The 288358-nt window shown below is 41.4% G+C and overlaps 3 protein-coding genes across 5 annotated transcripts; all 3 read right to left on the reverse strand.

The window, feature by feature from the left end:
* Positions 1 to 29143: 29143 nt before the first annotated feature.
* On the reverse strand, positions 29144 to 102118 carry LOC126295108 (uncharacterized). The gene is made up of 6 exons (XM_049987365.1): positions 102045 to 102118; positions 79621 to 80042; positions 70371 to 70664; positions 63550 to 63896; positions 48498 to 48762; positions 29144 to 43905 (listed from the first exon to the last, which is right to left on the reverse strand). Exons 2-6 carry the CDS (start codon positions 79913 to 79915, stop codon positions 43688 to 43690), a joined length of 1419 nt encoding a protein of 472 aa, XP_049843322.1. The 5' UTR covers positions 79916 to 80042; positions 102045 to 102118; the 3' UTR covers positions 29144 to 43687.
* Positions 102119 to 113455: 11337 nt separating this feature from the next.
* LOC126295109 (60S ribosomal protein L18a) lies at positions 113456 to 119499 on the reverse strand. The gene is made up of 4 exons (XM_049987366.1): positions 119248 to 119499; positions 118702 to 118881; positions 117321 to 117497; positions 113456 to 113687 (listed from the first exon to the last, which is right to left on the reverse strand). The coding sequence occupies exons 1-4, from the start codon at positions 119263 to 119265 to the stop codon at positions 113529 to 113531; spliced, it is 534 nt and encodes a 177-aa protein (XP_049843323.1). The 5' UTR covers positions 119266 to 119499; the 3' UTR covers positions 113456 to 113528.
* An 8353-nt stretch (positions 119500 to 127852) lies between these two features.
* Positions 127853 to 204226, reverse strand: LOC126295110 (cation-dependent mannose-6-phosphate receptor-like). Of its 3 annotated transcripts, none has more exons than XM_049987369.1 (7): positions 203949 to 204226; positions 192570 to 192721; positions 176229 to 176386; positions 152071 to 152186; positions 144189 to 144316; positions 136744 to 136870; positions 127853 to 129107 (listed from the first exon to the last, which is right to left on the reverse strand). In XM_049987369.1, the coding sequence occupies exons 2-7, from the start codon at positions 192719 to 192721 to the stop codon at positions 128973 to 128975; spliced, it is 816 nt and encodes a 271-aa protein (XP_049843326.1). In that variant the 5' UTR covers positions 203949 to 204226; the 3' UTR covers positions 127853 to 128972. The 3 variants fall into 3 exon arrangements, with proteins under 3 accessions (XP_049843326.1, XP_049843324.1, XP_049843325.1); XM_049987367.1 differs by having other exon boundaries at positions 203686 to 204193; XM_049987368.1 differs by lacking the exon at positions 203949 to 204226 and adding an exon at positions 203550 to 203683.
* Between the last annotated feature and the right edge of the window lie 84132 nt (positions 204227 to 288358).

Genomic DNA, 288358 nt, shown 5'->3' on the forward strand with positions numbered 1-288358 from the left:
AGAAGTTCAGGCCCCAGGCAGGTCTGATAGGATCACTTATGTCCATATTACATATAGTGACTTTGCAGGGAGTATTAGATTTACACATTACAAAACTTTATTAATATCCAATTTAACTTGGAAAATAGTGAAGATTGTTTGAGTGGCACATATTGCAAATATACATCACAGGCCAAAAGCATTGCATAGCAACACAACTAAGTTTTTAATTCAAAATAAATTCAGTGACTGACTGTCTAGGTATGACTTGTTAGGCACGCATACTGTCTACTAGAGACATTAAAATTTGTCAGACTGGGCTGCAACATAGATGTCCCACTTACGCATGCAGTCACCTTATCACTTTAGCTATTTGTGCACACCACCTGAACTGTCCTAAACTTCACGCCACATTGTCTACATCCTGGTATCATAGTCCTCTGCATTCATCACATAATGCTCACAGATTTACTTTGTAATTCCACACTAATGAGAGAGGCTGAGGAATTGAGACCCATAAGTCTCGTGTCAGCCTAGGCACATGATTTTTTTCCCCTGGATGAACAGTAATCAATGACAATTGAGAGCTGTCAGAAATTAATTGAATATAGTCACCGATTGTGATTACCTAGGTATCGGATGCGTTAGGCACAGATGTAGTAGCCATTAAACAATGGAAAATTCAGGATGGCATAATGTCACGAACAGAAAAACACCCCTGCATGCATGCATGCATGCAATCGTAGTCTTGACTGCCAAGGTCAGTCTGCCCTTGGCACCAAGGTACTGTGGTTTGTGGTTTTTTGTGCATGTACATGCAGTATAATAGGGCTTTTAGTATATTCCTTGTTTTTATTTGAAGCTGGCTGTTGAAACTGGAAGTAGGCTTTTCGTGATGTCACATCTACCACCAAGAATCTGCCAGTTAAGTTTCTTCAGCATCTGAGATTCTCCTATGGGTCAAATGCATGATGATTCATGCTGCCTTTCTCTGTATGTTCAGTATCACGTGTTACTCCTATTTGGTATGGGCCCATACTCTTCAGGAATATTGTAGGACGTCACTTAAGGTCTCCTTTGTATGCAGTTAAGTAGATCAAGTTGAACTCTATTCTGTCAATATGTTCCTTTTGTTATGGAGTGTAGTAACTAGACAAATGTAAAGGGTTAGTGTTTTTATTCTTTCTAGTTCCACCATACTAAAACAAAACTTTCTGCTAACTTTGACATGAACTAGCATATGACATTGACTGGATTAACACTAACTGTATGCAATCACCCTGAGACAAACATAGTGGGCTGTGCCACTGATGTATTTATAGCGTACAATAGCAGAGTTGTTTTTCAAGCAGTGTTATTTCTTAAAGGCTTGGACATATATTTAAAATTTTTTACTTCAAAGTGCTGAGAAATGTTCTATGACAAATGGAAATTGTTTCAGAATATGTAAACTTGAGTTGAATTTTTTTTACAAATATCAGAGGCTACAATATAGGGCAAAAGGTATTCAGCTAATCTCAGTTGCAAAGTAGGTATTGACACTTAACATTTACACTGCATCTTGGTTTAGTAATGGAACAATACTCAGCTATCATTTCCAAGGTGAACCATCTGAAAATGTGGTTTCAGGGACAACGTCATGCCAGATCTTTCTTGAAATTTATATGAAATAATAATTGGAAAATTGAAAACAAGCCTACTTCTCCAGTAAAGTCATAAACAAATGGAAACAAGATTCATCATATTAGTAATTATTTACAAAATACATATCCTATTCGCGAGCAGTGTACCACGATGAACACCAGTCTGGGCATCAGTAACTTCGTAATACTTCTTTCTGGTCTGTCATGTTAGAAGTTGTCTTGGACTCTTCATAGCTAGTGCAGTTATCTTTGAGGGTATCATATCCAATTGGATCTTGTCAAAGTATGCTTTGTGGTGGTTGCTGCTGACAACTACATAACTGCACACCTAATGTTGTGCGCCCTTGCATGGCAGTGAAACGTCCATCATAAAGTGTGCGGCAGTTTACACGTTAACACTTACGCTTACAAGTGTCAAAAGAAGCCACGAGCCAGTGCAGCTGACGCTTACAAGCATCCGCACTCACTTTCAGATTACTCAGTCTATCTCTATCTAGTTGCAGTGTCTAAGCTAGCATCAACTAGTGTATTCTTTTGTTTTGTGTGGTCAGTTATCGAACGTATATTGTTCGTAATGGCGGCTAATGAACTGACACCTGGACCTTCCAATGTGAAAAGGAGCAGGAAAAGTGTTAAATTGACAGAGGAACAGTTACTTAGTGTACTAGAAGACAGTGATTTTTCTGTGTATTGAAGACAAGGCATACCATGGGATTGTCATTTAGAGGCTGCAGAAGAATTGCAGGAGTGACGATAGCTTGGAAACACAGCTTTCGAATCTGTTTCGTGACAGGTCCGAATCTGACAATACGGATCCCGACGATTGTGTGGAAATCTACGAAGCCCAACCTGTCACACGGAGATCATCCAGGTGATTCCTGGCATAAAGAACCACACAATATGCAGTATCACCCATTTACGAAGGAAGTAGTTTTGCAAATTCATCCTGCTGGCAATTCTCCGATGGATTTCTAAAGATTACTGGTAACAAGACAAATTGTTGCAACTTGTAGTTAACAAAACGAATGATAACGCAGTCAACATGTTGCTGAGTAAAAATACAAAAGAGGGATCTGTTGTGGTCTTCTGTCCAGAAACTGGTTTGATGCAGCTTTCCATGCTACTCTATCCTGTGCAAGCTTCATTATCTCCCAGTACGTACTTCAACCTACATCCTTCTGAATCTGCTAAGTGTATTCATCTCTTGGTCTCCCTCTACGATTTTTACCCTCCACACTGCCCTCCAATACTAAATAGGTGATACCTTGATGCCTCAGAACATGTCCTAGCAACCGATCCCTTCTTCTCGTCAAGTTGTGCCACAAACTACTCCCCAATTCTATTCAATACCTCCTCATTAGTTATGTGATCTACTCACCTATCTTCAGCATTCTTCTGTAGCACCACATTTCAAAAACTTCTATTCTCTTCTTGTCCAAACAGTTTATCGTCCATGTTTTACTTCCATACATACTTTCAGAAACGACTTCCTGATATTTAAATCTATACTCGATGTTAACAAATTTCTCTTCTTCATAATCGCCTTCCTTGCCATTGCCAGTCTACATTTTATATCCTCTCTACTTCGACCATCATCAGTTATTTTGCTCCCCAAATAGCAAAACTCCTTTACTACTTTAAGTGTCTCATTTCCTAATCCAATTCCCTCAGCATCACCCGACTTAATTCGACTACATTCAATTATTCTCATTTTGCTTTTGTTGATGTTCATCTTATATCTTCCTTTCAAGACACTGTCCATTCCGTTCAACTGCTCTTCCAAGTCCTCTGCTGTCTCTGACAGAATTACAATGTCATCGGCTAACTTCAAAGTTTTTATTTCTTCTCCATGAATTTTAATATATAATCTGTTGAGAGGCCAGACAAACGTGTGGTTCCTGAAAACGGACAGCAGACTTTTCAGTAGTTGCAGGAGCAACAGTCTGGATGATTGACTGATCTGGCCTTGTAACATTAACCAAAACGGCCTTGCTGTTGTGGTCCTACAAATGGCTGAAAGCAAGGGGAAACTACAGCCGTAATTTTTTCCGAGGGCATGCAGCTTTACTGTATGATTAAATGATGATGGCATCCTCTTGGGTAAATATTCCGGAGGTAAAATAGTCCCCCCACTTGGATCTCCGAGCGGGGTCTACTCAAGAGGACGTCGTTATCATGAGAAAGAAACCTGGGTTTCTACAGATCTGAGTGTGGAATGTCAGATCCCTTAATCGGGCAGGTAGGTTCGAAAATTTAAAAAGGGAAATGGATAGGTTAGAGTTCGATGTAGTGGGAATTAGTGATGTTTGGTGGCAGGAGGAACAAGACTTTTGGTAAGGTGAATACAGGGTTATAAATACAAAATCAAATAAAGGTGATGCAGGAGTAGGTTTAATAATGAATAAAAAAAATAGGAGAGCGGGTAAGCTACTACAAACAACATAGTGATCGCATTATTGTGGCCGAGATAGACACGAAGGCTGTGCCTGCTACATTAGTACAAGTTTTTATGCCAACTAGCTCTGCAGATAATGAAGAAATGTATGATGAGATAAAAGAAATTAGTCAGGTAGTGAAGGGAGACGAAAATTTAATAATCATGGGTGACTGGAATCCAACAGTAGGAAAAGGAAGAGAAGGAAACGTAGCTGGAGAAAACGGATTAGGGCTAAGAAATGAAAGAGGAAGCCGCCTGGTAGAATTTTGCACAGAGCATAACTTAATCATAGCTAACACTTCAACAATCACGAAAGAAGGTTGTATACATGGAAGAACCCTGGAGATACTAAAAGATTTCAGATAGATAATATAATGGTAAGGCAGAGATTTGGGAACCAGGTTTTAAATTGTAAGACATTTCCAGGTGCAGATGTGGACTCTGACCACAATCTATTTGTTATGAACTGTAGATTAAAACTGAAGAAACTGCAAAAAGGTGGGAATTTAAGGAGATGGGACCTGGATAAAATGACTAAACCAGGGGTGGTGGAGAGTTAAAGGGAGAGCATTAGGGAACAACTGACAAGAATGGGGGAAAGAAAAACTGTAGAAGAAGAATGGGAAGCTTTGATAGATGAAATAGTGAAGGCAGCAGAGGATCAAGTAGGTAAAAAGACAAGGGCTAGTAGAAATCATTGGGTAACAGAAGAGATACCGAATTTAATTGAGGAAAGGAGAAAATATAAGTATGCAGTAAATGAAGCAGGCAAAAATGAATACAAACGTCGCAAAAATGAGATCGACAGGAAGTGCAAAATGGCTAAGAAGGCATGGCTAGAGGACAAATGTAAGGATGTAGAGGCTTATCTCACTAGGGGTAAGATAAATAACTGCCCACAGGATAATTAAAGAGACCTTTGGAGAAAAGATAACCTCTTGTATGAATATCAAGAGCTCAGATGGAAACCCAGTTCTAAGCAAAGAAGGGAAAGCAGAAAGGAGTATATAGAGGGTCTATACAGGGGTCATGTTCTTGAGGACAATATTATGGAAATGGAAGAGGATGTAGATGAAGATGAAATGGGAGATACGATACTGCGAGAAGAGTTTAATAGAGCACTGGAAGACCTGAGTCAAATCAAGGCCCCGGGAGTAGACAACATTCCATCAGAACTACTGATAGCCATGGGAGAGCCAGTCCTGACAAAACTCTACCATCAGTTTGGATTCTGTGGAAATGTTGGAACATGTGAGGCAATACTGACCCTACGACTTATCTTAGAAGAAAGACTAAGGGAGAGCAAACCTACGTTTCTAGCATTTGTAGACTTAGAGAAAGCTTTTGACAATGTTGACCGGAATACCCTCTTTCACATTCTGAAGGTGGCAGGGGTTAAATACAGGGAGCGAAAGGCTATTTACAATTTGTACAGAAAGCAGATGGCAGTTGTAAGAGTCAAGGGACATGAAAGGGAAGCAATGGAGTGTGAGAGGGTTGTAGCCTCTCCCCAATGCTATTCAATCTGTATATTGAGCAAGCAGTAAGAAAAGTTCAGAGTAGGCATTAAAATCCATGGAGAAGAAGTAAAAACTTCGAGGTTTGCCGTTGACATTGTAATTCCATAAGAGACAGCAAAGGACTTAGAAGAGCAGTTGAACGGAATGGATAGTGTCTTGAAAGGAGGATATAAGATGAACATCAACAAAAGCAAAATGAGGATAATGGAATGTAGTCGAATTAAGTTGGGTGGTGCTGAGGGAATTGTATTAGGAAATGAAACACTTAAAGTAGTAAAGGAGTTTTGTTATTTGGGGAGCAAAATAACTGATGATGGTCAAAGTAGATAGGATATAAAATGTAGACTGGCAATGGCAAGGAAAGAGTTTCTGAAGAAGAGAAATTTGTTAACATCGAGTATTGATTTAAGTGTCAGGATGTCGCTTCTGAAAGTATTTGTATGGAGTGTAACCATGTATGGAAATGAAACATGGACGATAAATAGTTTAGACAAGAAGAGAATAGAAGCTTTCGAAATGTGGTGCTATAGAAGAATGCTGAAGATTAGATGGGTAGATTACATAACTTATGAGGAAGTATTGAACAGAATTGTGGAGAAGAGGAGTTTGTGGCATGACTTGATTAGAAGAAGGGATCGGTTGGTAGGACATGTTCTGAGGCATCAAGGGATCACAAATTTAGTACTGGATGGCAATGTGGAGGGTAAAAATCTTAGAAGGAGACCAAAAGATGAATACACAAAGCAGATTCAGAAGGATGTAGGCTGCAACAGGTACTGAGATATGATGAAGCTTGCACGGGATAGAGTAACATGGACCACCACCACCAAAAACAACTACTCCAAATTTTTATTTTGTTTCCTTTACTGCTTGCTCAATATACAGATTGAATAACATCGGGGAGAGGCCACAACCCTGTCTCACTCCCTTCCCAACCACTGCTTTCCTTTCATGTCCCTCAACTCTTATAACTGGCATCTGGTTTCTGTACTAATTGTAAATAGCCTTTCGCTCCTTCAGAATATGAAGGAGAGTATTCCACTCAACATTGTCAAAAGCTTTTGTCTAAGTCTACAAATGCTAGAAACGTACACTCGACAGCAAAAAAAAGTGGGTCACGCCTGATTTACAACGTGTAGGCTGCACCTGAATGCATGCAATCAACATGGCGTATCTGTGTTGCACATCATCGCAACCCTCCACAGTACAGTTGTCGTAAGATACACAATGGGTACCGCTAGAGACTATTAGAGAACTCCGGTCTTAATGACAGTCCATCCAGATGTAAAGTAACACCACGATAGTACAGAAGAGATCAGACAGTCCTTAACGTTTGTAAACTAAACATAATTACAATAAGTGACATTTCAAATGTTATGGGACAACTAATTTTGTCACATAAATCGTTCATTATCCGTTAGGCACAATTAAATATTTGAGACAGTTTGTGGATTTATAAAGTTGTACGGCAATTTGCTGTCTAAAAGGTTTACCCGACACATGCTGAACGTCGTTCAACGGGGAGTGGTTTCGCATCAACTTTATGTAATACTAAGCAGTTAGAAGAAAACGTGATTAACGGCGGTAAGCACTGTACGGAAATCCCAACATTAACAGCGAATCGCAAGTAATATCATTTTTCACATTACTCATCAACAGTTACTTGTACACAAAGTTGTACTTTAAATGACATGACCAACATCTTTGTTCTGGATCTGGATGCAAACCCAGAACTACAGCCATTGTTAACCAAGCAAAGCTTTGTGCATTATCGAGACTCGATCACTAGGCAGAAAGAGACGTCAAATATTGACGTTTGCACCAGTATCAATTATCAATTCTCAACTTGAACGTAAATGACGATAATGTTTGTACGAAATCAGGAAACCTAACATGACAATTACCTTTTTGGTAATTAACCTCGAAAGACGTTGTATAGTGTTGCATTGTTAAGGGACAAAGGATGCACATGTTTGAAATTGAAACGCCATAATGTAATGCTGGGGACAAGGATGCGAACCCAGCACCTAATCGGATTGTTGAATAAGTACGTGAAATCAGAATGTAGAAATCACAGTTTGTCACCAGTAGTGGGGTTGGAACCTTAAATGACGACTGAAGTTGTATTGCCTGACCGGGATTCGAACCCGGCGCCTACCGCCGTCGTTGTCTAACCAGGAACAGACGAGAAATGTCCAATGTTGGTCCACCATCAGCGAGATGTGCACACGTTTAACTAGAAATAAGGTGACGAAAACGTCTATGCTGTCGGAGAGTCGAACGCCGCATGCATGGTTATGAAGACACGTTAATAATCAACTTCATATTCAGTAGTAGCTAGGAGTAGCATGTTTAGTTGGAAACGTTAAAGCCTTCCTCATCCCTAGTAACGTGTTGCCTAATATCTGCGATATTATCATGTTCTCTAGTAGTCGTGTATCATTGAGATGTAAATGAAGTGCCTCAGCAGAAAGTAATTTCCGTCATACAGCACGTATTGTTTCAGAGACACTGAGTACATGTTATAAGTGCACAAAACGTGTATTATATACTAAGTATATACTATTATTTGGAGAAGCTGCCGCCAAACCTGTTTACTTTTACAGTCCGCTTAGTTGTAGTGGTTGAATACAGGTTTTTTTAAGGCTACAGCACTTACAAGAAAGTATAGTTTCCCGCGTCACATTGGAAGAGGTGAAATATTTTTTGGTAGCTGTGTTTAAAATGAATGTATTTTTGAAAGTATTGTTCGTCAAATATTTGAATCAATCGTCAACTGTAGGTGTGCCTGCACAATTTATAGCATAATAGTTGTAGCTGCGTTAGTTTATACTACAGACTTGGGTAGGTTAGGTGTAACTTTTGATCCTTCAAGGGGTGATGGTAGCCTTGCGGCCGGGGTCTGTACTAGCCGCGGCCCGCGAGATACGGGCCAGCCAGGCTGGCCGAGGCGAGTCGCAAATGTGCGAGCTGGCGGTGGCGTTGGTCGGCCACCAGCCCGGGACGAGCCAGCAGGACTGCGCCGCATGTCTCTGCCTTTGCCGCTTCGTTTGGCGTAAATATGTTTACCTCCTCTCTTGGAATCAGTATAAGAGCGGCAAGCAGAAATACACATCAGGCTTTCCGCCGTAATGGCACACTGGGAGAGGTCTATTCGAGGTAGAGTCAAAAAATGGTTCAAGTGGCTCTGAGCACTGTGGTCATCTCAACATCTGAGGTCATCAGTCACCTAGAACTTAGAACTACTTAAACCTAACTAACCTAAGGACGTCACACACATCCATGCCCGCGGCGGGATTCGAACCTGCGGCCGTAGCGGTCGCGCGGTTCCATACTGAAGCGCCTAGAACCGCTCCTCCACTCCGGCCGGCTGAGGTAGGGTCGTCGCTCTCATTGAGGAAGGAGGATGTTCCACCGGAGAAGCTGGCAGGCGGTATGGCGTACCACATGCCACTGCAACGATATGGTGGAGGATCTGTCTGGCTCAGGCAGGAAGAGAGTGATCTGACAGCAGGAAGACAGGGACCTAGTGTCTAGGAGCAGAGAAAATCCCTTTTTCAACTCGAAGCAGTTGCGGCGGGAGACCAACTACCCGGCTACAGTGACACGATTCGCCGAAGGCTGGGGGACGTTGGTCTGCATGCACGACGATCCGCCATGAAACAAGAGCCCTCGAAGACAACGTTTTATATCGGCTAGTATTTGCGGAGCTCCATCTGAGGGTGTCGTGGACAACATCAGTTTCACTCATGAGAATGTGTTTTCCACCAATAACGACGGTCCACGAATCGTTTATAGGCCGCAAGGGACTCGCCATCGACGCGAATATGTTCAAATGGTTCAAATGGCTCTGAGCACTATGGGACTTAACTTCTGATGTCATCAGTCCCCTAGAACTTAGAACTAGTTAAACCTAACTAACCTAAGAACATCACACACATCCATGCCCGAGGCAGGATTCGAACCTGCGACCGTAGCAGTCGCGCGGTTCCAGACTGCAGCGCCTAGAACCGCTCGGCCACTCCGACCGCCGCGAATATGTAACCACGACGGGAAGAAGTGGCCGGCTATCTGTTACCTGCTGGGGTTGGATTTCTGCGAGAGGGGCGGGAATTCTTCACAGGATAGAAGGAGCTCTGGACAGCGCGCAGTATGCCCGCATATTGGAAAATGTGATGCTTCCGTCAGTGCGAATGCTGTACGCAGAATGGGACGTCACATTGTAAGAGGGCCATTCTCCCATTCACAAGTCTGCATTTGTTCAGCAGCGGCTCTCCACGATTGTCGTCAACGTCATGGACTGGCCGCCACGGGCGACTGATATGAACCCCATGGAAAATATGTGGGCTGAGGTCGCCAGAACATTAACAGAGAACTGGCCACGAAACCAACCGACTACTGCGGACGCTCTTTGGGACTGCGTCCTGGAAGCCTGGGACGAAGCTGCTTCTTCAGGCTGTTACGTCCGACGGCTTATACATTCTATGCCCAAACGCGTGATAGAAGCACAAAATAATGAAGGATCCTGGATAAAATATTAGAGTCCTTAAAATGTTTTATTATGTTTCTTTTTCTTCATTGGGATCTAGTGGAAGATCGCGTGGCAACAGAAAAGATACAATATGTGTTAGCTTTCCTTTGAGTTGCCCTTTTTGTTTAATTGGGTTTCTTTTGAATATACAGTTTGTTAAGTATTCTATTTTAATTTCATTTATACCCTGTCTACATACTTACAAACTAATCAGTGTAGATGGACCCTGTCACAGTAGTTTTTGTTATTTCAGATACGTCTCTCTCTTCCCCTCCATCCATGAATACACCCTCCGTCCTTCACACAATACGCAAACGATTTCATGTTGTTTACTCTCCGCGAGGGATTGGCCGAGAGGTCAGAGGCGCTGCAGTCATGGACTGTGCGGCTGGTCCCGGCGGAGATTCGAGACATCCCTCGGGCATGGGTGTATGTGTTTGTCCTTAGGATAATTTAGGTTAAGTAGTGTGTAAGCTTAGGGACTGATGACCTTAGCAGTTAAGTCCTGCGGTAGCATCCTCGCTTCCCACGCCCGGGTTCCCGGGTTCGATTCCCTGCGGGGTCAGGGATTTTCTCTGCCTCGTGATGGCTGGGTGTTGTGTGATGTCCTTAGGCTAGTTACGTTTAAGTAGTTCTAAGTTCTAGGGGACTGATGACCTCAGATGTTGAGTCCCATAGTGCTCAGAGCCATTTAGTTAAGTCAAAATGGTTCGAATGGCTCTGAGCACTATGGGACTCAACTGCTGTGGTCATCAGTCCCCTAGAACTTAGAACTACTTAAACCTAACTAACCTAAGGACATCACACACATCCATGCCCGAGGCAGGATTCGAACCTGCGACCGTAGCAGTCGCACGGTTCCGGACTGCTTAGTTAAGTCCCATAAGATTTGACACACATTTGAACATTTATGTTTACTCGTTGGTAATATCTCCTCTCTCACTCACTCTCTCTCTCTGACACTATCGCCGCAAGTGCCCTTCTATTCCACTCTCCCAAAACTTTATAAACAAATCTAGCAGGTTCCAATGACGCTACATTTTCTCTTTTAATTACTGCTGTCTTTACTCTCTATCATTCCTCTCAACGCCTGTGAAACCGTATTCTTTGATCTCCCCTTCCCTATAACCCATTCCTCGTTCTGAGATTAGTTCTTCCTTTTCTCTCTGTCCTAAGATAAAACGAACTGTGGCACGCATCTAAGTAAGCAATACTTTGCAAGCATTTCACGCTTATGTTTTGCACTTCTGCACTTCAATCCATTCCCGGATCCCGCCCTCCTTCCTGTTACGCGTCCCTTGACGTCTGCTTCTACATCTAAATGAATACTCTGCAATTCATAATTATGTGCTTGGCAGGGGGTTCTGTGGCCTGGTGGATTAATCTTGTATTGATGTGTAAAACGTGTAGATTCGCATCTGACGTCAGGTGTAGATTTTTAACACACACAAGTAGCTCTCCTTCACCCCTAGTAAGGCCAAGTGCAGAACACCTGTAAGCTCCGTAGTTCAATATCCCTTCGCTGCTGACTGGGCATTCGTTTGAGCTGTGGCAGATGGAGAAAACCCATAAGGCAGAGAGACTCTGTCATCACCAAGCCGTCGTAAACTAGAAAACGTATTTCGTTTAATGAACCAATGGCCATGTAAGTTCACAAGGCTCTTACTTTATTTGAAACTGAGACGTTGAAAATTGTGGTGCTGGACTGGGAATAGATTTCGATTTCACTGTGGTCCCGAAGATTGCAAACTCTTCTAGGCGTCCTCGAAACGCATCTATCTGGTTTCGAATCCTGATCAGCACAAAGTATTCATAATTTCATTTCAAGTCCTATCAGATGCTAGTGAAAATTAACGTGCATTTTTAATGTCTGTTCATGTTGCCAACAATTTCTGGACAAATACACACACATCTTACTGTTGGTGAGTAAGCAACTGATACTTAAGCAATATGCGTTGACAATAAAGAAGAACGATAGGAGTGCGGTTCGATTGTCGCTCAGGCACAAAAATTTGTGTCCTTATTTTAGAGTCAAACACCTAGCAGCTGGCAAAACCGATACGTAACATTTGATTTTTACTTAGTTAACAATCCGATTAAGTGTTGGGTTCGTATCTCCGTCGCAGAACTTCATATCATGCGCTTCATCTTTAAATGCATACAAACTTTGTTACTTCTGAATGGAGATATATCAGACATCTTTCATGGTTAGTTAACAGGGATGAAAGGGTCTTGATAGGAGTTTCGGTTTATTACAAAAACTGTCGTCGTTTATTTCTCTCTCTAACATTCTCTTTTTATTTTTATTTGTTTGTTGTGCTCCACTATCGGCGAGGCACGAAAACGGCCGTGAATGAGTGTCTTAGTTTTGAGTACAGTTACGAAAGAACTATAAAAACAACTATGAGAGTTACTTCAAATGGTTGTGAGCACTATGTGACTTAACTGCTGAGATCATGAGCCCCCTAGAACTACTTAAACCTAACGACATCACACACATGCCCGAGGCTGGATTCGAACCTGCGACCGTAGCGGTCGCGCAGTTCTAAACTGTGGCGCCTAGAACCGCTCGGCCACTCTGGCCGGCTGAGAGTTATTGATTTACGATGCGTAGTAGCATCAGTTCTGAGTATTATTAGTAACTAAGCTCCAGTCCCTAAACCTAGTTACAGAAATGCGAATCAGACGCATTACGTATTCCAGGCCGTAGCAGCCGCGTCTTTGAGGCGCCACCTATGGACACTTCCCAGCCCGCTGTAGGATCACATCGGTTCGTCTTCTTCCTACTGCTAATGTAACTGAGATTTGGCAACAACGCAAGGTATGTTTGGCAATTCTGTGATCGACGAGTTACTTCCTGGTGTGCACGGAATTAAGCCTCAAAGTTCACTTGATTTCTCCTCTCATTTCCATTGAATAATCTGAGTTGTTATCGCTTGAGGTGTAACATAAGATTGTAAATTTACGGTTTTCAGCTCAGCAAAGTCATTGAACGTGGCAATCGCAACTAATCTCGTCCTGTGAATAGCGGTTTACGAGTTCCAGCCACTATTGGCCTCGTAAGAGGAAGGCGCAAACCATATCTATCCGCTAGCTCTGTGTAGACGTGCTGACCTGTGAAAAAGCGACTATTATGGTTCGCAGTTCAAGACTCGCTGAATGTAACGTTTTTATCCCTTCTGTGTAAGACCTGCAAGCAGTCAGATCAAACATCGATAAGCAAATCGTAAGAAAATACTTTGAGCTCATAGTGCAATGGTGAAAAACTTACAATGCTGCACAGCAGGTAACGCCTCTTTCCGCTGCTGACTAGCAAATTTGGGGTTTCTAGGAATACGTAACTTTATTTATGAAATGCCACATTTGCATACCTGTTGAGTATGACACAGCATACCATTTAAACACAGACCCAATCGAAATCTACGTGAGTAGTATTTTACTAATTAGTGCAGATAGAGGCACTCTTGTGTACAGATACTCAGTTTTGTTAAAACAGACTTTCGTCGTAAGGTTATCGTGGGTAATTTTTATTTCGTTTCTTGTAATACAGTGCACAGTTTTCGTAAGGTTTCTTATAGTCTTGTTAAAACAATACTAAACATGAGAAAGAAATTAATCATCAACGATATATGCGAATTCTCTGATATTATCTATAACAGTCTGACAATGCACATGCAGTTTATTGATTACATGCATGCAGACAACTTGTTCGAGTTAAAGCTGTCAAACAAGGTTTGAAGAAGAATAAAATGCCACTACCAGACGACAGCTAATGTAGAAAATTCTTTTCTGACTATTGTGGCACGATGCGCTCTCCTCATACATAATACAAAAGCTTCGAGACGCATCTGCTGCCTGGCCGTCTATTAAACCTGAAAAGAACAAAATGACGCAGAAGTTAGCCTTTTGTCCACATGCGACTATTTTGGGTTCAGAATTATGTTCAAAGTTCCATTAAATTGATAACTTCAGCAGACAGCAGAATTGCGTTTAAAAAAATGTAGCAGAGAATATAACAGAACACGCGACGTCTTATCAACAGCGCTCGACGCTTACCGTTACGGTAATAGCTCTGACGTAGCTACAGCAGCTCTGGAAGTGAAAAACAGTTCCTTCAGAACTTCCGCATTCCACGGTGCTGTGAGATAATGCCTATGGCCTTATCTAGACTTCTGAGAGACAGACAGTTACAGCATTTCTTTTGCACTGCACGACGGTATCAACAAACAGATAGCGCAATGGAGTAGCTCAAATGGAAAGGAACACTTCCTATTTACATTTCTGCATCCTACACTGTTGGCAGTTCTGTGTAGGCGGCAGATACGTTATTTTATTTCGGTGATTACAAAACAGAGTCGAATGTATGCACTGGGTAGCCAAGGCAGCTAGTTTCATGGCGATTCGGTCAACCAAGTAAATGAATGTACTGAACATCCTGCAAACAACTACAGGGAGCCTGTGTGTCAGAATTCTCATCTTGTGTGCCGCAACGGTGTTATGAATAGAGAAATGAGTCGTAGAGAAGAGGGTTTGGTGGTCTGTTGGACTGATGCTAGTTTCATATGAAGACGATCTGGGTCGCCGGCACGGTAGCTCGGCGTTCTCGGTCAGAGGGTTAGCTGCCCTTTGTAATAAAAAAAACTGAGAGAACAGATCAACAAAGAACATGAACGGCTATCATCGGACGTCCGCCCCGAACGTATTCAAGGAATAATAAAGAACAAAATGAGATCTACCCAAAAAAAGATGATCCAGTGCTTTCACCAACTTCAGGTCATATTAAAAAAAAACAAAAAAAATTCCAAATTCTGCCGATGTTTTTTGATAGGGAGAGGCAGATTCTATTCTCTTCTGACTACGCCATGTGAAGAAGGCATAATGGCATTGTGGTCTGAAAATCACAGTAATCATGATATTCCTTCTCTACCAAGTGGACGTTAGGTGGAACCACAATAAAGTAAGGAGTGGCGACATGTAGAATCTCTTACCACCAGTAACCTTTCTTATACTAGTTAATTATTTCTAGTGACGCAACAAACCCTGCGTATGGTCACAGGACACTTATTCCATCTTTTATTTGAGCTTCTGTATGTCAATAAAATTGGTTCTGAACTGGGAATGCAAATCAGACCGCCCTTAACGCGGAATTTGATCCCTTCGTGACAATACAGCTCGACTACAACTTGTTGTTTGTTCAAAACTGCAGATTCCTCAACATCTCCACATATTGCACATGAATGGGTTGGAATTCTGGCCCAGCACTAACGTTTTCACTATGTATTATCAAGCTCTAGCATGGGAACTCCTATAATTAATAATGGACAATAATTTTTATTTTTAATGCATTTTCATTCGTTGTCAACACTAACGATATCTGACGTTTTTGTCTCCCAGTGAGACAAGGAACTGTTTGCGAGAGCTCTGTAAGTTCAAGGATGTTATTCTGAGCTGCTGGTGGAGAAAAATTCGGTAACTGTCGTCTCTTTGTGTGTAGTCAACAACGATACGTTTGGGGTTCGATTCTCAGTCAGCACTGAACTCTTCGCCATATTATTTCTAGTTCAAACATGCCCACATGTCGCTGCTGGTGTAACAAACCCATACTTAACGTTCCTTTTCTCTAGAATATAGCAGCGATACGTGCCGGGTTGGAGTCCTGGGAAGGAAGAAATTAATGTTTCGTCTAGTCATTTCAGTTAATACATCTAGCTACTGCCGAGAAAATCCGATATGTTAAAGTTAATTGTCCTTCGATAACAATCCGATTAGGTTCTGGGTTCGAATCCCTGTCCTACACAAAGCTTTTACCTCAATGCATTCCAAGTAAGTTACTTGTGAAGAAGCAGTATTTAATATTTCTCGCAGTTCGTTAACAGGGACAATTGATGCTGGGTAGGAATTCGCGCCCGTGAAAAATGTTTATGTTATGTAATTTAAAGTTGATATTTGTTAACTGATACTGTCTAAAATCGAGGTATATCACTCTCTTTATGCCTAGTGAGCAATGACTTAATTTCCGTCAGTCACGAAATCTCAGTTTGCATGACCTGGGTCTGAATCCATATGCAGAACGAGGCGGTTCTTACATATTCTCAACTAGCTGCTTGTGAAAAACGTAAATTTTTAATGACATTTTGTGTTAAATAACAAGTATGGTATGTTACTTTGAAGAGGAAATCATGAATACGACGAACGTACTACGTGCATTACCTATCTGACGTAATAATGAGAGTGCTAACATTTCAGGTATGTCATTTATTGCAATAAATGTGAGCTTACAAGCCTTAAGGACAGTCTTATCTGTGATGAGGTGTTCCCTGATATTTGTAGTATCGTGGTATTACTTTACATCCTGAGTTATTGCGATGCAGAGCAGTGTTTTCTAGTGGTGACTTGTTGGAATTATTTTCAAAAGTCAAACGACTGTACCAAGGAGCGAAGAGAGGACCTGCTAGACAGCTGCGTTATGTGGGTTGCATGGGAATCAGGCGAAACGCAATTCAGGTCGTTCGGATACTTTTGAGCATGACTGTACTTCGTTGACAATCCGATTAGAAGCTGGGTTCGCATCCCCGTCACAAACTTTCTATGATGGCATTTCAATTTTAAACATGAGCATAATTCATTGTTCCTTGTGAATGACACCATATTAAACGTCGTTGGGGGTAGTTCCCAGGAAGGTAACTGTTATGACAGGATTCCCAGTTCAGTACAAACATTTTCGTAATTTATTTTCAGGATCTCAATTGATAACTGATACTGGTGCAAACGTCTACACTTCACGTCTCTCTATGCCTAGTGATCAGGTCTCAATAAGGCACAAACAAAGCTTAGCTTAGTTAGCAATGGCTATAGGTGTTGGGATTGAATCCAGGTCCAGAATGACGACGTCGGTCATGTCATTTAAAGTTCAAATTTGTGTACACGTAGCTGTTGATGTGTTACGAGAACAATGATATTACTGGTGATTTGCTGTTAATGTTGTGATTTCCTTTGAGTGCTTGTTGCCATTAATCGCGTTTTTCTGCTAGTTCGTCCAATATCCAGTTTCCACAGCCACTCGCTGTTGAGCGACCTTCAGCACGTGGGTGGAAAATCTTTTAGAGAGCGGAAAACTTTTTCCCATTGCCGTACAGCTTTGTAACTCCGTATTTTGTCTCAAGTATTTAATTTTGACTAAGGATTACTCTACGATATATGTAAAATAATCCGTTTTCTCAGAACTTTTGGAATGTCACTTGTTGTATTCAAATTCAAATTGCTCTGAGCACTATGGGACTGAACTGCTGTGGTCATCAGTCCCCTAGAACTTAGAACTACTTAAACCTAACTAACCTAAGGACATCACACACAACCATGCCCGAGGCAGGATTCGAACCTGCGACCGTAGCAGTCGCACGGTTCCGGACTGCGCGCCTAGAACCGCGAGACCACCGTGTCACTTGTTGTAATTAAGGTTAGTTTATGAGTGTTATGGGGTGTCTCATCGCTAAGAATGTGTTTTCTAATATGTTTTGTATGACGTTATTAATTGACACTTAGAATGACTGCCATAAAGACCTTTGGTGTCTAGTAGTCTCTTGCGGTACCCATTGTGTGTAGTCAAACGACTGTACCCCACTGGGTTTTGGTGTTTAGAGGACCTGCAACACAGCTACGTTATGTTGGTTGTATTCAGCAGTGACCCACTTTTTTTGCTGTCAAGTTTACATTTGCATTTCTTTAATCTATCTTCTAAGATAAGTCGTAAGGTCAGTATTGCCTCACGTGTTCCAAAAGTTCTACGGAATCCAAACAGATCTTCCCCGAGGGTGTCTTCTGCCAGTTTTTCCATTCGTCTGTAAAGAATTCGCGGTAGTATTTTGAAGCCATGACTTATTAAACTGGTAGTTCGGTAATTTTCACATCTGTTAACACCTGCTTTCTTTAGGAAACCTCTAAGTATAGGCGAATTACTAGTTTTCCTGGGTGTTTCGTTACATATGGGTAACGTTAAATATCCGCGATTACAAGACTGCTGGAAGAAAGAACCGCTGTTTGAGAATAGAGGAATAGCGATAAGTATAAGCAGAGACCCGTATTTGATCATATTACGCTCTCTGCATTTTGCAAAAAATCCACTTCCAGGAAACCTGAAACCAGACGATCGTTTATATAAGATACGACATATATTGGATTATTTTAATACAAGAATGTGCCAAGCTTATTACCCGGGAAGAGATTTGTCAATAGATGAATCAATGATTCTTTGGAGGGGAAGATCGTCATTTAGAAAATACACAAAAAGCAAACGTAGTAAATATGGCATTAAGATGTACATACTCAACAATCCAAACGGTTTCATAAATAAGTACGCTGTATACACGGGATAGCGCGGGGGGGGGGGGGGGGGGGTAGGGGAGGTCACAATGAAAAGGTCGTTTTACATTTGATGGCAGAAAAGCTGCATGTTGGTCATCACATTTACTTGGACAATTATTATAACAGTTTTTATTTAGCTACAACTCTGTTGAACCTAAAAACACTTTCCACAAGTACTCTGAAATTAAATAGGAAATATACCCCAGAAGACGCTGTATCGGCAAAACTTGGGAGAGGAGAGAATTGTGCGGTATTCTAATGCAGTTATGATTGGAAAACGGAAGGCTCGACGAGAGGTTTCCTGTATTTCCACAGAACATCTAAATGCTATGGAGCAAGTGACGAATACGCGCCAGCAAATAGTCACGAAACCTCTACCTGTTATTAGGTACAATGCGTGTATGTCTGAGACTAACAAACAAGATCAGATGTTATCGTATTATTTATGAGAACGAAAGACTGTCCGCCGACCGAAAAAACTATTCTTTCATGACATTGACATGCTAGTTTTCAATTCTCTATATCTGTACAACAAATACTCAGGAAATAAAATGACGTTGTACGATTACAGAATGAATATTATAAAGGGCTTCCTTCCACCAATGGACGTTCCACGAAATGCGAGCAAGAAGCATTACAAACAAACACACGTTGTGCAAAAGCGGGAAGCTACTGCAGGGAAGAAGCAAGTTATGAGGAAGCGCGCGGAAGAAGGCACGCGCATTGATACACCATACGAGTGTAAACCTGCCCAGACAAACCTGGATTACTGCTTGAACTGCTGTATAATTTCCCATAAGTAGCGAAAACGCGATAATATCGGGGAAATACCGATTATCAAAGCCACCGTCTTTTATTTCTTTTGACATTGCATGGTTTCTTCTTATGACGTGAAAGGTTAGAACTTTTTTTCATGAGTACTCAGAAAATGAGGTTTTCTTTTGTGTTAAGTCGACTTATTTTTAATTGCGTTGTAATGCGTACACTTCAGTTTTTTTTGCGAAAGAATTTGTTATGCTAAATTTATTTTAGTAGCACCTCAATTGAAGTGGTGGGGGATACGAAAGAAGCCTCCACATAGGGTGTGTTTCGCTTACTAATTTCTACACATCCGGGCGTTCCCTGGGCGTCTATGATACATGTAGACGGCCAGTTCTCTCATACCAGGAGCAAACATGCTACTAAATTGACGATCTCTATAAGAGTCAATCTTCAAAATGCGCATTTGAAGTAAATAAAATTTCAAATAAACCCAGTTTCCTTTTTTTTCCTTCTTAAGTATTTGCGTTTTGGAATACAAATTTTTCCTGAATGCAGTGGTTTGTTTCTTGTTTGAATTGTTTTTTTTTTTTTTTTGTTACATTATCAACAAATCACGAACATTTGAATGACGTCTGTGACCTCTACAGGTGTCAGACAGCAAACAGACTTTTAAAACATGACTACAATACAGTCGAAGCTTATTTGAAGTAATGCATCTAAGGTGACATCAATAAGTCAGTATAGAACATGATCCTACAGATCTTACAAGGCCTTTACGTCAGCCTGTAGCTCAGGTGTGCTTACAAGGGAACCTCCCCTCAGATTTAGTTCTAAGGTGGATAGGCGTTGGAAAACTGAACACAGATCAATCGAGGAAACAGGAAGAAGTTGTGTGGAACTATGAAAAAATAAACAAAATGTACAAACTGAGTAGTCCATGGGCAACATAAGCAATATCAAGGTTAATGAGAGCTTAGCAGTGAAGTGGTCCCGTGGTTAGCGTGAGCACCTACGGAATGAAAGGTCCTTAGTTCAAATCTTCCCTCAAGTGAAAGTTTTACTTTATTTATTTTCGCAAAGTTGTGATCTGTCCGCTCGTTCATTGACGTCTCCGTTCACTGCAATAAGTTTAGTGTCTGTGTTTTGCGACCGTACCGCAAAACCGTGCGATTAGTAGACGAAAGGACGTGCCTCTCCAATGGGAACAGAAAACATTTCATTGCAAGGTCATAGGTCAACCGATTCCTCCACAGGAAAACACGTCTGATATATACTATACGACACTGGTGACGGCATGTGCGTCACATGACAGGAATATGTTGTCGACCCACCTAACTTGTACACTTGGCGAGTGGGTAAAAAGAGTCTTCTACCTTGCCCGATTTAGGTTTTCTAGTGGATGTGATAATTATTCCCAAAACAAGTGATGAAATCGTAAGAGTTTGTCACATAAACTAAAAATTACAAAAAAAATTAAACTTTTCGTTCGAGGGAAGACTAGAACCAAGGACCTCACGTTCAGGAGTTAGTCACGCTAACCACGGAACCACGGCGCCCCTGAGCTGACATTATCCATGATATTCCAAATCTCGCGTATGCACTACTCAGTTTGTATATTTTGTTTATTTTTTCATAGTTCCACACAACTTCTTCCTGTTTTCTCGATTGATCTGTGTTCAGTTTTTCAAGGCCTGTCCACTGTGCCAACTTATAACTAAATCTGTGGGGGGTGCGATGTGGAGGTTCCCTTGTTAGGAGCGTCGGCTCCTAGCGGCACCTGCCGTTTCAGAGTGTCGCCGGGCCGCACCGGATAGTTGCACGCCTGCATCGATGCCGCACCGTAAGTGTTCAGATACATCACACAAATGTGCCAGTAAAATTTTTAATAACGACGTAAATGTTTGACCTTCTGGGATCGAAATTCTTCTAAATGGTCGTCCTCAAAGAGTTGATTTTTAAATAAGAGTCAAACGCTTTGTGATTTAAATAATTCATCGTATATTCTCGCAAATGCTGCTGTTACTTAACTTAAAATCTCCCACTCAATGCTACAGTGTGACGCACTGAGGAATGCGATCACTGAGATTGTCGTCTGTGATGTGGAGACGGTACGGAAATGCTGAATAAATGAATAAAATGAACGAATGAATGAATGAAATTTTATTGTCGTTTAGCTATTACAGCAATTGACAAAGTCAAGTTGCATATATACAAGTTATACAGCATACATACATGGGTTAAAGATCAATGTGTGAGATAGGATTTACATAAAATACAATATTTAAAATGAAATAATATGAAAACATTGCATCATAACTGATGCAGTTAAAGAAATTATGCTGCACTCTCCAAATCGGTACCACTGTGATATTTTATAGTCGTAAAATTCCGAAAGTGAGTAGTATGGATTTGCAGCTAACCACCGGAACAATTTGTCTTTAAATAAATCAAGTGGAGCTTCTACCCATTCTAGTGGCAAATTATTAAACATCTTCATACCCACCACTTCATAGCTGTTCAATGACTTGGATAATCTGTAGTAAGGTATGTTACTATTTCTGCTGTGGTGGTGCAGAGTTGTTGCTGCGTGGAGTCAGTGGCAGCTTGAAGACAGCAGTGAGAGATGTGATGAGGGATGGAGGTGGTGTGTTGCATCCCGGTACAGCCTCACTAGGCCAGAATGCTGTAAGTGCGAACTGCGTAGCGCAATCGGGACGTTAACGACAGTGGGTTAGTTACAAATTGCTATCAGCCATTATATCGGAGATGAGAGGGAGAGAATCTCCTTGGTTTGAAGCAAACAGGTTTCCTGAAAATAGGTTACAGAACTGCAATAGGCAGAAAGGATTGGTTGGTTTCGATCAGGTTAATTCTCACATATACTTATGTGAGAATGAACTTGATAGAGACTAGCCAGTCTTTTCTGCCTATTGAGGCAATACTGACCCCACGACTTATCTTAGAAGCTAGATTAAGGAAAAACAGACCTACATTTCTAGCATTTGTAGACTTAGAGAAAGCTTTTGACAATGTTGACTTGAATACTCTCTTTCAAATTCTGAAGGTGACAGGGGTAACATACAGGGAGCGATAGGCTATTTACAATTTGTACAGGAACCAGATGGCACTTACAAGAATCGAAGGGCATGAAAGGGAAGCAGTGGTTGGGAAGGGAGTGAGACAGGGTTGTAGCCTCTCCCCAATGTTATTCAATCTGTATGTTGAGCAAGCAGTGAAGGAAACAAAAGAAAAGTTCGGAGTAGGTATTAAAATCCATGGAGCAGAAATAAAAACTTTGAGGTTCGCCGATGACATTGTAATTCTGTCAGAGACAGCAAAGGGCTTAGAAGAGCAGTTGAACGGAATGGATAGTGTCTTGAAAAAAGGATATAAGATGAACATCAACAAAAACAAAATGAGGATAATGGAATGTAGTCGAATTAAGTCGGGTGATGCTGAGGGAATCAGATTAGGAAATGAGACACTTAAAGTAGTAAAGGAGTTTTGCTATTTGGGGAGCAAAATAACTAATGATGGTCGACGTAGAGAGGATATAAAATGTAGACTGGCAATGGCAAGGAAAGCATTTCTGAAGAAGAGAAATTTGTTAACATCGAGTATAGATGTAAGTGTCAGGAAGTCGTTTCTGAAAGTATTTGTATGGAGTGTAGCCATGTATGGAAGTGAAACGATAAATAGTTTGGACAAGAAGAGAATAGAAGCTTTCGAAATGTGGTGCTACAGAAGAATGCTGAAGATTACATGGGTAGATCACATAACTAATGAGCAGGTATTGAATAGAATTGGGGAGAAGAGAAGTTTGTGGCACTACTTGACAAGAAGAAGGGATCGGTTCGTAGGACATGTTTTAAGGCATCAAGGGCTCAATAATTTAGTATTGGAGGGCAGCGTGGTGGGTAAAATAGTAGAGGGAGACCAAGAGATGAATACACTAAGCAGATTCAGAAGGCTGTAGGCTGCAGTAGGTACTAGGAGATGAAGAACCTTGCACAGGATAGAGTAGCATGGGCAGCTGCATCAAACCAGTCTCAGGACTGAAGACCACAACAAAATTCTCACATATAGTTCATCTTCTGTACAAGGAAATTTGGTTTGAATGTATCGCTTTTCAAACCACCATTCGCAATATTTTCCTGCGACCTGTTGGAAATAGGTTCGTTTCAGCAGTTGGAAGAGTGTGTCATGTAGTAGGCGTCACCGCGCTTAACGCAACTACGATGACGCAGGAAGCCCATATTTTCGTACGTGTAAAACATTGAAAGATCTTACATTTTGTCTTAAAAGAAACAAGACATTAGAGGATACTTCAAGGGCATCGGAATTTTGTGATCCTTGCTAAAATGCATAACTCGGCTTAAAATGCACATTCATATGTCCACGTTAGTATGTAAATTTTCTTGGAGTACCAGCACTGTATTATCGCATACTTGGTTCTTTATTATGGTATAATGCCATACGTGCACTTGAAATGCAGCGAACAGTTGAAACTAGCCAATAGTGTGAAATTAAACATTAAGGCCGGTATTACACTATCAAATTTCCTTGTCCAATATCTTTGTCAAAGATATTTGATGGTGTAATAGGAACTTTGTCGTCCAATATTTGATCAAATCTAGGGCCTCGCTGTACATTTGTCCAAGAAATCGCTTGTCTTCTGTTCACTGCAATGAAACATGTTATCACATGGAGCGCTAGTATCGCTGCAGCGTTCTGTCGTCTGTAGTGTTTTTATAAACATTGCAGTAAATACAATTGGTGTGTGCCGACAACTACAAAATTAAGAGAGATGTATGAAGCTGATGAGACGCTTTACAAAAATAGATTAAGAAGATTGGTGACCTGATCTAACATAACCCTCTCCCGTAGCAAGGAATCTGAGTGTTACAGTGAGCCTGTCTTCTGAAGATGTAGCAGTTCTTAAGTGAATATTGTGCTATGAGGATACACTTCACTGAGCACATACAGAAATGCATGCTCATCCACTCTTAAGTAATTGATGTGCGACTTGACGCCTTCCACTGTAAACTCACGTAACAAGTTTTGTTGAATGCTTTTATCGTGTCGTCGTAAAACCCACGGCTTCACCCAGATTATATCAGTTTTTCGTTCCATTGACTTGAAGATTTACCCCCAAATATTATCTCATATGACATTATGGAACGAAAGTAGGCAAAGTATGCAAGTTTTGTCATTTTTATGTTGTCTGTCTGCTAACACTCGAATTGCAAATACAGACTTTGTTAGGGCGTTTCTGCAGTTCTGTGGTGTTCTCCTCCCAACTGAATTTATTATCAAGTTGTAATCCCAGGAATTTAGGACTGTCAACCTCGTATGTATGGTTCCTTTTTTCCCCCCACTTCTTTTCCGCACGTGCACACAATGCAATTGCGATACGTGCAACTGCTGCGGCTAATAACAAGTTGTTGTCAGCCATATTCAACTTCGACGAAAAATTCGATGACAGTGTAATATCACTTCTAGCGCTACGTCAAAGATCTTTGTCAAATATATTTGAGGGAATATTTGATCACATCTTTGATCAAATCTTTGACAAAGAAATTTGATAGTGTGATACCGGCCTAACGGACAAAAATAACGTCATTGTTCTGCAAGGCGATTAATGTTTGACTGTCAGGAAGGTGGAAATAAAATCTAAAAATAATAACATATTTTAGTCTTCCGTAGTTATGCGAAGGTATTTTAATTCATTTGATAGCTCCCGGCCACAAAAAATCCGTTTGTCGTCATTTAACGTGAGAGCAATAAACTAAGAGGAAACAACAAAATCACTGAACGTAAACACAGGTCACGTGGAGACGACCCATCTCCCTTCCACAACTCAGATTGCTCTGGGCATCAGCGCCAGATTTCCGAACCGGGGCAATATTAAGTAGTGGCGCCCAGCTTCTGTAACCAGAAGCGAAAGAAGGTACTGCTCATACGCGATTCAACTGCGCATGCGCAAGAGCCCACCCACAACTGTTCAAACGAATCTAATTTAAACAGTTGTCACGTCACGCTCATAGGAGGCAATTTGTTGTTATGAATCATTACATAGTCTTCTTAAAGCCTATGAAACACTTTGCTGTTGGCATACTCTTGTATGATCACTGTTTTGTTGTTCTATACGGCGCATTTCCTTTGCAACTTGAGTTCCCCCCCCGCCCCCCGTTCATGTTTTGTTGCTGCAGTATTATTCTGCAATAGCGGGATACAGTAATATACTTTGTTAAAGTTTTGGTTATTACCAGTCAAAATCATATGAAAACTAAAACAATGAAAAATTCGCGGAATTCTAAACAATTCCTGGGTTCTTCCCAGTTTTCTCCCGGATGAAAAGACTTCCGGGTTTTTCCCGGATCTCCCGGGAAAATACCCCATATTTCTAATGATGACGATAGAAAATGTTTGGAACAGTGGAAGCACCAATGGAACAAATGTATTAGTTGTAATGGAAAGCATTTTGAAGGGGAGAACATTGTTTTGTAAACAATTTGAAAATATGTAGCTTTTAAAAATAATTACTTTTTTTGGGAACCCCCTCATATAAGTTGTAAATCATTAATCTACATTTGGAAACACTTCTCCTATGTGTCAGACATTTTATTTCCATGGGTAGCTTTTCTTAGAGTTTTATAGCTGCATATAGGAGGATAATCCCAAAAAGTAAAGTCTCCTTTTTTTTGTAAATACGTAGACCTGTTTATTTGTACAATGGTCTACATCAGTTTACAGCTTGAAGATTTAGCTATTTTTCGACATAAACCCCAATTTTTGTCGATGCATTTTTGTAGACACTGTGGCAGTTTTTGTATGCCCATGTCATACCAGCTCACCGCTATGCTGTTCAGAAAGTTATAAACCTCTTCTTTCACCTCGTCGTCTGAGCTGAATTGTTTCTGGCCAATTGTTCTTTTAACCTAGGGAACAGGTGATAGTCACTGGACGCCAACTCAGGACTATAGGGTGGGTGGGTGATTATGTTCCACTGGAACTGTTGCAGGAGAGCAACGGTTTGCCGAGTGATGTGTGGGCGTGCGTTGTCACGGAGAATGTGTATGCCATTGTTCAACATTCCTCATCTCCGGTTCTGAATTGACTGCTTGAGTTTTTTCAGAGTCTCACAGTACCTGTCAGTGTTAATTATGTTCCCAGCGATTCAGCTCCGACGATGAGGAGAAAGAAGAGGTTCATAACTTTCTGAACAGCATGGTGGTGAGCTGATATGACATGGGCATACAAAAACTGCCACAGCATCTACAAAAATGTATCAACAGAAATGGTGATTATGTCGAAAAATAGCTAAATGTTCAAGCTGTAGAGTGATGTAAACCATTGTAGAAATAAACAGGTCTATGTACTTATAAAAAAAATTGGAGGTCTTACTTTTGGGATTACCCTTGTATCACCTCTTTCTGTGCAAAAGTTGGAGTCATTAAGAAGGATAATGTAGATAATTGTGCTTCTGAATGCCTCTGTTAATTTCAAACTGAGATGGACTGTCAATAACAAATTTCGTAAGTGGATAAATGAAGTTGTGAGGCTGTGGTTAATATTACCAGCTGCTTGAAGAGATGCCTGCAAGATATTTCTGCGTGAACCACATACTTGTTTCTAACTACTTTGTCTTTTGTAATGAATACTTTTTGCTTAAGTGTGGATCCATCCCAGAATACTGTCCCATAGTGAATGAAAATATTACTGATTGCTTTATCCCCAAAATTGTCAATTATTTTTATGACAAAAGTAGCTGAACTGACAAAAGGTCTTAGCTCGTTATTTAGTAAGTTCCTGCAACAGAGAAGTACACTTTCATTTATGGAAAATTATGGTAATTTTGGAATATCTAATAAGAAGTTAACACAGACTATTTTACATACACAGAATATATTTGTAAAGATATAGACAGATATGGACACAGTACAATCATCTGACAGAGGTTTAAAGATGTCTTTTCCACAAAATATACATATATATTTAATTCCAAAGCTTTTACACAAAACATACGTCTTTGCACTCTGCTTCATCATCATAATCTTTGTTTCCTCGTGAAAAACTAAAGTAAAATTGTCAGCGGTTTTGAGCAACAACAGAACTGTCAGCACAGCCCAGAATATATTCTGCAATGTGGCAAACAGCAGTTAAAATCTGGAAACTGGACAACAAGACTTCGGCACAATATACACACGTGTACACATATAAAACAGACAGCATGACATGTGGGCCTGATTCCAAAGAGAGGGAGAGAGATGGAAGGAAATTAACCTCCTCTCATCAACAGGCACACATGCTGCATTCTTTTGCAAAATAATGAGCATTTCATCAAAATATAATTTTAGTAACTGGTATAAAATCTGTACAAAACACTAAAGAGCATCACAGGAAGAGCCAAGATTTGTAATGAAACAGCCATGTCATTTGTCAAAGAGAGAAGTGATATTTATAATTATTAGTTAGGAGAGAGAAAGTCAGAATTCAACATAAACTCATCACACAGGTACATGCTAGTTAAGAACAGGTACGACGCAATACGTAATAGGGAGTGATGGCTCGGTGAGTTATTTTGCAGTATCTCTCTTTACTGCTACCTTAGCAATGACGCAGGCAGTGAGGAAATTCACAAGAAGCTGTGTGTGAAAGCTGGAATAAGTGTGCTCTGCCCAATAGCTAATGCGCCCTCTTATTTAGTAAATAATGGCACTGCATTTGCAACTATGTACTAGAGGAAGTTATCAGCAAGCAGGCTAAAGAAATAAGTACTGAAACACTGAAAGTGGGCCACAGGACCACATGCCTGAGGAGGGATATATTAGGATGAAAATAAGACTGTGGGAAATTGAAATTAAGAAGTAATAAAGCAGCTTATGAAAAAAAGAAACAAATATCAGATGCAAGAAGAAATGAAGAGTTGCCTTTGACGGACACCTAAAAGACAAATACTAGAGACAAGAAGAAACAGAGTTTATTCAATCGACAGCTGGAAAGATGAGAAAAATTTTAACTTTTTTTAGAGAAACCAAAAACATGATGTTGGAATCTAAGAATTTAAAACAAATGAAAAGCACCTCTTTGCTTTTTTTCTACTATATTACTGGTTTTCGGCTTACAAGGCCATCTTCAGACATTTACTGAGTATTACCACCAAAGAAGTTAAATGTTAGCAGACAACATTGGAAGAGAAGTAACACACCTAGACTGAAGTAGAAACATAAAGTAAGTAAAATCTTTGCAATGAAAAAGTAAAAACTGAACAGTACATAAATAACAATGGAGTAGACACGAAAACCTTTAGCACAAAACTCCATTGTTATTTATGTACTGTTTAGTTTTTACTTTTTCATTGCAAAGATTTTACTTACTTTATGTTTCTACTTCAGTCTAGGTGTGTTACTTCTCTTCCAATGTTGTCTGCTAACATTTAACTTCTTTGGTGGTAATACTCAGTAAATGTATGAAGATAGCCTTGTAAGCCGAAAACTGGTTAACAATAAAAGTAATATTGTAGAACAAAAGCAAACTGGTGCTTTTCATTTATTATAATGTTGTTCTACCAAGAACCGATGGAAGATTCTGTTAATATAAGAAATTAAAGCACACCTGAGCAACATGTAAATAATAGAAGAAAAATAGGAAACAGAAAAGTTCAAGGCAAAAGTAAAATCTTTCACAGGATTCCATGAGAAAATAAAGGAAAACATAGGGGCAACATGGACACAACAAAGAAGAGATGAACCCACAGGCAAAGAATTAAAAACTTTTTGAAATAAAAGAAAGAGGACATAAAATATTTGGTGTGGTCATCAGTAGGTCAAACAAACTTTCAACTAATTATATTATTGTTATTATTATTATTATTATTATTACTACTATCATCATCATCATCATCATCATCATCATCATGTCACATCAAAATTGGGGGTAATTGTTATGTGGGTTTGGGGAGTTGGGGAGGGGGAAGAGGGGGGGGGGAGAGAGAGAGAGAGAGAGAGAGAGAGAGAGAGAGAGAGAGAGAGAGAGAGAGAGAGAGAGAATGTGGCAAAACCCGCCAAAAAATTGGGGGGGGGGGGGAGGACATGACCTGTTCACCATGAAACTTGGGAGATACCAGCATTTCCAAGAAAAGCCAAAGTTGAAAATTGGAAACACACTGATTGAAGGAAAGAAAAAAAAAAAAAAGCAGGCTCACAGAATACATACTGCGTTTTAGTCAAAGCTCAAAGAAAGACATGGTTGAAACAGTGTGGCCCACAGCTAGTGAAAAATGGGGGTATGAACCAAAACTGAGATATTTACTGCCTGCTCAGTCTTTCTTTTGTCAATTCAGTTCCAATTTTGACTTCCATTACATTACAAGGAAAAACCAGACATCTTTCACAGCAACCAACACTCCCCTATTTGCACACAGGAACTGCAGTGCTGTGTCTACTCAATTTGTTCCTTCAGCAGTGAATCTTTTAGTTTCTCTCTCCTTTGAAACAACCATTAACAACCATTGATTAAAATAGCTAAGAATGCCAGTGCTGGCAAATACACAACCACAAGCAAGCATGAACATTGATATATAGATTTTGCAAACTTCTTCAACAACTGTGCCCCAAGGGCACCATTTAAAAAAAAAATGCCCTAGGGCTTAACAGAGAACATATCTGCAGAAAAAGAAATTGTCACAACCATCGCACCGGGCGGACACGCCGAGTGTATAGATATGCTTCACAGTATACTATACATACTACAATCTACATAATTAGCTAAACACCAATTTCTACACACAAATGTATGTGAGATATACATATGCTATAACACAGTTATGTCATTTGCTACAGAGGGCCTAGCTTATACAATAGGTGCCAGCAAATCCTTACAATTGACGAAGCGGTGAAAAAGTTAACATTTGAGATCCTCCGTTCAATATTGCACAACACAGTGACGTAAATCACCACATTGTCAAACTAGAGATAATTTGAAAAATATACACAATTAGACCCCAATGCACTCAGAATTTGTAGACTTAGTACAAAGTTGGAAGAAGCTTAAGAGATGTTATAAAAATATTTAACAACTCCAGCAAAAAGAACATCAAAAAGGTATAACTCCTCCAATAGGAAAGTCAATACAATGTTCTCCCAGATTGTCGAAAGGAAACCACGTACAAAAATGCTTGCAAAGTGATGCACACAAAATAATGAGGTAAAAATACAATACGAAATTTTAAGATGCTCGACATTAAATTTGTAAATCACAGAGCAATTTCTTCTCAAATTCTACTGCTCTAACAATCTATCAGCAAAGATCTAATTTTTGACACACAGAAAGCACCTGTGAATACATGCTACAGAATATGCATACATCAACTATTCTAACTACCTCAAAATTAAACAAATATTCAACACATGTTATTTTCAATACTTTATCATACTACTAGTCTACACGACATTTTCTAGAAAGGAGATATAACACACAAATGCTAGAATTCCTGTCTCTTAAAACCAAAACAAACAGATAAATAGAACTACTCAAAAAATAAGAATACATTATTCTGTAGATAATCATAATTTGCACATTTGCAATCTCCTTGATAACATTTTTTACTCTCTAATACTATTTTTATCATAAATGTTTCCAATGAATAGTTACAAACAAAAAAGCTGCTATAACTAGCTACACAATATAGCAGTCATTGCGAAGTACAATAATTAGCTACATCAATCTTTGACATAAAAGTTTCTTTGGCACTTTATGGACAAATATAAAAGAGAAACTGTTTAACAAGAAGCATATTATATGAAACTAGACATTGCTTCAAAATATTATGGACACATTTGGCACGGAATGTTTTGTTTGTGAACAATTCTCTTTTTTATACACAATTTGTCTGAAAATTGCTTTAATGAAAACATGAAATGTAGAAGCAACAGATTGTGGTGGCTAAGGAAACCAGTTCAGGAGTAATGGCAGGATGTAACGTGTGCAATGTGTGTGGGAGGTGGATTAAGCTCGACATCGGGGATTTTTCTCTCATTACTGAAATATTGAGGATGGCATGTGGCAGGTAAAAACAAGCCGACTGGATCAGAAGCTGCCAAAGAGTTTGAAGTGTCTGAAGTCAGACTGTGCACATAGGTACCAAACACACTGTCTAAGGTAAAGTGTGTCATGTAACTGGTATTCATGTCTCAAAAGTCTAATTAGTGTGCCAGCTTCAGTTTTCTTTACTTTCCTCACATCGTTTCAAATTAATTCCTGTGACAGGACAAGCTCAGCTGCATCTCTCATTCATGGACTATAGAGAAATGTATGTCAACAAATCAAAAGTGCAAACATGAAGTAATCATCAAGGAATGTCAGAGATGAAAGTGTCATCATTCAGAATCCAGTATGACTTGGATGCATTACTATTTGGCTAAAGTACACTTAATAGTGTTGACACCTTTTCCCCTGCATGCTGATATTGGCAATTCATTGACATTACCATATTGTATATGGTATCCAATGAGAATCACCAAATCTAATTATTTCTTTCAGCAAAAGATATGAATTGATTACATTTGTTTTTGAAATTCCAAGTGCCAGAATAACTTTCTCTGATCTGTTTATTTTGAATTTATAAGCTGCTTGTTGACTTCTGAATTTCTTTGGTGACTAGATATTCTGAGAGATTGACTTGTAGCATGGCCCAAGACCCAGGTTAGGTTGGAATGCGATAATCTGTTTGCAAGTTGGCGAAGCCAGTGAACCTCAACATTAAAATATGATTGCTACAATAGACTGATGTGCAGTGTTTCCTAAGATATACATTCGTCACTGAAAATCTACTTGTATGCCTTATTTCCACTCTTTTTGAAAATTCTAATGATGTGGTTAAATTCTAATCTAACACAACAAAATACCTACCTTTATTTATGAGCCATATTAAATTATGAAAGAGCATTCTGACTGGCTGTTGACAGCTGTCTCACAATTAGTCATACTCAGTTCCCTTCGTTTTTCGTGCAAGTTGTTACAAGCCTTGGCACAGAATCCAAAAGTTGCCGGCACTCTAAATGTGCTTTCACCATTTCAGTTTACAGCAAATGTAAGTTAACTGAATGAGTAGAAGAAACACTCTGCAATTTTTAAGTACAGTATTAAACTATGTCAGCTGGACCAGTCACATCAGCTAAATGTCTTGATATTATTGGAGAGTTGCGGGAAAACATAATGCAGCTGTAAAGGAGACTGCATGCAGAATAATCGTGTTATCCATTCTTGAGTACTATTCCAGAGTTGGGATTCTCACTGTGTAGGATCAAAGGAAGACATGGAAGCAACTCAGAAGTGTGCTGTTACATCTTCCACTGGTCGATGGTAGATACAAGAGTACACAGACTAGCCATGCTGCCTTACTGAAATACAGTGTCAAATCAAGTGATTAGTTTAGAAAGAAAGAAAATGGAAGCTATGAAAGAAGAGGGAAATTAAATTACTAATCTTACATCCTCCCTTTTTTTATCTGTTTAAAAAGATCATCTGATGGTGACTTGATAATAAGTAAAAAATGGTGATGATACCATTTGTGCGACCCGAGTATGAAATATCTAACAACAAAAACATCAACACCAAGTTCTGTTAAACTTCCTTGCTGAATTCAGGGTTGATCTTAAAACTTCTGGCATTAACTAGGGTCACCCTGACACACAAAAAGTCCACAATAAAGTTCCTAGGCTCCCTCACAGATCAAAACAGAAGTCATACTATGTTATGGGTTGTCTCTGGTGCTTTTCAACAGTGTTCCTGAAAAATCCTTAGTGACTGGTGAACAAGATCAACAGAACCGACTGTAGCCTGATGAGAATGGGAACTAAATGCAAGGGGATCATAGTAGACAGTCTAGATTTTGCCAATGATACAGGCATTATACCAGTGACATAGAACCTACTAGGTTTCAAATTGAACTGTTAAAGGAAACCACCAAACGAAATGATCTGCAGACATCCCCTTCAAACACTAGACGAAATATGGAGAAAGCACCAGAAAGGAAAATTTAAGTGCATAGGTAAGACCATATTGAAAAACAGACTGGACAAGGAAGCACTTAATGAAGGAATAAGTAAACTTGAAATATCCTATCAAACATTGCACACAATCTACAACAAAAAATGCCTTTCATAAAATGCTAAGATACATCTTGATGAAACAGTTCTGTAATCAGTATTTATCTATACAGCTGAAACCCTATCCCCAAATGCAAATAATGGCCTCCTTGAAGAACTGAAGAGAAAAAGAGTGTAGAATTGTTAGGACAATCATGGGATCCAATTACATGAATGGCATACACCAAAACAGATGCAACAAGAATGTCTATGGCAAAAATTGAAAAATTGCAGACACAATCTGCAAAAGATGTGTACAAATTTATTGCTGCTTCAAACAAATGAATGGGAACAGTTTGACCAAGAAGATCTCCGAATTTTATTATTCAAAACCCAGAAGCACAATCCCCTGGTTCAGAAGTACCAAAAAAGTCCTCCACACTCCTACAAAGCAAATCCAATGATACCTCTGACAGGGATATCTACCGCATGAAGATAGTGAAGAACGTGCTACACTGAGACAGAGAAACCAAAGAGAAGACACTGTGCTCCTTGGATGGAGAACATAAGTGAGCCCACTCATGAAAACTGAAGCAAATCTGGACTAGAGAGAAATCAAAGTCAACTGCCATATGTAACAAGACTTTATACGATTTTAGAGGACACCAGAGGAATAATAATAATAATAATAATAACAATAATATAAGAAATACAAGCATTAGATCGGAAAATACAGAAATCATTCAGCAGACATTAAAAAATACAACATCCAACGTGAAATTTATGGAAAAACTTTCAAAACCATTTTAGATAAAAACTGTGGTTAGACAAGGTGATGGGTTAATCGCCACTGTTGTTCAATGCAGTTCTAGATAGAGTCGTGGAAGAATGGGAAAAGAAACTTGAAGAAAATTACTGGAAACCAATTTCATTAGGGGGAAAAAATAAAATAACCTATGAATTCCCTACTTAGCCTTTGCAGAAGATCTCACAATAATGGCAGATTCTTGTGAGATGGCTATAAAACAGATAGAAACTCTAAAAGAATGTCCAGAGAAAGTCAGCCTGCAAATATCATTTGAAAAGACGGTGTTTACAACAACAAATTCAGAAATTTTCAAATTACAAACCAAATAGGGAGAAATTAACAGTATCACACTTCAAATATATAGGAGAAATTACCTCTGAAAATTATGCACAACAAGAGAGAATACAAAAAGCTAGTAAATGTTTAGGATTAGTTCAAAACCACTATAACAAAAAATGTTTATCTTTAAATGCCAAATTATACATTACAAAACAGTAATTAAACCATCAATGTTACATGCCAGTGAAACCTTGGCACTAAACAAGAAAACTGATATAGAAAACCTAAAGAAAGAAGAAAGAAAAATAACTAGGAAAATTTTGGGACAAGATGGACATAGAATGGATATTGACTACAGAAAACATCCAAGATTGAAGAATATTCTAATATAGAGACAGACACGAGGAAAAGACGTCTCAGATTCTATGGCCATATAATGAGGTTTCCCTTGCTAATGGTCAAGAAAGGATCCAAAAAGTTAAAAAACGACTTGGAAATAGCCAAAATCACTATAGAATAAATAGATGTAAGGAACAATTTTGGAATGAAAGTGGAAAAATGAGAGGTTAAACCAGACAAAAGCCTGAAGAACCAGAACAAAATAGAGTGAAGAAAGAAGAGCTAAACTCCTGCAAACAATGAAAAACTGGTGAACAAATAAAAAGAACCAGAAGAACGGAAAATGAACCATCTTTACTTAGCATATTCCACACTGGAAGTTTTGCGACTAATAATAATAATAATAATAATAATAATAATAATAATAATAATAATCCCGTGTGGAGTTGATAGTCTCCCATCGGGCACCTCCCCACGTCGCGGATAGGGGAATGCTCTCCAGATATGGAGGGTACCGGGGAAATAAAATAACCAGGGCGGACCAAAAGTATCAACCGAAATCCACTAACGTCTGCCTGGTATCCAGTGGTTAGGGGTCAGCATCTGTTCGCCTAGATGGTGCAGCTGCAGCAACCTTCTTGATCTCAACAATCAAGTTGTATTCCTCATGATCTTTCCTCGGAAGGACCACCACCAAGTTAGTTTTCAACTTGAAAACCAAACATGATGATAACACAAGGAATGAATCCACTACCCCGGACACCAGTCGCAAGGCTGGCTTTACCTGGTCATCGGATTCCAGGGGACCAGGAGCATCATGTTACGCCTAAGGCTGAGAACCAGACAACGTCCAAATTATTACACACAAAACAAAGACACTTCATCGGTCACTTAATACTAATACTCCCTTCAGACTGGGCAAGATCAAGAAACGTGCTGCAAAAGTTCCAGATCCAAATCCTTGCAATCCAGGAAGCATGATTTACGAACGAAAATCAATTTGACTCAGACGACTACATGATCTACAAAGGAAAACCAGCAGTTAAAACTAATGAGAAAGGACTCAGAAAGTTTGGTACAGCATTTGTAGTCCACAAATCTATCAGCGACTCTGTCATTGACTTCCAGTCTGCCTAAGAATGTCTCTCCATCAAATCGGCCAACAAAGCCGCCATCAATGCACAGGCAGGCACAAATTACTATAATGAGAAGAACCTCCAGAAAGTGGACGACTTCTGGAATGACCTTGAAGAGACGACAAACAAAACTGCCCAACACCATGCAATAATCTTGTTAGGCGACTTTAACATACAATTAGGCAAAGAGAAAAATTACAGGAAAATCATCGGAATCCATACAGCTCACAAGAGAACTAGCTAGAATGGGGAAAGATTGATAAGCTTTTGCAAAAATTTCGGCCTCGTAATTATGTCAACACAATTCAAAAAACCCAACAACAGACTGTATACTTGGAAGTCGCCCAACGCAATGTTGTATGAATTCCAGGTAGACCATGCGACCATCTCCAAGAGTAACACAGCAGAAATTCTGAATGTGAAAACGAGAAGAGAATTTTTTGAATCAGACCACCATCATCTACAAATAAAGACCAGATTACAACCCAATAGAAAAAAGCCAAAACTAAACAAAGTGCCGAGACCAGACCCTGAATACATAAAACTCAACAACGAAAACATCTTACAGGAAATTAGTTAGACAAACACCACAACTGGACAGAACTTGTGGACATCCTCAAATTCGTTATGAAATTGGATCAAACCCTGAGAAGGAGAAAACACAGGAGGTGGAACATAATATGTGACCAAGTAACAGAAGAAAGGACCATTGCCTGGAAAAACTTCAATACTCACAATACATCAGAAAAATTTGTAGGGAAAAAAGAAATTATGACAAATGGTGACTAGATGAGATAGAACAAAACTTTAAGAGCAACACCAGGAATTTTGATAAGACGTTTAAAGAACATACTGCAGGATACCAGCCCACCCAATCTTTGCTTCAAGAAACCAGATGGTTCACTAGAAACTAACACGAAGAATAATTGCCAAATCCTCGCAGATTTCAACAAACTCCTCAAGTGTGAAAGATCTACAGAGGATATTCACTACCAGATGTCTACACCAAATCCCGGCACTAAACCACCAACCATCAACGAAATACTAGAAATTATCAAGACACTGAAAAGCAATAGAGCCCCACGAGAAGATGGAATTATTGCAGAACTATGGAAACTAAATGATGAAAGATTAACAGGAAAAATTCACAAAATCATATTAAACATTTGGGAAACAGAGCAGATCCCTTCTGGATGGAAATGTGCACTCATCCATCCACTCCACAAAAAAGGGGACAAAACTGAACCAAATAATTACAGGGGTATGTCACTCATACCTGTCAAATATAAAATCTTATCCAGAGTTTTCATGAATAGATTAGAAGAACAAGCTGACCCACAAATAGGAGAATACCAGGCTGGTTTTCGCAAGGGACGATCATGCATAGAACAGATTTGGAATCTGAAACACAGTAGTTACTTTTGTAGATTTTAAAAAGACAGAGTAGCACACTGCAATACGCTGGAAGAATTCAGAATTGACAAAGACAAGAGCAATCATTAGGCAAACATTAACTGACACAGTATCCAAGGTTAAATTTATGGGGGATATCTCTGAACCATTTGAAATCCAAACTGGAGTGCAACAGGATGACAGACTTTCACCATTACTCTTTAATATCATTCTTGAAAAAATTATCAAGACATAGGAAAAATAAGTCACAGGAATCCAAATTGGCATTAAAAAATATAATAGATTCAGTGTGAAGTGTTTAGGTTTTGCAGATGACCTTGCAATCCTCACAAATAAAAGAAAAGAAGCCACTAACGCCATAGAGAAGTAACACGAAATTGGGCAAAGAACTGGCCTGCAAATTTCGTATGAGAAAACCCAGTAAAAAGAAGGAGTGCCACAAGACAAATTGCCTATTGTGACAAACTGTGGGAAAATCGTACAAGTACCACATTTTAAGTACCTGGGAGAAATTATCCAGCCATCAGGGATTCAATGAGTAAAGAATAAAATAAAAATTACAGAAAGCATATAAACTCACGTGGAACTATTATAACAAAAAGTCCATATCCATTAACACAAAATTGAGGCACTACAACACTGTTGTACTTCTGGAGGCACTGTATGCATATGAAACAACACAAATAGGTGGGCAAACTAAAATCAAAGAAGTGGAGAAACAAGAAGGGAAAATTCTCAGGAAAAATTTTTGGCCCAATACAAGAGCAAGGAATCTGGAAGAAGAGAAAAATCAGAATTATATAAATACACAGACAGGATTACAGATACAATAAGGAAAAGAAGAATGCAGTTCTACAGACATATCCACAGGTTGAATGAAAACAGAATTTCAAACCGAATTCTTAAAGTCATCAACTCAGGCAAGGTAAAAACAAAATGGATAAAAGAAGTTGAAGAGGACCTCAGACAAGCACACATAACAGTAAATGATGCAGAAAATAGAACTGAATTCAGGAACATCATCAAAAAACATAAATTTGACACCACAACACAGAAGAGACCAGGATGCAAATGGACAGCGGAGTGAAAGAAACAACACAGTGAACACATGAAGAAAATTTGGGCTCAGAGAAAACATAAACAATCTTCATAAAGGAATTCACGTTCAAACACTCTCTTTACATGGGAATAATAAAAAAAAAATTACAGTCTTTGACGGAAATCACTGCAGAATAGAAGACAATATTTTCATGAAATGCCACTAAAGAAGTTTAGAGAAGTAGCGAATGTGATAAAATGCAACATGTCTATTGCCTCCAACATCAACTCATTTAAGGACCACGTAAGCGAGATTAGGGCTCACATAGGAGCATACAGGCAATCAGTTTTGCCTCACTCCATTTGCAAGTAGACCAGGAAGGGTAATCACAAGCAATGATACCTTCCTTCCTGCACTGTGAATTGGGTAGCAGGATATGTGTGTAGATGAAGAACTAAGTTCAGTTCCTGGCTGCCACAGTTTTCTCATATAATCATTAAATGGAACCTGCTCACCCTCACAAGAAAAACTGAGGAGATATGCAAAGCAGGAATAGTGGTTATATGTCTGAAATCTGCCGCTTATGGCTAGGCGACTGGTCCGCTAATGACATAATATCCAATGGAGGAGTTCTCAGCTGGTATCCGATGTTCACTTGCACCCAATACGGCTACACCTCTTCATGTTTTTTTCTTATCTTTCTACTTCTACATCCATACTCTGCAACCCACCATACATCATACAACAGATTTTTTCATGCCCTATTAGTATTATTCGTTGTACCAAATGTGAACGAGATCAGAAACATTTAAGTTGAAGATGTTTGTCTTTTGTATTGTTCACATAGAATGACCCATTAATACGTCAATGATGATTACATTCCTCACAGAATCTGACAAGTCAGCCCGCTCCTTTTACACCCATTTGATGTAAACTAACCCTGTATGTCAATGCAGAACAACAAATTTACTCATTTCCTTGCAGCAGCAGACACTTCAAACGGATGGCTAGCGTCCTCACCACTTCGTCATCTCAAGAAGGTGCAACATTTGATGTACACATCCAAAAATATAGGTTTGCTTAGGTATGTGACACTGATAAAGAAGGCACAGGATTACAACATTTTGCGTTGCGTCGATACTGGTGCAGACCCATAATTCGACATTTATCTAGTGGTGGGCTGCACACTCAACATAAATTGCCTTGGGCAAATAAATAAAGCTTTCAACACCTTTATAATTATTATTACAGTTCTCAAACACCCCAAAAATTATCTCCAACTGTATGGGGTACAAGTCTGAGTAGTGTAGAACCTTTATACCTTTTTGTTTTTCTCCATCAAAGAATTACACCTCCCTATTCACACTTAATCCTAAACAAAATATTTTATAGAGAGTTGTACTGCTTAAAACTGTTTCTCAATAATACTCTAAAAATCTTGCTAGGCGCACACAACATGTAATAAAATCAGCAGAAGAAACAACAAAATGGCATGCTAATCCACCCATTGGCATTGTGGTGAAAGCTTAAAAGTGGCAGGGGCATTGGTACACATTTTAAAAGTAGCAGGACAGAGATGTTTTTATCAGTAATACATCACATTTCTGTTTAAGTCAAAAGTGTTTCATAGCTACAACTCAATTTTCAATGGTTGCATTGCCTTTTTGGCTATTACATGAGCTTCGGTTTATCAGCAAGCACGAAATTAATGACACAGTTACGAGTTTTACAAGAAAGGCATTTATGATAAAATTAAAAAATAAATAAAGGATTATCCAAATGATTTAACATATTTATGACACTACCACATGACTTAAATGTGGTCCAAGGCTGTATTAAAATACATCTGTTCTATTAACATAGTTAAATAATAAAAATCATTCACAGGAGATGAGAATGGAGTTGTAGGTCTGAAAAATGTTGACTTAAACAGGGGAATTAAATACAGTGTCTAAAGACAGTGAACTACGAGTAAAATTATCCATAACCTGAAAGTTACAGTCACAGACCGACAATCACAAAAGTCTATTAACACGACATTTTCACTACCAAGTGCAATTATATGAGTATACAGTTTTCACCCAAAACAAGGATAATTAATACAACATTACTGTTTCAGTGGTGTGATATCTAACAAGTTATAGCAATCTATGAATAAGGAATGATGGACAAACAGCTCCATTTGCTTCGGCATTTTAAGAGCTCAAAATATTGCAATGAGTGAGTCTCAAGCAAACGGAGAAGTTGGTACGTACCGACAGCTCTTACTTTCTAAGGTACATCTCAGAACTGAGTGCTTGAATTCTGGTCCACGGGGAAAATGCTTGGAAGACGTTTGGGACAGCTTGCTTCACAATTATCACAATGTACAATCTTCTGCTTTCAAGTCTGTACTCACCAATAAAGATGACTCATATTGCTACACTTCTAATTTCTTTGCTGTGTACAGATTTACATTATATACTAGGGTCGTACTGAAAGGCATGAGCAACCATTTGTTACAACTGTCATTCCAAAAATGTAGCAAAGACAACTGCAGTATTGTAATCTTCAGACTTAAGATTCTGTGTTGACATATTCTGACATCATTAATGCCTGTCATGTAACAGCAGGATAGATTTACAAACTGGCCAGCATTGACATTTTCTTTTGATAGCATGATGGCATTGAATTCCTTATTAAAGAGGAAAAAATCTGCTGCTGAAATTCATCCCAGACACCAGAGAGCATACGGAAATGTGTGCAGCGTTAGGACTTGGGTGAAATACTTCTAAGAAGAGGACATGAGCGGCTGAGGGAAACCTCGTAACATCCCCATCGAAGTGCCTGCATAGAGTTCAACGGGAGAAGAGTTGACAAGTTCAGGGTGAGGGGGGGGGGGGTGGGGCAATGTAATGAGTAAAACTTGTGACAGACACAGTACAATGCAGGAAATGTGTCAAAGCTCAGATTTTTGAAAAGTTTGTGTTCAATGTGTCCCACATTTATTGACAATATTCAGGAAAAAAACAAGGTCTGCATTAGTGGTTTCAAAACTGTAGTGCCAGAAACTTGTTTGTGACACCCATTTTTCATAACAGCTGACCTAATGTATGTTTCATGCATTTGTCTCAAGTTTTTATTATGTTTTGAAATGTCAGTCTGTACCTTATGTGACTACCGGAAGCGTGTTTTTCTCTTTTGATGTAACAGCTGCTTGTGGGGAGAATATGTGACCCCTTTGAGGACTTTTATTGGTTCTCACAACTTTACGTTAATGGTATTAACAGATTTCTGCTCATCACATAGAGGAAGAGTTGAGTCACAAACAGGCGCAGTGAAAAAGAATGCCAGAAATACTACCTGCCACTCAATATCTCCTTTAAGTAATGGGTAACAACCTATCATTTAGGTATTGTTGTTGTTCCATCCTTAACTTTCCACTGTTTGCTAATGTAAATGCCTCAAACTGCATTCAGTTTATCTAACAAGCTTGAACTTTTAGTGTATAAAGCTTATAACATCAATAAATGTTTGTTGGAGATTGAAGCCTAAATAGTTGCTCTGGATTTGAATACATTGAATTTTGTCAAGCAGATGGAAATTAACTTTATCAGAAGAGTATGTTCTATTTTTATTGTCATTTGGAATCCGTAGCGGAGTTTATGGGATGTGAAGTGAATGGTTGTGGAGTTATCTGGACACACTATGGCAACTTTACGAGGGCAGAATTTGATCTATTACTTTTGAACCACGTGTGGAAGTGGCGACTTAATGATTGTTATTAATGGCAGGTATATTAGAAATTTATTAAGTCATCACCCTCCTCTATGTATGCTATCATATTTCCCTTCTCATGTTGTATGAAGTCAAATCCATTGTCTAAAAATGAAAATTAATGTTATCAACCACTGATGAATTTTGGAACACATCTGTGAACACGGAACTTTGATTGGGGTCTTTGCTGTCTGGTGTGTTATGAGGTGTTCAACAAACTTGGAGATGATAAAACATAATAAACAAAAATTATGACATAATGCTGTAAGATGACAAAATGGAGGGTAAGGAGTTTTGATGACAACTGTGACAAGTGATGAAAGCTGTTTTCATAATTATGATTTTGAAATATGGAATGGTAGCATCTGATTGCTGCAGTCAAAAACTAAAGCACAAACAGATACTCTGCCTGGGAAATTATGAGTAGCAGCTTTTGGATGCAGAGGGTTACATTCTGGCCAATTTTCAGCAACTATAAATGTTACCAGCTACATCCAGACACTGTTGGATCTCCGTTGTGCATTCCATGAGGCAGAAAATTCATTAGATCAACATTATGTACACTGTTATATTTATTAATATTTGTAATAAGTTGCTTGTTAACTTCAGTAAGACCCTTGTACATTATCATGCTCCTGCCAAGAATACGATGGCCAATGTAACAGAGCTGTATATTTTCTGCAACTGCATTGATAAGATCTGTTTGATTTTCTAACTTTTTACCTATGGCATTTCACGAATCATTTAAGTGATTTTATACTTTATAATCCTTGTGAGCAAACAACATTTTTCCTTTCTCTCACCACACAGTGACACAGCCGTATAAGCAGCAACAGTCCCATTGTACAACTTCTTGTTACAAATCCTACAGTTATATATATTTTTCTGTGTTATAATGATGGAGCATGACTAACAAATTTCGGAGGAACGCATCTATTACTGGAGATAGCTATTAATGGATGACAATTTCAGACATTACTTGTACTGCAGAAACTCACATCTGAAATACTAGAAAGAAATTCAGTCTGCGTAACGGAGCCAAAAAAGCTCCGCACCTTTCACCAGGTTTTACTTTTTTCATTACTTTACCATGCAAAATGGCCACTTGCATTAAGATATATATATATATATATATATATATATCCCTGGTTGCAGATAATTTTTCAACCACCAAGCACTCAGTTCAAATTTTCAAAACATTATATTGAAGAAAACTGGTCAGATATGGATCAATGCAAAGTGCTATGATATGAAAACACACACCATTGATCAAGAAAGTTCTCAGTTTTAACTGTGCCATGATAGTTGGAAAAGTCTCATCCTAATTGTTTCTTATGACACTGAGGTGGCAGTAAATAAAGAGGATATGTGGAAAACAATGTCTGAAAAAAAAACCACACAATTTTCTATTTTATGGCGTATGTAGTCTCTTATCTCAACTTAAGTCTTTGAGAACTTTCTAGATCAAAACAAAAGTGTAGGTTTTTTGGAGCACACGGGGTGGGAATGTAACGTGGTAGGAAAGGGGGAGGGGGCAGGAGACTTAACACGGTGAGATCACGGTTTTACACTAGGAGAGGAATGCGTAGGGCCCCTACGACGAGGAGTCGGGACTGCAGAGGCGGGCAGTGCCCGTGGCGGCGGCTCGGGTGGTGGCTCCGCCCCCGCAGGCATCCGGCTCCCTGGCGGTGCCCTTCCTGGCCGAGAGGTGGGCGCGCAGGGCGAGCACCGTGGCGGCCGCCACGAGTGGCAGACCCAGCAGTGCCGAGATCGCCTCCCCCGTTGCCAGGTTCGGGTGCCACTCCACCAACCCTATGGCAACACCGAAATGTAACTCTCTCAGCTAGAGAATGATGTAATGTCTAAGTAATAAATTTACATCTACATACAGCATGATTTACAACTCATGTTAACATGTCTAGAGGCCGAAGAGGGAATTTAGTAGATCACGTTCTACAGTACTGGCCATTAAAATTGCTGCACCAAGAAGAAATGCAGATGATAAACGGGTATTCATTGGACAAATATATTATACTAGAACTGACATGCGATTACATTTTCACGCAATTTGGGTGCATAGATCCTAACAAATCAGTACCCATAAGAACCACCTCTGGCCGTAATAACGGCCTTGATACGCCTGGGCTTTGAGTCAAACAGAGCTTGGATGGCGTGTACAGGTACAGCTGCCCGTGCAGCTTCGACACGATACCACAGTTCATATAGAGTAGTGACTGGCGTATTGTGACGAGCCAGTTGCTCGGCCACCATTGACCAGACGTTTTCAGTTGGTGAGAGATCTGGAGAATGTGCTGGCCAGGGCAGCAGTCGAACATTTTCTGTATCCAGAAAGGCCCGTACAGGACCTGCAACATGCGGTCGTGCATTATCCTGCTGAAATGTAGGGTTTTGCAGGGATCGAATGGAGGGTAGATCCACGGGTCGTAACACATCTGAAATGTAACGTCCACTCTTCAAAGTGTCGTCAATGTGAACAAGAGGTGACCAAGACCTGTAATTGATGGCAGCCCATACCATCACACCAGGTGATACGCCAGTATGGCGATGACGAATATACGCTTCAATGTGCGTTCACTGCAGTGTCGCCAAACACGGACGTGACCATTGTAATGCTGTAGACAGAACCTGGATTCATCCGAAAAAATGACGATTTCCCATTCGTGCACCCAGGTTCGTCATCGAGTACACCATTGCAGGCACTCCTATCTGTGATGCAGTGTCAAGGGTAACTACAGTCATATTCTCTGAGCTGATAGTCCGTGCTGCTGCAAATGTCATCGAATTGTTCGTGCAGATGGTTGTTGTCTTGTAAAATTCCCCGTCTGTTGACTCAGGAATTGAGACATGGCTGCACGATCCGTTACAGCTGTGTGGATAAGATGCCTGTCATCTTGACTGCTAGTGATACGAGGCCATTGGGATCCAGCACGGCATTCCGTATTACCCTCCTGAACCCACCGATTCCATATTCTCTTAACAGCCATTGGATCTTGAACAATGTGAGCAGCAATGTCGCAATACGATAAACTGCAGTTGTGATGGGCTACAATTCGACCTTTATCAAAGTCGGAAATGTGATGGTACGCACTGCTCCTTACACAAGGCATCACAACAACGTTTCACCAGGCAACGCCAGTAAAGTATTGTTTGTGTATGAGAAATCAGTTGGAAGTTTTCCTCATATCAGCATGTTGTTGGTGTCACCACCGGTGCCAACGTTGTGTGAATGCTCTAAAAAGCTAATCATTTGCATATCACAGCATCTTCTTCCTGTCGGTTAAATTTTGCGTCTGTAGCACATCACCTTCGTGGTGTAGCAATTTTAATGGCCAGTAGTGTACTTAGGAACCAATGTCAGGAAACGCCATCCGACGACTACAAAGTGTCTAAGTTATAGGTGCCAGCACCTGTTAATTTACGTACACAGCTATGAGCACTTGTTCATCTTTGCTATTTTGAAACACAAGTCTTCTAGTGAACAAGTGCACATAACGTTTAAGGTATGTATTTTACAGCACATATTTACCGGACGTTTTCATCGTTTTTTGTCCATACTACTACTTCCCAAAATATGGAAAGCAAATAGCTTGCTGTAGAAGTTATTTCTTTCACAGAATCGAAGATCAGGAATTGCTCATAGCTCTTAATGTACGTGTTTTAGAGTGCATGTTTACTTGACTTTTTTGTTTCAAATGGTCATTACTGCCATAGCCCTGAATATTCACCATCACTTCTGAAGCACCCTGTATACACGGTGATACTTTGATGATGTTACAAACTTTCTAGGGTCATGGAGAAGCATAAATGTAGTAATTTGAGGTAAGGGTCCCTGTACCAGAAACAAATAAGTCGAAAGTTATGAGCAAAAACTGCTCCAATACCTCTGACAGTGTAATACATGTACCGATACTTTCAGAGGCGGCATTATGGACCAAATCAAGAAAAAATGTCTAGTAAACATGAATTTGTGTTTTATTCATCTCATGACATACATTTGGTTTGCGTACAGGAGATATTTTAAAATTTATAATACGGTTACAATTATTTTTAGATTGATAAAAATAGCACAATAAATAATAACACTATAAGGAGATTTCTTGGAATATGTAACACATTGTATCCATCTCAAATTTCCAGTTTATCCTGCACGAATTCATCCACTGAGTATTAACCCTTCAGTGTCAACTCGTATAGCTTTCTTTTAAGTGAACCTAAATTCATCAGCATCAACTTATTCCCTTTTAATTTATTACAAATTTTCATTCCCATGTGTTGAGGTCCCTGGGCATACAGTATGAGGTGGTGGGTGTGAAGCATAAAATTTTCTTTGTTTCTGGTATCATGTGAATTGACAAAATGGTTTCTCTCAAATAATTCACGTCTGGAGTACAAAAATATAAGGAACTCATGTATGTATAAGGATGGCAGAGTTAATATTTTCACCTTTTTAAATAATGGTTGACATGGTTCTTTGTGATTTGTAGTGCACATATTCTGAATGATTTTTTCTGTATTTTCAGTATCTGCACGATGTTTGTCGAATTACCCCAAAAAACAATACCGTACCTAATAATAGATTCGTAGTAGCTCGTATATGCTACGTTTCGTGTGTCCGTGTCAGTTGCAGTTTATAATATTTGGATTGCAAATGCAAAGCTGCTCAGTTTGTTTGCTAGGTATTCAATGAGTGCCTGCCAGCTCAAATTTTTGTCTACATTTAAACCTAAGAATTTGACTGAGTCAACTTCTTCTACATCTTGGTTGTTGTGTACAATCTTAATCTGCTCACATTTTGGCTGTTTGGCTTTGAAGGGCGCCAACAGACATACCTGAGGCGTCAAGAGCACTTGTTCAATAGAGGAGATGCGTTAATCACTGGCGAAGATGAAAAAGTGCTCATACCTCCTCAGGAACACATTTTAGAGCCCTTGTATACTAGACATTGTTTCTTGTTTTGGTCTACTCTATTTCTGAAAGTTGCCTATCCTACAGTCTCAGCAACAACAGTACCAGTACATGACATGTGGAATAATCGGGTCTATTGCCAGATGTTTGTGTCGCTCTGGCACAATATTTCGGCCACACAACTCATTGCCTTCTTCAGCTGTTACCTGAGACTGCCGTATTGGAGGATCTTGTCCAGTATTTATGCCCAGAGGGTGTCGGGTGCTCTCTTTGCCCGTCTGGCGCTGCTTGTAATGTGTCGTCTCTTCCCCGGTGCTCCCTCGGACGACTGCGCCCGACTCGGTCGGCATCTGTGGCAGCTCCCCGAGGCCCAGCCCGTGTCGGGCGTTCCGTTCGTGGTCCGTGCCCACTTGGTGCTGCTCCTGAGGTGTTGGCACCTCCCCTGGTGCTCCGGTGGTCATCCGTGCTCGGCTCGTCCGTCATCTGCCGTTGTTTCGGCTGTCAGAGGCCCGTCCTGCGTCAGGAGTTGCGTTTGCGGTCCGCGCCCTCCTGACGCTGCTCCTGCGGTGTTACTACTTTTTGAGGAGTTTCTCGGTTCCTTTCGTTGGATCCAGAGCCGGACTCCACGCCGAGCTGAGCTGGTAACCGCTGTCTCGGTTTATTAGGTTGTCTGTGACCTCGATCTCGATGGCCTCCTTTATGACACTGTCCCAAAATCTTGGCGTCTGTGTCACAATTTTGGTGTTATTGTAGTCCATTGAGTGACCAGTACATGTTTTCCACTGTCAGTATCAGAACAGTTTTTTCTCATAACTTTTGACCCATTTGTTTCCAGTACAGGGCCCGTTGTCTCAAACTGATAAGTTTACCCTTTTAATTTACCCTAGGAACTTTGTACCATCATCACAGAATCACCTTGTGTATACAGGTGCTAGCACCTATAACTTCTGACATTTTTTCGACACGGGACTCGTACACTGCCCGAAAGATGGGAGAAAGTAGTGGCCAGCGATGGAAAATACTTTGAATGATACACGTGTAACCAATTTGTTTCATTAAAGCCTAAAATGTTGGAGAAAAAACGGTGGAAGCAAAGTTGTACACCTTGTAAATCAAAATAAATAAATCGAGAAAACAATATGGTGATGGAGGGAACTGTGCACATGTGCTGGTGTGTGCATGTGCATGCACACGTGCTTTAGCACGCATGCTTTTGTGTGTGTGGGGGGGCGGGGGGACAGGGGAGGGGGGTTAAAAAATGTGTAGGAATACCAAGAGATGAATACAGTATGTAGATTGAAAAAGCCGTAGGCTGCAGTAGTTATGCAGAGATGAAGAGGCCCGCACAGGATGCAGTGGTGTGGAGAGTGGCCTCAGACCAGTCTTTGGACTGAAGACCACAATAACGAAAACACAGAACACGTATTACTCGTATAACGAATGCAAAAGTGCGTCAAATGACAGAAGTGTGGACTTACCAAAGCCGAGAGGGGGCTTCCCGTTGTAGCGGACGCGGAACAGCGACCACCACAGGGAGGCGAGCGGCACCCCGCCACAGGCGGCGCCGAGCACCAGCACCGAGCTGACACGCAGGCGGCGCAGCAGCAGTGCCGAGCAGGCGGCCGCCGAGCAGTAGGCGGCCAGCCACGGCCACGCCGTGCCCGCCACCCCGCCGTGCGAGAAGTGCGCCGCCATCCCCGCCCACTGCGCGCCCCACAGCGAGGGCGCGGCGCGCACAGCGGCCTGCGGCAGCAATGTGTTTACTCGAGCCGCGCTCCACTCTCGCTCATAAGTTCGGTATGTTAAAGTACGCGTCTCGCAGTTTCGACAAGTCTGTTTACACCAGTCAAATAGCTGTGACGATTCCCCGGGCATGCGCGTCAGAACATTTTGTCAATTTGTTTCACTATTTTAACGTAACAAATTGAGACCCTACGATGTATCAGGCAGTGTAACTTCTTGTGACAGTGTGAGAGAGAGAGAGAGAGAGAGAGAGAGAGAGAGAGAGAGAGAGAGAGCAAAGATATTGTTTATTACTCTGTGGCAGTCAGCACTCACATAATTATTCTTAGGATATAGAGCTTTTGTTCTTCTTAAGAGTAATTTTACAAGAAGGGAGCCATTCTTGTGAGGTAAAAATCGATGCCATTGTGAGTTTTTGATTCACATTGTAAAATATATGTGTATATGGAAGGAAATAAAATATTGTACATTTCAAGAAGGTACGTGACATTCTACACCCAGCGTATACTTCTATTGTGATTTAATAATAAATACCAGCTTGAGAAGAGTTCCAACAGGAGCATTCAGTTGTAGTGAAATAGTTCAATGTTTTCTTCAGAAAAGAAGTCACTTCATGGATCATTCAAATCCACAATAGTACCTAGACATTTCTCAGAACTGAAAGCAATTTGACTGCTATGCAACAGAGCCCCGAAGAATATTTCTCCGTACTTTGGTTACCACTTTCAGCTCGACACGCTATCTGCAGCAGATTTCTATGATAGCGGAAGTGTGTAATTGCTATCAGTTTCACACATCACCCTGTGTACGCTGTATGTATTTACCTACAACAGTGAACATACAGTTACTCACACACATAGAGGGCAATACAAGGTGATGTGGGAAACATTTCAGTATAAAGGTCCTGTAGGGCTAAACCGTAATTAGCCTAGTAGTAGTAGCAAAAAAAAAAAATTTTTTTTTTTTCAAAGGAGCCTTTATAACCCACAAATTGTAGAACTCGATATATCAGTCTACTACATGACTCTATACACTTCAGATTCTATTATGCACATAAATTTATTTGAACACAGTTTATTTTCTACTTACACTAATTAAAAGCACCTCTGCACATTTTTTGTAAAATCAGCTATATAACTGTTTGCACCATAAACACGTATCATAATTTTAATCTATAATATATAAACTGAAGCAGAACAATGTACACTATGTCATTAAAAGTATCCGGACAAGCCCAAAAACAAACAGGTACTGGTTTCCGTAATTATGCCTCCGCCTCATTTCTTTTTGAACGCCCCTTATATCATTCATCTTGCATCATTTAAAAAATAAAAACAAAAGTCTTTCATTCTACTGTTTAGTCAGGAGTGTAAGTTGGTCATAATGTGGGGGATTAGTAGGGAGGGGAGGGGCAAGAGATAGCAGAAATGGGGGCGGGAGGTACTAGCTAATGTCTGATGCACTCTGGGGCAATGGTCTAAGAAAGGTTGGGAACCACTGCTCTAGGACCTGTTAAAACCATTGCCGAACTGCTACAAAAGGTGTAAGATGCTCAGATAATCTCTCACAGGTTGCCATCTGGCACCTTTACTATCACTGCACGATACAGTACATGCCCGTGTTGCTACCAGGGTGGCGTGAGGAAAGGGGGGGGGGGGGGGTTCAGTGTGTATTGATGTGACTGTTTGGGCACCTTTTTCTGTGATTTGTGCTTTTTTTTTTGTCTGAATTTGTTATTGTACGCTCCTACAATTATGAACTACCTTTCACTTAACTTGTCAGTAAACTGGCCATGTCCTTTAAGTCCCGTAGTGCTCAGAACCATTTGAACCTTGAGGGCGCTGCATTTCTTTTCCAGCAGCATACAAAGGTAAGTACTGCTTATAATGTGCCATCTCCTGCTATAAGAAAATTTGAGTTGCAAGTAAGCTTCACATTCTTGCTGAAGCACGTGAAAATTAATCATCCGGTATGACTGAGCATTACTATAATGTATTGCCAGGGCAATATGTTTAGCAGGGACATTACACAATATTGACACAAACGAGTGATCTGTATATGTTAAAGTACACCAATAATATGAAAAAACACCTTTATTATGCACTGCCTGCTACACGGGTAGCCGATTAGTTAAACAAAATACAAGAGCCGAGTAATCCACTGACCATTCAATTCCTCTCCACAATGCTTTAGGTAGGAGGTTAGGATGATGGGCAGGTCTCATTGTTTTACTGAAAGTTTTATTCCTCACACTACGGCTGATTCAAGTATTCGTAGGTTGTCCCTCAACAGAGGGGGAAAAAAATGGTGCATCAGTGAACAAGCCCTTTTCTTAATCTTCCTTCAATGTGCCTTGGAGATGGCAGTTGGTGTGCCGTGGACACAGAAATTAAACAGTGTCTGCCAGTAGTGATCTTTGAGCAAGGTTTTCAAGGTTCAAAGAACAAATTGAAATCCTTCGATTACAGCACACAATATTAGAGAAACTTTCTAGTTTCTGACTAGAGATTACTTGAACAAACTTGAGAATCGTGTCTTCTTTCCATACTTTATCATAAGTTGCCGTTATCTGCACAGAAGCTCCTGCTGATTTGAGGCCTTTCTGAGATCCAGATTCTACCAACACTGTAAGAGTCTGTATCTGATTGCAGTAACTCCAATTTTTTTTTTTTTTTTTTTTTTTTTTTTTTTTTTTTTTTTTTTTTTAAGCCATCGTGCTCAACTGGAATTTATTTTATCAGTGGTCCCTGTGACATGATGATGAATTGGCCTCTCCAATAACTCACCAGTCATGTTCAGGAGAGAGAGAATTAGCCACAACAGTTCCTACTTTGCTTGGTTTCAGACTATGATTACATTAGCACTCTTAAATATCAATCTGGGATATCAATCTGGGATAAATGGTGTATGTATATACTACAGTAGGTTCCTTAACTCATACGGTAACAACAACAATAACAATGCAACCAAGAAGAGATCTGACAACTTCACTACAGCTAATATTACAATAGGAAATACAGAAAAAATTAGAGAAGAAATTGAGACAACAAAACAAGGTGATTTTCATGAATTTCAGATACAGACTCTTCGATAATTTGGGACACCTGTTTTATTTCTATGAAGAGCCTACAGGACCTAAAAAGTTTCCTTTGATCTGTTGGCAACTGCAGCAAGCAGCTGTACTGATCACCTTAAAGTAGGTTCATCAGCTTCTTGGGGAACATTGTTATGACAGGTATTCTTGAAACAACATCAATTTTTTTCATAAGAAGAAAAATATTGTAAATATCACTAAAACATCAATTTATCTATTTTTCTACATAATTTGCAGTTTTACTGAAACTTTTGTAATACCACTTATAAAGTATTGAGTTCTGACATTAAACAAATCCAATCCACTACTACAGCTCTCATTTCTTAAACATCGTTGGGATGACTGACCACCGAGGCACTCCTTTAAGTACCAAAACAAACGAAAATCAGAGTGCAATGTCTGTACTATAAGCTGGTTGACCCAGTTGTTCCCATTCATAAAGACATGATTACATATTTTGTTTCTGCAGAAACATGTGACACTGGACCATCTGGAGTAACATTGTGCCACAAGACAGTGATGTGTAACATTTCATTCACAGAATGAGACATTCCACATCCTCGATATCCACTAGCTGATGAAAGGTGTTTGTGGGTTAAGACAGTTGGCAAGTAGGATGCATGCCACTTTCGGGAGGTTTTTTGACAGCTCGTGTAGATCGGAACTGTACCGATCCTGTGCTATCGGCGACATGGGCTGCGGACTGGGGCTTTTACCTGCCGAGCACATTTGCACCGTCGGGCCGTGAGGGATAGGCACGAAGCAAACACGAGTTATGCCTAAGAAATCTTCATGCACTCATGTTGGGTTTTGTATTGTGCTATTCTTCTGACTCGCGTGTGAAACTGATGCATGATAACATCTAGCTGGAATGTAATGAAGTGTAGATGATTCATTAAGAGAAGTTAGAATTGCACACTTCTCCGAGTTCTCATCTTTTGGATCTGCAGCTCTTGTCTTTCTTCCCACGTTTGCAGTTAAATTACTGGATACAGATTCCACCTTTATGCAAAAATACTGTTTTTTTTTTTCCTTTTTACCCAAACATGTTTCGGCACCTCTGTGCGATCATCAGTGGGTTTTGTTTATTGAAAACTGTACAAAACGAACATATTTTAGGTTTTCACTGATCTAACAAAGTGAGGTCTAAAGAAAGTTTATGTTCATTTTGATTCTTACCGCAATTTTAAATTACAAACATCAAAAACAGATTTGCATTACCCCGGTTCCCAGAAATCCTGAAGACAGACGTTGACTGTGGATATTATGTAACAGACACAGCTCTTTTGACCGTTCAGAGATATCACTACACCTGCCCAATGACGTAGACAACCATGCATGAGCAGTGCCTCTTAGAGGGAGGGTGTCCGACAGCTGATCAGTTCCAGTCATTCCACCAAGAAAGAGGTACATGGCTCATGTTGTCTCTTGTTCAATCATGCCTAGACGGTCAATATAGCAGTTTGATCACATCCGCATTGTTACTCTGTGCCAGGATGGGCTCTCAACAAGGGAAGTGTCCAGGCGTCTCGGGGTGAACCAAAGCGATGTTGTTTGGACATGGAGAAGATACAGAGAGGCAGAAACTGTCAATGGCATGCTTCGCACAGACCGCACCAGGGCTACTACTGCAGTGGATGACCGCTACCAAAGGATTACGGCTCGGAGGAACCCTGACAGCCACGCCACCATGTTGAGTAACGCTTTTTGTGCAGCCACAGAACGTCGTGTTACGACTCAAACTGTGCACAATAGGGTGCAGGATGCGCAACTTCACTCCCGATGTCCATTTTTGCAACCACGACACCGTGCAGTGTGGTACAGATGGGCCCAACAACATGCCAAATGGACTGCTCAGGATCGGCATCACATTCTCTTCACTGATGAGTGTCGCATATGCCTTCTACCAGAAAATCATTTGAGATGTGTTTGGAGGCACCCCGGTCAGGCTGAACACCTTCGACACACAGTCCAGTGTGTGAAGCAAGGTGCAGGTTCGCTGCTGTTTTGGGGTGGCATTATGTGGGGCTGACGTACATCGCTGGTAGTCATGGAAGGTGCCGTAATGGCTGTATGATACGTGAATGCCACACACTGACGGATAGAGCAACCACATCAGTAGTATATTGGAGAGGCATTCGTCTTCACTGGTGAAAAATCGCACCCCCATCATGCACATCTTGTGAATGACTTCCTTCAGGATAACAACATCGCTCAACTAGAGTGGCCAGCATGTTCTCCAGATACGAAACCTATTGAACATGCCTAGTATAGATTGAAAAGAGCTGTTTATGGAGGACGTGACCCACCAACCACTGTGAGGGATCTATGCCAAATCACCATTGAGGAGTGGGACAATCTGGACAAACAGTGCCTTGATGAACTTGTGGATAGTATGCTATGATCAATACAGACATGCATCAATGCAAGACGACGTGCTACTGGGTATTAGAGGCACCAGTGTGTACCTCTGAAGTCTCTCAGTATGGTGGTACAACATGCGCTGTGTGGTTTTCATGAGTAATAAAAGGGGTGGAAAAGATGTTTATGTTGGTCTCTATTCCAATTTTCTGTACAGGTTCCAGAACTCTTGGAACTGAGGTGACGCAAAACTTTTTTTATGTGTGTATATGGTTTTGCAGGATGATCTATATGGTGTCCTGCACTGATAGCTTGTCACCTGCAAACCAAATGATGTAAATGTGAATTTCATAAGCGAGTAAACACAACCCTTGATAAAAAAAAAAACTCATTCTGGCGTGGCAAAATGTTTTGCATATATGTTTATATCACACACACCTGACCACAGTCCACCTCCAGTAGCTGAGTGGTCAGTGCGACAGAAGTCAATCCGAAGGAACCGAGTTCGATTCCCGGCTGAGTAGATTTTCTCCGCTCAGGGACTGGGTGTTGTGTTGTTGTAATCATAATCATTTCATCCCCATCGACACACAAGTAGCCGAAGTGGCGCCAAATCGAAAGACTTGCACCCGGCGACCAGTCTACCCGACGGGAGGCCCTAGTTACATGACATTTTATTTTTTTACCTAACCACAGTCTTTGCCTGCCAAGGAGTGAGTGACTGTGTGTGTGTGTGTGTGTGTGTGTGTGTGTGTGTGTGTGTGTTTTTGTCTGAAAGCTTTGTTTCAGAGCCACTTTATCTTGTGCCTATCTGCGACAGCATCTCTACTATATTGTGAGGAAACGAAACATCTACAGCCGTCCTTACGTAATCGTTTATTGCATAGCTACCAGTTTCAGCACTGCAATGCACCATCTTCCGGCCTTAGTTGATCCTGAAGGGGTTATCACAATCCATATATAGGATGCATCAATGGTTTTTCAATTGTGTCATCTGCTCCAATTCTCTCAGTGCCCTCAAAGTTTCTGTGCACTGTACACCGTCCACCCCTTAGTGCAACGGGTCCAGGAAAGCTGCCACTTGCTCACTCTTGATGGAGCCACGGGTTTCTGGTCACATCAGTCTGACAGGAAATGAGGCCGCTGACGCTCCTGCCGAGGCTGCAGTCCTCCTACCTCAGCCCGCTAGTTCTTACATTCCCTTCGATGATCTCTGTGTTACCGTCTGCCAGCAGGTGATGTCCCTTTGGCATAATCACTGGTTCTCCCTTTGCAGAAACAAGCTCTGGGTTATTAAGCCTCTGCCAGTGGCTCGGACAACCTCCTTTCGGCCCTCTTGCCGTGAGGAGATCGTTTTGGCTAGGTTGTGTATGGGGCACTGTCATTTTAGCCATCACGATTTGTTATGTGGTGCTCCAAGCACTTTGTACTCACTGCGCTGAACCTTTGACGGTCCTCCATTTCCTGGCGGAATGTCATTATTTTAAACCCTCACATTCTCGCTTGGGGAACCTTGAAGAGAAAGGGATTTGGAAAGCAAACACTTGAAGTCATCCATGCAATGTATGAAAAAAGCTCTAGTTGTGATAGCAGTTGGAAGAACTGAATGGTTCAAGAATGTTACGGGATTAAGACAAGGAACTGTGATATCAGCACTACTATTTATAATGGCGAGGGATGAAATAGTCACAGAGACGAAAAAAGCCCATAGAGGAAGGGAGATGAAGCTGATACTATTTGCTGAATATATTGTGGTGTGGGGAACAAGTAGTCAGTAGGTACAGAAACAAATAGACATCCTAAATGATAAGGACGAGAAATATGGAATGAAATTTAGTGTGGAGAAATGCGAGACCTTGATGGTAACAAGAGGGGTAGAGAGGGCAAGGGATAAGTTCATATTAAGGGACAGGATACTGAAATAGTGGACAACTTTAAATGTTTGGGAAATGTATTAATGGGGGATGTGCATTTGGAGACAGAAATTAGCAAAATAATACAACAGAGTAGTACATTTTACCAGGGGCTTGATGTGGGGAAGGGAAGTGCCAATGAGGTGCAAGCTGGTGCTATACAAGACTTACTTCACACCCATACTAATTTACGGCTCAGAGATTTGGACTATGACTAGAAGAGAAGAGAGTAGGATACAATCCAGTGAAATGAAGTTTCTGAGAAGTATGCTAGGGAAGACGAGGAGAGACAGAGTGAAAAATGAAGATGTTAGGAAGGAAATTGGTGGGAGAAGTTGACAGAAAATCGAAAAGAATAGATTAAAATGGTTTGGACATGTGAAGAGGATGGGAGAGGGAAGAATACCAAGAAGAATGATTGAGTTCAAGATTGAGGGCAAGAGGCCAAGAGGAAGACAGAGTGGATTGATACAATAAAGATAAGGTTAAGGGAGGAGAAACCTGCTATGGAACCAAATTGTGGACGAAGAACGACGGAGAGATCGAGTAAAGCGGCAAAGTACCATTGATACACCAACCCGACCAGATGTCGGGTAGAGGGTAAACGAAGATGATGATGATGATGACATTCTCGTTTGTGTTTGCCATCTGGGTTATCGGCTATTTTAGGGAACAATGCGTGTGCTGTTGACTGCATTTTACTTTTTATCCATCGTAGCAATATGGTGAGGGCCATTCAATTTTTAGTTCATGACCTGCATTTCTCTTTGGCATATTTTATAGGCCTTTCTCCACGTCCCAGTGTTTAGCTATCTTCTCTTTTGTCGACTGCGACTGATGTGTAGTCATTTCCAACTTCTTTTTTTTTGTTACTGTTCTATGGTTGTGACATATGACCCTAGTTGTTTTTGTGCCCTAAAAAAGCAAACAAACAAGGTGTGAAGATGATGCATTGAAGTGCCAAAAGTAGTAGCTATGCAATAACTGGCATCATAAGGACAGCTGCGGGTGTTTCATTTTTTTTACAATAATGAATGGCTGTAGTCCCCCAGACCTCCTGACACAAGGGTGGACATACAAAAACTCTATGCTGTATGGTGAGCAGCAACTTGTCGCATTGAGTTACACTTTTATTGCAAGATTACAGTTCTTAATGACTAGATTATGTCAGAATTTTAAATTCTTAAAAACAATCAATCATTATATGAAATACTGAAAATTAAATTTTTGTTGCCCCTGGAAGCCTTTAGGCAGGCAACCTGCAACTAGTACGAGGGTCTGGGACAGCAGTTTGGTAATTAAAAACAAATAAATAAATAAAATAAGAACGCACCTTTGAAGGTTAGAAGATTTGTAAGCATTGTTAAGGGCAAAGTTTTTGGCATATTTCAATGAAATTTTTGGTAATTCGAAAGTCACAGGTTTGGTTCTTACTAATAGCAACTTCCTTTTTCACCCACTATTCTTCTTCTTCTCCTTTTGAATGGGCAATCTAAGAACCACAATATTCAACTTTTCAGCCTGGAGAGGGACTTTATGTTTCCCCAGTAACCCCGCATTCTCTAGGTGTTTCTCCCTTCTCTCCTTTGTCCAAAGGGCACCAGTCTTTTTACGGGGCGGTCTGTCCTGAAACCTCTTTTCTTTTAATATCCATCTGAGAAATGCTCGGTTTCTAATGCCACTCTCAGTTATGTTCAGTTCCTGGATGTCTTTCTTGACTTCTGTCAGCCGCGGCATCACGGTCTTCCTGTTCTTCCAGTGGTTGAGAAGTCAGTTGGTCAGTCTTGTTTGGTTCATCCTTGTGATATTTCCATAGAAATTATTTTAATTCTATTTTTATATCTAATGGAAATGTTTGTTAGCAAATACTGTAACATATTTTTTCAACAGAAATAACGTCCTTTTATTTTTAACTGCTAACGACATGAAAATGCCAGTATTTACAGTAAATTAAAATCTGGTACAAAAATGCAAGACATCAAAGAGAAAATAAAATACTTTATCTCCAGAGCTTGTAAAGTATTATTGATGTACATTCCATTCAAAGACACGCTGCTAGACTTGTTACCGGTAGGTTCAAACAACACACAATTATTAGGGAGATGCTTTGTGAAATCAATAGGGTATTTCTTGGTATTCCTAGAAGGAAGATGACATGCTTTTCACAAAACACTATTGAGAAAATTTAAAGGATCAGCATTTGAATCTGGCTGCAGAACGATTCTACTGCCATCGACGTACATTTCATGTAAGGACCACAAAGGTAAAATGAGAGAAACCAGGGTACCTATAGAGACGTGTGGACAGTTATTTTCCGTTGCTCTAGTAGTGAGTGCAATCAGTAAGGAAATGACTAGTCGTGGTACAAGGCACCCTCTGTCATGCATCAAATAGTGGCTTTCAGAGTATGTATGTAGATGTAGATCATATTCAACAGTAAGTGATTTGATGTGACTTACCAAACAAAAGCACTGGCAGGTCGATAGACACACAAACAAACACAAACATACACACAAAATTCAAGCTTTCGCAACCAACGGTTGCTTCTTCACGAAAGAGGGAAGGAGAGGGAAAGATGAAAAGATGTGGGTTTTAAGGGAGAGGGTAAGGAGTCATTCCAATCCCGGGAGTGGAAAGACTTACCTTAAGGGGAAGAAAGGACAGGTATAAAATCGCGCGCGCGCACACACAGACACAGACACACACACACACACACACACACACACACACACAAACACAAACACACACACATATATCCATCCGCACATACACAGACACAAGCAGACATTTGTAAAGGCAAAGAGTTTGGACAGAGAAATGCCTGTATCTGTGTATGTGCGGATGGATAAGTGAGTGTGTGCGCGCGAGTGTATACCTGTCCTTTTTTCCCCTTCAGGTAAGTCTTTCCGCTCCCGGGATTGGAATGACTCCTTACCCTCTCCCTTAAAACCCACATCCTTTCGTCTTTCCCTCTCCTTTCCTCTTTCCTGAAGAAGCAACCGTTGGTTGCGAAAGATTGAATTTTCTGTGTTTGTTTGTGTATCTATCGACCTGCCAGTGCTTTTGTTTGGTAAGTCACATCAACTTTGTGTACGAATCACAACCTGTCGTCACAGCTTCAATTCTGCCAGTACCGCGTTTTCTACTTTCCAAACTTCGCACTGCTGGCTTGATTGCTGGTTTGTTTCAGGATCATATCCATAGCACAACGATTCATCAGCAGTAATGACATTGGAAAAAAAATTCAGGGTCCTGTCTGTGAGAAGGCAAAGGATAAATTTGGTCGCAACCCTTCTCATGTGCAAATTTTCAGATAAAATCCCCTGAATTGAACTCCACGATATTCCGATATCTCACAGAGTTGATCAATGGTTCGGCGATGGTCTTCACAAATCAGAGCATTGATTTTGTCTACGGTTTCTTCACCTCTCAACGTTGAGAAGTGTCCTGAATGGGGAAGGCCTCCAATTTACATTTCTCCATTTTTAAAATGTGAAAACCACTTGTAAGCACTGGTTTTACTTAAGGCAGAATCCCCATACACACTCTTAAGCATTCCAATAGTTTCTGCAGCCAATTTCCCCAAAGGGAAACAAAATTTTACAGCCGTGCGTCGCCCTCGACAATAAACCATCACGTTTTTGCCGAAATGGAAAAAAAAATAAATGTTTAACTAAAAAAACTCTCACAGGCGAACCCATGCACTCACAGTGAAAAAAATTCGCACATTGACTCAGGTGGTGTGAGCCTAACGGACACCTGGTCGAACAGTGGGTCCCCACTCTCCCTCCCAACTGCACCTCAGTTTTCATTACTTTTGGGTCCCCCTTCATACAGTTTGCTGCTATTCACAAAGTTACACTGAAGTAAGGACTTTCATCCCAATTGGTGCAGCAATGCTCTTCATCTGCCCTTGTCAGTTCTCATCCGATTCAGTGTGTGTCATTGTCATCCATACAGATGGAAAGCAGCTGGTGACTCCCAGGAAGTTTTAATCAGTTCGTGATGCATTGAGGAAGTTCGCTCCTGCCACTGTACCGGGCATCTTGCGCGTTGAAACCACTGTTCTGCATATTGATTAGTGTGCACCACAATGTTTTTCTGGATATCAATCACCGAGGTTCCGATGACAACAGTTCTGAATGAATTGGTAATTTTCGGTTGTTTCTTATTCTTGTCCACACCTTCAGCAATGACTGATCTTCTTCTGGACGGTGGTGGTGTTATATTACTAAGAACCAGTAACCAGTGTGTGTGTGTGTGGGGTAAATACACCCTATGATGAGCTACGTTGCTTAACTGAGCTGTGTATCGATTGTTTTAGTTCGAGCAATAATTTAACAGATTGACTGCCAACTTTGAATTACCTTGTACCTGACGACATGGCTGCTGGCACACTGTTTTCCAAGTAAGAATAGGAGCATCTGTGATTGAGTATGAAAGAGCTAAAGCTGATGGGCCGAGGAGTTTTGTAATGGCACCCTAAGCAGCCCCCGATGATTTGTAGAGAGGAAAGTGTTCCGAGTTTTGATTTTAGCCGCCACATTCCATATTTCGGCTTTGCATGTAAATGACCTGTGTAGGTCACACCTAGGTATTTTCAAATGTTGCAATATATCAGAGTCTGCTCTCTAAATGCGATGTAAAGTTTGTAATTTGCTAGGTTTCTTTTACAGGCTTTCAAAGATACGGTCAGAGAGAATTGTGTTTGAAGTATTCATCCAACACCAAATCCAATGTTACGCATTGCTTTAGCTTCCCTGAAGCTATTATCCTGAGCAATCAAAGCAATATCATTAGAGTAAATAAATTTTCTGGACTTATGTCTGGACGGTCATATGAGTACAGATGAAAAAGGAGTGGAGTCAAAACAGAACCTTGTGGGACACCAATAAATAAATCTACATCTACGTACATACTCCGCTATCCACCATACGGTGCATGGCGGAGGGAACCTCGTGCAACAACTAGCATCTTCTCTCCCTGTTCCACTCCCAAAACAGAACGAGGGAAAAGTGACTGCCTATATGCCTCTGTACGAGCCCTAATCGCTCTTATCTTATCTTTGTGGTCATTCCGCGAAATATAAGTTGGCAGCAGTAAAATTGTACTGCAGTCAGCCTCTGATGCTGGTTCTCTAAATTTCATCAGTAGCGATTCACGAAAAGAATCCCTCCTTTCCTCCAGAGACTCCCACCCTGAGTTCCTGAAGCATTTTTGTAACACTTGCATGATGATTAAACCTACCAGTAACAAACCTAGCAGCCCACCTCTGAATTGCTACTATGTCCTCCCTCAAATCGACCTGATAGGGATCCCTAATGCTCGAGCAGTACTCAAGAATAGGTCGTATTAGTGTTTTATGAGCAGTCTCCCTTACAGATGAACCACATCTTTCCAAAATTCTACCAATGAACTGAAGACGACTATCTGCCTTCCTCACAACTGCCATTACATGCTTGTCCCACTTCATATCGCTCTGAAATGTTACGCCCAAATATTTGATCGACGTGCCTGTGTCAAGCGCAACACTACTAATGGACTATTCAAACATTGCGGGATTCTTTTTCCTCTTCATCTGCATTAATTTACATTTATCTATATTTAGAGTTAGCTGCCATTCTTTATGCCAATCACAAATCCTGTCCAAGTCATCTTGTATCCTCCTACAGTCACTCAACAACACCTTCCCGTACACCACAGCATCGTCAGCAAACAGCCGCACATTGCTATCCACCCTATCCAAAAGATCATTTATGTAGATAGAAAACAACAGCGGACCAACCACACTTTCCTGGGGCACTCCAGATGATACCCTCACCTCCGACGAACACTCACCATCAAGGACAACGTACTGGGTTCTATTACTTAAGAAGTCTTCAAGCCACTCACATATTTGGGAACCAATCCCATATGCTCGTACCTTAGTTAGGAGTCTGCAGTGGGGCACCGAGTCAAACGCTTTCCGGAAGGCAAGGTATGGCATCCGTCTGATACCCTCCATCCATGGTTCGCAAGACATCGCGCGAAAAAAGGGCAAGTTGCGTTTTGTAAGAGCGATGCTTTCTATAGCTGTGCTGACGCACGGACAGCAACTTCTCTGTCTCAAGGAAATTCATTATACTCAAAATGGGAGTACGTTCGAGAATACTGCAACAAACCGATGTTAAGGATATTGGTCTGTAATTTTGAGGATCCGTCCTTCTGCCCTTCTTATATACAGGCGTCACCTGCGCTTTTTTCCAGTCGCTTGGGACTTTATGTCGGGCAAGAGATTTGCAATAAATGCAAGCTAAGAAAGGAGCCAATGCAGTAGAGTACTCTCAGTAAAACCGAATTGGAATCCCATCAGGACCTGGCAATTTATTTATTTCCAACCCATTCAGCTGCTTCACAGCCCCAGCGATGTCTATAACTATGTCCTCCATACTGGAGTCTGTACGAGACTCAAACGGTGGTATGTTTGTACAATCCTCCTGCGTGAAAGATTTCTCAAATGCTAAATTTAAAATTTCAGCTTTCGTTTTGCTGTCTTCCGTTGCCAGGCCAGACTGATCAGTGAGTGACTGGATGGAAGCCTTCGACCCGCTTAGCAATTTTACGTAAGACCAGAATTTCCTCGGGTTTTCAGCAAGATCTTTCACTAAGGTACGACGGTGGTAGTGGTTGTACGCTTCACGCATCACTCTTTTTACAGCAGCACGAATATCTACTAACTTTTGCCTGTCCACATTCTCCCGACATCAATAAAATAAATAAATAATAATTGGTTTTGACAGCATGAGGTGGTTGTGTCAGCCCCAGACACCACACTTGTTAGGTGGTAGCCTTTAAATCGGCCGCGGTCCGTTAGTATACGTCGAACCCGCGTGTCGCCACTATCAGTGATTGCAGACCGAGCGCCGCCACACGGCAGGTCTAGAGAGACTCCCTGGCACTCGCCCCAGTTGTACAGCCGACTTTGCTAGCGATGGTTCACTGACTACATACACTATCATTTGCAGAGACGATAGTTTAGCATAGCCTTCAGCTACGTCATTTGCTACGACCTAGCAAGGCGCCATTATCAGTTACTATTGATATTGTGAATCATGTACCGTCAAAGTCGACGTTAATCATTAATGGATTAAAGTAAAGTATTCCACCAGCTATGACCATTTTTCTAAATTCTAATTTCCTTGTCATGTTCCAGACCTCACGCCAGCCTGTGAGAGCTGAGACGCGTGCATTTCGGCCACCTCTAGTAACACGGTGTTGGCTCTATTGCCAACCACAACAGAGGTTCTCCACAGAATAGGCGAGGAAATAATAAGCGGAGAAAACTGACTAGAAGGAACTGGATGACAGAGAAAAAAGAAAAAAACAAAACAAAACCAAGGATCATAAGTTGGGGTGAGAGAGTCAGCTTTCCACACTCACCCCGGCGATGCCCGGCACGAGCTCCAGAACGAACAGGAAGAGTGCGAGGGGCAGTGCGGTGGCGTGCAGGCGGCCCGCATGCAGGAGTGCCGCGCCCGGCGCGGACGGCCGCTCGCCGCCCTCCGACAGGGCGCCCGCCACCAGCGTCCAGACGGCGAGCCCCGCGAGGTACGCCACGAGCCAGGCGGCGCGCAGCCCGCGCCCCAGCGGCGGGCCCTCGTCCTGCTCCCGCCCGCCGTCCCGCTCCCAGCCGCGGCACCGGTACCCGTCGCACAGTGCGTAGTCGCACGCCACAAACAGCCCCACCGCCGCCCCCGTGCTCAGGAACAGTTGCCGCAGGCACACCACTGCCGACAGACAGCACCTTTACGACGTCCGCCCGTATATTCGCAATGTGTGCAGAAGCACCTAACACAACTGCCAGTGTACGAGGTGCGTTCAAGTTCTAAGGCCTCCGATGTTTTTTCTCCGGACTGGAAAGAGATAGAAACATGCGCATTGTTTTAAAATGAGGCCGCGTTCATTGTCAATATATCCCAGAGATGGCAGCACCGTACGGCAGGTGGAATTTTACCACCAGCGGCGAGAATGAGAACTGTTTTAAATACTTAAAATGGCGACGTTTTCCTTACTGGAACAGCGTGCAATCATTCGTTTTCTGAACTTGCGTGGTGTGAAACCAATTGAAATTCATCGACAGTTGGAGACATGTGGTGATGGAGTTGTGGATGTGTTGAAAGTGCGTTTGTGGGTGCGACAGTTTAATGAAGGCAGAACATCGTGTGACAACAAACCTAAACAACCTCGGGCTCGCACAAGCCGGTCTGATGTCACGATCGAGAAAGTGGGGGATCGCCGAATGACTGTTGAACAGATCGCCTCCAGAGTAGGCATTTCTGTGGGTTCTGCGCACACAATCCTGCATGACGACCTGAAAATGCGAAAAGTGTTATCCAGGTGGGTGTCACGAATGCTGGCGGACGACCACACGGCTGCCCGTGTGGCATGTTGCCGAGCAATGTTGACGCGCAACGACAGCACGATTGGGACTTTCTTTTCGTCGGTTGTGACAATGGATGAGACATGGATGCCATTTTTCAATCCAGAAACAAAGCACCAGTCAGCTCAATTGACCACCACCAAAAAAATTTCGGGTAACCGCCAGTGCTGAAAAAATGATGGTGTCCATGTTCTGGGACAGCGAGGGCGTAATCCTTACCCATTGCGTTCCAAATGGCACTACGGTAACAGGTGCATCCTACAAAAATGCTTTGAAGAACAAATTCCTTCCTGCACTGCAACAAAAATGTCCGGGAAGGGCTGCGCGTGTGCTGTTTCACCGAGACAACGCACCCGCACATCGAGCTAACGTTACGCAACAGTTTCTTCGTGATAACAACTTTTGTAAGTGATTCCTCATGCTACCTACTCACCTGACCTGGCTCCTAGTGACTTTTGGCTTTTTCCAACAATGAAAGACACTCTACGTGGCCGCACATTCACCAGCCGTGCTGCTATTGCCTCAGTGATTTTCCAGTGGTCAAAACACTCTCCTAAAGAAGCCTTCGCTGCTGCCATGGAATCATGGCGTCAACGTTGTGAAAAATGTGTACATCTGCAGGGCGATTACGTCGAGAAGTAACGCCAGTTTCATCGATTTTGGGTGAGTAGTTAATTAGAAAAAAAATCGGAGGCCTTAGAACTTGAATGCACCTCGTAAAGTAGTACTGCACAATTCAATACGGAAAACTAATATATACATGTACATTTCATGTTAGTAATTTCTCTCTTCATTCATCACTTGTCTTTTAGTTGTGTGTAGATAATGGAAATTCTTCCAATCCATCTGTGGCATGAATCAGCAAATCAGTGTTTAATAGTATTAGTTCAAAACAGTGCTGGTTGCAATTTTAGTTTTTTTATTTATCAACTACACGTTTCACCTTATTTAGGCATCTTCAGGCTGATCTACATAGAAAACAGAGAACAAATACGCGTATTTAAGGATCGAGATCATGTTTTGCAGACTTGGATAACCTAAAAGCATGTATAAACAGATCAAATACTAAAAGAGCAAATACCTTAATTTCGTATTTCTTATGATGATCCTTTAGACGGTGTAGCTAAAGAGCATCGTCAAGTACATCAGGCCGACATCGCCTTTGTTAACCTCGGTAAATTTTAGAAATTTAAAATGGTAAAAATGTATAAGACAATTCACCAGTGATCAGACACCCAGAAATGCAACCATATTGCCAAAGCCTTATGATAAGGCCTTACTTTTCTAGATGGACGTGTGTGACTCCAAGACCTGCATAACATGTACACGTTCACAAGAGCAAATAATGGAGTAAGATGGGGCGTAAGTAGTTAGCATAATGCACCACTGTATTGTGTGCTAGTACTGATGCCTAATACAGAATCACCTCATTAGATGGCACTGCCACGCAGCTGGTGGTAAGAATGAGAGATTGTACACCGGATATACATTGCCACTAAAACTTTATAAATATAATGCACATAAAACATTAATAAGATAGAATTACTAGAGGCAACATCTGCTCATCAATTTATCCAGAAAGTATAATGGAGTAAAAATACAAAAGAAAGCGATAAATTTAAGATATAATACCAGGGTGTATAATACAATGGACAGATGCGGTGCCTAAACAGGTATTACATTTCCTATATCACTAGAACATGAACATTATTAAGACTGGACCTTAATTTCGGATGAAGAAGTCAACCTATAACTTGCAATACTGCGTCATAGAGAGCAAGAACTTCTAACTAACAAGAAAATTCTTTTTATTAAAATATTAAAGTAAAATTTTTATGCACGATAGGTACACAACAGTGTGGGAGGAAGACATAATGCGGGTGAGCTTTCTTCCCCATTTCCATTTTATACTTACATTAAAATGTGTAAGATATGTCAACATTTGAAGCAACAAACTTGCAATATCATTTTCTAGTCAAAAAACTCTAAGGGCTTGGCTGACAAGACGACATAAAGTCAGAGAGGAAAAGGGCTCATATTTAGGCAGGAATGGGAGAGCACCAATTTCATAACTTCAAAAAGGCCTCATTAGCGCCAAATATTTTGTCGCTAAGAAGGGACAAATCTTTGTCCTCCATATCCCTAAATATTTCAATTTCATCCAAAATGTTTACCTTCTTACCCTTTTGTGCAAAATCCAAAATCTTAAGATTTTGTGCTTGTGGAGGACTGTGGCCACGGGCTTGAAGGTGTTGAGCAAATGCAGAGTTCTGTTTTACCTGTCCCCACCTACCGATAAGATGTTCTTGTAATCTAATTTTGTCCAACATATGCTACACTACATTCACAACACTCCAGCAGATATACCCCCAATGCCAAATGGTTGCTCTTTTAGGTGATTCATTATGTATGTACATAAACTGGAGATTGGCAGCCATGGAAAATACTACATAAGAGCCCACTCTCTGAAAAAGTTTTGCCAGTTCGTAACTACAAGGCCCATAAATGGCCAATAAATGTAATTGTGCTCCTTGAGAGAAGCTGCATTGGGTGTACTCCAAAGAGGCTTTGTTATTTTGTCTTGGTATAACTTTTCAACAAGCGCGACACTGCAGCCATTACTAAGGGCGATACACTTTAGATTATCAAGTTCTCTCTTAACGGTGTCTTCAGATAATGGCAATTCGCATAGACGTGTGATCACAGCACTGTAAAAACAAATCTTACGCTGGCGAGGATGGCAGGAGGAAGCGTGAATAATAGCATCTGTGGTCGTGGGTTTCCTAAAAATATCTATGGATACTTCATCATCACCTAGCTGTAACCCAGTGATCTCTATACTACCTGGATGTTGAACTTCAGCTATCTGATCGTGCCAGCCATAGATGCTCAAATTTCGTTTCTTGGCAAACTACAACGTAGCTGCTAGGAAATATCACTACACCACGAAAAGAACATACCATTACTCATTCTCACAATTTTGATTGTCCTTCTCAAAGTAGGCTCCCATGAATGTGATGCACCTGTCCCAGCATTTCTGCCAATCTTCAGATACATACTGAAAACTATTTGTTGAGGGTTCATTCAAAATCGCCTTCGCAACTGCTTCTGATCATTGATAATGCCTCCAATGAAGGCATTTCTTCATGTTAGGGAATAGAAAAGAGTCATATGGGGCTAAATTTGGACTATACGTAGGGTGAGGGATGTACTTCACATTGATTTTTGCAAGATATTCAGCAACAACATTGGCAATGTGCAGCCGTGCATTATCACAGTGCAGCATCCTGCCTGCTTCACAGAAATGTGGTCTTTTGCACCTGATATGGACTGACAATGTTTTCAGAACATCCCTGTAGAATTGTCCCATTACTGATGTGTATGCAGGTACAACGAGCTGATATACTTTTTAAAATGCTTGGAGCTTGTAAATTTTTTGTTGGTATCTGTCACTACAGGTCCCTTTTTTATTTTATTAATATCTTTAAATGTCTTAGTTTCTGAGAAATGTGTATCAGAATACCTAAAACAGAGTTTTGAGGAAAACTGTGTTTTACATACAAAAAAAAAACTAATGTACACTGCCATACACACGTACGTTTCAAATATTTCAGGACTATACTATGGCTTAGCTTCTTCCTCTTTATTTTCTTTTCCTCTTTCCCTTCTCATTCAAGCTATCTAGCCGCCTTACTGTCATTCCCTGTAGAAATTTCAGCATAACAGATACTTTCCATGTCGATACTTTTCTGTCTCCTTTCAGTATTGATACCATCCTTTGCTCCCAAGAGTCTTTACACATCAGTCTGTTTTGACACATGGGCTCTGAGCCACATCACTGAATCATCGCTGAATCGTGAACACCAAGCTTCAGTATCCCCCTCCCCCAATCAATGACTGAATTCAAACTTTCATTCAGAGTCAACAGTTTTACAACGAACATCCTTATTTGAGAGCTCTTGATGGCTAAGGTATTTGAAAATAGGTTTGGCAGTAAGGAGGATAGTTTCTGGAAGCAGACACTCAGGCTGACTTTGTATTCGATTATTCCCCCCCCCCCCCCCCCCTCCTACACACACACACAGTTCATAATAACAAGCAGTTTTGTTGTTCATTTTTATATATTTATTCTCATGAAACCTGAGCTTCCTTATTCTACTCATTCCACTTATAACTGTTCACAAAAACACACTAAGTGTAGTGACAATATAAAGGGAGATGTGAATTAGAGTTTGTGTTGGGGAGGGTACTTGACTTAGGTCATTTGTGCAGCTATGTTGACCATAACGCTGTGGTGGTATAATGGTCAGCACATCTACCTAGTAAGCAAGAAGACCCAGGTTCGAGTCCCGGCTGCAGCACAAATTTTAATTCACTTCTGCTTCCAATGTTGTAGTAGATAAAAAACAAAGATGAAGGATTTGAGAAACAACAGTCAGCAGCGCAGACAGACTGACAAATATTGAAAAAAATAATTCTCTCTTGGAACCAAAATAAGGATATCTGTCAAACACAAATAATTGCTGTACTGCAGTTAACACTCAGCAAGACAGTGCACAAATGGGCAACATACTTAGTTACCAGTCACCATAGAGAAATTAATAACTCAGAACCTAGTCATCAAAGTTGAATGAAACAAATGACATGTTGTAGCAAAATAATAGAAGCATTAAACAAGACACAATAAATATTTTCAATTTTTCTTAAATCCTGTTATTGACTGTATCCTCTTAAGTGTGCAGAAGAAGTGGAGGTGTTGCTGTCAGTTATTGTTGAGTGTTCTTTAAACTGGGTGATAATCTTTCTTCCCGTCTGCCAAATATAGAATTTTGGTGGTCTTAACAGTTAATCTTGTATTCCAGGTTGTGAAGATTGTTCTGATTCTTGTGGTATATGTCTCAATAGCCGCTATATGCTGTGAATGATTCTGCAACTTGTTTTTGCATCTGTATTCTTGAAACAACAAGTTATTTTGTTGAAAATAACAATACACTGAAAAATGTTAGTAAAACTGGAAAAGAATTGATTATTCAATTAAGACTTGATGCTAAATATTGTTGCAGCTGCATATTTCAGGTGTAATCACTGAATACTTATTATTTTGAATGATCAATGAGTATTTACATTTTATCATGTATGCCATACTGCAACCTAATTAAACTGAAATTAACTTTTGTAACTGCAAATTTGTTAAAATTTGTAATCATGTATACTAATTTTGATTGTTATAATTCTAGAAATAACTGAGTGAGTGTGCCAACTCTACTGTTTTTAGATCATCATCTGTATGTTCTTGCATTCTCTCTCTCTCTCTCTCTCTCTCTCTCTCTCTCTCTCTCTCTCTCTCTCTCTCTCTGCACAGAATGCTTCCCTCAGCTTCCGACTTACCTGCCCCCCACTATAGTCAATTCCTTTCCTGTTGAACTTCAGACAGACTGGCAGAAAAACAAATGTCTATAGGCCTCCCTATGAGCCCTAATTTCTATTACCTTTGTGATCTTAATCCAGAAGCAGAATTTTTCTACAGTCAGCTTCAAACGCCGGCTCTCTAAATATTTGTACCAGGAATTCCCATCCGAGTTCCCAAATCTGGGATACATTAATTTATAGCAATGAGTAACTCCTTCATCCCCTAGATGAAATATAAATGTAATGGCTACTTATTGCACGTTACTGCTATCCAACTAAATTTACGTGTTCTATGCTCTGTATTGATAATTTAAAGGAAGAACAAAACACAGTTGTAATCTACACTTTTATAAAATAACTGTAACATTACCAGTAGTAACTAGTTAGAGTAAGTACCCTAGGCAGTACTGACCCCTGTGTGAGAAGAAGAAATAGTGTACGATAGCAACGACCATGATGAGCCCCTTGAGCGGATCCTGGGCGTGGCACGGCACCCGCTTCTCCTGCAGAGCACTCAGTGTCAGGAAACCCGACAGGGCCAGCAGTGACCCGTCCCTCAGGGGCACCAGCCAGCGCCGCCGCGGTTGCAGCCGCAGACGGAAGCGCACACTCGGTGGCGCGTAGCCGGCGATGCCGGCGCTGCCGTAGCCGCCCACACGTACGCCCCCTGCCACCCACGCCACTGGCAGCAGAACTGCTGATGAACCTGTATCGCGTCATCACGCAGTTAGCACATTGTAATTTATCGGAGCGAGATTCGATCTATTTACTATTCGACACACTCTTTCACAGTGGTGCTCTGGAGACCACGTCAGAAGGACGTGACATTTTACATACACAGTTTACATCTTTCTCTTAAACTATTTGATGTTATATGCGTGTGAAAAATATTACTTCATGATTAGCTCAGTATTATAGACAGATAACAATCATAAAAAAATATTGTTTCAAAAATGGCAAAATAATGTTTTTATTTGAAGCATAATACAATGCAATATGAAATCATCCAAATTAAAATACGAAACTTATATTCAAGAGGTAGTGTAAATGAAGGCAGAGGATACAACTCTGTGACTAGTGTGAAAATTAATGTTGTCTACAATTAATTACTTAAAAACACTATATTTACAAAAAAAATTAATTAAAAGGCTGGCTCTTATCAAAGTTATGGGAAAAAAAATCTGAAACTGGCACAAAAAATAAAATCCAACAAAACCACACAAAACACAGCATAGCATCACAGTATCCCAATCTCCAGTTCACCTATACAGCTCAACCCAGACCAAAAGTGCACTTATGGTGTCGCCATTAAGGTGTTGCAGTCACTAAGTGTATTTGTGGTGAATGATAGGAAGTGAACATGACAAATGATGAATCGGAGAGGACAAAATGGCAGAGCTCATGAGAAAATAGTTTTCAATAAGTGCCATAAGTGGATTAGTGTATTTCAATTAAATCATGGAAGACAGTAGGTGGGTCAATGGTTTTAATCAAATCATGCGAGAAGGTACACAGATCAATTTTTATTAATTAAATCATGGGAGAAGGTAGGTGGATCGATGTTTATTTACAATAGAATCACATGTTTAATATACTAATAAACATTGATCCACCTACTTCCTATCACAATTTGATGTAAAAAAATCCGCTTACTCAAAGGTTACATGGGCACCTAAGAGTAAATTTTCAATTTTATGTCATATTCTGTTTTATATGACAACATTCTCCATCATATATTCCATTGTGCCACTGTGTAATGTCACACATTTCATATCATGGTAACTGTAGCACACTAAATGTCACATTAACATACCTCACAAATACATTGCCACCACATAATTAAACCGATAGAGCACACGACCTCTTCATACATGTGCTCTCTACAATGTCGCACTTCTACTCCAAAACAAACACCGTAGCTTGATGACGTCACACAACACATTGCAGCATAGTGCATCTATGCCACGGGTTGATGTAGGCAGGTGGTATCCTGCAATCAAGTACACCAGACCTACCCTGCCTGGCTAACCACACGGTCTAATGTGCTGCTTCCCAAGCGGGAAGGTGTGCCGGTCCTCAGCACAAATCCGCCTGGCGGATTAGTGTTGAGGTCCAGTGTGCAGGCCAACCAGTGGATGGTTTTTAGGTGGTTTTCCATCTGCCTCGGCAAATGCTGTATGGTTCCCCTTATTCCGCCTCAGTTACACTATGTCAGTGATTGCTGCGCAAACACTGTCTCTACATACTCGTACACCATAATTACTCTACCATGCAAACAATTGGGATTACACTTGTCTGGTATGAGACATTCCCGGGAGGGAGGGGGGACCAACAAGTGTTGGTGTGGAAACTTTTGAAAATATGGTATCTCTTAAATGACTCATAGAATCCTGCAACAAACACCATTGACATTTTAATGGCATTACAGAAGTGTCCAATTCCACTTGTTTGCTCTGACCCATGACATCATCAATATTGTGGAAATGGCTAGTTCCAACGTATATAATAGGGTGACAATGGTGTCACTACATACACATGCAAACAAATGTGAACAAAAATAAAAATGACAAATAATGACCCACTGCAAAAGTAAAATGAAACTAATGGGACAACCACAGAAAATTGGAGATTTAGGGCAGGAAGAAGCTAAATACACAACAATAAAAGAACACTGCACCATCCTAAAACAAGTAATATACAAAAAAATTTAAATACTACATTCCACTACACCAACAGAACCATGGGAATCAGATATTTCTCTTGACCTATATAATTCAACCGCAACAATTGAGACCAAAAACCACACCTACAAACCCAAAAAGTGGAATCGCACACTTCCCTTGACCTATGTTGGTCAACTGTAGCTATTTGGTAAAAAGACACCTACAACTCTGAACAGTGGAAACAAAACCTCACCATTCAAAAACCAAAATACCCCATATTCACCACATGAATTAAAACCAATGAACCTACCATAAAAATACAACAGAAAAAAAAATCAGAATTGCTATAGAATAAAACCAAAACAAAAAATACTTGCCAACAAAAGCCTCCAGCAATACCCCCTAGGTTGGCCATGCGTGTGCACCCCCCCCCCCCCCCCTCCCTCTCTCACTCAGTAACTCGCTGAAAACACTTCCACTTCCACTATTGCACCAACTATCTAAATTCAAAATCATGTTAGCACAATGACAACCAAAACTCAAATGAACACATTAAACTTATCACATCCACATCCCCACCAGAGGGCACTGTCAAGTACAACAACATGACATCTACAAACACAACCAACTCACAAACACTGGCCAAAGTGACGTCGTGGAATCTGATGCTTCCGTTGACCCTACTTTTAGATGGTTAATGTCAATAGATATTGTTCCATTTAAAAGAGTGTGTTTATTTGCAGAAAAGTACACTTTATGAGTATAAATCTGTTTACTGACTAGCAATACGAGTCCCTGACTGCTAATCCATTCTGTGAAAACTGTATATCGATAGCACTTCCCATTTCTGCAATATTTGCGGTACAAGTTCTAGGTGATTCAAACTGTATAGCAATAACTTTCCAGATGTATAAGATATAAAGAAAAAGTTGTCTTTAATGATGATGGCAACATCATAGTTATCGATAAACTCCTACAGCAGAAAGTGAATGAAACCCTCATGGATGTTTACAATTGGGCACTGTGTGTGACACTAACATTGGATATAAAGAAAATAAACACTACGCACTACAGCATAAAGAAGGAAAATAACCGTTGCTTTAAGCATAGTAGATACAAATCTACAGAGTCTGTAACAAACATGAAGATTTTTTGGGATTAATATTGATTGTCAATTAACAAGGCTTGAACGCACAAAGATACTGACAAAAAGAACATCATCAACATGTTATGCTTTTAGGGTTACATCATCAGTTTGTAACAGTCAATGTTTGTGGTGATGTATTATTCCTACAACAACTCATTTGTTAGCTAAGGGTCTATTTTCTGGGGATCAAAGGCACAACACTTGGACACAATTTTAAGACTACAGGAAAGGACTATAAGAGTAACAACTAGAAGTAGTAGTTGGCTTCACTGTGAAGAACTCTTTGTTGTTATTGTTGTCTTCAGTCCTGAGACTGGTTTGATGCAGCTCTCCATGCTACTCTATCCTGTGGAAGCTTCTTCATCTCCCAGTACCTACTGCAGCCTACATCCTTCTGAATCTGCTTAGTGTATTCATCTCTTAGTCTCCCTCTACGATTTTTACCTTCCACGCTGCCCTCCAATACTAAACTGGTGATCCCTTGATGCCTCAGTACATGTCCTACCAACCAGTCCCTTCTTCTAGTCAAGTTGTGCCACAAACTCCTCTTCTCCCCAATCCCATTCAATACTTCCTCATTAGTTATGTGATCTACCCATCTAACATTCAGCATTCTCCTGTAGCACCACATTTCGAAAGCTTCTATTCTCTTCTTTTCCAAACTATTTATGTTTAATACATGGCTACACTCCATACAAATACTTTCAGAAATGACTTCCTGACACTTAAATCTATACTCGATGTTAACAAATTTCTCTTCTTCAGAAACGCTTTCCTTGCCATTGCCAGTCTACATTTTATATCATCTCTACTTCGACCATCATCAGTTATTTTGCTCCCCAAATAGCAAAACTCATTTACTACTTCAAGTGTCTCACTTCCTAATCTAATTCCCTCAGCATCACCCGACTTAATTCGATTACATTCCATTAACCTCGTTTTGCTTTTGTTGATGTTCATCTTATATCCTCCTTTCAAGACACAATCCATTCCATTTAACTGCTCTTCTAAGTCCTTTGCTGTCTCTGACAGAATTACGATGTCATTGGCGAACCTCAAAGTTTTTATTGCTTCTCCATGGATTTTAATACCTACTGCGAATTTTTCTTTTGTTTCCTTCACTGCTTGCTCAATATACAGATTGAATAACATCGGGGAGAGGCTACAACCCTGTCTCACTCCCTTCCCAACCACTGCTTCCCTTTCATGTCCCTCGACTCTTCTAACTGCCATCTGGTTTCTGTACAAATTGTAAATAGCCTTTCGCTCCTTATATTTTACCCCTACCACCTTCAGAATTTGAAAGAGAGTATTCCAGTCAACATTGTCAAAAGCTTTCTCTAAGTCTACAAATGCTAGAAATGTAGGTTTGCCTTTCCTTAATGTAGCTTCTAAGACAAGTCGTAGGCTCAGTATTGCCTCACGTGTTCCGATATTTCTACGGAATCCAAACTGATCTTCCCCGAGGTCGGCTTCTACTAGTTTTTCCATTCGGCTGTAAAGAATTCAAGTTAGCATTTTGCAGCCGTGATTTATTAAACTGATAGTTCAGTAATTTTCACATCGGTCAACACCTGCTTTCTTTGGGATTGGAATTATTATATTCTTCTTGAGGTCTGAGGGTATTTCGCCTGTCTCATACATCTTGCTCACCAGTTGGTAGAGTTTTGTCATGACTGGCTCTCCCAAGGACGTCAGTAGTTCCAATGGAATGTTGTCTACTCCGGGGGCCTTGTTTCGACTCAGGTCTTTCAGTGCTCTGTCAAACTCTTCACGCAGTATCGTATCTCCCATTTCATCTTCATCTACATCCTCTTCCATTTCCATAATATTGTCCTCAAGTACATCGCCTTTGTATAGACCCTCTATTTACTCCTTCCACCTTTCTGCTTTCCCTTTTTTTACTTAGAACTGGGTTTCCATCTGAGCTCTTGATATTTATGCAAGTGATTCTCTTTTCTCCAAAGGTGTCTTTAATTTTCCCGTAGGCAGTATCTATCTTACCCCTAGTGAGATAAGCCTCTACATCCTTATATTTGTCCTATAGCCATGCCTGCTTAGCCATTTTGCACTTCCTGTCGATCTCATTTTTGAGACGTTTGTATTCCTTTTTGCCTGCTTCATTTACTGCATTTTTATATTTTCTCCTTTCATTAATTAAATTCAATATTTCTTCTGTTACCCAAGGACTTCTACTAGCCCTCATCTTTTTACCTACTTGATCCTCTGCTGCCTTCACTACTTCATCCCTCAAAGCTACCCATTCTTCTTCTACTGCATTTCTTTCCCCCATTCCTGTCAATTGTTCCCTTATGCTCTCCCTGAAACTCTGTACGAGCTCTGGTTCTTTCAGTTTATCCAGGTCCCATCTCCTTAAATTCCCACCTTTTTGCAGTTTCTTCAGTTTTAATCTATAGTTCATAACCAATAGATTGTGGTCAGAGTCCACATCTACCCCTGGAAATGTCTTACAATTTAAAACCTGGTTCCTAAATCTCTGTGTTACCATTATATAAATTATCTGAAACCTGTCAGTATCTCCAGGCTTCTTCCATGTATACAACCTTCTTTTATGATTCTTGAACCAAGTGTTAGCTATGGTTAAGTTGTGCTCTGTGCAAAATTCTACCAGGCGGCTTCCTCTTTCGTTTTTTACCTTACCCCCAATCCATATTCACCTACTACGTTTCCTTCTCTCCCTTTTCCTACTGACGAATTCCAGTCACCCATGACTATTAAATTTTCATCTTCCTTCACTATCAGAATAATTTCTTTTATTTCATCATACATTTCTTCAATTTCCTCGTCATCTGCAGAGCTAGTCGGCATATAAACTTGTACTACTGTAGTAGGTATGGGCTTCGTATCTATCTTGGCCACAATAATGCATTCACTATGCTGTTTGTAGTAGCTTACCCACATTCCTATTTTCCTATTCATTATTAAACCTACTCCTGCATTACCCCTATTTGATTTTGTATTTATAACCCTGTGGTCACCTGACCAGAAGTCTTGTTCCTCCTGCCACTGAACTTCACTAATTCCCACTATATCTAACTTTAACCTATCCATTTCCCTTTTTAAATTTTCTAACCTACCTGCCCGATTAAGGGATCTGACATTCCACTCTCCAATCCGTAGAATGCCAGTTTTCTTTCTCCTGATAACCACATCCTCTTGAGTAGTCCCCGCCCGGAGATCCGAATGGGGGACTATTTTACCTCCGGAATATTTTACCCAAGAGGACACCATCATCATTTAATCATACAGTAAAGCTGCATGCCCTGGGGAAAAATTACGGCTGTAGTTTCCTCTTGCTTTCAGCCGTTCGCAGTACCAGGACAGCAACGCCGTTTTGGTTAGTGTTACAAGGCCAGATCAGTCAATCATCCAGACTGTTGCCCCTGCAACTACTGAAAAGGCTGCACCCCTCTTCAGGAACCACACGTTTGTCTGGCCTCTCAACAGATACCTCTCCATTGTGGTTGCACCTATGGTACGACTATCTGTATCGCAGAGGCACGCAAGCCTCCCCACCAATGGCAAGGTCCATGGTTCATGGGGAAGGGGGGGGGGGGGTAGGAAACTGGATATTTTTACTGCATTAAGTGAGTATGCCTACCAACCTGCTGTCTAAATAAGGGAAAATATTATTATATATTTTGGTGATAGTTTTCTACATCACTGTGAAACTACATCCAGTTTGGATGTATATTTACCAAGGAAGAACAAACAGAAAACTCAAAACACCTGCCAGAGAATAAAATTGTATTAATAAATTGCCCAAGGGGATGAAAAAGATTACTAAAAGCTGTTTAAAAAGGCATCTGAGCCATTCTTCATAAATAATGTATACTACACAGTTAAAGATTACTCGGAGGACTCAGTAGTGGTTAATAATGATGGGGGAACATTGCAACACAGTGTCACATTACAGCACATGACCACAATGCAATACTTTTACAAAAAAAAGTCAAGAGGTATAATATATGACTGTTATATCTTATTCTCCTGAGATAAACATCTCTCTCAATATTGGGTGACGATGACTGGTTTCCAGGTGGTCTGAAAGAAGGGCATGGAGACAAGCTTGAGGCTCAATTGGATGTTTACAGGCCTGGAATCAGTTTTGCAAACAGACTGGAGTTAGTGCAAGAGGCATAACAGGGTGATTGTTGTCAGGACTGACCTGCAAGTGTGTTTAGTGTGTGCAGTGATGAAGTGCAGAACTATGTTTTGTACGTTAGTCTATCTGGAGCCAACTGTGTGTAACATCATACAATAGGGACCATTCGAATGAGACAGTGTAGCATGTTTATCTCAGGGGAATAAGATATAACAGTCATATACTATACCTATTGACATTTGTTTTACAAAAGTATTGCATTGTGGTCACGTGCTGTAATATGACACTGTATTGTAATGTTCCCCCATCATTATTAACCACTACTCAGTCCTCCAAGTAATCTTTCACTGTGTAGTAATCTTTAACGGCATAGTATACATTGTTTATGAAGAATGGCTCAGCTGCCTTTTTAAACAGTTGTATTTAAGTAATCTTTTTCATCCCCTTGGGCAATTTATTAAAACACATTTATTCTCTGACAGGAAATGCTGTTTTGAGTTTTCTATTTGTTCTTGCTTGGTAAATATAAGTCCAAACTGGATCTAGTTTCACAATGGTTTAGAAAACTACCAGCAAAATATATAATAATATTTTCCCTGATTTAGGCAGCAGATTTGTAGGCGTACTCACTTATTGCAGTAAAAATATCCAGTTTCCTAAACAGTTCTTCACAGTGAAGCCAACTAGTACTTCCAGTTGTTATTCTTATAGCCCTTTTCTGTAGTCTTAAAATTGTGTCCAAGTGTTGTGCCTTTGATCCCCAGAAAACAATCCCTTAGCTAACAAATGAGTGCTTGTAGAAATAGTACATCACCCAAACATTGACTGTTACAAACTGATGATGGAACCCCACAAGCATAACATGTTGATGACATTCTTTTTGTCAGTATCTTCGTGCATTCACGCCTTGTTAATTGACAATCAGTTTTCATCCCAAAAAGCTTCATGTTCGTCACAGAATCGTTTGCTCCGCCTGGTGATCCTAGTTTACGTTTTGGATAGTTTTGCTACATTATTTCAGAGAAAGTCTGGCTGGTTCCTTCATCGAGGCCACGGCTGACTATCTGTCCTATTCTCATAAAAGCATACTTCTATATTTTGTGTGTATATGTGTTTTTCAGATATCTGTTTTCATTGTATTCTGATTACAGGTGCTATATCATTGTGCGGCGATCCCTAGACGGTAGGATGAATAAATAAATACATCATACCAGTCTTCAGATTGTAGATAACAACAACAATGTTTGGATACTTGAGGTGGCTGAATATTTGAATGACAGTGGTGGTGATGATATTGATAATAAGACATGACGCTGCACCTGTTCTAGATGGTCCCTTCAGACCTTATTTTCATAAGCATGAAACAGATTACAGAGACATGGCAAACAAGAGGATGGTGTAGAGCCATTTCCACCTGAGCTAGACCTCGGCTAAACTACAGATAAATCTGTCACGACAATCAAGATGTCAGGAGCTGGGGGACTGTCTGATATCACGCTCTACCCCATATTCATGTAGGTTACAGATGTTAATGAAGAGATGAAGAAACTTGCATAGTCTTGTGTGGGGAGCTACATCAAATCAAACTTCAGACCACAACAATAACAACAGTTTGGGCACCTGAGGTGGTCAAATATGTGAATGATGGCAGAGATGATGATTAAAAGATGTGACATACTCAGTGGGTTCATTCACACTTCGTTTCAGTATGCACGAAATTTCTTACCTATTGTGGTGAACAGCAGTGCGGTGTAGGCGTCGCCCACCGAGGCGACGGTGTCCAAGTACAGCGGCAGCAAGACGACGGCAACCGCCGACGAAAGGGCGAGCATCAAGGCGAGGGCCGCAACCTCCGCCGCCTCCCTCGCCGGCGACAGCGTCACACCGCCCCCGTCCGCATCGTACTCGTCGTCGTCGCTGCAGTAGCCGCCGGGCCCGACCGCCCCCGCGCCGGAGGTGGCGTCGTACTCGTGCGAACCGTCTCGCACGAGCAGGTCCTGACGCTCCTCGCGGTCTCCCATCTCGACCCGATGTTGTGGGCAACGCCCCGCCTCGGCTTCAATACGTCACAACCAACGCCGGGGGACGCCCACTCACATCCCCGCACGGATTAGCAGCTGCCCACTTGACTCGAAGGCGGAAGTATTTCTGTTTAACAGCCGCAGTAACATTGTTACGACAGCTATGCTAACTTACACCTAACCCATTTCTTAATATCTTATTTTTCCTTCTTCTTTATATCTAATCAGTCTCTGTCAAAGGAGAAAGTTTAGTGACATTTAGTTTGGAGGGGTAACATATCATCTGACATCATATCGTAAAGACATGACACATCTACAAGTTATAGTTTCTACAAGATTGATTAAAACACTGCAATGTACATGAAGGCAGCGGATATTTTTCTTCGGTACGCCTTTACGCTTTTGAATGTAGCAGCACCGTCATTAAACTATCGATATCTTTTTTTTCCGAACTGTGCATCAATATTCTTGCGGTGAGGCTACTTAATCAATTTTTCGGTAGAGTAAAAAGCTTCAGAATCAAAGATTTAATATCACTAAATCAATGAAAAGTTTCAAAATTCTGTAAAAGGCACTCCCTAAAATTTAATATCTTCTCGAAATTCACCCGCCCAATATACAAGTATAAACTCAGTACTGCAGTTGGGTTTATCTGTGGAATTATCTCTTTGCGTTTGTTGTGTGAAACATCTGATGCTATATGAATTACGACGTAATGTTTGCATACGTCAATACAATGCATTATTGCAAGTGGGAGGGAAAGTGATAGATGTTTTGGGAAGTTTTCTAAAGAAAACTATAACTTTTCTTTTCCAAAGCGGTTAATTTTCATAGAAAAGGAATTATTGTAGTGTAAAATAAACAAAGTAAGAAAATTATTCACCAACTAAAGGGACAAATTCGTTTTCATGCAGCACAGGAAGAAACCAAATTTTAAGGCAGGATAGGACTGAGAAAAACCTTCAGTTTCAGAAAGAAACCAAAAACATAATTCTAGGTTATTACATCAGCATAAACAATTATTGACTAAGAATTTTCAACAGTAAGCAGATATTTCAGCGGCACCAAATTTTAACTCAGTCAATGTGAAATGTCAGATAACATTATTGGATCAAAATATTCTAGGACTGAGAAATAAATTTAACGAATTAATTATCTGCATAGATGAATTCGAGTCCTCAAACCCAGCTGTAATAATCTGCCTCTCTGAACATTATGTGACCACTGGTATAGAATTTCCAAGTGTTACAGGGTTTAGGTTAGCATCTCACTTTTGTAGAGCAGGAATGGAGAAAGGAGGAGCTGCCGCATTCATCAGGAATTGTCATAAATTTAAGAACATAGACATTCATAAATTTTGCCTAGAACAGCATATGGAAGCATGTGCAACAGAAGTAGCATTTCACAAAAAATCCTCCGTAATATTAAGTGTATATCGAGCACCTGCAGGTAACTTTAATGTGTTCATAAACCACCTTGAAGCTGTATTGGCCCATTTAACAACCAAAAACAAAGGAATAGTGGTTGCTGGTGATTTCAATGTAGATTTCCGTAAATACTCTCAATAAGAACTTATTTGAGTTAGTAACACTATCATTCAGCTTAATTCCCACTCAAGTTCCCCACTAGGGTAGCCAATTGCTCACAAACAGCCATTCATAATATCTATAAAGTCCAATGAACAAAATTATATTACAAGACCAATAGTCAACAGCCTCTCTGACCATGACATGCAGTTCCTTCAGTTAAATGTTAATACTGGATATAAAATCTGTTAAATCTGAGCTCAATGGGGTAATCAATAAGCCAAAAATTGATTATTTTAGGATACTCCTCAGAGACATTCGCTGGACTGATGTTTACAGTGCTCATGACATGAATGAAAAATATAACTCTTTTGCTAATAAAGTGCTTACCTTATTTGAACACTGTTTTCCCACAAAACTAAGAAAGGTTAGAGCAAAGTGTACAAAGAAGCCATGGATTACTCAAGGACTAGGAGTATCTTGTAAAACAAAAAGAAAACTGTATCTGTCAATCTGAAACAGTTCTGACCTTGATGCTATAGCACATTACAAGAAATACTACAAAATATTAAAGTCTGTAATACAGATATCAAAGCAAATATATTACAAGGAAAATGTAGTCATATCAGGTAACAAAATAAAGACTATATGGGATATAGTGGAGGAGGGGACCGGTAGAACCAGACATGAAGAGGGTCAAATAGCATTAAGAGTAAATGATACATTGGTGACAGATGTGTGTAGTGTTGCAGAACTTTTAACAAACATTTTATAACTGTTACTGAAAAGATGGGGTTTTCAGGTTCGGTAGATGCTGCTATGGAATACCTCAGACCAGAAATTTCAAATAATTTCCATAATATGAATATCTTCAAATTTTTAGACACACACCTTTTGTTGTAGACTTTCCTAGTTATTTTATAAGCTCTGTTCATTTTATGTACTCTTTCTAAGACATTTTTGTGGATTACGTCTCCCAAATATTTATTTTTATTTACCCTCTTTATCTTACCAATATCTGTTGCTAGGGAATCGAAAGCATTCTTACACCTTATTCTTGTTTCTTGTCAGATTCTTTGTCGTGGTTGTTCATTACAGGTTTCTGTATTGTAGTTGCTCAAATTCAATACTGATTTGTTTACTGAAAAGGCTTCTAAGAAATCTGAGACCATCCAGTGAGTTCTGGGTGTTCATGAGGAATTTGCCAGTTGACACAGCTGCAGTGTGTTTTGTGAAAAGGATTGTTTGAAATGTCTTCTGACTGGGGCCGCAGGAGCATTAAGTGTGCTGACTACTTGCATATCCATAAAAGAGTGATATATAAGACAAAAAAAAAACAGACTTTGTTCACTTTGGGAATAAGTGTTCTCATTTGAAGACTCTGTTTCAAGGTGAAGATTTTTCCAGTGACGACTTTTTGTGTTCTAAATGTATTGGCAGAATAACAACAATGATAGTATCTGAATAAAGTGAAGCCTCCCATGGTGCATATGATGCAGATTTTGCATCAATAGAGGAAGAATTAAATACCCTGAATAAGTCAACTATAGAGGTAGGTGTTAGTCCTGTTAAGAAACCATGGTCAGTGAAGTCGAGTCATAAGATCTATACATGAAGAAAGCACAGGGGAATTACTAAAGCTATGGATGAATACACTACAGCAAAATGGACCACACTCTTCAAAGTAGAAATTCCATCTTCGGAAGAAAACGGATCAAAGCACTCTTCCACCTATTGCCAGGAATTTTTCACAAATATCAATTAAGCTGTTGAATATTGTGCATCTTACAATGAAAAGATGGAAGTTTTAACTATTATACCACAGACATTATCAAAGAAAACAATTAATAACCATGTTCCATCAGTATCAAAGGACTTGATTGGGACTGTTCTTGCCAGCAAACAAAAAAGACACTATATCTGTAACAGTTGAAGGTCAGAAAGTTGTGGAAGTAAAGAAATACATGACTAGTAGTATTAAAGAAACTTTTGCAGTTTATAAGAGCAACTACAGAACTTCACATATCGAAAGATAAACATTTTGTACACTATGACCTAAGTGGGCAATTCCACATCCACCTAAAGATGTCTGCTTATGTGTCTAGTGCGTGCATTTTGAACTTAGTGTGGTACTTCGAACAACTTACTGGAGCACGTTACATATGACACCTCGGTTTGGCGCTTGAAGTCTGTGATGTAAAGTGAGAGACTTGTTTGTTTCAAGAATGTGGTGACTGCCCTGCAAAGGGACTGTCTTTACAGACACCTGGGCTGGAAGAGATAGCAGATAACACTGCAGAAATTACATAAGAAACATGAGAGGAAAATAAACTAATTAAGAAAACTGTTACCTTTGACAGTGTCATTGATGAACTTGGTAAATGGTCAGTGAAAGCTGTAACACACCAGCATCTGAAGAAATTGCAACAACAACACATTGCAGAAATGAAAGGATGTGTATAGGCTGAAGAACTATGTTTAGTGATTCAATGTGATTTTGCTGAGAACTGGTCTGTGATTCTGCCACAAGAAGTACAAGGGTGTCATTGGAGTAATGACCAGGTTTCAATTTTTACAGGTGTAACATATTTTCAAAACAAGATCACAAGTGTTGCAGCTATAAGTGATGACAAAGGACATGACTCAGTACATGCTTTGTTAGCAAAGCACAAAATTCTTCAACTGCAAACAGGGGCAGAGAACAGAGAAGATCATTATTATTTCTGATGGTGCTTCTAGCCATTTTAAAAATCGTTACCAGCTGTTTGAATTGAGTAAGTTGCTTGTGCCAACTGACTGGCCATACAGTGCTACTGGTCACGGGAAGCAGCCTTGTGATGGTGCAGAAGGCCTACTAAAGCACCATGCTACAAAAACAATCTTTCCAGACCAAATACAGCTCTGATTCGGAATGCTTAGGATTTTACGAGAGTCGTGAAATCTTACACATCCTCAGTCATTCTTTTGTCCGCAGAGGAAATTGAAGAATTCCATGAGCAGAAAACAGAAGAATGTTCCAAACAAACTACTCCAGTGAAAGGAATTCAGAAGACACATTTTTGGACTCAAAGTGATGAGTGAACTCGTATTGTGCACACTTTAAACAGAAAGAAAGAAGAAATTTCGTTCATTTGTCCAACACCTCAGAAACAGCAGGATAATATTCAGATTCTTAACCTGAGAAGGGGGGTGTTTATGGCGTATGTGTATGATTTGTGACTGGTGGATTGCAGAGATTGTAGTCATCAGTTATGAGTTATGAGTTAAACGGATCTGTAGTGAACTTTATGCTACCACATAGACAAGATGGTGGGTATAGGTTACCAGCTGAAGGACAGCAACAATGGCATCAGTGCTCACTTCCTGTTCACGATGTTTTGAAGATTGTAAGTGCTCAAGTCCCTGTAGGTTCAACAGGTAGGCATCACTCTATATCAAAGGAAGATACTGAAGCAGTGGAACACATTTTTAGTTTATTGACTGGCTAATTTCAGTACAAAATGCAGTGCAGAGATGTTGTATAAATTGGAACAATCTAAAACGCTTGAAAAATGAGTCTTTTACTCATCTTTCAGAACTAAAATTATGTTAAATAAGGCTAGGTTTTGATTTTTATGAGCCTGTTATGTGCTAATAAAACAGGTTTTATGTATAGCAGAAATTTCAATTGTTTATAACACCTGTTCAACCTAAAAGTGGGAGCTCTACTTTACAGGCAATGTAGAACTATATAGTACTAATCAATAACAAAAAAATCATAATTGTACGGATTTGCGTTTTTGAAAACAAAATTTTTTATTCCCGTAAATTATAAAAAAGGTTCAGAAGCTATAGTAAAAGAACTTTGACAGATACGTCCAAATGGAGGATTTCTTTGTAATCATAAGACAATTACATTTCAAATGAGAAAAAAAAACAATATCTAGAACTGTTCCAGAGATACAGCAATCTAAATTTTTTTCAAAATTTCGCAGCTTCAAAATGGTGTGTGAAGTGTCATCTTTGCAGGGCTGTATCTCGGAGCAGAAATTTCTTTGTAAACAAAAAAATATATATTCCTTACTTAGTCCTTCATTTTAACATATGCTAAATTCAATAACATCCGAGACTTTTCCTAGCCTGCCTGAATTGATATGGACTGTGCCTAACATGTTGATGATTGAAAGTAGCCAAAATAGGCAGATTTTTAGACAGTGATGTCTCCAATTTTGGAGATAATCTGGATGGCAAATGTTGCTGAGCTAAACCTTTCCAAGGTTTGGAAGATGCGGCTTTCCCAGTTAAGCCCATTATCTATACGAATGCCTCAAAAATTCAAACCATGTACCCTCAGATTTGCTGGCTCTCATGTGCAATAGTAATCTCCCGTGGGCTTTTGTTGCCAGAACAGAACTGAACGTAATTGGTTTGTGTGAGGTTTATTGCTAAACAGATTACTATGAACCAATTCATAACATCTGCAAGTAACTGGTTGGCGTTAAACTGTATGTTTGTGGATGTTTTGGAGTCGGTAACAATGCTTGTGTGATCTGCAGACTTTGTGAAATTGTTTGCTTTGTTAGCAGTAGGTCTATATGTGGGGTGATTTTTTTCCACCTTGTAGAGACTCTAGGGATTGAGCAATGAGAGAATACAGAACAAAAGGCCTAATCAACTTGTGATCGGAAATGCATGGTCTCCACATTCGAGACCATTTATTCAATCATACATTGTTAACTAGACAGTGGTCTAATATGCGCTGTACTGTACAGTCACAGTTACAGTATGTATTGAAAATGGTTTCCATGCACCCTCAATGCATGCATGTACATGCCGTAGCGCGTTCTGTTTCACACATTCACTTTGGCCAGGGCACATCTGAACAATGTCAAATGCAGCATGAATATGTTACTCCAGTGTCTCCACATCTAGAATTGGCTCTGCGTACACGATACTTTTGAGATGGCCATCACAGGAGAGTCTCTAGAGGAACGGAAGGTTCCAAATGAATGGAAAAGAGCACGGGTAGTTCCAGTTTTCAAGAATGGTCGTCGAGCGGATGCGCAAAACTATTGACCTATATCTCTGACATCGAGTTGTTGTAGAGTTTTAGAACATGTTTTTTGCTCGTGTATCGTGTCATTTTTGGAAACCCAGTATCTACTCTGTAGGAATCAACACAGATTCTGGAAACAGCGATCATGTGAGACCCAACTCACATTATTTGTTTGTGGGACCCAGAAAATATTAGAAACAGACTCCCAGGTAGATGCCATTTTCCTTGACTTCCGGAAGGCATTCAATACAGTTCTGCACTGTCGCCTGATAAACACAGTAAGATCCTACAGAATATCAGACCATCTGTGAGGCTGGATTGAAGAGTTTTTAGCAAACAGAACACAGCATGTTGTTTTCAATGGGGAGACGTTTATATGACCTAGTAGACAGTATCAGAAGTTCCATGTGGCTTTTTACAGATGATGCTGTAGTATGCAGAGAAGTTGCAGCATTAGAAAATAGCAACGAAATGCAGGAAGATCTGCAGCGGATAGACACTTGGTGCAGGGAGTGGCAACTGACCCTTAACATAGACAAATGTAATGTATTGCGAATGCATAGAAAGAAGGATCCTTTATTGTATGATTATATGATAGCGGAACAAACACTGGTAGCAGTTACTTCTGTAAAATATCTGGGAGTATGCATATGGAACGATTTGAAGTGGAATGGTCATATAAAATTAATTGTCTGTAAGGTGGGTGCCGGGTTGAGATTCATTGGGAGAGTCCTTCGAAAATGTAGTCCATGAACGAAAGAGGTGGCATACAAAACACTCGTTCGACCTATACTCGAGTATTGCTCATCAGTGCGGGATCCATACCAGGTCGGGTTGACAGAGAAGATCCAAAGAAGAGCGGTGTGTTTCGTCACAGGGTTATTTGGTAAGTGTGATAGCGTTACGGAGATGTTTAGCAAACTCGAGTGGCAGACTCTGCAAGAGAGGCGCTCTGCATCGCAGTGTAGCTCGCTGTCCAGGTTTCGAGAGGGTGCGTTTCTGGATGAGGCATCGAATATATTGCTTCCCCCTACTTATACTTCCCGAGGAGATCACAAATGTAAAATTAGAGAGATTCGAGCGCGCACGGAGGCTTTCCGGCAGTCGTTCTTCCACGTAAAGTGCCCTCTGCCACACACCGTTGGGTGGCTTGCGGAGTGTAGATGTAGATGTAAATGCTTGCTGATTGTTATAAGATATGATGCGCAGTATTCTTAGACAAGTTGTTGTTACATTTCCACTGGATTATTTCAATATTGTTCAACTTCAAAGGAATATGGGACACATTTAACTAATCTTTTGTACCCTACATCCTGGATGATGGCTAATCAGTAGATGACAAATGGAACAAAAAACAGCTGATGCTTAAAATGCATTTTATAAAATACTTTATGGCTGTTGAACCTCACCTTGTGGAAATGTTATGAATATTACACTGCCTGATCAAAAGTATCCAGGCATCTATATGTAATGTGGGACTGACCACCAGATGTCATGAAGGGCAGACCTGCCATTACAAAATGTGTGTGTGTGTGTGTGTGTGTGTGTGTGTGTGTGTGTGTGTGTGTGAGAGAGAGAGAGAGAGAGAGAGAGAGAGAGAGAGAGAGGTAGGGAGGGGGGGGGAGGGGGGAGGTCTTATGAACACTCAACAGTGAGGCATCAGCACCTTTACACTTATTAAAATAAACAAATGAGGAGATAGTCTCTAAAATTGTTCAGACTCATGCACTTCAAATGACGAAGCACTCACCCTATCTCACATGCAGTAAAGCAACTTAGAAAGAGGGAGAGTAGCTATACGTGAAATTAAAACACAGAAAAAGTAAAACACAAAAGAGTTAAAAGAAGAGCACAGGGAAATGTGACTGGCTGACCACTTAGAATAAACGTGAGTGAGCCAGTCACCTTGTTAACACATTAAAACAATCTCTCTAATATCTTGGGAAATGTGTTGAATAATTGACAAAACTTTAAAACTCAAACCACATTCATTTGGATGTTATTTAAAATAGAAGGCAGATCCGGTGGCAAATCCACCATGGCCCACTGGTCAGAAAATAAAACACAGTCCAATAAAATATGGATCACAGCGAGCTGTAAGCCACAAGCTCCACACAATGGAGGGTTCTCTCACTGGAGCAAGAAGACGAGTGTCATAGAGATGTGGCCCATGCAAAGACAAGTAACGAGAACCTCATCCTGTCGACGTGGCCGGAAGGAGGTACGCCAAGGCCACATTGTGGGCTTTGCTAGACGGAGTTTATTGTTTGTCAATTCCAGCCACCTGTCTTCCCGTCAATGCATGTGTTGTATCTCAGGAGAAAGGTTTTAGCATACAGGGAGCTGGCACACTGAAATAACTGAGGATACAATGTACCTCTTTGGTTGCTAGATCTGCCCTTTCGTTCCCCGCAACACTCAAGTGCCCTGGTTCCCAGCAGAAAGACACCTCCTTCCCCAGTTGTAGCTGGAGGAAGGCATGCTGGATATTCTGGACTACTTTATCTGCTTGGTACAAATGTTGGAGAAAGTGAAGGGCACTTAGAGAATCGGAACAGACAAGAAATTTAGCACCGGAAGAATCTCATCTGCTCCAGGACCTGCAAGATTGCATATAATTCTGCATAGAAGACAGTAATTCTTGAGGCAGTCGGTCCTGGAGGACGCAATCTGGGAAAATGACAGAGAAACCAACTGAGGCCCCATCTGCTAAGGCAGCTACATACTTGTGGTGGCCATACGAAATGTCAGAAAATATCAGCAGAAGCAGGAGTGCAATCTCTCCTGTACTGCACCAAATCTAAAACTATTCTGGGCCTCAGCAGTAACCAGTGTGGCAGAAAGAGTTGCAACTGTACCTAATCCATACCGAGTGAATCCAGCACACTTTGCGCACGGGTCCCAAATGGCAGTGTGGCTCGTAGAGGGTTGGAAAAAAGGCATTCCGGAGCAGCCGAGCAGCAGTATGGTATGCAGGTGAAGTTGGAGCTGGGAGGAACTTACATACCTGATGCATCGCGATGAGTTGCAATTGGATGATGTGTGGCAGTTCCCCAGCCTCAGCACAGAGACTGGGTATAGGACTGGTTCTATAAGCACCCGTTGCCAGCCTAATTCCCTCATGGCAGACAGCATCAATGATCTCCAAATAAGAAGGCCACACTGATCTGTAAACCGTGCAACCCGTAGCCCAGCGGGGAGTGCACGAAAGCCCTATAAAACTGGAGCAGACACACCCTTGTCTGTTGCTCAAGATCTGTGGCTAAGGCACTTTATGAGTCAGTGCCTTGAGGGTTCTGGCTTTCAGGCCCCTCAGGTGTGGCAACCACGACAATTTGGCGCCAAAAATGAGGCCCAGAAACATCACTAAGTCTCTAAAATGTATGGTGATATCTATCATATGCAAGCCAGGTAAATTAAAAATATGATGAGAACCAGTGCTGTTTTTCTGGGGGAACGCTGGGGATGCATACCCCTAAACTTTTTCATTGACAAAGTCATTTTTTTACAATGTTGGTTGGTCCTCCACTGATGTTGTTCCAGCCCATGGACTATGTATGCTATTGGTTAATGACAGGCAGACACCTTGCTACTGATAGCAAGAGTAAAGTAAGAAGGCGTGAAGACTACAGCAGCCATGAACTAAAGTCAGTTTGGAAATTGGAAACTGTTGTAATGCTGTTAATGCAAGTCACACTGTAGTTTTATAGTTAAATAAATTGTCAACTGTATTAAAAACTGGTTCAGTTGAAGCACGGGATACCACCCATCTTCTATGACATTTTGGGAGCCAAACAAGGTTACAAAAGATTTTTGTAGTGTAGTTTCCATTGTTGTTGATGATATGTGTGGATGGTTTTTGTTGTATTGTGTCTTTTAGCGATGTTTTAAAGGTTAAAATATGTGTTCGGTAATATTTCCTTGTATTGTTTTGTATGTCAAAGGGTTGATTTGAACTCACCTGTTTCATTTGAGGTGTATTAGAGGTCAATTCAAGTGTACAGAACCATTTTATTTTATTGTCCAGGGGTTGATGGGAATCACATGCTTCATTTGAGGTGATATAAACTGAAGTGTTTGATACTACATTCTCTTGCATGTTTGGGTGTTTCTCATTATCACCTGCTTCATCTGAGCTGTAAAGTCAACTGAAGAGTCCGATACCATTTCTTTTGTAGTTCAACATGTTAATGATGTCATGGCTAAATGCAGACAGGTGGTATCCCGTGTTTCAGTTATAAGTAATTTTCGCTGCATTATATCCAATGTCGGAGTACCCTCAAACTCTTTTTTTTTTTTTTTTTTAGAAAAAAGGCACTGATGAGAACAATTAAAATGAACACACACAAACACACACTTATCTGGAGAAAACTGGAACCCTGTGTTTGCGGCCCGCTCCTCTAACCTCTGCAAAGTAAGTTGCAACTGGCGGCTTGCTGTTGCAATGCTGGAGCAGGAACAGAATACAGCAAAATCGTCCACTAACAAGGATCACTGTACAGGACTACTTACTGCAGACGTGATACAGTTTATGGCTGTGGCAAAAAGGGTAGCTCTTAAAATGTTGCCCTCAGGGACACCGTTTTTCTTCTCAAATCGATCTGGCAACGTGTCACAAACTCAAGCCCTAAAAAACTGCTGGGACAGGAAAAACTGTAGCAATATGAGGTGGTGGCCACGAAAGCCCCATTGATGCAACTGTGTGAGAATATTGAGTTTCCACGTAGTATCGTACACCTTACTGATATTGAAGAATATGCCGATACGGTGATGTTTATGTAGGAAAGCCTGCTGCACTGTCGAGCAGTGTTTTGCTGTCAACAGTGGACCAAAATCCACACTGAGAGTGGCTAAGGAGTTACCGATCAACCAGATCAGACAACTGTTAACCATTCGCTGCAGGGTTTTTCCCACAAATCTCATTAAGGCAATACTCCTGTAACTACTGGGACACGTGCAGTCATTCCCTGGTTTGAGGAGAGGTACTAAAATTGCTTCCATCCACTTGAGATGTTGGCTGTCTGCCGTGCAAGAGTAAAACATTCGAGGATGATTATCTGTGATGCCGCTGGCAAGTGTCGAAGTGTACAGTGCCGGATTTGGTTGACTGGGTGCAGTGTAACGAGTCTCAGACAGTGCTGACTCCATCTCCCACATGGAGAAAAGGGAGTTGCAGGACTCAGAGCTGTTGGATCTGAAGTCTAACTTGCTCCTCTCCACAGTTGCACGGTAGTGACAAAACACCGGATCTTGGCTTGCATTGGTAGTAGTGCTTGCAAAATGCTCGGCTAGTGTCTGAGCGATGTCTCTGAGTGTCATTTGGAGACACCTGTGTTTAAGCATCGCTGCTATTGGTAAACAACTGGGTTTATTGGAAATCCACTGGATGTCTTCCCAAGTGGAATGGATGGTATAGTCCAGGAACACTTGCCCACCTTTTCTTGCTCTCCTCAATGATGCATTGAGCCTTGGCCCTTGTGACTCAAAAGGCCCTGAAATGTCCTCTGTTGGCCGGCATTTAAACAGTCGATGAGCCGCACACCTGTTACGGATTTCCGAATGGCACTCAACTGTCCACCGAGGTACAGACCACTCCTAAGGTGACCTGAGGGCTTTGGGATGACTAGTTCCAGAGGCATGATGGATCATTCGTGTGACGTGGCCCACCCATTCCTGGATGCTGTTGTAGCATTCACATACAACCAGATGGATGAAAAGTGCCCAGATAGCCTTGATGGTCATCCATTGCAGTGACTGTCTCGGTTCAGAAGGTGGCTCCACAGTGGGAACTGGTCACTTGAATGAAGATTGCCAGTTGCTTCACACTGTGCTGAGTCTGCAAGGGTGGGAGAGCAGAAAGAGGCTTCGATGGCTGAGGACGACCCAGTAGCAGCTGAGAAATGAGTGGGATTGTCTGTGTTGAGGATGCACAGCTCCTGATATGTCATGAAGCTCTCCAAGACTAGACCCCTGGGGTAAGTATAGTTTGAGCCCCATAATACAGAGTGGGCATAAAGTCCGGGAACACTTTCAATTATTTTCTGCATAAGAACCAAACATTGTACAGATATTCATATGCCATTTTCAAGAGAAACCCTGAAAGTTTTTTTCATGTATACTGCCACAGTGTAGTATGGTAATGTGCTAATAGTCTGTGCTAGTCACATATGTGATGAGTTCAGGAGCGGAGCGAGCTTTCTGTGTGTTAGAGTTTGACAAAAACAAGGGTGCTACAGTTGTTCAACAGATGTTTAGAACCAAGTATGGTAAGAAGCCACCAACAAGCAAGACCATTTACCACTGGCACAACAAATTCGTTACAACGGGTTGCTTGTGCCCGGCAAAGAGAAGCAGACATCCCAGTGTGAGTGAAGTGAATGTGGTTGCATACGAGAGATATTCATAAGGAGTCCAAAGAAATCAGTGCATTGTACATCCCGTGAACTCGAAATGGCTCTGATGACAGTGTGGAAAGTATTGTGACAGAAGCTGTCTATGAAACCATTCAAATTGGAGCCAGTGCAGAAGCTCAATAACAACAACAAAGACAAGCATTTTGTGTTTTGTTCCCAGTTGCAACAATTGAATGAGGTTGGGGATAGCATTGCTGATCACTTATTTTTTAGCGACAAAGCCAGTTTTCATGCTAATGGGAAAGTGAACATTCATAACAGTCGAATCTGGGGTACAAAGCATCCACACAAATGCATTGAATTTGTACGTGATTCCCCAAAGGTAAATGTTCTTTGTGCCTTGTCATGTTGAAAACTGTACGAGCCATTCTTCGTCGCCGAGAGCACTGTCACTGGATATTCCTACTCGGACATGTTGCACCAATGGCTGATGCTTCATATGCAATCGGACCCTCGGTTCATCTTTCAGCAGGCTGGGGCTCCACCCCATGTTCATTGTGGAGTTCGTGGGTAACACGGAGCTGCCACATCGATGGATCAGCCGTGCTACAGAAGGGGACAGCTGTTTCACGAAATGGCCTCCCCAATCTTCTGTGGGGACACATTAAAAATCTGGTGTATGTACTGTATCTACCACGTAAGGTAGCAGAGCTCCGGGAGAGAATATGGGAAGCGACTGCCACCATCAACGATGCCATGCTGGGATGGGTGTAGCAAGAATTCTATTACCATATTTATGTCTGCCAGGTCACTCATGGTTCGCATATAATTTGTTTGAAAAAAAAAATAATAAAAATAAAAACTTTTGAGTTTCTCTTTAAAATGCAATATGTATGACATCTGTACAATGTTTAGTTCTTATGCAATAAATAATTGAAAGTGTTCCCGGACATTATGTACACCCTGTACATTACAGACACTGAAATCAAATGGATGGAGGAGGTGTTTAAGAAGGCCTGTGAGAGCCTCAGAGTCTATTTCATCCTGTGGAGGTAAATACAAGGAGAAAAAAGTGATCTGACCCATATGATCAGCAGCAGCTACTGCTTTTATGTCAGTATCCAAGGAGAGACAGCAGAGTAGTGCTGTGTGTTATTGACAAACACGGCAACACCTCCCTCGGCTCTATCCCCAGTCGTGTCATCCTTTCAGTGGAAGGCAAAGCCCGATAGCACAAGGGCCACAGGGACTTGCCACATGAGGGTTCACTCTTACGTTCTACGCTGACGAGCCCAAAATGTCGGCATTTAAAACGGCATATTGAGTTAGGGACATACAGCTATACACTTAGATGAAGGAAACCTGTCTTGATAAGCTACAGGAATTTTGTGCTACTGAAGGTAAAGATGAAACAGTCAGAATTTATGAGATAACCATCCAACTTTTTCAACATATTTTGCACGTCAACTATCCCTTCCTGAGCCTACTCATCCTTCAACTCCTCCTCGGGAATGTCAACAATCTCTCTACAGGTCACAACACCTTTGCTATAGTGGAGCTCCGTTTCTGTGGCGCATCCCCCAAGGCACTTACTCTACTGGCCATTAAAATTGCTATGCCAGGAAGAAAAGCAGATGATAAACGGGTATTCATTGCACAAATATATTATACTAGAACAGACATGTGATTACGTTTTCACGCAATTTGGGTACATAGATCCTGAGAAATCAGTACCGAGAACCACCACCTCTGGCCGTAATAACGGCCTTGATACACCTGGGCATTGAGTTAAACAGAACTTGGATGGAGTGTACAGATACAGCTGCCCATGCAGCTTCAACACGATACCCCAGTGCATCAAGGGTAGTGACTGGCGTATTGTGACGAGCCAGTTGCTCGGTCACCATTGACCAGACGTTTTCAATTGGTGAGAGATCTGGAGAATGTGCTGGCCAGGGCAGCAGTCGAGCATTTTGTGTATCCAGAAAGGCCTGTACAGGACCTGCAACATGCGGTCGTGCATTATCCTGCTGAAATGTATGGTTTAGCAGGGATCGAATGAAGGGTAGAGCCACGGGTCATAACACATCTGATATGTAACATCCACTGTTCAAAGTGCCATCAATGTGAACAAGAGGTGACCGAGATGTGTAACCGATGGCACCCCATACCATCACGCCTGGTGATACGCTAGTATAGCAATGATGAATACATACTTCCAATGTGCATTCACCGCGATGTTGGCAAACATGGATGCGACCATCATGTTGCTGCAAACAGAATCTAGAGTCATCCGAAAAAATGACGTTTTGCCATTTGTGCACCCAGGTTCGTTGTCGAGTACACCATCGCAGGCGCTGCTGTCTGTGATGGAGCGTCAAGGGTAACCGCAGTCATGGTCTCCGAGCTGATAGTCCGTGGTGCTGCAAACAGCGTCAAACTGTTTGTGCAGAAGGTTGTTGTCTTGCAAACATCCTCATCTGTTGACTCAGGGATCGAGACACAGCTGCACAATCCGTTACAGCTGTGCAGATAAGATGCCTGTCATCTCGACTGCTAGTGATATGAGGGCGTTGGGATCCAGCACGGCACTCCATATTACCCTCCTGAACCCACCGATTCCATGTTCTGCTAACAGTCATTGGATCTCGACTGACGCGAGCAGCAATGTCGTGATACGATAAACCGCAGTCATAATAGGCTACAATCCGACCTTTATCAAAGTCGGAAACATGATGGTACGCATTTCTCCTCCTTAGACGAGGCATCACAACGAGGTTTCACCAGGTAATGCCAGTCAACTGCTGTTTGTGTATGAGAAATCGGTTTGAAACTTTCCTCGTGTTAACACACTGGAGGTGTCGCCACCAGCGCCAACCTTATGTGAATGCTCTGAAAAGCTAATCATTTGCATATCACAGCATCTTCGTCCTGTCAGTTAAATTTCGCATCTGTAGCATGTTATCTGCATGGAGTAGCAATTTTAATGGGCAGTAGTGTAGCTGTCCAGAGGTTGGTAACTTATTGGGAAGTAGCAGTTTCAACCAACATCGTTCCATTACACACTCACTCGACAGATTTCAGAGTAACTGTGATGCCCTCTAAACCTTTCTGAATATACGAGGGCTATTCAGAAAGTAGGGAACAGTTTGGCATTTAAAAAAACTAAGTACAAGAAATACATTGTATTATATACATCTGAAAGAGCGACTGACATACTACTTTTCCACATAGTCACCAAACACATTGAGGCACTTATCATAGTGGTGGACCAACTCTGAGAGACCTTCGTCGTAAAATTTTGCCGCCTTAGACTTCAGCCAGTGAGTCATGCCCACCTGGAGTTCCACGTCATCATCAAAGTGCTGCGTTGCAAGTCAGTTCTACATCTTGGGAAACAAGTGGAAGTCGCTTGGTGCAAGATCGGGGCTGTAGGGAGGATGAAGGAAAATTTCCGATTTGAATGAATTAAGTAGTTCTTTAGAGCGGTTTGCCATGTGAGATCGAGCAATCTATTGCGAAATCAAAATTTTGGACGTCAGCTTTCCTCGGCACTTGTTTTGAACTGCTCTTCTAAGGCTGTACAAAGTTTGACAGTACCAGGCGGAATTTATGGTTGCTCCACATCTGAGTCCATAGATGTATCACAGCACTGCGCTGAACAGGGGCATTTGAATTTAGTGAAACTTATCTTCTAATTTTTGTTGCTTATAGGTCCCATGACTCTGACTTCAGAGCATTTATGCTCAAGCTAGAGATGGTTCTTGATACACTTTATAGGAAGCACCAGAAATTAGTTATATGTGGTGACTTCAGTATTAATTTTGTGTATGATGGTGCAAGAAAAAGTATGTTGGTAGATCCCCTAAATTCATGTGATCAGATGCAGTTTTTTTTTTTTTTTTTTTTTTTTTTTTTTTTTTTTTTTTTTTTTTTTTTTTCAACTAGGATGCAGAGGAACAGTAGCACACCCATAGACAATACTTTTATTCATTCCTCATTACTAGATGGGAATTCTGTTTGTAAAAGGATGAATGGCCTTTCAGACCATGATGCATAAATTTTAACACTGAAAGGCTTTTGTACTCAAACAAATGTCACATATAATTACAAACTAAGTAGGAAAGTTAATCCAACAGCATTTGAGAGTTTTTTAAACCTCGTCAAGGAACATGAGTGGTAGGATGTTTATAGTGCCAATAACATAGATGCCAAATATAATGCTTTCCTTAACACATTTCTCATGCTCTTTGATCGTTGCTTTCCATTATAACATTCTAATTGGGGTACTAGCAGTAAGAGGTAGCCTGGGTGGCTGACTTGGGGGATAAGGATATCAGTTTTTAGAAGCAGTCACAATCAAGCTATAGTAGCCCATTACAGACAGTACTGTAAGGTGCTTAATAATGTTATTAGGAAAGCAAAGAGAATGTGATACACAAATAGAATAGCTAATTCACAGGATAAAACTAAAACTATATGGTCAGTTGTGACGGAAGTGCCTGGTCATAAGCACAAGGTCGTTGATACAGTGTCAGTTCATAGTAAAAATATTTCTGTTACTGATAAATCAGATGTATGTACAGTATTTTCTGGGCATTGTTGGTGAGTTAAATGAAAATTTAGCTTCTACAGGAAATCATATAACTCTCTTGGCAAATGGCTTTCTGAGATTGATGTCAGAAATACTCCTCTGTGATACAGACAAGGGGGGGGGGGGGGGGGGGGGTTGGTTGGTTTGGGGAAGGAGACCAGACAGCGTGGTCATCGGTCTCATCGGATTAGGGAAGGACGGGGAAGGAAGTCGGCCGTGCCCTTTCAGAGGAACCATCCCGGCATTAGCCTGGAGTGATTTAGGGAAATCACGGAAAACCTAAATCAGCATGGCCGGACGCGGGATTGAACCGTCGTCCTCCTGAATGCGAGTCCAGTGTCTAACCACTGCGCCACCTCGCTCGGTGACAAGGGGGGGATTGAGTCATTGAAGACTAAGAACTCTCATGGAGAACCTAGCAGAATATTAAAATACTGTGCTGCACAGTTAGCCCTGTATTTAGCCATATTTGTAATTTTTCCTTTAGGAATGGTCAGTTTCCTGAACGATTAAAGTACTCAGTAGTAAAGCCGCGTTATAAAAAGGGAGAAAGGGATAATGTAATCAATTTTAGACCTATTTCTATGCCATCAGCATTTGCTAAAGTTATTGGAAAGGCTGTGTATGTAAGGAAAATCAATCATTTTATATCACACAATTTGCTATCAAATGTACATTTCAGCTTTCGCTTAACAACTGAAAATGCTATATCCTCTTTTCTCTGTGAGGTACTGGATGGGTTAAACAAAAGGTTTCGAATGCTATGCATATTTTTTGGTTTAAATGAGCCGTTCGATTATTTTGATCACAAAATATTGCTCCAGAAGTTGGACTATTACAGAATACAGAGAGTAGCTCACAATTTTTTCACCCTTTACTTTAACAACACACAGCAAAAGATCATTCATTATTCACAGTGTTGAGAATGGCTGTGATGTGGGGTCTGAGTGGGGTACAGTCAAGTGGAGGGTGCCCCAGGGATCAGTGTTACGGCATCTCCTGTTCCTTATTTATGTAAATGATATGTCCTCTAGTATTACAGGTAACTCTAAAATATGTCTGTCTGCTGATAACACTAGCTTGATAGCACATTCCATGACCTTGAAGATTTGGTCCTATGGAACCTGACTTGTAAATAGTAAAGGATGTTGGGTGCAACATTGGATCGGTTTCAAATAGTGCGGTTCGTGACATAAGTTCATGGCCTGTAGAAAGTAAACTAACGCTAAATCAGTTTTTACAGTTTCTAACACACAATCCAACAAGACCTGACTTTTAATTTCACAGAATAGTCATATTATTAGTGAAACTGAACAATTCAAATTTCTAGGTGCTCAGATAGATAGTAAACTGTCATGGAAAGCCCATGTTCAGGATCTTGTTCAAAGACTTAATACCACCATTTTTACCATTCGAACAGTATCCAAAGTGAGTGATCGTTCAACATGAGAATTAGTTTTCTTTGCTTATTTTCATTTGCTTATGTCTAATGGTATTATATTTTGGGATAACTCTTTCCATTCTAAAAGGATATTTTTGGCTCAGAAACGGGCGGTTTGGGCAATAAGTAGTATAAGTTCACGAATCTCTTGTTGATCCGTGTTTAAGAGTCTTGGTATTTTGAAATTGGCCTCTCAAAATATATATATATATATATATATATATATATATATATATATATATATATATATATATATATATATTCCTTACCAACATTTCTTGTTAACAATATTAGCTTATTTCCAAGGATAAGCAACTTTCACTCAGTTAATACTCGGCAGAAATCAAACCTGCATTTGGATCGGACTTCCTTAACTCTTGTGCAGAAAGGTGTGCGGTATACTGCTGCATCCATTTTCAATAAGCTACCACAAGAATTCAGAATCATAGCAGTAATGCATGCACTTTCAAATCAAAGCTGAAGAGTTTTCTCACGGGTCACTCCTTCTATTCTGTTAAGGGAGTTCCTTGAGAAATTAAGCCGATTCTTGTTGTATTGTTGATTGTGTTTACTTAAACATATGGCTTGACTTGTTTTTGGCTTCATAAACATTTTATATTTATCTGTTATTACTTCTGTGTTGTTATTTCATGTACTGACACATTCCATGACCTTGAAGATTTGGTCCTCAATTTCGACCTATGGAACCTGACTTGTAAATAAATCAAAATAAAATAAAATATGTCCTCTCCCCCCCCCCCCCCCCATCTACATGGCATTTGGAAGAGTTGCTTAGAGTACACACACAGCAGACTTTAATCTGCATGGGCATCATCCACAGCTGGCAATGTTACAAACTATTATGGAAACCACATAATATAGTCTATCTGTAAGACAGTTTATTCCGAAATGTGGTTGGGTTAAACAACAGTTTCAGGAAGTTATCCACCTGATAATTCTGATTATAGCAGTTCCAGTCTCATCAGTATTTTTCTGAGAAGCCATTCAGCACCTTGCAACGACTTAAAACTTTCCTCAGATCAACAGTGACACAGTCGAGACTCACTCATCTATTCCTCCACGTGTCTTTGAGGCAGGGCTGGCAAAATTAATCTTATTGACATCATGAAAGAATTAATTGTTTACTAAACTCTGGAAGGGAAACAATGCTCAAAACTTGTGTGTAAAATTTATGGTGCCTAAAGGGAAGATAATAAATCTTCTTCAAAAAATTTGTTTTCCAGTAAGATGCAATGTACACTGTCTGGAAAACAATAATAATGGCAATGTGGTTTCCAGTGAAATTGTAATTCCTGTTCATAAGTGGTCTCAGAGCAAAGTAGAACTAATTACTTATCATGTAAATAATGTCTATTTCAAGATTAAAGGAACAAAATAATTTCTAAGAAGCAAGATATATGTAACCTGGCCCATATTTAGACTTTTGATATTACTAAATTGCTTCTCATCTTGGAATAAAATAACGCTGACCACCTAAACAGCTTGCCACACTATACATGTGGCAGGCAACTGTCAGAATTCTGAGTTGCTGATGTATGACAAGTTAGTAAATATGTTAACCCTTCCACATAAATCTTGCACGATGATCATTAGAAAATTAAATAGATTCAGAGTTCTGCAAACATGTACTTGAGAATTCTTCCCCTCCACCATTGACAAATGAGCTATGAGCAAAGAGGGGGGGGGGGGGGGGAGGTTGGCATATGAGGTACTGGTCTTCTTACACAAAGAAAAGAGGTTCAAATACTGAATTTAGTCAATTTTGTAACCCTTTTTGTCAAACTGTTCTGCAGTATATCCCGTTTATTGTGAGCACAACAAGTAACTTTTTGTCCAGAAGCAAAATAAAAAATGTATAAGAACAACTACATTGAAGCAAGTGCAATAAAATATCTGGCCAACCTATGAGAAGAAATCCCTCTCAGTGAGCACAACAGTCAAACTCTACCACTCCGTTGTTAATCCTAAAACAATATATGCATGTCACACACTATTCAAATTGAACACTAGATCAGCAACAGATAAACTATAGCATGCAGATAGGAGAATTGTCAGAACAAATACCAACAAAAAACACCAAACAGGCGGACAATGGAGACTGATCATAATAAAGTGGTGCAACAGGAAACTGAGTAGGTAACAGATATGATGCGAAAGGAGAAGATTGCCATTTTCTGCTATATATTAAGAGTAGCAGAAAACAGACTACTGAAACAACTCTCCAACTGCTTTTGGAAAAATGAAACCGAGAATAGTTGGTTTGGAGAGGCCCAGAATGATTCAAAATAGTTAAATATAACAATGCAACAAACTGAAAACACAGAAGAAAAGAACATTCTCATGAACAGTGATGCTAGACGTGAAGCTAAAAACATTTAAACAAAAATGATTCACCACAACCGTACGAAAGGGCAACCAGGTTAAAAAGAATGAAAAAGTTTTGGAAAGCACAGGTGTGAAATAGCCAAATCTCTACTTGGGAGGCTAAATAAATATGAACTGATTCACATGACCCCATGTGGGCATCAATTATGTAAAAAAAGTATATAATTAACACATATTATGTAGGAAATAATATAATAAAATAAGCAACCGTCGGTTGCGAAAGCTAGAAATTCTGTGTGTGTGTTTGTGTGTTTTATTTATTGTGCCTGTCTACCGGCGCTTTCCCGCTTGGTAAGTCTTGGAATCTTTGTTTTTAATACATATTATGTAGCGGTATTTATATACACAACAAAATCTTTAAATTAAAATAACTTCTAAACTATTGCATATTAGGTAAAATTAATTGCATTTCTGTAATAGGAAACTTAGTACTGGGACTTTACATTAGTAAATGTCAGTATTCCAGAAAAAGTTAAATAGTGGAATCAAAACTTTTAGAGCACATTCCACTATGAAATTTTAAAGTGCAGGTAGTTTTGTAAACTAACTGCACTCTAGGAACTAGCAAAAAAAGTAAATTACTGCTTGAATATTAAGGGTCTGGGAAACAAAGACTGTAAAGCTATTTGGATATTGATTAAAAAGTTGTCCTAAAATAAATAGGATGAAAGAAACAAAATAGCATTTGTTTACCCTGGAAGTCATGCCAAAGTAAGTGGAGATACTCCATTTAGTTACATTTTATCTGTAGAGTCCTGAAAGCACATTACTTACCTCTATTAACGTGAAGGTAGTATTCTGTGATTTTAATTACACTGTTTGAAGATTGTAGGAGCAATTATCTTTATTGTCTCTTAAGCTACTGACTCAGGCAGCTTTGACTCAGCTTCCCTCTGCTACAGTGCATAGCACAAATATTTGTTTATCTTGATTGTGATAACCTAACAGATATGACACTGTTGACAGATCACTGCCTACACCACTACATGGCCAGTAATGAATGAAAAGCAAACAGAAGACAGAGTACTTGAGTCCTAGCAAGTTAGCTCCAATATTGTTTCTCATACATATACAATAAGCAGAATTTGTTCTTTATGCAGAGACACTAGTGTTATAATCAATCCAAACATAGGTGCATAAACAGAAGAAATAGTAAACAATGCTCTCAAAAGTATTACTGAGCAGTTTTCTGCAAATAGTTACGCTTTCTTGCAAATTCCACCACCATTTTGTTTATGTATTGTGAAAGTTACGTGTTTCATTAAGAAAATAATGGACACTAAAGACCAAGCAGTGTATAAAAATGAAAATTTCATAAATATACTACAAGAAAAAATGGTACTGCATAGTGAATATGCAAAAAAAAAAAAAAAAACTATCACAAGATGGGCCTCTACTAGCAAGGAAAAATGTTACAAATTACCACATTACATTCGAACAAACAAAAAAGTATGACATTTTAAATTGGTTCTAAAAATCTATCTTTTTAATAAATTTTACTACAATGTTGATGAACATATACTACCCTAAACTGTATAAAGATGAATAGATATTAAGATTTTCCTAATGATAAGACAGTTTTCCCTTGTTTGTGGTAAGAACATGGGCTAGTGAAAAGTATGTAGAGATTCCAGCAAGTAATTACACATGTTGTCCCACAATAAAACTGATGTGCAACACAACACGTGCATCACAGCACTCCATGAATTTTGGCACCTGCTTCGCAGTTGCATACACACTTGTTTTTTCAAAATGTACGTATAAGCCTACCTTTGAAGCTGTCTCTTGTATGACATTTATCTGAATTGTTGCATCTTCTGTAGATTCAGCTAAGATGGCAACATTGTCTGCAAAAACCAATTAATCAAAATTCATATTATCCCCTTTCCTCTCAATTGTGTGTGTGTGTTTTTTTTAATTCCTTCTTTTTCTGTTCTATTACTCCACTTTCTATCTTTTTTAGCACACAGCTGAACAGGAATGGGGACAATCCATCTTGTCTTACCCCAGTTCTGTTCTCACCTAAAAATTTAATTTTGCATTTATTATTACACACTGAAGAGCCAAAGAAACTGGTACACCTGCCTAATATCGTGTAGGGCCCCAGCAAGCACACAGACACGATGTGCCATGGATTCGACTAATGCCTGAAGTAGTGCTGGAGGGAATTTACACCATGAATCCTGCAGGGCTCTCCATAAATCCTGCAGGGCTCTCCATAAATCCGTAAGAATTCGAGGGGGTGAAGATCTCTTTTGAACAGTATGTTGCAAGGCATCCCAGATATGCTTAATAATGTTTGTATCTGGGGAGTTTGGTAGCCAGAGAAGTGTTTAAACTCTGAAGAGTGTTCCTGAAGCCACTCTGTAGCAATTCTGGACATGTGGGGTGTTGCATTGTTCTGCTGGAACTGCCCACGTCCGTCGGGATGCACAATGTACATGAATGGATGCAGGTGGTCAGAGAGGATGCTTATGTACGTGTCACCTGTCGGAATTGTATCTAGACATATAAGGGATCCCATATCACTCCAATGGCACATGCCCCACACCATTACAGAGCCTCCGCCAGCTTCAACACTCCCCTGCTGACATGCAGAGTCTGTGGATTTATGAGGCTGTTCCAATACCCATACATGTTTATCTGCTTGTTACAATTTGAAACGAGACTCCTCCAACCACGCAACATGCTTCCAGTCATCAACAGTCCAATGTCGGTGTTGACGGGTCTAGACGAGGTGTAAAGCTTTGTGTCGTGCAGTCATCTAGGGTATGCGGTGGGCCTTTGACTCTGAAAGCCCATATTGATGATTTTTCATTGAGTGCATCACACACTGACACTTGTTGATGGCCCAGCATTGAAATCTGGAGCAATTTGTAGAAGGGTTGCACTTCTGTCACGTTAAACAATTCTCTTCAGTTGTCGTTAGTCCCGTTCTTGCAGGATCTTTCTCTGGCCGCAGTGACGTCAGAGATTTGATGTTTTATTGGATCCTGGATATTCCTGGTACACTCGTGAAATGGTTGTATGGGAAAAATCCCCACTTCATCGCTACCTTGGAGATACTGTGTCCCATCACTCATACACTGATAATAACACCACATTGAAAATCAGTCAAATCTTGTTAATCTGCCATTGTAGCAGCACTAACCAATCTAACAACTGTGCCAGACATTTGTTGTCTCATATAGGCATTGCCAACCACAGCGCCACATTCTGCCTGTTTACATGTCACTGTATTTGAGTACGCATGCCTATACCAGTTTCTTTGGCACTTCAGTGTGTGATGACTTATTGATTTGGCTCCCCAAACGATTTACAATGATTCACACCCAGCACACAGCTCTTTAAACAGTTGGACATAATGACAACAGCCTGAGAAACATTTACTTCCTTTTGGAACTTACTGTTTAAAAAAAAAAAAAACAGCAACACTGGCAAATGTAACATTAGAGGGAGAAATGATTTACACTACCTACCACTCAGCCTCTGCATGATGTGGAAAGGAGTCAGGTATTCAACCATAAAAATCTTTGGCCAGTTACCAGTGGAGTGAAGAATGTAATAAAGACAGGAATCATAACTGCTTCACAGTTCCTCCTAGTCCACCAAATTGAGGAGGAGGAGGAGATAATTGTTTAACGCCTCGTCATCAATGAGGTCATTAGAGGTGGAGCACTAGCTCAGATTAGGGAAGGAGAGAGAAGGACTGCAACTGTGCCCTTTCGAAGGCACTATCTCGAATTTGCCTTAAGTGATTTAGGGAAATGACACAGAACCTAAATTAGAATGGCCAGTTGTGGGTTTGAACCATTGTCATCCTGAATGCCAGTCCAGTTTGCTAACTACTGCACTATTCCGCATTGTACACTACAAAAACTGAGTTAAATTTACAAAGAATTTGGCAGTACGAGCCCATTTATCAGTGTGTCTTTGCACTGCATGCATGCACGCATTTGGTTGGGAAAAGAGTCATACGGCTGTTATATTTTCTCCTCAGGCAAGCTGGTCAACAACTGCCGTAAGTGGTCCTCGATATCCCGGGTACTGCCGCTGGAAGGAGTTTACACCCAAGCCGGTCACACATGTGTTCTACGAGGGACAGATCAGGGGCACTTGCTGCCCATTGGAATACCTCAATATCACACAGACTATTCACAGAGACATGTGCCATGTGTGGGTGAACATTGTCCTGCTGAAAAACGGCAGCATGGTACGGTCACGAGAGAGGTAACACGCGAGGACAATCTGTGATATAGCACTGTGCTGTCACAGTTCTCTCAGTCACTACCAGCCCTGTCCCAAAGTTGTACCCGACGGCTCCCCACTGCTGACCAAGCGACGTGGCACAGTGGCCAGCTCACTAGACTCGCATTCAGCAGGACGATGGTTCAATCCTGTGTCTGGCCGTCCTGCTTTAGGTTTCACATGATTTCTCTAAATCGTTCCAGGGAAATGCCAGGACGGTTCCTTTGAAAGGGCATGGCCGGCTTCCTTCCCCGTCCTTTCCTAATTTGATGACCTCGCTGTCTGGTCTCCTCCCCCAAACAACCCAACCCCTGCTGTGCCTCTCCAAAACATTGGAAGAATGGGATTCTCTCCCCGGGTTGCCGACATACTAGCCATCAGCGGTAATCTGGTATAGGGCAGAATGGAAATTCCTCCCTGAACAGAATCTGACATCATTCATAATGAATCAGTACTTCCCAGTCACTGCACCACCCCAGACACAGGTGTTTGTGTTGCGGTGTTAGTGACGGGCTACGCATAGGACGATAATCCTCCATTTCAGCTGCTGCTTGTCCCCAACTGATGGTGTGACAGAATGTTCGAGGCAGTCCATTACTTGTTTTCAGAGGACAGCTGCAGATTTGATGGGGTTATACTGTGGTTGACACACTGCCAGCCTTCCTGGTGGTGGTTAGGCTCAGCCATCAGAACTTTGACAAGTACACCTGCACCCACATTCCCGTCTGTCCAAAATCAGGCCACTGCCACTGCCTGAGTGGCCTACAAATACTGATCTTGCACAGTTGAATGAACTGGCCAAAGGGAGACCAAAGAGACCTCTTTCAAACTGTCAGTTGTTGACAATGCTATCCAACCCAAGTACGCATCATATCCAGCTCCTTCACGATCTGATGCTCAAGGTACCCCTTATACAGAGTGTTCATAAAGTCCGGAAACACTTTGAATTATTTATTGCCCATGAACCAAACATTGTACAGATATCACACATACATCATTTTGAAGAGAAACCCTGACAGTTTTTTCACGTATACCGCCACAGTGTAGTTTGGTAATTTGCCGATATTCAGCACTGGTCGCAAACGTGGCGGCCGTGCTACAGAAGGGGACAGCTGTTTAGTGAAATGGCCTCCCCGATCACCAGATCTCACTCCATGTGAATTTTTTCTGTGGGGACACGTTAAAGATCTGGTGTACGTACTGCCTCTACCACACGATGTAGCAGAGCTCCGGGAGAGAACATGGGAAGTGAGTGCCACAGTTGACGACGCTGTGCTGGGACGGGTATAGCAACAATTAGATTACCATATTGACATCTGCCGGGTCACTCATGGTTCACATGTTTGTAAAAAAAACTTTCAGAGTTTCTTTTCGAAATGAAATATGTATGACACCTGTAAAAGTTTAGTTCTTGTGCAACAAGTAATTGAAAGTGTTCCTGGACTTTATGTACATCCTGTATATCCTACCAGGCCTGGTAACAACACTAAACATGAACAACACTAGTGCACCCTGGTGGTCACTCTAGCTGTCACAGAATATTGCAGTCCTAATCATTTACATACCTGCCAAATCACTGTACGAATGGCGAAAAACCTTAAGAAATCACGTAAATGGTCAGCACGTTGCCTTATTTTCCACTAGCTGTAAAACTGCCTCATTCCACTTCATAGCAAAACATCGCTATTACGATCTTTGAAACATACTACATATAAATAGGGCTAGGACGTATGCACTGTGGTGACAAAAGTCACGAGATACCTCCTAACACCGTGTTGGGCCTCCTTTCACCCGGTGTAGTGCAACTCGATGTGGCAGAAACTCGAGCCATTGGAAGCCCCTGCAAAAATAATAATCCACGAGGCCTCTATGGCAGCCCACAACTGCGAACGTGTTCCTGATGCAGGAGTTCATGCAGGAACTGACCTCCCGTACCATAAATGTTTGATAGGATTCATGTCAATCTGGGTGGCCAAATCATTCACACGAATTGCCCATGATGTTCTTCAAACCAGTCGTGAATAACTGTGCCCCAGTGCCATGGCACACAGTCATCCACAATAATTCCATTGTTGTTTGGGAACATGAACTCCACGAATGGCTGCAAATGGTCTCCAACGAGCCAAAAATAACAATTTCCAGTAGATGATCAGTTCGGCTGGAAAAGAGGACACACTCCATTCCATGTAAACATAGTCCACAGCATTATGGAGTCACCACCAGCTTACACAGCATATTGTTGTCAACCTGAGCTCAGGGTTCTTCACCAGACGAACCCTATTATCAGCTCTTACCAACTGAAATCAGGGCTCATCTAACCAGGGCACAGTTTTGCAGTCATGTAGGATCCAAATGATATGGTCACGGGCTCAGGAGAGATGTTGCTTTGCTGTTAGCACAGCACTTTTATCAGTCTTCTGCTGCCATAGCTCAGTAATGCCAAATATTGCCACACCGTAGGACATTCATTTCTGTGGTTATTTCACCCAGTTTCTCTTGTCTGTTAGCACTTTCAACTCTATGCAAACACCACTGTTCTCATCTACATCTACACGATTACTCTGCAATTCACATTTAAGTGCTTGGCAGAGGGTTCATCGAACCACAATCACACTATCTCTCTACCATTCCACTCCCGATCAGCGCGCGGGAAAAACAAACACCTAAACCTTTCTGTTCGAGCTCTGATTTTTATTTTATTCTGATGATCATTCCTACCTATGTAGGTTGGGCTCAACAAAATATTTTCGCATTCGGAAGAGAAAGTTGGTGACAAATTTCGTAAATAGATCTCGCCGCGACGAAAAACGTCTTTGCTTTAATGACTTCCATCCCAACTCGCGTACCATATCTGTCACACTCTCTCTCCTATTACGTGATAATACAAAATGAGCTGCCCTTTTTTGCACCCTTTCGATGTCCTCCGTCAATCCCACCTGGTAAGGATCCCACACCGCGCAGCAATATTCTAACAGAGGACGAACGAATGTAGTGTAAGCTGTCTCTTTAGTGGACTTGTTGCATCTTCTAAGTGTCCTGCCAATGAAACGCAACCTAAGGCTCGCCTTCCCCACAATATTACCTATGTGGTCTTTCTAACTGAAGTTGTTCGTAATTTTAACACCCAGATACTTAGTTGAATTGACAGCCTCGAAAATTATACTATTTATCGAGTAATCGAATTCCAAAGGATTTCTTTTGGAACTCGTGTGGATCACCTCACACTTTTCGTTATTTAGCGTCAACTGCCACCTGCCACACCATACAGAAATCTTTTCTAAATCGCTTTGCAACTGATACTGGTCTTCGGATGACCTTACTAGACTGTCAATTACAGCATCATCTGCGAACAACCTAAGAGAACTGCTCAGATTGTCACTCAGGTCATTTATATAGATCGGGAACAACAGAGGTCCCAGGATGCTTCCCTGGGGAACACCTGATATCACTTCAGTTTTACTCGGTGATTTGCCGTCTAGTCATTAAGTGAAGGCTGTCAGCCAATGCATTGTCCACAATGATACTCAATGCCTGAAATTTGGTAGCCTTGGCACACACTCGACACTGTGGGAAGTGCTACCCTAGTCTGGATTGGTTGGTTTGGCCGAGGGGACCAAACAGCAAGGTCATTGGTCCCTTTGGATAACGGAAGGAAACAATACTGATTCCCCTAACAATTCCCAAAATGAAATTCTGATGCATCTACCTCCAACTACCATTCCATGTGCACAGTCTCAATTCCCATAGTACAGCCATAATCACACCGGAAGTCCTTTCATGTAAGCCATTACCACAAATGGCAGCTCCCGCCAACACGCTGCCCTTTTCTGCCGTGTGTATGCAATACTACTTCTATCTGTATGTTTATGGTAGGGCATATATTTCCTGTGAGACTTAACATACTCCTTAAAAATACGTGCAAATGTGTTATAAAAAAACTAAATTTATGCACATGCAGCCATATCTCTCAGAGCATACTTAAGTCAGTAAATGGCCATATTTGTTGTGTTTTCATTTTTCAAGAAGTAACTTTTCTCATGCACTCTCTTTTGTGTTATATTCCTCACAGGTGCACATCTCATTTCATTTCCTTAAAAATGGTGAACACATATCTTCCTCCCCTGTTTTGTTTGAATTTACATATGTACTTCAGACTTACCCAGCAGTGACTGTGTAGCCTATTTTTAAACTATAAGCAGGTAGTAGCTCAAGCCATTCTTGACCGTGACCAGCAAACAAGTGTCTTGAATTATTCAGTCTTGTTGAAGTAATCTGTGTGCAATATATTTCAGAAAAACTGCCTACAGTGAAAAAGTATTCAGGTGAAATTACAACAGTTCATATCTCAATGTGGTAAGAAAGTATTTTCAGCTGACAGATGTAAACTATGCAACGTAATAGTAGCTGCAGGGAAGTCAGTCAATATTCAGAAGCACTGGACAACAGAAAACAGAAACATGGAGTACAAAGGATCGAAAATGGAAAAACACAACAGAAAATGCTTTTAGGGGAATCCCACCAGTCTTATTCAACATTACGTTAAGAACTTTATGCAGCTTTACTTTGTGCTAATATACACAGACTGAACCATCAAACGTTTCACGATTCTTAGATAAATACATATGAAAATCTCCCTCCAGCTACAAAAAAGCAATGGAACAACTCAAACAACGGGTTGCAAATAAAAGAATATGGACATCAACTAATGAAACCACATAGTTTATGGGATGATGTACTGCATGTAGGAACTTTGGAAGGAGATGGTTCAGGTGAAAAGTTTCTACTACACTGAATACTTTCAAAAATTAAATTTTTCCACTATTAGTAAATTGTTTGATGTGTCTATGGTTGCCATATGACCCAAGGCATTGAGCATGACAATACACTACTCTTCTACATTTACACTCCAATTCTCAATTAAGTGCCTGACAGAGGGTTCATCAAACCCACTTGAAGCTACTTCTCTACTGTTCTACCCTTAGCAGTACACAGGAAAAGTGAATACTTGAACCTTTCTAAAAGTGCTCCAATTTCTCTTATTTTATTATGATCATTTTTCTCTATGTGGGTGGGCACCAACAAAATATTTTAACACTCTAACGGGAATGTGATGGCAATTGAAATTTCACAAAGGTCCTGCCACAGCAAAAAAACTCCTGTTTTAATTACTGCTATGCCAATCATTCATAATGAATGCTGCACCTTATATGATGAAAGCTGTTAAGGAAAGCTTTATACAGTACAACAGTGTCAGCTAAAGTAGAATGAAGTTTTCCAACGTACAAGGCTCTGAACATATAATTGCATACTGATGAGAGCACATCTTTTTTATCTGAAAACTTGCACAAGGTATTAACTGTGTACTGCAACTCAGATCTTATAACTAAGTAACAATGAAGGGTATTGAGGGGGGGGGGGGGAGGGAGAGGAAGGAAGTGTGTGTGTGTGTGTGTGTGTGGGGGGGGGGGGGGGGAGATGATGATGATGGACATACAGAGGCAAGAGGTGATGGACAGATAATGGGAGGAGGTGATGGTGTGTAGCCAATTCCTACACATATTTACCAATTGCAGGTTCACTAAGAGTACATAAATACATAATAGGAACTTCAAGATAATGATTTTGCTTCAGTTCATCACTGCTTACTAGCTTCCACCTTGTGGGTTAGTAACTCACACTGATTCCCAAAGATTGGGTGTTAAAGACTAGAATTTTATTTGAAAGAAAGGGAGAATCTTTGGTTTTCTCGTTTCTGCATGTATAAGCGATATAACCCCAAGTGGAGGAAGCTAGAGTTAATGAATGCTTTGAATTCTGACTGCTGATTATGTCAAGAATGACGGGAGTTGACTATCACGATTCCTTTGGTTATTCATTGACAAAACTTTTCACTAACAGTATTAACAGAGCTCCTCACTAATAGGGCTCTTCATATTCACAGCATACATGTAGAGGCATATTGCTTAAAACCACAAATATCTTTGACATATCCAAAGATACTGGTGACTGTTCCCACTTGGGAAAACTTAACTAACAGCTCTACAAAGAAAAACCTAAATAACAGCTCTACAATCATCTGCAATTAGTGGTCAATACCAAGAAAAGATATCAAAGATCCTTTAAAGAGGAACAGTCTAACAACACTGAGGATCAATAGGAAATTATAAATTGTGCACTGGAGATGTCACAAAAGAAAAACAGGCAACTGAAGCAAGGTACGTAAGATCTCCATAGTTTTGACATTGAACGATGTAGCAGCAGTGAAGGGCAAAGCATGTAGAAGAACATTCCAATTAAATTGCACAATAGTAGTGTGGGACTTTATGAAGAAAAAAGATTGACAACCACATTCATCAACAAAGAGTGTGTGTGAATGAAAGCAAACATCAAAGAACTGGAGCTTATGGAGGGCCAGAATGAGCTGAGGAAATTTTGTAATAAGGTAACTGTCGCCCTTTTGCCTTTAGTGGAAGAACTAGCCTGGTGATAGATGAAACAGGAAAAATCTTAAGTTAGGGGATGATCTGCGAACGATGGCACTGACATTTTTATAAAGTCAGTGTACCAGGATACCAAGAGATCAAAGTGACATGCAAGGAACAGGTAGTATTACAACGTAACTGTTCAAGCAAGGTGACAATAGATTCTCCTAAAGCTGTTCATTTCAATGTGGGATGAGAAGACAATGCCCAGCAGTGGAGAGGTGGAATTATATGCCCAATATAAAGAAAGACGATATGTTCCGAGTTCCATATTTGAGGAACGAAACTGCTAAATTTGGGGAGCACAGTATTATCCAACATACTGTTTTTTTGTCTATAAGTTGTTCACAGAGACTGACACACACTAATATAGATTTCTCCCAATAGCTCACATCTTTACCATAACAAATTTTAGAAAAAATAATTGAATTTGGGGTTAGTTTGCATCCCCTTTTTTGTCGATACAGGCCACTAAATTATAGCATAGACAGAGAGCAACTGTACTGTGCTGCGACTGAACTAGGAACACCAGGAAAATTGTTAAGACCTGTTGAATGACAATGAATTAGTTACAGAGTACTATCAGACTGGAAGAAAAGGCGTCTGATCCACTGGACATACAAGCTCATTGAAAGCAAGATGGTGTGTCTCCTGTCTAATGTTGCCTTAGAAAACATAGTTGCAAGAACTGTGAAGGCTATGAAGGAGATATTACTCACACTTCAGCAGGCCAGGACCAATAAAAGAAGGAAAATATATGAGTGCTGAAAGAAATGCCACCCTCAGTAACTTTGAGACGTATGTTTTGTAGAGAAGCAGTTTAAGTATCTGGTATGAATAGTCAACCACTCAAAATGACACCTCTCATGAAATCGGAATAATAGCATCCAAAAGAGTTTATTACGTATTAAACTATTTTTTCTAAACTCTTATGGTTAAACCATTGTTTTGTAAATCAACACTAGTACTTATAAATGTCTAAAAATTTTATCATTGACATCAGAAGACACTGGAATGTTAGATGCCTTTGAAGGAAATATACATTGTGATTTTTAAGATGTCTTAAATACTTATACAAGCTGTGGAACACCAAGCATATAGTATTTTCACTGCATCACTAAATTTGTTGGAGACCTGAGCATTATCTAAGTTACTTTATTGACTACACTTTGCACTTTCAATATTTGTGGTAGAAAGTGCATTAAAACACTGTGTGGAAAAAAATTGGCCACAGATCACAGTTACCACCAACTTTTACGTGGTATTCGTATTTGTTGGCTTCACCAACTGAACTGAATTATCTATTTACAATATAATCTAGAGTTTGCATTGTGCTGCAGATCAGTGTGTTCACAACCAAGATTTTGATAGGGGGGCTAATATCACAGTAGCTCACTGAATCTCACACACAATATGCACATTCCACTTCATTAAAAGGTAGTAAAAATTACACCATTTATTCTTACAATATAACTTTATTGTTTCACATCCAAAACTCAGAAACCCACAACAAATGTCCACAATATGTTTACATATAGAAGGTCCTGGGTTTGCGGACTGAAAACTTGTTCATGAGGTGGCGCTGCTGGATCCTCTTGGGCAGTGGGAAGCGGATCTTTGAGTCGTGGAACTGCTTCACCTGAGGTCGCCGGCAGTTTGAAGCCTTTACCTGCTCCACCTTGATTATCTGAGAACAGGAAATTACCCATTAAAGAAATGCAATAGGCTAAAGTGAACTTATATTGCAGCTTTTTCATCAATAACCGCTGTTGATAATTCATTACTATCATTTGTAGCCAATGGGAATCCCTCCGTCTTATAATCTCGGTCGTCACAAATATTGGTTTTTCCAACTGTGCCACAATTTCATGGTGGTCGTCAGTTTGGGGGCAAACAGCTCAGCTTCAACTGCAGCGAGTTAAACAAAACATCCTTAATTTCATCTATTAATTGTAGGAAATTACTAGTGAGCAATGTCATTGGCTACTCACACTTGATTCATGGTCTCTTGTGTTCACTTCCAGTCATTCATCATGAAAACCATTAATAACTATACCATGCAACAGAGAACCCACAGTACACGGTAAGTTGCACTTTTTCCGAGACGTAGTGTGTTTATATAGCTAGCATACGTAAATTCACGCAGCAGATAACCAGCATGAACTGAAAATACGAAGCTTGGAACCTTAATAGTGGCAACTATTTATTTACAGCTCCTACAAAATAGGTAGGTGTTTCAAAGTTTTACTGACCTTCAAAGTAGTCACCAGCGATGTGGAAGTCATAGAATAATCTTGGCACTGCCAGCTATGTTGACAGTTTGAGCAGTATGGTCTATTGCCTGATAAATTTGTAGCAGTTCTGAAGCTAATGCTGTGAAGTGTTTCCTTCAGTTTAGAAATCGAGTTGAACTCAAGGGCTTAAGTCAGATGAGTGCAGTAGGTGGTACAGCACTTAGCAGCCCCATCAGTCAAACAAATCACTAACAGCTTGCAATGTATGTGCTTGAGCATTACCCTTAAAATGGCTAGGTCCTGCAGAAAGTATCACCACTTCTGTCTCTAAGCTGGTCGTAGGTTGTGTTCCAAAAATGAACAGCATAGAGACAGAAGTGACAACACTATCTGTAGGACCTGACCATTTTGCAGGACAATGCTCAAGCACGTACAGTGCAGGCTGTTACTGATTTGTTTGACTGATGTGGCTGCCAAGTGCTATACCACCTACTGCACTACTCTGACTTAAGCCCTCGTAAGTTCAACTCTATTTCTAAACTGAAGGAAACGCTTCACGCCATCGGCTTCAGAACTGCTACAAATTCATCAGGCAATAGACCGCGTTGCTCGAACTGTCAACACACATCACTGGCAACAGGTTATACACAATGTTGCTGACTACTTTGAAGGTCAGCAAAAGCTTGAAACACGTAACTATTTTGTACGCGCTGTAAATAAATCATTCCCAGCTTTGAGGACAGGCAGGAGAGGAGTCACATAACCAGCCAGCCAGAACCAAGAACCCCCTCACAATGTAGTGAAGTAGAATCTGAATCAGTACTACCAAAAGTTAAATGATCTGATTCAAAATGCAACAGCAGCAGATGTTTCTTTTGAGTAGCTTTACCGAACTCATTTCCACAAATTCTGCTAAACGCACACAGAAACACTACTTTCCGTTGAATAATCTTTAGTTATCAATACAAATAACAACCGCACATACCTTTTTTAAATGTAGACTTCTTAAAATGTCATTTTAATGTTTTTTTGTGTATTTTAAAAGTGCAAACACCACATTCGTACTGGTAAAAAAGAAAGTTCTATCTTACCACATCTCAAAATTCATCATTCTGGTTTGTCTGTCAGAAGTACCAGTGACTACTATCACAAATCAAGCAATGCATATGTCTAATAAAAAATGAACATTGCAAAATTGAATGATTTCATTTAACTAAAGTCTGAAGATGGAAAACACTAAATCATTACAATTAAAGTAAAATTTTACAACTGGAAATGTTGGAAAGTGAAGCTGCAGTAAGTGGAGAAATAAAATAAAACAGGAGAAGTTTGACTTTGACGGGGTATTACACCACTGTTGTGTTTCAAAAACAGAGGAAGGAAAACAACTTATTGAAAGCAAAGATTCATTTAAACAGATTACAATGGTCAAAATTGCCTTACATAATTAGGTTTAACATTGAGTCACAAAACTGATTACAAGAAGACCTTTGATATAAGCAAAGATTCTTCCTATAGGACATTATTATTAAACAAGAATATCCTCTGTATCTGTGTATGCCAAAAAGTTTATACTGTGTGGAGCAAAATAAAGTACCTGTGTACCAACTACAGAAGCCATCAAAATTATGGCTTATTCCCCATACTTTAATATTTGCATGGCTGACAGAGTGGCAACTCAGACAAGGCTCACAAATTCAAATAAATGAAAGCAAACACTTCAATACAACACTGCACAAATTATTAAGTTGTTACTTCAGAGATGTATTACCTTCTACAGGTCGCCTCTGAGTGTAACATGAAAATGTCAGTGAGAAAGAGGAAGCCTATAGCTTCTAGAGGCAAATAAGCAGCAGGAGGAGAAAAGAAGAAGTTACTTCACAAATTAATGTAGTTTCAGAAAATTCAGAACCGAATTCTTACCAAGATCATGTCATACAACAAAACTTTTTGCCTGTGAATTCTAGTAGACCTTAAATCATAGCTCCACTGCACTGTAGGTGAAAGTAAAGGTGCACTCAACACTGTCCACGGCAGCTGCATTGAATGCCAATGTTAGTAATGACTTACGTGGTGAAAAACGAACTGAATACATCAAATATGCAGTCTGCTATGTAAAGCCAACCAGGAGGCTCTACCATTATTTCCTATGGTTTATAAATGAAGTTACCTGGTATTTGGTTCAATTGTGTTACAATTTAGCCACATCATGTGCGTGTGCGAGCACATACCTATCCTTTTTCCCCCCCTAAGGTAAGTCTTTCCGCTCCCGGGATTGGAATGACTCCTTACCCTCTCCCTTAAAACACACATCCTTTCATCTTTCCTTCCCTCTTTCCTGACGAAGCAGCCGCCGGTTGCGAAAGCTCAAATTCTGTCTGTCTGTGTGTTTTATTCATTGTGCCTATCTACCGGCACTTTCCCGCTTGGTAAGTCTTGGAATCTGTTTTCAATATATTTTTCTCATGTGGAAGTTTCATATATATAAAAGGATAATCTAAACATCAACTATTACAGCAATGGTATTTTTACACCGAGCATTTTCCAGCTTTGGCACCTCAAATTGTCACATTAGAACCTAACCCAGGCTTCTGGCTACCAGAACTAGTTCTCTCCATTCACACTGCAAATCTATGTAATCAATTTCTATCTTCCATCAAAACAAAGCATCAGGTTTAGTGGTTCTCACTGACTATCATATACAACACCCAGTTGACTGCCACCAACATCAACAAACTGTCAACATCAGCACACAATGAAAGAGCCACAGGCACTGAACACACTAACATTGTAAACAATGCCATTTTTTAAATATAAAAATCTCTGACAGTACTGAGGAACTATGAAAGTTTGAGTGTTATTCTAATTTTTTAAACAAGATTTCACAAAGATCTTTGATGTTTTAAAACAAGCCTTGAATGCTGTAACAAATTATTAATGACAATATTACTCAAATGTTTCATAGCATTATTAGTAGCAAATGGTTGTTAGGTGGTGCTATTCCGAAAGGACTACGACTGCTCTCTGGCAATCAAAGGATTCAAAAGCTGACAATCAACCCAATAAAATTATACAAGTATCCTCACCTGAATGGAATGTGCTCTCGCTCTGTGGCGAGCACCCATATCCCGATAGCACTGAGTGACTGCACCAGAGACGCTCAGGTCCCTGTACTCACGGTACATGTTGTGGGTGCCAGATCGGGAGTCATAGCGTAACCAGATACCAAAGTTCTTGATCTTAATTGGGGACTTCTCAGGAATCTGTAGGAAAATGAGTCATTAATACATGCAAATTCACGTCAAATAGTAAAATCAAAACAAAGACAAATAAGAATCCCGAATGGCTATATTTGACTATGCAACAAGCAAAATAAAAAGCCAATTATCATAACCGTTTGCAGGACAGCTACCAGAGCAACAAGCAAAAATGAGGTTGGTCACACTTTACGTTCTATTTACTATTGGCATAGGCCACTGCTCTGCTATACTGAGCACCAACCGTTACTCTGTAAATGATGATACTTCCAGAGAGTAATACAACTGTTATTTGCTTTCATTTACTCTTGGCACAGTGTGTTTATTTTATGTGACACTGCCCTGTAACTAGTTGGGAAAGTGCACAAAAGTAATGTCTTACCACCCTGTTAAGCATACCCAATAAGGAATGCTAATGGGCAGTGTGTGAGCATATCCTCAAGGGAAACACTTAGCTGTTGCTGCCTCAGCAATATTAAGTGCAGACACACCACTCACTCCCATCATTAACTGTCAATCACTTATTTTAATCAGGGTATACGTCTGTGTGGCTTTATCTACCTTAGTCCTTCACTTCTGGAAATTAGATTCCCTAACCCATTCTTTGGGGGACCTATTTCTTTCAGAATACAGAACTTCACTATATTTCCTCACTCAATTTGTACGAAGATACTAATAATTTACGGACAGGTTCATGAATTTATAACCAACAAGTACAATGCAAACGTCTCAGTATTTGAAAACCAATGAATTTACAAGTAAAAAAATTGTCATGACGTGTGTCTGATCATTAAATTACAGTGCCAAGTTTCCAATTACATAAATATTATGGATTAACACACCTTAAGAAGTGGTGCTCATAGGTACAGCATTTATCAACATGTGCAACAAGTGAATACTCATTCTTATCTTGCACTTCATATTTTTCACAGAATACAAACTTCACTTTAGTGTGTTATCTGCATTACACGACAAATGGGTAATCCTTATCTAACCTAATTTCCTTGCAAATGCCTTGTTGCAAACAATTCATCAAAAACGTTTAAATGTTTGACTAGCAGTAACAGCATGCAAGTGGCATACAGTAGAGCCTACCTATTAATGTGGGATATTCTGCTTTAAACAGTTAGGGCCACTTGTAAAACAACACCTATTACTGTTCACCTGCAGAAGAAACACTTTGCAAGGAGCTAGCGGAGTTCCATCTCACCTGCTTGATTGATACTATTTCCCCAGTAGTCTTCTTGAACTTCTTTAGTTGCCGCAGGAAATACCAGAAGCGGGATTTTGCGACAATGGAATCTGGTGCAAATATTCTCATTTTGTATAGTGGAGTCACCTTCTGTTTTTCAGATGGTAACTTCCGGCCTATAACCTCAAATTCCTTCAACTGTAAACACAAAATTTTGTTTTAGTAGGTAGGCTACTGAAATACTGAATAACATTAACAAGGTTGCAGTCGCCAAAAAAACATAACACAATCAACACAAACCTCATGTCTATGAAATAGGTTAAAAATATTTTTTCACTGATGGATTGTGTTCTATAGATTAAAGTGTATATCATAATAACTTCCTCCACATGTTGACACTGCTGCCGGCGTTATATTCACTTAACAGACGTGTTACTATGACTGGTACCAATATTAGGTTAGCAAATTAACTATCACATTACATGTACCTCATCAATCACACAAACGAATTTTTCAACATATTGTTAAAACAGTCATAAATAATTGTAAAAATGTCATTATTACCTCTCCTTTGGCTTTCATTTTCGCCTAAATACGCGCACGTGTATTCCCAATCCAATGGCAACTCCGGAAGGACCCTGTCTTTGGACGCAAGCACCTTAGACAAAGATATTATCATGGTTACTCTGTCGAAAAATAATCGATTGAGATTTACAAATCGAGTTTGTACCATAGAAAATTTATACAATACAAAATTTCACACCTTTCAAATTGCAAAATTGTGTTTATATTCTACAAAAAATTTAGTTTGAAATTCAGATATAAGTTTACAAAAGCAAATATTTACTGAGAGGGGAAAGAAGTGTTGTAGAGTGATTCAGTATCACCTTTTACTAGATTATTTCTTTATCTATTAATTTATTGTCAGAATAATTCAAAAAGTTTGGTTGAAACAATTTCAAATGTTGGATAAAATAACTTATCGAGATAAAAGCAGTAAGCGAAATCGAAGCTGAAGTGGTTTACTGTAATGCTGTCTTCTTTGGGCCGCTGCGTTGTTTTGTTAAAGCGTGGCATGTTGCAGGTAGCAGAGGGATTGGCGTCTGCGTTCGAGAAATGCCCCCCCCCCCCCCTCCCCTCCCCATTACAGATGAAAATAATGTTGTCAGTATATTATTAAAGCATTAAGCGGTCAACTGCATTAATATTTAGCGAACTTCTGTGTCATACATTATCAGTCGAACATACGCCTTCTCCTACATCAAGAAAATTTGAATAAATCATAAAACTAAGATACGTTGGAAGTTTGTAAACCATGTTTTCAATAGAATTACGTGTATTCACTGACTTCATTTAGATGTGTAGAGCAGAGTGGTAGAATTCTTGTTCCTAACGCGATGATATAGACTGCAATAGGAAAAAAGCTCTACAGGTAACAGAAACACAAACAGTTTGATTGTAGATCATATCTAGCAACAACAAAGTATATATGCTGTCAAACAAAAGTAGGGTCTACTACTGTATATATTGATGTTACACATATACCTCATGTTAGAAACGAATAGGCTTGCTGTCCCACAGCCGAGAGGATGACTCAGTTGTAACAAAATGAAATACACTCAGTTTCACATAAAATTGTATTTGGGTGGATGGTGGTAGGGGGAAAGGATGTACTAATTCCCTAGTTTGCAGGCACTGTCACTGTAGAGGCATTTACAAACGACACAAAGGATATTTAATTCCAAAACCTTGCTGTCCAATCGTATGTACCACTTTATACATAATATGAGGATTCTTATTTTGCAAATGTTAAAGCTCTCATGTTGTTGACACCATGCAGCATATTGGAAGGGTACTGCAGCTTCCCTTCAGTAAGCAAAAGATATAGAAATTGAGTGTATGTTTGGTGATCACTGATATTATTATTAATTTAATGTTCTGCACTTGGTTTGTCATCAAATACCTTCTTGCTTCCCTCTACATTTATGTTAGTCTAAATTACAAACAATTTTTGATACAATTTTAAAAGTTATTTTTTCATGAGTGCACCAATTTTGTGACACAGTACATGTTCTGGAGACAACAATATGAAGATCTTATGCAGGTGGGCTGCCCGTTGTAGTCAATTGGAATATGGTTACTGCTTCTCTTCTTGGGCCATCAGGTGCTGCTGAGTTGCCCATGATGTTTTTTCAGATCTTTCCCTCATATGGAATTTTGTTGGACCTTTTCAATTATTCTTAACATACCTTGCTAATAATGCATTTCACTGTAAAACATAACACATTAGGATTTTTTTTCAATGTGTTTAATTTATGTGCAGCTTTTCATTACCATCCAAGACACAGTGAGATTGTAGCCAATGATTTGGAGTTTTCATGTTCTGCTGTTGTAGTGGTGTAATTACTTCCTAGACAACTTGAATGAATTTTAGGCCTTGTGTGTTGATAAATGCTGCTATGGAATCACAAAATATGACTGCTTTTTTTTTGAATGTGTGTAAACAGTTGTTTTGCTGACTTATTGCTATTCTGACAGCTTCAGCTGCACTTACAAAATTGGAGTTCTGTGGATGTTAAGTATGATAGAAAGAGAAAATGTTAATGTATATTCCTATGCCAATGTTTTTTTGAAAGAGCCGAAGCCTTCACCTCCTTCAGTCCATTTCCTTGATTGGCAAGGTGGAACTTAAACGTAACAGATGTTCTGGTGCTACTGTATGGAATTACTCCATGATGATGTACATTGTAATACACTAAGTGTTAATACAATTAATCACAGATATCTAGAGCCCACTGTGGAGAGGTCACTAATTGCTTACCACTGTGGTTACCACAAATGCCCCTAAGCTACACTCACTGACATAAAGTTAATCTCCTAGAAAGAGCTAAGGAGCTGGAAAGGACATTCATGCATTGAGAGGTTTTGTGGTGTTATTTAAATGATTACAAAATCAAGTTAAATGAGCAATGAAACTGATGGTACAATCACATTGCTATCTGGCCACATAAGAGCAGATTTTCGCAACAGGCCAGAACCGTGAGCCGATTCTGTGGATGTGACTGATCCAGCCCGCTGATCTCACGCCAGACATTTTCCACTAATGTGCATGCACAATCCATCAAATCTACAAATGTTCTGTAATCAAGGTCTCTTGCAGCCTTCTTATAGTGGATGAGTTAAATTTTTTATTTGTGAATAAGTAAAAAATGTTGTTTAGTAACCATCAAATGTGGTCTCTCAAATCTGCACAGTGGCTGGATCCCTTCATGGGTGGGGTAAACTGGCAGCTTTTCGTGAATTACCTTCAGGCCCAGGACTGCGGTGCATGCCCCACAGGCTGCAGATGTCAGATTTTAGGAGTTGTGACTGTGTCTCGACAAAATCATATAGCACAGTGCAGTGTTTTTAAGCATACTTTTACTGTAGTATATTTTTGGGTTTTGATACTCATTTATATTGTCAAGGGAAAGTTAGTATGGATGATAGTAGGAGAAAAATTGTGTAGGCCGTCGGTGGTCTGTATGCTGGGTATTCGTATTTTTCTTGAAACAAAAATTGCACAAGATGGGCAAAAGAATGGATTCCCAAAAGGCAACATTTCAGCTGTATGGCTCTGGTTGAGAACTATGCATACTCCTCTGAGAATCGTGAATGTTTGATGTGCTAGGAAGAGAATGTGCTTGATGCCTTTTAATGTACAATGATTTGTATTACCTGTAAAATAATGGATGTATCATCATTATGGATTACACAACAATGAACACAGTACAGGCAACTTTTTACTGCCACTCAGCATTGTGTTGGTTTATACATTTCAGCCTTGTCTGTTTTCCACTTCTTTGCAGGCCTCCATCTTCCAGAAACCTATTTAAAATTTTGTGGCTTAGTTTTTATAGCACATTGGAATACCATATACATGTGTTTCAACCATCTCTTCATATGCCCTGCTTACATTCTTGTTTCATGCAAAGTGCATTGGTGAATTACCATAACCAAAATCTTTGGCAGTACAACTAGATAAATTATTTGACATGGACACAGGTCCACACTTTCACCATACTTGAAATAAATTACACCTGCTGCCACGTGAAAACAACAGGAAAGCTCACAGACTTTTTGAATGTGGCCCATCAAAGAAACTCGCTTGTGTGTGGACAACTGGTGTGGCGCAATTGCCAGTTCAAGCCTGAACGTTGTGTCTCCGCTAGTGCTCAGGAACGGCCTACAGGTTTTCCAGAATCTGTTGTCAATATCTGCGATCTGTTGTTAAAACCCACATGTATGTGGGGGGCCAGCTATTGGTAGGGTGATATGCACATCCCCATCCTACCCTGGACCTTACAACATGCACTGATTTGGGTGTATCACCTCCTGAGATAAGGCAGCCAACAATTGTCTAAAGTGACTGCTGGTATTCTGGATATTGGCACTGGGACAGTGCCAACATCCGAGACAGTCTGTACGTATTCTGTCGGGGGCTCTCACTGGCTGAAGGAGTAACTCAACATAACACAGGCAGTTCATAGTCATGGATGCTTTGTGTGGTTGAATGTTAGATACCAGGACATTGTCTCATGAGAAGTAACACGTGAAGACAGAGGATGCCTGTGATGTACTGCTATGCTCACAGAGCTTCCCAAGTCATTAACAGACATGGGCTGAAGTCACAGCCAGTTGTTCCTCACATCACATCAGAGGCATGACGAGACCAGGGCAAACGGGATAGTGCCCCGGAGACCTTGAGATGAGGGGCTCCCTGGCAGTGAAATGGAAAAAAATGAAGAAACATTAAAATTTGTTTTTCTATCGTTCTCTTCATAGTACTCTTTTTTACCTGGCCACAACTAAGTATCCTGTACAGCTATGCCGCCTCTAATGGTTAGCGAGCATTCTCTACTGACCTTTGATATTCCAATAACTTACTTGGAACAAATACAAAGAAAATGTGGGGAAAAATGAACAGAGGAGCAAGTGCCACGTAAGGAATAGATAAATCAGTTGTAATGGGACACACCTTGCAGTGGGAAAACACAACATTCTGTCAGACAAGACCTAGGATCTGGCTACCACAGGCAGATACTGCAGTACGTTGAACAGACAGAGGTTACTACTCAAGTAAACCATTTTATTCTGAAAGAAGAATGTGGCAGCCTCAGCAATAACGGTATTTTTTGTTACAAAGAAGGAATGCACCAATGGTGAGAATATACAGAACTCTTTTCTTGATGCAATAATTTACCAACATCCATATGTACTGTAGAAATTTATTTTATGAACTTCTTATGTGCTACCAGTTTCGGCATTACATCAATGCCATCTTCAGGCCCCACATGTCATAGTCGTAAAATCGCTATACACGCAAGGAGCCATATAACTGGATCTTTGCATCAAATCGTTATGCAACAGCTTCTGGCACATAAGAAGTCCATAAAATAAATTTCTACAATACATATGGCTGTTGGTACATTATTGCATCAAGATATACATGCCAGCCATTGTCCCACAGTCCACAATGGATCAACGAAGATTATACAGAAACTTGATTGACCACAGCATGCTAAAATGACAGGCTTCAAAACTTGTGCTAAAATAAATTTCTACAATAATAGGCTGTGGTACATTATTGCATCAAGATATACATGCCTGCCATTGAATGTGCTTAAAGAAAGATTTGTTGATTTCTTACGATTCTAGTAAATATAATTGTTATGAGTAAGAAATGTGATGAACAAAGTCTGCCCCGAAAGAAAAGAAAATTGTAGAGCTTTGTTACTGTTCTAATATTTCAGTATAAAGCACTAGAAAAAATCAGTATAAAAAATTATGCAGTCTGAAAGTAAGGGCATGCAGTTGCATATAACCTCTAAGTGTACTGTTATAAACAACTAGTGTGAAAGGATCGTTTGAGAAACTCCTTGATGAAGTTTTAGACATCTGAAAAATGTATAGTGCTGAGGTTATTTTCCCTAATTTAAAATAAAAGGTGTAAAGAGGAAAAGTAGTGGGCTGGATATGTGCCGATATAGCATAAAAGAGAGAGAGAGAGAGAGAGAGAGAGAGAGAGAGAGAGAGAGAGAGAGAGAGAGAGAGAGAGAGAGAAATTTTTTGTAGTTAGCTGATTTCCATACTGTTGACAGACACTGGCTCCAGAACTCCTTTGACTTGGGATGATTATCCATGCAATGTGAGCAAAAATCCCCAAAAGGAATTTCCACCTGGAAAGTTAGTACAGTCGTTGTCCCTCCTTGAAGACACACATTGTCCCACAAGATGACCCACCACATGAAAACAACAAACATACACTGAAGCAACAAAGAAACTGGTATAGTCATGCATATGCAATGCAGATATGTGTTTGCAGATGTAAGTTTGACGGGAAGCCTAAGCATTGAACGGCTGCATTGTTACAGACGGTTGATCAAAGCAACTTAAGCAACGCACAGTCATTGAATTCTTGACAGCAGAAGGTGTAACCCAAAAGGTAATTCCTCAGAGAATGAAAGCAGTTTTAGTGATTGTATTTATGTGAGTACTGTGTGTCATTTGGCGAGTAATTTTAAAGATGTTGTGACGGGAACATCTGACCTGTGTCACAAACAAAGAGTTGGACATCCTGTGACAGCAACCACCAAGTTTCACAAGCAAAATGTTGACGGATCGATTCAGGAGGATCGCCGCGTGGGTAGCATTATTGCTTTGCTTGGATATCTGAAGATACGTGCACGATGTGTACCCCGGATGCTGACTCCTCAAATGAAAGCTCACAGACTTGAAATTTGACAGGAACTCCTCTCGCATTATATGAATGAAGGTGACACCTTCCTCCATTCAATTGTGATAGGAGACAAAACGTGAGTACACCATTCTGACCCAGAGACGAAACGTCAGTCTATGGAATATCAACACGCAGACTTGCCCCAGAAAAAGAAATTCAAGATGCACCTCTCAGCTGGAAAACTCATGACCACAGTGTTCTAGGTAGCAGATCAATGTTGACTTCCATCGTGGAACACAATAAATTCAGAGCATTACAACGCTGCAAACTCTGAAATGATGACTAACAGTGGCCCGAAAGGAAAAGGGAAATGTGTTCCTGCAGCATGTCAATGCCAGACTACACGCTTCACATGCCACCACAGCAGAACTGCAGAGACTGAATTTCACCATCGCACAGTATCCTCCAAACAGTCCAGATTTAGCATTGTCTGACTTCCATCTGTTCCAGATAATGAAAGACGATCTGCAGGGATACCATTATGCTTCTGATGAAGACGCTGAGAGAACTGTGAGACTGTGGCTGCAGAAACAGAGTGTCGACTTCTTTCGTGATGGCTTCAGGAAACTTGTTCATCGTTGGCAGAAATGTATCCAATTGGCTGGTGACTATGTGGAAAAGTGACCTCTGGTAGTTAAAGATCACATTCTAAGGATTATTTTTACATTTGATTTATTAAAGAATTCCCATCCAAACCCAATTAACGAAGGTGGAGGCACTACTTTTCATTCAACCCTCGTACACTATCTACCCTATCAAAAATATGCAGACACCCGACCACTAGAGGTTACGAGCGGCAGACCCACCAGTATGAAAGGAGGCAGGGAGTATTGTGTTGTCAGTTGACAAGCAGTGGCAGCAGAACAGGAGCGCTAAGTGACAATGTATATGGACTAGTCAATGGATGGCAGCTGAGTAACAGATCCATGAGGGACATTCAACCCTTCCAGAACTGCCCAACTCTACCCCTGATGTTGCAACTGTCAATCATGAAAGAACAACCACAGCCGAAATGAGACCTGGCAGACCACATGTGCTGACGGAAAGAGGAGGGTACTCTTTTTCTTTTTTTAAATAAAAAGGAGAGAGAGAGAGAGAGAGAGAGAGAGAGAGAGAGAGAGAGAGAGAGAGAGAATTCAGTGGAAGGGAACATGTGAGAGTTTCAAAGTGCCACCATTCGAGCTAGCACAATGACTGTGAAAAAAATGACTGGGAACAGGGAGTTAAGAAGAATAGGTTACAATGCTTGAGCAGCTCCGCATAAGCTGTGCTTGTCAGGATGGTAGCAGGTGGGCATCCGAGGTGTTTTCCCTACACGTGAAGTGACAATGCCGGAATTCAGGGAAAAATGGGTTTTATTCTGAAGAACTACCACTACGGGAGACAATGTTCGAGAAAACTGGCTACAGCCATGGAATGAACCGCACGGGTACGGAAAGAGCATTTCGCTCTCAATAGGAAGGACTGATGGACATGTTCAGCAAGTAAACAAGCTGGCAGACAAGAGAGCGACCTGCCGTTGGAACCACTGCCTCACCGATCCTCTCACGTGATGGCACCCGATCCTCCCAATGGCGGGTTTGTGGCAGAAAGTTGGTATCTCTCACTTGGTAAAAACATGGTGGCATTCATAGCTCAGTGTAGTAGCCGGCCAGACGTACTGCAGAATAGTTTACCTAACTGCTCGCGCCACTGCCTGAGGCTACGTTAAAATGATGGAAGTAGAATACAATAAGTAAGTGGCATTTCAAATGTTGTAAGAGGCCGGGCAGCAGAGTACTGGAAATAAGTGATTTGGAGTAATGATTCATGCTATACACTTTGGGTATCTATTGGTAGGTTTCGAGTTTGGCAAACGCCTGGAGAACATTATCTCCCACCACGTGCAGTGTTGACAAGATAGTACGGGGTGGGGGTGTTTCTCACAGTGAGCATATGGTACCCTCGTTGCACTACAAAAAAACACTAAATCCAGAAGGATATACTGTAGAGAAAAACTTTGGAGAAAATGACCGATTGTATTGGCATGACAATGCTCTCCATCGTGAAACAGGATCTATGAGGCAATGGTTTGTGGATGACGTCCCTAAATTGGACTGGCTTGCCCCGAGTCCCGACCTGTCCCCAATGGAACATCTCTGGGATGAGTTACAACACGACTTCACTCTACATACCACTGTACAACATCACTACCTTACCTGGTTTTGGCTCTTCTGGAAGAATGGGCTGTCATTCTGCCAGAGACATTTGGACACCTCAGCGAAAGCATCTTAGAGGTGACGGGTTGACACACCCACATTAATTTCCACTGATAGGGATGGGGCATTTCTCTAAGGAGTCCTCAGATTAAAAGCTGTTGCCACACAACGGCAGGTACAGCACAGTGAATCCTTCGCTTCAACATTTTACGCTTTATTGAAAGTACACATCAATAACATACAATTTATTTGTATTTGTACAATGCAAAATCAGGTTCAACACGTGCAGTGTGATATTAATTGGAAAAAGAACATGATATATTAATATGTTTCCTTGTGCACAGGCATGTAAATTTTAAATGGGCGGAAATGTACGCACAGGCTCGATAAATAATGTCAAACTTTAAAATCTTACATATTATACAAAGACCAGCACAATACCAAAACAGTAAATGCTTCATAGATTTGAAAATGAGACTTATCAACTGATTTGCTATACACACACTACACACAGAAAAACATGTTCTACTCTAAATGTAATGCAAAAATTTTGGTAACATAAATAACAGCTCATTATTTTACTCTCACACTTAAGTAGTCCTGAACAACAAATCTGCAATGTGCACAGACTACAGAATTTAAATTATGCCTCTTTTGGCAGGCTAAACCCAAACTCATCTTTCACAGTAGCACAATTATTGTAAGGAACATCAAGCATGCAGATGCACGCAAAAACACACACACACACACACACACACACACACACACACACACACACACACACACACTTATCAGTGAATTATGAGATCATTCATGTACAGACAAATAGCAACACAACTGAAAATATTTTTCTCAAGAGACATTTCTTTCCAACAGAGCAATAGCTACTAATTACAAGCAAGCAATAATTATGAAGCAAAGTGCGAAAAATATGAGGTACTCTGAAATTACTGCCAAATGTTTTGTATAAAAAATCACATATATGGAATTGTAAGTAACATTTCCTCTTCAATACTGCACTGAAATGTAGGCAGGAAAAGTTACACAGCATTCTTCACCTCAAGACCCATGTCCAACCACAAAATTTAGATCTAAATACTGAAGCTAAAAAGATGGACAGAGAATCTGTATTTCTGCCACTCTTTAAGACACCCATATGATAGGAATACTAAGAATGAGATATCTGGGACACGGTCAGGTTTCCCTCCCGTTAGCAGTAAGCTGTAAAAGAAGAAACTGAGGGCGGCGTAGCAGTGGATCCGCCAGGTGACCTGGCAGAAAACACAGCACTAGACAGACAGGCACAGCAACTGTCATGGTTGGAGTGGCGCGTCGTCCCTGTCTGAGTCAGTGAAGCTGCCGCCGGCAATCTGTTGCCAGCCGTCTGAGCGAGATAGGCTGCGGCCATCTGCAAAGTCACCACGCCGGCACACCAGGTTGCACCCGTCCTAATAATAATCATCATTATTAACAACAATAAACAAATGCAATGGACAGAATTTAAATTGTATGTGATCTACAACTGCTTCTTAACGATATCTGGGAAACAGAAAAGATTCTATCCACTTGTTACATAAATCTCAAAGAAAGCAGGTGTTGACAGATGTGAAAATTACCAAACTATCAGTTTAATAAGTCATGGTTGCAAAATACTAACACGAATTCTTTACAGACGAATGGAAAAACTGGTAGAAGCCGAGTTCGGGGAAGATCAGTCTGGATTCCATAGAAATATTGGAACACGTGAGGCAATACTGACCCTACGACTTATCTTAGAAGCTAGATTAAGAAAAGGCAAACCTACGTTTCTAGCATTTGTAGACTGAGAGAAAGCTTTTGACAATGTTGACTGGAATATTCTCTTTCAAATTCTGAAAGTGGCAGGGGTAAAATACAGGAAGCCGAAGGCTATTTACAATCTGTACAGAAACCAGATGGCAGTTACAAGAGTCGAGGGACATGAAAAGGAAGCAGTGGTTGGGAAGGGAGTGAGACTGGGTTGTAGCCTCTCCCCGATGTTATTCAATCTGTATATTGAGCAAGCAGTGAAGGAAACAAAAGAAAAATTCGCAGTAGGTATTAAAATCCATGGAGAAGAAATAAAAACTCTGAGGTTTGCCGATGACATTGTAATTCTGTCAGAGACAACAAAGGACTTGGAAGAGCAGTAGAACGGAATGGACAGCGTCTTGAAAGAAGGATATAAGATGAACATCAGCAAAAGCAAAACGAAGATAATGGAATGTAGTCAAATTAAGTCGGGTGATGCTGAGGGAGTTAGATTAGGAAATGAGACACTTACAGTAGTAAAGGAATTTTGCTATTTGGGGAACAAAATAGCTGATGATGGTCGAAGTAGAGAGGATATAAAATGTAGACTGGCAATGGCAAGTAAAGAAGAAGGGAAATTTGTTAACATCGAGTATAGATTTAAGTGTCAGGAAGTCATTTCTGAAAGTATTTGAATGGAGTATAGCCATGTATGGAAGCTTTCGAAATGTGTGCTACAGAAGAATGCTGAAGATTAGATGGATAGATCATGTAACTAATGAGGAAGTATTGAATAGGATTGGAGAGAAGAGAAGTTTGTGGTACAACTTGACAAGAAGAAGGGATCGGTTGGTAGGACATGTTATGAGGCACCAAGGGATCACCAATTTAGTATTAGACGGCAGCGGTAAAAATCGTAGAGGGAGACCAAGAGATGACTACACTAAGCAGATTCAGAAGGATGTAGGTTGCAGTAGGTACTGAGAGATGAAGAAGCTTGCATAGGATAGAGAGGCATGGAGAGCTGCATCAAATCAGTCTCAGGACTGAAGACCTCAACTGGCAGTGGTGTACAACATATTATCAAAAATTCTTCTGAACAGAGTTGAGGATTTAGATATAACTGGTTGAATACCTGAGTGGTTTCTCAAAAGGACAACTCACGCACGGAACAGATTTTATCTTAAAATCAATAAATTGCTGTAATGTTGACCAGGAAGCCTATAATAGTATCCGTTATTGGTTTCAAGAAAGCAGAAAGCATTACATTCTATAGTCCCAAATACGATAGACAAAATCATTAGAAAATTTGTTGTTAAAGTAAAATTATCAAACATAACTCACGAATCTCTAACACATATGATATCTTCTGTTAAATTTATGGGGGAAGTCCCTCAGCCGTTTGAAATAAAAACTGGTGTTAGACAAAGGGACAGCTTGTAAAATTTATTGTTTAATTGTTTTATTTATTTAGTTATGTATTTATTTTAACTGTACGAATCTGTAATTTGGAGCTAGAAAGTCACAATGAACCGATAATACTGGGGAGGCAAAACAAGGAAGGGAAGCTGCAAGACTTTTGCAGATGATTTTGCGATACTTTCAGAAAATCAGACAGAAGCAGTTACTTAAATCTTCTGCAAAAAATGGCGAATAGGAACTAGTTGCAAAACTGCACCAGAAAGCAACAACATTCATGACAAATATAAAAAATGCACCAAGATACAAACACAAAAAGGTAAAACAGAAGGAGTTGGTAAATATTTTGGAGAAACTATACAGCAGAATGTATTAGAAAAATTTGCAATAGATGTATGCATTATTACAATGGAAAGAGCATATGGTTTGACAAAAAATATTTACAATAAGAAATGCATATCTAGAAAAACAAAACTAAAACACTATACCACAGTGGCAAGACCAGAATGTTTATATGCATATGAACGCTTAATGATGAACTGTAAGCTGAAAAGAATAGAGGTGAATGCAGACACGATTGTTAGGAGAATAATGGGTGCAATATAAACTGCAGATGGTTGGGAAATGGGAAGTGATCAGAATATCTATGAAAATAGAGAGAAAATATCATAAGTAATTGGCTAAGTGAAGATTAATCTTCTTTGGACAACTCTACCAAATGAATGAACAGGCTAATATTCCCGTACTTCTGGAACAAGATATTGACAATAGCCTGGATTACAGAAACAACAAAATAATTAGAACAAAACAACATCAAAGTATTTATAAAAAAAAAAAAAAAAAAAAAAAAAAAAAAAACCAGGAATAAGCCCTTTAAGAACAAAATATTAAATTCATATGGCTTTCAAGGAAGAGGAAATAAGATTGGGAGCAACAAAGAAAGCATAGGAACTTAAGTTGTTACACGCTACTATTGGTCAATATGAAGATAACAAAAACAACAACAACATTAATACTAATAATTCCAACAAAACGTGCCATAAATATAAGAATTCACATAAACACAAAACATTTACAATAAAAAGTGCATATCAAGAAGTGTAAAAATAACGAATTACTGAATGCCTCTATGCATGTGAACGCCTAGCACTGACTTATAAGTTAGTCAAACTAGCAATAGTAGAGATAGTACATATTCCGGGTTTCCTGCAGACACAGTTCTGTTGTGGTATGGATAACAGGTGCATCACAGTGTGCGAATGAAATAGCACAGAGCAGCTGTAAATGTGATCCAAAGCTGAAGTATGTGGGGCAGTACGATTCTTGTGAGCAAAATATCTAAATTGCAAACACATTAACCGCGCAATTCTGGTGGTGTAGTTCTAAATGCAATGTCACACTCAGCCATAGACAGGGTATACACGCGGACAAGCAAAAAAAAATTCCCGGATTTTTCCCAGACGTCCCAGTTAAAAATACACTTTTTTCCTGGACGAAAATACACCTTTTCTGTGTAAAGTTTGTTAACCCTTTGAAAGCTTAAGATTTTATACACTGATGTACAACTTCCTGGCACTTTAGAAATATCTTTGTGTGCATCAGCATGTACGCTGCATATTTTTGTATTACGAAAGTATATGTTTGAACTGTACCAAACATTGCACGTTAGTTTCTGAAGCACTGAAACAGATATTACAATGCACTTTAGTAAGCCAACAATAGCTGATGTCCTGTGATCTCGCCAGTAGATATTCAGGACATAGGACACTTGACAGTCAGCCAATAGCAACTGGCATCACTGTTCAGTAGCAGGAACACACAAATAGGAAAAGTTAATGGTTTAAATTAATATTCACAATGCAGCTGCAAGACACACAAGGCTTTCACGTCTTTTTTGCATGTGTTACACCTTAATGTATGTGACACAAACGTGCTAGTAAAATTTTAAATAATACATAAACATCTGGGCCTGAAATTCATCTATGTGGTTGGCCCTAGGAGTATAAAGGTTTAAATGAGAATCAAACACTCTGTGATTTAAGAAATTCAAAGCACTTTCGCACACACAACCTAAATCATCTTGCACAAAATGTAATTTACTTTGATAGTAATGCTTTTCAACCACCATTCGCAATATTTTCCTGCGACCTGCTACAATTCGTTTCAGCATTTGTCAGACAACACCAGAAAACAGCGTTACTGTGCGTGCGCAGCAACGGTGGCGTAGGAAGCCCACATGTTCGTACCTATATAGCATTAAGAGTTTTACATCAAGTCGTAAACGAAACAGAACATCAGAGAGTACTCAAAGGACATCAGAATTTCGTAATGGGTCTTTTTTACGGCATATCGTCATATGTGCCAGGAGACAAAAACCGGCACTTGTAATTCATCAAACAGTTGACACTAGCCAATACTGTGGAATGAAACACTTCATTTCAAATAAATTGACTGCCTCAGCGGAAAAGATAAAAAGACCCAAATTCTTTTAGCAAATCAACAGAAATAACTTCAGTGTTCTGCAAAGCAAAACCTGGAAATAAAATCAGGAAACTAAAAACTAATAACATACATTAGCCTTCCATAAGTATGTAAATATATTTTAATTAACTTGCTAGCTCTCGCCCACAGAAATCCATTCTATTTTCATTTGACTTGAGAGTAGTAAAGGAAGAAGAAACAGCAGAATCACTAAACCTAAATACGCGTCACGTGGAGACTACCACCCTCTCCACTGACATTGCTCTGTGTATGCGCGAATCTGCCAGCTTGGGCTCGCCAGAAGAATTTTTCCTGCTAGTGTCTGGCTGCTTGTTGCTACTGCTGCTACAGCTAACAGCCGTACTTCAACTAGCCATAATCGGGAGCAGGTACTGCTCATACGTGACTAAACTGCGCATGCGCAAGAGCCCACAGGTAACTCCTCAAAGGAACCTAGTGTAATAATTTTTTCATAACGTGGGGTCACAGTCATAATATATTTCTTTAAATTCAGTACCGCCATTAGACTGTGTAAATGAAACACTGCAAATAAAAAAAACAATCACAATTTCAGCTTCAGAGTGCCATTATCAAGTGTTTTCTGGTAAAGCCTACTGCTTTGGTTTATCACTGAGTATACCATCTTGACTGAACGACAGTTGGCTAAGCCATCTGTCATTCAGTCACGATGGTTGAGCCGTGGTAAAAATTGCTGTTTTGAAGAGCGCGTCATAGTGCGTAGTGTGAAGCATCGTCCTCCGTTTCTGGCGGTGGCAGTCACACCTTTGGAGTCTCCCTCTGGTGGGAAAGGGGATAAGGTTGCCTGTTGATATGCATTTAAGGGGCACTATGAGCTAGCCAGTCGGTCAGTCGGAGTGAGTCTGGGTCTACGTTTAGTGTCTGCCTGTAGGTCGGAGGGCTAGTATGTCTTTCGTTCGGATCAACCTTTAAAGTCGGCAAAATGAGAGTCTTTCAACTCCTCCAGTAGAGAACTCAGCGAGTGGTTAGTTCCTGCATCTGAGTCTGCGCGTTAGGCTGCGAGTCTGCTCGAGTTGCTCAGGCAATGGTCAATGGCAGTTGGATCGATCGGTTGGTCAGTCGTGCACTGGGACACAAGATGACTTGTCTGCCTCGAGCGTCGGCGCCTGTGAGTCCAGTGGGCCACGCCGAGCGAGGGGGTAGTGGCTTCGCGGTCGACACGAGAGCAACAGGAGTCAACCCACGACATCGGTCTGGCCGGTGCGAGCTGCGACGCCGTGAGATGGGAGATCAGCGTGCCTTCCTGCGTCCGTTGAAACGGCTGGCAGCGGACGGTTTGGGAGAGCGATTTGCGGGTGCTGCACCACGTCTTCTCCAGAAAGCGCAGTTTATTAGAAGTTAAGTTATTGATGATATGTTGTGTGACTTACTCTTGTTAAATGTTACTTGTTTTCTTAGTCAGTCTCTCGTCTCCAGCTTGCTTGTCTGTCTCTTGTTTGCATTTGCTAGGCAGTTAGTGTCTGTCTGTCATTCGGAGCTGCCTCCGTCATGTTTGTCGGATTTGGTGTGTTAATGGATTTATTGCTTTGAGTGTAACGGCGTAATTCCTGGAATATGTTTTGATCTTGCCTATCATTTTGAGAGGCGGTATATGTGTACTGTAGAGCATGTTAAATCGTTTGGCCAACCTTGTATAATTTTATATAAGATTGCATTTCATGGGCTTTTATTTAAATGGCCATTTTAGTATATAAAGTTGCCACCCTTCCACTGTAATACTTTTGTTAGAAGTTAAAATCAAGTTGCACCTTCAGTGGCAAGTTAATCTTTTAATTTTAGAGTTTTGTACCATTTCCATCCCTCGTATGGCGTGCATAATTTGTGTGCTTGTGTGAATTGTTAAAACTTTTGCTTTAAGGTAATCCGGTGTGTTGCAGATTTGCACCTGTGTAGTCTTTCAGATGTCGTTGTGAGCGGTCATAACTAGGCCATGTCGAAAGGGAGTGGCTAGGTTCTCAGCCCGAAAGCTCATATGCTCAAAAGATTGTTTCTTGCGGCCTCTGAATAAATTGTACCTTGATACTTAGAGGGTGCTTTCTGCTTATAATTTAAAAAAATAAAAATAAAATAAATAAAAAAAGAAAAAAGAGGCTTTCAGTAACGAAATTCCGATTTGTTAAAAGCAATTTCATCAGTTACTCCCTGGCAACTACTTCCATGCTCACATAGTGTGATTAAATGTGTTATTGTTCTTGATGAACTGCTAGTAAAAAAAAGTAAATTCTCAAGAAAAAGTTTTGAAAGTAAATTCAAGGTTCAATGGTTTGCTCAGTGATAAAGCAGTAGGCTTTACCAGAAATATTGACCCTTAGACAATGTGTCTAATAGTGTATTTTAAATACGGCAGTATGCCATCTTAGGCTCTGTACAACACTTAAAACACTTTATTATGGCACTTTGAAGCCAAAATCATGATCGTGTAAATGTAATACTGCAAATAAAAAACAGTCTAATGGCAGTACTGAGAACCTAGCGTAAACCGTTGTGGTGTCACGGTCATCGGAATCAGTTTGTATAGCACAGTCTTCGTTCTAAAGCCTTTAACACATTTTGGTGTTGGCAGATGCTTGTGTGTGCACTGTGTTTTGTTGTTGGAAATGGCACATTTCCGTTGCAACTTAAGTTTATTGTGGTTTTCTTTTCCTCACTTACGTTTTATTGTTGCAGCATTATTTTGCAGTAGCGGGCTAAAGTAAAATTCTTTGTTAGAGTATCAGCTCTTACAGTCAAAATTACAAAAATTCAACTGAAAACTACCACCATGAAAAATTTCTGGAATTCTAAAAAATTCCCTGGTTTTTCCCAGTTTTTTCCCGGAAAAAATACCTGGGGTTTTCCCAGTTTTTTCCCAGAAAAAATTCCTGGGTTTTTCCCAGATTTCCCAATTGTCCTGGGGCGTATACACACTGATAATGAAACAGTGTCACCAATTTGATCAAGGCCACACTCACAGGTGAAATGTCCAGGCAATCAAGGAACTAATTTGTAGCAATTGCAGATTTTCCATCAAAGAGAACGTTCACACAGCGGTTCTCAAATGGCTGCACGACCAAAAAGCAGATTTCTATCATCGACAAACTGAACAAGTGATAGAACGTTCAGACCACAATTCAGAGAGGCTCGGTGACTATATGCTGGAAAATAGCCGAGTATTTGTCAATTTGAAGTGTAGTGCAGGATTCAACGACAGTTATACAGCCTGCCGCAACAATGTTTAACTTTCTTTCTGAAGTCTCCCCGTAGATCATAAGCTGTCCCGTTCCTCAACATCACGGTACAAATCAAACTATCCGTAGATCATGGAACCAACAATGACCAATACTACAGTTGTATTATTAGTGAGAGCCCTCTACTGGGCACATTACTATTACTCACAGCTTGCAGATGTCCTAAGTTAATCCAGAAGTCTTTGTTGGGAATCTGGTCAAAGCCTTTGGCACCGCACACCAGCCGTCGATAACCGACACCTATAAGCAGATATGTTCCAGCTACTGCAGCAAACCTGCAAAACCACAAAATGTGAAATGAAAATTTTGAAAAGTTTGTGCAGGACATAGTGGACTGCATAGGAAAACAAAATACAAATCCGTTGCAGTACAGATGTGTAGAAACAACTGCAAATAAGTAAAACAAAACACATACACACTCTCTCTCTAGCGCTCTCTCTCAAATATTTATTATTCAAGGGCTTGCAGCAACCACTTGCTATTTTAATATCAAATTCGTATTAATACCCTTTACCATTTTCAAACTATCTACAGAAGGTTCACACAAAATTTTATGTAATAAACAAATCATATGACAACAGCAGTATCAATTTAAACTGGCCATCTACTATATTTTTACTGGAAGTCAAAACGTGTACTAATTCTGTGGTATGATAGTCTGCAGTTTTAGATTTGATCCTCGGCTTTAGCAGCAGGTGCGTAACAATACAATTAAAAAAAAAGTGACATTCTGCTATATTTACTTTTTTCATGAGCTGTTTTATCTCGCTATATGAAGAAAAAAGTGCTTTCGGTGAAATGCTTTTTCTCAGCAACTACATATTCCTTTTACCATTGACATGGCTAATAAAGCTGATTTACACGAAGAAGCTGTGTACTGCTACAATATAAATTATCAGTTATCTGTCTTAATTTTTATCCCTATTCAAATTATGCCTGCAAGGGCATTACAGCTAATTAACTTTAGAAGCATAATTTCTAATCAGCTTACTACATGTTATACTCGGATACTATTACGAGCACTATATATCAGAAGTATATATTTAAAAATCACAATACTATTCAACTACATCTTTTACATTTGCCTCATACAAAACACAATTCCATACCACTACCTCCTTACATAACACTACATGAAAGAGCCAATGACAAAAACAAATTTTTCTTTTACATTAAACATAAAATTATTCCTCCTAAATTAACAAACAGCAAAGTCTTATAATGTAGATTATTTTTTAAAGAAGTCATTTCTTTCTTTTTCGCCAAATGGTGTCTACCAAAGATATATTATTCTTTTTATCACAGTTTATTTCTTTTAACATTTCTTTATATCACTGCTTAACACTGAACCTCACATACTGCCATAAACCTGAAAATGTGTCCTTCAAGCTTACAGTCGCAGTTCCAATCATTGCCTACATGAGGCACCACATGAATGTCGCAGGTCTGGCACGATCTTGTATTTTCGCGAAATAAAAGACATTACCTACATATAAAAAATTTGACATTAACTGATGGGGAGGGAAAACTACAGCTTGTTAGCATAAAAAATAAAAACATAATATAAGTGTCAGTGGACAATACTGGTCCCTCACAACGTAATATTTTGAGCCCGTGCTAATTCAGGTGGACGGGCTTGCGTCCTGATCACTTGTTGAGAACAGTCATGCTAGGGAGAACTATTCATATGCTGGCCACACCAACTCCTTGCAACACATCTGACACTGATTTCGAGTCCACAGGCGACACTGGCAAACCATGTTCAAGTTGCGTAACCCAAGGCAGAAATAGATTAAGAAACATGTAACACAGAGTGCCTTTCCCAAACATTCAAGTGTGCACCCCAAAATAAAGAGAACTGTTTTACAAAAAATTGTATATTTGGCAGAACATTTTTAAAACTTAAACACCTTCAAAATAGTATCCATCAGATATCAAACAATGGAAAATCCAGGATGGAATGTAACAATATTATGAAAAGGACTAGTTACCACTCACCTTATAGCGGAGATGGTGAGTTGCAGATAGGCACCAACAAGGCCGTTTGTTGAAAAAAAGATACACACACACACACACACACACACACACACACACACAAAACTATCCTTTTCATAATACTGCCCATCAGATATAATATACCTGTCCCAATGTTTTTTCCAGTGGTGGAAACAGTTTTTAAATATGTCTGAAATTATGCTGTTTAGTGCCTCCAGCATAAATTAACATTTTTTTTTTTTGACCACTTCTTCTATGCCTTAAATTTACTTCCCTTTCAAGTTTCTTTTCATCAGTGGCAATAAAAAAAGTCACAAGGGGGGCAAGTTTTGGTTAGCAGGGTGGGCGAGAAACTATCATCATTTTGTATTTGGTCTAAAACTGTCTCTTGTCGTGGTGAAAAAGCCGATCTCCTGATTGCCACAAAGCGGGTCTTTTTCTCACCACTTCATTTCGAGGTGGTAATGTTGGTTAACTGTGGTACCCTGAGGGACATATGCGTGGATGACAACACCCTCGATGTCATAAAAACAAACAGACACTGTCTTGATGTGGGATCTCACTGTCTTGCTTACTTAGATCTTGGTGGTGAAGGCTGGATTCTTCCTCCCTCAATTTCTGAGTTATATCCGTAACACAACGATCTGTCACCTGTGATGAATTTTGCATCAAAATCTGGATCAGTTTCTAATTGTTCTTTCAATTCCAGACACATATACGAAGGATGGTCATCTGAAAGCACATGCAAGATGAATTTTGCTGCAACATGTTTCATCTTCAGATCTCCAGTCAAATTCATGGAATGAACTCTAGGATATTTCAGTCACTTACACCAATTCATCAACTCTTTTATGAACAAATACGACCACAATACATCGTTTTTCAATGTTTTCATCTCCATAATTCGAGGGACGTCCAGGTCATTATTCATTTTCAATTGTCATTTGAACACTTTTAAAAAGATAAAATCACTCTTAAAAACCTTACCTGCCTCAAAGCTTCCAGCCCCTAACAGGGAACAGAGACTGTTGTTAGCACACTGGTTTTTATTGTCTGCACTGAAAAATTGCCGAACATGTCGAACAGTGCTTACAAGAATAGTCCCAGATTAGAATAAGTACCGGATTGTTGAGAGTGTCTAAAATTTAGTATAAACACATAGGGATTGTACTTTATCAAATCAAAACATACACTCATTTTTACAGAAAACTTAGTTCTTGAGTGTGAACATGCATATTAGTATCACTCGACATTCACAATGAAACATGTCCCAAAGTTTTAGTTGCCATCATGATGATACGCGACAGTAGGATGCTTTATCACACAACATCTTTACAAGCATTTCATAGGTCCTGCCATGTTTCTGATTGTTGCATAATGTACTCCAGGATGACATCTCCAGCTTCAGCACAAGCAGTTTGAGGTATCTTCATGTTCTCTTCTCCATGTCCTCTTCTTTAACAGTTTCATCGTAACTGTCCTGTGAGCTTATGCTTACCTCTTTTCTGCTGAGGTCTGGTCGTAACTAGTTGCTCGTCCAATACTGTTGCCAGCAACAATGGTTTTCTGCGAAGAACCTCAGTACAGTTTGTATCTAATTTTGAGTTTCTGCTTGAGGTCTAACATAATGTGTTTCCCTTTAGAAGCCGTGATAATGATCCGTTAAGGACTGCCACAATTTCAAAGTCAGGGTGTATACAAGGACAAAGAAAAAAAATTCCTGGATTTCCCAGTTAAAAACACACTCTTTCCCAGGTGAAAATACACTTTTTCTGTGTAAAGTGACAGTATACAATTCCTTGGAACTGTAAAACTCATCAATCCTTTGAATGGTTATGGTTTTATACACTGGCGTAGAATTTCTGAGCCCTGTATATTTTTGTACTACGAAAGTATAAATTCGAATTCCACGAAACACCGCATGTCACTTTCCGAAGCATTGAAATCGAGGAACGATTCGCCTTTGTAGGCCTGTCATAGCTCATGTCACATGATTTCGCCAGCCGATACAGCGGATATTCAGAGCTTAGGACACGTGATGTAGTCAGCCAATAGCATTATCACTGTTAAGTAGCACATGCCACAAATACACAAATAGGAAAAGTTAATGGCGTACAATAATATGCATAGTGTTGCTACAAGAAAAGCAGAACTTTCACATATGATATTGGTCTCTATGATTAATAAGCTGCATATAATATTGATCTTTTTTTTGCGAGATACATCATAGAAATGTGCCAGTAAAAGTTTTAATACTGACAGCCAGGCGGTGGAAAAAACCGCTGCAATTCCACTGGAGGATGACATCGTGAGACTGGGAAGGCATGGAACATTCAATGAGGCAGTTTATGCCTCAGAGTCACCTGCTGCCACCGATTTATTGCCTGAGCTGTCTATATCCATTGTGTCTGAGGGTCTAGCGAGATCTAGGTTCTCAGCAGATACCAAAATCTCCACCCCATTCTCAGCCACAGAGCTTGTAGGTAGAGGTGGTGAGGGTGCCACCGCAATTTCCTCCGTCTTAAGGGTTTTATTTTTGGATTTCTCTTGCTGCTCCTTGGGTTCCCCTGGCTGGGAGGACTTCACTCGCTCAGTCTCCGGGACTGAGGATGAGTGTGAAGCCCTATACCCTGCTACTTTGGGCTCTTCAGCCACTGGCGGGTGTCATCTTTCTCACTAGAACAAACCTGGGAAGGGAGTGACCCAAGGGACCCCATCCTAGCGAGGGAAGCCGAAGAAAACTTACGCTTCTCTGGCTTAGAAGTTGGGACAGATGTCCCCGATGGGGGGGTTGTCGCTCCCAAAGTAGGTGATGCAGGAGCAACAGGGAGGGAAGTGCCCTCCACCATCAAGGGGGAGGTGTAGTCTTCCGGCTCTGAGAGGTGACCTTGGTTGGTGGAGCTGATGGTGCCAGAACTGTTGTAGCGGCAACGTAAGACGATGTCATACGCACAGGATGCAGGCGTTCAAATTTTCTCTTAGCCTCAGTGTAGGTCAGTCTGTCCACAATTTTCCTTTCTTTCTGGAGAAACCTGCAGTCAGGCAAGCAAGGCGAATGGTGCTCTATGCAGTTGAGACAGATGGGAGGTGGGGCACATGGAGTTTGGGATGTGATGGGCATAAGCAATCTCGGCATGTGATGCTGGAAGTACAGTGGGAAGACATATGGCTGAACTTCCAGCACTTAAGGCACTGCATCTTGCAAAATGTTCTCCATAACTACATACACTTCTACCCCACTAGGTGACAGAAAAAATGTCCCATCCACATTTTTCATTCTTTTAAAGTGAGTGGCTCCACCCACCTGGTACTGATGATGTAATACATACTCATCATATGAAATATGGTAAATTACAACAAAAGGACATCGATTAAAGCATACAAATACAGCTACATTAGGGTCTAACTAGTAAGGCAGCTATAAAAGCAAGATACGGCATACATATATTGTCATCGAGGACCCTGCAATATCTCATACGCCTCCCCTCCTGATGGTAGGAATGGATTGGTTATTAGATACTCAGTTTGTCACCCACATATTTTTTTTATGAAGAAATTTTTATCCCTGGCTTTTTCTGGGAGGGAGGGACTTTTTGAATGGTGGAGAGGGGGTGGTGGGGATGGCTGAGGTTGTCTCGCCTAAGTTATTCACCACTAATCCTTATTTGTTTTATGTTTAAAGCAAGTGGCTGCACATCCTTTGTACCATCAATATAACTAATTTTTGGGAAGAAGTAGAGTTCCAATAAAAATATGTTTTAATATCATATGTAACTCTCAAATTTTGAGGCAAATGAAGTATTTCACTGAACTGCCATTTCTATTAAGCAATGCTACATCTATTTACTAAGTACTGATGCAAGCAAATTATTACTGTCACATTAAAAGTGGGCGTGACAAAGTTATATTTGGGGATGTGGTGGGGGGCAGAAAGTAACAGAAGGTAACAAGTCGACCATCAGCAGAACCAAACTCTAATTCTGCACCTGCTTCAAGGGTATGCACTGTAATGTAATAGAATGAGATCCCCCCAATACTAGTGCACAATACATCATTTTATATACTTCACAATAAGTAATATCTTCCATTGTGTCATTTTATATCTACCTTTGTGCTAATTCCTACCACAGTTATTATCCATTGTCTAATGCTATTTAGAATAAGTAAATTCATTTAAATAATGAGTTTGTTACACTATTTCATTTATGAAGTTATGGCAGTTTGGAATTTCATGTATGCAACATCCGTAATTCATTTTTTTAAAAAAAATGTCTAATCATTCTGTGACACACTTTTGTAAAATTAATGAATTGAAAGTTCTATAAAAATATTATGTAATGTAATGAGCCATTACAAAAACTAAATAATTTAGTACATAAAAATATTTAACATGTTCATAAAATAATTGGTTCTACCTAATAATATAACTTCAGCATTGACATATTTGGAAATGACAACAATTAAAATAATTAAGCACAGTAGATTCAATTTGTGTATTTATACAGAAATTGTTAGATCTATTTTACAAAATTCAGCACAACAAATTACTTAACAAAACTATTACTTGAAAACATACTACATCTACATGGATACTCTGCAAATCACATTTATGTGCCCGACAGAGGGTTCATCACAATTCTCTATTATTCCAATCTCGTATAGCATGCGAGCTCTGATTTCCCCTATTTTATCGTGGTGATCATTTCTCTCTATGTAGGTCGGTGTCAACAAAATATTTTTGCATTTGAAGGTGAAAGTTGGTGATTGGAATTCCGTGAGACGATTCCGTCGCAAAGAAAAATGCCTTCTTTTTAATGATGTCCAGCCCAAATCCTGTATCATTTCTGTGACACTCTCTCCCATATTTCACGATAATACAAAACGTGTTGCCTCTCGTTGAACTTTTTCGATGTATTCCGTCAGTCCTATCTGGTAAGGACAACGCGCAACAGTATTCTAAAAGAGGACGGACAAGCGTAGTGTAGTCAGTCTCCTTAGTAGGTTTGTTACATTTTCTAAGTGCCCTGCCAATAAAAGGCAGTCTTTGGTTAGCCTTCCCCACAACATTTTCTGTGTGTTCCTTCTAATTTAAGTTGTTCGTAATTGTAATTCCTAGGTATTTAGTTGAATTTACAGCTTTTAGATTAGACTGATTTATCGTGTAACTGAATTTCTTCTTGCTCTTGGTGTCACATGCAAAGATATTTGCATTAATCTAAAAAGCAGATTCAAATAATACCCAAGTTTATTGATGATATAGTCAAAATCTTATGTAAGTGACTGGATGTCTTTTTCGGTATTCACTAAAAAGAATCGAACAATGAGGCAGTGGACTTGCTATTCAGTTTGGTAAAAAAGGATAACTTTAAAATGATCTGATTAATTACTTTCCGTTACACAAAATCCTCAAAATCAAACAAGGATATTAATCACTCTAAGGTACAAACTGGAATTCTACAGCAGAAGTAATTAATGTTTAAATACGTCTGACATTTCTCCAAACCTCTTATTCAATCAGATGAGTATCAGAGTATTAGAAACTTTTTCCCACTCCAAATTTTTCTTCTGGCCACAGCCTTGATACTCGAGGATACTCACAGTATGCAGAAGACGGAGCCGTGGCTGAGCCCGGGCACGATTTGCTGGTGTGGTACCGCGCAAGACTGCGGCGTCCGTAGCTCCATCGTCAGCGTGCAGTTATCGGCCTGCACCACGCTCAGGGATTCCTGCACAGAACAACTACCCTTCACTACGACCATTGCTTCAGTCCTTATAGTGTAGCAACCAATAGTTCCAACTAGGGAAGTAGTTGATACCATGTGGCAAGTATGGAAATGTTTCATAACGACTGCTAACATTTTGTCATTCATTATTCAATATGATGTAAAAGCGCACATTATCAGGCTCAGAAGTATATTATTATTATTATTATTATTATTATTATTATTATTATTATTACTATTACTATTATTATTATTATTATTATTATTATCAAACCTACATTTCTAGCATTCGTAGACTTAGAGAAAGCTTTTGACAATGTTGACTGGAATACTCTCTTCCAAATTCTAAAGGTGGCAGGGGTAAAATACAGGGAGCGAAAGGCTATTTACAATTTGTACAGAAACCAGATGGCAGTTATAAGAGTCGAGGGACATGAAAGGGAAGCAGTTGTCGGGAAGGGAGTAAGACAGGGTTGTAGCCTCTCCCCGATGTTATTCAATCTCTACATAGAGCAAGCAGTAATGGAAACAAAAGAAAAATTCGGGGTAGGTATTAAAATCCATGGAGAAGAAATAAAAACTTTGAGGTTCGCTGATAACATCGTCAGAGACAGCAAAGGACTTGGAAGAGCAGTTGAATGGAATGGATAGTGTCTTGAAAGGAGGATATAAGATGAACATCAACAAAAGCAAAAAGAGGACAATGGAATGTAGTCGAATTAAGTCAGGTGATGCTGAGGGAATTAGATTAGGAAATCAGACACTTAAAGTAGTAAAGGAGTTTTGCTATTTGGGGAGCAAAATAACTGATGATGGTCGAAGTAGAGAGGATATAAAATGTAGGCTCGCAATGGCAAGGAAAACGTTTCTGAAGAGAAACTTAACATCGAGTATAGATTTAAGTGTCAGGAAGTCATTTCTGAAAGTATTTGTATGGAGTGTAGCCATGTATGGAAGTAAAACATGGACGATAAATAGTTTGGACAAGAAGAGAATAGAAGCTTTCGAAATGTGGTGCTACAGAAGAATGCTGAAGATTAGATGGGTAGATCACATAACTAATGAGGATGTATTGAATAGGATTGGGGAGAAGAGAAGTTTGTGGCACAACTTGACCAGAAGAAGGGTTCGGTTGGTAGGACATGTTCTGAGGCATCAAGGGATCACCAATTTAGTATTGGAGGGCAGTGTGGAGGGTAAAAATCGTAGAGGGAGACCAAGAGATGAATACACTAAGCAGATTCAGAAGGATGTAGGTTGCACCAGGTACTGGGAGATGAAGAAGCTTGCACAGGATAGAGTAGCAAGGAGAGCTGCATCAAACCAGTCTCAGGACTGAAGACCACCACCACCACCACAACAACAACAACATTATTATCATCATCATCATTATTATTTAAAATTTGTGATATGAATTTATCACTCTGGAAAACTGACATAAGAGAGGGTCTGTTTAACGATGTTTTCAAACTGTGTATTTTGATAGCAACCATTGTAAAATGTTAAATACCTAAACAAGCTTAAATACCTAAACAAGCTTAAATACCTAAACAAGCTTAAATACCTAAACAAGCTTAAATACCTAAACAAGCTTAAATACCTAAACAAGCTTAAATACCTAAACAAGCTTCTGTGAAAATGTTGGAGATCATCATTACATTATTAAACTACAATTCAAGCTCAATCAAAAGAAATAGTTAATAGAATATCATTTTTAAATTCATGTTCTGAAAATTACACTACTGGCCATTAAAATTGCTACACCAATAATATGACGTGCTACAGACGCAAAATTTAACCGACAGGAAGAAGATGCTGTGATATGCAAATGATTAGCTTTTCACAGCATTCACACAAGGCTGGCGCCGGTGGCGACACCTACAACGTGCTGACACGAGGAAAGTTTCCAACCGACTTCTCATAAACAAACAGCAGTTGACCGGCATTGCCTGGTGTAAGGAGGAGAAATGCGTACCATCACGTTTCCGACTTTGATAAAGGTCAGATTGTAGCCTATCGCGATTGCAGTTTATCGTATCGCGACATTGCTGCTCGTGTTGGTCGAGATCCAATGACTGTTAGCAGAATATGGAATCGGTGGGTTCAGGAGGGTAATACGGAACGCCGTGCTGGATCCCAACGGCCTCGTATCACTAGCAGTCGAGATGACAGGCATCTTATCCGCACGGCTGTAATGGATCGTTCAGCCACGTCTGGATCCCTGAGTCAACAGATTGGGATGTTTGCAAGACAACAACCATCTGCACGAACAGTTCGACGACGTTTGCAGCAGCATGGACTATCAGCAAGGAGACCGTGGCTACGGTTACCCTTGGCACTGCATCAGAGACACGAGCTCTTTCAAGGCTTCCAGCAGGCTGAACTATTTATGTCTATGGAAAATGATAATACAGGGTGTACATAAAGTACGGCATGACTTTCAATTATTTCTTGCACAACAATCAAACATTGTACAGATATCACACATAATGTCATTTTGAAAAGAAACCCTGAAAGTTTATTTTCACGTATACCGCCACAGCATAGTTTGTCAATTTGCCGATAATCAGCGCTAGTCGCAAACATGGTGAGTTCAGGTGCAGAGCGAGCTTTCTGTGAGTTGGAGTTCGACAAACACAAGTGTGCTACATCTATTCGACAGATCTTTGGAACCAAGGACAGTAAGATGCCACCAACAAGGAATGTCATTAACCACTGGTATGATAAATTCGTTACGACGGGTTGCTTGTGCCCGGTAAAGAGAAATGGACATCCCAGTGTGAGTGAAGTGAATGTGGAGCACGTACGAGAGACATCTGTAAGGAGTCCAAAGAAATCGGTGCTTCGTCCATCCCGTGAACTCGAAATTGTTCCGATGACAGTATGGAAAATCTTGTGACAAAAGCTGTCTATGAAACCATTCAAATTGGAGCTAGTGCAGGAGCTCAATGACAATGACAGAGACGAGCTTTCTGAGTTTTGTTTGCAGTTGCAACAACTGAGTGAAGATGGCGATGGCATTGTTGATCGGTTAATTTTAAGCGATTAAGCCACTTTTCACACTAACAGGAAAGTGAACAGGCACAGTTGTCGATTCTGGCATACAAAGCATCCACAGAAATGCATTGAATTTGAGAATGATTCCCCAAACGTAAATGTTTTTTGTGCCTTGTCACGTCAAAAACTGACCGGGCCATTCTTCTTTGGCGAGAGCACTGTCGCTGGATATTCGTACTTGGGCATGTTGCAGCAATGGCTGCCGCCTCAAATGCAATCGGAATCTCCATTCATCTTTCAGAAAGGTGGGGATCCACCCCATTTTCATCGTGAAGTTCATGGGTACCTGAACAAGGAGCTGCCCCATCAGCCATGCTACAGAAAGGGACAGCTGTTTCACGAAATGGGCTCCCCGATCACCAGACTCCTTTCTGTGGGGACACATTAAAGACCCAGAGTATGTACTGTCTCTACCACGTGATGTAGCAGAGCTCCGGGAGAGAATACGGGAAGCTTTAGTTGTTCTCTCAGGCAGTGTAACTTCTGGATCCCCCCCCCCCCCCCCCCCTCCCCATTTTAATTTTGGGTTGTGGAAATGTAAATTAAAATTTGATACAGACATGCAAAAAATGTATATAAATAATTCTGATCAATGTCTAGAAATAAAATTGCACTGTAATGATTTGCAGGTAGAGGGGTGGGGGGTTTGGACACACACACACACACACACACACACACACACACACACACACACACAGAGAGAGAGAGAGAGAGAGAGAGAGAGAGAGAGAGAGAGAGAGAGAGGGGGGGGGGGGGGGAGGAGGGAAATATGCTAAGTGTTGGGGGGCGGGGGAGCCATCCGTAAGGGCCCTATAAAATCCTTCAGCATTTCCTTGGCATCCATCCATCATCCAATGGCAATCTTTTCCTGTAAGCTATGGCACCATCAATGAACAATCTTATAGTCTCTCTGATCCTATCTGATAAAACATTTATGCAAATAAGGTAAGGAAAGTTATGCAAGCCTATAATAATTTAGGAGTACAGGAGAAACTCACCAAATATTAGAGGCATTAAGTTGTTGACAGGCACATGGAAAAGAATGAAACCTTTGCTTTTGGACAGATGGAAAAAACACACAAGTGTGTGTGTGTGTGTGTGTGTGTGTGTGTGTGTGTGTGTGTGTGTGTGTGTTTTTCCGTCCACTCAAAACTAAAGATTTAATTTTTTGCTGGCCTGTTGAGAACTCAAGAGCTTCCACGAGAGTGTGCTGGAAATTAATGCCCTCGAATTTTTTATTCTGTTCTCACTAGACATTCAAATGTGTGTGAATGCCTAAGTGACCAAACTGCTGAGGACATCAGTCCCTACACTTACACACCACTTAAAACTAACTTATGCTAAGGATAAAACACACACTAAAACACACACACACACACACACACACACACACACACACACACACGCCCAAGGGAGGACTTGGACCTCCGGCGGGAGGGGCTGTGCAATCCACGACATGGCACCTCAAACTGCGCGGCCACTCTGCACGGCACTCTGGTCTCCATATTGATTGATGTATTGTATGTCATGCATATTACTCAGTCACTTTCCTGCTCGGCTGACAGAAGTTACAACTCTCTACCATTAGAGGGATCCGAATTGTAGGGTGGAACATGGCACTGTGCACGAGGATCTGCAGCGAATTGACGCATGGTGCACGGAATGGCAATTGAATCTCAATGTAGCGAAGTGTAATGTGATGCGAATACATAGAAAGATAGGTCCCTTATCATTTAGCTACAAAATAGCAGGTCAGCAACTGGAAGCAGTTAATTCCATAAATTATCTGGGAGTACGCATTAGGAGTGATTTAAAATGGAATGATCATATAAAGTTGATCGTCGGTAAAGCAGATGCCAGACTGAGATTCATTGGAAGAATCCTAAGGAAATGCAATCCGACAACAAAGGAAGTAGGTTACAGTACGCTTGTTCGCCCAATGCTTGAATACTGCTCAGCAGTGTGGGATCCGCACCAGGTAGGGTTGATAGAAGAGATAAAGAAGATCCAACGGAGAGCAGCGCGCTTCGTTACAGGATCATTTAGTAATTGCGAAAGCGTTACGGAGATGATAGATAAACTCCAGTGGAAGACTCTGCAGGAGAGACGCTCAGTAGCTCGGTACGGGCTTTTGTTAAAGTTTCGAGAACATACCTTCACCGAAGAGTCAAGCAGTATATTGCTCCCTCCTACGTATATCTCGCGAAGAGACCATGAGGATAAAATCAGAGAGATTAGAGCCCACACAGAAGCATACCGACAATCCTTCTTTCCACGTACAATACGAGACTGGAATAGAAGGGAGAACCGATAGAGGTACTCAGGGTACCCTCCGCCACACACCGTCAGGTGGCTTGCGGAGTACGGATGTAGATGTAGATGTAGATGTAGATGTAGACTGTGTAATGTAACTATTACCGTGTACTGTGAGACCCTCAGAAAACTGAAAATACAAATTCAAGGAGTTCGTCTATACACTGAGCGCCCTCTCCTTCACCATGATATAGCCCCACCACAAACAAGCACTGCGACATCTGCAACAATCCAACACCTCTGGTTCATTGTCGTCGATCTTTCTCCATACAGGCCCGACTTTACCACATCTGATTTTCATATGTTTCAAGGACCTCTGATAGTGATGAAGAGGTGCAAGCAGTGATGTGGTTGTGGCTCCACCAATTAAGTCAAACACCCAAAAGTGATGATATCAACAGACCAGTATCTTGCTCAGAGAAATTTGTTTCTCGCCATGGTGGCTATGTTGAGAAATAAATATGTAGATATGAGGAACAAGGATGTACAGCATTAATAAAGTTTGAGTTTTCATACAGAAAATTCAGAGGCATTTCTTTTCGACACACCTTCACACTATTCGGTGAGTTGTCTCCTTTACTCCTAAATTTTTTAGGAATCGTATGTTGTATATACAAGTCTGTTCAGAAAGTAACCAAACTTCATTATTTTTAAATCTATTATAAATTTTAGGTTCTGCAGCCTTACCCTGTTCCCAGACTTTCCCACCACTGTTTCCATTATGCACGCAGTCCTGGATAACTTAATTCAAGGGCGCCTTTAAGATCTGTGACAAATTTGCTTTGATGTCATCAATACTCTGGACACGGCACTTTCAGCACAGATTTTATTTTCAGAAATGAGAAGAAATCGCAAGGAGCCATGTCTGGTAAGTAAGGAGGCGGTGGGAGGACAGTCAGCTGATTTTTAGCACCAACCTAAAAAATTGACGGACTTGAGCATGCAGACACATTGCGCATTGTCGGGGTGAAAAAGTCACCAGTTGCGTCATCACAATTTTGGCCTCCTGTAGCCGATTTTTAACATAATCATTGCAAAATGGTAAATCGATGACCTGTGTGCAACAGATTATTGTTTTCCTAAATATGTGAGTCACAAGTTGAAGTGGATGATTTCCTGGCCAAGGCTGATCTTCAACTGACTGTTGACCACATTTGCATCATTTCCATAAACTTGTTTCAAAAGTTGAAACATTCCTATAGAGTTTTACTCAGTTTCACACAAAATTTTTGTAGCACCATTGCTCCAGAAAACTGTACATATCAAAAATCACCACTAACACTTAAACATGTTGTTGTTGTTGTTGTTGTTGTTGTGGTCTTCAGTCCTGAGACTGGTTTGATGCAGCTCTCCATGCTTCTCTATCCTGTGCAAGCTTCATCATCTCCCAGTACCTACTGCAGCCTACATCCTTCTGAATCTGCTTAGTGTATTCATCTCTTGGTCTCCCTCTGCAGTTTTTACCCTCCACGCTGACGTCCAGTACTAAATTGGTGATCCCTTGATGCCTCAGAACATGTTCTGCCAACCGATCCCTCATTCTAGTCTAGTTGTGCCACAAACTCCTCTTCTCCCCAATTCTATTCAATACCTCCTCATTAGTTATGTGATCTACCCATCTAATCTTCAGCATTCTTCTGTAGCACCACATTTCGAAAGCTTCTATTCTCTTCTTGTCCAAACTGTTTATCGTCCACATTTCACTTACATACATGGCTACACTCCATACAAATACTTTCAGAAACGACTTCCTGACACTTAAATATACACTCGATGTTAACAAATTTCTCTTTTTCAGAAACACTTTCCTTGCCATTTCCAGTCTACATTTTATATCCTCTCTACTTCGACCATCATCAGTTATTTTGCTCCACAAACAGCAAAACTCATTTACTACTTTAAGCATGTCATTTCCTAATCTAATTCCCTCAGCATCACCCGACTTAATTCGACTACATTCCATTATCCTCTTTTTGCTTTTGTTGATGTTCATCTTATACCCTCCTTTCAAGACACTGTCCATTCCATTCAACTGCTCTTCCAAGTCCTTTGCTGTCTCTGACAGAATTACAATGTCATCAGCAAACGTCAAAGTTTTTATTTCTTCTCCATACATTTCAACACCTACATATTGTACTCAAATAACAATCTCACAAAAAGTGAGCAACATACCAACACTTGAAAACCACATGATTACAAAGGAAGTAATGTGTAAGGTAGTGCTGCCAACTCCATATTACTAAATATTTCTGTTTATGTGTAATTCAAAATGATCAGTTATTTTCTGAACAGATGTCATACTGAGATAGTTGGTATGCCTTAGCGAGTGCAGAAAAGCTGTTTCTCTGGTAGTGGGTTCCAGGATGGGAGCTCGCAAGCAACCTCACCTGAGTGTCGCACACAATGACGAGCGAAGTACTGCGGCTTCCCGAAGCGCCGTTGGCACAGCTCACGTTGGCCATGTAGCTGTCCCCTCCATGGTACTGCAGCAGCGTCCAGTGCTCTGTCAACAGTATATCTCAGTGCACGTGTAACTTGAAACAAAGCAGTTTGGAGTCTAAATACTTGCTCTACTACCACTCCTACAGAAAATAAGTGCTATTATTTTTCTTTTTCACATGTCACTTTTGGATAACAACTACCTCTTAAATACCAAAATTTATTCCAAGGTTATTTTTTCCAAAAAGTAAGTAGTGTTCAGCTGTTAAAAAGCATCAGCAATTTGTTTTTATTTGTATTTTACTACAGAAAAATCTAGCACCTTAAACTTTTTGTGACATGTTCACCAAAAGACCAAGTCATACCCACTTTGTAGAATTTGGCCACTTTCGACATGAAACAGTTTTTAGAAAATAACCAAAAAGTTGTATGTTTACAGATGTTTTATGTAGACAACCAGTTTCAGTGTCTCATTAATGCCATCTTCAGGTCCCTATGCACTCCATATACAGAGAATCGGATAAATCGATGCATGCGTAATTTGAACCACCAATACCTGGAATAACAACTTCTGAAAACATATGGCTGTTTTGTGATTTTTCTTTGGTAAATACAAGGTGTACAACTTGGCTTCTGCCGTTTTTCCCCCAACATTTGAGGCTTTAATGAAACAAATTGGTTACATATGTATCATTCAAAGTATTTTCCATCACTGGCCACTACTTTCTCCCATCTTTTGGGCAGTCTACGAATCCTGCATTGAAAAAATTGTTCGCCTTTTGAAGTGATCCACGAATCGATCCAATTTGTGACTTCTTCATGAGATCGTAAGTGTTGGTCAGCCAGGCCATGCGGCATTGATCTAAACAGGTGATAGTCAGAGGGAGCAATGTCTGGAGAATACAGTGGGTAGGGTAGGACTTCCCATTTTAACGTTTCCAAGTACGTTTTGACCTCTTTTGCAACATGGGGTCAAGCACTGTCATGCTGAAAAATCACTTTACTGTGCCCTATCGTATTGCAGCCGTTTGTCTTTTAATGCTCTGCTCAAACACATTAATTGCGTTCGATAACTAGCACCTGCAATTGTTTCACTTGGTTTTAACACCTCACAGTACACGATATCGAGCTGGTCCCACCAAATGCAGAGCACGATCTTGGAGCCGTGAATATTCGGTCTGGCCATCGACGTGGTAGCATGGCTGGGATATCCCCACGATTTTTGGCATTTAGGGTTATCGTAACGAACCCATTTTTCGTTGCCGGTCACAATGCGATGTAGAAATCCCTTCCGTTTTTGCCTCTCAAGCAACTGTTCACAAACACACAAATGCCGTTCAACGTCTCTCGGTTTCAGCTCACACGAGACCCAAGTTCCCTCTTTCTGAATCATGCCCATAGCCTTGAGATGTTTTGAAAAGGCCTTCTGTGTCACTCCTACTAATCGTGCCAATTCTTCTTGAGTTTGACATGAGTCTTCACTTGGCAATGTCTCCAATTCTGCAGCTTCAAAAACATACTTTCTTCCACCACTATGTAAGACTACGATGTTAAAATCACCGTTCCTGAAGTGTTGAAACCACTCACGACACATTCTTCCACTACTAGCATCCTTACCGTACGCACTTGATAGCATTCTATGAGATTCAGCCACTGTTTTCTTCATATTGAAACAAGTTTCAATTACCTGACAATAACCTGACAATGTTGACTGAGGTCCAACCTAACTGCCCGATGTCTGTGATCTGCTTCTTTCGATTGCTACATGCTGTTGTCGCCACCTACTTCGCAAACAGCGGAAGCAAAGTTGTACATTTTTTATCTGACTGGCCACTGTCCCATATCCATGGTGGAGTAACGGAGACTGAACCAGTTTTCAACATTTACCTTGAACTCCTCATCACTTGCAAACTGCTGACCAACAAATTTCTTAAAGTGAGAAAAAAATAAAAGTGAGATGTCCAGACTGTAAGTAGAGTAATATAATTTTTCCTAGTGAAATGAATTGAAGCATTGCTGCTGTTACACCTGCAGTATGTGGTCACTCACTAATTGTCGTGTTCAATCACAATATAAGTCAGTAGTTCACATCTATTGTTCTGTATCGTGCACCATAATTACTTCAATGTCTCATAGTAAACTGTAGTGTTGATTGTTGTGCCTCGTTCCAACCAATCCACTAACAAAACTCGCTGGGAGTCCTAAATCACAGTGCACACGATTCTCTTAAGAATAAGGCGGCTTTGCTCGCTCGGGTTTCGACGAACTAGTGTGCTGCCATTCCAATGGGTGTCTTTTCGATTCAAGTGTCTCAAAATAAAAGCATCTCTCATTGCCTGCAAAATTTTTTTTCAAAAAATCAATTTCCTCTGCTGCATAGCGCCGCAGTAACTCCACGGCTGCTCCCTGCATTTCCGTTTTTGAATGTCAATTTGTGTTTTCAGTACACACTGTGCTCACATTTTTTTTGTACTGCCAAGCATTCAGTTGCAATTTCATGTAATGGAGATCATGAAATGTTTTGAAAATGCATTGAAAATCAGAAATCATTACTCACCTATTGGAACACATTTGTTCTTTGATGCAGTGCATGATTTCTTTAGTGATCAATGACAGTTGTTCATTGCATTCCTCATTGTGTGAACATTTTGCCTTCCTTCATTAAACATCTGAAACCATGTTTGCACCATACCTTCACTCATCACGTTCTCTCTCTAAGTTTCAATTACCTGACAATAACCTCATCAGCTCGAACATTTCTTGCAATAGGAAACCTGATAACATCTCTCACTTCACAGCTCGCAGGTCGATCAATTGTTTTAAACATGATAACCCACAATGACTTAAGACATCAATGTAATGAAATAAAATAACTACACTGCTTAGTTCTCGAATTGAAGGATGTAACTACTCCTGCGCGACCATCGTGCAATCAGATGCATGGGAGATATGTGGAAATAGTGCTTATATTCTGGGTCAGTTTTGCATTAATTGTCATTGGCTGAGAAATTTTCAGAGCACAAGAACTTCGTGTTTAAAATCTCATTGTTCCCAATTCTCTAAGAAATTCTGACACTGTTGATAAACTTTAGCTGGAATGTGCAACTGATATGAAATTTAAATGAAGGGCCCTTTAAAGGTGTTCTGGTTTAGAATTACGTAGTATACTTTTGTTGAGCACACTGTCATAGGCCATTTTGGTTTCCATAAAGATTCGAATTGATGCTTCAATCTGAATTTATCTCATTTCTTCATTTTGCGGCTAATTGTGTAGTAGTGTACTATTGAGTAGTGTATGCTAATTGTGAAAATGATTTTTTTTTTTTTTAGAATGGAGAAAATTGTGCAGCGACTATGAGATATCACTCCACATTTCCAGGGTGCAACGAAGCACCGAATGAATTAACAGTTCACAGACGTACTGTAAAGATCGATAAAACTACTTCAACAGTGAATGTTAAAGGCTTCTTGGCATCCTTGTTCTGTCGAATTCGTGCAAAACATTGCAGTGTTTTGTGACAGTGGAGACGTTAATCCAGTGACTGCGTTCTTTGCTCTTCCCATGAATTGGGCATACGATATTCTTATTCTTCATTTCGACAAATTTTATGGTACAATCTCTGTTGCCACCTTTACAGCAAATTTTATGGTATGATCTCTGTTACCACCTTTACAGAAGTAAATTATGGACAAGATGAAGGAAGCCAAAAGTGAGAAAAGGCGATTTGACTAAATTCTGAGGAGACAATGGTATTGTGAGGATCATCATTTCTAGCGACAAGATGGATTTCCATTTAAATGATTTGTGAATGAACAGAACTGTTATATCTAGAGGTTAGATAAACCACACACAGTTCAAGAGAGGGAAAACCATTGACAGCAAGGGGCTGTTTGGCACAGCAGAAACACCTCCACCCCCATTTTTTTAAAAAAACGAGGCATAAAAAGCTGTGACAGCTAATGGAAACTGATCCTGTGCAATGGCAAGGGTTTTTGTGGCCTCATTTCAATGGAATGGTCTGCCAAAAGTTGTGGTTTCAGCACAATGATGCCATTTGTCACACTTCCTGTGAAACAATTGAATTACTCTAGGAGTGGTTTCTGGACTGCCTCATTTCATGCAATAGTGACCAACACGGGCCATCAAGATCATGTAACTTAACCCCTTATTGTTTTTATTTTCCTTACAGATATCTTAAATCATCAGGTCTATGTCAATAAAACCTGAAGCTTTCACGAGTTAAAGCAGGAATGTCAATAAGTTGTTGGCAAAATGCAAGAGCATTCTTGCCAGGCACTCAAAGCAGATTTGACAGACAGAGTTCTCACATGTCAGAGCAGTAGAGGTGGTCATATGCTCAACATCATTTTCCAAACTTGAACTGGGAAGGTGTGACATTTGTGTATTTTGTTAATGTGTTTTGAAAAAAATAAAGCTTATTAATTTCATTGTTGGCTAAAATGCACTTACAGTGTCAGCAGATATCCAGCTGCACACTACGGTTGGCAATTTGTTTCCATTGGTCATAACCAATAGGTGATAGTATAGAGCAGCCAATGAAAATTGCTGGACCTAGCAAGTTGTTTCGGCAGAAGACACAAACTGATTTTCGACACAGACTGCACGAGACTGAATATTATTAAGATGTCTATTATTGATTACAAAGCTGGTTGCTAGTTTTTGGTCATATTTCTTGTATTGTTTCTTTCTTGGGATATGACAGAATTTATTGGGATATAGTTTTATATTCCAATGTTATAGCATGTTTGCGAGCTGTCAAAGCCAAAAAATGTGACCAAAGGATAACTAGCTGTGGTGCTGAACTGACCTGTAGTGTAGCCAGAGGTCCAGGTCCTGTTAAAATATCACGGTTTGGTTGCAAGTTGGCAAAGCCGACAAATACGAAGAGACGAAAAACTAGCTACGGTAATGGATTGATCTGCAGCATGGCCAAATGATCATTTCAGAAACTTTGCAGGCTATTTTCAAATTGTCCTGTTTTCTGAGGTTGTTTTTAGTGGTGAATGCTAAAAATGTCATTTGGTTTTACACTGTCATGCAATGTTCTATTTAAAATGCCATATACCATGCCACATCCAACTTAAAATTATGAAAAAATACTACTACTACTACTTAACAACATTATGAAAAGGATAGTTACTACTCACCACACAGTGGAGATGCTGAGTCATAAGACAGGCACAAAGAAAAGATTGTCAGAAAAAAAGAGTTTTTAGCCAGTAAGGCCTTCACTGGAGGTAGGGCGCACGCACGCACACACACACACACACACACACACACACACACACACACACACACGCACGCGCACGCACGCACACACACACACACACACACACACACACACACACACACACACACACACACACACACACACACGACCGCAAGGGGGGGGGGGGGGGGGAGTACCATGTTGTCACTTGAGAAGCAGTAACAGTGAAATTCGTTGGCGACTATGAACATTGACTAGTCACCGCGTGTCACCTAGAATATGGCAGCTGATGCACAGTGACTAGTTTTCATCCAAAGTGCTGGGAGAATTCATTCGTTTGTTATGAAAGGGGAGGTCAACAGTGTCCGAAACCTTTGCGCCAGTCGGCTATGACAGAATCAAGATGCATGCTCTGCTATCTTTCTCAAACGATTTCACAGAAAGTATTCCACACAAAAGTTTGTTTTTGCTTTACTTATAGCTTTATACGCCAGGTTCATAATGGTGTGCCCATCATTTCGTTAATGGTCATACTTATTGTGATACTTACATGGAAGTAATTTGAAAAAGTCTGTAATGAAGAATAGAGGTCACTTTGATTTTACGTTTCATGTATATTATATAATATGAGGGCCATTTCTTTTTCAACCTCTGGTCGCTTAGTATAGAAGCAACACGAGCGGCAGAAAGTGGACATGCACTGTCGGCTACTGCGCAACTCTCGCACTACACACTCCCCCATTGCCGAGCTGGTTTGGTTTGTGGGGGTTAAAGGGACCAGACTGCTACGGTCATCGGTCCCTTTTTTCCAAATACTAAAAACACTCACAGAGAATAAAAACGATCAACAGACGATAAGACAGACGACACAGAACAAGAGAAACGTAGACAAAGAGCAGACAAGACGAACTAAAATCACACGGAGTGTGACGGTGGTTGGCCGACCATACAAACAAAAAGGGAAAAGCCAACCACCGAGAAACACATGAAAAAAAACAACAAAAACAAATCGTAGGCCATAGGCCAGAATCAACACACAAACACACACACTTACATTAAGCGATAAAATCCCCCTGCCCGAACAAAACGCAAAACTAAGTCCGCTATGGAAGAGTCGTCAGTTAAAAGTGCAGAGAGCGTATCAGGCAGTGCAAAAGTCTGCCTGAGCACAGTTAAAAGGGCGCACTCCAACAGAATATGGACCAGCGTCAAGGATGCCCAACAATGACAAAGAGGTGAATCCTCACGGCACAGTAAATAACTGTGCATCAGTCGGGCGTGGCCAATTCGGAGCCGACAAAGGACGACCGAGTCCCTGCGGTTGGCTTGCATGGATGACCGCCACACAGTCGTCGTCTCCCTGATACGACGCAGTTTGTTTGGCACGGGCAGGTCGCACCAATCAGTGTCCCATAAATCGAAAACTTTGCGGCGTAAGAGTGCCCGCAAATCAGTCGCCGGGAGGCCAATCTCCAGAGATGGTGCACTGGTGGCTTCTTTCGCCAGGCAGTCAACAGTTTCATTTTCGGGTATCCCAACATGGCCAGGGGTCCAAACAAAGACCACAGATCTGCCTCAATGGGCAAGAGTATGGATAGCCATCACCAGACGGGAACGAGGGAAACACTGGTCGAGAGCTCGTAAACCGCTCAGGGAATCGCTACAGATAACGAAGGACTCACCTGAGCAGGAGCGGATATACTCTAGGGCTCGAAAGATGGCGACCAGCTCAGCAGTGTGAACGCTGCAGCCAGCCGGCAAGGATCGTTGTTCAGAATGGTCCCCTAGAGTTAGTGCATAACCGACACGACCAGCAACCATCGAACTGTCAGTGTAGACAACGCCAGAGTCCTGATACGTGGCTAAGATGGAATAAAAGCGGCGGCGGAAGGTCTCCGGAGGGAGTGAATCCTTCGGGTCCTGTGCCAAGTCAAGCCGAAGGCAAGGGCGAGGCACACACCACGGGGGTGTATGCAGAGGGGCTCAGAAAGGAGGTGGAACAGGAAAAACCCAAGCCCGGAGAGAAGCTCTTTGACACGTACGGCGATTGGACAACCAGACCGGGGCCGACGTTCTGGCAGATGGACGACTGACTGCGGGAACAGGACACGATAATTTGGATGCCCTGGCAAGCTAAAAACATGGGCAGCATAAGCAGCCAGTAATTGTTGGCGTCATAACCGCAGTGGAGGGACACCTGCCTCCACAAGTATGCTGTCCACAGGGCTGGTTCGGAAGGCACCAGTGGCAAGTCGTATCCCGCTGTGTAGTACTGGGTCCAGCACCCGCAACACAGATGGGGATGCTGAGCCATAAGCCAGACTCCCATAGTCCAGACAGGACTGGATTAACGCCTGGTAAAGCCATAGGAGAGTAGATAGGTCGGCGCCCCACCTGGTGTGGCTCAGGCATCGCAGAGCATTTAGATGCCGCCAACACGCCTGTTTAAGCTGCCGAATATGAGGCAGCCAAGTCTACCGGGCATCAAAAACCACCCCCAAAAACCTATGTGACTCCACCACTGTAAGAAGCTAGCCGTAAAGATAAAGCCGCGGCTCCGGGTGAACAGTGCGTCACCGGCAGAAATGCATAACGCAGGTCTTGGCTGCCGAAAACGAAAACCATGAACTACGGCCCAAGACTGCGCCTTGCGCCCTGTAGCTGACGTTCAGCAGCTGCAATGTCAATAGAGCTGTAGTAAAGGCAGAAGTTGTCAGCATACAGGGAAGCGGAGACAGAATTTCCCACAGCCGCAGTGAGCCCGTTAATGGCTATTAAAAACAGGTAGACACTTAAAACAGAACCCTGTGGCACACATGTTCTCCAGGACTTGGGAGGAACTATATGAGGCCGCGATGTGCACGCGGAAGGTACGATACGACAGACAATTGTGGATAAAGATCGGCAGAGGGCCCCGAAGACCCCATCCATGAAGCGTAGAAAGGATGTGATGACACCATGTCGTATCATACGCCTTCTGCATGTTGAAAAAGACAGTGACCAGATGCTGATGGCGGGCAAAGGCAGTACAGATGGCCGACTCCAGGCTCACCAGATTGTCGGCAGCGGAGCGGCCTTTACGGAACCCACCCTGAGATGGAGCCAGAAGGCCCCGAGACTCCAGTACCCAATTCAAGTGCCGGCTGAGCATCCGTTCAAGCAACTTGCAAAGAACGTTGGTGAGGCTAATGGGACAGTAGCTGTCCACATCCAAAGGGTTCTTCCCAGGTTTCAGAATGGGGACAACAATACTTTCCTGCCATTGTGACGGAAACTCACCCTTGACCCAAATACCGTTGTAAAGGTCGAGGAGCCGTCGCTGGCAGTCCACTGCAAGGTGTTTCAGCATTTGACAGTGGATGCTATCTGGCCCAGGAGCGGTATCAGGGCAAGCGGCTAGGGCACTTCGGAATTCCCACTCACTGAATGGAACATTGTACGATTCTGGATGGTGGGTGTGAAACGAAAGGCTCCGACGTTCCGTCCACTCTTTAATGGAGCGGAAGGCCAGGGGGTAATTCGCAGAAGCGGAACTCATTGCAAAATGCTGTGCCAAGCGGTTTGCAATGACGTCAGAGTCAGTACAAACTGCTCCATTCAGTGAGAGCGCAGGGATGCTGACAGGGGTCCGTTAGCCGTAGACGCGTCAAATCTTGGCCCAGACCTGAGGTGGAGTGACACGGAGGCCAATGGTGGACACATACCACACCCAGCACTCCCGCTTGCTTTGGTGGATAAGGAGGTAGGCTCGCGCACGCAGCCATTTGAAGGCGATAAGGTGGTCTACGGAGGGATGGCGCTTGTGACGCTGGAGCGCTCGCCGGCGAACTTTAACCGCTTCAGCGATCTCAGGCGACCACGAAGGTACAGTCCGCCGCCGAGGGGACCCAGAAGAACGGGGAATGGCAGATTCGGCGGCAGTAAGGATGCTGGTGGTGACCGATTGAACCACTGGATCAATGTCATCGTTAGAGAGAGGCTCAATAGCGGCAGTGGATGAGAACAAGTCCCAGTCAGCCTTATTCAGAGCCCATCTGCTAGGGCGCCCAGAAGACTGACGCTGTGGCAGTGACAGAAAGATCGGAAAGTGGTCACTACCACACAGGTTGTCATGCACTCTCCATTGGACAGACAGTAAGGGGCTAGGGCTACAGATCGAAAGGTCAATGGCAGAGTATGTGCCGTGCGCCACACTGAAGTGTGTGAAGGCACCATCATTTAATATCGAGAGATCGACCTGCGCCAATAAATGCTCAACAGTGGCGCCTCGACCTGTCGCCACTGACCCACCCCACAGAGGGTTATGGGCGTTAAAGTCGCCCAATAACAAGAAAGGTAGCAGCAATTGGGCTGTCAGAGCAGCCAGGACATGCTGCGCGACATCACCATCCGGTGGAAGGTAAAGACTGCAGACGGTAACAGCCTGTGGCATCCACACCCGAACAGCGACAGCCTCTAAAGGTGTTTGTAGAGGGACAGACTCGCTGTGAAGAGAGTTCAGTACATATATGCAGACGCCACCAGACACCTTTCCATAAGCTGCCCGGTTCTTAAAATAACCCCGATAGCCACGGAGGGCGGGGGTTCGCATTGCCGGAAACCAAATTTCCTGCAGAGCAATGCAGAGGAGAGGGTGAAGGCTGATAAGTTGCCGGAGCTCAGCTAGATGTTGGAAGAAACCGCTGCAGTTCCACTGGAGGATGGTGTTGTCCATGGCTGAGAAAAGCGTGACGGGACTTGGAAGGCAGATTACGCCGTTGGGTCACCTGCTGCCTCCGACTGAGCACCTGGAATAGTGCTTTCCATGGCGTCTGAGGGACTGGCGAGATCGAGGTCCTCAGCAGATGCCATAATCTCCACCTCGTCCTCAGACGCAGAGTTTGTAGGAAGCGGTGGGATGGGTGCCACCGCTATGTCGTTAGCCTTGGGGACTTTCTTCTTCTTCTTCTGTTTCTCTCGTGGTGCCTTTGGTGGTTCAGGCTGGGAGGGGTTCACTGGGTCAGTCTCAGAGACAGACGACGACCGTGAGGCCCTATGACCAGGGACCGATGGTTGTTTGAGCTACTTGCGGCTGTCTGCTTTTGTACTGGTCAGAACTTGCGAAGGGAGGTCCCCAAGGGACCCCTTCCTGGGGAGAGGAGCCGAAGAAGACTTACGCTTCTCCGGCTGGGAAGGGGGAACTGATGTCCCCGATGGTTGGTGGGGTGTTGCTCCTGAAGTAGATGGAGCAGGAGCAACAGGAAGTTTAGTAACCCCCACCATCATGGGGGCAGGTGTGGGCCTTCGACTCTGAGAGCTGACTGGAGCTGATGGAACTGTAGCCGGAGTGACAGTTGCGGCATAACATATCATACGCACTGGATGAAGCCGATCATATTTCCAATTCACCTCAGTGTACTTCAGTCGGTCGAGGGTCTTGATTTCCATGATTTTCCGCTCCTTCTGCAGAATTGGACAGTCCGGCGAGCAAGGTGGATGGTGCTCTCCACAGTTCACACAGATGGGAGGCGGGGCAAAGGGATTATCAGGATGGGATGGTCGACCACAATCGCAACATACGAGGCGGGAAGCATAGCATGAAGACATATGGCCGAACTTCCAACACTTAAAGCACCATTGCCGACCTCAACGCTTCAGTCTGCATTGCACTACAGCCACATAGACATAGCTGCCGTCATTTTTGCCCCCGCCAGTGTGAATTACAAAGTGTAGTTCGCTTCCTGCAAGCATAAGGAAATAGTACAGCAGAAATTCAATGGAGAATGAGTCTAGTGTACGGTGATAACTTCGTGACTGATGGTGTTGTGCGTGAATGGTGCTGAAAGTTTAAAGATGGCCGAAATGACGTGCACGATAAAGGGGGCCGAGGATGCAAGTCTGTCGTTACAGCCGACCTTGTCGAACAAGTTGAAAGAATGGTTATAGAAAATCGTAGGGTCAGCATAACTGCTTTGTCTATGGAAATTCTGTAAGTTTCAAGATATTCTTACACTCTATCGTTGCTGCACATTTAGGCTACAAAAAACTTTTTGCTTGTCGGATTCCAAAAATGTTGACGGACGCCCACAAGAGTGACTGATGCCGTCAGCTTTGAATTTCCTTGACCGTTATCACGGTGAAGGAGAGAACTTTCTGAAATCAACTGTTACTGGAGATGAAACTTGGATCCAATACGACACAACAGAAACAAAACAACAATCAGAACAATGGATGCAGCCAAATTCACCAAATAAACAAACAAAAATTCAAACAAACATTCAACAACAGAAAGGTTATATAGCTACCGTGTTTTGGACCACAAAGGTGTATTGCTTGTAGAGTTTACACAGCTCAGAACCACTATCAATGCAGCCGCTTATTGTGAAACTTTACGATGTTTGCATAGAGCCATTCAAAACAAACGAAGAGGAATGCCGACTTCAGGAGTTGTGCTGATCCATGACAACACTCGTCCACACACTGATGGCACAGCCTAACGGTTCCTCGAACAATTTCAATTCGACATTTTCGATCATCCGCTGTACAGTCCCGACCTGGCACCCAGTGACTTTCACCTTTTTCCCTGAACTGAAGACATGGCTACGAGGGCAGCACTTTCAAACAAACAAAGATCTTCAAAACAACGTCAGTGCTCATTTGTTGGCGGCAACAGTTTTGAAGAGGGTATTGCAAAGCTTGTCTATGAACATGTCTTATTTATAGCCTATTGAAGGCTGGGGGAAAAAGAGAGAGAGAGAGAGAGAGAGAGAGAGAGAGAGAGAGAGAGAGAAGGCCCTCGTATGTTTCTGTGTATGAAATTTAGCTACCACACTAAATTTTTCTTTAGACTTGGCTAGAGGTCTCTGTCTGCCACCAATCTCGAGAAAATTGATCTGAAATAGCACACTCATTTGCAATCATGCCCCCCAGTGATAAATCCAGGGTGAAATATGTACAACATTCCTCAAATTTCATAATTGATGCCAGATACAAAACCGAGATTTTGGAAAATAATAACACACTGTTACTGCACTAACTACAGACATTTTCGATGAGAGTATGCAATTTTTGAGGGCCATCGATAGCTGACGAAATGAGAAATGCTATGGGTTTTGGAACAACATAAGTGAAGACATTAGGTGTTTATTTTGCACCAAGAATGAGCTTTTTTGTAAGCCACTGACCTAACTTTTTGTCAGTTCCTTACTTAATAAACCACTTTTTCAGACTTCTTTTGCAACTGTGTCTGCACAGCATGTTAATGAGGTGAGGCAGTGTAAACTCCACTGTTGTTTTGGCAAAAGATGCAAATTTTAACATGACAACCACAGAAATGTGTACGTTTTATTCAAAATTCGCCACTCCTGATGCTTCTCTGAAAGTTACAAATGGCTAACAAGCCAGGCAAAAATAAATCACTGCATTTTCAGTGAAATTCTTTTTAGATACTACCCAAAGCAGAGGAGACATTATATCTTTCTGAACGGCCACCGTGCAAGTGTGAGTGCATATGTCACCCACTTAATATTTACAGAAAATGTGAGCTTAGGCTTCAGTTTAGAACAGCAGTTCCCCACTAGCACTAGGCATTTCTCCTACAGCGCCAGTCTGACAACTCCACCACTATCGCTCTCCCTAAGCGTGTCCTTTTCTCTGCACATCTAGCTGCAACGGGATTTTGCAGGCACTATAATGTGGTCGCGATGTGGAAATGTGAAGGAAAAACTACTGATAAATCAATACCGGGCAGACATCGTGTACTCGTGGACAGGGACACACTAAAGTGCACGTCATTTACGACGGCGGCCGAGTTTAGATTCATTCTGCGCATCTGACGTCACAAAACACAGTCAGCCAATGAACAGAGAACGACATTGTCAGAGCTCGACTGCAGTGCAGAGCACGGACGAGTGTCTTCAGTTTTAGAAACGTTCAGTCATAAATAAAGTAATTGAACAAAAGCAATGTCTTGATAGCAGACTTTATTTTATAGAAAGTTTGGAAAAAACATTCTTGATACTAATCGCTTCATATTCTATTAATTAATTAAACCAAACTAGCAATAAGCCTCCTAATTCTGGTGATAGCAAGGAAAGGTGTTTGTATCATTCTCACTAACTGCTTTTTCGCAATAAAGAACAGCGGTAATTGTTTATTTCCTATTGTACTTGGATGAAACGTGAATAATTCATAGTCATACAAACAGTGTTTGTCAGTATTTTGTGTGATATTTTAAAGTCCTCCGTGAGAGCTCATCGAATGATGAGCTACGGTAGTGTAATGGTTAAAGTGTTTACACGCTAAGTGAAAGGTTCTGACTTCAAACCTTGTTCGGTGCTTAATATTTTCTATATTTAAAAACAATATCGAAGTGTCTTACTTCATGAATTTCATTTGTTTGAATGTAATTTTTTGAAATTTCTAGTGACAACTAAAATTGACCATACAGAAAGTATACGCTATGGACTTTTACCTCTGCAAACTCTTCAAAATTTCGTGCAACGGTTTACATCTAATGCTGCTCAATAATTGCATTGAACAGCGAAACAAAATTAAGTCATTTATTGGGGAAAGGTATCAGTCAACGTGTAAAAATCAAATTTTTTGGCCAAATAGTTTTTGTGAAATCGAATGATAAAGTGTGTCAAAGCAGTCGAAACACCATGTGTCTGCACAGGCGAGCAGTGCAGTCATGACAAAATCGCGCCCAATGCAGAATGCAGGGAGCACGTCTCTGTTGCAGCGAAAGAGTTAATGTGGCCGTGATGGCTTTATTTCATACACTGCGTGCTCCCCATGAAACGTAAGTTTGCGAACTGTACTATAGCGCCACTTCTCTTGGCGTGTACAACTGGCAACACAGCAATCTGCTGCATCTGGGCGAGCATGTGCGAACCACCAAGATACAAGAATTGAACTATAGTATTGTGGAAGGTGGTTGTAAAAAATAGTCACACAAAATCAACAGAAGAAACCATTCACTAGTTCCAAAGTTTGGTACTGTCCACCAAAAATCACAGTGCCTCACCACAGTTGTGTACACGGATGCCACAAACATTAGTGATATCTCGCTGCAATCCACAGAATGGGGCAGCCTAAAGAAGACCACCTGTCTTGGCACAGCTGCACCCTCGCACGGAGGCCAACATAGAGCCCAGCGTGGAAGCGCTAAATTCTCGACCACAGCTGAAGCAGTCATTATTGAGTAGGACTAAAGCATTATTCAAGTCTCAGAAGGAAATGTATTTCTGTAAGTGCTAACTTTGTACTTCAAGAGAACAGTTTGACAATTAGTGCATCAAGCAATTCTTTAATAGTCAATGACAGTAGCATAATGTCAACCACTGCTGTAGGAAAGGATTGTAAGCCTTTTCATCATTCATGCAATTAAGTAAACTAATATTTCACGTGTTGTAGCTCCGATGTGCTGTCTCTCAGAGCAATTTTTCAACCTTTTTGAATATCATTTGTAGACTTAGAGAAAGCTTTTAACAATGTTGACTGGAATACTCTCTTTCAAATTCTAAAGATGGCAGGGGTAAAATACAGGGACTGAAAGGCTATTTACAATTTGTACAGAAACCAGATGGCAGTTATAAGAGTCGAGGGGCATGAAAGGGAAGCAATGGTTGGGAAGGGAGTGAGACAGGGTTGTAGCCTCTCCCCAATGTTATGTTGCTAACATCGAGTATTGATTTAAGTGTCAGGAAGTCGTTTCTGAATGTATTTGTATGGAATGTAGCCATGTATGGAAGTGAAACATGGACGATAAATAGTTATATAAGAAGAGGATAGAAGCTTTCGAAAAGTGGTGCTACAGAAGATTAGATGGGTAGATCACATAACTAATGATGAAGTATTGAATAGAATTGGGGAGAAGAGGAGTTTGTGGCACAACTTGACTAGACAAAGGGACCAGTTAGTAGGACATGTTCTGAGGCATCAAGGGATCACAAATTTAGCATTGGAGGGCAGTGTGGAGGGTAAAAATCGTAGAGGGAGACCAAGAGATGAATACACTAAGCAGATTCAGAAGAATGTAGGTTGCAGTAGGTACTGGGAGATGAAGCAGCTTGCACAGGATAGAGTAGCACGGAAAGCCGCATCAAACCAGTCTCTGGACTGAGGACCACAACAACAACAACAACAACAACAACAACCCATTCCCAAGTAAAAACATTCTGGCAACCTCTGGAACCATAATAAAAGTGTGTCTGCAATTTCAAATGCAATGTATTTTATTTACTTTCTATCATACTATGCTGATCGAGAAATCTAGTGCAATGTGAAAAGAGGTCACAGTACTCTGCGGGCAGACATATAATTCTATTCTTTGCCGCAGTTCTGGCATGGGGGTGAGAAGTGGTCAGTGCGTTTTCGGTCACAACAATCAGTTGTCCAAGTACGCCAGCAAGTGTGGTTGTGAAACTTCCTGGCAGATTAAAACTGTGTGCCGCACCGAGACTCGAACTCAGGACCTTTTCCTTTCGCGGGGCAAGTGCTCTACCAACTGAGCTACCCAAGCATGACTCATGCCCCGTCCTCACAGCTTTACTTCTGGCAGTACCTCGTCTCCTAACTTTCAAAATTTACAGAAGGTCTCCTGCGAACCTTGTAGAACTGGCACTCCTCAAAGAAAGGATATTGCAGAAACATGGCTTAGTCACAGCCTTGGGGATGTTTACAGAATGAGAAAGTATGGATGTGCTTACTATCTTCGCGCTTCGCTGTGTGTGAACATAAAATGGACAAGTCTTTTTTTTTTTTTTTTTTCCCCTGCTATTGCGACCCCCTGAGCAAGGTTTTGCAACCGCCAAGGGGGCGGACCCACAGGTTGAAAAAGAGCAATGCTGTTCTGTCTGGACAATTGTGGTTTTGTCTGGTCGTAACACGAAGTGCTACCAGTAGTCCAGTTAGCACAATGACTGCATGTTGGGATTTAAGAAGAATGTGGTAATACGGTCAAACAGCTTCTCATAAAGCACACATTTCTGGAGTCAATGCCGAACGATGCTCGATGTGGTGCAAAGAGCGATACCGGCGGATGACTGAAAACGGGTGGTTTGTACTGATGAACACGCTATACCCTGCAGTTTAGGTTTTGCAAATATGTAAAGAGTGTTACCTGCCGCTGTGTGCAGAGCCAATTGGATTAGATTGTTTGGGAGAAGACACCAAACAGAGAGGTCATCGGTCTCGTCGGATTGGGGAAGGACGGGAAAGGAAGTCAGCCGTGCCCTGTCAAAGGAACCATCCTGGCATTTGCCTGGAGCGATTTAGGGAAATCACGGAAAACCTAAATCACGAAGGCCAGACGCGGGATTGAACCGTCGTCCTCCCGAATGCAGAGCCAATACTGAAGTATGGAGGAGGTGGGTGTGTTTATCAGGTTTAGGGAGTGGTCCCCTTATTGTGCATCAGAAAATGCTAAATGCGGAAGGATACGAGAAAATTTTAGAGACTGCCTACTGTGTACAGTAGGCCATTTGTATAAGCAGGACAATGCACCCTGTTCTGAAGTAGTATATGCAAGGTACAGTAACACCATTGAAATGGTATGGCCTGGGCAGAGTCCCGACCTTCACACAGTGGAACAACTTTGGGATAAGTTGGAACATCATTCCAGCAACACTGCCTTCTCTGATTTCAGGGCAGCCATTCCTCCACAGACACTGAGACACCTAATTGAAAGCGTTCCCAGCAGAGTTCAAGCTGTCACAAAAGTGAAAGGAGAAACATAGCGTGTACTTCAATGCAAGATGTTTTTAATAATTTCCACAAGGAAACTCTGTCTCAAAATCTGGCAGAAAACCCGAAGAGATTCTGGTCGTACATAAAGAACACCAGTGGTGAGATGCAACTGATACCTTAACTGCGCAATAATGACGGTGAAGTCACTGGTGACAGTGCCACTAAAGCAGAGCTATTAAAGACGGTTTTCCCAAACTCCTTCACCAAAGGAGACGAAGTAAATATTCCTGAATCCCAATCAAGAACAACTGCCAAGACAAGAAACGTAGAAGTAGATATCCTCGGTGTAGCAAAGCAGTTGAAATCACTTAATAAAGGGGAGGTCTCCAGTCCAGATTGTATACCAGTCAAGTTCCTTTCAGAGTATGCCGATACAAAAGCTCCATATTTAGCAATTGTATACAACCACTTGCTCACAGAAAGATCTGTACCTGAAGACTGGAAATTTGCTCAAATCACACCAATACCCAAAAAGGGAAGTAGAAGTAATCTGCTGAATTACAGGTCCATAACACTAATGTCAATTTCCAGTTTTGGAACATATACTGTATTCGAACGTTATGAAGTGCCTTGAAGAAAACAATTTTTTGACACAAAGTCAGCACGGTTTCAGAAAATATAGATCTTGTGAAACACAACTAGCTCTTTATACTCATGAAGTAATGAGTGCTATCGACAGGGGATGTCAAATTGATTCCATATTTTTAGATTTCCAGAAGGTTTCAGACACAGTTCCTCACGAGCGTCTTCTAATCGAACTGCGTGCCTATGGAATATCGTCTCAGTTGTGCGAGTGGATTCGTGATTTCCGATCAGAAAGGTCACAGTTCCTAGAGATAGATGGAAAGTCAACAAGTAAAACAGAAGTAATATCCGACGTTGCCCAAGGAAGTGTTATAGGCCCTCTATTGTTCCTTATCTATATTAACGACATAGGGGACAATCTGATTAGCCATCTTAGATTGTTTGCAGATGATGCTGTCATTTACCATCTTGAATAGTCGTTAGATGACCAAAACGAATAGCAAAATGATTTAGATACCTGTATGGTGCAAAAAGTGGCAATTGACCCTGAATAAAGATAAGTGTGAAGTTATTCACATGAGTACTAAAAGAAATCCGCTAAATTTTGATTATGCGATAAGTCACATAAACCTGAAGACTGTAAATTCAACTACATACTTAGGGATTACAATTATAAATACTCTCAATTGGAACTATCACATAGATAATGTTCTGGGTAGAGCAAACCAAAGACTGCGATTCATTGGCAGAACACTTTGAAGGTGCAACAGGTCTACTAAAGAGACTGCTTACACCAGACGTGTCCGCCCTACTCTTGAGTATTGCTGTACAGTGTGGTACCCTCATCAGGTGGGACTGGTAGATGACATTGAAAAAGTACAAAGAAGGGCAGCTCGTTTTGCATTATTGCGAAATATGGGAGTTAGTCCCACAGACATGATACTTGAATTGGAATGTCAATCATTAAAACAAAGGCGTTTTTTGTTACAACAGGACCTTCTCATGAAATTTCTGCTCCTCTGATTATGGAAACATTCTGTTGGTACCCACCAACATAGGGAGAAATGATCATCATGATAAAATAAGAGAAATCAGGGCTCACACAGAAAAATGTATGTATTTGTTTTTCCCGCGCGCTATTCGAAAGTGGATCGGTAGAGAGACAGCTTGAAGGTGGTTCATTGAACCCTCTGCCAGGCACTTTATTGTGAATAACAGAGTAATCACATAGATGTAGGTGTACCCCATATCAATGTTCACTACTAGATGCCTGGATACTTTTGATCTGATTATGTACAACCACAGGTTGCTTTTTACAATTACATTTACAATGAGGTTTTCCTTTATATTTCATTTAGGGTTCAAAGTTCATTCCATCAGTCACTCGACATGCATCCAATTGACAGTCAAACTTATCCTGTACTTCTGTGGGCATGTCTGGAGTTGCTGCTTCCACTACTATCTCTACAGGGAATCATAAAAAATTTATTTACTGTGAGATCAGGCATCCTTGCAGGCTGACAGTGAAATGCGAGATCCCTATGCTATTTATGGCCAACCCATTGTCAAGGCAGCTCATTGTTAAGAGACACACACAGATGTGCAGGTGCCATTGTGGTAATGCTCTGCCACATTGAAATTTTTTTGGCTTGTTCTCACACATGGTGTATATAAATACACTTATCACAGGTGAAAGTACATTTCTTCATAATATACTTTTTCTTGGTGACATTGTAATTCTGTCAGAGACAGCAAAGTACTTGGAAGAACAGTTGAATGGAATGGACAGTGTCTTGAAAGTAGGGTATAAGATGAACATCAACAAAAGCAAAAAGAGGATAATGGAATGTAGTCGAGTTAGCTCGGGTGATGGTGAGGAAGTTAGATCAGGAAATGAGACACTTAAAGTAGTAAAGGAGTCTTGCTATTTGGGGAGCAAAATAACTGATGATGGTCGAAGTAGAGAGGATACAAAATGTATACTAGCAATGGCAAGGAAAGAGTTTCTGAAAAAGAGAAATTTGTTAACATCGAGTATAGATTTAAGTGTCAGGAAGTCGTTTCTGAAAGTGTTTGTATGGAGTGTAGCCATGTATGGAAGTGAAACAAGGACGATAAATAGTTTGGACAAGAAGAGAATAGAAGCTTTCGAAATGTGGTGCTACAGAAGAATGCCGAAGATTAGATGGGTAGATCACATAACTAATGAGGAGGTATTGAATAGAATTGGGGAGAAGAGAAGTTTGTGGCACAACTTGACTAGAATGAGAGATCGGTTGGCAGGACATGTTCTGAGGCATCAAGGGATCACCAACTTAGTACTGGAGGTCAGCGTGGAGGGTAAAAACCGCAGAGGGAGACCAAGAGATGAGTACACTAAGCAGATTCAGAAGGATGTAGGCTGCAGTAGGTACTGGGAGATGATGAAGCTTGCACAGGATAGAGAAGCATGGAGAGCTGCATCAAACCAGTCTCTGGACTGAAGACAACAACAACAACAACAACAACAACAACAACAACAACAACAATTTTAACTTGGAGCTGTAAAACTTACCAATCCTTTCGATGGTAAAGATTTTATACACTGACTTAGAACTTCTGGCACTTGAGGTGACAAAACCCAGAAAAAAAACAATGTGTTTTAGAAAGATCTTTGATGTACACTGCATATTTCAATATCACAAAAGTATAAATACCGTTTCCAACAAATATAGCACAGTAGCTTCTGAAGCACTGAAATTGAGATGGTGCTGTGTAGTGCTCTATTGTCAGCCAACTGCAGGTCACGTAACATGATTTCACCAGCCAATGACAGCAGATATTCAGAGCACAGGATACATGATATAGTCAGCCAATAGTAACATCACTTAAGTAGCGCTTACACACAAACAAGAAAAGTTATTGGTTTAAATTAATATACAGGTGCTGCCTTCTGTTGTCTACTTACAGAATTATTTCTAAGAGAAGCAGTAGAAAACCTTAGAGCCGTTAGGATCACGGTTTGGAGAAGATGAGGCACTTCACTGGCCAAACAAGCAGAAAAGAAGCAAACTGGTATTGCTCTGATGGCAACATGTCTCCCTGCATGCCACAACAGTTCAACTTTTAAATAGAAAAGCCAATTACGTGTGATATTGCTCAAGAACTCACCACACACTTTTTTAAAAGGGTAATTATACTTTTTGCCATCATTACAGTACAGTTTGTAATATATGAAAGAACTAAAATAAATTTGTAAAATTAACTTGAACCTCAGTCTTTTTTAGTGTGTGTTACCCTTTAAGTTATATTGAAAACAAACTTACCAGTAAAACTTTACATAATGTTGTAAATGACTAGTCCTCAAAAGTGTTAATGTTTTGTATAAAGGTCATAAGCTCTGTGATTTACGAAATCCACTGCACATTCTCTCTCACGTAACATAATTCACCTTGCCTAAAAGGAAATGCTTCTCAAACAACCATTCACAATATTTTCCCATGACCTATTAGAAGTGTTAACAGTTGTGAAGTCATGCTCATCAAAAGAAGTTTGTTGTTTTGAAGTATTGCACAGTCTTCATCCTAAAGCCTTTGACATATTTGCTATCAAAAGATTTTTGTGTGTGCAATGTGTTTTGTTGTTAATGGTACAAATTCTTTGCAACTAAAGTTTTATTTTGACGCTATATTCTCCTTTATGTCTTATTGCTGCAATACGGGCTAAAGTAAAATTCTTTTGTTGGAGTATCAGTTCCTGCAAAAAATCGAAAGTGGAACGCTGAAAGAATTGCAGAACACTAAAAAGTTTCTGGTTTTTTTCTGGATGAAAAATTCCCAGATTTCCCAGAGCATATACACCCTGTCACAACTATGGAAAAGACAACTTGGCTTACTGCAAGTTAGGTAATGAATAACTGAGGCTGCACCCCCAGAGAGACTCCTACTGGCACTCATGTGAACTGGCATCTTAATACTGGTGCCAAAGTACACTTTAAGTTTCAAAAATGTTGGGTTCAGGATGGGGAGATCTTGCACAGATAACATATTTGGCTTAAAACAGATACTGGAGAGGAGAAAATGTTGATTATGTAACAGTTTTTGATGTGGTAGATAGGGAGCACTTACGGAGCATAAAGAAAGAGAATGGATACCCCATAACACTTGATCCAAGATATATACGTAAAGACAAAAATTGTTTTAGATCTGCAGTATAAGTTAATTGAAGAAATTATGATTAATCAATGAGTATGCCTTTTCATCATTTTTGTATTGGTGACATTCACTTTCAATACAACAATCTTGGCTTCATGTCCAAGGTCCTGCAGCTTTCCTCCCATGTCAATATGTTTCTGCGAGAGGTGGTAAATGTTTCTGAAAAACACACCATCATCCAGTCACTCAGTCCATCCTTATTGTATCCTTTCTTCTTGTTCTCCTCCTCCTCCTCTGCCATTTTTCTCATAACCTCATCCAGTACAAGTAAAAAGATAGATGGAGATAAAGAATCAAACTCTAGACTCAACTGGCAAGGGCTCCATAACTTTACCCTCATGGATGATTCAGCATTTTTAGTTATTGTAAGTCTCTTTGATAACCTTTAGAATCTTTTCTGGTATTGTATACTGGTTAGCCCACCCGGCTTGCAGTGTTGTCTAACAAGCTGCTTCCCGAGTGGGAAGGTGTACCAGTCCCCGGCACGAATCCGCCCGGAGGATGTGTCACGGTCCGGTGTGCCCGCCAGCCTGTGGATGGTTTTTAAGCTGGTTTTCCATCTGTCTTGGCGATTGCGGGCTGCTTCCCCTTATTCTGCTTCAGTTACATTATGTCGGCAATTGCTGCACAAACATTGTCTCCACATACTCGTACACCACAATTACCCTACCACGCAAACATTGGGGTTACACTCCTCTGGTATGAGATGTTCCCGGAGGGGGGCGGGGGTGTCTACTGGGGGTCGAACTGCACTATAACCCTGAGTTCAGTGTGGAGGTGGCAGTGAAGTGGGTGGTCTGCTGTGGCCTGTTATGGGGTTGTGAACCAGTGAAGGCTACAGTGGGGTGAATCCTCCTCGTCATTTCTAAGTCCCCAGTTCAATACACAACACACACAATGCAATGGTTACAGCCTCTCTCCAACACTTTTCAATCTTTGATATATGTACAGCATGGGAAAGAAATCCCCACACCCTCGTAACCCCTGTTTAACATCAAATGTTGCTTCTTACCAATTGTTGGAATTCATGTTAATATGTTTTCAGAGTTGCAGTTGACTTTTAATCAGTAGCCATGGCAAATGTGAGCAGTCATAGTACACTACTGAGTAGCACTTAGTGACAAGTGTGTGGACGCACGAACAACAACACAAAGAGCCCACGACGACACAGATTATGGGAATATTCAAGGAAAGATTTAATAAGAACCCACGACAAAAGGCAATACTTCTGTACTGGGAAAGACGTGCTTTTGGTTTTGGCCGTGTTAAAGACAAACTGCGGAGTGGAAGGTAGAAGACGTGAGGAGGAACAAGTGTCGGAATCACTGCTTCGAATAAACAACCCCCTACGAAGTTAACACACAAATGTGTTTCAGAACTCAGCATGCTGCGGGCAACAATACGAGGTCACACAAAGAAAGACCCTAAGGTCAGACCATTCTGACCAGCATTCATAACTCAGTTAACAGATACAGACCAGAATGAGCACATTTTATCATGCCTTGATTTGTTAATTCAATTTCCAAGCACACTAAACTGTGACAAGGTTATGTTTTCAGATGAATGTACCATTTATCACACCTAACGTGCTAGAAAAATGGTCGTTTGGACCGAAGAGAACCCCTATTACACAGTCGAATTACAAAAGATCTCTTCTCACATCACGAACTGGGGAGTGATGACATCACAATATCTGCTCCGACTGTACTTTTCTGAAGGGACCGTTCATAGTGCAAATTATCTACACGTTTTATGAATGTGATTAATACCTCAGCTTGAGGAAAATGGCCTCCCTCACAGAACACATACGGTTGCAGCAAGACAGAGTGCCTCTTCTCTACACTCTTGCAGTGGGCCAGTTCCTAAATGTATACTTTCCTGGACGACGGATAGGTCGTGGTTCATCAGCAACACCAGCTCCCTTGAAATGGCCATCAAGAAGTCCTGATACCATCAAATCTGACAACTCATCAAGGGAAGTTATTACAGCACACGTGCCTGCCATCATCACGCTACAAATGAAAGAACTGTGCAATGCTGCCGAGGATGTATTTCGCATTATAACACCAGAGATGCTCCAAAATATGCCAAGAAAAACATGGAGGCATAGGGAAATGTGTTTACAGCATGATGGGAAACATACTGATATACCCGTAAGTACTTGTGCTAAAACAAATTAAACCAATTAGCATTTGATATAAGGGGATACAGGGACTTCTCACCTGCTCCTCGCTCTCTGTATCTGTATAATATCTCTCTCTCTCTCTCTCTCTCTCTCTCTCTCTCTCTCTCTCTCTCTCCAACACACACACACACACACACACACACACACACACACACACACACACACACACACCTGTTTTTGAAATAGCCTGTCTGTAGGAACTCTCCCAATGTAGATTCACAACAGGGAGCTATGATACTTACCAGTTAGCGCTAGGTGGCTGCAATTCCTCCGTCCGTAGACGGTCGCCTTCTTGCTGCCGGAGACAGGCGTCGCCTCCACACTGGCGTTAAAGTCCCGTGGTGTCACATTGCAGCACACACAAATGCTGTACTTCACACTGTCGTGGGTGATGGCATACCTGTGGTGAGACAGATGGGACATCAGATTGGGGAACATACAAGCCATCATTACACAATTTGTTTTTGTTCATGGCTGCATTACTAGATAGCAAAGTTACTTAAAGTTGCTAAACATGATAAATTAGTCTTTTATCAGATTTGATTCTGTAAGGAAACGGTTGTGCCCAGCGACTGTATTCATTTCGAGTAGTAAAGGATACCGCAATTGGTCGCAATGATGTTTATTTCATATCTAGTGTGAACTCTACCCCTGACGTGATTAGTCCAGTTGGGACTATGTGCTTATATTAGTCTGCTCACAGTGTTACAACCCTGCATCTGTCTTAGCCTCTTCAACAATTTTCCTTCATTCTGCCCTCTCTAATGGAGTTCTCTACCATCCCCTAACTCTGAGAGATTAATATCTTCTTCCACATCATTTATACACCACTTTCATGACCTTTCTCTCTGTCTTCTTCCAGTTGGCCTACATTCAAAAGCCTCCTAATTGTTTGTCCAGAATCCATCCTGAGGACGTGTCCAAGTCAGGCTATTCTCCTATTATTTATTGTTCATACAACATCAGCTCCTTGTTATGAGGCGATCAAGCTCAGAGTTCGTTCTAGATCTCCAGAAAACAATGTTATCCTGAACTGTCCCATACATCTTGCACAGAACACTGCATTCAAATATCCTGAGCTGCTGCTCATCAACATTCAGGGGTTCATGTATCAGATCCACAGATCACAACTGGCCTGAGCATGACCTTATAAATTTGAAGTTTCAGTTGTCTATTTAAAAAACTACAGGCCAAAAGTTTCTTAAACACACAGAAGTATCTATTGCCACTTAGAATGTGTTGTTTTATTTTAGTTGGCATGGAATTTGTCCTACTAACATTAGATCCCCAATAACCAAAGTTCTGCACATTTTTAAAATTGAAACCAGCTGCTGATAGTTTACTCAAGTTGTTATTTCTCAACTTGGTAAGATTCATGTATTTAGTCTTCTTTTCATTTTCTCTAGATAGTGAGACTTCTTTCAGCTCACATATTGTTCTCTCTAGTGAAGCTCTTCTTCTGATGATAACTGCTGCATCATTAGCACAAGCACATACATACACTACGTGATCAAAAGTGTCCGGACACCCCCAAAAACATACATTTTTCATATTAGGTGCATTGCTGCCAGATACTCCATATCAGTGACATCAGTAGTCTTTAGTCATTGTGAGAGAGCAGAATCAGGGGCTCTAAGGAACTCACAGACTTCGAACGTGGTCAAGTAATTGGGTGTCACTTGTGTCATACGCCTGTATGCAATATTTCCACACTCCTAAACGTCCCTTGGTCCACTGTTTCCGATGTGACAGTGAAGTGGAAACGTGAAGGGACACGTACAGCACAAAAGTGTACAGGCCAATCAAGTCTGTTGACTGACTGAGACCGACGACAGTTGAAGAGGGTCGTAATGTGTAACTATCCGGTCTGTCACACAGGAATTCCAAACTGCATTAGGATCCACTGCAAGTACTATGACAGTTAGGTGGGAGGTGAGAAAACTTGGATTTCATGGTTGAGCGGCTGCTCATAAGCCACATATCATGCCAGTAAATGCCAATGATACCTTGATTGGTGTACAGAGTGTAAACATTTGACAACTGAACAGTGGAAGAATGTTGTGTGGAATGATGAATCACAGTACACAATGTGGCGATCCGATGGCAGGGTGTGGGTACGGCGAACGCCCACTGAACGTCATGTGCCAGTAAGATTCGGAGGCAGTGGTGCTACAGTGCGGTCTGTTTTTCATGGAGGGTGCTTGCACCCCTTGTTTTGCATGGCACTATCACAGCACACCAAGAGATGAATACACTAAACAGATTCAGAAGAATGTAAGCTGCAGTTGGTACTGGGAGATGAAGAAGCTTGTACAAGATAGAGTAGCATGGAGAGCTGCATCAAAACAATCTCAGGACTGAAGACCACAACAACAACAACAACAACAACAACATCACAGCACAGGCCTACACTGATGTTTTAAGCACCTTCTTGCTTCCCACTGTTGATGACTAATTCAGGGATGGTGACTGCATCTTTCAACACGATCAAGCACCTCTTCATAATGCAAGCCCTGTGGCAGAATGGTTGCACGACAATAACACCCCTGTAATGGACTGGCCTGCACAGACTCCTGACCTAAATCCTGCAAAACATCTTTGGGATGTTAGGGATGCCGACATCGTGCCAGGCCTCACCGACCAACGTAGATATTTCTCCTCAGTGCAGCACATCGTGAAGAATGGATTGCCATTCCTCAAGAAACTTGAAACATTGATAGTATGCCTGCAAGAGTGGTAGTTGCCATCAAGGCTACAGGTGGGCCAACACCATACTGAATTCCAGCACTACCGATGGAGGGCGCCGCGAACTCTTAAGTCGTTTTCAGCCAGGCATCCGGATAGTTTTGATCACATAGTGTGTCGTGGTTGACTCTGTGTGTGTGTGTGTGTGTGTGTGTGTAACCAGGTATTTGAAGGTTTTAAATGACTATTCAAGAATCAGATTAAAAAGCAGTGCGGAAAGGGTATTACCTTGTCTGTCTCCTTTACTAATGCTAAACCATTTACTGGGTTCTCCATCCACTCGCGCTGCAGACTTGGCACCAGCCAATGTTGCTTGGATAAGTGAAACATACTTAAATGGTATACCAAGCAGTAGCAAATCATTTTGCATTTCTGCCCTATCAAGACTATCGAAGGCCTGTTTGAAATATACAAAGAGATTGTAAAGCTCAATATTACACTCATTTGCCTTTGCACAAATATCTGATCTGTTGTTGACCCATGATACTGAAATCCCCACTGATATTCTCCATAATCTCTTCTGCATATGGAACTAGCCTGTTGTAAACAATACTTGAAACAATCTTACAGGTAACATTCAGCACAGTAATTCAAAGAATTTCTTATGGATTAGAAAAATTTCTGGGATTGTTCCCAGATTCCATATCAGTTTTTTAAGTTTTTTTCCTTGTTGTTGTTGTTGTTGTTGTTGTTGTCTTCAGTCCATGCTACTCTACCCTGTGCAAGCTTCTTCATCTCCCAGTACCTACTGCAGCCTACATCCTTCTGAATCTGCTTAGTGTATTCATCTCTTGGTCTTCCTCAACGATTTTTACCCTCCACACTGCCCTCCAATGCTAAATTGGTGATCCCTTCTACTATTCAAGTTGTGCCACAAACTTCTCTTCTCCCCAATCCTATTCAATACCTCCTCATTAGTTACGTGAACTACCCATCTAATTTTCAGCATTCTTCTGTAGCACCACATTTGGAAAGCTTCTTTTCTCTTCTTGTCCAAACTATTTATCATCCATGTTTCACTTCCATACGTGGCTACACTCCATACAAATACTTTCAGAAACAACTTTCTGACACTTAAATTTATACTCAATGTTAACAAATTTCTCTTCTTCAGAAACACTTTCCTTGCCATTGCCAGTCTACATTTTATATCCTCTCTACTTCGACCATCATCAATTATTTTGCTCCCCAAATAGCAAAACTCATTTATTACTTTAAGCGCTCCCTTTTCCTAATTGAATTCCCGCAGCATCACCCGATTTAATTCGACTACATTCCATTATTCTCGTTTTGCTTTTGTTGAGTTCATCTTATATCCTCCTTTCACGACATTGTCCAATCTGTTCAGCTGCTCTTCCAAGTCTTTTGCTGTCTCTGACAGAATTACAATGTCATTGGCAAACCTCAAAATTTTTATTTCTTCTCCGTGGATTTTAATAACTACTCTGAATTTTTCTTTTGTTTCCTACTGCTTGCTCAATATACAGATTGAATAACATCGAGGAGAGGCTACAACCCTGTCTCACTCCCTTCCCAACCTCTGCTTCCCTTTCATGTCCCTCGACTCTGCCATCTGGTTTTTGTACAAATTGTAAACAGCCTTTCGCTCCCTGTATTTTACCCCTGCCACCTTCAGAATTTGAAAGAGAGTATTCCAGTCAACACTGTCAAAAGCTTTCTCAAAGTCTACAAATGCTAGAAATGTAGGTTTGCCTTTCTTTAATCTAAGATGAGTCGTAGTGTCAATATGGCCTCACGTGTTCCCATATTTCTATAGAATCCAAACTGATCTTCCCCGAGGTCAGCTTTTACCAGTTTTTCCATTTGTGACTTATTAAACTGATAGTTCGGTGATTTTCATATCTGTCAACACCTGCTTTCTTTGGGATTGGAATTATTATATTCTTCTTGAAGCCTGAGGGTATTTGGCCTGTCTCATACATTTTGCTCAACAGATGGTAGAGTTTTGTCAGGACTGGCTCTCCAAAGGCTGTCAGTAGTTCTAATGGAATGTTGTCTACTCCCAGGGCCTTGTTTCCACTTAGGTCTTTCAGTGCTCTATCAAACTCTTCACACAGTATCATATCTCCCATTTCATCTTCATCACATCCTCTTCTATTTCTATAACATTGCCCTCATGTACATCGCCCTTGTATAGACCCTCTATGTACCCCTTCCACCTTTCTGGTTTCCCTTCTTTGCTTAGAACTGGGTTTCCATCTGAGCTCTTGATATTCATAAAAGTGGTTTTCTTTTCTCCAAAGGTCTCTTTAATTTTCCTGTAGGCAGTATCTATCTTACCGCTAGTGAGATAAGCCTCTACATCCTTACATTTGTCCTCTAGCAATGCCTGCTTAGCCATTTTGCACTTCCTGTCAATCTCATTTTTGAGACGTTTGTATTCCTTTTTGCCTGCTTCATTTACTGCATTTTTATATTTTCTCCTTTTGTCAATTAAATTCAATATGTTGTTTTGCTTATAGAGACTAATTCACCATTTTTAACAGTTCTGCTGTTATTCCATCAGTTTCTGGTGCTTTGCAGTTTTTTAGATACTGCACTATGTTCTGTACCTCCTCTAATGTGGATCCTTCTATCAGTGGACCTTCAGTTTAGTAGAGTAGCTGCACATTTCTGCTAGGATTGTCGAAAAGTATTCTATATATCTATCAAAATCATCTTGTTTATCTGTCACAAATCCTCCTCTTTCCCTTACATGCTGTTATTTTCTGTTTATATTCTTGAGTTACTTCTATAATTTTATTACAAAACTTTCTGCTGTCGTTCCTTGATAGTGCTCTTCCATCTCCTCTACCTTTCTCCTTTTGGCTTCCACTATTTTTCCTACACACATATGCTGCATCTATTCTCTTTCCATTATATAATGCCTGATTTGATCTTGTATTTTGCTGTAAGCATTTCAGTCTTGCTTACTTTTTCTGTTCACCAGCTGTCTCCATTCATCATACCTGTCTTCATGCATTAGTCTCCTTCTTTAGCTCAGTACTTCATGTGCTGTTGTCAGAATGGCATTTTTAATTGAGTTCCATTCTTTGCCTATATGGTCTTCCCAATCTTTTGTTTGTAGCTCCTGTCTCAATCTGTTCTGACACCCTTTCAGTTGTTCTACATTCCATTTCTTTACACTGGAACTTCAGGGTGACACACGGGAGACGGACGGTTTTTAATGAAATAATACTCAGCCAACTTTAAAATTAATGCATGTTTATTTACACAAAATAAAAGCTCATTATTTGCCATTTTAGTTAAAATTATCTGTGAAAAATAATGTCCTCAAGGTGACATCCATCATTTCGAATGCAGGACTCTAGTTTCTCCTCAAAATCCTCCATCACACGGACTAAAATCTCTGCAGGGATGGCAGCAATTTCTTGAATGACTGCATTCTTCAACTCGACCAAATTTCATGGTTTGTGGTTATAGACACAGTTCTTAAGGTACCCTACAGAAAAAGGCCACATACTGACAAGTCGGGAGACCTGGGAGGCCAAGGAATATTGAGATAATGCGGCCAGGAAACGTGCGTGTAAGAAATGTCATTGAAGTGTTTGCGGTGTGCAATGTTGCCCCATCCTGCTTGAACCAAATGCGTTTTAAAGGGATTTGTTGTCTTCTTATTTCTGGTTTCAAGAATGTTTCAAGCATACGAATGTAACGAACCGAATTAACAGTAACTGTGGCCCTGTTCTCTTTAATAATAATAATAATAATAATAATAATAATAATAATAGTAATAATAATAAAAAGGTCCAATAATGCCAACAGAGCCAAAAGCAAGCCAGACTGTTACTTTTCTGAGTGAAGAGGACGCCGGTGGATAATGTGTGGATGCACTGGAGCCCAGTAATGTAGGTTTTGCTTATTCACAGTCCCGTTTAAATGAAAATGAGCTTCATCGTTCATCAATAAAATTTCACTTTCATTTGATGCCAAAATCACTTGCATTCTGTAAGCGAAGTCTTCTCGTACTGCAAAATCAGTTTCCTTAAGTTGTTGGACCATGTGGACTGACATTAAACCGCGCACGAAACAATCGCTGCGTAGCAATGATGGACTCACATCTTTTCACAAAACTATCCTAGACAAACACTCGATGTTGCAAGTCCCACTGCTCCGTAGTGACTGAGTAAATGAAATGTCGTCTTGTGTGGATCAGAACTATCCCCACCACGACCACCTCCCACCACCGCGCCCTCAGTACTAAGCAGTTCAAAACCGTCCGTCTCCTGTGTGTCACCCTGTGTTTCCTTTGACAGTCATAGCAAGTTTCTGCCACATTTTGGTTCAAACTAATGATCAGAATCTGAATTATCTCCTCTGAAAGAGCACAAATTTTTCACATCAGATGCCCTCTTTGATACCAGTATATGGTCTATTTGGTTTGTTCATTTATTCTCGGTATTTTCCAGGTCCCTTTGTAGATATTTTTCCTTGGGAAACAGGTACTTACTGGCTTTAATCTATTCACAGAAGCAAACTGGGCAACCCTCAGACCATTATTACTACTTTAATCCTGCAGACTTTCCTTGTCAAATGTGCTTCTGAAAACCTCTTCTTTGCCGAGTTTGGCATAACAGTCATCAACGTCTATTTTGGAGTCATATATAGGTATTCTACCACAGACCACCTTCAGATGACCACAGAAATCATCTGCCATGAGTAGTCCATGTTTTAACTTACATTTATTGCAGTGATGATGGCCACACAGTGATCAAAATCTAGGTATGCAATGAAGATAATTTGAGACTGATTTCTGTTCCCTTTACTACTTGAATTAGTCCTCTGACACTAATCTTGGTATAAATCGCCTTTTCTTTTATCTCATATTTATCTCTTCTAGATGAAGGTCCACTTTCTGAAGGATTTGGCAAATTTTATTTTATAATTTAAATCCATGGCCAGGCTCACAAATTTAACTACAAGCTAAATGCCGTATTCACTCAAATCTAAGCCGCACCTGAAATTTGAGACTCAAAATTCAAGGGGAGAAAAAACTTTTAGACTGCACCTCCAAATCGAAACAAAGTTGGTCCATTGTAACATGAGACACAATTTAGTTCGAATGGATGAAGATACAGCTACAGTAGTTTGGTTCGAGTCGTAAGCTTAACAGTTAAGCTTTACCAAGTAGCCACTGCTGTGTGTCAAACACTCCGTCCTCATTTGTATGGGTACCTTTCCCTTTTCATGTGCTTTGTCTGGTTTGAATCAACTGCTTTTTTTGCTTTGATATGATAAGTGCCGTTCTCTTTGTTATAGGTGTTTACGTCACTCTAAATTGAAAATGCATTGTTTGTCGCATTCTGATGATGAGTGTTTACGACCTGTTGCCATTCGGCATGGCTTGCTTTTGTGCGCGCTACCGCAGCTTACAATTTAAAAAAGAGAGGAATTGCCTCATTAGCGAAACAATGGCGAGAGACTGCTATTTGTTGTTACTTACACTGCTGCTTTCTTCGATAATGATCCACAAGAACCAAATAATAGACTGCGTATGATAGACGATGTTCTGAACAAAAGTTTAGCAAAAATTTTTCTCCGTTTGGAAATCTTTGCTGATGCTTCTTTAGTACATTACATTCTGCACAGAAATTAAAGTTATCTTAGATTTAAAAATCTAGTCAGTTGTCGTGCTTCATTTCTGACTGTATCACTATTCAGCAAAAGAATAATACGAATATAAACATGACATGATATGTATATTCTTACGTGTTTGCTGTTGTCTCACTCTAGTTTCACAGTTCATTAAGCAGGCAGGATTTAAATGAGATAGCAGCAAACACGAAAGAATACACGGCATAATGTTTACATTCTTCTACCTTTTCTTTTAATTTATTTACTGACGCAGAGTTTTTGGCGCCAGTATCTATCTTTGTGCCTGCAAAGCATGCCTGTGTAGTGCTACATATATATTCGACGGCAGAAGTTAGTTGTGGCGGCACCTACAACATTTTTTAGAACTTCCGTTTATTTTGCACTCGATTCTAAGCCGCAAGCGGATTACAAAAACCGGGAAAAAAGTGCGGCTTAGATTTGAGTAAATACGGTATTTGTTTTACTAAAACACGCGAGCCAGTGGTGTTTACACAAGAGGAGAAGTTGCCCACAAAATGATTTCAAATTACAGGGGAGATGTTCAATAAGTAATAGAACACATTTTTTTCTGATGGCCGGCTGGTTTTATTCAGGATTCCAACACGCCATATTATTCCCCACTCTTTTGGATACAAAACCCTGCTTTTCAAAATAACCTCTGTTCTATGTGACAGTCTTACGCCACCTTACTGGGAAGGCCTGTACGTCCACACGATACCACCCTTCTGGTCAATATCAGAGCAGACATCTAGCTGCTTCAATAACTCCCCACCATCCACATACTGCTTCTCGTAGAGCGCGTTCCTTCATCGGGCCGGACAGGTCGGAAAGTGCGAGCTCCACGCTGTAGGGTGGATGAGGAAGAGGTTCTTCGAGCTCCTCTCAGGTAAATAGACTTGAGTAACGCATTGCACTCTCACGGAAAAGGAGGTCATTTGCATTTTTGTGGCGACAAACACACTGAAGCTGCTTCTTCAATTTCCTGAGGGAAGCACAATACACTTTGGAGCTGATTGTTAAACCACGAGGGAGGACATTAAGCAGAATAACCCCTTTTCAGAGTCCCAGAAGACCGATGCCACGACTTTATACCACCTCAGGGTGCGACTCAGAACTTTTTCTTACGAGGAGAGGTTCTGTGGCAAAACTCCAAGCATTGGCATTTTGTTTCCAGATGAAAGTCGTGAACCCACGTTTCATTGCCTGTGATGATGCTTCACAAAAAATTTGCCACAGACAAGCTATTCTGCACAGCTGATCCCCCGTCAACAGACACCTCACCTGACAACTCACTGCCTCTTTTTTTTTTTTTTTTCTCCCCCCTCCCCCCCCCTCTCTCTCTCCCCATCCTGGGGTCCCTGTAAATATTTCACAACTGCCAACATATATCAGAAAAGCTCTGGTTACCTGCCAAGTGACAGATCTCTGCTCTGAATGCACTTCCGTTACAGACGCCAATTCGAAGGCAACGTATAGCACTGCCACCTGTCTGAACTTCGTGCAAATATAAGGCTGCAGCAGGAATATTTCACAATGTCCCACAACAAATTCCATATTTTTTTTCAACCAAAATTGTCTGAGAAAATAACTATGTTGCATTACTTACTGAACACTCCTCGTATTTTCAATCTGCCAGACATTTTATGTAACTGGGCAAATGATCACAGACTGCCTGCTTTCTGAACTCCTGCATTACCTACTAACAGTTTTGTTAATGTGCAGTTTTCCCTTCTGGTGTTTTGGCTGAGGACACTACTATTCTTCTGTGATGGATTAATTATGACAAATTTCGTCAGTGGATATCTAAATCTCCATCTAGTGCCTTGTTCAGCCATTCAGTACTGACTGGAGGTCGTGTCATCATCTGTATACGGCACAGCTTAAATGCGGTACACAGGGGAATGGAGTCAGCACACCACTCTCCCAGCTGTTGTCAGCTTCTCATACCTTGTAGCCACTGCTTCTCACTGAAGTAGCTGCTCAAATAGCATCACGAGGCTGGCAACGGGACGGTTCACGGTAGGGAGCTTAGCGAAGTGAGCAATGAATGTAGGTGATATCCTAAATGAGATACTTCCTAACCAAGAAGCGCTGAGATAATCAATAAAGAAGTGAGGGATGACTGGCAGACACAATGGGATCTGATAAAGATATCAAAAGGAATACAACTGGCCAGCTGCAACCTAAAATAGCGCCATCCCATCGGTTTCCTGATTAGAATAGGACCATATGATTCATAACAACAATTACGCACAGGCACTTCAATTGTGCCAAACTCCCAACTCACCTACTCCGAATAGGACTGAAGGAAACTCAATTATGTGATTTATGTGAATGAAAGAAGAGACGTGAATCATCTACTGATCTTGGGTACTGGATACTGGATAGCAAAAATCCTTTATCAGTGCATTGGTTAATACAAAGATTCCTCTTCCAACATCAGGAGCAGTGTTGTCAAACCACAAAAATTTGCAGCAGTTTTAAATGTTATGTTCGAACACTCAGAAACATGTGACCTCACAATCTAGACACACTGTGTACATGATGTGTGGATTTATGTTAGTTAATGTTTTCTTTTTTTATTTTATTATTGTCATATAATTACTTTACGAGTAGGTTACAGTGGTGACAGGTATCAATGAATTTTTCACACCCTAAATATTTTTTATGAACAATAATTCAAAAAGTGTATAGTAGAATAACCATTACAAAAGATAATTAGTAAATCGATGGATGACTGTTTGATGATCAAATGCCAAATAATAAAAAAGAAAGAAAAACAAATAAAAATTAAAAAATAAGTAAAAATCAAAAAAGGAGGCAGTTGTATGGTACAACATTTGGGTCATCAATTTTGATCAAGTTTTGCAAAAACTTTATATTTTGCAAATAAAGGGGCATATATTTCTTTTTTTTTTGCAAGACACTCCCTAGTTTTTGAAAAAAATCAAGGTCTAAGTTGAAACTTCCTGGCAGATTAAAACTGTGTGCCCAACCGAGACTCGAACTCGGGACCTTTGCCTTTCGCGGGCAAGTGCTCTACCATCTGAGCTACCGAAGCACGACTCACGCCCGGTACTCACAGCTTTACATCTGCCAGTATCCGTCTCCTACCTTCCAAACCTTACAGCTGTGAGTACCGGGCGTGAGTCGTGTCTTGGTAGCTCAGATGGTAGAGCACTTGCCCGCGAAAGGCAAAGGTCCCAAGTTCGAGTCTCGGTCTGCCAGGAAGTTTCATATCAGCGCACACTCCGCTGCAGAGTGAGAATCTCATTCTGGAAGGTCTAAGTTGATGGCAGAAAATCATATTTTCAATGCCATATATTGAAATATCATCTAAAAAAAATTTTTGTTAATGTAATATGGGGCCCAAAGTTAACAATGTTCGAATAATTAATGTTTTTGTGTTTCCATGCTGTTACTGGGGTGCCCGTCATTTTAGGCGTCTAGCAGAGCAACTGTGCGCAACACACGAACAAAATATCTTCGCACTGACATATTGTTTGTTTAAAACATACCTGATTCAAGTCACAGAAACCGATCAATCTAATTTTGTAATTCTCTGCTCTGCTGTGATGTAACATGGTTTTGCAGTCATCCAATCAAATTGTTCACCTGTCCGAAAAAGTAAATGTCACACAGTTGACAAAGTGTGATACATTTCGGGGTATCACTGTCATGAACAGGTCGGCTGAGCATTATCAACTACGAAAGTCCTATTCTAGCCCGTCACGTATCACGATGAAAATATCTGTCAATACATTTTACAAGGTGAATTACCTAAAACTTGCACCGCAAATATGGCGGAAATGGAAAGAGCTATTGATTTTGGTTTTCACAAAATGGACTGGTAGTCATGGGTTCATGTTGTAAGCCAGTCAACAGATTGTAATAATACTTAGAAAGTGCATTTATGTGCAAAGACACAGTTTTGTTAATGGAACAATGCCTATTGACATTAACAAACTAAAAGTAGGGTAAACTACAATGTCAGTGGTGTTTGTTGCACAATTCTACTGCGAGTCGTTTACGAGATTTCGTATTTTGAAAAGTTTCCATGTTGACACTTGTTTGTGCCATTCAACCTGTGCAGTTGCTAGATACGATGTTGTGTTTGCCTACAGTGTGCTTGCGTTTTCCTTAAGTGCACTGCGACTTACTAGTCAGTCCGAGCAGTTGGTCACGAGTAGCTGATGGGATTTACCAACGCAGAAAAAGCCGACATACTCATGAGATATGGGGAATGTAGGAAGAATATAGTTCATTCTTGTATGGTGTATGCAGCAAGATATCCCAATAGATGTCAACCATAACGACAATTATTTAATAACCTCTTCAACCAGGTACGTGAAAGTGTATAGTAGACAACATAACAGAAGGAAACAAGTGACGGCAGAAGAGGGGGGGAAATTAATGTTCTTGCTACTGTTGCAGTTAATCCGTAGATTAGCTCCCGTGCAATCACAGGAGGAAGAGGCACGAGTCGGGCAAGTGTCCTACGCATTCTTCATTAACATACGTTCCATCCTTATCACAGGAATCATCTTCTGCACATGGTCATTAAGACAGTATACCCCAGATGTATCATGCATCTTGTTTAGTGATGAAGCCACATTTAGCAATTATGGCCAGGTAAACTGCCGAGACATGCACTATTGGTCTTTGAGTCCCCACTGGATTTGTTAGGTGGAACATCAGCATCCACTGAGTGCAAGCGTGTGGTGTGGGATAGTGAACCATCAGTTCATGGGCCTGTTTTTCATAGAAGGAACGCTGAATGTGCATAAGTATCATAGCCTACTAACAGATTATCTTCCACAGATGCTAGGAGACATTCCTCTGCAGACTAGGAGGAACCTGTGTTACAAACATGATTGCTGTCCACCCCATAGTGCACAAAGCACTACAGCACGTGTTCATGAATTGTTTCCAAACCGTAATTTCATAACTAAAGGTGCACATATCCAGAAAAGTTACAGAAAATTTCAGCAAAAGAACAAGAGTGTGCCACAGAATTGTGAAGGACATTTGAGTAGTATCATACTACAACATAATCACAGGTAGTAGCATACAGTGTAATGATATGTATTAGGATTGTGCACAAGTTCATAGTGTTTTCCAGAAGTTTAATAAACACAACACATAAACATAACAGAGACTTTATTCATCAATAATATATTCTCCTTCACTACTTACAACAGTGTGCTAATGACGGGTAACTTTCTGAGTCCCCAATTGTAGAAGTTGCGTGACTTTTACGTGAAGAATTTGCCGAGCTGCGTTCAGAGCACATTTTCATCCAGAAAAGGAGACTCTTGAATTTGTTTGAGAGAGAGTGTGAAAAGTGAAAATCTGAGAGGGTAAAATCAAGTGAATACGGGGGATGCGGAATGGCTTCCCCACCCGACTCACGTATATTGTTTTTGTCAGTCTAGCAGAATACGGGTGGGTGTTATCATGGAGTAGTATCACTTCCTGCAGTCTTCCTGTTCTCAGATTGTGTCTGTAAGATGTCTCAGTTGTTGACAATAAATGTCAGTTGTGACTGTTACACCTAAGGGAAGCAACTCTTATTACACCACACTGTCGCTGTTCCACCAGGTGCATAACATTATCTTTTGAGGATGCGCTCAGGTCAGTGGGGAGTCAGTGCTATGTTTGGGCTTGATCATTTCTTTCTATTCCGTATGTCAGCACGAAGGCACCACTTCTCATCACCAGTAACGGTACAAGATAGGAATGGTCAGTGTTGTTCACGAGCCAGTTGATGATATGCAAGCAAAAATGCACATATGACTTCCCTCTGATTTGTTGTCATTTTGACTTGTAGCATATAGTACCCCCACACCCAATTATTGAACCTTCCTCGCTACATGTGAATGTCACATGATACTGGAATGATCACAGTTCATCAGGGTTGCCAGTTCTCGAGTACACTAAAGTGGATCACTGTGGGTTAATCCGTTTAAACAATCTTCATCATGTGATTCTTCAATTTCTCCAGTCGTATTTTATGACAAAATAAATCTCAGGTGAACAGCCTCGTATGAGTGTGCATAGGACACAACATTTCGGCACTCTACCACATTGCCATCATCAGGTGCATTGATGTACTGACCGGCGGTGGGCTGGCGCCATGTACATATAGGACAATCTCCCTCCCGGCCCACCTGATGATGGCAATGTGGTCGAGTGCCGAAGCATTGTGTTCTATGCGCACTCATACCAGGCTGTTCACCCGAGATTTATTTCGTCAATCTTCATCGTACTCATAGATCTTCCAGATGTGGAGAGTCACTTATGTCAAAACGACCCTCCTCAAAAGGAGAAAACCATTTTTTGCCGTGCTCTGTCCAGTGGCATTATCTGCATACGCAGTGCAAATATTTCTCGCCGTCTCCGCAGCTTTCACCTCTTTTTGACCTCAAACAGAAGAATGTCAGAAATTTCCTGATTTCTCTGATTGTCAAGTCATTTTTCAGCACCCACAGGTTCACTCACTACCTCCAAATGAGAATATGTAAACTCAAATAGCAACAGTACACCACAAATAAAAAATACCAGTTTATAAATAAACTCACAGCAACTGGAACACCAACATGCAAAACAAAAATGCTACAAACTTATGCACCGACCTAATACGAGGGCTATGCCAAAAGTTTTTAGCAGAATGTGCAACACACACACACACACATTTTTCCATCCTCTGAAACCACTTAGAAAATATGTCAGTCCAAGCTTCTTTTGGGATGTCATTTAGTGCACTCTCATATGCTGCAATGGCCTCTTCATCTAATGAAAACCACTGCCATCGAATTTTTTCCTTAGTCTTAGGGAACAGAAAGAAGTCACAGGGGGCCAGGTCAGGTGAATAGGGGTGATGGGGTAACACTCACACTTTTTCCTTCTCCTGAAAGTCCATCGTTCTGGTAGCCCTGTGGGCAGATGCATTGTCGTGATGCAGCAGAAGGTGCCCACTCTTGGACTTTGGATGCTCTGACTTCCATGTGGCGATGGCTTTTGGAAGACAATTGTTCACGTACCATTCAGCATTGACTGTACGACATATGTCCAAGGTCACAGAGGTGAGATGCTTGATCTTTGTGAAAAAAGTTGCCACCGTCTTTTTTCCAGGGCTCTGACTTCATCGAACTTTTGTGGGTGGTTCCTCTCCTGGAAAGCTCCACACAGAAGACTGTCTCTTCGTTTCAGGGTCATAATGGTAGACCCATGTTTCATCACCTGTGATGATATTGTAGGTGTCGTGGGACTTCCCTCCATTGAATTTTTCAAGCATGAAATGACACCAGTCCAATCTGGCATCATTTTGGCTTTGTTAGGGAATGTGGCACCCAACGAGCACATCTCTCAGTAAGGCCTAAGTGACTATGAACAATGGTCTGTGCTGCTGTTGATCCAATATTTAGGGTCCCTTCAATGTCGCAAAATGTAAGATGTGGATCTTCTTTGTTCATTATCCTCACAGCGTCAATGTTTTCAGGAGTCACAGCTATTGCTGGCCGACCGGGCAAGGTTCATCTTCAATTGATGGCCGACCCCTCGAAAACTCACGAAACCAATTTCCAACTGTGGCCCTAGAAGGGGAAGCTTCACCAAAAAACAGCAAAGAACAAAGAAGAATGGCATTCTTCAGCACTTAAACCCATTTTGTAATTGTAAAAAATCATGGTGCGAAAGTCGCGGCGCGACAGCTCCATCCTGCACCATCTCTGACTCAGCACTTTTGCTCTTTCGAATGAAAACAACCCCATTGTCCTCCGCCTTACGGTTTACTGGCTGCTAAAAACTTCCGGCATTGCCCTCGTACATTAATTAATTCAGGAAGTGAAAGATCACTACTTGCCATGAAGATGACACATTAAGCAACTTAACATGTCATCTTTTGGTAAGTAGCAATCTATCTTTACCTACATTGTTGATATTCCAACCTGGAGTTTCCACTGTTTGATATTACTTAATTTCACTAATAAATTTTTATCTTATTATGCACTCAAAAGCTACATTCTTTATGTGACATCCCTTTTATGTATCTATTGGCAGTACTATATGTGTCACTTCCTGGTAATTAATGGTCAAAAGCCTCATACTTTATTAGTACTCTACCTAAATGAATGCAACTTTAAACAGTTACAATGTAATGTGCACAATAAAGAGTTAGAATAAAAGAGTAAAACAATGTCTTATCTGTGTAACGTACTCACCAGCGTCCCACTATCTCCGAAAAGGTTGAGATGTTTGTGTCTGCTGGCAAATCTACATAGCACCCGGGCAGATTGATAGTAGCAGACACACTGCCCCACTGAACCGATGCGGCAATGCACACCGCGGCCACTTTCAGCAGCATCTCAAACATCTGCAATTCAAAACATATACATCACATTCTGTAGCCATACAGAACAAGACATGTTTGTGAAGCTCCCAGGAAAGCACATAATAATAATAATAATAATACAGCAGTTAATAGTGGAGTATCAGACAGGGTTTCGCAGAGGTCGATCTTGCACTGAACAAGTATGGAACTTAAAAACAATTTTGCAAATGAGGAGATGTATAAATACTGTGGTAACTTTTGTCAATTTTAAAAAGGCTTACGATTCAATAGATAGACAAACATTATTCCACACTTAAGAGGCGTTCAGGATTGACAGGAAAACAAGGTCAGCTATCCAATAGGCATTAACAGATACAACGTACAAAGTTAAATTCATTGGAGAAACATCAGAAGCATTTCATATCCATCATACTGGTGTTCACCAAGGAGATGGAATGTCCACCCCCCCCTCCCGCCCCCAATCACCCCTTCTATTTAACATGGTTCTGGAAAAAACTGTGAGGACATGGGAAAAGGAAATACAAGGAATTCAGCTTGGGATTTAAAAAAAATCAGGGTGAAGTGTCCGGCTTTTGCAGACGATCTTGCCATTCTAACGAACAACAGAGAGGAAGCCAAACTTGCATTCGAAAAACTACACTAAATCTCACAGAAAATTGGTGTATAAATCTCCTCATTACTACTCAATACGGGAAAGTGGCGCAAGTTGCCCACTTCAGATATCTGGAAGATAATCCAACCATCAGGACTGAACTCAATAACCAATAAAGATAGAATCTCCAGATTACAAAAAGCATATAAGTTCACTTGGAATCACTATAATAAGAAATGCAAAATTAAGGCATTACAACATAGTAGTTCTACCAGAAGCACTTTACGCTGCAGAAAATACATCACATTAGGGTCATACAAAGATCAGAGAGATTGAAAAGCAGGAAAGAAAAATTCTGAAGAGAATATACGGACCAGTGTTTCGTGAAGGAATTTCAGTGCAGAGGCCAACGACTTACAAAGACATAGAAACAATAACAGACACCAATAGAAAGAGAAGGATGAAATTTTATGGACTTATCAGCAGGATGAATAAAACCAGGCTCACAAGGCAAATCTTTGAGATAGTAAACAAGAGCAAAACCAAGAGAAAGTGGATCACTGAAACAGAAAAAGGCATTAAAGAACTGAGAATCACACATGACAACATAAATAATAGAGAACAGTTTAGAAACATCATAAAGAAACACACACTTAAACGAGCACACACGGAGAACTGAACGGGAAAAAGATGGTCGGAAGAACGCAAGAGAGTCCACTGTTTGTATGCTTTCATACGAGCCCTAATCTCTCTAATCGTACTTTCTTAGCCCTTACACAAAATGTACACTGGCGGCAGTAGAATCTTTCTGCAGTCAGCCTCAAATGCCAGTTCTCCAAATTTTCTCAACAGTGCTCCAAGAAAAGAACATCGCCTCCCTCCAGTGATTCCCATTAGAGTTCCTGAATCATCTCCATAAAACTTGCACCTTGTTCGAACCTACCAATAACAAACCCAGCAGCTCGCCTCTGAATTGCTCGGATGTCTTCCTTCAATCTGACCTGGTACGGATCCCAAACACTCGAGCACTAATAAAGAATAAGTCCCACTCGCATCCTATATGTGGTCTCCTTTACAAGTGAACCACTCTTTCCTCAAATTCTTCCAACAAAGCCAAGTCATCCATTCACCTTCCATGCCACAATTCTCACACACTTGTTCCATTTCGTATTTTTTGCGACATTACGCCTAGATAATTACACAATGTGACTGTGTCATGCAGGACATCAGTACAGCTCTATCCGAACATTATGGGTTTGTTTTTCCTACTTATCCACATTAACTAACACTTTTATAGGTCCAGAGCCAGCTACCATTCATCATACCCGAAATTTTGTCCAAATCATCATATATTATCCTACAGTGACACATCTTTGATACCTTCCCATACACCGTAGCATAACCTGAAAAACCGTGGATTGCTGCCCACCCTGTCTACCAGGTCATTTATCCATATAGAAAAAAACAGTGGTCCTGAAACTTCCTGGCAGATTAAAACTGTGTGCTGGACCAAGACTCAAATTCAGGACCTTTGCCTTTCATAGCAAGTGCTCTACCAACTGAGCGACCCAAGCATGACTCACGCCCCATCCTCACAGCTTTACTTCTGCCAGTACCTCGTATCCTATCTTCCAAACTTTACAGAAACTCTCCTGCAAATCAGGACGGGGCATGAGTCGTACTTGGGTAGCTCAGTTAGTAGAGCAGTTGCCTGCAAAAGGCAAAGGTCCCGAGTTCGAGTCTCGGTCGGGCACACAGTTTTAATCTGCCAGGAAGTTTCATATCGGCACACACTCCGATGCAGAGTGAAAATCACATTCTGGAAACATCCCCCAGGCTGTGGCTAAGCCATGTCTCTGCAATATCCATTCTTCCAGGAGTGCTAGTTCTGCAAGGTTCACAGGAGAACTTCTGTGAGGTTTGGAAGATAGGAGACGAGGTACTGGCAGAAGTAAAGCTGTGAGGTCGGGGCGTGAGTCGTGCTTGGGTAGGTCAGATAACAGAGCACTTGCCCGCGAAAGGCAAAGGTCCCGAGTTCAAGTCTCGGTCCGGCACACTATTTGTTTTCATTTTATTGTGATGACAAATCCTATATCAATGTGAGATAATCCCTGGGTGAATAAATATGGACGCAGCAATTTTTTTTCCCAAATAGTAGATTTTCCTCTAACTTACTAAGCTACATTTGGCTGCCAAAAGTACAAATAGTATTTAGTACCACAGTAATTAGTTTACTGTTAATACAGTGGAGATAAATTTTTAGCTGCTCCTGTGAACAGTTACGTAGTTCTGAACTAAGGAAGACCACGTGTATCCGACTCTACTTGAGGAAGTCACTAAACACATGGCTGCCAAATCAGTTGAATATGTACTTTAGATAGCACTTGTTCCAGTTCTGTTGACAGAAGGTGGAAAATGGATTTTGCAGATTCTGAATTGCAAGTTCAGCCTGTGAGTGCTGCCTACACCAAGTAATACGACAAATTATTCACAAAAAAAAGGGCCACTGGTTTCTAGACATACCATTATAGGACTATTTTGAAACACCCTGTACAGACACAGTGGTGTGCCATTCCCTTTCTCCCAGCTTCAAACCGACTTTCCCATCCAGTTATAGGGGCAATTACAGTTTATTGCTTGCTTGAACAAACAACGGTGGAATTCACAAACATTGTTAGAGGTGAAAGAGAGTGAAGAGTGACGGATTAAAATACCAGGACTGACCAGGGATCAAACCCAGGAGCTTTGGAACCATAGTCTGACACTTTACAAGTAACAGTATTTAGCAGGTTAATGAATGTGTGCCTCATTACAAGCCAAAACTAAAAGTTTAACTTGTTCAATATTATTAACATAAAATAAAACCCAGCCAATCAAAGTTTCATTTCCTTCCCTCTTGCATTTGTTTTATTATTTTTTTTCAAGTGATATGTTTTTGGTTAAGAACTAAATAAACACACCTTTATTGAAGTGACCAATTCCACTCAACTTTTTGTTAACCTTCCTTCTGTGGAGATTGATTATTAAATGAAAAAAAATAAAATTATAACTATAGTCGCATGTTAATGGGCTTGGAGTCAATTTTCAGAACTGACAGGATATAGTGCAAGGGGCATAGCAGTATGTTCATGGTCCAGCAGTAACTGGTTGGTATTACTTGTGTCTTCAGTAATGGGGTGCAAAGCTATGTTTGACTAAGTTATCTGAAGCACGCTGTGTGTCAAAGAGTATTGTACAAGAGAGGCCAAGTGAATGGAGCTGAGGATTGCAATATGATATACTGTGACTTTTGCAGTCAGATTTTAAGGTTGTCAAGCTGTTCATGTGAAATTACATCAGTTATATGGTAGGGCTTCTGTTTTGGCACTGTTCTGCAGTCAAGATGGAAGCTAACCCTTACACAACATTCCTGTAACAGAGTACCCGATCGCGTCTCTGTCAATTGGTTAAGGGGATACAAAACGTGACACTTCCAACATCTAGCACAGTATGAACATGGCTGCATTGTAACAGGCCCGACACCTTTCCAAATTGCCAAAATAATGGCCCATTTGCTTACGCATCTTAATCTCAGTAAGTTCACAGCTGATCCATCAAGGCTTGCGGAGACTTCACTCTGTTTTACAAAGCTGAGTGAGTGTAGTAGTGTATGAAGAATACAGTCATACTATACTGTAGATGCAGTTACCTATACTACACTTGCGGGCTAAAAACAAAGAAAAAAAAGGTTTCTGCACTTGATGAGAAGGAAAAATGGTGAAACATCAAGAGCGAAAAGGTATATGAGGTTCTTAAAGTATATGAGGTGCAGCACAATAACATACCAAACCAGGTAGACAAAGGCAATTTTGGTTGAGTCCTACTTACCAATTTGACAATTGTTTTTGAAGATTTCCTGCATCCATATTCATATTATAAAAATATGTAATTTGGATATACTAATGTAATATGCTTACCTTTAAGGTAAGATATAAAAAAGTAGGGGGGCAGGGGGGGGGGGGGGGGGGGGGAGAGTTGGAGTACGGTGACACATGCTCTGATTTTATTACCTAGTGTGCTACAGACATCAAACAATAATGAAGATAAACAAGTGGAATATAGTTTCATAGAGATCAAGACCCTTAACAGATCGTGCCTGACACACGTCCTCTACAACCCTCCTAAAGGCCATACAAGCATATAATTATACCTGGCAACACCAACATAAATTTTCTATACAACAATCCTTCCAATGTGAAAGTTAAGCAGACATTTTCATCATCAGACGCATTTCTGCTTCCGCTTGCTCCTACCCATCATACACAGTGCAGCCACACATATATTTTCAACAAAATCTTTAAACAGAGTAATTCACACCTTTCAAATATCTGCACTTGGCATGTCTGCCCTGTTCCAGCGTAACGACAAGCGCCGGCACGAAATTGGGAACATAACCACAGAGAAGGCTGCGAGACGTCAGCCAATAGTACGTTGACTAGGACCATACAATGACGGGAGCGGTTTCTATATTAAGAGAATATAAGAGCCACTTCCACCAGCCTCGTCTAGACGAGTCATGGCTTGTGATCCATATCCTCTACTAGCACGGACATTGTATATAGCGAAAGACATTGATTATTCGCATGTCGCCCATCGCTTGTGACAACTTGTTGTAAATACAAAGTTAAGTACTGTAAATTCATCTACTGTAACAAACTCCATTAATATGATTTGCTTGTATGTTGTCTAGCTATCCAAGAAAACAGCTTCCTAGCCACCCTATTAGACACGAGTGGGCAGGAAACCACATGCCCATGGCGAAATCTTCGTAGAGTGTCCCAGGAAGAAACCACATCTGACTCCATACAAAGACTCCAAACATTAATTTATCTGAATTTTCAACTGCGGCACAAGAAATAGTTTGGGGGGGATGTCTTCTATTCCCTTCTCGGATATAAACAAACACCTTTGTGGAATTACTAACAAACTTACTCAACAATATGACACACATGCTCCCCTAAAGACCAGAAAACTAAGATGGAAACTTGCACCTTGGCTAACTGATGGACTAAAACAGCTTGTCAATCTCAGATGCTGCACATTAGGCATACATACAGCACCCCACTTCTGAAAATTGTACTGCTAACGAACGGAAGTAGAACAAAATCAGTAAAGCTGTGATAAGTGTAAAATTCAGACATGCCCATATGTTAATTGTCAAGAGAAGTATACCAACTGCCCTGTGGAAAAATCTGCATGGTGTTGATATACACAGAGTAAAAGCTGAAGCTGATCCCATTGTCCCAACTGAAGAACTGAACTGGTACGTCACATTACCGATAACCACGATTTAACCACAAATGAAACAGAGACTCACTGATTACTTGGTTGAATTTACAATGAAATCCAGACCAGCAGCTTCTTACTGGCGTTGATAAATATCAACGGGGACAGTTGAATATTTGTGCCCTGATCGGGACTCAAACCCGGGATCTCCTTACATGGCAGACGCTCTATCCGACTGAGCCACTGAGGACACAGAGAATAGTGTGACTGCAGGGACTTATCTCCGGCATGCTCCACGAGAGACCCACATTTCCAACTTATTGTCCATACACCACATTTGTAGTGCCCCTGCACGCTATCCTCATTACTCACAGTAGTCAATCTACCAATTCCCGTAAGAATTAGAACAATGTGGGTGTACCCACACTGAAAAAGTTTGTCCGAAAGAACAGATACCATCTTCATATACGAAGGCTTACCGGCCAATGATCTTTAGTGCGTATACAGTCAAATTGCTCAAACTCTTATGGGAATTGGTAGATTGACTACTGTGAGTAATGAGTCTAGTGGGCAGGAGCAGTACAAATTTAGTGTGTGGACAAAGTCCCTGCACTCGCAATATCCTCTGTGTCCTCGGTGGCTCAGTCGGATAGAGCACCTGCCATCTAAGCAGGAGATCCTTGGTTCGAGTCCCCGTTGGGGCACACATTTTCAACTGTCCCCGCTGATATTTATCAATGCCTGTAAGCAGGGAATGGTCTGGATTTCATTTTAATTTCATTCTTTGAGAGCTGCAAGATCACTAATGGTATCTGTTCTTTCGGACCTGTCTGAACAGACACCACCTTCATATAGATTACTTGGTTAATTGGCTGTTGGAGTTGAAGGGACCAAACTACAAGGTTATCAGTCCCTTTAGCCTAAATGTATTGGATCAGGAAAGACTCTCAGAAGAATGCAAAAGGCCCCTCATGGGAAGTAACACTGTAAGCAAGATACAACAATACAGAGAGAAAATCAAGGAAAAGTAGGAGGGAAGTGAGAGGGGGTTAGTTGGGTGAGCTGCTCTGCCCCAAATCCGGCTGAAGAGTCCCGGAGTGCGGCGGGAGACACACTCTCTGTATCTCACCAGCACTGCCTCACTGTCTACTACTTTAAGGAAACGACCAACAGAGACAAGATGACAAAAGTTCAGGAAAGATAAAATGTTAAAAATGGCAAACATAAAACGGCAAGGAAAATAAAAAATGTGGGAGAATGGTAGGGGCCAGGTCAGATTTCCAAGCTTGGGCCACTGTGGGACACATGGGCCAAAGCAGGTGAGGGGTGCCCCTCCAACTGCCCCCCCCCCCCCCCCCCCAGTCAGTCAAAGAGGCCAAAGTGCCTCACCTCACAGAGACAAGTCGAAACTAACTTTGTGGGTGAAACCAGGTCAGCCACTTTGGCATCACCTGCTGGCAACAGAGGTAGTGTGTCAGGAAGTTTAAGGTATCACCATACAACAGCCAAACTTTGGCTGTCTAGAAGGCTGTGGACCATCACTGATTACTTTATGGGGGGTAAACGACTGAAGTCATAAAAAGTTCTATGTAATACCTGTTATTTGCAACACAATGAAAAAACATATCACGTATATTAGCTCAGCTCTACTGGACACAATGGCATCACAGCCCAAATGATGAAGCTTATTACTGACTTACTACTGTCCACTATAACAGACATCTTCAACCACTCATTAACTACAAGTGTTTTCCACGAGGCCTGAAAACTGGGACTAACTAAGCCACTACCTAAAAGGTTGCTGCACCACCCTTTGGTTATCGATCTAGCTGAATTCTTCCTGCACTGTTCGGGGCCTTAGAATATATGGCCCATGACCAGCTAAGAAACTACCTAACTACAAACAACTTAGACTAATAGCAATCAGGTCTCTGCAAACACTGCAGCACACCATTTGTCACTAATAAATGTAACTGATGGCCTGGAGCTTGCCATGGTTGCACAATCATGTGCTTTCTGGACTTAAGCAAAGCCTTTGAAACTGCTGACTTGGACATTTCATTTGCCAAGCTTAGCACCCTAAATGTCTTGCCAAGTGCAGTGCAACATTTTCATTCACACCCAACATCTCACCAGAAACGCATCACGTCCGACACCACAGAGTCACAATGGAGGCAAACAGTATCAGGTGTCTCCCGCCATTCAGTATAAGGTCCTATACTTTTTTCACCATACATAAATCATACGTCATCAGTTTTGTCCTACTGCAAATACCACATGTAAGCTGATGATCTCCAGTTGTATCTAAGCGCAAACCCAATTATCCTAAAGACAGCTATCATGAATCTCAATACCAGACTGGGTGGACTATCAAAACGGGCACAGAATGAGGGATTAAAGCTCATCCATCCAAAACCCAAGTGGGACCGATTGGTCATTCTAGGCTACTTTGTCCGAAATATCGGGAATCCCTACCATCTTTAGTCCTAAATGGGACAAATATCAGCTTCCCTTTCTAGGCAAAGAATCTAGGAGTAATAACGGATGAAAATCTAAATTGTATCGAGCGCGTAACTGCCGTATGCAAGAGGGCATCAGCATCTCTCCACGCCCTAGAAAAAGATAAAAACCTCTTCCCTATTGGTCTCAATAATAATATATAAGGTATTTCCATATCCTCTGTTGTCTTCAGTCTTAACGACCACTGTCTACCGTATCTCTCCTCTTATCTGAACAACACGGCAGGAACACCCATTCCCATCAGACTAAAATCCTTTCAAACCCATTCCACTGTTTAGCCACTTTTTCGAAGTCTTTTTCAGTAGCAGGAACCTGACTCTGGAATATCTTCCAGCATTGTATTTGAGAACTGATTACCACGTATAGCCCCAGAAGACAATTAATGACATCTACTAAATCAGTAAAAAGCATTACAATTGCCCATGTACATCCTTCTTTCCATTCAGATCTTCCTCATTACCCAGCACTCTTAGCTGATGCAGTCTCATTAAATTTCTTTACCCCAGAAATTGCTGTATCAGAAAACATTTGTTTTGTACAACTATAAATTCTTTTTATATCTGCAACTATCATTATTGTTATTATTATTAATATTACTACTACCACCATTATTGGCAGCAACAGGAGCAGCAGAAGTCCTACCAGTGTTAACTTTATTAGTTCATAGTCAGTATTATTTACTCACATTGTCTCGATAGACATTCAAATCATTTTAATACTATTTGTCACATTAAAATTATTTTTTTGGTAACTATGTACAAAAAAAAGGTACTATATGTGTGAAACTCTGGTTTGATGTAAGAGATGGCTCATATGCAGTAAGGTTAAAAAAATTAATTAATGAATAAGTAAATGAAGTAATAATATATCTTAAAAAAATTTCACGGAACAGCTCTGTAACAGTCAAGATACAATCAACTTCATGTACTTCGTGTCAAGTTATTTCTTGGGGCACAACATATTGCCAAATTCAATTAAACAGTTGTATCAAAAATGGAACTTTTGGAATCTTGCTCCCTCTTAGACAAATATATGTGGGCACCCACAGTGTATTGGGTCAACGGAAGCGTCCAATTCCACTCGTCAGCTTTGACCCGTGACGTAGGGCTGTTGTGGTGTGTGACATCACAGTGTTTAGTCTGTGAGAATGGGAAGTTTGTAGGTGTTGTTTTGATGCGATTGATGGTGCTCAGAGTTTCCATTCAAACATTTCACGCTTCCTCTCAAAAATTCATATGGATAAAGGATGGGAAAAAAAATGTCACTAGAGGTGAGACATTGCTGTTGACTCTGGCAAACATAAAGCCAGTACAGTCACCTGTTGCTGCGCATACTGACCTGAACACGATCTTGATATTGAAATAAAACATACTCATAAAGGGATCATTTTACACTGATATTGGATATCTCAGTTTAATACAAGGTGAAACATAACCATACACCATATCGTGTTGTTGTTCTTACTGTCCTCACTTAGACAGGTTTGATGCAGGCCCGCACGCTAGTTTATCCTGGGCAACCCTCTTCCTCTCTGCATAACTACGGCAATCTACATCCACCAATGAACCCAACTAAAGACTCCAACTATTACATATGAAACAACTCCAAAATTCTAATGACATTACAAATGAGTTAATGTGTTAACTAGGCCTATTTGATGTCAACCATGCAAGTGAGAAACAGTTTAGAGAAGGTTTGAAATTATGTTTAAAGTCTGTTAGAAAGTGCTAGGTGGTATTATTATCAAACACTGGATGAGTATATTCTTGGTAATTTGGACTTTGTTTGAAGCAAAAGCTAGTTTTTCATGCATCTCAGTCTTTATGATTTGATATCATCTGAACTATGTGTCGTGAAATAATATAATTTTGCAGGTACATCCACTAGTATATGAAAATACTGTATGCAAAATGCATTGTGAATACACTCAACAGTAAATTAGTAATAAACTAAAATATCACGCCTGATGTTGAACCTGTACTGCTAGAACAGCGATTAAGGGATACACTTTATTCCTTCCTTCATTTTGTGGTACGTGTCAGCGAGAGAATTTTTGTACAGGGCTGAAGCTGTGTGTGTACTGTTTGTTGAAAGTCACTTACAAAGGAAGGGAGAACAAAATTTTGTACTGTGGGCATTCACAGCTATAGAACTGAATCATGAGGCCACTGTATATTGATCAATCCGTAAGTAATTATATGTTCATGGAAATGTTGTGCGCTATAAATACTGAAGAAAGAAACTAACACATCTGAGCATCTCGCTACAACACATGAATTAGTAATTTTATAAAAAACACACGCATGGTTTCTTTCTTCAACAGTTACACAACTCCACTGTGAACAGTCTGTGTACTTTCAGTGAGAAAGGGGCAAACAAAATCTGCAGCACATATAATCTCCAGCTAAAACTCCCCTAAATTTGGAAAAGTACAACTGATAACTGCTACTTTCGAACACCGAGACGGCTTACATGCATAGTTTCATATAAATTTCAGTACTATTAATCCTCTCAGACACACGCCTCCAACAGGCTTTAATTATCAAAACAAAGATTCGACATGTAAACATATGAGTAAATCAGAACAACTGACAGCCGCAATATTTACCGGCATTGCCCAACTGTCAGAAGTCGCCCGTCCATAATTTGAAGATTATCACATAAGACGAATTAACAGCGCCTCTTCCCATACCGCATCCAAAATAACATTAAACGCATGTGCAAATTCTACAAATTACAAATCCTGCCTTTCTACACTGCATCGTGTAGGTTCTAATGGTTGACGCTCGAACTGCTATTATAAGTTGTAAATCCAATTGAATATTTCAGGTAATATATTCAGTTCTACATATTCATGCACACTGTAATTACCTTGTATGAATAATAAACACTTTGACACACTATCGGGCTCTTGATTTTTAATTGTTGCTGCAAGCACTAATTGTCGTATGTAGGTAACAACTGCAACACAAACACTGTAACCGCCATAATATATCAGTCATAACGGCGCACTGAACCACCCAGCGAGTCATCTGTTAATAATTCGCAGATTCCGAGATAAGTGTTAAATTTATCGGTCGGCAATTGTCGCAAACTTCAACGTCTCTTTCCGGAGTATGGCATCTTACCAAGTTGTCATGATCTCCGCTAGGGGCGTTAGTTTGCCTGCTTCGTGGTGCCATCTCGCGTCGTTTCGCTGCTTAATTTGTAAAAGAAGAGATGGGTGGATGGATGTTCGTACTGCACAGCCCGATATCGGATAGAAAACGAGATGATCGTAATTCAGACTGGGCAACAGGTTGATTATTGTAGAACACTTCTCCGTGTAACATTCAGTGACTACAGTAAATACCGAACAGGCGTTTCATGTTTCTCTCTATAAGACAGAGTTCTAACAATGAGAGAAAACAGCAATCAGTTACGCTTTCATTGATTGGACGATTTGTTTACCCTATATACGTAATATAGTATCGGACCTAGCCGTGTCTGGCGCTATCACCAGCGATGAACAGAGGTATAGTTAAGACTGTGCACAATGAGCAAGTGACGGTGGTTACTTTGTATGCTCTTAAAAAATTCCCTTACTCGTCCACTGAGCTTTGTAATTTTGGTCTGGAACATACCACACAATCAGAGCCGTACCGAGGTCATTCTGAGCGACTGGAAGAAATGTCAAAGGTGCCACCCCTCCTTATAACTGTTGTTGTGGTCTTCAGTTCGAATACTAGTTTATTGCAGCTCTCCACATTCCTCGCTCCTGTGGTGCCCTCATCTCCCAGTAACTACTGCAACCTACATCACCCAGAATCTGCTTACTGCATTTATCTTTTGGTCACCCTCTACGGTGATCCCTTGTCTCAGAATGGGTCCTACTAATCTATCCCTTCTTCTAATCAGATTGTATCACAAATTTCTTTCTCCCCAATTCTATTCAGTACCTCCTCATTAGTAACGTAATCTTCAGCATTCTTCTGTAGCATAACATTCTTCTTCTGTAGCATCATTTCAAAAGCTTCTATTCTTTTCTTGTCTAAACTGTTTATCGTCCTTGTTTCACTTCCATAGGAGGCTACAGTCCATACGAAACTTTCAGTAAAAAACTTCCTGACACCCCTACACTCGATGTTAACAAATTTCTCTTCTTCATAAGTCCTTGTCTTGCGATTGCTAAGTCCACATTTTATATCCTCTTTACTTCGGCCATAATCAGTTATTAAAGCTACCTAAATAGTAAAAACTTTCTACTACTTTAAGTGTCTCGTTTCCTAATCTGGTTCCCTCAGCATCACGTGATTATAACTATACACTGAATATTTTTCTGCGCTGGTTTAGCGAATTTTGTACGTATGTTTAATAAAACTGAAGCGTTATTGAAAATGTTACTAAAGATATTAACAAAAATATTGCTCACAACAGATTAAATGTTTCTTAGAAAATATATCAACTACCTAAAAACATTCATAGTAAAACAAAATCGATATCTTATTATTTATAGTTCTGGTTTTACTGTGATATATGTTAGGTTGCTGTATAAGTTCATAGTGTTTTTTCGTAAGTTTATTAAACGCATTAGATATACATAACAGACACTTTAGCCGGCCGGAGTGGCCGAGCGGTTCTAGGCGCTTCCGTCCAGAACCGCGCGACCGCTACGGTCGCAGGTTCGAATCCTGCCTCGGGCATGGATGCGTGTGATGTCCTTAGGTTAGTTAGGTTTAAGCAATTTTGAGCTCTAGGGGACTGATGACCTCAGAAGTTAAGTCCGATAGTGCTCATAGCCATTTGAACAGACACTTTAGTCAGCAATAAGAGTCTTCTTCGTTATTTACAAGTCTGCCACTGCTGGAGTAACTTCTTTATTTCTCAACTTCATAAATCACGTAGTTTTGAGGCGAAGAGCTTAACGAGGCATGTTCGGAGCGCATTTTCATCCAGAATGGAAGATGTTCGACAGAAAGTGGAAACAGTGGAAAGCTGAAGGCGCAAAATGAATAATGTGGGTGCGATATTGTACGACTCTCCAACCCAATCTAGTAGAATGCAAGCGGGCGTTATCGTGGAGTAACATCACCTGACGCAATCTTCCTGATCATTGTTCTCCGGCTGCGTCTGCAAGACGCCTCAGTTCAAAAAATGGCTCTGAGCACTAAGGGACTGAACATCGGAGGTCATCAGTCCCCTAGAACTTAGAACTACTTAAACCTAACTAACCGGTATTACACTATCAAATTTCTTTGTCCAATATCTTTGTCAAAGATATTTGATCGTGTAATAGGGACTTTGTCAAATGTCGTCCAATATTTGATGAAATCTAGGACCTCGCTGTAGATTTGATCAGGGAAGTCGCTTGTTTTCTGTTCACTGCAATGTTACCACATGGAGCGCTAGCATCGCTGCAGCGTTCTGTCGTCTGTAGTGTTTTTATAAACATTGCCGGTAAATACAATTGGTGTGTGCCGACAACTACAAGATTAATAGAGATGTATGAAGGTGATGAGGCGCTTTACAACGTGAGGCACGCTGAATACAAAAATAGATTAAGAAGATTGGAGACCTAACCTAACATATCCCTCTCCGGTAGCAAAGAATTAGAGTGTTACAGTGAGACTGTCTTCTGAAGATGTAGCAGTTCTTAAAGAATATTGTGCTTTGTGATATGAGGGTACACTTCACTGAGCACATACAGAAATGTAAGCTCATCCATTCTTAAGTAATTGATGTACGACTTGACGTCTTCCACTGTAAGCTCACGTAACAAGTTTTGTTGAATGCTTTTATCGTGTCGTCGTAAAACCCACGGCTTCACCCAGATTAGATTAGTTTTTCGTTCCATTGACTTGAAGATTTACCCCAAAACATTATCCCATATGACATCGAATGAAAGTAGGCAAAGTATGCAAGCTTTTCCATTCTTACGTTGCCTATGTCTGCTAACACTCGAATTGCAAATACAGATTTGTTAAGGCGCTTCTGCAGTTCTGTGGTGTGCTCCCCCCAACTGAATTTATTATCAAGTTGTAATCCCAGGAATTTAAGACTGTCAACCTCGTATGTATGGTTCCTTTCTCTCCCCCACTTCCTTTCCGCATGTGCACACAATGCAATTGCGGTACGTGCAACTGCTGCGGCTAATAACAAGTTGTTGTCAGCCATCTTGAACTTTGACGAAAAATTTAATGACAGTGTAATATCCCTTCTAGCGCTACGTCAAAGATCGTCGTCAAATATATTTGACGGAATAATTGATCACATCTTTGACAAAGAAATATGATAGTGTGATACCGGCCTAAGGACATCACACATGTATCCATGCCCGAGTCAGGATTCGTACGTGCGACCGTAGCGGTCGCGCGGTTCCAGAGTGTAGTGCCCAGAACCGTTCGGCCACCCCGGCCGCGACGCCTCAGTTGTTGACAACACATGTCAGCAGTGATGTTTACACCCTGGGGACGCAATTCGTAGTGCACTACACTGTCGCTGTTCCAGAAGATGCGTGGCGTTACCTTTCGTGTATGCATAAAGGTCTTGTACGAGGAGTTGCTGCTTTGTTTGGGTTGAACCATACTTTTCTTTTCCTAATGTTAAAGTAAACACTATTACTCGTCACCAATAACAAAACAGGATTGGAATGGCTGGTGTTGTTCACGAGCCATTTGGTGGCAAGCAAGCAGATGTGGACAAATACACTACTGGCCATTAAAATTGCTACACTACGTAAATGACGTGCTACAGACGAGAAATTTAACCGACAGGAAGAAGATGCTGTGGTATGCAAATGATTAGCTTTTCAGACCATTCACACAAGGTTGGCGACACCTACACATGTAAGGAGGAGAAATGCGTACCATCACGTTTCCGACTTTGATAAAAGTCGGATTGTAGCCTATCGCGATTGCGGTTTATCGTATCGCGACATTGCAGCTCGCGTTGGTCGAGATCCTGTGACTGTTAGCAGAATATGGAATCGGTGGCTTCAGGAGGGTAATACGGAACGCCATGCTGGGTCCCAACGGCCTCGTATCACTAGCAGTCGAGGTGACAGGCATCTTATCCGCACGGCTGTAACGGATCGTGCAGCCACGTCTCGATCCCTGAGTCAACAGATGGGGACGTTTGCAAGACAACAACCATCTGCACGAACAGTTCGACGACGTTTGCAGCAGCACGGACTATCAGCTCGGAGACCGTGGCTGCGGTTACCCTTGACGCTGCTTCACAGAGAGGAGCGCCTGCGAAGGAGAACTCGACGACGATCCTGGGTGCACGAATGGCAAAACTTCATTTTTGCGGATGAATCCAGGTTCTGTTTACAGCACCGAGATGGTCGCATCCGTGTTTTGCGACATCGCGGTGAACGCACATTGGAAGCGTATATTCGTCATCGCCATACTGGCGTATCACCCGAGGTGATGGCATGGGGTGCCATCGGTTACACGTCTCGGTCACCTGTTGTTCGCATTCTCGGCACTCTGAACAGTGAACGTTACATTTCAGATGTGATACGACCCGTGGCTCTACCCTTCATTTGATCCTTGCGAAACCCTACATTTCAGCAGGATAATACACGACCGCATGTTGCAGGTCCTGTACGGGCCTTTCTGGATACAGAAAATGTTCGACTGCTGCCCTGGCCAGCGCATTCTCCAGATGTCTCACCAATTGAAAACGTCTGGTTAGTGGTGGCCGAGCAACTGGCTCGTCACAATACGCCAGTCACTACTCTTGATGAACTGTGGTATCGTGTTGAAGCTGCACGGGCAGCTGTACCTGTACACGCCGTCCGAGCTCTGTTTGACTCAATGCCCAGGCGTATCAAGGCCGTTATTACGGTCAGAGTTGGATGTTCTGGGTACTGATTTCTCAGGATCTATGCACCCAAATTGCGAGAAAATGTAATCACATGCCAGGTGTAGTCGAATGTACACGTTTATCATCTGCATTTCCTCTTGGTGTAGCAATTTTAATGGCTAGCAGTGTAGTCACCCGCTGATTTGCGTGATTTTGGCTTAGAGCATGTGGTACGTATACATCCGATTTTTGAACTTTCTCCACTGCTTGCAAACGTCGCACGATGGTCAAATGATCAAGTTCATCACATTTGTCACTTCTCGAGTGCACTGACGTGTGGATCAATACCTGTAAGCGGTCTTGATAAAACCCCAAAGGAGCCGCGCGGGGTAGTTGCCCGGTCTCAGGGGTCTTGCCACGGTTTAAGTTAGATTAAGTAGTGTGTAAGCCTAGGGAGCGATGACCTCAGCAGTTTGGTCCCATAGGAACTTACCACCAATTTTCTTTCCAAACCTCGAAGGTGACCCAGAACGTGGAGAGTCAGCAATGTCAAAACGATCCTCCTTAAACTGAGAAAACCGTTTTCTTGTCGTGCTCTTTCAGATGGCAATATGCCAATACACGACGCAAATGTTTCTAGCTACCTCCGCTGTTGTCCCCCTCTGTTGAACTCAAACAGAAGAATATGTCGGAAATGTTTCGATTTCTACATTTGGCACTCCATTTTCTAGCGTCCACAGCTACACTCACTATTTCCCAATGACAAAATGAACAGTGAACTACAAATAAAAAAAAAAGACAATCGATAAGCAACACATCTCGACCGGAATACCAACAATCAAAACAAAAACGTTACGAATTTATGCATCAACCTAACAATGAAGCACAGATTCCACTTCCTTCTTACAGTTTATGAATCGTAAATAAAAGATAGGCGCTGTACTTAAGAACTGAGAAACAATCTCCTTGCAGGAACTATATCTTTCTTGTAATTTAATTTGCATTTCTTTGTTCTGAACGAAGCAAACTCCTTGATAATGTCGTTGAAGTCAGATTTACCAGCTGGGTCACATTCTGTCGACAAATACACAGACCAAAAAAGTTTTGCATCACCTCGATTCCGAGAGTACCGGAACAGTACAGAATACTGGAGAGATCAATACAAACATCATTTCCCCCATTTTTATTGCTCATGAAACCCACACATTGCATCTTGTACCACCACACAACGAGACCTTCAGAGGTGATGGTCCAGATTGCTGTACACACTGGTATCTCTAATACCCAGTAGCACGTCCTGTTGCACTGATGCATGCCTGTGTTCGTTGTGGCATACTATCCACAAGTTCATCAAGGCACTGCTGGTCCAGATTGTCCCGCTCCTCAACGGCGATTCAGCATAGATCTCTCAGAGTGGTTGGTGGGTCACGTCGTCCATGAAAAACAGCCCTTTCAATGTATCCCAGGCGCGTTCGATAACGTTCATGTCTGGAGAACATGCTGGCCACTCTAGTCGAGCGATGTCGTTGTCCTGAAGGAAGTCATTCACAAGATGTGCACGGTGGGCGAGCGAACTGTCGTCCATGAGGACGAATGCCTCGCTAGTATGCTGCTGATATGGTTGCGCTATCGGTAGGAAGATGGCATTCACACATCGAACAGTCATCAGCGGCGTACGTCGGCCCCACATAATGCCACCCCAAAACAGCATGGAACCTCCACCTTGCTGCACTCGCTGGACAGTGTGTCTAAGGCGTTCAGCCTGACCGGGTTGCCTCCAAAGACGTCCCCGACGATTGTCTGGTTGAAGGCATATGCGACACTCATCGGTGAATAGAACGTGATGGCAATCTACATCTACATGACTACTCTGCAATTCACATTTAAGTGCTTGGCAGAGGGTTCATCGAACCACAATCATACTATCTCTCTACTGTACCACTCCCGAACAGCGCGCGGGAAAAACGAACACCTAAACCTTTCTGTTTGAGCTCTGATTTCTCTTATTTTATTTTCATGATCGTTCCTACCTATGTAGGTTGGGCTCAACAAAATATTTTCGCATTCGGAAGAGAAAGTTGGTGACTGAAATTTCGTAAAAAGGTCTCGCCGCGACGAAAAACGTCTCTGCTGTAATGACTTCCATCCCAACTCGTGTATCATATCTGCCACACTCTCTCCCCTATTACGTGATAATACAAAACGAGCTGCCCTTTTTTGCACCCTTTCGATGTCCTCCGTCAATACCACCTGGTAAGGATCCCACACAGCGCAGCAATATTCTAACAGAGGACGAACGAGTGTAGCGTAAGCTGTCTCTTTAGTGGACTTGTTGCATCTTCTAAGTGTCCTACCAATGAAACGCAACCTTTGGCTCGCCTTCCCCACAATATTACCTATGTGGTCTTTCCAACTGAAGTTGCTCGTAATTTTTAAAGCCAGGTAGTTGAATTGGCAGCCTTGAGAATTGTACTATTTATCGAGTAATCGAATTCCAACGGATTTCTTTTGGAACTCATGTGTATCATCTCACACTTTTTGTTATTTAGCGTCAACTGCCACCTGACACACCATACAGCAATCTTTTCTAAATCGGTTTGCAACTGATACTGGTCTTCGGATGACCTTACTAGACGGTAAATTACAGCATCATCTGCGAACAACGTAAGAGAACTGCTCAGATTGTCACCCAGGTCATTTCTACAGATCAGGAACAGCAGAGGTCCCAGGACGCTTCCCTGGGGAACACCTGATACCACTTCAGTTTTACTCGATGATTTGCCGTCTATTACTACGAACTGCGACCTTCCTGACAGGAACTCACGAATCCAGTCGCACAACTGAGACGATACCCCATAGCTCCGCAGCTTGATTAGCAGTCGCTTGTGAGGAACGGTGTCAAAAGCTTTTCGGAAATCTAGAAATACGGAATCAACTTGAGATCCCCTGTCCTGAGCGGTCCATTCGGCATGCTGTTGGGCCCATCTGGTAAAGCACTGCACTCTGTCGTGGTTGCGAAGATGAACCTCTCCACAGACGTCGGCAGTGAAGTTACGCATCATGCAGCCAGTTGCGCAGAGTTTGAGTCGTAACACGACGTCCTGTGGCTGCACGAAAAGCATTATCCAACATGGTGGCGTAGCTGTCAGGGTTCCTCCGAGCCGAAATCCGTAGGTAGCGGTCATCCACTGCAGTAGTAGGCCTCGGGCGGCCTGAGAGAGGCATGTCATCGACAGGTCCTGTCTCTCTGTATCTGCTCCATGTCCGAGCAACATCTCTTTGGTTCACTCCGAGACGCCTGCACACTTCCTTTGTTGAGAGCCATTCCTGGCACAAAGTGACAATACGGACGCGATCGAACCGCGGTATTGGCATGGATGAACTAGAGACCAGTAACCGTGTACCTCCTTCCTGGTGGAATGACATGAACTGACCGGCTCTCGGACCCCCTCCGTCTAATAGGCGCTGCTCATGCACGGTTGTTTACATTTTTATGCGGGTTTAGTGACATTTCTCAACAGTCAAAGGGACTGTGTCTGTGATACAATATGCACAGTGAACGCGCATTGATACATTTTGTAATGGTAGCAGGGATTGTCTGCACCAGAAACCATTGTTGGGGGGAGAGACCGCAGTAGGAAGTCAGTAGTGAGCGAGAAGTGAAGCGAGTCGGTAGCAGGTCTGAAGCGAGAGGTTGAGAGGAGCGATGTGCCTGCCAGCCACCAGCTGTGACTTACAAGAGATTATAAACGGATGTACAGAGACATCAGCTAACTATTGTCATAAGAGGGACTAGTATTATTGAATTATTTTCTTTCCGAAACTCTAAACTACTGGAGGTATGTTTGCGCAATGCTAGTTGTAAGATTATTGTAAAAAGTAAGTCCCATTTGAGCGTTTGTAAAATCATGTCATTACCAGCAGTAAATACTTGAAGAAACGTTTTCAGAATATAATTAGTTTTTGCCAGCTATGTTGCATTACTGATTATAATCCATCCTAAAAACCATCAACTTAAAGCTTTGAGAAAATTTTATTGTTGTCGAGAAAAAGTGTAACTATGAATTGCGTAACTTCAGTCAAATTAATGAAAGAATAACGTCAGCTGTGGTAATAAATACGGCCACTTATTATGACAGCTCACCAGCAGCTAATAGAGTATAGTAAACCAGAGTAAGTATATTCATGTCGCAGTTAGATGCAGCAGTCAGATGGCGATCCAGTAACAGTAAAAAAGGTGAGGAACAGTTTTGGGTTACTGCAGGTAAACGAGTGAGGGCCACGACGACGACACATTCTATGTTTCGTCGAAATAATCAGAATATCACTTTTAATAAGCAGCAGTTAAATTTTTATGCGAAGATTGAGAAAGAGAATAAATTTCAAAGGAAAGATTTCATTTGTTGTTACTAAGCAAGAGATAGAAATCCTAAGGAAAGGTTTCATAGCTAATTGTAGAAGGGAAGACTGCGTAAAAAAAGAGATATAGAGGGGACTGGCAGGTTTCACTGTGAACTCCCTCCGGCGAGCGGCCGGCTTCCCGGTGACTCAGGGCAGACTGCCCTGTCTCGTGGTCGAACAGCGGGCGCCATACTGCATTCCAGGTGTTGCTCCGGCTGTCACAGGCTCGTGATGTAGGCTGTGATACTGAGACGAGAATTATTTAGTACGAAAATGCCTAAGTGGTTACACTATGTGGTCAAAAATATCCGGACACTCCCAAAATCATACGCTTTTCATATTAGGTGCATTGTGCTGCCACCTATTGCCACCATATCAGCGACCTAAGTAGTCTTTAGACATGGTGAGAGAGCAGAATGGGGCGCTCCACGGAAGAAACGGACTTCGAGCGTGGTCAGGTGATTGGGTGTCACGCGAGATTTCGACACTGGTAAACATCCCTAGTTCCACTGTTTCCGATGTGATAGTGAAGTGGAAACGTGAAGGGACACGTACAGCACAAAAGCGTACAGGCCGACCTCGTCTGTTGGCTGACAGAGACCGCCGACACTTGAAGAGGGCTGTAATGTGTAATAGGCTGACATCTATCCAGACCTTCACACAGGAATTCCAAACTGCATCAATATCCACTGCAAGTACTGTGACAGTCAGGCGGGAGGTGAGAAAACTTGGATTTTGTGATCGAGTGGCTGCTCATAAGCCACACATCACGCCGGTAATGCCAAATGACGCCTCGCTTGGTGTAAGGAGCGTAAACATTGGACGACTCAACAGTGGAAAAACGTTGAGTGGAGTGACGAATCACGGTACACAATGTGGCGATCCGATGGCAGGGTGTGGGTATGGCGAATGCCCGGTGAACGTCACCTGCCAGCGTGTGTAGTGCCAACAGTAAAATTCGGAGGATGTGGTGTTATGGTGTGGTCGTGTTTTTCATGGATGGGGCTTACATTCCTAGTTGTTTTGCTTGGCACTATCACAACACAGGCCTGCATTGATGTTTTAAGCACATTCTTGCTTCCCACTGTGAAGAGCAATTCGGGGATGCCTCTTTCAAGACGATCGAGCACCTTTCAGGCCTGTGGCGGCGTGGTTACGGGACAGTGACATCCCTGTAATGGACTGGCCTGCACAGAGTCCTTACCTGAATCCTATAGAATATGTTCTGGAACGCCGATTTCGTGCCAGGCCTCACCGACCGACTTCGATACCTCTCCTCAGTGCAGAACTCCGTCAAGAATGGGCTGCCATTCCCCAAGAAACCTTCCAGCACCTGGTTGAAAGTATGCCTGCGAGAGTGGAAGCTGTCACCTAGGCTAAGGGTGGGCCAACACCATATTGAATTCCAGAATCACCGACAGAGGGCGCCAGGGACTTGTAAGTCATTTTCAGCCAGGTGTCCGGATACTTTTGATCACATAGTGTGTATGCTCCAGACTATGTTCATTTAGGACTTTAAGGCACGGTGCATGGTGGCAAGTGAGGACAGACTTCCGTTCTTCCACTAGCATACTGCAGCGTCAGCTGTTGCTATACCGCTCCCAACTGGCTCTGTTTCTTACGCCAGACAACTGTGTTTTGCTTTGCAATGCGTAACACACTCGCCCTCCCTTGGCCGAATGCTGCAACTCAGTTCCACTCTAAAGTAGTTTTTAACCGAATACAGTCGATATGTTACAGCAATAATGATACGAATTGAGAAGAAAAATAACAGTAAGAAATGTGAAGGTTTCAGAAAAGAGAATCATTAAGGTTGTAAGTAGCAGGGATGAAATTTCTTAGATCCACCATTCAGAAGACCAAGATGGACGAGTTAAGGAATGAGGTGGTGAGGAAAGAAGCTGGAATAAGGACATCCCTATTAGATCGAACTGGCGCAACTAGACTTCGATGGTAAGGGCGTATGATGAGAACGGAGTCAACTAGAACAGACAAAATAAATTTGGAAAGACAGATGGATGGGGAAAGAGCTCAAGGAAGACCTCGAACCCGATGGATGGACTTGATCAAGGCTGATCTAATGACCAGGGGATGGACAGTGGATGATATTCTCCGTGAACAGGTGTATCTGGAGAGGACGTAATGAAAGAGGCTCGTTACCAGTACCTAGAAAACTGGATATGTTGAATGAAGATGGTGATGAAGTTGGATTTCTCAAGCAGCGAAAGTTCCACTGTGGGTGCTACATAGAAGACTTGACAGAAGACTGGAAAAAGTATTGCAGAGAAATAGTATCGATTTGGAGGAGGGGAAGGTAAACAGACGCAATTGGACTGCCAAGAATTATAGTGTTGTTGTTGTGGTCTTCACTCCTGAGACTGGTTTGATGCATCTCTCCATGTTACTCTATCCTGTGCAAGCTTCTTCATCTCCCAGTACCTACTGCAACCTACATCCTTCTGAATCTGCTTAGTGTATTCATCTCTTGGTCTCCCTCTACGATTTTTACCCTCCACGCTGCCCTCTAATACTGTAAGTAGGCTGTTTAAGTATTTTTATTTGTAACGCCGCCGACACGTAGCGCTCTGTATGAAAAATCACTGGCTGTGCCGTGTGCAGTCTGTGGCTGGTTTGCATTGTTGTCTGCCATTGTAGTGTTGGGCAGCGGCAGCTGGATGCTAACAGCGCGTAGCGTTGCGCAGTTGGAGGTGAGCCGCCAGCAGTGGTGGACGTGGGGAGAGAGATGGCGGAGTTTTGAAATTTGTAAGAATTGGTGTCATGAAATGCTATATATATTATGACTAGTGAGGTAAATACATTGTTTGTTCTCTATTAAAATCTTTCATTTGCTAACTGTGCCTATCAGTAGTTAGTGCCTTCCGTAGTTTGAATCTTTTATTTAGCTGGCAGTAGTGGCGCTCGCTGTATTGCAGTAGTTCGAGTAACGAATATTTTTGTGAGGTAAGTGATTCATAAGAGGTATAGGTTAATGATAGTCAGGGCCATTCTTTCGTAGGGATTTTTGAAAGTCAGATTGCGTTGCGCTAAAAAATATTGTGTGTCAGATTAAGCACAGTCGTGTATAAATAGTTCTAAGGGGACGTTACATATGTAGACCCTTACCCAAGGATACCTCACTGGAATCTTCTGATTTTTTTCTTGTAGTTTGTGTAATTAGTGTAGCTTTTGTTTATTGCTAGCGCATAATCATAGAATTTCCTTTGTAGTTGCAGTCTTTCATTGTTGTACAGTAAAACAGTTGTGGCATGCATGTAGTTTTGCACGAAGTATTTCGCAGCTGCGCTTGCAATTAACTAGATATTATTTTCAGTGATATGTTAATGTGTTCTCTTATTTTTGCTTTTCAAATTGTGCTTTTTTTGTGTTGTCGTGTGAAATATTGTGACAATAATGGCGTGTGAAAAACGTAATACTAGGCTACAAAGTAAACTGAGAAATGATAGTGAAGACGAAAGCAGTGTGTTAGCGCCACCATGTAATGAATTAACTAATGTTCAAAGTAGTAATTTGGTAATTGTGCATTGGGAAATGGAGCGGGTTGCAAATAATGGTGTAGGCAGTGAAACAATTAGTGAACAGGAAAGCGTTATCGATCGATCGGTCGGCAACAGTTCGCCTCAGGATTCCGAAATGACAGGACACAATCTTGCAAATACTGTACATTCAGGTTTTGCGTCCTCACCGTTTTCTCAAATAAGTCAAGACACATTTTCTGTTTTTCAAACTGCGAATATTGCCGGTGCAAATGCATTGCCGAATAGGACTAAGGAACATGTTTCAGACACCAGTGCATTGTTATTACAATTAATGCAACAAATGGGACAAAAGCTTTAAAAGTTAGACACAATGGAACAAAATCTTCAAAAGTTAGACACAATGGAACAAAATCAGAGACAAACACAGCAAAAGCTTCAAAAGTTAGACACAATGGAACAAAATCTTCAAAAGTTAGACACAATGGAACAAAATCTTCAAAAGTTAGACACAATGGAACAAAAGCTTCAAAAGTTAGACACCACGCTTGAACAAACACGTGAAGATTTAACTAATGAGTTACATAACATTGAATCGAAATGTCTAAAAGTCTGTAATGACGTAAAAACACAAATTTGTGAGCATTTCCAACCTATTTTTTCGCGGCATGAAAATGCATTACAGAATCACGAAGCAGCCATAAAAGAACTGCAAACTATTGTTCATGAAAATGATGAGACCTTGCAAGCTAAAATTGACTCAGTTGCATCTACCGATTCGGTTACACAACTTGCAAAAACTCAAGCGAACTTAAAGGACACAGTAGATACTCTGAAACTTGGTTCAGAAAAACACACTGAGGAAATGTGTTCACTATCGGAGAAAGTAGCCGAACTTTCAGATCAGTTCACTAACTTATCTACGAAGGTAGATGATGATCTGAATGACACAAAACCTGTAGCCTTCACTGACACTGAAGAGTATGAACAAATTAGGAAATTCAAACAGAATCAAAATCAAATCAACACACAGTACAAAAGAGAAATGCGGGAAGTACAAGATCAGTTGGCTCAAGTAATACAAGAATTACATATTTCATAGGACACTCGCGCCCCAGTATGGGAAGAGGGACATAGCAATACAGAACAACCACAAAATAATAACACAGGGCATTTCGGAAATCATGAAAGTAATTGGCAAAGTACACCGAATTTTGAGATGGAACCGCCGAAACGACGTAACAATGACCGATATGCGACCCGCCGACACGATGATTTTGACTATAAGCTGTTCATTACTACACGTAAATTCAAAAAATTTAAGAATTCTGGCAACGACATTCATCCACAAGCGTGGCTCCATCAATTCTCTCATTGTTTTCCTCCCAACTGGTCACTAGAGCACATATTAGAATTCATGTGTGGCTACTTAGAGAATGAACCAGCTGTAAGAATGCGATCGATCATTCACGATTGCCACAGTGGAGGAGAATTTTACCATGCCTTCCTCTCAGCATATTGGTCCCAAGCTACACAAGACCGAGTAAAACATGGCATCATGATGATGAAACATTTCGAACAATCTGAATTTTCCAATCTTGTGAAATATTTTGAAGACATGTTGCACAAGAATCAGTACCTGTCAAACCCGTACAGCCCCACAGAACTCATCCACATTTGCTTAATGAAATTGCCTGAACATTTACGACATATGATTTTGGCGGGACGTTGCAAAGATGACATTGAAGCTTTTCAGGGATTCTTACAAGAATTAGAAATTGACACAGGCCGTAGCCGGTTACGAAAACAGGAAAACAATCACTACAGGTCACGTCCGTCACAATTCCGTGACGACAGAAACAATAACTGGACACGACAGGTCTATTCCTAGAACGCAAATCGTGACCAAAACAGACACCACCCATATGACAACCACTGGCGGAGTAATAATAATTACAGAGAAAGATCGCATTTCCGTAGTAATGAATATGACAGAGACAATCATAGAAACAGACAATATGGCAACCAGAACTATTATCATCAAGGGAGACGGAATAACTTCAGACGCAACGGTCCAGCGCGCAGTTACGATTCAGGGAGAAATTCTCCACCACGTGACCGACAAGAAATTAATTACAGAAATTACCGACATGACGACAGACGATATGATCTTAACGACAGACTTGAATTGCATCAGAACTGGCGGGATTCAAACAGAGCAGGGCCCTCTCGACAAGGTGAATTTGTAGAAGTTAGGTCTCCTAATCCCATTAACGACGCCCGCCAACAAAGAAACAGACAATGACTTCCACCGCAGGCAGCCGCGTGCGCCGGCTGGCTCACAGAAAAATAACATAAGCTAACCTTGAGAAAAATTCCAGTGTTCCTTACCGACGTAACCACATGATAATTGCTTTTCAGTTGACAGTCTGCGTACTAGGAAGAGTAAAGGTTTATACCACATTTTACATGTAAAACCGTTTATTGAAAGATAATCTGCTTTTTAACTTTGTCTTTGCCATAAAACATTTCACTTCACATTTCTAGTATGCTTTGTCACACTTAGAAACAGTTAACATTCAACAATGTTTGAAGTTAAATATCCAGTCAAGAACCAAGAGAACTTATTTAAACAGAAATTACGAATGCATTGTTATAGTAAACAGACGTCACAGTGTTATTGTGCGTGTACATTCTTGCTTGTTAGTTGCACGATTACGTAACGACTATAAGGCTGACATACTTAGAACATTTACCAGTACTGCTAATGAGATTTTAATGCAACATTTTGGTTTACTTGAAAATAAATTCTAGATTTAAAGTACTTTCTGTGAGATACCAGATGATACAGTGGTTAGTTTATGTGACAGCTACACGATTTTATCACGACGATACTAATGAGTGACAATTTACAATGTTGCTTTTGCAGTTTATCTGTTTTATATCTGCACAGTTTTTCTGAATGTTTCTGGAAAGTAAAACATGTTTTAGTAGTAACGTTTGTGGCATAGCTACAATGAGACAGCCTTTTCTGTAGCACAACAATACGTTACAGTACAGTACTTACTTCATCACAGCAATAAGCGTAGTAATACGATATCTATACGCAAAGCATTTCACTTTTATTTATCATGAGGTAAGTACATTGACTTCTGCAGAACGTAGCTTTCGGAGGACAATAACTACGACACTTCCACAGAGATTGTCTTACAGCAAGACGCACATTTAGCGCTACAGGACACGCATTAAACTATTTATTTTTCAACATATTTGAATTACAAAGAAAGTTTTCCGTGATGCATTTCATTCCATTGCTGTAATCTGTAACACCTGAGGATATAATTACATTAATCCTCAAGGGGGTACACGCTTACTTTGTGTACCATGTGTTTGGCAAGCACAAGGAGCCCTAGCTAATATGGTATTTGTTAATACAACTTTACACATCGGTACCATATTTCTCTAACACATAAATTACACAGCTATCTGATCATTTAACTGAGAGAGACAAACATTTACTTTACTACGTCAGTGACACATGTTTACGCAATCACACAGTTGGATAATTTCACACTTGTTAAATTCTATTCTGTCTGTACTTTGTGAAATGTTCATATTTTTTCGGAACCATTGTGATGACATATTTGGTATGGGATCACGATTTTTAAAGTACGTTTGAGGCAGATGACATTTTTGACATGAGCAGAGAATTTTTTTTTTAGGTTTTGAAATTATTGGAGGAAGCTACGGAGATTTTGAGAATTTGACTGTGGTGTTATGATATTATTACGACGACGATGTGAATTATGCTGCTGAAGTATGCTTAAGCTGATGCTATATGAGTTATTTGGTTATGCTACATATTTATTATGATGAAATATTGAAGAAGTGTCGATGAATATGTATATGTGTAATAAAGCAAGTAATAATGAGTAGTGGTTAGGGACTCTGGTTTGTGGAAAAGGATGTTGGAAAACAAGAATCGTACTTTAAGAATTATGAAATGTGTGTAAATGCGTGAATGTATTACAATGCCGACGAAAATTTTTTGGACACTGTTATATCAACAGGATTTTGTTTCTACAGATGAATAACGCAAATTCTTGACCTGTGAAATTTTTATATGAGACTGCCACTGTAGCGGAAACTGGTGTCGTAAATATTTCGGTAAGACAATTAAGTGACCACCTGCACGTAATGTGTCGTGGGCACCCAGCTGTGCGACAACCACCTGACAAAAGAGAGCCATTAGTGTGTGCCTTTCAGAGGCACAGGTAAAAAAAAAAAAGGGCCATTATCCTCTTTATTGACATTCCTTTGTAGAAAGCACCGCAAATACGACACCTTCATTACTGAGAAAGATACTTACATCTGACACCTGATTATAACAAACGTCTTTCTACGATAGTTAAGAGAATTCTACTAACTTATGAAATGTCACATGACTATTGAATGATATTTTTATGCTTTGTCCATAGTTGCTTATTTCATTTGATATCTGTTTTCCAGCTGTGTTGCAGCATTGGTTTTATAAAATTAAATGCATTTGCTAATGTGAACACTTTCTGTCGACAGATCTATTAAATAATTATTTTATGATCCACATTCTGCGAAAAAGGAGCTCTTGGAATGGAAAGAGCAATAAGAAGCGACTAATAACAGTAACTGTATATATAATTTTCTTTTCAAGTACTTGGTAATTTGTTGTAGCTTTAGTTTTTGTGGTGCACCACTTTAATTGCATAGACATTAAGATGTGAATAGATATTGTCCTTATCTGCATTGTTGTCTTTAGTGTGCTATTTTTTCTGCTTGTGGGTTTGTCATGTTTAGGTATAAGTTATAGCATTTGCTGCGGCTGTTTGCCATTCATAGTGCTACTGAATTTCGCTTTGTATTACTAGGTTGAGCCAATTTTATTACTGATTTATTTTTCTTGTTTGCTGCGCATTGCCTTATATTAGTTGTAATATTGCTGCCTCTTTTTTGCCAATTTCCATTTTTTTGGGTCATTGCTGTTTGTGTTAATTTGTTTTGTGCTGCTGCATTGCCTCATCCCTTAGTTTAGCATCTGAGCTCAGTAGATTTTAAGTTAGCTTAAGAGGGGGTAGACTATATAAGAAAATAACTATGATGAATTGGAAGAAATGCATTGAGAAGCTATAAGAAAATGGTTTGGCCAAAAAAGTAGTGTACAGCGGAGAAAAACTATTTTTGAAAGAGGATGTGAGCAAAATACAGAAAGCATGCTTGGATAGGATATTTTTGGTGGAAACAAATGTTGAGATATGACAAAAGATCTACAGAATGAAGTTTTGGGTTATACTGCAGTACCAAACGTTACACTGAAAACAAACCCTGTCCTTTCCTTTTGTGTTATCCCACTATGTGTTTGTGTACCCTTGTGTATTTATGTTCTTCCTGTCTTTATATGTTTATCTGATAAGACTTATGTTGCAGAATTTTTCTAATACTAAGCTACATTCACTATGATGAGGAATACTGTTATCCTCAAATATAATTTGCATTAATAACATGTTATTTACTTTGTAAAGATGTTGACACATTATTTATTCTGTTTTGTTCTAATGCTCATGTGTGAAGTTGATGTTTCAAAAGTTATTCTGATTTTTTATGTATGTACTTATGTCATAATTTTTGTAACACTGATGTATTTGTTATTTCGATTCTTTTGTAAAGCCTGTATTACTGCAAAAGTTATCTGTACTGTTATGTTCTTTAAAGATGTATTTTGTACCTTTGTTATTGTATTCTTATGTTATAAAATTGTAATTGACACTAGTTCATCAAATTAAGTAACTTGTAAGTTACATTTCACTGCACACGTTTCTGTTGGTCATAGTATATGGACAATATGTGAGAAGTAGGGACTGATAGTGTTTGCACATGTGTTAATAATTCAGTAAGGGACTGGATAACAGCATTGCTGGTTGTAAGGACATTTCAAAAACAATTTTTGTGAGTGCACAAGTGGTGGTTATGGACTTGCTATATTATCCGCAAGACTCTTCAATGGTGATTATGCGCCTGCACAGTCAAACAGATGGGTGCTGGCCATCTCTACAAGGACTACAGTGGGTCTACACCTTTGATGACCCACCAATACCCTAATCTCTAGCAGGACTACAGTGGGTCTGCTCTGTGATGACCTACCTACCAATAGTCTTCAACTTTGACTGACTCTGCTGTGGGTTTGCTCTGTTGTGGCCCATTACCTGTCTGCATGTCAAGAGTCAGCACAGTATTTCCGTTGGAAGGACAACACTACTTCTTCAAGACTGCTTAGAAATCCACTACTTCCAAGTGCAATTTCTTTTATTGCTCAGACTCTGAGAAAAACACTGCAATTTTACTGTGATGAACGATCAGGACTATCTTTATGGACTGTGAGAAAATTTTAGCTTTTCACCAACATTGTATCAATAAGTGTGTGCATTTGATATCTTTGTTATTGTAATTATGAAAAATTTTTTCAAATCTGTATTGGCCACTGCCCAAAACAATTTGTAAATTTTTTTGTGGGGAGCATGGGGGCTATGTAAGTAGGCTGTTTAGGTTTTTTTTAATGGTAACGGCGCCGCCACGTAGCGCTCTGTATGAAAAATCACTGGCTGTGCCGTGTGCAGTCTGTGGCTGGTTTGCATTGTTGTCTGCCATTGTAGTGTTGGGCAGCGGCAGCTGGATGCTAACAGCGGGTAGCGTTGCGCAGTTGGAGGTGAGCCGCCAGCAGTGGTGGACGTGAGGAGAGAGATGGCGGAGTTTTGAAATTTGTAAGAATTGGTGTCATGAACTGCTATATATATTATGACTAGTGAGGTAAATACATTGTTTGTTCTCTATTAAAATCTTTCATTTGCTAACTGTGCCTATCAGTAGTTAGTGCCTTCCGTAGTTTGAATCTTTTATTTAGCTGGCAGTAGTGGCGCTCGCTATATTGCAGTAGTTGGAGTAACGAAGATTTTTGTGAGGTAAGTGATTTGTGAAAGGTATAGGTTAATGTTGGTCAGGGCCATTCTTTTGTAGGGATTTTTGAAAGTCAGATTGCGTTGCGCTAAAAAATATTGTGTGTCAGATTAAGCACAGTCGTGTATAAATAGTTCTAAGGGGACGTTTCAATACTAAATTGGTGATCCCTTGATGCCTGAAAACATGTCCTACTAACTGGTCCCTTTGTCTAGTCAAGTTGTGCCACAAACTCCTCTTCTCCCCAATTCTATTCAATATTTCCTCATTAGTTATGTGATCTACCCATCTAATCTTCAGCATTATTATAGTGAGAGATATATTGAAAGAGCAGGAGAAATTTATACTGTTTTCATTTACTTGGAGAAAGCCTTTGATAGACTACAGTAGAATAAATTAACGGACATGTTAAGCAAGAATGGTGTCCACTAGAGTGATTAAAAACTTGTACCTACAACAGGAAACTTGAGTACAGGGAACAGCAAAATTCGAAGGGGAGTGAGGCCAGGCTCCTGTCTCTCCCCAATGCTGTTTCACGTATATTTGGAGAATATGCATATCATCCAGAAATGTTTGAAACAAAATAGAGGAGTGCCGGTCCGTGGTAGCAGTACAGCATGTATTCAGTTTGCGGACAAGGTGTATTGGTATTGGCAGAGAGCGAAAGAACTATGACTGGAATGTTGAAACAATTAAACAAGACCTGTGAGAAATTCAGTACAACAATTAAATAGAACAATGCAAAATTTATGGCGATGTTTGGAACGGGACACCCTTTTATAACATAACCATGTTCTATGGAAGCAGCCGATACCATGATTAATCTCGAATCTGGTATAGGTGGACATTCTCGGCTGTTCCACTGAAAGAATTTCATTCGATTTTGTATACGATGCATCATATTTCAGGCTAAAATGTATGAAAAGAAATTAATTTGTGCCACTCTGTGTGTACAGTTGAAATTATTCATCTTTCAGAAATATTTGAAATTACGAAAGCTCTGGCATACTTGAAATTCGTCGTGTTATTTACGCAATCTAACACTAATTTTTAAATTTATTTCTGTACTCATTTATAAAATAATTATATAACTTGGTGGAAACTCGTCTTTCGTTAAGACAGTTTGCAAACTCCTTTCCTTTGTAAACTCTTTGGAATATTGTGAGTGTTGCAGAAAGTTAGAAGTAGCAGGCATGCCTCTGATGGAAATGCATGTGTTTTTTTTTTAATTTTATCTACAACAATGTAACTGATAATTCTCCAACTTCCAACATTATAGTCGATAAAGACGAGATTTAAAATTCTCAGGGAAAATTCAATTATAAGATCTATACGACCAATGTAACTTATTTTTTTATGAAAATGGAGATAGTGAAATCAGTGCGGTATTGAAGAATGGCATAAAATAAAACAAAATCATAGCAACAGATAGTACTTCATCAGTTATTTAGTTATCTGAAAACCAGTAAGTTAAAATTACAGCTTCAAGAATGAACCCCTACATGCAAGAACTAGAGCCAACAACAAGAAGAGAAAATTAAGATAAGTAAAAAGTTTTTTCTTTGTACATCTTACATCTCTCGAAGGTTTTGAAACTAATGAAGACACTAAGAAAAATTTAATAATGATTTGTGGGAGGGTAAGATTACATTTTGCTGTTGTGGTCTTTAGTCCTGAGACTGGTTTGATGCAGCTCTCCATGCTATTCTGTCCTGAGCAAAGCCCTTCATCTCCTAATAACTACCACACCCTACATCCTTCTGAATCTGCTTAGTGTATTCATCTCTTGCTCTCCCTCTATCATTTTTACCCTCCACGCTACCCTCCAATCAGTACTTGATGCCTCAGAACCTGTCCTACCAACTGGTCCCTTCATCTAGTAAGAGTGTACCACAATTTCCCCTTCTTCCCAGTTCTGTTGAGTACCTCCTTATTAGTTACATGATGTAGCCATCTAATCTTCAGCATTCTTCTCTAGCAACACATTCCGAAAGCTAGTATTCTCTTCTGGTCTAAACTATTTATCGTCCATGTTTCACATCCGTACATGGCTACACTCCATAGAAATACTTTCAGAAAAGAGTTCCTGACACATAAATCTATACTCGGTGTTAACAAATTTCTCTTCTTCGGAAACGCTTTCCTTACCATCGCTAGTCTACATTTTATATCCTCTCTACTTCAACCATAACCAGTTATTTTTCTCCCCAAATAGCAAAACTCATTTATTACTTCAAGTATCTCATTTCCTAATCTAATTCCTCAGCTTTACCTGGTTTAAATCGACTAAGTTCCATTATCCTCGCTTTTCTTTCGTTGATGTTCATCTTATATCCACCTTTCAAGACACCGCCCATTTCGTTCAGCTGCTCTTCCAAGTCCTTTGCTGTCTCTGACAGAATTACAATGTCATCAACCAACCTCAAAGTTTGTTTCTTCTCCCTGAACTTTAAATCCCACTCCAAATTTTTCTTTAGTTTCCTTTACTGCTTGCTCAATGCACAAATTGAATTACATGGCTAATAGGCTACAATCCTGTCTCACTTCCTTGGCAATCACTGATTACCTTTCATGCCCCTCGACACTCATAACGACCATCTGGTTCCTGTACAAATTGTACATAGCCTATCGCTCCCTGTATTTTACCCCTACTACCTTCAGAATATCAAAGAGATTGTTCCAATGATCACTGTCAAAAGTTTTCTCTAAGTCTACAACTGCTATAAACGTAGGTCTGCGTTTCCTCAACCTAGCTTCTAAGATATGTCGTAGGATCAGTATAGCCTCGTGTGTTTTTACATTTCTACGGAGTCCAAACTGATCTTCCCCGAGATTGGCTCCTGAAACTTTTTTCATTGGTCTGTAAAGAATTCGCGTTAGTATTTTGCAGCCCTGACTTATTAAACTGATAATTTGGTAATTTTCACATTTTTCAACACCTACTTTCTTTGGGATTGGAATTATTATATTCTTCTTCAAGTCTGAGTGTATTTCGACCGTCTCATACATCTTGCTCACCAGATAGCAGAGTTTTGGCAGGGCTGGTTCTCCCAAGGCTATCAGTAGTTCTGACGGAATGTTGTCTACTCCCAAGGCCTTGTTTCGACTAAGGTCTTTCAGTGCTCTGTCAAACTCTTCACGCAGTATCATATCTCCTATTTAATCTTCATCTACGTCCTGTTTCATTTCCATGTAATTGCTGTCAAGTATATCGCCCTTGTATAGACCCTCTATATACTCCTTCCACCTTTCTGCTTTCCCTTGTTAGGACTGGTTTTCCATTTGAGGTCTTGATATTCATAAAAGTAGTTGAAACTTCCTGGCAGATTAAAACTGTGTGCCCGGCCGAGACTCGAACTGGGGACCTTTGCCTTTCGCGGGCAAGTGCTCTACCAACTGAGCTACCCAAGCACGACTCACGCCCCGTCCTCACAGCTTTACTTCTGCCAGTACCTCGTCTCCTATCTTCCAAACTATACAGAAGCTCTCCTGCGAACCTTGCAGAACTAACACTCCTGAAAGAAAGGATATTGCGGAGACATGGCTTAGCCACAGCCTGGGGGATGTTTCCAGAATGAGATTTTCACTCTGCAGCGGAGTGTGCGCTGATATGAAACTTTCTGGCAGATTAAAACTGTGTGCCCGACCGAGACTCGAACTCGGGGCCTTTGCCTTTCGCGGGCAAGTGCTCTACCATTCATTCTGGATAAAAGTAGTTCTCTTTTTTCCAGATATCTATTTAATTTTTCTGTAGGCTACTTCTGTCTTACCCCTAGTGCGATGTGCCTCTACATCCTTACATTCGTCCTCTAGCCACCCCTGCCTAGCCACTTCGCACTACTTGTCGATCTCATTTTCGAGACGTTTGCATTCATTTTTTCTTGCTTCATTTACTGCATTTTTATATTTTCTCCTTTCATCAATTAAATTCAGGATCTCTTCTGTTACCCATGGATTTCCACTAGTCCTCACGGTTTTACCTACTTGATTCTCTACTGCGTTCACTATTTCATCCGTAAAAGCTGCCCATTAGCCCTTCTATTGCGTTCCTTTCTCCTATTGTAGTCAAGCGTTGCCTAATGTTCACTCCGAAACTCTCAACAACCTCTGGTTCTTATAAAAATTTATGGTGGTGTCTGTTTGTACTATATCGTGTCTCCCTACCACTTTCGCGCAACGACGCTCTGAGCGTGTTTTTAGGGAATTAACTAGTTTGAACCTGGGACCTGTTGCTGGTAAGGAGACGCCAGACCACACATGACATGTAGAATTCAGAAGAGTTCAGTGAGACTAGCGATGATATAACCAAGTACTAAATGATCTCAGCGTCAGCTCCACTGCACTCCCTGTAAAAGAATCTTAATACTAACTAAATATAGTGGAAAGGGTTCAAGGCTTTCCTATTTTTAGTTAGCTGGTAAAATAACGTCGAAAAAGCAGTTAAGTTTACCATTGGAAATTTATTCTAATCACAAAACATCGTTTATAAATTGCACTGTTGATAAAAGGAAATGTTTTAATACAGGATGGTAAAAACCAACTGCGTTCAACAAAAATGTGAACGAATATTCCCTGAATGGGTTTTCAAGTTCTACAATCGATCGAAGGATGACCTATGCCATATCACATCTATAATCTAGGTTAAATTTAAGTTTCACAAAAGAAAAAACTATCAAAATGGTCTACAGTGACCCTCAATTATCTTTAATTACTTATCTAACTTGTCGTAAATTACAGTGGCTGATGTGGCTTCTCAATAACTATATAAAAGAAAAATCATCGCGTTTCAGATCTGTTCTTCAAGTGGCAAATGTGAACACCATGAGTTTTAATTAACGATCGACACTAGTATTACACAAAAAGGGGGTGTAACAGATGAGACTTCTGCAGTTCTGAGTGAAGCCTTATGCGCTGTTATGCGGCATCGCGTGCGTTCATTACCTTGTCGGTGTCTAAGCAGCGTCAGGGCGGCAGCGGCCGGCGCAGCAGCCATCCAGCTCGCCGTCTCGGAACCAACTCTCGAACTTCTCCTTACTACAATTTACCGAAGTTAGTTTAAAAAAACTATCTGGCTGTGTTTTCATCTGACCAATCAGGGTCTCAATGTTAACCTTACGCTCCGCCTACAGAAATTCTGTCTATCCAATGGGAAACGTTATACTTTCCGTGGTGGGGCAATGTTTTTAAAGTTTGCAACGTAACAGAGACGCTAAAAAGTCTCACGCTAAAACGTGCGGGTGGTGTGGTCCTTTTAGCGTTATCGTGAGATCTATACTGCTCTTCTGGAGGGCTCTATCTTTTAACATGGGCTGGGGAGTGATCCTAATGTAACAGACACGCGAAAAAGTCTCACGCTAAAACTTGCGAGTGGTAGTGGCCCTTTTTATGTTATCGTAAGATCTATACTGCTTTTCTGGAGGGCTCTAGCTTTTAACAAGGGCTGGGGAGTGATCCTAATGTAACAGACACGCGAAAAAGCCTCCCGCTAAAACGTGCGGGTTGTATAGTCGTACAGGTAGGCTCGCGGCGTGGGTGCCCAGCCCCTCCCTTATCTATCTTAACACGGTTCTGCTCTCGGCTTCCGTCCTCGTTTCTCCCCTCGGAACTGCGTCTGCCTCACGGAGGGGAAGGTACGACATGCATTTAGGCATTCTTGTGTTAGTCTGTGGTATTCCATTTGCTCACTCGTTACTCGTATTACTTTGGTTAATTTAATGTCACGATTTAGTCGGAGCTATGTGACATACTACTGGATTTGCTTATCATGTCAGGGTTTTCATGTAAGGTGTTGGATTTGCCTGACACCTTACATTCTTTCAACTTGTCCAGGTCCCATCTCCTTAATTTCATATCTTTTCACAATTTCTTTAGTTTTAATCTATAGTTCATAGCCAATAAATTGTGGCCAGACTCCACATCTGTCCCTGGAAATGTTTTGCAGTTTAAAATCTGGTTCCTATATCTTTTTCTTATGATTATACAATAAAACTGATACCAGAGTCTCCAGGTCTCTTCCCCATATACAACCTCCTCTCATGGTTTTTAAACCAAGTGTTTGATTAAATTATGCTCTGTGCAAGGTCTACTACGCGGCATCTCCTTCTATTTCCATATTCATTAGTAAACCCACTTCTGCATTACCCCTATCTAATGTTGCTTTTATAACCCTTTATTCACCTGACCAGAAGTCCTGTTCCTCCTGCCACCGAACTTCACTAACTCCCACTATATCTAACTTCAATCTACCCATTTCCCTTTTTAAATTTTCCATTCCATCTGTTCGATCTGTAGAATGCCAGTTTTGTTCCTGCTGATGACGACGTCCCCCACAGTAATCCCCGAGATCAGAATGGGGGACTATTTTACCTCTAGAATATTTTACCCAAGAATGTACCATCATCACTTAACCATACAGTAAAGCTGCATGTCCTCGGGAAAAATTACGGCCGTAGTTTCCCCTTGCTTTCAGCCGTTCGCAGTACCAGCACAGCAAGGCCGTTTTGGTTATTGTTACAAGGCCAGATCAGTCAATCATCCAGTCTGTTGCCCATGCAACTACTGGAAAGGCTGCTGCCCCTCTTCAGGAACCACATGTTTGTCTGGCCTCTCAACAGATACCCCTCCGTTGTGGTTGCACCTACGGTACGGCTATCTGTATCGCTGAGGCACGCAAGCCTCCCCACCAACGGCAAGGTCGATAGTTATTGGGTGGGGATGGCGTGGGAGGAGGAAGCATGTATTTATATACATTTAAAACATGGCGTAACACCTTTCCCTTCATATACTGATTAAAAGTAAAATTATTTTAAAGTTCATATACACCAACACACCATAAGGTTCAAAGCCGAAGGAGCATCTGCTGGAAGCACATCCAAGGGCAAAGAGCGCCTGTCATCATCCACTTTTTGAATTTCAGACGCTTTAACACGAGGCACCAGATCTGACACTGTTATTAAACTAGGTGTAACTTCTCTCTCTGTACGAGACACGACACATTTTGGAGATAATACAGATAAATGTTCTAGTAAAAATAGCTCTGAGCACTATGGGACTCAACTGCTGTGGTCATCAGAACTACTTAGACCTAACTACCCTAAGGACATCACACACACCCATGCCCGAGGCAGGATTCGAACCTGCGACCGTAGCAGGCTCACGGTTCCGGACTGCGCGCCTAGAACCGCGAGACTACCGCGGCCGGCTGTTCTAGTAGATGATCTTTAAACTGAGACCGCATCTAAATTCTCTTACATCCACGAATTAAAAACTTGTCGCATCTGTCGCTGAATTACCTTATAAAATGAGGCATGGCAACACATCCTTCGACTTCATCGCCTTCAGAAGTTTCACACCCAAGTACATGCTGTTAATGCCCAGAAATTGGTCTCATCTTCAACATCAATAGGATCCAATGTATATGTATCCAGAGATTCGTTGAGAACATGATCCTGTTTCACGTAGGTTAGCAAACGTTTTTAAACGATTTTTTCATTTTTTTAAAGTTTATCACTAGGACTTTGAAGATTGGAAGTAAGCATTCATCGTATTACATCTGGGAAAAATCCACTTTGGAAATTGAAAATACAGTTTAATAAACGGATGACGGAGCAATATTAGGATCTCTTTGGAATTATTAACCTTTTGTGTTGCCCATTAATCAATGAAAACTAAGATCAATGCATCTCACTGCTCCAACAATAGTTACAAAACGCAAAGAAGTAAAAGCCGACGAGTCTGTACTGGATGAAGTGTTTTATATACGTTAAGCTGCGTATACAATGGCACAAAAAAAACATCGCAGCACAAAGAATGAACAGTGCAACATAAACGGAAGTCCGTAGGTGTGTTTCTACACTCACGATCATAAATTAAGGAATAATGCTGATACGAGGGCCGGCCGCGGTGGTGTCGCGGCTCTAGGCGCGCAGTCCGGAACCGTGCGACTGCTACGGTCGCAGGTTCGAATCCTGCCTCGGGCATGGATGTGTGTGATGTCCTTAGGTTAGCTAGGTTTAAGTAGTTCTAAGTTCTAGGGGACTGATGACCACAGCAGTTGAGTCCCATAGTGCTCAGAACCTTTTTTTTTGTGCTGATACGAGGTGGGCGGTTTGCAGGTTTAAACCACCTCGGGGTATGACCGTGCGGTGCATTTGACCTGCGGTCGTCGCACGGTGGCGCTGGCAGCAGTCCACATACACAGAGGTGTGTTGGTGCATGTCAGAGTAGGATGCAGCGACTAAGTGTGCAGACGTTTTCAGACGTGATAATGGTGACTGAGTGTCGAAAATGGCTCAAAGGACACATATTGATGACGTGTTGAGGGGTAGAATACTAGGGCGACTGGAGGCTGGTCAAACACAGCAGGTCGTAGCATGGGCCCTCCGTGTGCCACAAAGTGTGATCTCAAGATTATGACAACGATTCCAGCAGACAGGAAACGTGTCCAGGAGCTACAGTAAGGAACGTCCACAGTGTACAACACCACAAGAAGACCGATATCTCACCATCAGTGGCCGCAGACGGCCACGGAGTACTGCAGGCAGCCTCGCTCGGGACCTTACCGCAGCCACTGGAACAGCTGTCTCCAGACACACAGTCTACAGACGACTGAACAGACATGGTTTATGCGCCCGGAGACCTGCAAGGTGCATTCCACTGACCCCTGGTCACAGGAGAGCCCGTAAAGCCTGGTGTCGAGAACACAGTACATGGTCATTGGAACAGTGGTCCCAGGTTATGTTTCACGGACGAGTCCACGTGTAGTCTGAACAGTGATTCTCGCCGGGTTTTCATCTGTCGTGAACCAGGAACCAGGTACCAACGCCATAATGTTCTTGAAAGGGACCTGTATGGAGGCCGTGGTTTGATGGTGTGGGGTGGGATTATGATTGGTGCACGTACACCCCTTCATGTCTTTGACAGAGGAACTGTAACAGGTCAGGTGTATCGGGACGTCATTTTGCAGCAGTATGTCTGCCTTTTCAGGGGTACATTGGGTCCCACCTTCCTCCTGATGGATGATAACGCACGGCCCCACCGAGCTGCCATCGTGGAGGAGTACCTTCAAACAGAAGATATCAGGCGAATGGAGTGGCCTGCCTGTTCTCCAGACCTAAAACCCACCGAGCACGTCTGGGATGCTCTCGGTCGACGTATCGCTGCACGTCTTCAAACCCCTACGACACTTCAGGAGCTCCGACAGGCACTGGTGCAAGAATGGGAGGCTATACCCCAGCAGCTGCTCGACCACCTGATCCAGAGTATGCCAACCCGTTGTACGGCCTGTGTACATGTGCACGGTGATCATATCCCATACTGATGTCGGGGTACATGTGCAGGAAACAGTGGCGTTTTGTGGCACATGTGTTTCCGGACTATTTTGTCAATTTATCACCAAAACCGTGGACTTACAGATCTGTGTCGTGTGTGTTCCCTGTGTGCCTTTGATTTTAGCGACAGCTTTGTGTAGTGCCAAGTTGTGTGGCACCACATTCTGCAGTTGTCCTTAATTTATGAGCATGAGTGTAAGTTAGCAAAAGTATTTATTATATTTTTCCTTTTTTTTAAAGTTTAGCACTACAACTTTTGAAGATGAAACTAAGCATTCATCGTATTACATCTGGGCAAAATCCACACTGGAAGTTGAAAATACAGTTTAATAAACGGATCACGGAGCAAGAATAGGATCTCTTTGGAATTATTAACCTTTTGTGTCGCCCATTAATCAATGAAAAATAAGACCAGTGCATCTGACTGCCCCAATAATCGTTACGAGACACAAAGAAGTAAAAGCCGACGAGACTGTGCTGGATGAAGGGTTTTATATACGTTAAGCTGCGTATACACTGACGGGAAAAAAACATTGCAGCTCCAAGAATGAGGAGTCCAACTGTAAGGTGTCAGGCAAATCCAACACCTTCCATGAAAACCCTGACATGATAAGTAAATCCAGTAGTATGTCACGTAGCTCCGAATAAATCGAGACATTAAATTAACCAAAGTAATACGTGTAACGAGTGAGCAAATGGAATACCACAGACTAACACAAGAATGCCTAAATGCATGTCGTACCTTCCCACCATGAGGCAGACGCAGTTCCGAGGGGAGAAACGAGGACAGAAGCCGAGAGCAGAACCGTGTTAAGATAGATAAGGGAGGGGCTGGGCACCCACGCCGCGAGCCTACCTGTACGACTATACAACCCGCACGTTTTAGCGTGAGGCTTTTTCGCGTGTCTGTTACATTAGGATCACTCCCCAGCCCATGTTAAAAGATAGAGCCCTCAAAAAGAGCAGTATAGATCTTACGATAACGCTAAAAGGACCACACTAGCTGCAGGTTTTAGCGTGAGACTTTTTAGCGTCTCTGTTACGTTGCAAACTTTAAAAAACATTGCCCCACCACGAAAAGTATAACGTTTCTCATTGGATAGACAGAATTTTTGTAGGCGGAGCTTAAGATTAACATTGAGACCCTGATTGGTCAGATGAAAACACAGCCAGATAGTTTTTTTTTAAACTAACTTCGGTAAATTGTAGTAAGGAGAAGTTAGAGGAGAGTTAGTTCCGAGACGGCGGGCTGGATGGCTGCTGCGCCGGCCGCTGCCGCCCTGACGCTGCTTAGACACCGACAAGGTAATGAACGCACGCGATGCCGCATAACAGCGCATAAAGCTTCACTCAGAACTGCAGAAGACTCATCTGTTACACCACCTTTTTGCGTAATACTAGTGTCGATCGTTAATTAAAACTCATGGTGTTCACATTTGCCACTTGAAGTAAAAATCTGAAACGGGATGATTTTTCTTTTATATAGTTATTGAGAAGCCACATCAGCCACTGTAATTTACGACAAGTTAGATAAGTAATTAAAGATAATTGAGGGTCACTGTAGACCATTTTGATAGTTTTTTCTTTTGTGAAACTTAAATTTAACCTAGATTATAGATGTGATATGGCATAGGTCATCCTTCGATCGATTGTAGAACTTGGAAACCCATTCAGGGAATATTCGTTCACATTTTTGTTGAACGCAGTTGGTTTTTACCATCCTGTATTAAAACATTTCCTTTTATCAAGAGTGCAATTTATAAACGATGTTTTGTGATTAGAATAAATTTCCAATGGTAAACTTAACTGCTTTTTCGACGTTATTTTACCAGCTAACTAAAAATAGGAAAGCCTTGAACCCTTTCCACTATATTTAGTTAGTATTAAGATTCTTTTACAGGGAGTGCAGTGGAGCTGACGCTGAGATCATTTAGTACTTGGTTATATCATCGCTAGTCTCACTGAACTCTTCTGAATTCTACATGTCATGTGTGGTCTGGCGTCTCCTTACCAGCAACAGGTCCCAGGTTGAAACTAGTCAATTCCCTAAAAAACACGCTCAGAGCGTCGTTGCGCGAAAGTGGTAGGGAGACACGATATAGAACGAACAGACACCACCATGAATATTTAGACAACATAACGAAAGTTGGTAGGTGTGCTTGTATACCTGAAACATGATGTCTGCTCAAATTTCGCGCCAAGCGCCACTATGACAATGCAAATCAGTTTTCCTTGCTATACGCGCTGAAACTGAAGTTTAGCGTTAGTTACCTTCGCGATTGGACACTGTGAATTGATGTGAGTCAAGAATGCCTTTCAAGCGACAAAGACGCCAATAAGACCTCAGCGAGTCTGAACGAGGTCATGTAATAGGGCTAAGAGAAGTTGGTAGTTCCTTCTGAGATACTGCAGAAAGACTTGGCAGGAATGTAGCCACTGTAGGTGACTGCTGGCAGCGGTGGTGACGGGAATGTACGTTCGCAAGAAGACAGGGCTCCGGATGACCACGTGACACTACAGAGAGGGAAGACCATCCTGTTCGGCGTGTGGCTCTGGCGCATCGTACTGCATCTGCAGCAGCAATCTGAGCAGCAGTTGCCACCGCACTGACACATCAAACTGTTACAAATCGGTTTCTTCTGTGACAGCTCCGAGCCAGATGCCCTGCAGCGTGCATTCCACTGACCCCAAACCACCTCCATTTGGGACTTCAGTGGTCTCAATTGAGAGCTCATTGGAGGGTGGGGTGGAGGTCTGTTGCGTTTTCTGATGAAAGCCGGTTCTGCCTCGGTGCCAGCGATGGCCGTCTGTTGATTAGAATGAGGCAAGTCGAAGGCCTGCAACCAACCTGTCTGCGTGCTAGACCCACTGGACCAACACCTGGAGTTACGGTCTGCGGTGCCATTTCCTATGGCAGCAGGGGCACTCTCGTGTTTATTCCACACATCCTGACCGCAAATTTGTGCTTCAGTCTGCTGATTCGACCTGTTGTGCTGCCATTCATGAAACCAGGGGTGTTTTCCAACAGGATAACGCTCGCCCACATACCGCTGTTGTAACCCAACGTGCTCTACCGAATGCTGACGTGTTGCCTTGGCCTGACTGATCGCGTGGTCTGCCTCCAATCGAGCTCATATTGACATCATCGGAGCACAACCCCAGCGTCATCTGCCAATAGCATTGACAGTATTGACCGACTAAGTGCAACAGGCACGGAACTCCACCTCACAAACTAACATCCGACACCTGGACGACATAATACATGCACGTTTGCATCCTTGCATTCAACATTCTGGCGGTTACACTAGTTACTAACGTAGCAGCATTTCACATTTGCAGTGGGTTATCTCGCACTTTCAGCTTGCGATCTTGCATTGTTAACTACTTGAATACACCGAAGAGCCAAAGAAACTCGTGCACCTGCCTAATACCGTGCAGGGCCCAAGCGAGCACGCAGAACTGCGGCAACACTACGTGGAGTGCATTCGATTAACATCGGAAGTAGAGCTGGAGGGAACTGACACCATCAGTGCTGCAGGGCTGCTCACAAACCCGTAAGAATAAGAGCGAGTGGAGATCTCTTCTGAACAGCACGTTGCAAGGCTTCCCAGATATGCTCAACAATGTTCATGTCTGGGGAGTTTGGTGGCCAGCGGAAGTGTTTAAACTCAGAAGAGTGTTCCTGGAGCCACTCTGTAGCAAATGTGGACGTGGGGGTGTCGCATTGTCCTGCTGGAAGGGTGTCGCATTGTCCTGCTGGAATTGCGCAAGTCTGTCGGAATGTACAATGGATGCGAATGGATGCAGGTGACCAGACAGGATGGTTACGTACGTGTCACCTGTCAGAGTCGTATCTAGACGTATCTGGAGTCCCATGCCACTCCAACTGCAGATACCTCACACCATTGCAGAGCCTCCACCAGCTTGAACAGTCTCCTGCTGACATGTAGGGCTCATGGGTTCATGAGGTTGCCTCAATACCTGTACACATCCTTCCTCTCGATGCAGTCTGAAATGATACTCGTCCGAGAAGGCAACATGTTTCCAGTCATCAAAAGTTCAATATCTGTGCTGACGGGCCCAGGCGAGGCGTAAACCTTTGTGTCATCAAGGGTACACGAGTGGGCCTCCGGCTTCGAAAGCACAATCAATGATGTTTCGTTCAATGGTTCGCACGTTGTCACTTGTTGATGGCCAGCACTGAAATCTGCGGAAAGGCTGCACTTCTATCGTACCGAACGATTCTCTTCAGTCATCGTTTATCCATTTCTTGCAGGATCTTTCCCTGGCCGCAGCGATGTCGGGGATTTGATGTTTTATCGGATTCCTGAAATGGTCGTACGATGAAATCCCCATATCATCGCTATCTCGGAGATGCCGTGTCCCACCGCTCGTGCACTGACTATAACACCACGTTCAAATTCACTTCAGTCTTGATAACCTGCCATTGCGCTGCGGTTTTTTCCGTCAGTGTCTATGAATTTTAATTGGGTTTTTTTCAGGTAACTTGAGTACGGCTTGGACCACCGCATAATGTATATGCTTTATTTAATCGAAATTGCATCACGAAAAAGAACGATATCGTTATTTAAAGTTTAACTAAAATCTGCATCTACATCTACCTACATATTCCGCAATCCACCATACGATGCGTGGCGGAGGGTACCTCGTACCACAACTAGCATCTTCTCTCCCTCTTCCACTCCCAAACAGAACGAGAGAAAAGTGACTGCCTATATGCCTCTGTACGAGCCCTAATCTCTCTTATCTTATCTTTTTGGTCATTCCGCGAAATATAAGTTGGCAGCAGTAAAATTGTACTGCAGTCAGCCTCAAATGCTGCTTCCCTAAATTTCTTCAGTAGCGATTCACGAAAAGAACGCCTCCTTTCCTCCAGAGACCCGAGTCCCTGAAGCATTTCCGTAACACTCGCGTGATGATCAAACCTACCAGTAACAAATCTAGCAGCCTGCCTCTGAATTTCTTCTATGTCCTCCCTCAATCCGACCTGATAGGGATCCCAAACGCTCGAGCAATACTCGAGAATAGGTCGTATTAGTGTTTTATAAGCGGTCTCCTTTACGGATGAACCACATCTTCCCAAAATTCTACCAATGAACCGGAGACGACTATCCGTCTTCCCCACAACTGCCATTACATGCTTGTCCCACTTCATATCGCTCTGCAGTGTTACGCCCAAATATTTAATCGACGTGACTGTGTCAAGCGCTACACTACTAATGGAGTACTCAAACATTACGGGATTCTTTTTCCTATTCATGTGCATTAATTTACATTTATCTATGTTTAGAGTTAGCTTCCATTCTTTACGCCAATCACAAATGCTGTCCAAGTCATCTCGTATCCTCCTACAGTCACTCAACGACGACACCTTCCCGTACACCACAGCATTATCAGCGAACAGCCGCACATTGCTATCCACTCTATCCAAAAGATCATTTATGTAGATAGAAAACAACAGTGGACCTACCACACTTCCCTGGGGCACTCCAGATAATACCCCCACCTCCGATGAACACTCACCATCAAGGACAACGTACTGGGTTGTATTACTTAAGATGTCTTCGAGCGACTCGCATATTTGGGAACCAATCCCATAGGCTCGTACCTTAGTTAGGAGTCTGCAGTGGGGCACCGAGTCAAACACTTTCCGGAGGTCAAGGAACATGATACCATTCATCCATGGTTCACAAGATATCATGTGAAAAAGGGGGCGAGTTGTGTTTCGTAGGAGCGATGCTTTCTAAAGCCACGCTGATGCATGGACAGCAACTTCTCTGTCTCAAGAGAATTCATTATATTCGAACTGAGAATATGTTCGAGAATCCTGCAACAAACATATGTTAGGGGATATTGGTCTGTAATTTTGAGGATCCGTCCTTCAGCCCTTCTTATATACAGGCGTCACCTGCGCTTTTTTCCAGTCGCTCGGGACTTTACGTTGGGCAAGAGATTCGCGATAGATGCAAGATAAGTAAGGAGCCAATGCAGAAGAGTACTCTCTGTAAAACCGAATTGGAATCCCATCAGGACCTGGCGATTTGTCTATTTTCAACCCTTCAGCTGCTTCACAACCCCAGGGTTGCCTATCACCACGTCCTCTATACGGGAATCTGTACGAGACTCAAACGGCGGTATGTTTGTACGATCCTCCTGCGGGAAAGATTTCTCAAACGCTAAATTTAAAATTTCACCTTTCGTTTTGCTGTCTTCTGTTGCCAGGCCAGACTGATCAGTGAGTGACTGGATGGAAGCCTTCGACCCGTTTACCGATTTTACGTAAGACCAGAATTTCCTTGGGTTTTCAGCAAGATCTTTCGCTAAGGTATGACGGTGGTAGTGGTTGTGTGCTTCGCGCATCGCTCTTTTTACAGCAGCACGAATCTCTACTAACTTTTGCCTGTCCCCGTTCTCCCTATCTGCCTTTACTTCCTGAGCATTCTCCGAATTGCGCTGTTGAACCACGGTGGGTCTTTTCCGTATGTAACCCACTTTTTCGGCACATACTTGTCCAATGCGTGATTTACAATGTGTTTAAATTTGCCCATAATTCTTCCACATCCTTCGTACCGGAAGTAAATGAAGTCGATTCATTTACAAAGTGGGATGCCAACAACTGCTTATCTGCTCTTTCCAGTAAGAATACTCTCCTAGCCTTCTTGACCGACTTTTTAGCTTTCGTAACCATACTCGTAAGACAACATCATGATCACTAATCCCTGCCTTAACACTGACACCGTCGATGAGGTCTGGTCTGTTCGTGGCTACCAAATCTAAAATATTTCCATTACGCGTCGGCTGTCGATTTAGCTGCTCAAGACAGTTTTCGGGTAATGTGTTCAAAAGTAATTCACACGACGGCTTGTCTGTACCACCTGCAATGAATCCATAGACTTCCCAGTCTGTACTAGGTAGGTTGAAGTCGCCTCCGACTAATATACACTCCTGGAAATTGAAATAAGAACACCGTGAATTCATTGTCCCAGCAAGGGGAAACTTATTGACACATTCCTGGGGTCGGATACATCACATGATCACACTGACAGAACCACAGGCACATAGACACAGGCAACAGAGCATGCACAATGTCGGCACTAGTACAGTGTATATCCACCTTTCGCAGCAATGCAGGCTGCTATTCTCCCATGGAGACGATCGTAGAGATGCTGCATGTAGTCCTGTGGAACGGCTTGCCATGCCATTTCCACCTGGCGCCTCAGTTGGACCAGTGCTCGTGCTGGACGTGCAGACCGCGTGAGACGACGCTTCATCCAGTCCCAAACATGCTCAATGGGGCACAGATCCGGAGATCTTGCTGGCCAGGGTAGTTGACTTACACCTTCTAGAGCACGTTGGGTGGCACGGGATACATGCGGACGTGCATTGTCCTGTTGGAACAGCAAGTTCCCTTGCCGGTCTAGGAATGGTAGAACGATGGGTTCGATGACGGTTTGGATGTGCCGTGCACTATTCAGTGTCCCCTCGACGATCACCAGAGGTGTACGGCCAGTATAGGAGATCGCTCCCCACACCACGATGCCGGGTGTTGGTCCTGTGTGCCTCGGTCGTATGCAGTCCTGATTGTGGCGCTCACCTGCACGGCGCCAAACACGCATACGACCATCATTGGCACCAAGGCAGAAGCGACTCTCATCGCTGAAGACGACACGTCTCCATCCGTCCCTCCATTCACGCCTGTCGCGACACCACTGGAGGCGGGCTGCACGATGTTGGGGCGTGAGCGGAAGACGGCCTAACGGTGTGCGGGACCGTAGCCCAGCTTCATGGAGACGGTTGCGAATGGTCCTCGCCGATACCCCAGGAGCAACAGTGTCCCTAATTTGCTGGGAAGTGGCGGTGCGGTCCCCTACAGCACTGAGTAGGATCCTACGGTCTTGGCGTGCATCCGAGCGTTGCTGCGCTCCGGTCCCAGGTCGACGGGCACGTGCACCTTCCGCCGACCACTGGCGACAACATCGATGTACTGTGGAGACCTCACGCCCCACGTGTTGAGCAATTCGGCGGTACGTCCACCCGGCCTCCCGCATGCCCACTATACGCCCTCGCTCAAAGTCCGTCAACTGCACATACGGTTCACGTCCACGCTGTCGCGGCATGCTACCAGTGTTAAAGACTGCGATGGAGCTCAGTATGCCACGGCAAACTGGCTGACACTGACGGCGGCGGTGCACAAATGCTGCGCAGCCAGCGCCATTCGACGGCCAACACCGCGGTTCCTGGTGTGTCCGCTGTGCCGTGCGTGTGATCATTGCTTGTACAGCCCTCTCACAGTGTCCGGAGCGAGTATGGTGGGTCTGACACATCGGTGTCAATGTGTTCTTTTTTCCATTTCCAGGAGTGTAGCACGATCCGGGTACGTCTGCCATACAGAGTGTAGACTCCCTATGAATGATTCTAGAACTGTCACGGTGGTACCTGGTGGTCGCTAATAACACCCAACAATTAACTTTATTCCTCCTAGCCCTGTTAAACGTGTCCAGATAACTTCCCAATCACACTCTACTTCGACTTCAGTAGACACAATATTTTTGTCAACTGCAATGAAGACACCACCTCCTACGGTGTCTAATCTGTCTTTCCGATACACGTTCCAACCCTCACTAAGTATTTCAGAACTTCCTATCTCACTCCAAACACTCTGAAAATTTACTGCTAACATCTTGACAGCTGAAGTGTCTTTACACTGAGCGCGTCCTGATTTCCCTGCCCGCATATCGACTGGAGAGTGTTCATCAGGACACCTCGTACTATCGCCTAGCCTAAAAAAACCTCCATGTGCACATCCTCTCTGTCTGTTTGAACACGATAATCACCAAAACATCCAGACAAATTTTTATGGTGTTTTCACAGGTATCTCCAGCAATAGCTTTGAGCACTGTATAGGCTAACTCACCAAAATCCGATTATGCAAAAAAATATATTTCAACTGTAAGTTTTATCCATACTAACATCATAAATGCGAAAGTAACTGTGTTACGTTTTCACGACTAACCTGCTGAACCCTTTTCGAGAAATTTGCTGTGGAGATAGCATGCACCTTGAGAAAGAGCAAAGGCTGCTTTAGACAGTGGGCACTACAAGCTACTTATTGATTTTTGAAGAATATTGTGCGCATTCGGGAGGACGACGGTTCAATCCCGCGTCCGGCCATCGTGATTTCCCTAAATCACTCCAGGCAAATGCCGGGATGGTTGCTTTGAAAGGGCACGGCCGACTTCCTTCCCGTCCTTCCCTAATCCAATGAGACCGATGACCACGCTGTCTGGTCTCCTCCCCCAAAGCAACCAACCAACCAAGAATATTACGCGAATAAGGTAAAAATATTTACTATTTGGGTAGGCGGTTCGCTTTTGGACTTCTGATTCTGATCATATTCGTGAAAATGCTTTTATTTGTTGTTATATGCTATGTTATACGATTCAAAGAAATTGACCTGCCAGGGTGGCTGAGAGCGCTCACTCGCTGCTTCCTGGACTCGGGTAGGCGCGCCGGCTCCGCATCGAATCCGCCTGGTGGATTAACGCCGAGGGCCGACGTGCCAGCCACCTTGGGTATGGTTTTTAGGCGGTTTTCCACATCCCGCTAGGTGAATACCGGGCTGGTCCCCACGTTCCCCCTCAGTTACACGACTCACAGACATTTGAACACATTCGCACTATTCCATGGATTACACTCGATGCAGACAGTTGGGTACACTAGTTCTGTCCAGTGGGGCCGGCTGGAGTGGCCGAGCGGCTCTAGGCGCTACAGTCTGGAACTGCGCGACCGCTACGGTCGTAGGTTCGGATCCTGCCTCGGGCATGGATGTGTGTGATGTCCTTAGGTTAGTTAGGTTTAAGTAGTTCTTAGGGGACTGCAGACCCTAGAAGTGAAGTCCCATAGTGCTCAGAGCCATTTGAACCATTTGTTTGTCGCATATACGGTGGGGTCCTAAACTATAAGTAAAAAATGTAATGGCAGATAGAGGGGTCCGAAATAAGCGGATGTCGTATAGGAATGTGTATGTGGTAATGCCGCCTTGAGCCGGCAGACAGCGCTGATGACCGCGGAGTATAAAAGCGCTTCGCTAGGTGGATTCGTCATTTAACGCGTGGATGTCAAACAGCACGCAGAGGTGGCAGACATGCATTTCATGCACGGGGCTGCGCGAGGAAATGGATGACCCGCTCGAAGGATGCACAGGGAGCGATTCCCCGTTAGGAATCGCCGTATCCCCAAACATTCAAACATCATCATCGGTAGTTATGCACAAGTGGTTCGTTTTAAGCGTCCAGATGTGGAACTGCATTGGAAGATATCGCAGAACTCCTGCAGTAGAAGAAAGAGTACTAAACTCAGTAGAGCATAATTCTTTGACAAGCTCGAGAGCTGTAGGACGTTGGGTGTGAGCCTCCAAAGTGTTTCGAGGACTTTACATGAAGGCGGAATGCATCCGTGTCACCTACAGAGAGTGCAAGCAACGGCCCCTGATGACTGACTGCCACGTCTTAACTTTGCTCGTTAATACCTACAGCAGACTCCAACCAAACCTTTTCTGCAGATGTTTCACCTGCAGGCTCATAGTAACCCACATGGCACAATAGCACACGCCTATGGAGAGACGTTTTCCATTAATGTTTGGGCAGGCATTGCGCACAGTAACTTAGTAAGACTGTACATTGCATCTAGTTGTATAACTGGGTAACACTATGTGATCAAAAGTATCCGGACACCTCCGAAAACGTACGTTTTAGATGTTAGGTGCATTCTTCTGCCATCTACTGCCAGTTACTCCGTATCAGCGACCTCAGTACTCATTAGACATCGTGAGAGAGCGGAATGGGGCGCTCCGCGGAACCCACGGACTTCGAACGTGGTCAGGTGATTGGGTGTCACTTGCGTCACACGTCTGTAGGCGAGATTTCCACACTCCTAAACGTCCCAAGGTCCACTGACTCCAATGTGATACTGAAGTGGAAACGTGAAGGGACACGTACAGCAGAAAAGCGTACAGCCCGACCTCGTCTGTTGACTCACAGAGACCGCGGACAGTTGAAGAGGGTCGTAATATGTAATAGGCAGACATCTATCCAGAACGTCACACAGGAATTCCAAACTGCATCAGGACCCACTGCAAGTACTACGACAGTTTGGTGGGAGGTGAGAAAACGGATTTCATGGTCGAGCAGCTGCACATCAAGACGTTGCGCCAACGACGCCTCGCATGGTGTAAGGAGTGTAAATGTTGGACACTTGAACAGTGGAAAAACGTTGTGTGGAAGTCGAATCACGGTACACAGTGTGTCGACCCTATGGTAGGGTGTGGGTATGGCGAATGCCTGGTGAACGTCACTGAGGCCCATAGAACGGGCTTAAAGTGAATTTGCTACAGCTTGTTTAATAGAAGTGACAAAAACCTTATGGTTATGCACCAAGTTTTATACAGCTGACTTAGGACATGGCCTGTTTTAGGCAAACTTTTAAATAATATTTTAGGTAAGTACTATACGTTGCATCCTGTAGATGACCATATCTAATATAATTTACTAGCACATTATAATACACTCCTGGAAATGGAAAAAAGAACACATTGACACCGGTGTGTCAGACCCACCATACTTGCTCTGGACACAGCGAGAGGGCTGTACAAGCAATGATCACACGCACGGCACAGCGGACACACCAGGAACCGCGGTGTTGGCCGTCGAATGGCGCTAGCTGCGCAGCATTTGTGCACCGCCGCCGTCAGTGTCAGCCAGTTTGCCGTGGAATACGGAGCTCCATCGCAGTCTTTAACACTGGTAGCATGCCGCGACAGCGTGGACGTGAACCGTATGTGCAGTTGACGGACTTTGAGCGAGGGCGTATAGTGGGCATGCGGGAGGCCGGGTGGACGTACCGCCGAATTGCTCAACACGTGGGGCGTGAGGTCTCCACAGTACATCGATGTTGTCGCCAGTGGTCGGCGGAAGGTGCACCTGCCCGTCGACCTGGGACCGGAGCGCAGCAACGCACGGATGCACGCCAAGACCGTAGGATCCTACGCAGTGCTGTAGGGGACCGCACCGCCACTTCCCAGCAAATTAGGGACACTGTTGGTCCTGAGGTATCGGCGAGGACCATTCGCAACCGTCTCCATGAAGCTGGGCTACGGTCCCGCACACCGTTAGGCCGTCTTCCGCTCACGCCCCAACATCGTGCAGCCCGCCTCCAGTGGTTTCGCGACAGGCGTGAATGGAGGGACGAATGGAGACGTGTCGTCTTCAGCGATGAGAGTCGCTTCTGCCTCGGTGCCAATGATGGTCGTATGCGTGTTTGGCGCCGTGCAGGTGAGCGCCACAATCAGGACTGCATACGACCGAGGCACACAGGGCCAACACCCGGCATCATGGTGTGGGGAGCGATCTCCTACACTGGCCGTACACCTCTGGTGATCGTCGAGGGGACACTGAATAGTGCACGGTACATCCAAACCGTCATCGAACCCATCGTTCTACCATTCCTAGACCGGCAAGGGAACTTGCTGTACCAACAGGACAATGCACGTCCGCATGTATCCCGTGCCACCCAACGTGCTCTAGAAGGTGTAAGTCAACTACCCTGGCCAGCAAGATCTCCGGATCTGTCCCCCATTGAGCATGTTTGGGACTGGATGAAGCGTCGTCTCACGCGGTCTGCACGTCCAGCACGAACGCTGGTCCATCTGAGGCGCCAGGTGGAAATGGCATGGCAAGCCGTTCCACAGGACTACATCCAGCATCTCTACGATCGTCTCCATGGGAGAATAGCAGCCTGCATTGCTGTGAAAGGTGGATATACACTGTGCATACTCTGTTGCCTGTGTCTATGTGCCTGTGGTTCTGTCAGTGTGATCATGTGATGTATCTGACCCCAGGAATGTGTCAATAAAGTTTCCCCTTCCTGGGACAATGAATTCACGGTGTTCTTATTTCAATTTCCAGGAGTGTATTAACTTTTTGCAGGTTCTGAAGTGGGGTCTGGACCCCTCTACCATACTCCACACCTATAAATGCCTCATGCGCCCTATCCTCTGTTATGCCCACCCTGCCTGGATCTCCATCCCCGCTACCTTTTACAAATCCCTTCAAATCCTCGAACGCCATGCTCTCCGCCTCGCCTATCGCAACCGTCCCTCCTCCTCCCCCACGCGGATCCTGTAAGACCTAATTCCGTTCCCCCACCTCCTCCTTTTACTCGAATGGATACAAATCCTCTACGCCTCCTGTAAACTAGATCCCCCTCACCCGCTGGTCTCCCATCCTCTCCCACCCCCACCCACTGCCGCGCCTGTATTCCCACGTCCCACCTGCTCTCCATCACTCCACTCTCCATACCCTCTCCCGAGGCGGCTTCCGCCAGCTGCCCCTCCCTGATGATGCCCTCCTCCCCTCCATCTACCCCTCCTACCAACTTTGATCCTCCCTCCCTCTTCCTGTGTTTGCTCTGTTGGGCACCCTCCCTCCCTTCTCTCCCCCTTCCCTCCCTCCTCCATTTCTCCCCACTCCTCCCCCGGGCTTCCCCTCCCCTGTCCCTCTACTCCTACTATCTTCTCCTCTGCCGTTGGCATCTTTGCTCACCCCTCTCCCTCTCCCTCACCCTTCTCCCCGGACTCGCACACGTCACGTGAACATTAGCGCGCGCCGGAGATCATCGTCATCCGTTTCTCGTGTGTGCCGTCGTGTTTTGTGTTTAGTGCTCACCGTCACACCCCATCGTTCACATGTGCCATCGACATCTTCAGTGTTTGTGCGTCGTGTCAACAATTTTTAGTGTGGATTATCGTCGAGTGTGAACAGCTCCGTATTGTTTGTATTTATGTGTCTACTGTTTTATTACCTGCCATTATGTAACTTATGTGTATTCTTTCTGATTTTTCTCATTGTCTCTTTTATGGCTGAAGAGCAGGGTAGAATGCTTCTGACAGCGTGCCTGTTGTACAGGTTTTAAAATAACAATAAAAAAAGGTTGTGAAGAAGACATTATTACTAACGTTGAAACCTAGGTAAACGATAAAGTTAACCTGCAACTGTAGGCCCTATATTCTTATATACCGACATTGGACTGTCGGCTGGAAGCATGCTAGCTGGTTAGATGAGTAGTTTCAAATCGTAGCGACCGGATGGACGTGTACAGGTAACAAGACAACCTCATGAATTCCTACACGCTGCATGTCTGCAGGGGACTGTTCAAGTTGGTGGGGGCTCTATAATGGTGTGGGCCTGTGCAGTTGGACTGATATGGGACCCCTGATACGTCTAGGTACGAGTGTGATAGGTTACACGTAAGTAAGCATTCTGTCTGATCACCTGCATCCATTCATGTCCATTGTGCATTCCGATGGACGTGGGTAATTCCAGCAATCTCCATCCCCTTGTATTCGTACGGATTTATGGACAGCCCCACAGGATTCGTGGTGTCAGCTCCCTCCAGCACTACTTCAGACATTAGTCAACACCATGCCACGTCATGTTGCGGCACTTCTGCGTGCTCGCGGGAGCCCTACACGGTATTAGGCAGGTGTACCAGTTTCCTTGTATCATTAGTGTAATCGCTTCATAGGTTTCCATAGAATTTTACCAATTGTGCTTGCTGACATTACAGAACAAAACTTTGAGATATCTGGCGAGAGACAGGTCGTTCTAATACTCAAAGTTATCCCAAATCTTTTGCCGAAAGCGATTGCCTCTCTCATTAACGTATTTTGCTCTTCTGTTTTAGCCGCGCGGGATTAGCCGAGCGGTCTCAGTCGCTACAGTCATGGACTGTGCGGCTGGTCCCGGCGGAGGTTCGAGTCCTCCCTCGGGCAAGGGTGTGTGTGTTTGTCCTTAGGATAATTTACGTTAAGTAGTGTGCAAGCTTAGGGACTGATGACCTTAGCAGTTAAGTCCCGTAGCATTTCAAACACATTTGAACATTTTTTTCTATTTTATTTCGTATCAACATCAATACGATGCAGAACTCGTCGCAATTTATGAAATCTTTAGAGTCCGTGATTCTGATTTCTGTCAGCAAATCAACATGTGACCAGGGGCTACATTTTTCAGCCCATCTCGGACCCGTTTCCTCTTTTCCGGTGTTTTCTGTTGATTCCAGGTTATCGTTAATATAACTGCAGCACACTCTTTCATTACGGTCTTCGACATCTTGTAAAATCGCGTTGTAAACGACAATTTTTGGCAATGTTATTCATAGTGTGAGGTCGCTTCAATATACTGAAGGTTTGGTAAACTAGTAGAGTCAATAAATACTGAATGTGTGCAGACCCCATAAAGTCCTTTTCCAATGAGCATGAATTTTGCACCACGCGAGTACGGCAGGACATTCTGCGTCGGCAGGGGAGCGAAACAAAAAACTGTTGCGCATTGTTGCGTTTTCCTGAAAATGACACCGCAAGCGCATTAACTATTCTGTCCACACTTGATGTCTTGTAAATGTTTTCAGACGAAGTGTTGTTACTTTAACCCGACTGCCAATACAATGTACAGTGTTGATGAATCACATGGTAGAAAAGTGCTGCATTTGCTGATTGCTAAACATTGTTGTTGTTGTTGTTGTGGTCTTCAGTCCTGAGACTGGTTTGATGCGGCTCTCCATGCTACTCTATCCTGTACAAGCTTCTTCATCTCCCAGTACCTACTGCAGCCTACTTCCTTCTGAATCTGCTTAGTGTAGTCATCTCTTAGTCTCCCTCTACGATTTTTACCCTCCACGCTGCCCTCCAATAGTAAATTGGTGATCCCTCGATGTCTCAGAACATGTCCTACCAACCGATCCCTTCTTCTAGTCAATTTGTGCCACAATCTCCTCTTCTCCCCAATTCTATTCAATACCTCCTCATTACTTATGTGGTCTACCCATCTAATCTTCAGCATTCTTCTGTAGCACCACATTTCTAAATCTTCTATTCTCTTCTTGTCTAAACTATTTATCGTCCATGGCTAAACTCCATACAAATACTTTCAGAAACGACTTCCTGACACTTAAATCTATACTCGATGTTAACAAATTTTTCTTCTTCAGAAATGCTTTCCTTGCCATTGCCAGTCTACTTTTTATATCTTCTCTACTTCGACCATCATCAGCTATTTTGTTCCACAAATAGCAAAACTCCTTTACTACTTTAAGTAAATCTAATTCCCTCAGCATCAACCGATTTAATTCGACTACATTCCATTATCCTCGTTTTGCTTTTGTTGATCTTCATCTTATATCCTCCTTTCAACACCCTATCCATTCCATTCAACTTCTCTTCCAAGTCCTTTGCTGTCTCAGACAGAATTACAAGGTCATCGGCGAACCTCAAAGTTTTTATTTCTTCTCCATGGAATTTAATACCTACTCCGAACTTTTCTTTTGTTTCCTTTATTGCTAGCTCAATATGCAGATTGAATAACATCGGGGAGAGGCTACAACCCTGTCTCACTCCCTTCCCAACCACTGCTTTCCTTTCATACCCCTCGACTCTTGTAACTGCCATCTGCTTTCTGTACAAATTGTAAATAGCCTTTCGCTCCCTGTATTTTACCCCTGCCACCTTCAAAATTTGAAAGAGAGTATTCCAATCAACATTTTCAAAAGCTTACTCTAAGTATACAAATGCTAGAAATGTAGGTTTGCCTTTCCTTAATCTTTCTTCTAAGATAAGTCGTAGGGTCAGTTCGCCTCCCGTGTTCCAACATTTCTACTGAAACCAACTGATCTTCCCCGAGGTCGGCTTGTACCAGTTTTTCCATTCGTCTGTAAAGATTTCGTGTTAGTATTTTGCAGCTGTGACTTATTAAGAGGGATAGTTCGATAATTTTCACATCTGTCAACACCAGCTTTCTTTGGGATAGGAATAATTATATTCTTCTTGAACTCTGAGGATATTTTGACCGGTTTCATACATTTTGCTCACCAGATGGTAGAGTTTTGTCTGGACTGGCTCTCCCAAGGCCGTCAGTAGTTCCAATAGAATGTTGTCTACTCCCGGGGCCTTGTTTCGACCCAGGTCTTTCAGTGCTCTGTCAAACTCTTCACGCAGTGTAATATATCCCATTTCATCTTCATCTACATCCTCTTCCATTTCCATAATATTGTCCTGAAGTACATCGCCCTTGTATAGACCCTCTGTATACTCCTTCCACCTTTCTGCTTTCCCTTCTTTGCTTAGGACTGGGTTTCCATCAAAGCTCTTGATATTCATGCAAGTGGTTTCTCCTTTCTCCAAAGGTCTCTTTAATTTTCCTGTAGGCTGTATCGATCTTACCCCTAGTGAGATAAGCCTCCACATCCTTACATTTGTTCTCTACCCATGCCTGCTTAGTCATTTTGCACTTTCTGTCGCTCTCATTTTTGAGACATTTTGTCTGCTTCATTTACTGCATTTTTATATTTTCTCCTTTCATCAATTAAATTGAATATTTCTTCTGTTACCTAAGGGTTTCTACTAGCCCTCGTCTTTTTACCTACTTGATCCTCTGCTGCCTTCACTACTTCATCCCTCAGAGCTACCCATTCTTCTTCTACTGTAATTCTTTCCCCCATTCCTGTCAATTGTTCCCTTATGCTCTCCCTGAATCTCTGTACAACCTCTGGTTCTTTCAGTTTATCCAGGTCCCATCTACTTAAATTCCCACCTTTTTGCAGTTTCTTCAGTTTTAATCTACAGGTCATAACAAATAGATTGTGGTCAGAGTCCACATCTGCCCCTGGAAATGTCTTACAATTTAAAACCTGGTTCCTAAATCTCTGTCTTACCATTATATAATCTATTTGATACCTTTTAGTATCTCAGGGTTCTTCCATGTATACAACCTTCTTTCATGATTCTTAAACCAAGTGTTAGCTACGATTAAGTTATGCTCTGTGCAAAATTCTACCAGGGGGCTTCCTCTTTCATTTCTTAGCCCCACCTACTATGCTTCCTTCTCTCCCTTTTCCTACGCTTGAATTCCAGTCACCCATGAATATTAAATTTTCGTCTCCCTTCACTACCTGAATAATTTCTTTTATCTCATCATACATTTCTTCAATTTCTTCATCATCTGCAGAGCTAGTTGGCATATAAACTTGTACTACTGTAGTAGGCGTGGGCTTCGTATCTATCTTGGCCACAATAATGCGTTCACTATGCTGTTTGTAGTAGCTTACCCGCATTCCCATTTTCCTATTTATTATTAAACCTACTCCTGCATTACCCCTATTTGATTTTGTATTTATAACCCTGTATTCACCTGACCATAAGTCTTATTCCTCCTGCACATAACTTCAGCAATTCCCATCATATCTAACTTTAACCTACCCATTTCCCTTTTTAAATTTTCTAGCCTACATGCCCGATTAAGGGAGTTTACATTCCAAGCTCCGATCCGTAGAGCGCCAGTTTTCTTTCTCCTGATAACAACGTCCTCCTGAGCAGTCCCCGCACGGAGATCTGAATGGGGGACTATTTTACCTCTGGAAGATTTTACCCAAGAGGACGCCATCATCATTTAATTATACAGTAAAGCTGCATGCCCTCGGGAAAAATTATGGCCATAGTTTCCGCTTGCTTTCAGCCGTTCGCAGTACCAGCACAGCAAGGCTGTTTTGGTTAGTGTTACAAGGCCAGATCAGTCAATCGTCCAGACTGTTGCCCCTGCAACTACTGAAAAGGCTGCTGCCCCTCTTCAGGAACCACACATTTGTCTGGCCTCTCAGCAAATACCCCTCCGTTGTGGTTGCACCTACGGTACGGCTATCTGTATCGTTGAGGCACGCATGCCTCCCCACCAACTCCAAGGTCCGTGGTTTATGGCGGTTTGCTAAACATGTTGTTGTTGTTGTTGTCTTCAGTCCTGAGACTGGTTTGATGCAGCTCTCCATGCTACTCTATCCTGTGCAAGCTGCTTCATCTCCCAGTACCTACTACAACCTACATCCTTCTGAATCTGCTTAGTGTACTCATCTCTCGGTCTCCCTCTACGATTTTTACCCTCCACACTGCCCTCCAATGCTAAATTTGTGATCCCTTGATGCCTCAAAACATGTCCTACCAACCGATCCCTTCTTCTGGTCAAGTTGTGCCACAAACTTCTCTTCTCCCCAATCCTATTCAATACCTCCTCATTAGTTACGTGATCTATCCACCTTATCTTCAGTATTCTTCTGTAGCACCACATTTCGAAAGCTTCTATTCTCTTCTTGTCCAAACTAGTTATCGTCCATGTTTCACTTCCATACATGGCTACACTCCAAACAAATTTTTTCAGAAATGACTTCCTGACACTTAAATCTATATTCGACGTTAACAAATTTCTCTTCTTCAGAAACGCTTTCCTTGCCATTGCCAGTCTACATTTTATATCCTCTCTACTTCGACCATCATCAGTTATTTTACTTCCTAAATAGCAAAACTCCTTTACTACTTTAAGTGTCATTTCCTAATCTAATTCCCTCAGCATCACTCGATTTAATTTGACCACATTCCATTATCCTCGTTTTGCTTTTGTTGATGTTCATCTTATATCCTCCTTTCAAGACACTGTCCATTCCGTTCAACTCCTCTTCCAAGTCCTTTGCCGTCTCTTACAGAATTACAGTGTCGTCGGCGAACCTCAAACTTTTTACTTCGTCTCCATGAATTTTAATACCTACTCCAAATTTTTTTTTGTTTGCTTTACTGCTTGCTCAATATACAGATTGAATAACATCGGGGAGAGGCTACAACCCTGTCTCACTCCTTTCCCAACCACTGCTTCCCTTTCCTGCCCCTCGACTCTTATGACTGCCATCTGGTTTCTGTACAAATTGTAAATAGCCTTTCGCTCCCTGTATTTTACCCCTGCTACCTTTAGAATTTGGAAAAGAGTATTCCAGTCAACATTGTCAAAAGCTTTCTCTAAGTCTACAAATGCTAGAAACGTAGGTTTGCCTTTTCTTAATCTTTCTTCTAAGATAAGTCGTAAGGTCAGTATTGCCTCACGTGTTCCAACATTTCGACGGAATCCAAACTGATCCTCCCCGAGGTCCGCATCTACCAGTTTTTCCATTCGTCTGTAAAGAATTCACGTTAGTATTTTGCAGCTGTGACTTATTAAACTGATAGTTCGTTAATTTTCACATCTGTCAGCACCTGCTTTATTCCAGAACTTTGCCCACAAAATTTTTCTAAGATTACCGTTTACTTACTGTGCATGGTCCCTTTCGAAATACTCAGAATTGATACACAGCCCTTAGCCCAGTTTCTACAACCGGTAGCAATCTTGGTACGCCTCTAGCTGGATTGCGCGAAGCAAGGGTCATAGCATGCGGTGCTTGAAATCTGGTTTCGCAGGACAGAGCGGATCAGGTTTTGGAAAGGGGCCCTAATCAGTTGCTGTTCGTTGCACAAACATACAAACTTTATTTTGCTAAAAGACTTAGTCAGACAAGCCCTTAAAAGAATTGAGAAACAATACAGCTGATGGACAGAACACAAGTTCTTAAAATTGCCTTAAGGAATACACACGGCTGAAGAAAATAGAAAAACTGAGGGCTTAAGGCCTGGATAACAAGAATTTCAGTAAGAAAATTTTAAAAGGTGTTAAACAAATAACCTTTCAAATTTTAAGTTAAGATGGCTGAAGGTCTTAAAATAGTTCACACAAAGTTCGGCTGAAGGTCATATAGTGCTTAAGGCCTGGATAACAAATTTAGGAGAGAGAGGAAAGTTTTCAAAGTTTCAATTTCAATTTAAGACGGCTGAAGACCTTATCTTAAAATATTTCACGTAAAAGTTCGGCTGAAGGCCACATACCAATGCTCACATGTGTGTGAAATCATATGGGACTTAACTGCTAAAGTCATCAGTCCCTAAGCTTACTCACTACTTAACCATTTTGTGGTTGATGGGTCACATATGTCCCACTAACTTTGAGAGCCGGTTCGAGTGTCGGGATGTATGTCACCCAGCTCTGCATGGTGCTGCCATCTAGGGACGACTGTACTGAACCTGAGAAAAAATCGGGACTGCACTGCAGAGGCAATAAAGAAGGCGGTAAGCAGACATTATTTGTAAAGTTATTTAATGGTCTGAAATATAACGTGATGCTGTTTTATCCCTTTTCACACTGAAAATAATACAGTTAAAGCTTGCTATTAATGAATTATCGTTACTATTTTGCAGATACTAAAACACAGTGAGATTCTCCATTATCATTTCACGCTGCCAGATGATCCTGAGGGTTCGGAAGCTGAAGCTGATTATCTTGAAGAGGACAACACTTCCGATGCAGAAGTGGTATGCCACATGAGGTATCGGAAAATCGAACAGCAGGTGGTAGTTCACACATTTCACAAATAACAAATAACATTGACAGTAGAATTGCAAACGTCTTTCCTGGTATTTTCGCTGATGAGAACTCTTAAGAAAAGGCTGAACATTATGCATGTATTATAAACGTTGAAGAGACAGGAGATCGAGATGTAAGTGATTCTGACAGTGACTGAGGTGATGATACTACATGTTTTGAAAACACTGTGATACTGTGTAAGGAGCCAAAATCGAAAGTGAATGTGTTTATTTTGAGAAACTTTTTTGCAAAAACATTATGGAGCACGTACGTTTTCAAACAAATTTATATGCTGCTCATAAGAAGTCTAAAATGGAAAGAAATAAGTGTTCCCGAACTGAAGGCATTCATAGGCATACTCATAATAATGGGTATCCATCAACTACCAGCAGACAATTACTGAAGTTCAGATCCAGTGTTGAGAGTGAGTTCAGTTTCAAACTTCACGACACTGTCAAGATACAAGAAAAGCGTACAGAACCTGCACCGCAATAACAACAGTGTTATTCTTCCTCCAAAAACAGATCCAAACTATGACAAACTTTATAAAATTAGACCCATTATTGCAGCACTAAACAAAAACTGTTTTGGCAGTATATGAGCCACTCCTACATTCGCAGTAGACGAATCGATGGTGGCATTCAAGGGACGTACGTCTCTCAAACAGAAGCCAACAAAGAGATGCTACAAAATTAGGTGCCTTGCAGACTCGAAAAGCGGTTTTGTTTCAAATTTTGAGGTGTACACTGGTAAATTAAATCGGGTGATGCTGAGGGAATTAGATTAGGAAATGAGACACTTAAAGGAGTTTTGCTATTTAGGAAGTAAAATAACTGATGATGGTCGAAGTAGAGAGGATATAAAATGTAAACTGGCAATGGTAAGGAAAGCGTTTCTGAAGAAGAGAAATTTGTTAACATCCAGTATAGATTTAAGCGGTTTTGTTTCAAATTTTGAGGTGTACACTGGTAAATTAAATCGGGTGATGCTGAGGGAATTAGATTAGGAAATGAGACACTTAAAGGAGTTTTGCTATTTAGGAAGTAAAATAACTGATGATGGTCGAAGTAGAGAGGATATAAAATGTAAACTGGCAATGGTAAGGAAAGCGTTTCTGAAGAAGAGAAATTTGTTAACATCCAGTATAGATTTAAGTGTCAGGAAGTCGTTTCTGAAAGTATTTGTTTGGAGTGTAGCCATGTATGGAAGTGAAACATGGACGATAACTAGTTTGAACAAGAAGAGAATAGAAGCTTTCGAAATGTGGTGCTACAGAAGAATACTGAAGATAAGGTGGATAGATCACGTAACTAATGAGGAGGTATTGAATAGGATTGGGGAGAAGAGAAGTTTGTGGCACAACTTGACTAGAAGAAGGGATCGGTTGGTAGGACGTGTTTTGAGGCACCAAGGGATCACAAATATAGCATTGGAGGGCAGCGTGGAGGGTAAAAATCGTAGAGGGAGACCGAGAGATGAATACACTAAGCAGATTCAGAAGGATGTAGGTTGCAGTAGGTACTGGGAGATGATGAAGGTTGCACAGGACAGAGTAGCATGGAGAGCTGCATCAAACCAGTCTCAGGACTGAAGACCACTACAACAACAACTGGTAAATACAGCACCCCAATACAAGACTTCAAGAATCATCAGATGTGTGGACGATTGCTTTTGGAATTGTGTCAACCATTTTTTTACACAGGCAGAATCACTGTTTTCGATAATTTCTTCACAACCTAACAAGTTGATGAAAGGACTGAGGGACAAAGGCCTCTATAGTTGTGGAACTGTAAAAGGAAACAGGAAAGGACTACCAGGAATATTAGAAAACAAAAAAAGTTCAAAATGGCTCTGAGCACTATGGGACTTAACTTCTGAGGTCATCAGTCCCCTAGAACTTAGAACTACTTAAACCTAACTGCCCGAGGCAGGATTCGAACCTGCGACCACAGCGGTCACGCGGTTCCGGACTGTAGCGCCTAGAACCGCACGGCCACCCCGGCCGGCACAAAAAAAAAGTGATCTCAAACGTGGAGAGTGTAGCTGGTGTGAAATGGCAGGACAACAAAGCAGTTTGCCTTCTTTCCACATACAACAATCTAAAAGATGCCAAATTTATTGAAAGAAAACTGAACGGTGGCTCTAAGGTAACTGTATCCTGTCCTGAAGTAGTAATTCATTACAACAACACAATGGGCGGCGTTGGCCGATTTGATCAGCTACGTGAAAGACATATGGTAGCCAGACGAAACCATAAAGTGGTGGCATCGACTATTATATTTTTTTCTTGTTCTGGCTATTATCAACTCTTATGTATTGTATCAAACACAGCGACAGAAGACAGATCAGTTAACCTCTCGCCTCAGATTAGCAAGACAATTGACTAATGGGTATTCATGCAGGAAAAAGAGGGGATCAATACCCCCTTTCTCCCCAGCACAGAGAGGAGTCTCTAGTGTGCCAGATGACGTCCGGCTCGTGAACGTAGGCAGACATGTACCGGAAGGCAGTGGCACTAGGGAGCGATGCAGATCCTGCAGCACAAACTCTAAAGAGAAGAGAACGAAAATTGTTTGCGCTGCTTGTGCTTTACCAAGTTTCGTGGCATGTAAAGTTTTGTAAGTATTGATCATGTATCCTGAAAACTGAAATTTAATGAATATTTTTTGCACTGGCTCTACACAAATAAAAATATTACATGCATGTATACTTTGTAGTTATTTTATTCTCTGCAAATGGTGTTTATGACTAAAAAAAAAAAAATACAAAATCAGTCAGTCAGCAGAAAAGGTATCTCGCGTCGGTTCATGGGACATATTTTAAAAATCTGTAAAAAATTAATTTTATCCGTGAAAGGGTTAACCTAAACTATCCTAAGGACAAACACAGACACACCCATGCCTGAGGCAGGACTCGAACCTCCGCCGGGACCAGCCGCAGAGTCCAAGACTGCAGCGCCCTAGACCGCTTTTTTTTACTATTATTATCTCATTTTGTTCACTTTAGTTCGTTGCATCTGCTTGGGGCGGACGTCGTAAGACATCCGTTTAAGTTCGTTGTTGATCGAGTAACTCAGTTTTTTTTTTTTTTTTTTTTAATTACAGAGGGTAGCTAACCCTCTGACCGAACACGCTGAGCTACCGTGCCGGCTAATACCACGCAGCAGGCCACATACCGGTACTGAACACTAAAGAAGTAAACGCTTAAGGCCTGAATAAGAAAGATTTGAAATACAGCAAAATCTCCTTTTCAAAATAAGTTTTAAACAATTGAACCTCGAAACCTTAATTTAAGCCGGCTGAAGACCTCGCACAGTGCTTGAGACAGAAGAAAATCACAACCTAAAACAAGAAAACAATGGTACTCAGAAATGGTCCAAGGGTCGGCCTGAGGAGGTAACTCTAACGTAAGGTTAAGTGAGACAGGCGGCCAAGAATAATGGCAACCCGACCTAGGGACGGCTGAAGAACCGACCAACAACCTAATTACATCCTGTGTCGATTCAAGGAACTGGCACCGCTATGTGACAAACAGTACTCAGTCACCTTCCGTCCGAACATGCGCAAAGCTACAAAGGGCCCGGAATTCAAATATCAATTACAAGTACTATTACTCAGGAAATCGAACGTTGTTTATCCTGGTACATATCTACATGTTGAAAACTACAAAATGCATGCTAGGAAACGCAGGTTTAAGAGTACAGTGAATTCGAGGTACAAATGTGAAAACACTCGGGGCTTTGCGATTTTTCCATATTTGAGGAAAAGCTTTGCTTCCAAAAACCCCACTTGTTACACATCAAGCGAAACGTCATTACATCCTGTGTCGATTCAAGGAACTGGCACCGCTATGTGACAAACAGTACTCAGTCACCTTCCGTCCGAACATGCGCAAAGCTACAAAGGGCCCGGAATTCAAATATCGATTACAAATACTATTACTCAGGAAATCGAACGTTGTTTATCCTGGTACATATCTACATGTTGAAAACTAAAAAATGCATGCTAGAAAACGCAGGTTTAAGAGTACACTGAATTCGAGGTAAAAATGTGAAAACACTCGGGGCTTTGCGATTTTTCCATATTTGAGGAAAAGCTTTGCTTCCAAAAACCCCACTTGATACACGTCAAGCGAAACGTCATTACATCCTCTGTCGATTCAAGGAACTGGCACCGCTATGTGACAAACAGTACTCAGTCACCTTCCGTCCGAACATGCGCAAAGCTACAAAGGGCCCGGAATTCAAATATCGATTACAAATACTATTACTCAGGAAATCGAACGTTGTTTATCCTGGTACATATCTACATGTTGAAAACTAAAAAATGCATGCTAGAAAACGCAGGTTTAAGAGTACACTGAATTCGAGGTAAAAATGTGAAAACACTCGGGGCTTTGTGATTTTTCCATATTTGAGGAAAAGCTTTGCTTCCAAAAACCCCACTTGATACACGTCAAGCGAAACGTCATTACATCCTCTGTCGATTCAAGGAACTGGCACCGCTATGTGACAAACAGTACTCAGTCACCTTCCGTCCGAACATGCGCAAAGCTACAAAGGGCCCGGAATTCAAATATCGATTACAAATACTATTACTCAGGAAATCGAACGTTGTTTATCCTGGTACATATCTACATGTTGAAAACTAAAAAATGCATGCTAGAAAACGCAGGTTTAAGAGTACACTGAATTCGAGGTAAAAATGTGAAAACACTCGGGGCTTTGTGATTTTTCCATATTTGAGGAAAAGCTTTGCTTCCAAAAACCCCACTTGATACACGTCAAGCGAAACGTCATTACATCCTCTGTCGATTCAAGGAACTGGCACCGCTATGTGACAAACAGTACTCAGTCACCTTCCGTCCGAACATGCGCAAAGCTACAAAGGGCCCGGAATTCAAATATCGATTACAAGTACTGTTACTCAGGAAATCGAACGTTGTTTATCCTGGTACATATCTACATGTTGAAAACTACAAAATGCATGCTAGGAAACGCAGGTTTAAGAGTACAGTATATTCGAGCTAAAAATGTGAAAACACCCGGGGCTTTGCGATTTTTCCATATTTGAGGAAAAGCTTTGCTTCCAAAAACCCCACTTGATACACATCAAGCGAAACGTCATTACATCCTCTGTCGATTCAAGGAACTGGCACCGCTATGTGACAAACAGTACTCAGTCACCTTCCGTCCGAACATGCGCAAAGCTACAAAGGGCCCGGAATTCAAATATCGATTACAAGTACTGTTACTCAGGAAATCGACCGTTGTTTATCCTGGTACATATCTACATGTTGAAAACTACAAAATGCATGCTAGGAAACGCAGGTTTAAGAGTACAGTGAATTCGAGGAAAAAATGTGAAAACACCCGGGGCTTTGCGATTTTTTCATTTTTGAGGAAAAGCTTTGCATTCAAAAACCCCACTTGTTACACATCAAGCGAAACGTCATTACATCCTCTGTCGATTCAAGGAACTGGCACCGCTATGTGACAAACAGTACTCAGTCACCTTCCGTCCGAACATGCGCAAAGCTACAAAGGGCCCGGAATTCAAATATCGATTACAAGTACTGTTACTCAGGAAATCGAACGTTGTTTATCCTGGTACATATCTACATGTTGAAAACTAAAAAATGCATGCTAGGAAACGCAGGTTTAAGAGTACAGTGAATTCGAGGAAAAAATGTGAAAACACCCGGGGCTTTGCGATTTTTTCATTTTTGAGGAAAAGCTTTGCTTCAAAAACCCCACTTGTTACACATCAAGCGAAACGTCATTACATCCTCTGTCGATTCAAGGAACTGGCACCGCTATGTGACAAACAGTACTCAGTCACCTTCCGTCCGAACATGCGCAAAGCTACAAAGGGCCCGGAATTCAAATATCGATTACAAGTACTGTTACTCAGGAAATCGAACGTTGTTTATCCTGGTACATATCTACATGTTGAAAACTACAAAATGCATGCTAGGAAACGCAGGTTTAAGAGTACAGTATATTCGAGGTAAAAATGTGAAAACACCCGGGGCTTTGCGATTTTTCCATATTTGAGGAAAAGCTTTGCTTCCAAAAACCCCACTTGATACACGTCAAGCGAAACGTCATTACATCCTCTGTCGATTCAAGGAACTGGCACCGCTATGTGACAAACAGTACTCAGTCACCTTCCGTCCGAACATGCGCAAAGCTACAAAGGGCCCGGAATTCAAATATCGATTACAAGTACTGTTACTCAGGAAATCGAACGTTGTTTATCCTGGTACATATCTACATGTTGAAAACTACAAAATGCATGCTAGGAAACGCAGGTTTAAGAGTACAGTGAATTCGAGGAAAAAATGTGAAAACACCCGGGGCTTTGCGATTTTTTCATTTTTGAGGAAAAGCTTTGCTTTCAAAAACCCCACTTGTTACACATCAAGCGAAACGTCATTACATCCTCTGTCGATTCAAGGAACTGGCACCACTATGTGACAAACAGTACTCAGTCACCTTCCGTCCGAACATGCGCAAAGCTACAAAGGGCCCGGAATTCAAATATCGATTACAAGTACTTATACTCAGGAAATCGAACGTTGTTTATCCTGGTACATATCTACATGTTGAAAACTAAAAAATGCATGCTAGAAAACGCAGGTTTATGAGTGCAGTGAATTCGAGGTAAAAATGTGAAAACACTCGAGGCTTTGCGACTTTTCCATATTCGAGGAAAAAATTTGCTTTCAGAAACCCCACTTGTTACACATCAAGCGAAACGTCATTACATCCTCTGTCGATTCAAGGAACTGGCACCGCTATGTGACAAACAGTACTCAGTCACCTTCCGTCCGAACATGCGCAAAGCTACAAAGGGCCCGGAATTCAAATATCGATTACAAGTACTGTTACTCAGGAAATCGAACGTTGTTTATCCTGGTACATATCTACATGTTGAAAACTACAAAATGCATGCTAGGAAACGCAGGTTTAAGAGTACAGTATATTCGAGGTAAAAATGTGAAAACACTCGGGGCTTTGCGATTTTTCCATATTTGAGGAAAAGCTTTGCTTCCAAAAACCCCACTTGTTACACATCAAGCGAAACGTCATTACATCCTCTGTCGATTCAAGGAACTGGCACCGCTATGTGACAAACAGTACTCAGTCACCTTCCGTCCGAACATGCGCAAAGCTACAAAGGGCCCGGAATTCAAATATCGATTACAAGTACTGTTACTCAGGAAATCGAACGTGGTTTATCCTGCTACATATCTACATGTTGAAAACTACAAAATGCATGCTAGGAAACGCAGGTTTAAGAGTACAGTGAATTCGAGGTAAAATGTGAAAACACCCGGGGCTTTGCGATTTTTCCATATTTGAGGAAAAGCTTTGCTTTCAAAAACCCCACTTGTTACACATCAAGCGAAACGTCATTACATCGTCTGTCGATTCAAGGAACTGGCACCGCTATGTGACAAACAGTACTCAGTCACCTTCCGTCCGAACATGCGCAAAGCTACAAAGGGCCCGGAATTCAAATATCGATTACAAGTACTGTTACTCAGGAAATCGAACGTTGTTTATCCTGGTACATATCTACATGTTGAAAACTACAAAATGCATGCTAGGAAACGCAGGTTTAAGAGTACAGTGAATTCGAGGTAAAATGTGAAAACACCCGGGGCTTTGCGATTTTTCCATATTTGAGGAAAAGCTTTGCTTTCAAAAACCCCACTTGTTACACATCAAGCGAAACGTCATTACATCCTCTGTCGATTCAAGGAACTGGCACCGCTATGTGACAAACAGTACTCAGTCACCTTCCGTCCGAACATGCGCAAAGCTACAAAGGGCCCGGAATTCAAATATCGATTACAAGTACTGTTACTCAGGAAATCGAACGTTGTTTATCCTGGTACATATCTACATGTTGAAAACTACAAAATGCATGCTAGGAAACGCAGGTTTAAGAGTACAGTGAATTCGAGGTAAAATGTGAAAACACCCGGGGCTTTGCGATTTTTCCATATTTGAGGAAAAGCTTTGCTTTCAAAAACCCCACTTGTTACACATCAAGCGAAACGTCATTACATCCTCTGTCGATTCAAGGAACTGGCACCGCTATGTGACAAACAGTACTCAGTCACCTTCCGTCCGAACATGCGCAAAGCTACAAAGGGCCCGGAATTCAAATATTGATTACAAGTACTGTTACTCAGGAAATCGAACGTTGTTTATCCTGGTACATATCTACATGTTGAAAACTACAAAATGCATGCTAGGAAACGCAGGTTTAAGAGTACAGTGAATTCGAGGTAAAATGTGAAAACACCCGGGGCTTTGCGATTTTTCCATATTTGAGGAAAAGCTTTGCTTTCAAAAACCCCACTTGTTACACATCAAGCGAAACGTCATTACATCCTCTGTCGATTCAAGGAACTGGCACCGCTATGTGACACACAGTACTCAGTCACCTTCCGTCCGAACATGCGCAAAGCTACAAAGGGCCCGGAATTCAAATATCAATTACAAGTACTGTTACTCAGGAAATCGAACGTTGTTTATCCTGGCACATATCTACATGTTGAAAACTACAAAATGCATGCTAGGAAACGCAGGTTTAAGAGTACAGTGAATTCGAGGTAAAATGTGAAAACACCCGGGGCTTTGCGATTTTTTCATTTTTGAGGAAAAGCTTTGCTTTCAAAAACCCCACTTGTTACACATCAAGCGAAACGTCATTACATCCTCTGTCGATTCAAGGAACTGGCACCGCTATGTGACAAACAGTACTCAGTCACCTTCCGTCCGAACATGCGCAAAGCTACAAAGGGCCCGGAATTCAAATATCGATTACAAGTACTATTACTCAGGAAATCGAACGTTGTTTATCCTGGTACATATCTACATGTTGAAAACTACAAAATGCATGCTAGGAAACGCAGGTTTAAGAGTACAGTATATTCGAGGTAAAAATGTGAAAACACTCGGTGCTTTGCGATTTTTCCATATTTGAGGAAAAGCTTTGCTTCCAAAAACCCCACTTGTTACACATCAAGCGAAACGTCATTACATCCTCTGTCGATTCAAGGAACTGGCACCGCTATGTGACAAACAGTACTCAGTCACCTTCCGTCCGAACATGCGCAAAGCTACAAAGGGCCCGGAATTCAAATATCGATTACAAGTACTGTTACTCAGGAAATCGAACGTTGTTTATCCTGGTACATATCTACATGTTGAAAACTACAAAATGCATGCTAGGAAACGCAGGTTTAAGAGTACAGTATATTCGAGGTAAAAATGTGAAAACACTCGGTGCTTTGCGATTTTTCCATATTTGAGGAAAAGCTTTGCTTCCAAAAACCCCACTTGTTACACATCAAGCGAAACGTCATTACATCCTCTGTCGATTCAAGGAACTGGCACCGCTATGTGACAAACAGTACTCAGTCACCTTCCGTCCGAACATGCGCAAAGCTACAAAGGGCCCGGAATTCAAATATCGATTTCAAGTATTGTTACTCAGGAAATCGAACGTTGTTTATCCTGGTACATATCTACATGTTGAAAACTACAAAATGCATGCTAGGAAACGCAGGTTTAAGAGTACAGTATATTCGAGGTAAAAATGTGAAAACACTCGGGGCTTTGCGATTTTTCCATATTTGAGGAAAAGCTTTGCTTCCAAAAACCCCACTTGTTACACATCAAGCGAAACGTCATTACATCCTCTGTCGATTCAAGGAACTGGCACCGCTATGTGACAAACAGTACTCAGTCACCTTTCGTCCGAACATGCGCAAAGCTACAAAGGGCCCGGAATTCAAATATCGATTACAAATACTATTACTCAGGAAATCGAACGTTGTTTATCCTGGTACATATCTACATGTTGAAAACTAAAAAATGCATGCTAGAAAACGCAGGTTTAAGAGTACAGTATATTCGAGGTAAAAATGTGAAAACACTCGGGGCTTTGGGACTTTTCCATATTCGAGGAAAAACTTTGCTTCCAAAAACCGCACTTGTTACACATCAAGCGAAACGTCATTACATCCTCTGTCGATTCAAGGAACTGGCACCGCTATGTGACAAACAGTACTCAGTCACCTTCCGTCCGAACATGCGCAAAGCTACAAAGGGCCCGGAATTCAAATATCGATTACAAGTACTGTTACTCAGGAAATCGAACGTTGTTTATCCTGATACATATCTACATGTTGAAAACTACAAAATGCATGCTAGGAAACGCAGGTTTAAGAGTACAGTATATTCGAGGTAAAAATGTGAAAACACTCGGGGCTTTGCGATTTTTCCATATTTGAGGAAAAGCTTTGCTTTCAAAAACCCCACTTGTTACACATCAAGCGAAACGTCATTACATCCTCTGTCGATTCAAGGAACTGGCACCGCTATGTGACAAACAGTACTCAGTCACCTTCCGTCCGAACATGCGCAAAGCTACAAAGGGCCCGGAATTCAAATATCGATTACAAGTACTGTTACTCAGGAAATCGAACGTTGTTTATCCTGGTACATATCTACATGTTGAAAACTACAAAATGCATGCTAGGAAACGCAGGTTTAAGAGTACAGTATATTCGAGGTAAAAATGTGAAAACACTCGGGGCTTTGCGATTTTTCCATATTTGAGGAAAAGCTTTGCTTTCAAAAACCCCACTTGTTACACATCAAGCGAAACGTCATTACATCCTCTGTCGATTCAAGGAACTGGCACCGCTATGTGACAAACAGTACTCAGTCACCTTCCGTCCGAACATGCGCAAAGCTACAAAGGGCCCGGAATTCAAATATCGATTACAAGTACTGTTACTCAGGAAATCGAACGTTGTTTATCCTGGTACATATCTACATGTTGAAAACTACAAAATGCATGCTAGGAAACGCAGGTTTAAGAGTACAGTATATTCGAGGTAAAAATGTGAAAACACTCGGGGCTTTGCGATTTTTCCATATTTGAGGAAAAGCTTTGCTTCCAAAAACCCCACTTGTTACACATCAAGCGAAACGTCATTACATCCTCTGTCGATTCAAGGAACTGGCACCGCTATGTGACAAACAGTACTCAGTCACCTTCCGTCCGAACATGCGCAAAGCTACAAAGGGCCCGGAATTCAAATATCGATTACAAATACTATTACTCAGGAAATCGAACGTTGTTTATCCTGGTACATATCTACATGTTGAAAACTAAAAAATGCATGCTAGGAAACGCAGGTTTAAGAGTACAGTATATTCGAGGTAAAAATGTGAAAACACTCGGTGCTTTGCGATTTTTCCATATTTGAGGAAAAGCTTTGCTTTCAAAAACCCCACTTGTTACACATCAAGCGAAACGTCATTACATCCTCTGTCGATTCAAGGAACTGGCACCGCTATGTGACAAACAGTACTCAGTCACCTTCCGTCCGAACATGCGCAAAGCTACAAAGGGCCCGGAATTCAAATATCGATTACAAGTACTGTTACTCAGGAAATCGAACGTTGTTTATCCTGGTACATATCTACATGTTGAAAACTACAAAATGCATGCTAGGAAACGCAGGTTTAAGAGTACAGTATATTCGAGGTAAAAATGTGAAAACACTCGGGGCTTTGCGATTTTTCCATATTTGAGGAAAAGCTTTGCTTTCAAAAACCCCACTTGTTACACATCAAGCGAAACGTCATTACATCCTCTGTCGATTCAAGGAACTGGCACCGCTATGTGACAAACAGTACTCAGTCACCTTCCGTCCGAACATGCGCAAAGCTACAAAGGGCCCGGAATTCAAATATCGATTACAAATACTATTACTCAGGAAATCGAACGTTGTTTATCCTGGTACATATCTACATGTTGAAAACTAAAAAATGCATGCTAGAAAACGCAGGTTTAAGAGTACAGTATATTCGAGGTAAAAATGTGAAAACACTCGGGGCTTTGGGACTTTTCCATATTCGAGGAAAAACTTTGCTTCCAAAAACCGCACTTGTTACACATCAAGCGAAACGTCATTACATCCTCTGTCGATTCAAGGAACTGGCACCGCTATGTGACAAACAGTACTCAGTCACCTTCCGTCCGAACATGCGCAAAGCTACAAAGGGCCCGGAATTCAAATATCGATTACAAGTACTGTTACTCAGGAAATCGAACGTTGTTTATCCTGGTACATATCTACATGTTGAAAACTACAAAATGCATGCTAGGAAACGCAGGTTTAAGAGTACAGTATATTCGAGGTAAAAATGTGAAAACACTCGGGGCTTTGCGATTTTTCCATATTTGAGGAAAAGCTTTGCTTTCAAAAACCCCACTTGTTACACATCAAGCGAAACGTCATTACATCCTCTGTCGATTCAAGGAACTGGCACCGCTATGTGACAAACAGTACTCAGTCACCTTCCGTCCGAACATGCGCAAAGCTACAAAGGGCCCGGAATTCAAATATCGATTACAAGTACTGTTACTCAGGAAATCGAACGTTGTTTATCCTGGTACATATCTACATGTTGAAAACTACAAAATGCATGCTAGGAAACGCAGGTTTAAGAGTACAGTATATTCGAGGTAAAAATGTGAAAACACTCGGGGCTTTGCGATTTTTCCATATTTGAGGAAAAGCTTTGCTTTCAAAAACCCCACTTGTTACACATCAAGCGAAACGTCATTACATCCTCTGTCGATTCAAGGAACTGGCACCGCTATGTGACAAACAGTACTCAGTCACCTTCCGTCCGAACATGCGCAAAGCTACAAAGGGCCCGGAATTCAAATATCGATTACAAGTACTGTTACTCAGGAAATCGAACGTTGTTTATCCTGGTACATATCTACATGTTGAAAACTACAAAATGCATGCTAGGAAACGCAGGTTTAAGAGTACAGTATATTCGAGGTAAAAATGTGAAAACACTCGGGGCTTTGCGATTTTTCCATATTTGAGGAAAAGCTTTGCTTCCAAAAACCCCACTTGTTACACATCAAGCGAAACGTCATTACATCCTCTGTCGATTCAAGGAACTGGCACCGCTATGTGACAAACAGTACTCAGTCACCTTCCGTCCGAACATGCGCAAAGCTACAAAGGGCCCGGAATTCAAATATCGATTACAAATACTATTACTCAGGAAATCGAACGTTGTTTATCCTGGTACATATCTACATGTTGAAAACTAAAAAATGCATGCTAGGAAACGCAGGTTTAAGAGTACAGTATATTCGAGGTAAAAATGTGAAAACACTCGGGGCTTTGCGATTTTTCCATATTTGAGGAAAAGCTTTGCTTCCAAAAACCCCACTTGTTACACATCAAGCGAAACGTCATTACATCCTCTGTCGATTCAAGGAACTGGCACCGCTATGTGACAAACAGTACTCAGTCACCTTTCGTCCGAACATGCGCAAAGCTACAAAGGGCCCGGAATTCAAATATCGATTACAAATACTATTACTCAGGAAATCGAACGTTGTTTATCCTGGTACATATCTACATGTTGAAAACTAAAAAATGCATGCTAGAAAACGCAGGTTTAAGAGTACAGTATATTCGAGGTAAAAATGTGAAAACACTCGGGGCTTTGCGACTTTTCCATATTCGAGGAAAAGCTTTGCTTCCAAAAACCCCACTTGTTACACATCAAGCGAAACGTCATTACATCCTCTGTCGATTCAAGGAACTGGCACCGCTATGTGACAAACAGTACTCAGTCACCTTCCGTCCGAACATGCGCAAAGCTACAAAGGGCCCGGAATTCAAATATCGATTACAAGTACTGTTACTCAGGAAATCGAACGTTGTTTATCCTGGTACATATCTACATGTTGAAAACTACAAAATGCATGCTAGGAAACGCAGGTTTAAGAGTACAGTATATTCGAGGTAAAAATGTGAAAACACTCGGGGCTTTGCGATTTTTCCATATTTGAGGAAAAGCTTTGCTTCCAAAAACCCCACTTGTTACACATCAAGCGAAACGTCATTACATCCTCTGTCGATTCAAGGAACTGGCACCGCTATGTGACAAACAGTACTCAGTCACCTTTCGTCCGAACAAGCGCAAAGCTACAAAGGGCCCGGAATTCAAATATCGATTACAAATACTATTACTCAGGAAATCGAACGTTGTTTATCCTGGTACATATCTACATGTTGAAAACTAAAAAATTCATGCTAGAAAACGCAGGTTTAAGAGTACAGTATATTCGAGGTAAAAATGTGAAAACACTCGGTGCTTTGCGATTTTTCCATATTTGAGGAAAAGCTTTGCTTCCAAAAACCCCACTTGTTACACATCAAGCGAAACGTCATTACATCCTCTGTCGATTCAAGGAACTGGCACCGCTATGTGACAAACAGTACTCAGTCACCTTCCGTCCGAACATGCGCAAAGCTACAAAGGGCCCGGAATTCAAATATCGATTTCAAGTATTGTTACTCAGGAAATCGAACGTTGTTTATCCTGGTACATATCTACATGTTGAAAACTACAAAATGCATGCTAGGAAACGCAGGTTTAAGAGTACAGTATATTCGAGGTAAAAATGTGAAAACACTCGGGGCTTTGCGATTTTTCCATATTTGAGGAAAAGCTTTGCTTCCAAAAACCCCACTTGTTACACATCAAGCGAAACGTCATTACATCCTCTGTCGATTCAAGGAACTGGCACCGCTATGTGACAAACAGTACTCAGTCACCTTTCGTCCGAACATGCGCAAAGCTACAAAGGGCCCGGAATTCAAATATCGATTACAAGTACTGTTACTCAGGAAATCGAACGTTGTTTATCCTGGTACATATCTACATGTTGAAAACTACAAAATGCATGCTAGGAAACGCAGGTTTAAGAGTACAGTATATTCGAGGTAAAAATGTGAAAACACTCGGGGCTTTGCGATTTTTCCATATTTGAGGAAAAGCTTTGCTTCCAAAAACCCCACTTGTTACACATCAAGCGAAACGTCATTACATCCTCTGTCGATTCAAGGAACTGGCACCGCTATGTGACAAACAGTACTCAGTCACCTTTCGTCCGAACATGCGCAAAGCTACAAAGGGCCCGGAATTCAAATATCGATTACAAATACTATTACTCAGGAAATCGAACGTTGTTTATCCTGGTACATATCTACATGTTGAAAACTAAAAAATGCATGCTAGAAAACGCAGGTTTAAGAGTACAGTATATTCGAGGTAAAAATGTGAAAACACTCGGGGCTTTGCGATTTTTCCATATTTGAGGAAAAGCTTTGCTTCCAAAAACCCCACTTGTTACACATCAAGCGAAACGTCATTACATCCTCTGTCGATTCAAGGAACTGGCACCGCTATGTGACAAACAGTACTCAGTCACCTTCCGTCCGAACATGCGCAAAGCTACAAAGGGCCCGGAATTCAAATATCGATTACAAGTACTGTTACTCAGGAAATCGAACGTTGTTTATCCTGGTACATATCTACATGTTGAAAACTACAAAATGCATGCTAGGAAACGCAGGTTTAAGAGTACAGTATATTCGAGGTAAAAATGTGAAAACACTCGGGGCTTTGCGATTTTTCCATATTTGAGGAAAAGCTTTGCTTCCAAAAACCCCACTTGTTACACATCAAGCGAAACGTCATTACATCCTCTGTCGATTCAAGGAACTGGCACCGCTATGTGACAAACAGTACTCAGTCACCTTCCGTCCGAACATGCGCAAAGCTACAAAGGGCCCGGAATTCAAATATCGATTACAAGTACTGTTACTCAGGAAATCGAACGTTGTTTATCCTGGTACATATCTACATGTTGAAAACTACAAAATGCATGCTAGGAAACGCAGGTTTAAGAGTACAGTATATTCGAGGTAAAAATGTGAAAACACTCGGGGCTTTGCGATTTTTCCATATTTGAGGAAAAGCTTTGCTTTCAAAAACCCCACTTGTTACACATCAAGCGAAACGTCATTACATCCTCTGTCGATTCAAGGAACTGGCACCGCTATGTGACAAACAGTACTCAGTCACCTTCCGTCCGAACATGCGCAAAGCTACAAAGGGCCCGGAATTCAAATATCGATTACAAGTACTGTTACTCAGGAAATCGAACGTTGTTTATCCTGGTACATATCTACATGTTGAAAACTACAAAATGCATGCTAGGAAACGCAGGTTTAAGAGTACAGTCAATTCGAGGTAAAAATGTGAAAACACTCGGGGCTTTGCGACTTTTCCATATTTGAGGAAAAGCTTTGCTTTCAAAAACCCCACTTGTTACACATCAAGCGAAACGTCATTACATCCTCTGTCGATTCAAGGAACTGGCACCGCTATGTGACAAACAATACTCAGTCACCTTCCGTCCGAACATGCGCAAAGCTACAAAGGGCCCGGAATTCAAATATCAATTACAAGTACTGTTACTCAGGAAATCGAACGTTGTTTATCCTGGCACATATCTACATGTTGAAAACTACAAAATGCATGCTAGGAAACGCAGGTTTAAGAGTACAGTGAATTCGAGGTAAAAATGTGAAAACACCCGGGGCTTTGCGATTTTTTCATTTTTGAGGAAAAGCTTTGCTTTCAAAAACCCCACTTGTTACACATCAAGCGAAACGTCATTACATCCTCTGTCGATTCAAGGAACTGGCACCGCTATGTGACAAACAGTACTCAGTCACCTTCCGTCCGAACATGCGCAAAGCTACAAAGGGCCCGGAATTCAAATATCGATTACAAGTACTGTTACTCAGGAAATCGAACGTTGTTTATCCTGGTACATATCTACATGTTGAAAACTACAAAATGCATGCTAGGAAACGCAGGTTTAAGAGTACAGTATATTCGAGGTAAAAATGTGAAAACACTCGGGGCTTTGCGATTTTTCCATATTTGAGGAAAAGCTTTGCTTCCAAAAACCCCACTTGTTACACATCAAGCGAAACGTCATTACATCCTCTGTCGATTCAAGGAACTGGCACCGCTATGTGACAAACAGTACTCAGTCACCTTCCGTCCGAACATGCGCAAAGCTACAAAGGGCCCGGAATTCAAATATCGATTACAAGTACTATTACTCAGGAAATCGAACGTTGTTTATCCTGGTACATATCTACATGTTGAAAACTACAAAATGCATGCTAGGAAACGCAGGTTTAAGAGTACAGTATATTCGAGGTAAAAATGTGAAAACACTCGGTGCTTTGCGATTTTTCCATATTTGAGGAAAAGCTTTGCTTCCAAAAACCCCACTTGTTACACATCAAGCGAAACGTCATTACATCCTCTGTCGATTCAAGGAACTGGCACCGCTATGTGACAAACAGTACTCAGTCACCTTTCGTCCGAACATGCGCAAAGCTACAAAGGGCCCGGAATTCAAATATCGATTACAAATACTATTACTCAGGAAATCGAACGTTGTTTATCCTGGTACATATCTACATGTTGAAAACTAAAAAATGCATGCTAGGAAACGCAGGTTTAAGAGTACAGTATATTCGAGGTAAAAATGTGAAAACACTCGGGGCTTTGCGATTTTTCCATATTTGAGGAAAAGCTTTGCTTCCAAAAACCCCACTTGTTACACATCAAGCGAAACGTCATTACATCCTCTGTCGATTCAAGGAACTGGCACCGCTATGTGAAAAACAGTACTCAGTCACCTTCCGTCCGAACATGCGCAAAGCTACAAAGGGCCCGGAATTCAAATATCGATTACAAGTACTGTTACTCAGGAAATCGAACGTTGTTTATCCTGGTACATATCTACATGTTGAAAACTACAAAATGCATGCTAGGAAACGCAGGTTTAAGAGTACAGTGAATTCGAGGTAAAAATGTGAAAACACCCGGGGCTTTGCGATTTTTTCATTTTTGAGGAAAAGCTTTGCTTTCAAAAACCCCACTTGTTACACATCAAGCGAAAAGTCATTACATCCTCTGTCGATTCAAGGAACTGGCACCGCTATGTGAAAAACAGTACTCAGTCACCTTCCGTCCGAACATGCACAAAGCTACAAAGGGCCCGGAATTCAAATATCGATTACAAGTACTGTTACTCAGGAAATCGAACGTTGTTTATCCTGGTACATATCTACATGTTGAAAACTACAAAATGCATGCTAGGAAACGCAGGTTTAAGAGTACAGTGAATTCGAGGTAAAAATGTGAAAACACCCGGGGCTTTGCGATTTTTTCATTTTTGAGGAAAAGCTTTGCTTTCAAAAACCCCACTTGTTACACATCAAGCGAAAAGTCATTACATCCTCTGTCGATTCAAGGAACTGGCACCGCTATGTGACAAACAGTACTCAGTCACCTTCCGTCCGAACATGCGCAAAGTTACAAAGGGCCCGGAATTCAAATATCGATTACAAGTACTGTTACTCAGGAAATCGGACGTTGTTTATCCTGGTACATATCTACATGTTGAAAACTACAAAATGCATGCTAGGAAACGCAGGTTTAAGAGTACAGTGAATTCGAGGTAAAAATGTGAAAACACCCGGGGCTTTGCGATTTTTTCATTTTTGAGGAAAAGCTTTGCTTTCAAAAACCCCACTTGTTACACATCAAGCGAAACGTCATTACATCCTCTGTCGATTCAAGGAACTGGCACCGCTATGTGACAAACAGTACTCAGTCACCTTCCGTCCGAACATGCGCAAAGCTACAAAGGGCCCGGAATTCAAATATCGATTACAAGTACTGTTACTCAGGAAATCGAACGTTGTTTATCCTGGTACATATCTACATGTTGAAAACTACAAAATGCATGCTAGGAAACGCAGGTTTAAGAGTACAGTATATTCGAGGTAAAAATGTGAAAACACTCGGGGCTTTGCGATTTTTCCATATTTGAGGAAAAGCTTTGCTTCCAAAAACCCCACTTGTTACACATCAAGCGAAACGTCATTACATCCTCTGTCGATTCAAGGAACTGGCACCGCTATGTGACAAACAGTACTCAGTCACCTTCCGTCCGAACATGCGCAAAGCTACAAAGGGCCCGGAATTCAAATATCGATTACAAGTACTATTACTCAGGAAATCGAACGTTGTTTATCCTGGTACATATCTACATGTTGAAAACTACAAAATGCATGCTAGGAAACGCAGGTTTAAGAGTACAGTATATTCGAGGTAAAAATGTGAAAACACTCGGTGCTTTGCGATTTTTCCATATTTGAGGAAAAGCTTTGCTTCCAAAAACCCCACTTGTTACACATCAAGCGAAACGTCATTACATCCTCTGTCGATTCAAGGAACTGGCACCGCTATGTGACAAACAGTACTCAGTCACCTTTCGTCCGAACATGCGCAAAGCTACAAAGGGCCCGGAATTCAAATATCGATTACAAATACTATTACTCAGGAAATCGAACGTTGTTTATCCTGGTACATATCTACATGTTGAAAACTACAAAATGCATGCTAGGAAACGCAGGTTTAAGAGTACAGTATATTCGAGGTAAAAATGTGAAAACACTCGGGGCTTTGCGATTTTTCCATATTTGAGGAAAAGCTTTGCTTCCAAAAACCCCACTTGTTACACATCAAGCGAAACGTCATTTTATCCTCTGTCGATTCAAGGAACTGGCACCGCTATGTGACAAACAGTACTCAGTCACCTTTCGTCCGAACATGCGCAAAGCTACAAAGGGCCCGGAATTCAAATATCGATTACAAATACTATTACTCAGGAAATCGAACGTTGTTTATCCTGGTACATATCTACATGTTGAAAACTAAAAAATGCATGCTAGGAAACGCAGGTTTAAGAGTACAGTATATTCGAGGTAAAAATGTGAAAACACTCGGGGCTTTGCGATTTTTCCATATTTGAGGAAAAGCTTTGCTTCCAAAAACCCCACTTGTTACACATCAAGCGAAACGTCATTACATCCTCTGTCGATTCAAGGAACTGGCACCGCTATGTGAAAAACAGTACTCAGTCACCTTCCGTCCGAACATGCACAAAGCTACAAAGGGCCCGGAATTCAAATATCGATTACAAGTACTGTTACTCAGGAAATCGAACGTTGTTTATCCTGGTACATATCTACATGTTGAAAACTACAAAATGCATGCTAGGAAACGCAGGTTTAAGAGTACAGTGAATTCGAGGTAAAAATGTGAAAACACCCGGGGCTTTGCGATTTTTTCATTTTTGAGGAAAAGCTTTGCTTTCAAAAACCCCACTTGTTACACATCAAGCGAAAAGTCATTACATCCTCTGTCGATTCAAGGAACTGGCACCGCTATGTGACAAACAGTACTCAGTCACCTTCCGTCCGAACATGCGCAAAGTTACAAAGGGCCCGGAATTCAAATATCGATTACAAGTACTGTTACTCAGGAAATCGGACGTTGTTTATCCTGGTACATATCTACATGTTGAAAACTACAAAATGCATGCTAGGAAACGCAGGTTTAAGAATACAGTGAATTCGAGGTAAAAATGTGAAAACACTCGGGGCTTTGTGATTTTTCCATATTTGTGGAAAAGCTTTGCTTCCAAAAACCCCACTTGTTACACATCAAGCGAAACGTCATTACATCCTCTGTCGATTCAAGGAACTGGCACCGCTATGTGACAAACAGTACTCAGTCACCTTCCGTCCGAACATGCGCAAAGTTACAAAGGGCCCGGAATTCAAATATCGATTACAAGTACTGTTACTCAGGAAATCGAACGTTGTTTATCCTGGTACATATCTACATGTTGAAAACTACAAAATGCATGCTAGGAAACGCAGGTTTAAGAGTACAGTGAATTCGAGGTAAAAATGTGAAAACACTCGGGGCTTTGTGATTTATCCATATTTGAGGAAAAGCTTTGCTTCCAAAAACCCCACTTGTTACACATCAAGCGAAACGTCATTACATCCTCTGTCGATTCAAGGAACTGGCACCGCTATGTGACAAACAGTACTCAGTCACCTTCCGTCCGAACATGCGCAAAGCTACAAAGGGCCCGGAATTCAAATATCGATTACAAGTACTGTTACTCAGGAAATCGAACGTTGTTTATCCTGGTACATATCTACATGTTGAAAACTACAAAATGCATGCTAGGAAACGCAGGTTTAAGAGTACAGTATATTCGAGGTAAAAATGTGAAAACACTCGGGGCTTTGCGATTTTTCCATATTTGAGGAAATGCTTTGCTTCCAAAAACCCCACTTGTTACACATCAAGCGAAACGTCATTACATCCTCTGTCGATTCAAGGAACTGGCACCGCTATGTGACAAACAGTACTCAGTCACCTTCCGTCCGAACATGCGCAAAGCTACAAAGGGCCCGGAATTAAAATATCGATTACAAGTACTGTTACTCAGGAAATCGAACGTTGTTTATCCTGGTACATATCTACATGTTGAAAACTACAAAATGCATGCTAGGAAACGCAGGTTTAAGAGTAGAGTGAATTCGAGGTAAAAATGTGAAAACACTCGGGGCTTTGTGATTTTTCCATATTTGAGGAAAAGCTTTGCTTCCAAAAACCCCACTTGTTACACATCAAGCGAAACGTCATTACATCCTCTGTCGATTCAAGGAACTGGCACCACTATGTGACAAACAGTACTCAGTCACCTTCCGTCCGAACATGCGAAAAGCTACAAAGGGCCCGGAATTCAAATATCGATTACAAGTACTGTTACTCAGGAAATCGAACGTTGTTTATCCTGGTACATATCTACATGTTGAAAACTACAAAATGCATGCTAGGAAACGCAGGTTTAAGAGTACAGTCAATTCGAGGTAAAAATGTGAAAACACTCGGGGCTTTGCGATTTTTTCATTTTTGAGGAAAAGCTTTGCTTCCAAAAACCCCACTTGTTACACATCAAGCGAAACGTCATTACATCCTCTGTCGATTCAAGGAACTGGCACCGCTATGTGACAAACAGTACTCAGTCACCTTCCGTCCGAACATGCGCAAAGCTACAAAGGGCCCGGAATTCAAATATCGATTACAAGTACTGTTACTCAGGAAATCGAACGTTGTTTATCCTGGTACATATCTACATGTTGAAAACTACAAAATGCATGCTAGGAAACGCAGGTTTAAGAGTACAGTGAATTCGAGGTAAAAATGTGAAAACACCCGGGGCTTTGCGATTTTTTCATTTTTGAGGAAAAGCTTTGCTTTCAAAAACCCCACTTGTTACACATCAAGCGAAACGTCATTACATCCTCTGTCGATTCAAGGAACTGGCACCGCTATGTGACAAACAGTACTCAGTCACCTTCCGTCCGAACATGCGCAAAGTTACAAAGGGCCCGGAATTCAAATATCGATTACAAGTACTGTTACTCAGGAAATCGGACGTTGTTTATCCTGGTACATATCTACATGTTGAAAACTACAAAATGCATGCTAGGAAACGCAGGTTTAAGAGTACAGTGAATTCGAGGTACAAATGTGAAAACACTCGGGGCTTTGTGATTTTTCCATATTTGAGGAAAAGCTTTGCTTCCAAAAACCCCACTTGCTACACATCAAGCGAAACGTCATTACATCCTCTGTCGATTCAAGGAACTGGCACCGCTATGTGACAAACAGTACTCAGTCACCTTCCGTCCGAACATGCACAAAGTTACAAAGGGCCCGGAATTCAAATATCGATTACAAGTACTGTTACTCAGGAAATCGAACGTTGTTTATCCTGGTACATATCTACATGTTGAAAACTACAAAATGCATGCTAGGAAACGCAGGTTTAAGAGTACAGTGAATTCGAGGTAAAAATGTGAAAACACTCGGGGCTTTGTGATTTATCCATATTTGAGGAAAAGCTTTGCTTCCAAAAACCCCACTTGTTACACATCAAGCGAAACGTCATTACATCCTCTGTCGATTCAAGGAACTGGCACCGCTATGTGACAAACAGTACTCAGTCACCTTCCGTCCGAACATGCGCAAAGCTACAAAGGGCCCGGAATTCAAATATCGATTAGAAGTACTGTTACTCAGGAAATCGAACGTTGTTTATCCTGGTACATATCTACATGTTGAAAACTACAAAATGCATGCTAGGAAACGCAGGTTTAAGAGTACAGTATATTCGAGGTAAAAATGTGAAAACACTCGGGGCTTTGCGATTTTTCCATATTTGAGGAAAAGCTTTGCTTCCAAAAACCCCACTTGTTACACATCAAGCGAAACGTCATTACATCCTCTGTCGATTCAAGGAACTGGCACCGCTATGTGACAAACAGTACTCAGTCACCTTCCGTCCGAACATGCGCAAAGCTACAAAGGGCCCGGAATTAAAATATCGATTAGAAGTACTGTTACTCAGGAAATCGAACGTTGTTTATCCTGGTACATATCTACATGTTGAAAACTACAAAATGCATGCTAGGAAACGCAGGTTTAAGAGTACACTGAATTCGAGGTAAAAATGTGAAAACACTCGGGGCTTTGCGATTTTTCCATATTTGAGGATAAGCTTTGCTTCCAAAAACCCCACTTGTTACACATCAAGCGAAACGTCATTACATCCTCTGTCGATTCAAGGAACTGGCACCGCTATGTGACAAACAGTACTCAGTCACCTTCCGTCCGAACATGCGCAAAGCTACAAAGGGCCCGAAATTCAAATATCGATTACAAGTACTGTTACTCAGGAAATCGAACGTTGTTTATCCTGGTACATATCTACATGTTGAAAACTACAAAATGCATGCTAGGAAACGCAGGTTTAAGAGTACAGTGAATTCGAGGTAAAAATGTGAAAACACCCGGGGCTTTGCGATTTTTTCATTTTTGAGGAAAAGCTTTGCTTTCAAAAACCCCACTTGTTACACATCAAGCGAAACGTCATTACATCCTCTGTCGATTCAAGGAACTGGCACCGCTATGTGACAAACAGTACTCAGTCACCTTCCGTCCGAACATGCGCAAAGTTACAAAGGGCCCGGAATTCAAACATCGATTACAAGTACTGTTACTCAGGAAATCGGTCGTTGTTTATCCTGGTACATATCTACATGTTGAAAACTAAAAAATGCATGCTAGGAAACGCAGGTTTAAGAGTACAGTATATTCGAGGTAAAAATGTGAAAACACTCGGGGCTTTGCGACTTTTCCATATTCGAGGAAAAGCTTTGCTTCCAAAAACCCCACTTGTTACACATCAAGCGAAACGTCATTACATCCTCTGTCGATTCAAGGAACTGGCACCGCTATGTGACAAACAGTACTCAGTCACCTTCCGTCCGAACATGCGCAAAGCTACAAAGGGCCCGGAATTCAAATATCGATTACAAGTACTGTTACTCAGGAAATCGAACGTTGTTTATCCTGGTACATATCTACATGTTGAAAACTACAAAATGCATGCTAGGAAACGCAGGTTTAAGAGTACAGTATATTCGAGGTAAAAATGTGAAAACACTCGGGGCTTTGCGATTTTTCCATATTTGAGGAAAAGCTTTGCTTCCAAAAACCCCACTTGTTACACATCAAGCGAAACGTCATTACATCCTCTGTCGATTCAAGGAACTGGCACCGCTATGTGACAAACAGTACTCAGTCACCTTCCGTCCGAACATGCGCAAAGCTACAAAGGGCCCGGAATTCAAATATCGATTACAAGTACTGTTACTCAGGAAATCGAACGTTGTTTATCCTGGTACATATCTACATGTTGAAAACTACAAAATGCATGCTAGGAAACGCAGGTTTAAGAGTACAGTATATTCGAGGTAAAAATGTGAAAACACTCGGGGCTTTGCGACTTTTCCATATTTGAGGAAAAGCTTTGCTTCCAAAAACCCCACTTGTTACACATCAAGCGAAACGTCATTACATCCTCTGTCGATTCAAGGAACTGGCACCGCTATGTGACAAACAGTACTCAGTCACCTTCCGTCCGAACATGCGCAAAGCTACAAAGGGCCCGGAATTCAAATATCGATTACAAGTACTGTTACTCAGGAAATCGAACGTTGTTTATCCTGGTACATATCTACATGTTGAAAACTACAAAATGCATGCTAGGAAACGCAGGTTTAAGAGTACAGTATATTCGAGGTAAAAATGTGAAAACACTCGGGGCTTTGCGACTTTTCCATATTTGAGGAAAAGCTTTGCTTCCAAAAACCCCACTTGTTACACATCAAGCGAAACGTCATTACATCCTCTGTCGATTCAAGGAACTGGCACCGCTATGTGACAAACAGTACTCAGTCACCTTCCGTCCGAACATGCGCAAAGCTACAAAGGGCCCGGAATTCAAATATCGATTACAAGTACTGTTACTCAGGAAATCGAACGTTGTTTATCCTGGTACATATCTACATGTTGAAAACTACAAAATGCATGCTAGGAAACGCAGGTTTAAGAGTACAGTATATTCGAGGTAAAAATGTGAAAACACTCGGGGCTTTGCGATTTTTCCATATTTGAGGAAAAGCTTTGCTTCCAAAAACCCCACTTGTTACACATCAAGCGAAACGTCATTACATCCTCTGTCGATTCAAGGAACTGGCACCGCTATGTGACAAACAGTACTCAGTCACCTTCCGTCCGAACATGCGCAAAGCTACAAAGGGCCCGGAATTCAAATATCGATTACAAGTACTGTTACTCAGGAAATCGAACGTTGTTTATCCTGGTACATATCTACATGTTGAAAACTACAAAATGCATGCTAGGAAACGCAGGTTTAAGAGTACAGTATATTCGAGGTAAAAATGTGAAAACACTCGGGGCTTTGCGACTTTTCCATATTTGAGGAAAAGCTTTGCTTCCAAAAACCCCACTTGTTACACATCAAGCGAAACGTCATTACATCCTCTGTCGATTCAAGGAACTGGCACCGCTATGTGACAAACAGTACTCAGTCACCTTCCGTCCGAACATGCGCAAAGCTACAAAGGGCCCGGAATTCAAATATCGATTACAAGTACTGTTACTCAGGAAATCGAACGTTGTTTATCCTGGTACATATCTACATGTTGAAAACTACAAAATGCATGCTAGGAAACGCAGGTTTAAGAGTGCAGTATATTCGAGGTAAAAATGTGAAAACACTCGGGGCTTTGCGATTTTTCCATATTTGCGGAAAAGCTTTGCTTCCAAAAACCCCACTTGTTACACATCAAGCGAAACGTCATTACATCCTCTGTCGATTCAAGGAACTGGCACCGCTATGTGACAAACAGTACTCAGTCACCTTCCGTCCGAACATGCGCAAAGCTACAAAGGGCCCGGAATTCAAATATCGATTACAAGTACTGTTACTCAGGAAATCGAACGTTGTTTATCCTGGTACATATCTACATGTTGAAAACTACAAAATGCAAGCTAGGAAACGCAGGTTTAAGAGTACAGTATATTCGAGGTAAAAATGTGAAAACACTCGGGGCTTTGCGACTTTTCCATATTCGAGGAAAAGCTTTGCTTCCAAAAACCCCACTTGTTACACATCAAGCGAAACGTCATTACATCCTCTGTCGATTCAAGGAACTGGCACCGCTATGTGACAAACAGTACTCAGTCACCTTCCGTCCGAACATGCGCAAAGCTACAAAGGGCCCGGAATTCAAATATCGATTACAAGTACTGTTACTCAGGAAATCGAACGTTGTTTATCCTGGTACATATCTACATGTTGAAAACTACAAAATGCATGCTAGGAAACGCAGGTTTAAGAGTACAGTATATTCGAGGTAAAAATGTGAAAACACTCGGGGCTTTGCGACTTTTCCATATTTGAGGAAAAGCTTTGCTTCCAAAAACCCCACTTGTTACACATCAAGCGAAACGTCATTACATCCTCTGTCGATTCAAGGAACTGGCACCGCTATGTGACAAACAGTACTCAGTCACCTTCCGTCCGAACATGCGCAAAGCTACAAAGGGCCCGGAATTCAAATATCGATTACAAGTACTGTTACTCAGGAAATCGAACGTTGTTTATCCTGGTACATATCTACATGTTGAAAACTACAAAATGCATGCTAGGAAACGCAGGTTTAAGAGTACAGTATATTCGAGGTAAAAATGTGAAAACACTCGGGGCTTTGCGACTTTTCCATATTTGAGGAAAAGCTTTGCTTCCAAAAACCCCACTTGTTACACATCAAGCGAAACGTCATTACATCCTCTGTCGATTCAAGGAACTGGCACCGCTATGTGACAAACAGTACTCAGTCACCTTCCGTCCGAACATGCGCAAAGCTACAAAGGGCCCGGAATTCAAATATCGATTACAAGTACTGTTACTCAGGAAATCGAACGTTGTTTATCCTGGTACATATCTACATGTTGAAAACTACAAAATGCATGCTAGGAAACGCAGGTTTAAGAGTACAGTATATTCGAGGTAAAAATGTGAAAACACTCGGGGCTTTGCGACTTTTCCATATTTGAGGAAAAGCTTTGCTTCCAAAAACCCCACTTGTTACACATCAAGCGAAACGTCATTACATCCTCTGTCGATTCAAGGAACTGGCACCGCTATGTGACAAACAGTACTCAGTCACCTTCCGTCCGAACATGCGCAAAGCTACAAAGGGCCCGGAATTCAAATATCGATTACAAGTACTGTTACTCAGGAAATCGAACGTTGTTTATCCTGGTACATATCTACATGTTGAAAACTACAAAATGCATGCTAGGAAACGCAGGTTTAAGAGTACAGTATATTCGAGGTAAAAATGTGAAAACACTCGGGGCTTTGCGACTTTTCCATATTTGAGGAAAAGCTTTGCTTCCAAAAACCCCACTTGTTACACATCAAGCGAAACGTCATTACATCCTCTGTCGATTCAAGGAACTGGCACCGCTATGTGACAAACAGTACTCAGTCACCTTCCGTCCGAACATGCGCAAAGCTACAAAGGGCCCGGAATTCAAATATCGATTACAAGTACTGTTACTCAGGAAATCGAACGTTGTTTATCCTGGTACATATCTACATGTTGAAAACTACAAAATGCATGCTAGGAAACGCAGGTTTAAGAGTACAGTATATTCGAGGTAAAAATGTGAAAACACTCGGGGCTTTGCGACTTTTCCATATTTGAGGAAAAGCTTTGCTTCCAAAAACCCCACTTGTTACACATCAAGCGAAACGTCATTACATCCTCTGTCGATTCAAGGAACTGGCACCGCTATGTGACAAACAGTACTCAGTCACCTTCCGTCCGAACATGCGCAAAGCTACAAAGGGCCCGGAATTCAAATATCGATTACAAGTACTGTTACTCAGGAAATCGAACGTTGTTTATCCTGGTACATATCTACATGTTGAAAACTACAAAATGCATGCTAGGAAACGCAGGTTTAAGAGTGCAGTATATTCGAGGTAAAAATGTGAAAACACTCGGGGCTTTGCGATTTTTCCATATTTGCGGAAAAGCTTTGCTTCCAAAAACCCCACTTGTTACACATCAAGCGAAACGTCATTACATCCTCTGTCGATTCAAGGAACTGGCACCGCTATGTGACAAACAGTACTCAGTCACCTTCCGTCCGAACATGCGCAAAGCTACAAAGGGCCCGGAATTCAAATATCGATTACAAGTACTGTTACTCAGGAAATCGAACGTTGTTTATCCTGGTACATATCTACATGTTGAAAACTACAAAATGCAAGCTAGGAAACGCAGGTTTAAGAGTACAGTATATTCGAGGTAAAAATGTGAAAACACTCGGGGCTTTGCGACTTTTCCATATTCGAGGAAAAGCTTTGCTTCCAAAAACCCCACTTGTTACACATCAAGCGAAACGTCATTACATCCTCTGTCGATTCAAGGAACTGGCACCGCTATGTGACAAACAGTACTCAGTCACCTTCCGTCCGAACATGCGCAAAGCTACAAAGGGCCCGGAATTCAAATATCGATTACAAGTACTGTTACTCAGGAAATCGAACGTTGTTTATCCTGGTACATATCTACATGTTGAAAACTACAAAATGCATGCTAGGAAACGCAGGTTTAAGAGTACAGTATATTCGAGGTAAAAATGTGAAAACACTCGGGGCTTTGCGACTTTTCCATATTTGAGGAAAAGCTTTGCTTCCAAAAACCCCACTTGTTACACATCAAGCGAAACGTCATTACATCCTCTGTCGATTCAAGGAACTGGCACCGCTATGTGACAAACAGTACTCAGTCACCTTCCGTCCGAACATGCGCAAAGCTACAAAGGGCCCGGAATTCAAATATCGATTACAAGTACTGTTACTCAGGAAATCGAACGTTGTTTATCCTGGTACATATCTACATGTTGAAAACTACAAAATGCATGCTAGGAAACGCAGGTTTAAGAGTACAGTATATTCGAGGTAAAAATGTGAAAACACTCGGGGCTTTGCGACTTTTCCATATTTGAGGAAAAGCTTTGCTTCCAAAAACCCCACTTGTTACACATCAAGCGAAACGTCATTACATCCTCTGTCGATTCAAGGAACTGGCACCGCTATGTGACAAACAGTACTCAGTCACCTTCCGTCCGAACATGCGCAAAGCTACAAAGGGCCCGGAATTCAAATATCGATTACAAGTACTGTTACTCAGGAAATCGAACGTTGTTTATCCTGGTACATATCTACATGTTGAAAACTACAAAATGCATGCTAGGAAACGCAGGTTTAAGAGTACAGTATATTCGAGGTAAAAATGTGAAAACACTCGGGGCTTTGCGACTTTTCCATATTTGAGGAAAAGCTTTGATTCCAAAAACCCCACTTGTTACACATCAAGCGAAACGTCATTACATCCTCTGTCGATTCAAGGAACTGGCACCGCTATGTGACAAACAGTACTCAGTCACCTTCCGTCCGAACATGCGCAAAGCTACAAAGGGCCCGGAATTCAAATATCGATTACAAGTACTGTTACTCAGGAAATCGAACGTTGTTTATCCTGGTACATATCTACATGTTGAAAACTACAAAATGCATGCTAGGAAACGCAGGTTTAAGAGTGCAGTATATTCGAGGTAAAAATGTGAAAACACTCGGGGCTTTGCGATTTTTCCATATTTGAGGAAAAGCTTTGCTTCCAAAAACCCCACTTGTTACACATCAAGCGAAACGTCATTACATCCTCTGTCGATTCAAGGAACTGGCACCGCTATGTGACAAACAGTACTCAGTCACCTTCCGTCCGAACATGCGCAAAGCTACAAAGGGCCCGGAATTCAAATATCGATTACAAGTACTGTTACTCAGGAAATCGAACGTTGTTTATCCTGGTACATATCTACATGTTGAAAACTACAAAATGCAAGCTAGGAAACGCAGGTTTAAGAGTACAGTATATTCGAGGTAAAAATGTGAAAACACTCGGGGCTTTGCGACTTTTCCATATTCGAGGAAAAGCTTTGCTTCCAAAAACCCCACTTGTTACACATCAAGCGAAACGTCATTACATCCTCTGTCGATTCAAGGAACTGGCACCGCTATGTGACAAACAGTACTCAGTCACCTTCCGTCCGAACATGCGCAAAGCTACAAAGGGCCCGGAATTCAAATATCGATTACAAGTACTGTTACTCAGGAAATCGAACGTTGTTTATCCTGGTACATATCTACATGTTGAAAACTACAAAATGCATGCTAGGAAACGCAGGTTTAAGAGTACAGTGAATTCGAGGTAAAAATGTGAAAACACTCGGGGCTTTGTGATTTTTCCATATTTGAGGAAAAGCTTTGCTTCCAAAAACCCCACTTGTTACACATCAAGCGAAACGTCATTACGTCCTCTGTCGATTCAAGGAACTGGCACCGCTATGTGACAAACAGTACTCAGTCACCTTCCGTCCGAACATGCGCAAAGCTACAAAGGGCCCGGAATTCAAATATCGATTACAAGTACTGTTACTCAGGAAATCGAACGTTGTTTATCCTGGTACATATCTACATGTTGAAAACTACAAAATGCATGCTAGGAAACGCAGGTTTAAGAGTACAGTGAATTCGAGGTAAAAATGTGAAAACACCGGGGGCTTTGCGATTTTTTCATTTTTGAGGAAAAGCTTTGCTTTCAAAAACCCCACTTGTTACACATCAAGCGAAACGTCATTACATCCTCTGTCGATTCAAGGAACTGGCACCGCTATGTGACAAACAGTACTCAGTCACCTTTCGTCCGAACATGCGCAAAGCTACAAAGGGCCCGGAATTCAAATATCGATTACAAATACTATTACTCAGGAAATCGAACGTTGTTTATCCTGGTACATATCTACATGTTGAAAACTAAAAAATGCATGCTAGGAAACGCAGGTTTAAGAGTAGAGTGAATTCGAGGTAAAAATGTGAAAACACTCGGGGCTTTGTGATTTTTCCATATTTGAGGAAAAGCTTTGCTTCCAAAAACCCCACTTGTTACACATCAAGCGAAACGTCATTACATCCTCTATCGATTCAAGGAACTGGCACCACTATGTGACAAACAGTTCTCAGTCACCTTTCGTCCGAACATGCGCAAAGCTACAAAGGGCCCGGAATTCAAATATCGATTACAAATACTATTACTCAGGAAATCGAACGTTGTTTATCCTGGTACATATCTACATGTTGAAAACTAAAAAATGCATGCTAGGAAACGCAGGTTTAAGAGTACAGTATATTCGAGGTAAAAATGTGAAAACACTCGGGGCTTTGCGATTTTTCCATATTTGAGGAAAAGCTTTGCTTCCAAAAACCCCACTTGTTACACATCAAGCGAAACGTCATTACATCCTCTGTCGATTCAAGGAACTGGCACCGCTATGTGACAAACAGTACTCAGTCACCTTCCGTCCGAACATGCGCAAAGCTACAAAGGGCCCGAAATTCAAATATCGATTACAAGTACTGTTACTCAGGAAATCGAACGTTGTTTATCCTGGTACATATCTACATGTTGAAAACTACAAAATGCATGCTAGGAAACGCAGGTTTAAGAGTACAGTGAATTCGAGGTAAAAATGTGAAAACACCCGGGGCTTTGCGATTTTTTCATTTTTGAGGAAAAGCTTTGCTTTCAAAAACCCCACTTGTTACACATCAAGCGAAACGTCATTACATCCTCTGTCGATTCAAGGAACTGGCACCGCTATGTGACAAACAGTACTCAGTCACGTTCCGTCCGAACATGCGCAAAGTTACAAAGGGCCCGGAATTCAAACATCGATTACAAGTACTGTTACTCAGGAAATCGGTCGTTGTTTATCCTGGTACATATCTACATGTTGAAAACTAAAAAATGCATGCTAGGAAACGCAGGTTTAAGAGTACAGTATATTCGAGGTAAAAATGTGAAAACACCCGGGGCTTTGCGATTTTTCCATATTTGAGGAAAAGCTTGCTTCCAAAAACCCCACTTGTTACACATCAAGCGAAACGTCATTACATCCTCTGTCGATTCAAGGAACTGGCACCGCTATGTGACAAACAGTACTCAGTCACCTTCCGTCCGAACATGCGCAAAGCTACAAAGGGCCCGGAATTCAAATATCGATTACAAGTACTGTTACTCAGGAAATCGAACGTTGTTTATCCTGGTACATATCTACATGTTGAAAACTACAAAATGCATGCTAGGAAACGCAGGTTTAAGAGTACAGTATATTCGAGGTAAAAATGTGAAAACACTCGGGGCTTTGCGACTTTTCCATATTCGAGGAAAAGCTTTGCTTCCAAAAACCCCACTTGTTACACATCAAGCGAAACGTCATTACATCCTCTGTCGATTCAAGGAACTGGCACCGCTATGTGACAAACAGTACTCAGTCACCTTCCGTCCGAACATGCGCAAAGCTACAAAGGGCCCGGAATTCAAATATCGATTACAAGTACTGTTACTCAGGAAATCGAACGTTGTTTATCCTGGTACATATCTACATGTTGAAAACTACAAAATGCATGCTAGGAAACGCAGGTTTAAGAGTACAGTATATTCGAGGTAAAAATGTGAAAACACTCGGGGCTTTGCGATTTTTCCATATTTGAGGAAAAGCTTTGCTTCCAAAAACCCCACTTGTTACACATCAAGCGAAACGTCATTACATCCTCTGTCGATTCAAGGAACTGGCACCGCTATGTGACAAACAGTACTCAGTCACCTTCCGTCCGAACATGCGCAAAGCTACAAAGGGCCCGGAATTCAAATATCGATTACAAGTACTGTTACTCAGGAAATCGAACGTTGTTTATCCTGGTACATATCTACATGTTGAAAACTACAAAATGCATGCTAGGAAACGCAGGTTTAAGAGTACAGTATATTCGAGGTAAAAATGTGAAAACACTCGGGGCTTTGCGACTTTTCCATATTTGAGGAAAAGCTTTGCTTCCAAAAACCCCACTTGTTACACATCAAGCGAAACGTCATTACATCCTCTGTCGATTCAAGGAACTGGCACCGCTATGTGACAAACAGTACTCAGTCACCTTCCGTCCGAACATGCGCAAAGCTACAAAGGGCCCGGAATTCAAATATCGATTACAAGTACTGTTACTCAGGAAATCGAACGTTGTTTATCCTGGTACATATCTACATGTTGAAAACTACAAAATGCATGCTAGGAAACGCAGGTTTAAGAGTGCAGTATATTCGAGGTAAAAATGTGAAAACACTCGGGGCTTTGCGATTTTTCCATATTTGAGGAAAAGCTTTGCTTCCAAAAACCCCACTTGTTACACATCAAGCGAAACGTCATTACATCCTCTGTCGATTCAAGGAACTGGCACCGCTATGTGACAAACAGTACTCAGTCACCTTCCGTCCGAACATGCGCAAAGCTACAAAGGGCCCGGAATTCAAATATCGATTACAAGTACTGTTACTCAGGAAATCGAACGTTGTTTATCCTGGTACATATCTACATGTTGAAAACTACAAAATGCAAGCTAGGAAACGCAGGTTTAAGAGTACAGTATATTCGAGGTAAAAATGTGAAAACACTCGGGGCTTTGCGACTTTTCCATATTCGAGGAAAAGCTTTGCTTCCAAAA

The sequence above is a fragment of the Schistocerca gregaria genome, chromosome 11 (assembly GCF_023897955.1).
Source record: "Schistocerca gregaria isolate iqSchGreg1 chromosome 11, iqSchGreg1.2, whole genome shotgun sequence".
NCBI lineage: Eukaryota > Metazoa > Arthropoda > Insecta > Orthoptera > Acrididae > Schistocerca > Schistocerca gregaria.

Excerpts from the sequence above, each read along its gene's own strand:
- LOC126295108 (XM_049987365.1), bottom strand. The coding sequence starts at position 79,915 with ATGGGAGACCGCGAGGAGCGTCAGGACCTGCTCGTGCGAGACGGTTCG. Across the intron at positions 70,665-79,620 it reads ACTGCTGTTCACCACAATAG|GTTCATCAGCAGTTCTGCTG; the intron begins GTAAGAAATTTC and ends GACGCGATACAG. Across the intron at positions 63,897-70,370 it reads TTTCTTCTTCTCACACAGGG|TGGTGTGCCTGCGGCAACTG; the intron begins GTCAGTACTGCC and ends GTCTGTCGGCAG.
- LOC126295109 (XM_049987366.1), bottom strand. Across the intron at positions 117,498-118,701 it reads AAATAGTATCAATCAAGCAG|ATTCCTGAGAAGTCCCCAAT; the intron begins GTGAGATGGAAC and ends ATTTTCCTACAG. Across the intron at positions 113,688-117,320 it reads CGAGAGCACATTCCATTCAG|ATAATCAAGGTGGAGCAGGT; the intron begins GTGAGGATACTT and ends TCCTGTTCTCAG.
- LOC126295110 (XM_049987367.1), bottom strand. Across the intron at positions 152,187-176,228 it reads CAGCCACCTAGCGCTAACTG|AGCACTGGACGCTGCTGCAG; the intron begins GTAAGTATCATA and ends TACTGTTGACAG. Across the intron at positions 144,317-152,070 it reads TCATTGTGTGCGACACTCAG|GAATCCCTGAGCGTGGTGCA; the intron begins GTGAGGTTGCTT and ends TGTTCTGTGCAG.